We start from the raw sequence: 251,303 nt of genomic DNA on the forward strand, positions 1-251,303 counted from the left end.
CTCTGTCAAGGGCAGGTCACAGGACTGGGCAGACTCTCCTTCTCATCCAGCAACAGGATCCTGCACAGGCATCGAGTCAGCAAATTAGAAATTGGATCCGGGAAAAACTGGCTCTACTGGATTATCTTGCTGATAACCTCCCTGACTTCAAAGCTCACATCTGTCTCGTGGGGTGGGGGACGGTTTCTAACTTTAGTTGACCCAAATTACTTCCAGCCTTCCTCTGCAGCACACAACAACACTGAATCTTTGTATCGTGCCTTTGATCATTGCATCTCTGAAGTAAACTGGCCTGCATGTCTCTGCAAAGAAAGCTTTACTGGCAAAGGAATTTAGATGAAGCCCATTGGTGGTTCAGCTGGCCTTAACATGGTTATTCTCTGATTTGGAGTGGCAGCAGGAGGGACCGGAGCACAAAACAGGCTTTAGCTGCAAGGTGCTGAGTTTTTGTGCACTCCTATTGCATCTAAGAGCAGTTCCTCTCCTAAGGGGAAGAGTCATGCTCTGGTTTTCCATCAGGCGGTCCTGTAGGTAACAGAAACAAGCTTTCCTTAAGTCTTAAGAAAAAAATGATGCAAAGACCTATAGCCTGCCTCAGTCTCTGACTAACTTCATCAGGGACGGGGGACTGGGCCATTCTTCCTCTATATCCTAAAATCTTTTCCATCCCTCCTTGCCTCTTATCCCCTCAACAAACATACACACTCTGTAAATGCTGAATTAGCATAAAGTTACATATGAAAAAGATGCTTAGAATTAGAAAATTTATGTTGGGAGTCAGGATTTTAATGGCTCATATTTTTCTTTTAAATTAATTTCTAGTGTATACTGCAGTTGTATTCCTGCTGGACAGGGTGAATGTGGTCCTTGTCCTTCAGTGCTGGGATGATTTTTGGTCACTGTCTATAGTTACAACTCCGCCGACTTAGCTGCAATGTTAGGAAAATAACTGTAAATTCTCAGGGAGATTTGGAACTTTCACTTCTGTTATCTCAAAGAAAAGTGGAACTCAAGCAAAAAAAATACAGCATCCTAGAAAAGGGTGAGGCCATTTTCAGGCACCACAAATTAGCAGAATATAGCAAAACTCAAGCTTTTGCCTATTCATAGGTGTGACCCTTCTAAAAAGTGAGAAAAGGGAGAAGAGGTGGTTTTTTGTTTAAAAAAAAAATTAAAACCCTTAAACAGCAGGATACTATGTACCTGCTATTAAACTCCATCTGGCACCAACCCTGCAGGCAAGTAACAAGCCAAGACAACCTTTCTTTTTTTTTTGGGGGGGGGGGGGGGAGAAAAAGAAAAAAAGACTGATTTTAGCAGAAGACGTAGAAGCAAAATTTGTTTGAACTGTTTCTGCACATCTTTTCATCATGCACTTGGAATTTTTAAAACTATTTTAAAACAGGGTGGTAAATGTGTTAAATAGGTCACCCTCTGTGTCCAGCACAGAGATAAGAGGCTGTTTACAACTCCAACTGCAGAACTTTGGCTCTTGAGCTCAACTGGTAACTGCTTACACGGCAGGTCCCCAGTGCTTGCCCAGAAGGCAAATGTTACAGTCAGAGAAAATAAATAAATCTGACTGCTCTCATGTTTAGCCTTGCTCCAGCACACCAATACTTCTATATATGGCAGCCCTGGAGCTCTGGTACACAGACACCACAGAGGAACGCATGATGAGTTGGAGAAGCAGTCCAAAAAAGTTAAAACATGAGACAAGGAGGCAAACTTGATGGTTTTGCAAGATTCAACTGGGAGAAAGTAGGTGGCATTTCTGCCAAAGAGGACTTGGGTCCTGCAGCTGCTCGCAGAAGTGACACACAGTGACACTGTTTGTTTGACTCAAAAAGGAGAAGCTACAGGAGGGATCTGCAGGAGAGAGACACCCAAGAGCCACATGAAGCAACATCAGCGTTGATCCAGCTGATCCTAGGCCAGGACAAAACTGAAGACAAGAGCTATGTAACACGTAGCATGGGTGCGTATTGGTGTAGGCCCAGCCTTGGTATCCACCAAGGAAAATATTCTGGCCTATGCCCATGATGGAGGAGCTGTCAGAGTGTGAGCAAACACCACCTGAATCTGCCTCCCCTTTTCCTTGAGGAGAGGGACCTCCATAGCTGGTATCATCAGCCTGGGTTGGAGTACGGTAAAGATTTCAGGTGTCCCAAGGTTCCAGGATTTTTCATTTTCTTTATGGTTTGTTAACATAGAGGAAGGAGAAAGATGAATCATAATGCCTTCTGACCATTTTTGCAGGACAGTTGCACCGTGACTCCTTGGGGAGCCATGGGATCTCACGATGGGAGCTGCAGGGAGAAACCTCAAGGAATTGGGTCTCTACCTGTAGGTGCCAAGGGACTGCTCCAGAGTGGATCAGCCTCTCCAGGTGTCAGAGAGCCAGGAGGTAAAACACTGGCCCCTAGACAAGAGAGCAATTTGCTCAGTCTAATCTGTCCAGGCACCTGTATGCCTCTGCCAGTGTCCCTACAAGTGGCAGCGCCACCAGAGCAGAGATGTCTAGAGCTTTAGCACCCTGTCAAGATGCCCAAAAGTAGTGCTGGAGCTTCTCCAGTGCAAGTGGTAATTTAATCCAATTAAAAGTAGGTAAATGCCAGTTAGCCTGCATTTTCCCCAGAGCCGGGGCTCTGCATGAGCCAGAGAGAGCAAAGGATGCCTTTCCAAGAGCCATGGCCAGCCTGCTGAGAAACAGATTTTTACAGCTGCAGTTTCTGCAGTCTAAAGAGGATAAGAAGAGATGGGGAGGGAAGAGGCTGCCAACATGTAAAAGATAACGCACAAATAAAGGTTGTAAAACTCTTCTGTCTACTGGGGATGGACCAATAGGCTTAAAATGCAGTAAGGTGTAATTCAGATCACCCTTAGGGACAGCTTTCAAATGCTATGTAGAGTGAAACATTGGAATACACCACCTGGAGAAGGCAGTGGAGCATCCATCTTCTGCAGAACACCATTAGCAAGGAGTCAAATAGTGTCAAACCAAAGATAAGGGATTAAATTAGATATGTAGAGTCCCATATAGTCCTTTAAAGAGCCATATTTCCCAACAGCCCAGAGCCACATTTCAGCAGTGTCTACTATCCTGCATAAGTGCTTTTACATCCCATTGGGACCGCTCCTATCTTTGAGTTGTACTAAAGCCTCAAGACAACTGTGACCAAGATCTGTAAAGAGAGAATTATAAAACAAGTTCTCTGCTTTCTCTTCCCTTGTGCCTCCCAGAGACACTATTTAAAACCAGACCCCTAAGTTTAGGTCTGGTCATGAAGAATCCATGACTCCCAAGGCTTTGCAAACTTCTAAGGCTTTATTGGAGTTGGTTCCATTTTATAGTAAACCAGTAGGGCATCAGCCCATCTGTGGACTGTGCTGCACCTTGTTTGCCATTCAAGAGGTACTTCTTCATTAGGGTGTACTGCAGGAGGGGTTTAAACACCTCTCTGATTACACAGGAATTAGCTAAACTTCTGCCTACCTCCTTTGTGGGCCATTTGTACCCAAGGGAAGGAAGGAGTCCAGAAGCTGTGTTGCACCAAAGCTCTGAAAGCAACGAGGTGTCTGGTCCAGAAATATCTCTTGTTATGGATAAATGCTCTTAGAGATGTGGGAGTTATCAGGGAGCACAGGCAAAAATACTTCAGACACAGAAACTGAAAAGTTCCAGCTGATGGCTGAAATGAGCTTGTGAGACATATTTTGGAGAAGCAGGAGACCAAAGGATATAGTGACCAAGTAGGAACAAGGAATTAGATCAATAAATCCTCTCATCACATGCAGCTCTGCCTGGCATAAAAATATTACCAAAAACCAAAAGTAAGCCCTGTGGGTGGTGAATGCTGTTCTTGGTCTTCACATTTCTGCTGTTCCTCTGCCCTTTTGTTCCTGCTTTTGGGCACAGCAAGAGAAGCCTGGAAACAAATCAAGAATCAGTTGTACGCAGGAGGAGCAAAATCTCAGACAGCAGCTAACGGGAAGCAGAACATATGTTTACTGTCATCTTCCTCCCTGCATTTGAAAAGCCACCTTACTTCCAAGGGGGAGAAAAATCCTTCTGCAAGTCTCTTGGAAGAGAGGAGAGCACCTCATCAGCTGGGTGCTGGCTCAGCTCTCAGCGGTGGTTCATTTTCCTTCATCTGTGCCACCCTCCCCAGCGCACCGATGGAGCCAGTGATTAATTCAGCTCTTTACTCGAGTTTAATGCTGTTCCACAGTCATTTTGTGGAAGTCGTTTCTCTCCCGTGGCAGAAAGCATCACATTTTGCGTATGCACGTCTGTGGGCCGTTGTTTCAGTTTGATGGCTCATACTAGTGCCGCTCGCAGGAATGTCCCTTCCATGATCCACACCCTGCCACCGGGCAGGGGACGGGTCAGTCGCCATCATACAGAAGGGCCAAGAACCCACCAGAGGGACGGGACTGACCCAGGCTGGCACGGGGATGCAGGGCAGCACAGCGCCCTGGACCCAGACCACACGAACCCGAGCATGGCTTGAAGATACAAACCAACCCGCACATTGCTACCCAGGGAGAGACATGGGAGCAAAAGGAGGAATGAAGAAGAGAGGTAATGAAATTTTCTTCTGACACCCTCATTTAAGCACAAAGACAGCTATCTAATCTCTTTATTCCACAATCAAACCTTCATCAATAACCCTCAGTTTAGCCCACATTTCTCCTACCCAAATGCAGTTTGTGCATCTAGTTCATTTGCACAACCAGCTTACTGGGAGACCGTAGGGTTTTTCATATTTGGAACTGGAGCTAACTGGAATTCATTACAGGCTGCAGGACAAGGAGGATTAAAACTGAACCATGCACAAACTATGAGCAAATGACAAACTGCAGTTCTAGGGCTCCTGTCTATAACACAGCACTAGACACACATCCCAAAGGAAGTAGCACTTTTATGCACTTAATTCCTTCACCAAAAATATAATAAACAGACCTGTAGGTTTCTACCACTAAATTCTCTGCTTTGTTTCATTTTTTCCCAAAAAGTTTACTTGGCCCCAAGCCAAAGTTATCTGTGGAATTTACTACCACAGTGGTTCCTCAGGTCTGATGGCAGCACTGAGAAACAGAAGTGTACAGCCATAAAGTGCTTCAAAAATAGGCAAGTATTAAATGAATTTTTGAAAAAAATCAAACTTGTAATATTGCATATTAAGATGAGCGTCGCCCCGTTCATTGCCACACACCAGTCACCTTGCAGAAGAATTGACACCCATGAACGACAGGAGCTAATCTTTCCCAAATGTAGTCCATCTATGTTTTCTCCTGCCTTCTCCAAAGAGGATGAAGGTTTCACTTTTCAGACGAGTAGTTTTTACTTTGTGTCCTGGGTATTGTTGGCTCCTGGACAGTCCCACTTAGCAGCTCCACACCACAGGCACTGCCACAGTCACACCTGTGTGAGATCAGAGCAGAAAGTACCGGGAGCATTCAGCATCATCACGATAAAACAAACTTTCACACCTGGAAATTTACCTCCAGTGATGGTTTCAGCTGGGATATGAGCAACCAGGTCATCCAGTCATCCTTTCACTGTTGCAGGAAGATTTCACAGCACAACTTTCTGACAAAGTTTGTTTTCTACAGGCTGAGATTGGACAGGTAGTTAAAAGATTCTCAGAGAGCACAAGGACATAAAATTAAAACAAACAAAAAAGTGCCTTGAGCTAACAAATTAATTAGAATGCACGAGACAGAAAGAAAAAGAATGCTTAATGAGTTGTTAGGGGACATTCTGTTTTGCAAAACATTCATGGCCACATGCTAACCATGACATGTCACAGCCAACACATTTGCTTGTTATGAATGTTTGACTTCAGTTGCTCACCAGGAAGGTGCAAGGTACTCTCATTAGAAGGGCTGTTGCTAGGAAATCAAAGCTTGCTAATTAATATAACTCACCAAAACAGAAGATGGGTTAGTAATGTTGACAGTAGTATGTATACATCTATTTCTGAAGCACCCTCTTTCATCTCATAAGTTGTATTATTTTTATGGTCTCCAGAAAGAAAACTCTCTATTTTATTGACCCTTTCGGAGAGGTGAAGCATGCCTGTCTTTATACTACTAAATCTGCAACTGTACATGCTTCCTTTCCCCTCAAAAAGCAGTAACAGTGGCCAGACCCATAGCTCTACCCTTGGCTTCATTTGTAGCCTTCATATTTCTGGGTCTTGCTATTCAGTCCTTGACCTCTCCTTAATTTGGATCTTGAAAAATAAGTTGGCAGCCACAGATCGTTTGAAGATTTTTATGTCCCACACAAGGAAAGTTTGAGAGTTTATCTTCTTTCTTCAGTGGAAGGCAGGGTTGCTACTAGGAAAAAAGAGGATTTGCCTGTTATGTTCTTGATATAGTTATTAAAAATCTTGGACCTTTATTCTTACTATGCTTGACAAAAGATAAACAGGAACATAAACCAGTAACTAACTGGAATGAAAAAGAAACTACTCGTAATAAGAAGGTACGCGATATGCTTCCTTGCACTCTTAGATACTGTCAAGAGCATAACTAGACATACACCATATGTGGATGTATGTTATGTACCACCATAATTCTTACTGCACAGGGCAATATTTTGGTTTTGCTTCCTCCCTGCATTTCTCCTTCATCCCCAGGAATGAATCAGCCAGTAGCAAAGCCATCTGCACAAACTCATTTGTGTGATAAGTCACCATTAAACCGGTTTCTGGTCTTCACTTGCTCCTGCATTCCCCAACACCAGTCCCAATGCCCATCCCACCACACACACTTTAAGTCTGCACTGCTTCAGTGGAAGTTTGCTTCAAAAGAAGGAGCCAATGTGCCTTAATGGCTGCTTGAAGTCATCAGACTTTTACACACAGGAGGTTTACAACTTGGGGATTTTCTAATGCGGGCATGGTCTGGACAGCATTAGTGTAACACAGGGTATTGCAGGGGGAGCAGATCCAGGTCCTGCATCGGGGATGAAGACAGAATTTAAGTATCAGTGTGAAGGCAGATTGTCTCCTCATCAGTCATACCACTATAAATATTAATCTAATGTTGATTTAACAGCTATTTCTTCTGCTCTGCAGTAGCAGCTTCCAGCATTGACAACAGAAACGCTCAGAGTTACTGAAATTCATATTACAGAGACAGAGTAAGATTTCCCAGGCTTGGGATTTCCTGATTAACACTGATCCCTAACACCTCGGCTGTCTCGGAGAGCCCTGGGCTGGCTGCGAGAACTGAGGTATTTGGGACTTGCATGATCCACTGAGCTCCAATGCTCTCAAGACACAGGGGGGTGAATTACAGACAACAGCTTGAGCATCGCTCAAGGGGACAAAGTGGGCTATTTCTCCTGCCTGTTTTATTTCCTGAGTTGTCCAACTTTTTTTCTTTTTTTTTTTTTCTTTTAATATGCAGTATTTTTTTATACCCTTAGGGTAGGGGGAAAAACAGATATCTTACTTGTGGAGAATTTCATGTCAGAGTTCAGGATAGTGTTTCCTAGCACAGGTAAGGCAATGAGAAACCATTCCTATCCCCAGAAGGGAACCAACATAACCTTCTGTCTAACACCTTCTGCCCCATAGCTGTCACACTGGCACTTGCAGCAGGCAAACTGAGCATTGGGCTTTCCTGAGTTCAAAGCTGAACTCGCAGTCTCCCTGGTCCCTGCCAGCAGGCATGTCTGTCTTCATCTTCTTCCTCCAGTGTGACCTGAAATTAATGAGAACAGTTAATATTCTGGTCTTGACAAAGGGATCTGCACCCCCAGCCAACACACCTGTCTCCTGGCATTGTAGGGTGATATATCCAGAATCAATTTTTGCATCTTAGTGTCCAAACCACTGAAACAAACATAAAAAGGCAAGAGTCAAGAAACTGGATAAAAAAGACTTCACTCTGTATTGGCTAAGAAATCCTTAATGCTTCATGTCATGCTTTAGAAAATCACTTTAGCCTAAGAGTCACTTAGTGATTACAGTCCCATTTCAGCCCCAGATACCGAAGTGAAGCTCTGATGGAAGGTTTAGAAAAGGCCTTTTAGCCACAGACAGGGAGATCAATCTGTTTAGTCTCAAAAGAGAGAGAGTGGGAGGCAACTTGATTACACTGTCTTCACATAGGGAAGATAACAGGCACTTAAAAGGGATTCTTAATCTAGGAGAGAGGCTTAACAAAACACTAGTGGCTAGAAGCTGAGTCCAGACCAGTTCCAATTAGAAATGAGACACTTACTTATAATAAGGAATTTTAAAAAACGCCACCTATTTAAGTGGTTGTGACAGTCTACTTGGAAAGGACAGATTCTCCACACCAAGACTGGATGCTTTCTGGGAGGTGTCCCGCAGTCACCCCTTACGGAGCCCGAGAGGAAAACCCAGCTGGAATTTACCAAAATCTCACCCAGCAGCTCCTTCTGAGCTTAGTTAAGCCCCCAAAATTGTTCCATAAAAAAGATGAAATATCCCCTCTTAGCAATGACAGTGCAGTGCTATTTTGGTCCAAATCTATCTGGGCTTTAGCAGAGTTTGTGCCTTGAACCACCCTATCAAAGCTATCATTGAAATGAAGAGACCACCCAAAACAGCCAGTCCCATGCCTGTTTCACTGCACTAATGCCTTACCCCAGCTGGGTCTTGTCTGCTGTCATCCTTTCACGTGTATGTTTGAACTAGAACAGAAGCTGCCTTGCGTAGGGAAGCAATACATTTACAGACATCTATAGTACAGCCTTCCATAATACTGTCCTGCACCCACCATCCCATAGGCAGGAAAAGCAAAAGTGGCTTGACTAGAAGGACACACAATGGACAGACATATATTTCACTCCATTTATGCACATTCATTCCCACTGTGCTAAATAGCGAGCACTACTAGCCTTCCCCATACCAGCATCCGTCATTACTTAGTATAGAGAGAGAGATGCTACCACCAGTTACAGGGCTAGAAAAGCTCTCGGTGATCCAGAAGCGGTTCAACAGGATCCAACAGGGCCGCATGGCTTTTTCTCCTGGCACAGTCGTACCCAGCTTCTGCGCACCAGAAAGAAAATAATACCATGAGTTCCCAGAAAAATGAAATGTCTTGCTCCAAAAATATAAATGCCATGAGGACACAAGATATATAATACAACTGGTTCCATCTCTGCAAGGATTTCAAAGGAAAGAGTTTGCTCACTGACCAGCATCAGATCCCATTAGTGATTCTGAAGTACAATGCTATTTGATTTATTTATCAAAGCTGATATTTTCAAAGGAGTTTAAAGGAAACATGGTCATCTGGGAGGGGACAGGGAGAGAAACAGAGAGGTGCAGCACAAAAAGCTCTCATCTAGAACAGCCTTTTCAAAAAGTTGAAGTTCCATGAAAGTTTTCTTTAAGAAGTCCCCAAAAGCTTTTATTGAAAGAGTTACACACTTTCCTACCCAACACCTAGCCAGGAGCACCAAACATACAGGTGCAGCGGGGTTTGTACACACATGCAACCCCCTGCAAGCAATGCAGAAGACTATCTGTGGAGCACTTGCTTGTGGTTATAACCTGGCAGCCTTCCTTCCTTGCTCCTCTGTCTTTTCAGGAGAGAGACAAAGAACAATTTTCCACCCCAGGGAGTTTCTAACTGGCACGTGAGCTGGCAAACACATTTCCACAGGAGTTTGTGGAGAAGAGCAACACGCTACAGCAGCCACCAGCAGCAAGCAGGGTGGACCTGCCTGCTCTGCCCACGCCGGCTGGCGCTTGGTCCTTGCACTGGAGCCCCATTCCTCTTCTCAGCTGCAGTGAACTTCTCCAACATAGCTGCAGCTGCTAAAATTAGCATGGGATAAAGTCTACTGTATTCTGAACAATTTGCTGCCCTCTGTAGTCCAAGCAGAGCTTTATTCAATCCATGGCAGGAACATTACTGCTTTTAACTCAAACCCTCCACCGACCCTTAGAAGTGTGGGCCCAAGAGGGCACAAGAAAAAGGCAGTGATGACAGGTCCAGCTGGGCAAGCAACAAAGCCACCCTGCCAAGCGCGTGTCATCACAGGGGGAGCCGTCCCAAGGGTTTCCCATCACCAAGGAAGCACTCCCCGAGAGTCAATCGTCAAACTTCACAGGAACCACCCTGCAGTTAAAAAGGGGACAAACATGGCTTGGGGCAATACCCCTATTGCTGCTCATGTTTCTAGTGGCTCTGCTGTGTCTGTAAGCTATAGGATTTCAAAGCTGGAACAGAAATCTGCAAAGTCTGTGTGAAGCTGAAAAGAAAAAAACACAGCAGCCTGAGCAGAGACCCCCAGAGAGGCACAACTCCTTAGCATACTTTAACACACCTGCAGATATGCTGTTTCCTTTATCAAGCTTGAGCTGCTCACCTGCCACATTTCTCTCCGGTGAGTTCACCAGGAAAAAGGAGCTCAGCCCATCGGCCGGGCTCTGTGGAAGCCTGCCGAGCCCACGGGGGCCAAGGAGAGCTGAGGTCTGGGGACCAGAGGGGCTGAGCTGCAGGGTCCCACTGGCCCGCGCAGGCACAACACGTAAATAAATGACTGGCAATATGTTCAGGAGATCAAGGACCTCTTTGCCTCTGATGACACATGGCCCCAGTAATTAGATTATTCATGAAAGAGGGAACACAGCTCAAAATAAACTAAAGCTCCTGTTTTCACAGCCCCACTATCCTGAAGCAATTTCCCCCCTTCCCTCCCAACCCACCGCCTCTATTAAAACTAACCACAAAACTGCCAACAGGGAAAAAAAAGCTCTTTCACTGCAAACCGATGAAGTTTACAGCCAGGTTTTTCCCAAAAGAAAACAGTTTCTGCTTTTCAGCCTTCCCCAATTACGTTGGTACAACACATTTCTCAAGGTGACAGGTGCTCTGGGTTTAATGTAACCTAAATAAAGTCTGTAGGTAGATGTAGCCCTCCGGTGGTGAAAATAAAGACACGCAGCTATGCGGGTTTTTTTGTGTGTTCGTAGGAGACAGATTTATCATAATGGGAAATGATTACTTCTTATTCTCTCTCCTGATGGCGTTTGGGGGTGCCAATGCACAGAAGACATTACATCCAGCCCCGGCTCCGCGTGGGCACGTGGGCTCCATCCCACAAGGACCACGGCCCAGGGGCTGAGGACAGACAGCAGTAAGCACAAAGCCGAGCCTTGTGGTGCTTTCAGAGGAGCAAGGCTTCTACATGTACAACCTCATCTGACCCAGCAGGGTGTCCTTCTGCCAAGGAGGTGCTCAAACCAGACACAGAGTGTGCCATACCCTGGCAATCAGGGCACCATCCCACCCTAATTCAGGCCCAATCCTGCCTGTTCAGTCTCTTGGCATCCAGGTAACACCCAAACCACCAAGCCTGGATTGGACACTGCCTTTGGGCTACTTCATACTCAGTCCTGATCCCTAGGAGACATCACTGCTATTTCACCACAGTTGCAGTTGGTATCCCATCACCTTTGCATTGAAACAGAGCCAATATTGATGCTCAGAAAACAGACCTGGAAGATCTTGGTCATCCAGGGGCATTTCCCCCACTGAATGGACTAATTTTTACCTGCACAGCATAAGGATTATTTGCAGCTACTTCAGATCCTTCAAGAAGTGAAAGGAGGAGGGGCAGGACACAAGCCCAGGACAGACAACTTAATTCACTCCTTGTGGCTCTGGCCACCACTGTTTTACTTGATGTGAGCACCTCGGCAGAGCCTGGGTCACGTTCCCGTCCACCTTCTTGACACCAGAATAAGTCAGAGCAGCTCCTTGTGTTTTGTTAGGCTCACATCAGACCTCTGCAGCACTCAGCAACTAACACACACCATACTGCTTCCTAAGAGAGCGGAGGAGAAAGAGGTTACACTAAACTAGCAAGATTCGGATACAGTCCTGGTCCAATTGCTAAGGAAAAACTAAAAATGATGTTGCAAAACAGGTCTGGAGGGAGTCTTGGTTTGGACCTGCCTGTCCGTGGGAAACGGGGTCCTTTGAGACCCAACCCAGACAGCACCTATCACTGCACCCATACCTGAGCTCACGTTAACAGCTCTCCCAGCCTACTTTTATACGCAGCTCTATTACAGCAATTTTCCAGCAATCGTTCAATATAGCAGTGCCATCTTCAGGCAAAAAGCCTGCCCTGCACGCCTCTGCTGGGGGTAGGGATCTGCCAGGGAGCGAGGACAAGGCGCGCTGCAGGGCGGACTGGAGTCCCCAGAGGTATCGGTATTTAACTTACTATTTCCCCACGTTAGCTGCAGCTTGCCCTCACTTTCCAGCTGCTCCCCAGCCTTGAGAACTGCAAATGCCACATCCATGTGAGCTTTTTTAGCCTCATGACAAGCCTCCCACCCAATGCTGATAACATTGATTTTTTTTTTTTTTATCCAAAGTGGAAGCATAGCAGACACCACCAAGCCTGTCCATCAGCCCCTGGTCACTGCTTCACTCAGACCCATGTCCCAGGACACAGATTACCAGATAAAACAACCACATATGAAGAGTAACTCCTCGGTAGCGCAAGGCTTTTGCAAGCTGAGACCTTCCACCACTTCCAGCCCAAATTTTTCTCCTGATTCAGATACTCCTACAAAAACCTTTCCTTTCTGAGCAGGTTTTATTCTGCAGCCCATGTGTCTGAACGGCAATGGGAGCTGGGCTCTGGCTCTCCTCCGGAGCAGACATGTCTTCTCCTCAGCTATCTGCATACAGACTTGTGCCCCCAAAGGGCACTGAGATTCCCATCAGCCTTAGACACAAAATTTTGCAGAAAAATAGCTATTTACACTAATGCTATAAGCAAGGGGCCCATCTCATTGGGATCATCAGTGATGGTGCTCTGATTCCATGATGCAAAGGCTGCAGATGCAGGGGGTATCACCCTCTAGACCTGGCCATGCAGGACTTGGATTAATACATGCTACTGCAACACAGGACACCAAAGTCCTTATGGCACTGTCACGATGGACACGTTCGCACAGTCCCACCCTGTGGCTCCATGCGCCTACCAAATCCCAAGGTTTTCCTGGATGACACCACCTTGAGCTGCAAACCCTGACTGGGCTGCAGAACTTTGGGGGATACCCTGTCCGCCTGGGGCCCAGTGCAACCAGCCTTTGGGAATGCTCTCTGGGTAAGGTACCGATGACCCCAACTGTGTATGGGGACATGCTGTGACACTCCTGTGGCTCCCCCTGGCATCCCAGCAAGGGCCAGGGGCTCACAGGATGCCCAGACCTTGCTGCAAGTACTGGACCTTCGCGTTGGAGAGCACCATAGAGGGCGGTGTAATGGGGTGGTCTCAGCACAGACGGAGTGTCTACGTGGTCCTGGGCCTCAAAGGGTAATGTGGGAGAGCAGTATCAGCTCCCTGCTATGAACAGGAGATTCTGGGACCTTACAGGGAGAAAAACCTTTACCTTCCCAGCCATCCGTCCTCTTCCCTGACAGCAGATGTTACACACAACCTTTCTTGCTGCAAAATGACCACAATTTCTACTAAGCAGTTTGTTTCAGGAAAAGCCGCCTTCCACCAGTAAGAGCTACAATTTGGCACCATTCAGCCCAGCTGGGGATAATATACCATCAGTGGCACATCAGCCCGCGGGCAGCAAGGCAGTGTAGACTGTCCTGCTGCGCTAGAAAAGCCAGGAGTTTGCAATGCTCTGCAGCACACTTCAGCCAGGAGCTCAAAGCACCACCTGGTTTGGCAAACAGCACTGCTTATCTTAGGGCCTGAATTAATTAAGCCCTGAAATGCATGGATTGGGGGATGTAATGGTGAATTACAGCTTTCAGCTGGATACCCTGGGTCCTGCACCAGCTGCTCCATGAGTCTGGGCTGGCAGTGCCAAGGTAGGGCAGCCCAGCAGCTGCTTCGATTCAGACTGGCTGCAAATGGCCATAAAGAGCAAAAAAGAAAATACAGCTGAGAGCAAAGCAAGCCCACGGTGGTCTGGCCACAATGGTTTCACCACCTCCTTTAGCAGCAGAGGAACTGGCATAGAGGACCTCACCTTCAGCCTGCAGCAGAATTTGCCTTGTGGCAGGATGATTCCCACAGCTTTGAAAATATCTGTGGTGAGAAAGTATTTGCATGTCTTGGACAGCATAGTGTGGCTGCGCTGGGAGGTGGGAAGCTGCTACGCTGCCTTTTATTTCCACACTAAAGGAGTTTTCTCCAAGACTGGACCAAGCCCATGGCCGAGCATCTCCTACCAGTGTGGTATATCCTTAGAGGCAGCAGCTCCCACCCAGGATCTAGGAGGAATTTTGGCCACCTGCGTACACCTCTCTGTGTCAGGGATATGCCACCCCAGAGGCCCTTGGCCGTTCACATGTAATGCGGAGAGCAAACAGGACAAACATGTGGACATGCAGCCTACCTTTTTTAAGCAGCCCATTCCTGTAAATCATGCATGTACCCATGCCAAGGTCTAGGTATTGCTTTTCGGTTAAAAAGAGAGGTTCAGAGATGGGTAAAGGGCTGTGTCTGATGAAGAACATCTCAGGACTTGGATGGCGACTGCTTAATCCTGGTAACATGGCATTCAAACAAGTTATGTAAGGGACTCCGGATTGGTGGTTGCAGAGCTGTCCTCAGGTTGACAGCATGCAGCTGCTCTCTCCTAATGCAGCACCATCAGAGGAGGTGACTGATTTACTGCTGGGCCTATGGCAGCTGGTTGCAATGCTCAGCTCCTTAAAAAAGCTGGGCCTGCAGCCCCCCGATGGTACCTGAGCCCAGGCTGGAGGTAGGCACTGAAGTACCCACTCCTGGGAGATGTTTCCCAGTGGCTGCTTCAAGAGGCTCCTGTGCAGTGGGAAAAGTTCATCCTTTTGTAAATAAATAGTTCTCCTTTTCAATAGCCCTAAAATGTTTTCATGGGTTTGTTTCAGTTTCTTCAGGAAAAAGAATCCCAAAGAAAAGCCCTGAGGATGAGGGAGAGGGAGATATTTCCATTATAACCAGTATTTTCGGTAAAAATTCCCATTTTCCTGAACCACTCCAGTGACTACCCATTTTATCTTTTACCCTTCTGCAGCATCTGGAAGGTACCCTGCAGAACATCATTAGGAAAATGGTTCCTTGCACATTTTTAAATAAAGTAAATAAAGAAAAGGAGAAGGGTCTTGCAAGCCCATAGGCAAGTTGGGATGCAAATGATGGGATCCAGGCAGGACAAGTGAATGCCAGGGTTTGCACGGCACCCAGAGGAGTTGCCCCAGCTCTGTACATCAGATATGTCAGATGAGTCCAGGTTCATCCCGGGGATCCAGGTCCCTCAAAGAATCTGTGGGTTTCAATTTTTTCAGGGGATTGATGGTGTTAGAAACCTGTGTTTAGTAACTTTACATATTAACTTGTTAACCAAAAGCATATATTCAATGAGAGTCCATCTGGTTCAATAGAAATAGATCTTTATTAATAACATGCATATCATATGTATATTTAAAATACATATACATTTTTCTACTATTCACTTTAGAAAACAATTTCATAAAAACCTTTAATCAGGTCCCAAGTAATTTGAAACATTAAAAAGCCATTTTTTGTTATAGAACCAGTAGGTATTATTCCAATTAAGTGGTGTACAATCACCATGTATTTAACGTAATGCAGGCTCATGCATTTCAATAGAAAGAGGTGTTCCTTTTTCTGCTTTGTTAATCATGTCAAATATATGATGATATACTTGACAACACCTGCCACAGTTATTATATGCAATTGTGATTCCCTGCTGAGAGCGCGCTGTACAGATGGCATTTAAAAGCTGGAGACAACTTTTTTACAAACTTTCTGAGTTCCCGTGAGGGGCGTCTGGCGTTGTAGGCAACCCAGAACCCAGTTACGACAGAAACCAGAAAAATGGAATTTCATGAACGGCGAAGAGGAAAGCAATCTAAAAAAGAAGAGCAGAGTGAATTGCCTTATCCCCTCTGTTTTCATTGCAAACTGAGGTCAGGGTCATGTTTCCCAAGGCCCTGCCGAGTACCAGACTGGATCTGTATAGAGTGCACAGAGTTATCAGCTATACACGGTTTGCAGATTTACAGAACATATACAAAGGCTCATATGAGGATGGGACTTTAAGGCACAATAGTCCATATACTCAACACATTCATTGAAAACAAAAGTTCAATTTACAGTGCAATATAAACGTATCGAAGAACTCAAGCAGCAGCTCGATAATCACTTTCACCAATAATTAGGCATTTGAGGAGTACTTCTGTGGTGCACAGCAGCCCCAGCCCTGCACACACTCATACACATGCTGAGCGTCGAGTACATGAGGAGCTTCTCTGGCTTCGTCGAGAGGATCTATGCAAAGAAACTTAGATGATAACTGAAGCATTTACAGGATCAGGGCCCTAATATTTTGGGGTGTCTGCACCAGGTCGTACAGGCAGAGATGCTGCCCCACCGAGCATATGTACCCCTCTTGCCTCCAGCCACAGCTCGTGCAGCTCCAGAAGGTGACCCCATGCACGCACCCAGGCACCCATGCCGGGCCTCCCGTGGAGCCACCGCCGCCCCTTCTGCACCCAGGACCAGGCCCAGCATTTACAGCCAGCGAGGGAAAAGCGGCACAAAGAAAACTTAACTCATTTCAACACTAATTACAGTCAAGTGTGCTGCTGTTCCGAGACGAAAATGAATTGTCCTAAGCCAGTCATTTTCAAAATGATCAGCTATCATTATCAAGTCTGTCCTTGTCACCCAGCTCGTCTATATTCTCTCTGATGAATATACTATCTCCAAGGCAACTGAGTCAAAGGGAAGGAAGGACTTTCTTTACATCCAGTGCAAACATAGCCCATATGTGGGAGTTCCTACTGCAGTCATAATAGAACATATATATATATATCTATCGCTGAAAGTTGACCACCTACAGACAGATTCACACATCAGAAGCCAGAAGAGCTGAATTGTAGCTACAAACCCAAAAAAGAAAAATCACTGTATGTAGCTGTACTAAAATGCTGGTACCCGGTAACTTGGTAACTAAATGTTAAAATCAGTGTATAATTCAAAAAGTCAAATTACATATTTTGGGAGTAACTTGCAATGTTATTGCACCTTGGTACTTCTTTATCACCCCATAAACTATGGTTTTTAAGCACTAAAGTAGAATATTTCAGACCCACTTTTCAACAGCACAAATCACTGCACAAAGCAGAAGGCAGTAAAAACTTGAGCAGACTTAAAATGTTTAGAATTGTGGACCTTTGATTCAATTTCATATCAAAAAGTCAACCATAAAAAAAAATTGTTTTCTAGAAAGAAAGCATCAATTTTAGCAGCTCCTAGAGCAAGTAGAAATAAAAAAGACAATGTTTTTTTGTTCAAGAAAACAACACATGAGAAAAACATGAGTAAAATATTGTCCTCTTTCACAGGTAGCCCAAGGAGTTTTGTCATCTGATCCAGATTTTTGTCTGTTATGTCTGCTCAGTTATCGTAACACCTTATCAGAGAAACTTTCAATGGGCAAGAAAGTATCTGCCTCTTCCAGCAGGTAAAGAAGTTGCTCTTCAAAGATGAATCTGACAGGGACAATGGGTTTTTTCAGTGAAGTTAAAGGCTTTAATCCTACTGAGCTTTTTCATTCCATTGAAACATTATTAATGTTATGTAAAAAGTTTTGTTTATTCAGGCCAGAACCATCCTATGAATGTAATAAAGTAGGTCGGTGAGAGGAAAAAAAAGCATTTTAGAATTTCATGTAGCTTCTAGATCATTATGAATTCAAGCGAAAATGGACACGAAGGAAAAAAACGCGTAACTCGGATCACTTCAGAGTGGAAAATTACAGAGTTTGAAAAATCAGAAGACAGAAGTAATTTTCCTTTACCACCTAGCAGTCTTCTAATGTCCCTACCCCAGCCCCTAAGCCCGCATGAGGCGTGCAAGGTGCCAGCGGAGGCCAGAGAGCTCTTTGGGGGATAATGGCAGCTCTCACAACAGCCATCATACCATCAGCCCACATCCCACGCAGCAGATGGGTTTCGTTGCCAGCTTTCACTGGCGGTGTTAGGGCTGTTCCGCACACCTGATAATTAGCCTGGCCTTTCTCAGCTGGCCCCTGTCGAGATGGGCACGGCCACTTTTAGCTGGAGATTTCTCAAACTATGCCAAATGCGAGCTTAATCATTCAGGTAATTTTGGGCTGCTGCAAGCCCAGGAGCAGCAGGAATATCACCGCACATAGCCAAGCAGCTCTGACACCGAATTACACTGATCAAGGGTTTAAAGACACCCTTTTGTAAGAGACAAGTAAATATGCCTTGTCTCAAAATAAAACCAAAAACCTGAACATTCATCATGATTAATAGCACCTCCCAAACAGCACTGCCCTGTTTTTTCCAGCCTTCCCACAATATCTGTGCTGTTTATGTTCTCCAGTTTGCAGGTTATCCTTGTTTTGAATTAGACAGTTGCCTTTTTATTTTCATTTTTTAAAAAGTCCAGATTTCACCGTTTCCTTCTGTCTCCGAAACCTGTACTGGCTTCCAACTACCGATACCGGAGTTCTCCTGCCTTTCTGCCTGTTCTCCTGCACTATTAACACGTGCCTGAGAGCTGCGATGCAACACACACGACGAGGATCCTCAAAGCAGGGTTACAGGAGGAATCCTACATGAAGCACGTCCCTGGCAAGCAATAGCATTTGTTCTTACTGTATAATGCTTTGGAAATAGCATCAGCCACATCTGCATGAGCAAAGCCTTTCAAAATAAAAAATTAGGTTCTTAGATACATATCTGCCTCCAGCTGAGTGTGCGCTATTATTTATGTTGCTTTAAAGCTTTAAAGTGGTGATAGCCAGCGAGGCAAAGCCGGTTTCTTCACTGTAAGCCAACAGACCTGTAGGACTTTGACAGGCTTTGGATCATCACGTATATTTGTTCAGCAATTCTGGGATGCGAGTCACCCGCAGGTGAACTGCAGGTGTATCGGTAACGGATAGTTTACAGGCTCATTAATCACATTTCCCCAGGTTATAGTGCAATCTTTGCTTTTGACCCCATTGCTGGAGCATCATCTTTTCCCTTATATTACTCTTTGGTATTTTCATGACATAGCTTTGGCAGCTATAAAACTTTCCACTTGTAGTCACCAATTTGCTGAACATCTCTCATGTCATAGCTTATGAAATATATATTTACATATTCTAAGGTTAATTCCCAGATTGAAATTAGACATTTCACTTAACCTGAAACACTATTACTAATGCTGAGTAGTTTCATCAGGAGAACCTCCGAGGTTTTACTAGCATCTGTCAGATACATTCATCCTCTATCTATGAGAGTTATCATTGTTTTTCTGCCTTTTATATTCCACATAAAAAGAAATTACTGTCTATCCCCTAGCACCAATGTGAACCTCTGGTCAAACAGCAAATTAGCATGCAAAAAAGCATCAGGGAAACAGCTAGGGAAAGAATCAAATGAAGAGAAGGAAACACTGATGACAGGCTGAAGAAACAATCTTTCCTGTGAGTCATTCTGGTTTGTATTAAAACAGCAAAGTAGATACCAGCTAAGAGATAATATAAGTAAAAGGTGAATGCAATTATTTAAAAAAAAAAAAAAAAACCAAACCCTTGCAAATCTCAGTATAGAGTGTCTTGTAAGTAGTAAGCGAGTTAAGTCTCTGAAAACCCTAAGCAAAAGGCTCTTTCCTTTGGCACTGACTCCTCCATGGTCAAAGCATTTCTCAAAGAAACTTTCTATTATCTATAACTTTACAGTAAATAACTTGCATTTTACTTCTCATTGTTAGACTGTTCCACTGCTTTGGGGCTCCCCTTCCACCGGGGATGGCATAATTTAACTGCAAAATGATTTTGAACGTCTGTATCTACACACAGATAACTTAAATGCAGCTGTTTCTACAAAACACATTGCACGCAGTCTCTGCGGATAAGGACCTCCGTATTGCACCAGCTCTGTGTGTGTGTCAAGGTACTTCATAACCAGGGGGTTAACAGCGGGGACTGCGGAGCATTATTCAAAGTACCTTCCACTCAGCTCTGAACGCATCCGCCTTTGATCACAAGTATATCTGCAATTAGTGCCTCATCTTAACATCTCCATAAGCAGTTCAAGCATTCAGAAACAAACATCAGTGGGTCTAACAGCTACTTTAATTCATTTTATAAATAAGCAATTGAGAATTTTGCTCCAAGTGGCTGCTCGAGTAGCCCATTCCGTAAACGGCGTTCTCTGCAGAGTAAGGCACGATGCGATACGAATGCAGCTCTTCATAATAGAGCGACTGGGAACAGCACTCCTGTACCATAAACTTCAGCCGTTTTCGTGCATCAGAGTAAGCAGTCCTATAACATGGAGCCTCCTTAAAGTATTCATAGCTCTCCCTCTCTGTCTCTAGGTGAATCTTCCTCAACAGATTGTTAATTAATACAGACCTACGGAGATAGGCTTCAGGGTCATCCAGGAATCGGAGTTTCTGGAGAGAAAGTTTTAGAATACAAGTCCGGTCCTCGGGTAGTATCAGGTGCTGAGGAATAAAGAGCAAGCAAATGGGTCTTTAGCATTGAGAAATGAAAATGAGGGAGGATGGGGTCTGGAATGCGAGAGCTACTCACTTTTGGACAATACTCATGGTAATCTTGATGTAAATGTTCTTCTTCTGCATATTTTCTCTTAAAGTAGGCTACTTTCGACGTCGTTAATGTCTTTGGTAGGCCCCGATCAGATCAGCTCTGCATAAAAAAAGAAGAAAAAGAGGCTCAGTAACGCTTGCTGCCATGGTGGCTGTAACGTCGGTACGGGGCGTGTAGGGGAAGGAGGGGTCCGCAGGTGGGATACAGCCAGGAGGACAACCAGCCTCAACCCGCAGCCCTCAACCCACTGGAAAAATAATTGAGAGGCTGGCAAATGTGAAGGCATTTCTGAGCCACCACCCTGAGGCTTGCCAGCACAGCAAGCCCTGCTCCCAAGTGACAACCGCAGCACTGGACACATGCTGCCACTGCTGGGCAGGGTCCCCAGGTCCTACAACCGAGCAGGGTACCCCTGGCCAGCCGCAGCCTCACGGAGCAGGGCGAGGGAGATGCCCAAGCCAGGAAGGTCTCCACACACTGCAGGAGGGACAGGGATGGGGCCACCCATCTGCAGAACAGGGGTCCCTGTGCCACACTGCGGGGGGGGGGGGGTGGGACAAAGGATGGGGTTTGATTTCCACACACCATGCACAGAGCTCCGTGGCTTCCCTGGAAAACCAATACAGAGCATATTCACTAGATGGTAGTGTCGTCCCAGAGAAGCAGGAGAGCCCCAGCTCGGTGGGAGGATGATGGAGCTGGTTTGGTCTCTGGGTTGCTTCAGTTTTTCAGGGCACAGAGGATGGAGGCTCAGCCTTTGGGCTAAGGGAAAGGACTATTGGGCTTTTGTCCTGTGACAAGAGCCCAGTGGAGGTCTGCTGCCCCAGAGCAGAGCCCTGCAGAGGACCAGGGCTCGCTGCACATCCACAGCTGGGCCTGGCTGGCTGCTCCGAGCTCGCTCATCTCTATGGAAAGGTGACATGGTGCTAATTCAGCATCTTAACGAGATCCGTAACTTCGGTGGTATTCAGTCTGCTGAACTCTGAGCCAGGATTGGGTTTTGCTTTTCTATTCACTAGACAATAGGAGGAGGCATGTGCACTTGTGGGTGGCATCAGCACCTCCCAAGCCCTCTCTTTTGTAAGAAATTTCTGTTGTTTGCTTTTAAATGTACTTTAAAAAAAAAACAACAACAACAAAAACCAACTTATTATGCTAACATTTAAAGGTAGTCAGGGAAAGAAAGTATCCAGAGCCACTTTTTAGAATAACTCAAAGTCAAGTCCTATGGGGTATGTTTTCTTCCCCAAATTGAGATCTCCTTATGGGGCATTTGAAACAGGTTTTCTGAGGAAATGGAGGACTTGGTTCTGGGCTGCTGCTCTGCCATAGCAGAAAAGCCAAAAGGTATTGCACAGCCAAAACACAGCCCTCATGTCACTGGAAGGATCCTGCCCTGGGGCATGGGGGCTCCTTGAGTTTTAGCTGCAGCTGGGACTGAAAAGATACCCACACAACTATTTCAGGGACTGGCGGCATCTCTCCTTCACTGGCAGGAAGGAGTAATGTGCTCTCCCTTCCATCCTCTACATCAAAAACCCACAAGAAGGGGCTGAAGAAGAAATCCCCTCATAAGAGAGTCTTCTTGTGCTTTATCCCTGAATTTCAAGTCTGTGAGGATGGAGGCTTCCCATAAAGGATGTTGCGAGTCTGGGCAGAAAACTCTTGACTGGTGAATTAACACCTCATTTGGAGCCAAGACCCCCAGGCCTGCTCTGGGACATCAGCATTTCCCCAGGAGAGAGCCCAACCCTCTTGCAGCAGGACAACGCTACGTTTCAGTCAACCTGGACCACCACACACACCAGAGACGCTCCCTGCACCCACCTCAGCTCTCAAGGGCAAGGGTATGGCTGCGGTCTTCACAGCTCTGTTAGCACTGAGTAGCTGCAGACACTGGTTTAAATTCATATGCAGCAACCTTCACTGCTTGCAGGTTTTATTCTAGTATTTGAATTACACCAGAGCCTGGATATCCTGGACTTTTAATTACGCTGATATTAGATTCTCCTAGGTGAAAACCCCACTGCTGTGTTATCTGAGCACAATCACAAATGCATTTAGACTCCCAGTGCCGTGGGATGGGAGAACGTTACAGTTTTCCTCACACTACTCTGAGGAAGACAAAGGTACAGAAAGATGAAGTGACATTCCTGCAGCCACCCAGGCTGTCAGGGCTGGGAAAGGAGCCAAACCCAGCGTACAGGTTGATGAGCCAACCATGGGCCCATCCTTCCCCTTCAAACCAAGCCTCTAAATGCTAAAATTTGCTCCCTAGTGGTTTTCAGTGAAAAGGCTGGAAGCACAGACCTAGCACTGCCTGTGTGCAGCACAAGCTGAAAACAAGCCCGCATGCAGGGGCAAGGCAGACAACCACAGTGTGCAGAGCATCACAGCTCAGGCCTTCAGCTCCGCCGGCTCCATGCAAACCTCTCCTTTGCTGCTTCTGGCCACAGGAATTCCTCTCCCTGCCCTAGATGGAGGGTGACAGTGGGACCTGTCAGCGTCCCCTGAGCATGGGGGGACCTAGAGACACGAGCAAAGAGCAGGGAGCCAGGACAAAGCAAGGAGCCGCTGGAGCGCTGGCACCCTGGCCTGGGAGGGAGGGAGGGCTGTGTTTTAGCACATGCCACGGGCTGGGGGCTGATGCTGGCTGGAAGAAGCAGACGGAAAGAATTGTATTTTGCAGAGGGATGCATATGACCATCCTGGCAGTGGGATCATCAAGTGTCCAACTGGCACCCCCTTTCTGGGGTTACGTTCAGCACCAGCCTGGGACATACCCCTTGGGTGCAAAGTGATCAGCTGTATTTAAATTCCTAAAGACCTTACATCAGACAAAGTGGCAAAATTATAACAACTCCCCATAACTTGGTTTAGTAGCAAGGAAGGGAAACAACCAGAAACCGAACACCAAGAGCACCTCTGGGCTGTAAGGTTAGTTTTAAATGTGTTCCCGCTTGTAAGTGAAAGGCTGGACCCTAAGAGCAAAGTAGCTACAAGCTGCTTGACACCACGCTAGCTGTTAGCAAATTCCAACAATTCCAAATCTGCAGAGCTTGGGGCACCCACTTCCCCAGCCCAGCAGCTCCCACGGGTTGTCACGGGTGGCTCAACCTCTGCCTCCTCTCCCCGGGAGGGAAGGTGTGCTGCCTGCACGCCTGCAGCAACAGGATGAGAAAATGAACCAAAGGCAAGCGAGTCCCATCACAGGGCTGCTCCACAGAAGCTCAAGGTCTGCTCTTGTGCCCAGCGTAGCTGCCAACCCACCACCACCCATCTTGCTGTCACCGTCACCTTTTGTGGCTGCTGGTGATGCCCACACATCTGTCTGCAGGTGCAGGGGAACGAGAGCATGAACTGTACCCTTGTACTGCGCCCTTGACATCGGCGCCGATGCTAAAGCCTACGAGGGGCACCTCTCCCTGCTTGCAAGGCTTGCAAGGACCAAGCCTTTCTCTAATACTTAGCTTGAAAGTCAGAGCAGAGTGGCTCCGTGCGTGCCTCAGGACTGCTTGGCCAGGGTTACAGGCATACAAGGCTGTAGTAATGCCGCAGTGAATCAGACCCTTAGTGTTTTGTTTAAATATAAACATATTGAATCAGTGCTTTTTGTGTAGAAGGCTATTCTCGCGAGCCAAGTGTTTTGACAGTTACAGCAAGGTGGTATGAGTCACTGCCTCTGCCTCAGTCAAGCTCAGAGACAGATACATCTTAATCACACTACATTTTTTTCAGCGCTACACCACAAGTCAAGGCACAGGGCCAAATATCCCCACGGGGACTAACCAGCGTAGCGCTGCGTCCTGAGTGTGAGGTTTGTCCTTCCAGCCTGGATGAACCTTGGAAAAGCGCATTCAGCATCCCGCCAGGGTTCAGCTGCAAGCGCTCTGCTAGTCACCAAGGACTCGGTAAAATTTGCAACAGCAGGCAGCGCTGCCAGGGCGCGGGAGCCACAGGGCAGGGGCTGCCTGCTCACGCTGGCCAGTGCTTACACCCCACCAGTGCGTGCCTGCTCTGAATGCACGGCACATCGGAGCACAGCGGCTGGAGCTGCCATTAACACTAATGGAAGTTTGAAGCATAAATCCCACACATGGCAGTGAGGGAATAGATGTCTCTGTCTCAAGCCTGGCGCTCTGAAACACAGCTTTGCGAGGGCTTTAATTGTACTTTCAAAAGAGCAAAATGTGCCTGTTCCTATTTATTTCTCCAGGAATAATTACAGCGCTCTGTGGCGTGGTACCCACAGAGTTATTAGGCATGTTTGGACAGAGGGTTATCTTATCTAAATTGGATTGGAAATAGATTTATAACACAGCAACTTCACAGTTGAACTGCAAATGGCAAGAAATTCTCTTCATCTGGCCCCTGCACTCCCGCATCACCCCAGCGACAGGAGCCCCTCTTCGGCACGGATTAGTGCCGGGTGATTTCCACAGGGCTGCAAGCTAGCCCAGACAGGAGGCAAGACGGAGTTTAACAAACGATTGAACAGCCAGGAAAAAAAAAAAAGCAAACAAAGCTTGTGCTTTTCCATCTCAGGCAATGGAGAGGGATCTGCAAGCCCTGGGGCTGCACAGCAGCTCTGCCCCGGAGCTCCTGCGTGAGACCTCGGGAGCGTTCCCACACCTGCCTGTGCCTCCACCTCTCCTACCTTTCCTCAGGAAGAAAATTCATCCCTGCCTGCTCGGTGCTGCAGTGAAAGGGGTTGTATGAGCAGGTACTATTGGCTTGTCAATGCAGACGTCTGTGTGGGGTAAGCACAGAGGCTCGCTGGCCGCGCCAGACCCGCCGACGCTGCGCGCGGAAGGGAGTGAGTCCAATGTGCCGGTGCCCCGCAGGGTTTCCTCTCGCAGTGTAATCAATATGCAAGGTAAAGCTGGCTGAGACGGAAACCATTTCTGAGCATCTCTTGCATGCACAAATAGAAAACCTGAGGCTTCTGAGCACACAGAAATTGGCATTTATTACCAGCAGGAGACATGACTTTGACATGGCAGGAAATATTATCATGTCCTTGCGACTGCTGTCAAACTGCAGTGATAAATTCCCCCGTCTCTAACCTTAGCAGCACTTGCAATTAGGGAGTGCTCAGCTGAAACCCTCCTCTGATTTCACATGCTATGCTGCTGCATTTCCCCTCTTCCAGGGGCAGGAAAAGCAGCTGGTCCCACTGTGGGATTCCCAGTTGATAATGCAAAGCTACCAGACCACAGGCAGATGAACATGTGGATCGAAAACACATGCCAGCCCCAGGATTTCACACAGACTGCCAATCGATTGCCATCCCTCCAGAGTATCGAGTCTTATTCCTCGCTCAGGCAGAGAGACCCCCCCCTTTAACTGACCCACAGAAAGGTGGGGACCCACAGCCGTGCTGTTGTCTGCTGGCTGGAGCTGTTGGCTTTGCACTTTAAAACTGCCTTTCTTTTCCTTTGCTAATTGCTTTGCAGCTCTCCCTAATCATGAATTCTCCCTGGGCACACGTGTGTGCAAGGCACAAGCATCTGAATAGCTTTCATGAGTGCATAAAGACACGAGACTTAATGACCGAGTGACTATTCCTGTCTCATTCCTTACAGTCCCACTGCTTTTATCAATAGAATAAAGTCATATTTCCAGCCCCTTTCAACACTAACCCAAGTAATTTCCCTCACTCTGAAGGCGAGCCCGACCAGCTGAACTCTGCAAACTTGTTAGTTACCTGAGGATGCGGAGTCAATCTGCAAAGGGTCTTTCTGGGATAATCTCAGCAGTTCTGGGCAGATCTCCTCCTTGCACGGGCTCAGCGAGCATTTCTGGCAGCACGGCACTGCTGACCGGGTACCTGCCAGAGCGGATCAAGGAGAAACACGCATGGTTCAGGTGGCAAAGTCAGGACGTACGCGGCAAGTAGCTGGACCGCAAAAGAGGAAAGTGCAATTTCGGCAGCCCCACGGGGCTTAATAACAGGAAAAATAAGAGTTCTGATCCAGTTCTCTAACTTTGACCTTGCTACCTGGACTCCCTTTCAAACATCAAAAAAGTAAAATAAAACATGAAGAAAAATCATTTGAGTCTCTCAGTGGTATAGCTGTAATCTTCTCGGAGCAAATGCTGCAAAAATACAGATTGCTCCTCTAAATATCCGGAAGTTTCCTGAGCTAGAACATGATTACTGCCCTGAACACCACCTTCTAAAATGGCACATTATTTTCTCCATTAATTCTTGTCAGCCTCAGAGGAAAGCTAAAGGGGTACTATCGAAACCACACCATTATTTTGAGTAGTAGCATCAATTTCCTATCAATCACACACGCACATACACACCCACACTGCCTGCAGAACGATACGGGTCTGGGCAAAGTCAGATTACTATTTTTATTTAACAGAGTTATTGCAACATGCCTGTTTCAGTGTTTGCCTTACACACGGTACAGTTTCTAGGCTGCAAGTAGATGCAGCACTATCCGGCTGATGCGTTGCCTTCTGCAGGAAGTATTTAGCACGCTCTAGTAAGAATATGTCCCACTCCAGGGGAAAAACGATCACAGACATGCATATGCGTACCCAAACTCTGTACTTTTACATGTGTGTGCAGAGAGACTCACACTTTTTAAGTACATGAATGAAAATAAACAGGTCTAAATCCTGCAAGAGAGAAAGAAACAGAGAGCCTATATGTGTGCGTATTCATGTCTCGCAGCTCTAAGACATCTATATTTAGATAGTTGTCTCATCCCAGAGGATGATACTTCACTAACAGGCAATGAAGGAGTAGCTATGGTTACTTTTCCGAGTTCAGCTTTGACCGTAAAAAGACGACTCTGATTAAAATGACCTTTCAGAGAGCATGCCAGGGTCCGGCAGAGCAGCAGGCACCTCTGCCCACAGCCCCTGGCACTGCAGGACGAGTGGCAAGCCTCCCTCTCAGCTCTTTGCCCTCTTCCACGATGCAGCAAAGCCGAGAGCTCACAAACAAATACAAAACTTCACGCCGACAGCCACCTGCTAAAGCCACTTGGGCAGATCCCTCCGGCAGAGCCCCGCGCCGGCTCGCTGCCACGGACAAGCCCAGGACTTGCTGTCCCCAGCCACCGCCAGCTCAACGCCACTCACCCAGCGAGCCCCGGCTCCAGAGGGAGGGCTGCTCCCCGTCCTTCCCTGGCCGCTCGGAGCCGCCTGCTGCTCCTGGAGGAGGTGGTGGAGGTGGTGGAGGTGGTGGTGGAGGTGGTGGTGGTGGTGGCAGCTCCTGCGGGTCCCTGCAGCCACTGAGGAGCGCATCACCTCCCGGCCGCAGCCCGCGGAGGTGGGTGCCCAGATGTTCCCGGCGCGGATTGGTCCAGCGGGAGCAGATGTTGCCCGGTTGCTAGGAGCGTTGCTAGGAGGGTTGCTAGGAGACGGTGACGCTCTCCCCATCACTGGCGCGACTCGAGGCCGCGGGGAGGGAGGGAGGGAAGGAGAGAAGGAGGGAGGGAGGGAAAGGAGGCCCCGCCACCGGGATGCTCCGCGGCGGGACGGGACGGGGCGGGCGGGCCGCCGGGCTGCGGGGTGAGGCGGGGATGGAGCAGAGGCCGCGGCTCAGAGCCGGGAAGGCGGTGAGGGGGCCGAGGCAGGGGCTGGGGATGTGGAAGGCCGGAGCTAGAGGGGCCAGCCCTGCTCCCAGCTCGGGGCGGAGGGGAGCACAGAAGCTCCCGTCAGGGCAGGCTGAAGGATGCAGGGAGCGGACCGGCAGCCGCAGGGGAGAGCCGAGGGGAACCGGCTGCCGGCTTCAGGGAGAGACTGGGAGAAATATAACTCGGTGCCTGGAAGGACTGGAGGGAGCAGCGAGTCCAATCTGGGACTGCTGGCAGTAAGAGCTGGGAGCCGAGCTCTTCTGCACTCTCTCTGGATCACACTCCTCTTCCCTCCCTGTTTATGTTGCTCCCTCCTTCCCCCATGCCCACCACCAGATCTTGGCACAGTTTTTTCCCTGAGCCTTTGGGTAGCCCCACCGCGGTGCCCTGGGTTTCTCCAGCTGTGGCACACACACCCGTGACCCCAAAGAGGCACCACAGCACTCTGAAATCCCATGGGCAGGAATGGGGATTGCTGCAGGAATAGAAGCCACGCAGCAAAACAACCCAAACCTCCCCATCTCCCAAACAAAACAGCAGGACACTGTGGTGAGGGGCAACTCCTGCATCTCAGCCAGACAGGGGGATTTTACTGCTGAGCACCCTCCTCCTGGCCACAGGTGGGATATCAGACCCAGCCTACCCTCACTACCAAGGGTCCAGCCAGCGAGGCTCAGAAAAAGTTTAGAAGGAGTAAGTAAAATCTTACCTGTGTAAGGCAGCGTGCACAAAGGGGGGAAATCACTTCCCCAAAGATCCTGGCTTTATAGGTAGATACTGGCAGATAGGAGAGTATAAAAAAAAAAAAAAAAAAAAAACAACCAAAAAAACCCAACTTTTTAAAAACCAGTTTCTCCAGCCAGCTATGTATAGGGGTCTTCTCTGGAAGAAGTGTGCCACTCCCAGGCTTGGGAAAAGGGGCTGTACAAGATGAAATTTTCTGGAAAGCCCAATCAGTGCCAATGGCTGCACTGAACTTACCAGCCCAACACTGGCTTAGATCAGCCCCAGCACCCAGCCTGGGCTTTGCTCAGCACCTTTCTCCAGGAGAAAACCTCCTTAGACAATAAATTTTCTTCTGTGCCTCCCAGCTGTGTCTATGTCCACACAACAAGACTACCATGGATGCCACCACTACTCCTGAGAGCCTCATGCTCATGCCATAGCTACCTCTGTCCGAGTGGTCATTCACTCCAGCCCATGCCCCATCCAACTACTGAAGGCAACTCAAAGGCTCAGCCAGTGCCAAAAGCAAGGCAGGGTGCTATGGGAACACACTCATTTTGGCAGCATCTGAAGCCCCTGGGCAATCCTGTTCTCTTGTGATCTGGAAGATGGGTGCCCCACACATGTCAGACCTGGGCATGTCACTGCTGGTGGGACACATGGAGCTCCCCTCCCTCTGGTTGCTCGAGGGTCTCCGTGAAGGTCCTGCAGAGCAGCAGGCACCATGCCTAGTCCTCCTCCCTCTTACAGAGTGGGAATGGAGGCACACTTCATTTGGCATTCACCTGATCAATATCTCATCCAAATTTTAACAAGCCGAGTCTTGGCAGGCCCGAGTCCCAGCTAACATACGTCAACACAGCAGCCTCAAACCAGTCACTCCATTGACTTTGAGTATCTGGTTGTATTTGGTACTCAGTATGCACTGACACGCACGTGCATGCACGCAGCGCCTCTGGCCTTTGCAGTCTGAGAAAAGATCAGTCACGGCCATATACTTATTTCAAATTATCTCTGAAGCTCTGCTTCTTTTATTGAGAAGTCAAATGAACTCAAACTAATTTCAAATTTGAATTTTCTAGGACAATAGGAAGGCACTGGAATTTAATTGATTTTGATTACCTGCCTTATTATTATGCTGCCAGTAGCGATAGTTCAGGTTGGTGTAATTTTAAATTTACTGTGAGATGAATGTGGTATTTCTCTGCTGCTGAATAGAGGACTTGAGCAATTCTTCAGCTCTTCACAAAGATGTCATAATTAATTCAGTAATATCACTTCTGTAAGTGGAGATAGAAAAGGAAGACACAGAAGCACCTACTCTGCGTCTAAGAGCTGAATGAACGACAGGCTTAGTTACTCCAGTCTTCCTGGAACTGATTGTATTTTTTTTTAACATTCAACACAATTTCTGCTGCAATTTCTGCCTGTCAGCACACAAGCAGGAATTATTAGCTGGCAATAATTTACAGCGAAAAAGGTCAGCTAATCTTTCCCCAGCTGGCTCCAAGAAGCATTTCCATCCCCTGATCAGCCCAGAGCAAATTCTTCTGCAATCCAAGTCTAGCTGCTTTTCTTTGTCCCCTTTCTGAGGGGGTAGAGAGCGTGGGGAATCCAATCCCCTGCCAGTATAAACCATCATTGCTCTGCTGGCTGAACGGGACCTCCATCAAGACGAACAGCAGATGCCCCATCCCATTCCACCTCACCCCATCCCACCCCATCCCATCCCAACCCTTCCTCTTGCCATGGGAGCACGAGAGATCACCTCCCCTCCCCATCTGAAGGGGAGCTTCCCCCTCTGCCAGGGATGCCCGCTCGGGAATCGCTGCCCAGCTGAAGTGCACGATGTTTTCATGCAATGGAAATTAAACAGAACCGTGAACTGGGACCAAAGTCTCTGTTGACAGTGATATTATTTGAAAAGATAAGACTTTAAATGCGTACTGCACCAGATAAAACCTGGACAGGCAGACAATAGAAAAGAGTAGCTTTTTTTCCTTTTTTTTTTCAGTCTTCTGAAAACAAGATTGCCTAGCATAGTCAGTGCTATAATAAATATATGTTTTTAAATGGTTTAGAGCAACTGGGAATATAAAACCCCAGAACATTAGCATTTACTTTACTTTAACTGCCTCACAGAATTAGAAAAAATCAGTTCCTTCATTTCAAAGCAGTTACATCTCCTCAAGCCAACTGTTAAAGAAAAATGAATTAAATTAACATGCCCTTTTGAATTTAAGCACCAAACATTCAGGAGATGTGTGTATAAAGGCACCAGCCCTCCCAGGCAGCATAACCTACACACGTGCTATATTTCTAAACACAGCATGCAGAAGGTATTTTCAAAAGATAAAACATACCTGAAATGTTTAGCATGTGTACCTGAAACGCTGAGCAGTGTCAGATGCCAGGAGTTAGGTCCTGGACCAGTTTTCATCCCTGCCCTGGCCCACTCAGCTGCCTCCGACAGCCAAAGACCCTCAAAGGCTTTCCCAGCCGTTGGCTTGTCACAGCAAACGGAGGCGAGTAGCTCCAGTTTCCGACCCTGTCCATGCCTCCCAGCCGCTGGCCAACCTGGGAGGGACCGGGTGACTTGGGAGGCTAGTCCTGCCTAAGTCTAAAATGCAGCCTTCGCATTTCATCGGAAAAGACCAGCTCTTCCTGTTTTTCCTGTACTAGAACTCTCTTTTTCTGCTCTATCTTCCAATTCATTCTATAATACAATTTGTTGGTATTTTAAAATTTGTTAATTTTTTTGGACCTTTTTACATTTAAAAAATGTCAGAAACAAGCTGGGGAAGAGCAGAAATAACGAAACCTGTTTTCCTACACATTTGTGCTCTTTATCCCCTACGTCCTCACCACCACCACCAACCGAATTCCACCACATCCCCTTGGACACCTCCAGCTCAACCAGAGACAGCACAAGCAGCAGCACACACTGCAGCTGGTCTGGAGCTGCACGCCATCGTGATGGACCAGCTGACCGACCCTTGGCCAGCAAACCTACTTCTTTCTGCTTCTCTATAAATGATTCTTTGCCAGGTGACAAAATTTGTTGAAGCATAATTGTCTTTGAGACAGTTCCCCTTCTTTCAAATGTGATTGAAGTTGGCCAACCTGTTCAAAAATTATGATGGTGGGGGAGAGACTGGCGAGGAGACAGATGGCAGACAGCTCAGCTTCTTTAGCCTCAACTGAGCTGATTGAGAAGTGGGAATGCTTTCACCCTCTCAAGAAAAATGATATCACTCTCGTTGAAATTCAAAACTTAGTTTCCCAACATTAAAAATGTGACTTTTCCAACTGGTCGAAATTAGGATGACATCAGGGATGTCTTGGCAAAACAATACTTGCTGCTTTGCCAAGGAATGAAGCCGCTCTGAGCAAGGAATTAAAATGCAGCTAGAAGAAGAACAGGATAATCAGAACAATAAAGCAAATCACAGCCGAGAGCCCTTGGGGGGCCCAGCGAGACGCACATGTGCTCGTGCTGAACAGCGGGCGTCCCAGCAAGAGCAGCAAGTGGATTGCTAAGCCCAGCGTTGTGTTTGCACACTGGTGTTGTACACCAAGCACATAGAAAGCCTGAGTACCTTACTACCGATTTTACAGGTAGCCTCAGACCAGTCATTTAGGCCAAGCTGCCCCAATCTTGGCACCAATGCATATGGCCCATCCCCTGAGTTCAATGCCAGCAGCTTCACTGTAGTGCGTGCCGAGCTTGCATGGGGACACAGGCAAGGCTGCCCCAAGGAATAAAACAAACCTCGCTTCGGTTTACCCCGTGCTGGTCATCGGTCTGAGAAAACCCACCCATCGTGACAATACCGCCAGCTCCCCTGTCACCACACGGCGGCTGAGGACATCCCCACAGGGACATCATGAGGCTGTGGGAACAGCAAAGCAAGTGTGGTGTCCCCAGAGGTGCCCAAGTCCTAATTGCCAGTACCCCTCAGGATTTGATTTACACGGGAGAAACAGCGTGAGGTGGGTAGCGGAACTGAGGCCAGGAGAGGGGCAGGGTGAATTTTAAGTGGTTTTCAGAAAAATGCATGGGGTGAAACAGTGTTATGAATAATCAGGCCAGGAAAGTGCTGCCCTGGTACCGACTCGGGCCATGCCACTGCCTCGGCAGCAGCGCCCACCCAAGCGCCCAAACCCCAGAGCACCTCACAGACGGCGCCTGGTTCTGCAGATCCCCCTCTGCGCCCAGAGGAGCTGCGGGGGGCCGACTGCAACCCAGAGCAAGCCCCCAGCCCCTCCTCTGCAGCCAGCCCTGCTGCCGAGGGCTCCAAAACCACAAAATTTCACCAGCACTTTCCCACCCCTCCCCTCTCAACTGAGCCTGGTCATCCCACCAATGTGAGTCCTTAGGAAAACACATTTTTCATCACCAATTTGCACCAAGTAGGGTTTTTCTGAACTCCCTCGCATCTCTCTGAGTCTCCCAGTGTACCCCATTTCCCCACCATCTTTCAGATGAAGGGCTCTGGGCTGGGTTTTCCATGTACCCAGACGCGGCTCGTATCAGTCGCCGTTGCTGAGGCTTCCAGGGACTAAAGCTACCAACCGTCGCCAGAAAAAGAAACTCTATTTCTGGGCTGGTCCTGGAAAGCCAGCCCTGCGGATGCCAGCCGGCATTCAGGAATCGTGGTTTCTCATGTCTCCCTCAAAGACGGCACTGCTATTCTGAGAGGAACAAACTACCCCCAGTTCAAAATCACCAATTTGGAATTTTTTTTAGCTTCTATCTTTCTCTGTCTTAATGCAGGCATGGATCACAACTGTGACCTGGCAGAAGTATACCACACACACGAACAGAACAGAACAGAACAGAATAGAATAGAATAATTTCAGTTGGAAGGGACCTACAACTATATCTAGTCCACCTGCCTGACCAATTCAGGGCTGACCAAGTTAAAGCATGGTATTAAGGACATTGTCCAAATGCCTCTTAAACACTGACAGGCTTGGGGCATCGGCCACCTCTCGAGGAAGCCTGTTCCAGTACATCACTACCAAAGGTATGTGCAAGCGTAAGTGGCCACCAGGTAAAGACAGACCCCTCATCGCTGCGGCGATGTCCCTGGTGTCCTATCAGCCCAATTGCAGCTCTCCAGCCCAACGCTTGAGCTCTTACCTCTGTTTCCAAAGCAAGACACATCCGCCCCGTGGCCACCCCAACCGCTACAGGGGCATCCCTCAGTGTCCCATGCGCATGGCCAGGATGTCAACAAAGCCGGGGTCTACGCACAGAAGACACATCGGTGACATTGAACCCCCTGTGCCCTGGTGCAGGTACCAACACATGAAATGATGGCTGAGGGACCACCACAGAGTTGGGTGCGAGGGGCCACTCCCCCAACTCCTGCCGGGGGACACCAGACACCAAACGCAGAGCCAGCACTTTTCCTTCCCCACATGGAGCTGGCTGAAAGGCGGTGTACTCAGGGAGGAGGCAGAGACACGGCAGGACATGGGAACCTCTTCAGTCCCCCAAAGCCCCCCAGCAGCCTCCACCTGCTGCCCCAGGGCCCCTCTGCCAGTGCGGATGGACAGGGGGACCAAGGGGGAGGATATTTCCCATTCCTCCCAGTTATGCATTATGCACCAGACACCTGCATCCTTGTTCTGAACAAAACACATCCACCTCTCCTAGATGCATATTCACTCGGTTCTGCCACAATACAAACAAAAAGGAAGATACACCAGTTTTGCATGTCTACATGAGCCATCTGCTTCTATTTTATTGATAAAAACCTGTAACAACAGCATTCACCATAACAAAATAAGACTGTTTCTAAGGTGTGGATGGTTGTATGTGTGCGTGGATAATTTCAGCCCCGAATTCTGCAGAAGCTGGGTTTAATGCTTTTTTTTCAAGTCAGATATCATCTAGACATTAGTATTCCTAACGCAGCATATAATTAGCAAGAGGCAATATATTGTATGATCATGCACGTTAGCACTTAAGTAGAATAAAAATGTTTCATTGTCAAGTACATGAAAAGCTAAGAATAAACCCGTACCACTCTTTCTGTTGAATATCCAAACATCTTTTCATCATATTTTTCATCTTTTTCATCACAGTTTTGCACTTCAGATATCTCTTTCAATCACACACACAGCAAGTGAAATGATGCTGATACCATTCCGGTGGCCTCACCAGTCAATACCAGTCATTTATTAAGTAGATTGAAGGTACAATTTTCAGTGCAAATCTTTGAACTTTACAAAAGTGAAAAGGGTATATGAATTTGTTTCTTATAACCTTCACAGTATGAACAATTCTCCTTTTATAGATTTATTTATCATAAAAATAATACAGCAATAAATTCAAGCTCTAGAAGACCTGCATTTGCACCAACAGAAGTTAGGGACTTGGCATTTTTATTAATTTGTCTGTATTGTTATTATTTAAAGTGATCAATTTATGGATAAATTTTGTGCTTGTCCATCTCAGGTTGGGAAAGGAGAGCTGAGATCTCTACTACTCAGCCACGTGCACCCTCAGCCACAGGGCTGAATTACTCCAAATACCAACCAGCTTGCGACCCGCCCATGGTCTCTGCTGAGTATATGACAGCAATGCTAGAAAAAAACCCTTAAAGGCAGGTTATTCTACTACACACCAGGAGGGAGATGCAGTGAGCGGGCTTACGGTGCTGTCCTGGGGCAACGGGCTCCGGCAGCAGCGGACGGCCACCTGCAGAGCTGGCAGAGGGGAAGGACCACCGCATCCCAGGGCGCGCGGAGAGGAGATGCACACACACCCCTCAGCCACCGCGCCGCCAGCGCCCCGCGGTGAGCGCAGCAGTGAGGCAACAAAAACCCATACCTGCCAGAAATGGTATATCGTTCCAATATAGAAAGAAGCCAATACTCACTAAAAATAACTTATTATATACAGTATATTTAAATCAACAGTCAAATATACACTGAGATGTGCTTCATGCAAATGCCTGGGGGCACTCTACCACAAAAAACATTTTTATATATACACGTATAAATGCCGCGCAGTATTTAAATGCTAAGTCTACCAAATGATTACTTCATTTACTCTTCTTGACAAACAAAACTCTCTGCTGGGAAAAAGTCAATAAGTTACTGCTGAGAAAACAGCCCAGCAAGACAAAAACCACAGCTGTGCCAGCAGAGGACTACGGGAGATATGTGGTACTGGTTTAATTGGAAAACTTGTGCTTGAGGTGCCACATAGTGACAGCAAGAGATTAGAGGACAGGTTTTATCCTGAGCACCATGGACATAAAATATTGCTACCAGGCATGGACCTGACTTGGAGCAGATCTCTACAGATATTAATGAGAGAATGGGAGATGCGATGACAGAGACAGCGTGAAGGAAAAGCACCTGGAAAGTGTTAACAAGACACAATAGGGATGAGGAAAGCTGGCAAATTATGTGATTTTTCCCAGCTGCTAATGAGGAGAAAAATTTGCAGTGTTCTCCTAAGTCTGAGAAATTATGGGAGAGGGAAGTATTTGGCCCAATAAAATGCCTTCCCTGGAGGTCAAGGCTAATTAATGGTCGTGCGACTCAGGAAAGAATTCAGCTTTTGTCTGAATCCTGAATCCTTCTTGTTCTTCACCCATGGCCAAGATCAGCTTTTCATCTCTTGTTCTCAATGAGATCAGCCCACGCTGGGTATGACATTACAGGGGATAGACACCTCCGGAGTATTTGGTATTTGATGGCCACCCATTTCAGCCAGGAGGAAACCCAAGAGCCAGGAGGCGATGTCCTCACTTCCTTGCACCTGCAGCTGCCCCAGGAGCTGCGATTTCTGTTAAACCACTTTTGTTAAGTAAAAACCAATAATCTGCTTTCCAATTTTCTAAAGAGATGAGCAACTAACTTCATAGCTCCCATCTGGCTTTTGGGTTTCTTCAACTTTTTCCAGCCTCAGCTGCCTAATGCTCACAGGATGCAACATGGTGCCCGGACAGCTTTTTGTTGTGCAAGATCATAGGGACTACCAGAGCCCACCTGCACCACTGGCAAGCAGCACAGACTTCGTCCATCAGTGGTACCTCATAGGATTCAGGTTTTATGTCCCTGTGATGGGCAATACCCAAATCCCATGCAGGTTCCCAAATTAGGATTGAAAATGTCTCAACACTGGACTTGTATCTGCCTTATACAAGCATTGGGTTTTCCCTGCTCTGTGTGTGAGGACCTCTCTAGTGACAGAGCTTTGCTCAGGCTGTTCAGCTCTGCAGCGAGATCTCAAAATTTATCCTCCCATGAGAAACTCAGGAGCAGAGGAGGGGGAAAAATCTCACCTTCAGCCTTCTATTTTGGGGGAGCAGCACAGGGAGAGCCCAGCCCACAGCTCTCCTCTTACACCCTCGTTTGTACAGATGGCTTGTGTGGCGAAGAGAGAGATTGGAAGAGATGATGTATCTACCAAGTTCTTTATCCAGGCTGCAGTATTGACCTATATCTGCTTCATAAAGGTGAAAAAACATGGATAGCTGTGTGGGTTGAGCGGGAACATCTTCCTGCTGCCAGCTGGCAAACAGCTTGGGGATTACAGCATGAGGATTAATAGCCTTTGTCATTTGTAAGTGCAGATGCTAACCTTACTCACATGACAGACTGATCTTCTTTGGATTCTGTGCCTGTTTGCTGTTCCAGAAAGATGACCTTGGGCTGCTGTGAGAGACAAAATATTTACACATTCATTTCTTAAGGCCTACAGCGTAGGCTGCAGGAAGACACGAGTTCACTCTGCACTGAAGAAAAAAAAAGCTGTATGCCTTCAGCAGATCTGGAGCTAAGGAATCATGCAGAGAAGCCGGGTTTCAGCTCAGACTTGATGGCACTGCAGCCTGGCTGCGCTGCTTTCTGGAGTACAGAGAGAGCAAGCTCCCAGCTCTACAGCAGCACCAGCACACCGAGAGCCTTCCCTCCCCACCACCTTCCCAGCCACTGCTTGGGGTTTTCGTTTCTTGCACCACAGCTTGTTAAATCTGCACCAGATTCCAAATAAACACCCAAACCAGCTATGCTGAATTATCCTGAATGGCTTTCCAAGCTTTAGGATCTGTCAGCTTCTGGCTGCTTTTATCACAGAAGCAGATCAGCTGGGAGCCAGCATCACTGCCTGGGGTATGAGAATGTATTTGCTGGGGTAGGATAGGGAAAAAAAGCTGAAGGGAAAAACCTGCCTCATTCAAAGTGTGAGCTCTTCTACAAACCCCAGCTGCTTTTTTTTTTTTCCCCTCAAACCATAGTTACAAACATCACACTTAGTACATTTTAAATGGAAAGCGGATGCTCCTGCATACTAATTCCTTGAGGCTCTGTTGTCCTTTTACAGAACACAATGCTTACAAAAAAAAAAAAAAAGAAGAAAGCAAATACAGAACAGGTTGTTCCCTCTGTCATTAACTCGGCCCACACTGAGGTGAACGGGTGTCACTACTTTGTAATCATTGAAGTATCACAGCCCAACCGACAGGCTTCAAACTCCACAAGCAGACTAGAGATCAGGGAGGCAAGGGCTTGATCATGAGCATCGTAACTTTAAGATGACCCCTCCAGGAGTCAGCTCCCCTTGAGCCCGGGGATAATGCCACAGGGAAGGCCATATTCGTTGCTCAGCCTTTCTGTCCACCTTTTGCGCTGAAGGGCAGAAGGCAGCTGAGAGGCAGAGAGATGAAGTGCAGTGATCATACAGATTAAAGACGATGATAAATAAGGGAGTGGAAAGAAAGCTCTGCAGGCACGCTAGCTCCAAGGTCATTGCCAGCTTCAACTGAAGGAGAAAATGAACTGCCACCAGAGGAAATGCCTGCTCCTCCGCCAAGCTGCCACCTTAGGCTTTATGCTGGAGAAATGATCAATGGCAGCTGGCAGCCTTTGGTTTTGTGCGTCCAAGAACATCTAAAGACATTCATGACTGAAGATCAGTCGACTATGTAAAGCACCAAATAACTTCTCTGGATCTGCAGCCGCTAAAAATATATCCAAGTATTGTCCGTGTGCCCCAGGAGCTACACACCCCACGTTGCCCTGCACGGGAAACGCAGACAAGCCAGAGCGACAGGAGTGAGCAGGCCACAGCAGGGTCCAGGTAATTAAAGACACTGGTAAAAAGGAAACCCGAACAAATCAAACGAAGTAGCAGATCATCCAGATAAAGCCTTTACAAATGGGCACTTCAGTAAGCTATAGCTGTAGCTCAGTGGGCTAAAAGAGGTACTCATTTCTGTGGGCATCAGTTGAAAGTCAGTGTTATTGCAGGGAATATAAATGTGGTGAGATCATTCTGTTCTGTTGTCGATACACATTAAAAACAAAAAAATAAAATAACAGCACAGAGCCTAGCAGGACAGGGGCGTGCTGGCTGGAGAGGGACCAAGGAAGGAACAGACTGAAGCTAGCTGAACGACGCTGTTCGAGATACAGAGATGCATCCAGAGCACTTGCCCACAATATTCTGGGCTTATGCCAGTGCAGTTAGTTCCTTCCCACACAATGGTTTTGTGGGTTTTCAGGCTTTTTTTTTTTTTCCCCAAGAGAAGAAAATTCAAATAAGCTACAAGGGGATTCCAGAGAGTGGTGTCAAAAGGGGATGAATTATCTTAGAAAGCATGAGTGCATTAGGAAACCTCCAAGCATTAGGACTTGCAAGCACCCAAGCATTCCCAGAACCAGGTCATCCATTGCTTTCCCGCTCACTGAACGTCCCACAACTCTTCTCCCCTCCTGGAGCCCCACCAAAGCAGAGACTGGGCATCAGCATCCACGTGGATGGAGGCCAGCAGAGCACAGGGTCCCAAGTCTACTGACCACCACCAACTGAGAGCCAACTGCGAGTCAAGATTCCCAAGGAATGGAAAACTTTCTGGAAATTTCGTCTTGTCAGCCACTTCCAAAGGAAACAAGGGGTTAAAGCAGTGACTGAAAGGGCAGTGGTATTTACATAAGAAAGACCATGAGCACAAGTCCAGCCTGTATCAATATTAGCAATGACTAATTCAATCTGTCAATGTGAAGAATTACAGGAGCTCTGGAATACGGGGGAGCTGCTACAAAGCCTTCATTTCACAGACAGTCGATACTGAAAAGAAAAATAAATCACAAAAGCAACAAAAATCTCAAATTACAGCTAGCAAGCACGAGCACTCCCAGCACTGTGTTCATCCCAAGATTCCTAAATTCCTCCATTGCTTCAGTAGGAACTTAATGAACCCCACAAATGCACTGCTCAAGGCACGGATGTGCCAACAGCTTTAGCAGCAGCTCTAAAAACCCAGCGCTCCCCTTGCCTCACCCCTTTTCCCTTCCCTCCAAATTTGTCTTGTAAAACGGCAGGCCAAAATGTTGTCGTAAGGATGCAGTAACCTGCTTCCATCCGAGAGAAAAGTTTTAAAATGTGCGCAGATATTAACTTACTCTAAGTTTTCACTTGCTTTCCTCTGACTCCCAATACTCTACACTGAAATTATATATTAAAATTCAATTCCCTTAATGCCATATCTTCAGAAAAGATCTTGATGTGAAAACAGCATGGAAGTCCAAAACCCGTTCACTTCATTGCTTTTTAAAATTATCTTTTCCAAGATTTTTTTTTAATCACACTATTATAAATCTGGGTTATCTCCAGTTCACTGCTGAAACATATTATCAACTTACACTTTTCCCTTAGCTAATCATTAAGCATAAGCAACGCTTTGCAGGTTCAAGAAGTTATGAAGAGAATCTCAATAAGTTTATTATACATACCCATCCCAGATAATAAAATTACTTATAAACACTTGTATAAACATTTTACGCAGTTCAGGAAAAAAGATGCAGAGATTGGAAAACAACTGAAAGTAGCAAATGCACCTTTTGAATTGGGCTGTTTCCTCTACTTTTTTCCCAGAAGAAAAGTACATGATAAAAAACCCATTTCTATTCTGTTGGTTACCACTCAAATGCTCATTTTCTCTTGCATTGGTAATACAACAGCATTAACAGTACAGACAAAAATGTATTTGTTTGCCGAGCTGTATCTGGGTTAGATCCTGCTTTTTGATACAAAGCCCCAGTAGTGCAAAGCAGATATTGTGCCGGCTTATCTAGGCAGTGGAGGACAACCCTCCTGCACAGGAAAACCACCAGTCTCACCAGAAAAATGATGCTTAGACAGGTAAGTGATAAGAATATATAAAACCATGGCCTGTAGAATAATTTGTATCACCTATACCAGAAGTCCTTCTACATGCAGATTATTCAGTCTGCCTCCTGAGGACAGACAAAGCCTGTCTGTGTTACACCAAGTGATAACCTGTGTGTATCACATCGCTGCCCCACAGGGTCCGGCTAGCCTGGATGTGATGCAAACCAGCATCGAGGCTCAATTTTGGTCAAACAGCCAGTGCCAAAATTTGCACTAGCTAGATTTGCACAGCACCGTTGAAGGGAAGGAGACGGCTGTGGTGCAGGAGGAGGCAGAATTCGGTGCCAGGTCTCAGTAAATGAGAAAAACAAAACATGAAGTGATTCAGTACAGACAAACCTTTTCAGCAAAATATTTCCCGTGTCTTGCTATCATCAGCAGGAATGGGGAAATGCCAGTCCTCTCTTGGAGAGCGTGGGGAACAGCAGACTGGGCAGCTGACAGGATTTGAAGATCTCGGCACCCTGCTGCCTACGTACCGTCACTACACTAGACGATTAACATCCTCTGCTGTGTCGCACGCAGCATCGCAACAGCTAACAACTGCTAAACTTTCAATAGTCAAGTAGCAGACTAAGACACGTCCCCTATCCATCGCCTCCACGACTTCAACTCGCAGAGACAGGAAAAAAGATTAAAATGGAAAATGACAACGTAGTCTGAAAAGTAACTACATAAAAGTGTCATCACCTCATCCGGCAAGCCTGCTCCTTGTGCTGTTTTCAGTTAGAGGCAGGAAGCACAATACTTTTCTCTGGTGTTAGTTCAGCAGAGCCAGCAGCCCCTCGAGGGGGGTCCCCTGGATCCTATTCCTTGCCTGCAGGAGAGCTTGCCCCAAAGACGAAGTGACATGGTCTGGCATCCTCTACAGGATGCCAAAAACGGTCCCCTTTCAGATCCCAAGAAGATATTACAGGATAGCATATTTGAAGAAGAACCCTCAGCAAACTGGTTTGTGCTTAACTGAATTGCAGAGAAATCACAGACCTAAAGACTTCCTGTGAAATGCTCACAGAAATGCTTTTCTGAATGAACCTCACTTTTAAAAAACAAAGTAACACACAGGCAAAACAATGATGCACAAAAGAGTGATTCAGGCACAAAGGTGGACATGTGCAGCTTGTTCTGGTCTTTTTTGGTTTTTGTGATGACAGAAGCCATGAACTTCAAGTAAACATCTAAACATGCATTGTATAATTGCAATATAAAACTGATGCTAGTTCTCTCTCACGTAAACCTATGGCAATGCAGGCTAACAAGTGCACAGGATGCCTAATTAAAAATACTGGTAGTGTTTAGTCCTAATATCAATTGTTAGTACAGGAGAACAGTAGTAATGTCTAGGCACTTAAAAGTTGACAGAGAATTCAAGAGTGCTTTCCCATGCTGCCTGAAAAATATATCATCCAGTCTACAGTGGTATCAAATACTTATTTCTTGGACTTAGAAACACGATAATAAAAGGGAGGGAATGTGACCTGCATGCAGGTTAGCCTTTCTGTGAGCTATCTGCGTCAAGAATATTTGCAAACTTCATTAATATAAATAAAAGGAGGGTGAGAAAAGAGAGTTTCCCCAGAAGAAAACGGCATCAAAGTCAGTCTGTGATGATTAAGCCCATGACAAAATGAGCAAGACAATGACCAAGGAGAGGATTTTGTAGGTTTTCCCACTGCTTTTCCCTAGGGTGAATTATTTGGATGCAGAAAATGCAGGACAACCTGGAAAGGCAAGAACTAAACTTGCTTCCCAGGCCTTGCCACCTTTAATACCCATGATTGCTGACACTGAAAAGTCAGGTTAAAGTGTACGTGACCTGTCAGAGCACAGTGCTTGCCATGGGATAGCTGCTTTCTGCTGACTGAGAACAAGGGAAGACAGCCCATAGTCCCAGGACCAGCAGGCTGCCCTGGTAACCACTAGGACTCCAGTAGCATGTGCCACCTGCAGATCTGTGTCCCCTTCGACTCCTTCATTTCCTGCCAATGACTTTGCTCTTCCTCTCCGCTGCTGTTCTGACCCATAGAAATCCAGCCGATCATCTCCTTGCGCTTCATGCTGCGTCTGTTGTATATGGAAATCATTAGCGTGACATCAGAGAGCTGGAAGAGGGCAACCTGGAAGACGAAAGTTTCCTTGTAGACAGGGTTGGGCTGTCCTCGACGGATGGAGGTCTTGCAGTGAGACATCTCCTGGCCCATGGAGTTGAGCAGGCAGAGCTTTCCATAGGTGTCTAGGACAAAGAAGAGGAAATAATGTTTGGCATGGGTGACAGATTAAATGAAAGTACCAAGCGGTCAAAAAACACCCAAAAAACTCCAAGTAGAGCAGCTTTGTCTGCAGTGAATAACAGATGAGGGATGGACTGCTCTCCTTAGTAAAATCCATGGAATGAGGAGAAGCAGGTGAAAGTACCTCTTCTTGGATTTCCTCATATTCAGCTGGGGAGAAAAAGGAAGGAAACTGATGTCTGTTTCAGCCCTGCTCTCTTGGAAAGAGCAGGAAATCTGGTTCCCAAGCCTAGCAAACCTGTCTAAGATTAACTGAAACTATAAGCATCTCTATTGATTCTCCACATCAAATGGTGTGTCTCCACCTTCCCTTCTCCTCCCTGACGATCAAGCTTTGTTGGGGCTGTCTTACCAGGGCTTCCCTTGGCTACACTTGCCTCTCCACACCACTCTCCTTTGGAAGAATGCCTCTATGACCTATTATCTGAGATAGCAAAAAAAAAAAAGGGTCCTGAAAAAGAGGGAGAGGAAACCTGCATACACAGTGAAATGATTTGCTCTTGCATGGTGAGATCAAGGCCTGTTCCAAATTTTCATCTTACCTTTTTGCTGGACTCAAGGTCAATTTTATTCACTATTTAAGTCAATACAAGGAGTAAAAATGCTTAGTAGATACAGGGAAGGGATGGTCCAAGTCAGTGTTCCTGTAAATTCACCCTTAAAACTCTTGCTGCCTCCTGTATTAATTAGTTCACTTCTGTTATGTGGTTGCTAATACTGTGGTCTCAGGCAGAGCTTTGTGGTCCCCAATGCAGACCCAGCTCAGTGTAAGTTTTCACCTCGCTCTGCACACGACAGTAACAGATCACTTTGCTAGAAAAGTCCCCTCCTAACCCCTTCTTAATCTGTGCCTGGGTTTCTGCAAGTGAGTATTATTTCAGAGTGTGCTGAAGATAGGAAATAAATAACAAGCCTCCGTCTCTTGTCTACAGCATGTCTATCCTCTTCTGTACCCGTTTGATGTGCTATTTTACGCACTTATCTACTGAGCAACACAAGGTGTGAAATTACACTTCAGGTGTGAAAACACTTCTGTGTCTCCAAAGCAGGGCTCTCCACTCCTCTCAAACTGTTCCACTGAAAAAGCTGTCAGGAGACTGACAATCGAGGAGCAAATTGTGAGCCTGCACAGCTGTACAGCTATCGAGTTACTGCGGGGAAAGTTCAGCACAATCATTAGCTGGGGGTGCCAGCTTGGCTCCCAGCGTAACACTGGAGATGAAGTAGATCTTGCCAACAAAGACCTACTCATTAGACAGAAAAGCAGAGCTCAGACATGAAACAGTTTCCTGATTGTATCTGGGAAGGAAGGAACTGCTTTATCAAGAGGTGGACTAATTCCCATAGTAATACTCGGTGTTGGTGGTGCTGAGGGACTGAAATCTGCAACAGCTTCAGACCCATCGGAAACACAAAGCCCAAGAGATGACTCTCTTCTAGCTCAACTCAATGTGAAACCATGCAAAATAACTACCAGACACAATTTCTTGCAGTACTTGTAGAGATGTCACTTTGCTTTGTACTGACAAACCATAACATGCACTGAAGCATTCCTCATGGGAAGTCTCATGTGGGTGCTGCTCTGAGGCTGCAGAGAACTCCCTGGAAATAAAAAAAAGTGGGGAGTAGGGGTTTTATGGATTTTTTAAATGTATTCACCCTTTTTTCTGTGAGGAGGGGATTTCAAAACAGTGAAAAATCTCCGCCAGGCTGATTTTAAAATACAAACGAGCAGCTAAGTAGTACAATTCCCTGTTTGAATTTTAAAATTTTTCTTTCTTTCAAATTGAAAGCTTACATTTTCTACATGATTTCAGTGCATTTTCCAAACCAACCCATTTGTGGGCAGAAAGCTGAAGGGGCTTGTTTCTGCTGACACGCAAGAGAGGTGAGTGCTGAGAGCCAGGAATTCGTGGAGATGAGACCCTCTCTATTTGCTCCTGGCCCAATACCTCAGTTTTTCTCTAGATATGTCCCTGGTGTCATATCGCTTTCCCCACTACCCTCTGAGAACTGCTTTGCTGAGGGTGAGGGCATTTGATTGGGATCACAGTAGGGGCTGGGAAGGGTCAGCAAGGGCAGAGCTGGGGCATGGAGCAGCACCGGAAAGGTCCTGCTCCAGGACCCCTCGGCAGCTCCTGGGAGGGTTTCCCCAGCCGTGCTGGGGCAGGGGACGGGCTGAACAGAGAAGCAGTACGCAGCCAAGGACTGCCACAAACACGCTCCCTGCTATCCCCCCTGAGCATGGCAATGTGCAATATAACTAAGACCAAATGAAGTACTATTTGAGCTTATCTTCCTGTGCTGCTTCAGGGAAAGGTCACCCACACATGCCTGTACCTGGTTTTCTGAGAAGATGGGGGGAGGATTGAGGTCTAGATCTTCTTCTCAGTAAACCTTGCTATCATCCTTCCTTCTGACTGCTGCCAGTATTGGCAGCTCAGGTGGGATTCATCACACCCAACCACAGGTACATATGTTTAAGCAGTCTCCTACAGAGACAACCAAGTTATAGTCAATACCATCAAAGCAGCATATGACATAATTCAGCAAAGATCTAGTACACAACGCTACCATTACAGATGATTTAGGTTTTAACACTAAAGCAAGCGCCACAGCTAAAACACCTTGTAGGATGCTGTTTCAGGACGTTCCAGCTCATTTTCCAGGCAATGAATGGATGAGTTTCTTGCAGTCATAAACTCTAGGATGTCACATCCCTGACTGAGGCCTCAACTTTTGCAAGTGAGGAGTAATATAGCTGGCTTTAAGAAAACTGAGCATCGTACGACCAATGACTTAAACCCAACAGAGATCAATGTCAGAAAATTAGGCTTTTTCTTTAATACACATCAGATCTGCTACATAATTCTGCACCGAGGCCCTGTCTATACAGTACCAAGGTCGGTGGGAATTCTGCAGCTATCATCTGGATCAGGCAAGAATGTGCAGGATGGAAGGAGCCTACGCTCAGGGCAGAGCGAATACCAGGAGCCCTATGCATCCCCACGTAAACACAGGCACAAAACCAGCGCAAGTGACAACTAAATCAGGCTGCTAATTCTTCTCAAATTTATTCCACTGGGTGTATTTTACCAGCCAAAAGAATCAAACTTGCCTGAACAGAAATAAAAGAGTAGGTGTGGATAATATATTTAGGATCTGAAATTTGCTTTGCAGAGCTGGTACGTATGAGGCTGAGGTGTTATTCTGCTTCACTAACTACATTTTAAGATTGTGGTTTGCCCTTACTGCATTGTGCTCCTTGCAGCATCTTTTCAGGTGTTCCATCAGAAAACACTTCCTAGTTCTCCTCGTGGTCCTATCTCGTCCTCTGAGATGGAAAGCTCTCCCCTTTGGTTGGCTTTGCCAAAGAAAATCCATCCCCACATACACAGTGAGATTAGTGGAACTACAGCAAGGATGAACTTGAAAATTTACTGAGGAATGTACAAGTGAGAGCATCTATTCATTATGAAGGCAAACATTTTCCATCTAATTACATGCTCAGATTCAGTAATGGCCTCATTACTGCAGTATCTCAGCACTTTACGCTCTTCAGTGTTATTTACTTTCATGCCACCTCTGTCAAGCACAAAAGGAGAAGAGAGATTAAGGCTTACATTCTTTAAAATGCCTAAGTGCTCACCTTCTATTTAGGCACCTATCTCACTGACATGAAGAACAGCGAGACCTCTTAATATCTGGGAGTGTCTGAGACTGCAGCTTGCCCACAGTTACACAAAAGTCTGTGAAGAAGCAGGAACAAAGTCTGATTTTGCCGAGACCAATTTTAGCACCGCATACACCAGGCTCTCCTTTCCATATAGGTGTTGGAACAGAAGTTCTTGCTACAGATCATTTTTACTCTAAACTCATCTTTCATCTCTGCTATGAGTGGACTGAACAATGTTCACCTATACATAAAATATCAACATCTCTGCATTTAATACCAGAGTTAAAAGTACTAAATCAAGGAATGCTGCAAGAAGCCAGACACATTTTGGGCTGGCGCTGCATAATCTTACTCCAGGGGTTTGGCCAAACCTCTCCTCATGCAGACTGCTCTGTCACCATCAACACTGCCCCAACCATAAAACATCTCTTGAGAGCTCATCTGCAAAGGCAATCAGTTTATCCGCGATTCTTCTAATGACCCATTTCTGTCATCATCCTTCTAAGGGAACTAACTGATAATGACAACTCAGGGGAATAATCAACTATAATTTATATGTTCCCATTTTTGGAGCAGGGACCATAGTGTGCATTCTGCTTTCATTTACCCTAAGCTCTACCATTATTAATAAAGCTGACCTGTGAACAAAAACACTGCAATACAAAAGCATCCAACCCCCTGCTTGAATTTATATTTAGAAAGGAAATAAACAACTAAAGACTCCTGACCCTGCAGGTCTGTGGACTGCAGGGTACAACACAGTGCTGTACAGACTTTCCCACCCATGCTCCAGGCAAGCTACCTCATTTCTAAAAGCAGTATAACCATGTCAGCATGCGGCAATCCAGACTAATAACACCCGCAGTAAAATAAAGCCTTGGGCCTAGAGCTTAATTTCACCCAGCTGACATGCCCACACTCCTAGCCTACATAACGAACGGCAGCATTGCGTGGCAAAGCAGCTCCAGAGCTCAACTCGGTGCTACTCTGTACAGCGCAGCTCAACGCGAGGTCTTGGTTTGAGACCCAGAAGACCACTGCTCCATTTGTGCGTGGCTTTACCTCCCCATTAAACCTGCAGTGGGGCTGATACACTGTGACCCTGGCTCACTGCAGCTGGACTGGGAAAAGAGCAGGGAGGAGAATTAGACCCAAGCTTTTGTTCCCAAACCCACATTGTGAAAGTCTGGATTAGGCCAGAGGCAGCTTGTGGTCTGCTCTATATACCATAGAAGAGCTGAGAGCTGCCTACTATGTCACTGAGGAGCCAGCTTTCCTTCCCCTATCCCACCAAGTCTCTGCTGCTCAGGTCCCCTCTCCTTCAGCTGGCAGCTCTCATACAAGGGAGAGGCTGGGCTCTGGCAACCTTCATGATGTGTGAGTCATCGGAGAAGAGACCAGCAGCACTTTTAATTTAAAATGCAGCAGAAAGGTGTGCACTGCTCCTTGGAAGCACTATTTGGCTTGAGGGGAGGGAGCTGCCAGCATCAATGACTTGTTTTGTGCAAGGAGATGGGCTGCTGCGGAGGGGCAGGAGACGAGGGCTCCCTGGAAGCAATACCCTGGTCTCTCAGGAAGGAAGGCTGCTTCCAGAGAGCCTCCAAGCTCTGTTCCTTGGTGATCCTCCTGTGCTGCCACAACACCCCATGTCCACTCCGTTTTACAGTGCCAGCCCTCACCTGGGACACACGTCGGGCTGTGGAGCCAGCTTACCACCTCCCTGCACTCTCCAGCCCTGAGGAGGTGCAGCCTTAATCCAGGCTTATGCAGGAAAGCGTAACACAGACACCTCTCCAGATGTACAAGGTGACTCTCCTCTAATAAGGGCATTTCAACACTTCCCACAACATACAGCGGGCTTTACACATTGCTGCTGCCTCAGAGAAGGCGTGGGAACTTTAACCAAGAGTGTATCAGAAAGCATGAACGCACAGCTTCTCAGCAACAGCAATGGTAGCGGCATGATGTAAGGATACTTAAGCCTGGCTTTTCTCACCTCCAGCAGAGGTGCCCACAGGTATGGCTTTCTTATACAGCCTGTCATCAGATCTGCAAACACTGCTCTGTAGAGTCACTGCAGATTTGCACTAAACGTTCAGCTCCAACTGAAATTTGGAATTAGGAGAGTTCTACCCTGGAAGCAATGGCGTTGTCTTCTGCTTGTTTTGGGGTAGGTGGGTGGGGAACAATGATAGTTTTTTTCTTGTTCACAGCTATGGGAATGGGAGAGGCATCACCATACAGTGATGCACTCCTTTGATTCAGAAATATCTTCATTTTATATGCAGCAAGTGTAACACGCATTATACTTTTCATAGACCTTTTAGAAATTTAAAACTATTGAAAAAATTACTGGATAACTGCATGTTATCACTGGATGTCTAATTATCATGGAACACCCCCCCCAGAAATCTCACAATCGCTCCTTAAAAGTCCATTACTTTGTGACTCGCTTCTCTGAGCCGTATCAGTCCCAGGTGGGAAGAGCTGTACCAAGCCAGTCCATCCACCCAACAGTACGCAGTACCACATGCCTTAGTAAGTCTCTAAAAATATGGCAAATACAACATATGCTGATTGTCTCCCAAATACTCTTCCAGTCTCCAGCAATTTGTGACTCAAGAATGCCCTAAGAGGCAGTGTCAGCATATTTAATGGTCCTCAGCGGATCTTTCTTTGTGAACTTGTCCTGTGCTGTACCAAACTCAAGCAGACTTCTAGCATCCACGATGGTCTGCAATGAGGATCTCAACAGTGTAAGTGAAGAGCTGTCTCCTCTTCAGGACCCGCTACCTCCTCGCTTCACTTTATGATCCTTTGGTTTTGTATCAGGAGAGACAATGAATAACCGTTGCCAATTCACTTTCTCAACGACACTTAGGATTTCATAGACCTCCGTGAAATCTTCCCCCATCTCCCTTTGTCGTAGCATCACAGGAGGCACAGTCTATTCAGCTGCAGCTCTCTGGAAGCTGTTCCCACACCCCTGATCGTCTCAGTCACTCCTCACCGCATCTTTCCAGTTCTGACATATTCTACTTGAATGGAGGGAGCCAGAACTGTACATGCTATTCATTAGATTGCTGACTGTGTATTTACAGTCAAATGCCAATTTTTCATTTTGTCACCTGTATATTCCTAACCTTTGATGTGCATTTTCACTACTGCTGCTGAACCTTGAATGGACATTTTCCTGGAGCTATTTACTATAAGCCTAATATTTCACTCCCAAGTGGCTCTGAGTCCACCCAGACTAAGTTTGAATTCCACCCCTGCCCCCATGCAATACCTTAAATTCATCCACACTTCAGCTTCCACCTCACTGCCCAGCTGCTCGTTACCAGACATCCTTCTGGGGCTCCTCGCAGCTGGCCTCATCTTTACTACCCTGAACAAAACTTTCTCAGCTCATCTCACTGTAAGTTTGTTCAAGCTGTATTCAAGGATGGGCAACAAAAAGATGCAGAAGGAAAGGTGGTCTTGTACAAGCTTACAGTGACCAGCAAGTACTCAGCAGTGAGCACCAGCCCAGCACCTCTACTGCTCTGTTAACCAAGCACTCTGGACTGAATCTGCCCCAGCTCGCCCTGGTACAGATCCCCCTTTTACTACTGATGAGATGGGAACATGAATTACAAAGCTTTAGGAGCTCAAGCAAGCTCTCTGTGCAGTGCCAGATACGCAGGTTAAAAGCTATTTTTTTACTCAGCTTCTTGGTCTGAGTGGGAGCAAGTAAAGAAATTAACCTGTGCCTTAGTTCTCCAGGAACGAAACAGGGATAACAACTTTCCTTCCCTCACAAACTAGTTGATAAAATAGAATCCACTAATGGCTTTCAAGCATTCTGATACCAGAGGAACAAATATCGTGTAAGGATCCTAATTTTCCTATGGGAGCAACTTCCATACTTCTTGGCATTATCTCTGGCTCAGGTAGATATTTGTTTTCAGACAAGTCTTTACTGTAAGAATTTCTCCTGTTCCCAATAGAAATCCTGATAGCTTGTTCTCTCCCTCCTGTCTTTTCCAGCGTTAATGCTATTGTATTTGTTTAATGGGGTTAATATGCTGCTGGTGTAATAATGATCATGTACGGATGTAATTATTATGTGTGATTAATTCTGCAGCTGCTGAAAAGCTTGGAGGACTTTTCTTAGGCAAGGGAATAGTTTTACAACAGTCCTTCTCAAACTGCATTACACACAGATGTAAACCCCAAAAGAAACGCAGAAGGGGAAAGAACGAAGGCTGGATTAGAGGAGAGAGCTGCACCCAGCAGAGCAGCTGATGAAGGTTAAACATCATGTGGGCAGAGACCATCTCTCCGTTGCGTGTTTATGCACCGACTAGCACAGATGATCCCTGGTCCATCACTACAATCCCAAGGTACTGCTACCATGCACATAGTATGTAACTGGTTATAAATTTTTAAAGATGTGTCTGCCAGTGGCGTGGGCTTCTCTCGTTACTTTTTTAATAGTAAACATCCTTTAAATGAACACACTGAGTTTTGTTCTAAGAAGATATAATACTGCAGACCACAATATGAAACCCTACAAAATGCTAGCACAGGTTAATGATTTTTACAAGAACCAAAGAGAACGAGATGCACAGCACACAAACCATTAGCACTGAAATACCTAGGGTGTCCACATCTGACAAAACCATAGCTGTTTTTCTGCATGAGGCTTTTTGGCACACACTGATAATTTACAGTCCGATGCTGCAGCCATACTCTTGAGTGCTCTTAAGTGCTCTGAGTGATAATGGATCTATTTGCGTGATCAGGGACTGTAGACTCAGGCCTATAACTCAGCATGTTCCCCAGAACAATACTTGGAAACTTATCGTTGACAAAACTATCCTTAAATCCCACGTATGTGACCTGAAGACACTGCCTGCAAGATTTAAGTCTCTGTAAGCTGTCCAGCTGTTTCCTAACCCAGTTATTACGCACGTAAGCACCCATGACTTTGATATTTACCTGACTCAGTTTAACTCTCTGCATCCCATTTAAAGGTTTAAGTGAAGGAGAAGATGTGCCCAGGAAAAACCGAGACATGCACAATCTTCCTTTCCTTCTCCAGAAAACCATCTGGTTTAGCCTCTGCAGTCTTTACCACCTAAAATCACCAATGCCCCAGTCCAGTTCTTTCTTCTGCACAGAATGAAATCCATGCAAACTCTCCGAGGAGGGAGCACACACGCTGCAGGAGATGCTGAGCTGACCTGTGCAAGACCGCAGGTGGCAGAGGAGAGGGTGAAGGTGGGCAAAAAGCACAGCTGGAGAATTTGCTGTCATGCAAGACTCTCTTGCCATTCCCCATAGCTGCAGCTATCAGCAGCAGCCAATACTAAAGGCACTGGGCTGCGACAGGACCACGCTCCGTGCATGCAGGGCTGGGAATGGAGATGGATTCTGCCCATAGACTTCTCTCAGGCTTACCATAAATGGCTGCCCTGAATAGCAGTTTGGGCTTGGTATTTAAGTGCCCCGAAGTGCTATTATGTCTGAAATCCCCATGATATTTTAAAGAAATAAATCACTCCCTCTGAGCCGCAAACAACAGAACTGCAGATAGGACGTATCTGAGAAAACACAAGGGCTATTTGCTTACCCTCCAGAAAGGGAGATAGCAGTTTGAGTTTTCACCTAGTGAAGGACTTATCGAGCACCTCATTCAGCCACCAGCATGTTTCAGACAGTAACGATCGGACCTCACAGCACTCCTCTGCAGCACCTGCAGGAGTTATCAGTGAATTGCTACTCCAGCATCTGAAACGAGTGCTGGTTTTCTTCCTTCTTTTTAACTTTTTTTCATTTCTGCCTCACTGTTTTCCTTTTCTCACCACACTACTGGGAACTTCAGAGGCGCAGAAGAACAATGCAGAATGTAGAAGAAACAATATGTGACTTGGAATAAAAGCAGCAGACTCTTATAGGTTTGGAATTTGCCTGTAATCATTTATGAATTTCCATGTTTCACCTAATAACTGATCTAACACTGAGAGATACTGGTCTGACAACGCTAAAGTTGACCTGGATACAGAAAGGATACGAAGAAACAACTCAAGATAGCCTTAACAGCAAAGATGGAAGAACGGTAATGAAACAAAGTCAGGACCATTAGTTTAGGTGGCTGACAGAAGACTTTGGCTAGCTTATCAAACCCATTTAACGAGGTTTATCTGAAGCCCTACAAACACAGAAATGGAAAATTCAGGCAGAATTTAAAATTAAAGCTCCTTCAAGGAATGCCTTTTTTTCTCCTTTCCTGCTCCTGTTCTCATCTCATCAACAAACACAAAATGCTTCTCAGGTTTAAAGATGCTGCCAACCAAGTTACTGTACTCCTGTGCGCCCACCAGCTAAAAAGCTGAATGGGACGTCTAATCACGGCAGCTAAACTTTCCCGTGCTGAAAGCTAACCTGTGCCACAAGGCTGATCTGCCAAACCCCATCCCACCAGAGGCCCAGGGCAAACACAATTCCCCAGCACTCACAGACAGTGAGTTACAGGGTTGTCACCTTACTGCAATGCACAGAGCTATACAACATGCACCCAGAAAGACATTCGTTAGAAGAACACCGAAAAAAATCAGTTGTTTGTTCATGCTATTGCAGGTAGTAAGCTGGAAGGCAATTATTTGAGTTCTCTGCAGTAAAGACATTTCATTTATGGGAAAAGAGTGGGGCATTACAGATGCCTGACCCAGCCAGATACAAGACAACTTATGCAGGGCCTGATTTAAGAACAGAAGTGCTGCACAGTTCTTAGCTTCAGGCAGCTAAGAGACAAAACTCGAATACCACAGGTAAATACATGAAAACACACCAGAAAAAACTGCAGCAAATTAACTTGGACCTATATTAGGACTACTTCAATTTTATTTCTGAGAAGAAAACTTTAGGATGCATCTACACTGCAGCATATATAAACACAGGCGAACTTGCTTTCTCGAGCATGCGGTAAGACTCTTGTCTTAGTCTACCTTTGCTTTAAATTACTAAAAAGGTCCTAACTTGAAACCTTTCGATAAAACATGTACATGCAAACAAGAACATGTCTTTAAGTAACTCACATGGAGACCTATGTTGCCACAGCTAATACAAGACCAGCTAGGGCTCCACAGACTGGGGTCATGTGTTTTACTGTTGCATATACTTGCCCTTAATTCTTGAGGACTGACTGATGACACAGATTATTTCTGTAATATACTGAAGTATAGTTTAGTGGAAACTTAAGTTTTCACGTCCATATACTGAAATATTACATAAATATTTTGCTAGCTCTGGGCCAAAGAGCACAGCATCTTGCAAAAGCAATCTTAGCATTTTGCAAGCTGGAGATACTGTGTCAAATCCAGTGAATGCAAGGAACTGTCAAAGGTTATTACCTTTGACAGGCAGGCAACGACATCACACAAAGCAAACACACCAACAAGCAAAAAAAAAATGTTATTTCACATTGCCATTAGCTGCTGGTTTCAGACAGGAGGCAAAAGGACAATACGAGATGAATACAGCACTGCCATTCAACCCCTGAATGAGGCACACCAGCAGCAAAGCAGATAACACCATGCACTGCGGCTGCATGACCCCGTTTATATTGTGGGCATTAGCACCGTCCACCCACTATCCATCCCAAGGGCTAACTACAGCTCAGAGACTAACTAAACCTACTGTAAGGCAATTTCCATTTTTTCCTCCAGGTATCGGAGGAAGGGAACTCAACTGTTACAACCCAGAAGAACAACTTTCAAATCTTCTTTCTGCAGAAGATCTTTTTGTATGGCAGTGGAGAAGTCACAGCAGTAGGATCCCCAAAGGGCCCAAAGCACCAGGTCACCTAGCACTCAGGAGCACAGCAAGGGGACTAAACAAATTATAGTCCTGGGAAACACTTAATGGCACTAGGCAGGGCCTCTGTAGGTCAGATGGTAACATATAATCGCTTGAAAAGCACTTCTTTCTTTTTATGGATCTGCTGAGAATTACTCTGTGCTTTGGGTATAATAGCACTTTTGCCATAATCAGACATAAAGGTATATGCAATAAAAGAGACATTCAGGTGTTACTGTCCCGTCAGCTGTGTCTTCATACGATTGCCTCCAATTACACTGTAAAATTTACCAGCACACGTATTTGAAATAATGCTTTTAATTTTCAATCAGATACTCTGCAAGGAAACTCAGCTCAGAAATTACATAATTGAATATCTTGAGGAAGAAAATAAAAAGCAAATTTTGACTCAATGGTGTTATTTAATAGCAGTGAAAGTACTTACCAGGTGGCCTATTAATTGCGAGGTTTCGGAAATGACTGCCTTTGATCATCTCCACTGACAGCCGCCCCGTAGTGGCATTGTACGACAATCCCACGAGCAGCTCTGGCACCCCTCCATGCGACAGGGACTGTGTTGAAGAAGCGCTATCACTGTGAGAGATTGCTGACAGACTAAGCTGAGAGTCTGCACTCTGCAGGGAAAGAGCACCGAAAGTCTCATCAGGACATTCACCACCACCACCCTCCCTGAATTTATATCTTGTAGCCTTCTTTAGTAAGATCTCTCTTAAGAAATGACAACGACTAAGAATGAATTATTACAGGGCACCAGAAGAAGCAGAGCATCACTTTTACAAAAACACATCTCTGAACTTTCTCTTTAAAGATGAGGAACGCTGCATAACGTGTTATCACTAGTGTAAATCAAAGTCTTTGAGTTAAGCATACATCCTACCACATCAAATGCACAGTAAATCTCCTTGACAGTGACTTTTGGATGGAATGCATTTTGCAGTTTTGTTTTGTCAGGTACTGTGTATTTTCCTACTTTCTTTCCTTGCTACCATGATGCTCTTTCTACCCCCTCTTCACCCAGAGATGTTTTATTCATTTCATGTGCACAGCCTCTCACTGAGCTTTTTGTAGACAATGAATCATGACAGAGCTCATCTACACAAATTGATTGGCATAGCCAGAGCTGGATACAACTGTGATGTGCACGAAGACTACGAAGCAGCAGAGCCAGTCCCTCCTCACATGGCCCACCTCTCCACTTCCATCTGTCATGAAAAGGAACATTACTAAGCATTTCTGGTAACATGGAAACTGCACAACACAGAGATCCACAAGCTGGTAATTAGTGCCAAATGAGGTAGCTCTTGCACTGGCAGTAGTACAGGTCTACCAACATAACGGTGCACAAGAACTACTGTCCTTGTTGAAATTATGATGGAATTAGCCTTGGTGGTTCTGGGACCAACCTACTATTTCTGCGTGGCACACCATTTGATGACTTGTGTAGATGTGGTACACCTACATGATTTTGTGTAAGCTCACTAGCTGAGCCGTTGTTAACAAGGCACAGCTTTGTATAGGGAACAGATGCCCTGTGCTTCCCCTTACTGATAACTTTTTAAGTGACAGCAGGACAGATCCACCAGTTGCATCCTAACAGCCCTGAATGAAAGATATCAGGTACAGCTGGTCCCCATTCGCCAGATGAACAATTTTACGGACTCCACATTTCTTTCATCAAACTTACGCTCAAATTAGTCCTTGGCTCCAAGACCAACGTCACCTTCGCTTCCCCTTCCTGGCTGATGTTGCTCAGGTAGAAGAACTGCTCTCCCATCATCTTCTCTACAATCATCCTGTGCACCGCATAGAGGCGGAAACGAATGGCGTGGCTGCTTAACTCCTCTGGCTCCAGCTTACTGAAGGTAATTTTATCCTTGAACATGGGGATGGGTCCTCTCTGAACACTTGTCTTACCCCTCTGTTTCTTGCTAGGCATCAGGACTGTGTGCACTTGCCAGGTGTTCACACCGCTGCGATCTTTGTCTGGGATATCCCTGGCTTCCAAGATAGTAACTACTAGCTTTTGACTTGAGGCTTTGTAGTTGAAGATGACATCTAGATCACCACATTTACAGATGGGCTCGTGAGCTGGTACAGTGTTCACTTTATCATGTTCCTGCAAAGAGAAGGAAGAAGTAAAACCTCCATTGGAGTTCAACTGCCTCTGTGATCCCAACTCTATTTAAAAAAAAATTATTCTCCTCACTTTTGCTTGCAAGTGTAGGCAGTTGCTCTGCAAAATAAGGATCCCACTGTTTCTTGAAAAGCCAGGGCTAGTTAATAGCCTGATTTTGTCTAATATACCCCATACAATCTAGTAAGCAACAGCACTTGTTGAAACATTACCAACAAAAAGTTTCATCAAGATTTAAGTGTTTTGCAGGAGACTTAATTTGCAAAAATTCAACATAGGGAAAAACTAAACAAAGGGGGTTTTAAAATTTCATTCAATTTTGAGGCATTAATGAAACTTTTTGGTTTAATTTGATTAAAAAAACCAACTTAACCTATTACTTTGAACATACACTGGAATTTTTTCAAAATGGATTTTTTTACAGTACTGAAATCAAACAATTCAGTCAAACCTGATGACTTTTTGGATATTTTGTTCTGTTGAAATAAAAAAAAAAATTAAGCACTGTGTTCAAATTGATGGGAGGGGAAATCACCACATCAGAATTTCTTGCAGAATGGAAATTCCATTTCTAGATGCTACCCTATAATCCAACACTTTTCCTACAATTAAAGCAATGATAATCAAGAAAGTCTGATTAAATACATATTGATTCTTTATTCCCTTTTTAAATCTCCCAAGAGAAGCATCTGTTCCTTCTGTTCAGTTTGGATACTAATACATTCAGAATAAAAATTCAAAATAAACAATCAAAACATGGGCAGACCAATTCACACACAATCTTTTACCTACTTTTAAAATAAAAATCATCTTGATAAAACAAGACAGAAAACATGGATGCTCACCTTACCTTTTGATGTGTGGGTGTGTGCGTTTCTGTTCAAAAGTGCTTTTTTATCTTAGAGCTAGAAATGTGCTTCATGTGATAAAGGGGTTGCTATAGCGATCAATGATTTGTATTTAAACACGAGTATACACTGTATTAGGGAAAGATTTTCAGTTAATAGCCAGAAGGTGAATTAAGGCCTGTCACTAGCAGTCTGAGTCACCCTCCTCCTCAAACATTTATCTTCTTTCGCATTTCAAGTAACACTTCTTTTCAACAGAGGAATCTTACTGTTCAGAGTACAGATGATGGGCCATAGGACTTCTCATGTAATACCCTTCAGAAGTGTCTTGGGTGGTATGTGTCTCAAACAAGACCTCGGACAAACCTCAAAATTTATATCTACTTCCTATCAATCTGCTTTTCAAGTGCTCAGATTCACCTGCCATGATGTGCAAAGCTCCAGCTTTTCATATTTTCATAGGTGTTTAAGGGACACGTGCACGTGAATACAAAAGTCCACATGCGTGCATTAGCGATGGAGACCTGTCATACGTCTTGCAGAAGTAACATCGAAGAGAGAAAAATCACCACTTGGACAGCACACAGAATTACTTGGTTGCCCACAAAAGTGCCTTTCTGTATGAACAGCAGGCTGCAAAGACAAAAATGCAAGGCAGGCCAGGTTGCCTGGAGAGAACGTGATGTTATGCAAATGTAAGTGCTGCTGTGTAGATGTCAAGTTATTTCTGTCTGGTTGATGAAATAATATTTAAGAAGGACACGTAATGGGATTGTGCTTGATTCATGTTTCCCTCCACATGTTCATCCCTCCCCACTTTCATCTGTGTGTTTGCTATTGAAGAGATGGAATCAAGGCACATTTGAGAACTGCTGCTAAAGAGTGGAGACACCTGTGCTTGTGGCATAACTTTGCTTTCATCTACATGCCTGAGCTGGAGAACGCGAACTCCCGTGCATCATCATAAACCCACAGGTACGAAGATCCAAGAAGCACGTTCCTGCCCCAACAGGGCTGAGTATCTCATCTTCTGGCAGCGTGTAGGGCAGACTGAAGGTCGGCTATCTGGTTTTTGACAGAACAGCTAGAAAGGATGTGGATTTCAGGAAATCTCAAATTATGCTACTATAGCTGTGGCCACATCCACTGCAGAGAAAACTGCATGAACTGGAGGCAGAGAGGGAAAGAGAAATGCCAAACTCTGTGGCAGTGACCTTTCTGTGGGCAACCAAGCTTTAGAGACCTCATGGGCTGGCTCTTTCAGGGAGCACTGTGCTATCTGGGACTCACCCTGTACAGGTTTTCTGCACACAAAGCTTACAGACGCTCGATCTTCTTTCTGTGGAAATCACTGACAGAATTCCCCTTGGCTTTCAGAGGTCAGCTGGGACTATGAGCCCTTTGTGAACGTATTGGTTATACAGACACTTAAACCAGAATCCAAGGAAGGCGTGGGTTTTAGATACTTCATCTGAATTTCTTTCTTTCCCTCTTCCCAGCACAGTTCTTGAGATGTCAAGCCAAGTATACTGACTGATACTGTATGTCTAACCCGGTCACTCAGGACAGCCAATATCCACTTCACTAGGTAAAATAAGTCCATTTCTGACAAAGAAACCTGAAAGAGCAGCTAATTATGGACAAGGCTTGAAATGGTACTTGTGGTTCCACTGCAGGGGCATAAAATGATCATTTTTGTCTCTAAAGAGAGGTCCTTTGAGTGGAGCATAATAGCGCTTGGACATTTCTGGCACGTTAGAACACTTAGTTCCTGCAATAAAAAGTCTTTCATTAATCCACACAATACCTTTGGATGAGAAGCTGCTTGTAGTAAATAAACTGGGACTTGGGCATATCTGCCCCCTGATGCTATAACCATTCTTTGCATTTTTAAAATGCAGATACCAGGAGCAAAATGAGAGACGTATTTCAAAGAAATATAAGAACACTGGCGACATTGCAGCACGTGAACCACGGCAACGTACAGCAAATGTGGAAAAGGAAAAATAAGCCTCAGATAGGCAGACAAACAGTGTATGTCAGAGGCACACAGCAAAGAGAGCGCAGGACTGCTGCCGCGGGGAGTTCCCATGTGCTGTGTAGTATTATGTGGGACTGGTTTGTGCAGCTAACCAAAATGCTGTTCAAAACACCCCTTAGGGCTGGAGCAGATGAACTGAGGAGCTGCTTTCCAGCTCTTTAACTGGCTGCAGGCAGCATGCTCTGAGGAAAGGAACCTTTCCCTCAAACCTTGTTGCTGAGTGTGAGGGAGGTATTAATTTCCACAGCTGAAAAACAGTCTCTTTTAACTCAGGCAGAAGATGTGACCTTTGTGCCATTCTTTTAATATGTCTGATGCAGGCTGATATTTTTTCAGAAATTTAATCTTGTGGTAAAATAATAGTGAAAACCAACACATCACACAGAAAGATTATAAGAGAAAAGGGGGATGCTAAGTCATCAGGTGTTTACAATGCCTTAAAATCTGTAATGTTTTCTTGAGGCTTCAAAATAAAGGTACAGAACTAGGGCAAAGCAGAGGAGCTCTCAGGCTCTCTCCTTCCCTAGAAGGATGCCTGCTATCAATGGGGACCAGAGTGATGGTTACTTGGCCAAGTCACAGGCCACCCCCACCAGTTGCCTCCAGCTTTCCAGATGCTTCCCACTGTCTAAGCCATAGAAACCACTCGGAAAAAGAGGCACAGATCTGACCCAGTGACCACACACCATGTCCCTAGACACACCCTGCACATACAGCCAGTAACAAAGCCCAGGGCCACTGCTAAATGATAGTAAATGCTGTCAGGCAGCTAATGGCTACAATTTCAGTTCCAAGATTGCAGTCAGAAATCAAGCAATAAAACAGCTTCTCTGAATGAGTGTTAGTAGCAAGAGGTAAAATACAAGAAAAAGGGGAAACGCAGAGGGAGAGGTGTATGTTCATGCACACATGCACACAGGAGTACCATTATCTTGTGCTGTGCTGATCAATTTTTCCCTTCATTTCTTCCCTAATATTTTTGGCCCCCAACATCCTTCGAAAGCTTACACCATGTGTAATAAATGACAATTCACCATACCTCAGGGCTCCAAGCCGATGAGCTGTCAGTAGCATCATTTACTTCAAATCCCTGGTTGGTAAATGCTGTCTCCATTTCCAAACGTCCTTCTGTGGCTTGCCGGCTAACGCCATCGGCAATGCTGGACTCCATCCTAGGCCCTTTACACCGCCCAGTGCCCCTGCTCTCAGTTGTTGTTCTTGAATCAACAGATAGATGGTCATCTTCACGATAGGATAGGTTGTCTTGGTAACTCAGTTGGCTTAGTCCATCCAGATCTAACAATTTTCAGCAAGACAATAATTTCAGAAGGATTAGAATAAATTCCTCCCCCTCTACCTCCCAAAATGTGCCTTTCTCTCCTTTCTTTTCTCTTTTTTTTTTTTTTGCCCTCATCTCCAGTGCATGCAAGAGAGTTTCTACTTCCGAGTTCTGCAGCACTGAACTTATAAAATAACAAAACCTGTATAAATCAGCATTTGATGGAGTGGACATGGCTGTTTCTCACTGCATCCTGAACTGAGAAACCTGTTGCCTTTACCTGAAGAAGTTAACCACCAAATGCAATTATCAGTGGAGTGTTTGGGATATTCAAGTGCCTTGGGGCTGCAAAGCAGCCCCAAAGCAATCACTTCCATGAAAACACAGGTCAGACAAATTACAGGAAAGCACGGCATAGGCCTGATGAACAGGTATCAGCAATTTCCTTCTACGCAGGAGGAGAAAGAGGAAGAAATGACAGCAGTTAGCATTGCCGTCAAGGGGATGGTGCTGGTGAGGAAAGGAGTTTCACGGAGATAACAGAGTGCCACCACAACCCTATCACCCATCCTTGAGAGCCTGGGTGCACATGACCAGCCCCACAAGGAATCTCCAAATCCCGTGTTTGGGCTAAATTGTCCCAAAGGCAACTGAGAGGAGATGTGTTCCCTAATTTTCTGCCTGCTTTTATTAGTTTTAATTCACCTAATCCTACACACTTACTCCACGGGCTAAAGTAAGGTTCATTAATGAGAATAAAATAATATTCTCTGGTTCAGACCACAGATTCCTTCTCTGCACCACTGAAGTCTATTTTGAACATAGGGCACTTTTCTCTACTTGAAGGCATCAGTGAGAGCTCTCTGGGTGGAGTGACACAGATAATTACATGTGCAAGGACACAGATGAAAATAACATCATGATTTGGCCTTGAATGTGTTCTGCAAGCACTTTCAGAAGAAAACCAGGGACCTTCCTCCTCCTAACGCATCTGACGCCAGGCCTTGCTTTAGGAACACAAAGAGCTAGATTCTGCCTCCATTTCTTTCAAATAAGCAAGGAGCAGTTACAGTGAAAGAAAACAAGTTGTGCTTCCAGACAGCTGATGACAGTAATGAAAACAGAATTACTTCCTTTGCAAACACAGCTATTTGGGGTTTAAAGGTTTCACAGAATGGTTGAGATTGGAAGGGACCTCATGAGGAGGTCATCTTGTCCAGCCACCCTGTCCAAGCAGGTCCACCTGCTTGTTTGTTCTCAAACCTGCAGGTTTGTTCTCAAGACGGTAATTCTTATAGAACAATCATTTTATTCAAATTTGGCCTTCAACTCGAATCTTTAAAAAATAGTATTAATTACTGGGTTTAACAGAAAACAATTCGTTTGCTTTGGTTTAGATGAATCAATGTTTTCATTCCCACCTGATAAATGAGACAGGGAACCTGGTGACAACTGACATGGAGAAGGCTGAGGTACCCAACAACTATTTTGCCTCAGTTTTCACTGGCAATTGCTCATCCCACATCTCTCAAGTCCCTGAATCTCAAGGCAGGGACTGGAGGAATAAAGTCCCACCCATCACAGGAGAAGATCAGGTTTGAGACCCTTTGAGGGACCTGAACATACTCAAGTCCATGGGACCTGATGAGATGCATCCCAGGGTCCCAAGGGAACTGGCTGATGTAGTTGCTAAGCCGCGCTCCATCATACTTGAAAAGTTATGGCAGTCAGGCGAAGCTCCCAGTGACCGGAAAAAGGGGAACTTCACACCCATTCTTTAAAGGGGTAAAAAGGAGGACCCTAGGAACTACCAGTCAGTCAGCCTTACCTCTACGCCCATTAAGATCATGGAACAGATCTTCCTGGAAGATATGTCAAGGCATATGGATGACAGGAAGGTGATTAGATGCAGTCAATATGGCTTACGCAAAGGGCAAACCCTGTCTGACTAATCTGGTGGCCGCCTACAATGGAGTCACTGCATTGGTGGATAAGGGAAGAGCAACAGATGCCATCTAACTTGACTTCTGTAAGGCCTTTGACATGGCCCCACACAACATCCTTGTTTCCAAATTAGAGATAAATGGATTTGATGGATGGACTGTCTGATGGATAAGGAGTTGGCTGCAAGGCCTCATACAAAAAGTTGCAGTCAATGGCTCAATGTCCAAATGGAGATCAGTAACAAGTGGTGTCCCTCAAGGGTCCGTATTGGGACCAGTGCTGTTCAGTATCTTTATTACTGACACAGACAGTGGGATTGAGTGCACGCTCAGCAAGTTTGCAGATGACATTGAGCTGCGTGCCACAGCTTCCACTTGAGGGAAGGGATGCCATCCAGAGGGACTTCGACAGGCTTGAGAAGTGGGCCAATGTGAACCTCATGAAGTTCAACTAGGCCAAGTGCAAGGTTCTGCACCTGGGTCAGGGCAATCCCCAGTATCAGTACAGACTGGGGGATGAATTGTTTGAGAGCAGCCCTGCAGAGAAGGACTTTGGGATACTGGTGAATGAAAAATAGGATATGAGCCAGCAATGTGTGCTTACAGCCCAGAAAGCCAGCCGTATCCTGGGCTGCATCAAAAGCATGGCCAGTAGGTCAAGGGAGGCGATTCTCTCCCTCCACTCTTGTGAGATCCCACCTGGAGCCCTGCATCCAGCTATGGGGCCCCCAGCACAAGACAGACATGGACCTGTTAGAGCAGGTCCAAAGGAGGGCCATGAAAATGGTCACAGGGCTGGAACACCTTTTCTATGAAGAACGGCTGAGAGAGTTGGGATTTTTCAGCCTGGAGAAGAGGAGGTGTCAGGAAGACCTTATTGCTGCTTTTCAATACTTAAAGGGAGCTTACAAGAAAGATAGAGAGAGACTTTTTACCAGGGCCTGTAGTGATAGGGCAAGGGGTAATGGTTTTAAACTGAAAGAGGGTAGATTTAGATTGGATATAAGGAAGAAATTCTTTCCTACTGGAACAGGTTGCCCATAGAAGTCGTGGATGCCCCATCATTGGAAGTGTTCAAAGTCAGGTTAGACGGGGCTTTGAGCAACCTGATCACGGCAGGGGGGTTGGACTAGATGATCTTTAAAGGTCCCTTCCAACCCAAGCCATTCTATAATTCTCTACACATCCCTCTGTCTAGAACAAAAAGCCCAAATCTTTCTGAGTAGAAGAAATTCTATGTTTTGCCTTAGCAGCAAATATACTGTTTCTGATTAATACACAAAAAAAACCCGCAAAAAAACAAACAAAAAAAAAAACCAAAACCAAACCAAACAAAACAAAAAACAACAAGAGGAACTGGGATTATATTCAGGAAACATTTCCTGGAGCTGTGCAGAAGTCGTTGCCCCTCTCCGTGGCTGTTCTTTCAATTTAACAGCTCAGAGATTAGGAGGAGAACTTTATCCCCTTTCTTCAGCTATGAATGGTCTCACATTCTCCCTCCCAGTAAAATGCTTCAAGCACAGGCACTTCAACAGAGAAGTCTGAGAGCACCTCACAGCTTTGTAATTATGGTCCTCTTCTGAGACATGGGAGATGGTCCTTCAGGAGGAAAGAGGGATCCAAATTCAGATCTCTCAAATTCCAGGTGAGTGCTCTTCTCACTCCCTTCTGAAATGCAAAACCCACCTCTTCTCCTCCTCATCCTCCCATCTGGCAGACCTAGTCCTAAAACCAAGAGCCCTCATTGTCTCGCCTCTGCCCTAAGCTGAAACTCTTGAGTGAGGGTAGAAAGTAATTTGATTTTTTGCCATTACTCTCATTCTTCTCTACAAAGTCAGAAAACAGAAAGAAGTAAACATAAGAACGTAAGCAAGAAACAAAATAACAGAAATTCCACAAATTTACTGAGACTGAATGGGTACAGGCGCTCCTTAAGGCATTTAATTAGCAAGCCAATGTCTAATACACATTTTAAACAGTGGGTCATCCATCAAAGCACACACCACACAGCAGGCTTTCAGAATAAAATGCTACTGTAGTAAGAAATTATCCTCACACAATTGTCTTGTGGTTTTGACTCCTGCTGGGATAATATCTAGATCAATAATAGAGGAATTTTCAAAAACTACATTAAAGCCATAAAAGGCTATTCATAACAGGAGAACTCCAGAAATGTATTAATAGAGCAAGCCATCTCTCTAAGACTCAGGCACAAAATGAATGTGTTAGGAAAGCAAATGTAGTATTCAGAGAAAGGAAGGGAAAAGGTGATTCACCAAAAGCATTTAGTGAAACAGTCTGGCTTTTTCTTTAAATTTAAAGTAGTTTGGTAAGAGATAATCACTTATAAATACCAGTATTAGAGGATCATTACAGGTAATAGCCCAACTATACAGACTAGAACAACTATACCTCTCCAGTTACATCTGTTCTAACATTATTAATGGTCTAACATTATTAACGGTTAGACTTGACGATCTTAAAGGTCTTTTCCAACCTAAATGATTCTATGATTCTATGATTCTATTCACAAAAAAAATGGTCAAAACAGAAGTTCTTCATGTAAAGGAAAAGGTCAGAGCAGTAAAATGCCTGTAATTTACCTGAGAGATCTTTAAAGAAGAAAATGTCAACTGTCTTATGAATACCTGACATGAATAAACAGTGCAGCATCAGGGATGTACGTTGAGACAGCATTATCTAACTATCTGAACTTTAATTAGCCAAGAGTCCCTGCAGAGCAATAGCAGCCAATTCCAAAATTAAGGGCAGATACCACTGTACAGTAAGAGTGCTGTTTTTTTTTCAGTCCTGTCCCTAACCCTTCCCTGTTGTGTCACATCTGCCCACAAGCAAAGGAGGAGGCAAGGGGAATACTGGGGAACAGAAATCACCAACAAATCAGGAAAGTCTGTACTCAAGGTTGGAGAACTGGCTGTGAAGAAACTGTGACTTTCGTCAGATGAGCATCACCTCCAAACAGAACCGTAACGGGTACCGGGATATGGAAGCATCTCTCCAAAGATACAGGGAAAGCTCAGCACATCAACCACTGAAAATCAGGCTGGAAAATACTGTGAAGTCCTCTCTCACATTGGCAGGTAAACGGCCTGGTTAACCTACAGTATATTTCTTCTTTTTCAACGGTACACAATTTCTCAGTTCTATAAAGCATTACAGTGTGCTGAAGAAATGTCCTGAGAGGCCTCATCAGTTCCTAAAACACACTGCCAGATTTAAAAGATGGAGCCTAGCAGATCTTGCTAAATTAACACTACATAGTTCATTGACCAGCGAGAAACACTGAGATGGAGAGTTTAATGTGTGCTTGTTACCTGTGCTGACTGAGGCAATGTTTGCTCTGCGGATTGCAGTGAATCACTGTGCTTTTACGAGAAAAAGCGTCCTTTCTTTGTGATTTTCCAAAATGAAAGAAATTTGATCTCTTCTTCTAGACTGTATATAAACACATGCTGAAAGTTAAGAACCTGTTTAAGTATGGTCCAGAGGAGGAAAGGATTTCAGTATGGATCTAGGTACTTCTGGAATTGAAATCCTCCTAGCTACTAGGAGTGATTTTCAAAGCTCTCTTCCTGAAAGACAACAACAACAGCAGAGATACGAGTTAGTGGGACTGAGGCATATTTGTCCTCATACAGCAGTAATCCTCTTGCCTGGCCCTTGCTACAGCCCCAGTTCCGAATCGCTCTGCAGTACCCCGGCACCACGTGCTCCTTCACACTGAACCAAACCAGATGCAGGGAGACCGAGCAGTGCTTCTGCCCCTGGTTATTTTGACATTAGCCATCAAAAAGTGCTAAAAAACTTCCTAGAAGAGCCTCAAAGGAGCAGAATCATTATCTAATTACAATAAATCTAAACAAAAATGGCTTGTAAATTTTAGGGGTTAAAGAGAAAAAGGATCTTAAATTTCAAGTGACATTATGCAATCAGGCCAAGATTGTTTAATTTACCACATGCTGGGTGATAGCCTGAGGAGACTCCATGTTTCCAGAACTAAAATAGGCTCTTTATTAACAGGGTGATTTGCAGAGAGGCTGTGGGCAGAGCTGGCATTCAAGCCAGTCAGCTCCCCAGAGCATCCTCCAAACACTTCCTTCCTGCAGTTGTGCAATCCTCTTTCCAAGCTCTATTCAGGTTACTACAAAGATTTTTAACAGGTGAAAAGTTAAAGCTAGACAAGTCCAAAGTGCAGACTGTCAAGACATTGATAACAGAAACAGAAGGTCAAGGAAAATCTCATGTAAGAACACGATGTGAGAAGGCTTTGCCGTATGTCAAGGCTGAGTGGGAGAGAAGCTATTCAGGGCTCTCCAAGATGCTCAACTTCGCTGTATGCCTGAGTTTGCTATAGATTTCTGATTCTGTAAGAAAAGAAAACTACCAGCTCTATGAGTAAAAAGTCTGTTAAGAGAACACAAGGAGAACAGAAGTCTCAGGCAGAGTCTAAAGAAGGTCTGAAAGTGCCATGATCCCAATCTGGACTCGGCACTTTCAAAAGATCCTTCATCCCTCCCACCCAGAGAGGTCCAGAGGATCTGCTCAGCTGAAACAGTGTTTGATACACCGTCGGGGCACAACGATGGCTTTACACGCACAAACCTTTCTGTTTTTTGTGATCACAGCACCAGCTAGGGGCCAAAATGGACTCTCATGCACATGGCGTTCTCGGACCAGCAACTGGGGGGTAGCAGGGCGTGGGGTTATCCAGGATTTACTCCAACCACTCAGCTTTTCTCCCAAATAAAAATCTCATATTGGGAGCCGTGGGTGTGTGTAACTATCGCTGTACACCCCGTAACAGCAGCTCTACATGCCTCAGAAGCCTCTCTGGGTTTGAAGACCCGACATACCCAAGCATTAGTTTATAAGCATTTGTTTGTAACGAAGGGTCTGATCTTGAGCTTAGTGACGAATGGGGCAGAGAAGCAAATGTCTTAGTGAAAGTAGGCTTCAACATCTGGTTTCATCTAGTTTCTGAACAGCTATTTAAAAAATATTATTACCTCTGAAAAGAAAAGTAAGAGCAACTCTGCACCATGTTGAGCCCGAAGAAGAGTTCGATGGAGAGCCATATCTTGAAATGATCACTCTAATCAGAGGGTGCATCAAAATCAAGCAATTGTATTCCAAAATTAAAACATTCTACAGAACGAAAAACAAAGGGCACTTTCACGGTTCTTCCCTCTAATGAACTTCTCCAGATTTTAGAATGTGCTCAGGCCCATTTTCTAAGTAGCTACATTTTTAAATGCATTTCATCTCTGTTTGTATAAAAGAGTCATTACATTAGCCTGTAGAAGATCATAAAATTCTTCCCTTCTGTGCCATAAATTTTTAGTTTTTGTCATTGCCTGACATTTCGTGTATGTGCTGGCAAATGACACAACATAATTCATTCCCTGTTCACCTTGTGTTTGCAAAGCTGTTACAATAGGAGACATTCGACTTCTGCTAAAAGGCTTGCTAAAGAAATTACTTAAGTGGCACAGACCAAAAATAATTAGAATGAAGTCTTGCAGTCTTTACTCTGGCAAAATTGGCAATAAAATCCATGAAAATCCCTGTGGATTAGGAGCCAGAATTCAAAAGCCATATACGGTTAATGGAAAGCTCTTCGTGGACTTCAGCAGGGCTTGGATCCAGACTCTTCCCTCTAAGTATTTTAGAAATGAGATGCAGGTAACCAACAAGGAAACCAAGTTTAGTAAGTGAGAAAGCAAGATTCAGGACTTGTTCTCCACAACAAAAGAACCTCTCCATGTTGAGGCTACAGATCTTGAAGACTCCAACTTCTTTAATCTTATTTCAGGCAAACAGTACCTTTGCATTCAGATACCTCTGTACTGTACTCCTCATGGCTGGAGAGCAAATGGCTGAATTTGGATCTACGGTCCACACCTGCTGGTGTTGATTTTTCACGTATTTCTGATCGAAAACTTTGTGAGCATGACACAGAGATCTCACGCTGCTTAATCACCTCATCATCGCTGCCTGAAGTTGCTGTCTGTTCTTCATCCTCCCTGTAACTGTTTACTGGGAGAAAAACACAACTTGGGCTTTAGACAGTCTGCTGCCCTATGCCAAGAAGCCAGGTGACACGGCACACTTATAGCTCTCAGATGGACCTTCTGGGGAGAAAAAGGGGACCAAGGGTTTAGGGAGGGGAATAGGGAAGGAACTTGAGAATCACCTGCTTCTTCAACCTCTGGAAAGCCTGTGAATGTCATATTGTACCAGCCACATTTACATAGTATTAGACCTTGCCCAACTCTGCACATTACCCTATTTTTTTAAAAAAATTAAGATATTTAACAGATCAGAACATGAAGACACAACACACACAGAGAACCACTTGTAAAATCATTAGCATGTGCAAAGACAAAGTAGTAAGCAAAGGACTTGAAAACTTGGTCGTGCTTCCATTCCTCTTCAGCTCCTGCTAAGGTGGAGAGGGAACTTCTTTTGTTCAGAAAAAGCAAGTCAGATGTAACCTGCTCTGGGTATTACCATGAACACATAAATACGGCACATGCCTAACAGGCACTGCTGACTCCATCTGCCAGCAGCAGAGGAACTCGGGAGACCAATGTAAATTGTAACCTTTAAAAGTGAAGATACGCATTTGAGCACGTCCCTGTGAGTGCCTTCCCCTCCTGCTACCAACACGTGCTTTGAATAGGAGATGACTGCACCATCATTAGTGCATGAATATCCGCCAGATGGGGGAAGGAGGGTTCAATACATACTATATATACTTGGCCTTGCTTAGTCAGGATGAAAACGCAGAGGCATTTTGCTGATCTCCCTGCCATCAGCATCAAAGAACAACAACATCGGGACGTTTTGACTCACCGACGTGCACAGAGAAGGGAGCAGTGGGGACGACGGGCAGTCGGTGCGTGTATGTGCATGTCTGCGTACACATGTGTGAACAAGCCAGCTGTCAAAGTGTGGCCTGTCCTCTGCTTGCTCTTGAGCATGAAGTATGTGATATGGTTGCCAAGACTCGCTTTGATAATCGCCATGGCAAACCCGAGCAGCTGAACAAATGGGCATTGCAGACAAACGGGTGGAGGGCAGCTCTCTCAGTGACACTGTGTGGTTTGGAGGGGAAAGCACCTTTTTTTCATCTCAAATCTCACTTACAGTAATCACACAGCTACAGGTGGGGAAACAGGATCCTGCTTTTACACACTGTGTTAGGTCTATTAAAAATCTGCAGTATAAACTTAATGACAACTGCTGTCACTGCTCCATAAATTTACCTGCTGCTGCACAGAAGACGGCACTCGGCTCCTCAGGCAGAGAGGACAGAGCAAGGAAGCTGGCAGCACCGAAGCAAACTGCTCCCACCACCAGCCCGGCAGAAGCTGGCTTCTTCCATGCCGCCACGCTGGCAGATTTGACCCTCTGGTCTGATTTTCCACAGTTTGACAATAAGCCTGCTGTTCCTTCTAGAAAATTGCTCTCAATTGGAGGAAAAAGCTAAGTGTTCCTATTCTGATAAAAATGAAAAAAGTTTTAGACATGAGTTTGTAAATGGTCAGTGACCAGCTATCATAAAAATTGACTATTTTTATGTAAGCTGTTAAAAATAAGTTTCTTTGAAATTTTTTAGAATAAAAATTATTTCAAGCTTTAACAACCCTATGGCCTAAATGTGCTACGATTTATTCAAATAATTGAAACACATAAAACTAAACATTCCTTTTCAGTCAGCTGTGTTGTCAATTCACTACCTGCAGCTCATGCAACCTCTACAAAATTAATTTAAACGCTTGGCAAATGCTGGTAAGTTCTATTCATATATGTGTATCTTTTGGGTATGTAAGATAAAAAACAAAAATTATTCCAGTTTAAACAAAAGTCCACTTTTCACTCAAACAGCTTGCCAAAAATCCTGAGTAAAATATCTTTAGCAATTAAGCCACATCTTTCACCATTTTCTAAAACACCTGTAACATTAAAATCCTGGGTCCGTGGGCATGAGGCTGTATACTTAAATAAATGCGCATGAGCGTAGTGCACAATTCTGGTTATTACAAGAAGTTTCGCAAAGGCCACGTGGATCCAGCTCTCCCGGACCGCTCCTGTACGGGCACTCCCCGGGTGACCTGCCTGCACCTCCCTGCAAAACAGAGCAGAGCCCTTTTTCTAGGACTGAAGGGGAAGGGTGAAGGGATGGAGGGGAGGAGTTTGGCCCGCTTTGATATATTATTGGCCCTTTGACTTTGACTTCAACTTTACAAATTCCCAAAGCATGACTGCATCACTTGTTATGACAAGGGATGCTATTTCTTACTAGCATTTGGAAGCATACAGGCTAATTCAATGGTGGCACTGGGGAATCTGTAGCAAATGCTTGATATGTCTGCTGCTGAATCTCTGCCTGAGCAGCAGACAGCTCCGTGTCAACTTAATATCTCTGTATTAATACAACTAACTTTACTCAGGGGAGAGAAAAATGTTCACCATTCCTGATTAGGAAAGGACAAGGGGGAAACATTTTCTGTATCACCATGGAAACTTAAATAAAGGACCCATAATTATAATCTAAATTCTGGAAAGATAATGAATACATCTTGAGATCTGCAGATGTTCTGCAGCATATACATATTTCTAGCAACTTCGACTCAATTACTTCTATGCAGCATCTGTTTTACAGATCAACTTCCCACCGCTCACAAGGAGGCATGTGGGGATTTATTTTTTTTTTTCCCAGAGGAGACAGTGGGGGAGGAAGGAGGGTGACCTCTTTTTCTGGCAAGGTATTTCAAACTACCACTATTTACTCAGAAATTTCAAACACCCAATCAGTTACAAAGTTAGCTTACAGGCATCCAAATACACTAAGCTAAAATGCATGAAATAAATAATTCAAGAATTCTCTGCAGTGTTACCAAGTACAACGAATAACTTATCATTTGCTCAAAGCCTATCTAAGAAAAAAAATTACCAAATAAAATACATAGTGTAGGTGTAAAATATAGATGTACTGCGTGCATCCTGTCTGCCTGCATGTTAGAAAAAGAAAAAAAACCCGCCACAACAAACAACAGTAATTTTGGCTAAACAATAAAAAGTTTGCAAATGCCAAATTTCTGCTTTCCTATACATTTAATGCTGCCCTTGTGTGTCCACTTTCTTCTTAAAGATTTTGATTCTGCTTTACGGAAGTCAGTGAGAGTTTCAATGGGAGCATCACCAAGCCCTGACAGAAGCAGAAGTAGCATACAAAAAAAAACGTATTTGATCGTATAACCAAAGACAATATCAGTACATCTATACATAATGCATATACTTGGAGGATCTCAGGAGCGCTCTGTGTCATGTTCTTTGCTGTTATAGAAGCTGTCACACAGGCCTGGCCTTAAAATTTTCATGATCAGGATGACATAGAGAAACACTGACCTGCAACGGCTCCTAACTCAGCAAAACCCAGAACTGCACACAGAAAGAAAAGGGCTTTTCTTTTGGAAAACTGGAAAGGCCTGCTGCAAACAACGGATAGTTAAAGCTTCTCAGAAAAAAGGAGGAACATTTTGTAAAGGGAACATTTAGCAACACATGTGGAGTTGCTACTACCCATTCCCATGCAACTACAGCTCTGACCTGCAGTGTCTTCAGTCTGGAGCCTTCCCAATCTTGCTGTCAACCATTTGAACTGGGAGTTCAAATGAAAGTACAAAGTAACGCAGGTACCTGATTTATGGGTTTGACTAGGGAGGAGAGTACCCCATGCCTTCATTGATGCTTGAAACTATTTGGAGATACAATCCGATCATCAAAAATCCTTCTTTTTATAAAACAGAAACAAAATACAAACCATCCACCTAGACCTCAAATATACTTAAAATTGACAGAGAATGCGCTGCGATACAGTGAACTCATGTTTCTACACACACCATTATGGACATAGAGACTGTGCACCATTGACTAATCCTGACTGGTCATTGACCAGTGGAAGGCAGCCTTCACCTGGGCTTTCTCCTTGCACCCAGGCCCATGTGGTTTTGTCCCTTTCTGGTAGGTATACCAACCAGGGAGCCATTTAGTGCCCAGTGGTAAACATAAGGTCCACCCTTCTTTGCTGAGTGACAAGTGACAGCATCCTGCTTTTGCAACACGTCAATCTCCATCTCTTCATGTGTCCTCACCCCAGGACCAAACCAACTGGGAGCTCTCCGAGGCAAACACACTTGGGTGCTTGCATGCCATGCAGGCAGAGAGAATCACAACTTGGCTGCTTTGATACCAGGGGACATTTCCAACAAAAGGGAAAAAAAGCAAACAATAAAAGTCAAAGAGTAATCAGAAACAAGTCATTATTTGGCTCTGACCACCGAGCACCTCCATAGCCGAACAATACAGCAGTCAGAGCAATAAACTCCAATTCTGCACACTGCTGTGCAAAGAAATAGAGAACTGCCCACAGAAAACAGCATGAAAATCAACATCTTTTCCTGTTGCTTTTCTCCTACTCCGAAATTTGGATTTTAAAAATAGGAACATGGGATTCAGCTTCAAACTCTCACTTTGCTGCCTAAGGTTCTTCCACAGCTAAAGGAAATGGCAGCCAAGAAGCAGAAGCACAATCATCCCTGATTTTTCCCAATCACCTACTTCACATTTTACATGTGGAGTAAGCATGAGTCAGGCTTCATTAATGCTACAGGGTTTTATTAGCACAGGCCCAGGATTTGTGGAGAAGTGGAAGAAAAAAAAGAGATTACACACTGTAGGAGACACTGCTAAGCCAGGAAACCCCTGGTGTGGATGCGGTTACATCCATGAGTCAGCCTACACCCCTCTGCCAGCCCAGGTTAGGTTGCTTGAAGAAAACATGCAGCTGCAGAGGCAGAAAAGCACCTTCTGTCAGCAGATGCTGTGTCTACGCAGGGCACAGGTGTAGCTGTGTATGCTCTGGGGCTGTAAATGCTCATGGATTCGGAAACTAAACAAACTGCTGGATCCCAAGGGCCAACGAGTTGGAAAGCACTGTCCTTTCCTTTCAACAAAAAATAACTTTCACTTTATAAGCATTATTTTTATGACAGTTTTCCTGGTAGCTTTCATACCAAGATGGGTTGAATTCCTTCAGATTCCCCCATCAATCGCCTCTTCTACTGGTTTGCTTGGCTTGGATACGCACTTCTTCTAATGCAAGGGAGTCACTTTGTAAGCTCTCTCCACCACATTTCAGGAAGTTTCTCTGAATTGGCACTAGCTTCTTCCAGAAAATAGCCTTCCACCTAGCAGAAATAAAACTGGCCAAGGAAACGCCCAGGAAACCCAGGACATTGACTCCTGCTCCTCCTTAAAGCGCGGTTTCGCTACACCACACTCACAACCTGCTAGGCCCAGCGTACGCACACTGATTACATACCATTTGTAGCACCCAACACTGTAACCATTAGCTTCACACCCACAAGTCTTTGTTTGCTGATTAACAGGGTGGAAATCAACTCCCTCGCAAAGATATTTGTTTGGGGTTGCTACGGATAACAACTGCATTGCAACAAGGCAGATATTTATTTTCCCACTGATTTTTCTAATTGAAACTTTCTGTTTGCTACCAGAGGGTTGATTCACCACAGCCTCCCTTTACCACCACTGTAAGACCACTGTTTCCATGGCACTCCTGGGAAAATCACAGACTTCAGCAGCAGCAGTGGATGAGGATGTGGTGCAACAAGACTCACGTGCGTTCAGGGCCAAAGCTGTCACCCAGAAAGGAGAATCCTGTCCTCCTTCCCTTCCCCTCTTGTTTCGGTTTTAGCAATCACGTGGCCAACTCACCTGATTCAAAAGTAACAGGGAAGGGGCTGGTAATGCTCAGCTGAAGCGACGAGCTGGTCCAGTTCACCATACAGTGGCATGCTTGTGAGGCCAGACATGGAAAGTAGCACAACCGTGTGATTCGGGAAGGACAATACATCTCAGCTGCAGTTTTACATCAGCTACTGACAATTGCAAAACTGCACCCTCAGGCCCAATGGTTTTATAGCTACATTATTTATGGCAGTAAGTCTAGACCCCAAAATTGACCCTGCGACACAGAGCTTCAGCAAACCTCAGTGCTCTCATTAATCCAAATTCAGGGCTTTCTCTCCAGCACCACAACTCTCACGCTATTTGCTGGAAAATACTCCCACACAGATTATGCTGCTATGTATAGACCGTATGGGCTTGAATCTCTCTCAGCCTGAGAAATGTCTCCCAGCGCCCAGCTTGCATGGGCAAGCACTCACGCCCAGAGCAATGAGTCCCTCCAGGGATGCTTCATCTCACATGGATACTGAGCTCTCTAGAGAGGGGAGCACCCACCTGAAGATCTGGGAACTTTTAGGTAGGGTGATGAAGCCATGAGAGCATCAGCTATTTTCATGGTCATTAGAAGGGATTTTTTTACAGATTTTGCTGTGGGCTGGTTTAAGACTCAGCCTAAGTCATTCATGTTGGTCTACAAATAGGTACTGATGAAGCCTCCTGTCCTGGTTTCGGCTGGGGTAGAGTTAATTTTCTTCCTAGTAGCTGGTACAGTGCTGTGTTTTAGATTTAGTATGAGAATAATGTTGATAACACACTGATGTTTTAGTTGTTGCTAAGTAGTGCTTACACTAAGTCATGGACTTTTCAGCTTCCCATGCTCGGCCCGGTGCACAAGAAGCTGAGAGGGGGCACAGCCAGGACAGCTGACCCAGACTGGCCAAAGGGCTGTTCCATACCATGTGGCGTCATGCCCAGTATGGAAACTGGGGGGAGCTGGCCGGGGAGCAGCGATCGCTGCTCAGGGACTGGCTGGGCATCAGTCAGTGGTGGTGAGCAATTGCATTACGCATCACTTGTTTTGTATATTCTTTTACCATTATTATTATTATTGTTTTCTCTTCCTTTGATGTCCTATTAAACTGCCTTTATCCCAACCCATGGGTTTTACTTTTTTTTCCTCCCCTGATTCCATCCCCCATCCCACCAGGGTGGGGGGAGGGTGAGTGAATGGCTGTGTGGTACTTAGTTGCTGACTGGGGTTAAACCACAACAGTCCTTGTTGGTGCCCAATGTGGGGCAATACAGCAGGAGAAGTTTTTGAGAAAGGGAAGAAAATAGTCCAAATCCTGCTGAAAGCCTGTTTTGCCATAAAACAAAGTAAGGTCAAGGGACTTGCAGAGGAGATCCAGTTTTTAGGAATAAAATGGCAAGATGGACGTTGTCAGATCCCAATGGATGTGATCAACATAATAACAGCTATGTCCCTACCAACTAGTGAAAAAGGAAACACAAGCTTTCTTAGGTGTTGTGGGGTTTTGGAGAAGGCATATTCCAAATTACAGTCTGATTGTAAGCCCTCTCTATCAAGTGACCTGGAAGAAGAAGGATTTCAAATGGGGCCCTGAGCAATGACAAGCCTCTAAACAAATTAAACAGGAGACAGTTGATGCAGTAGCCCTTGGGCCAGTCTGGGCAGGACGAGATGTAAAGAATGTGCTCTACACCGCAGCCGGGAAGAACGGCCCTACCTCTGGCAGAAAGCACTGGATGAGACTCGAGGTCGACCCTTAGGGTTTTGGAGCCAGGGATACAGAGGATGCGAGGGACATATTGGCAGCATATGAAGGCGTTCGAGCTGCTTCAGAAGTGGCTGGTACTGAAGCACAGCTCCTCCTGGCAACCCAACTGCTGGTGCTGGGCTGGATGTTCAAAGGGAGGGTCCCCTCTACGCACCATGCAACTGATGCTACATGGAGTAAGTGGGCCGCACTGATCACACAATGGGCTCGAATAGGAAACCCCAGTTGCCCAGGAATCTTGGAAGTGACCATGGACTGGCCAGAAGGCAAAGATTTTGGAATATCACCAGAGCAGGAGGTGACGCATGCTGCGGAGGCTCCACTGTATAATAAACTATCAGAAAATGAGAAGCAATACGCCCTGTTCACTGATGGGTCCTGTTGTATTGCGGGAAAGCATCGGAGGTGGAAGGCTGCTGTGTGGAGGTCCTATATGACAAATTGCAGAAGCTGCTGAAGGAGAAGGTGAATCAAGTTAGTTTGCAGAGGTGAAAGCCATCCAGCTGGCTTTAGACATTGCTGAACAAGAAAAGTGTCCAGTGCTTTATCCCTATACTGACTCATGGATGGTGGCAAATGCCCTGTGGGGGTGGTTACAGCAATGGAAGCAGAGCAACTGGCAGCACAGAGGCAAACCCATCTGGGTTGCCGCACTGTGGCAAGATATTGCTGCCCGGATAGAGAACTTGGTTGTAAAAGTACATCATATAGATGCTCACGTACCCAAGAGTCGGGCCACTGAGGAACATCAAAACAACCAGCAGGTGAATCAGGCTGCTAAGATCGAAGTGGCTCAGGTGGATCTGGACTGGCAACATAAGGGTGAATTATTTATAGCTCTGTGGGCCCCTGACACCTCAGGCCATCAAGGAAGAGATGCAACATATAGATGGGCTCGTGATCAAGGGGTGGACTTGACCATGGACACTATTGCACAGGTTATCCATGAATGTGAAACATGTGCGGCAATCAAGCAAGCCAAGCGGTTAAAGCCTCTCTGATATGGAGGATAATGGCTGAAAAATGAATACGGGGAGGCCTCGCAGGTTGATTATATCACACTCACAACCGCCCCAAGGCAAGTGCCATGTGCTTACAATGGTGGAAGCAACCACCAGATAGCTGGAAACATAAACCATGACACCTCCCTAACTCAATCTGAGGAAAGCGTGTTGGAGTCATGCGAACAGCATCTGCAGTGGTACAGCCCAACTACACCCTCCTCATTACCTCAAAGACCCACACAGCCCAACAATACCATTCATTGTCTGTAAAACTGCACATTTTTTCCCTCCATGACTGCAATCTCCCTCTTTTCTTTCATTGCATTCTTCCGCCTTGGTTACTAAAACTGTTTCAGGAGTCTATGAGGCCACTCAAAATGACAGCTGCTGCCAACAGGTCATTACAACAGCCAAAAATGAACTGGGCACAAGGAAGTCGTATCCATACCCCTGTCTGGCAAGAGGTGAGGACCAACACCAGCTCACCTTTTGGCAGAATGATTCCATCTCATATAAGCTTACATTGGTGGTTTTTCTGCTGTTAAGCAATGCAAAGAGGCTAGGAGGAAATGGAGATGGACTATGCATGCTTCCAAAAGTCCTAATGGTCATTCCCTTCTGCAAGCATTTGCCTGCCATCATGGGTTTGCATAAGTAGCCATCTGCAAAGCTGGCCAAGCTAGCAATAACTGCAACTGCAAAACAAAACAACCACCCAAAAGAAAAGACAAAAAGTACTACTGTTTGTATCAGCACACAGAAATACTATGTTCCTGCTCTGCACAGAGTGCTGCTAGTATGCCTGCACGTAATCTCCACCACAACGCAATGAGATCATTCACACCTGCCTCGCCTGTAGTAGGAGATGGAAGGTGAGGAGGCAGGGTTTCTAGGAGAGAGGCAGCACTTCCCAGATGCTGCCAAGATGCTGTTTATTGGTAAATGAAGCCTCTTGAGTCCTAAACAACCTTCCCAGAGGAAGATAGAGTCGTAACTGCCATATGGGGAGTGGGAAGAGGATGCCACTTAGCAAGAGTGGATCAGAAAATACATGCACAAACACACACGCTCACACACACAATTTGTTCTGTAACTGCACTGAATGGCAAAATCCATTTCTCCCTCTCAAATACATCCTTCTCCATCCAGCTTATGCAACCTTCTAGATGGCAAGAGCAGATGACAAGTACTCCTGAACAGAGCATCCTTCCTCATGCCCCCTAGGGAGCCAGACACAAGGAAGCTCTGCCCACCAGACAAGGAACTTGGTGAAAACCCAAACTGCTGATCTACTGTGGGCTTACAGAGATATTGTGTCTAAAATCACCAACTGAGGATGAACAGCAATGTTGACAGGCCCAAGACAGAGCCCACGATGGTAGCACCTTTGAAAATTTGTGTTTTCAACCTCTCTTTGGCTTCATTCCCCCAGCTGTAAAGCTGACATACCGCAATCCACCCTCCTTTCTGTGCTAGCGTGTACTCTCATCACTGCTTACTTTTGGCATCATGGATGAAGATCCCTTATAATTTGAAACTTTGAAAAGACAGAACTGCAAAGGAGTACTTTAAATATAAAAAAGGAACGTGGTACCACCTTCGCAAGGACAAAAGTCTGTGCACAAACACTTTCTGAGTGGTTCTGAATTTCCCAGAGAGAAAGCATTCAATGCAAATTCACATCTGTGCTTCATTTCAGAAAGCTGCGGACTCATCCCGCTTTCTTCAGAGACCAGATGCATATCCCCAGCCACGCTGGCGCTTTCTCCCACTCGAGCAGCCAGGAGTATTTTCTGTGAAGTGCTTTTGTCCACTGTCTGTCTTTGCTTTCCTTCACTCAGTCCTAGTGGTGCTATTGATTCAGTGTGGCCTCTTTAGATGTCCCGCTTCGAGTACAGGCACCGATTTTTACACAGCTACATTCTGGCCAGAGCACTGCCTGGCTCCATAGCCAGACAGGTGATAAAATTCATCAACACTTAGGATCTTTACATGGAAACTGGCCATCTATCTATTTTAGTCTCAGGTTCAAGCAGAAGTTTTATTTATCACACAATCAACATCTTTTTGTTATGAGTATATTTTGCTATATGGATTTATAGGACCTAATGAAAACTCACTTCTTGCCTAGGAATTCCTGGCCGTATGAAGGGTCATTTACTGAGGTCAGGAGTGCTCATATACAGCAGAACGAATAATTTCCTCTACCACAGCAATTACTGGCAAAAATCAATGACCCCTGTTAAGCTGGAGGCCAAGGTAAGTAAATGCAATAGTGCTTTCTAGTTTTAAAAACTCCCAGAGCCTCAGAAGCATGCCTACCTTTAGACACGTATTGAGGGCAACTATCTAGCCATCTACACAAGATTCCTATTAGGATGCCAAACTTCCTAGTATTCCAAGGTCAAAAAATTTATTTTAGTGCAACTGAAATGCAATCTTTAGCTAGCACCGAGATTGTCTAATTGCTGGAAAAAGATCTCCAAAGACTTCATGCAGTTTAAGTGTAGTGCTCACCTATAAATTACACTAGTGTTATGAACACAGTGTCAGACAGCTCGGGAGACTCTTCAATCACAGAACTCCCGGTGCAGAAATAGTTCAGCTCTGATTCAGAAGACTCAGCTCTGCTGGTGTGTCTGTCTCCATGCCTTTTCAGAGCAGCATCTGCTGAAACGGCTAACTTAATGGTCACTTCGACTTTTTGTTTGCAAAGGACATGGGCCCTGAGGAAGAAGTGGGCTAAAGCCATTGCATTCATGGCACAATTACTGCTGCTCTTCACCTTTTTCTTTATTACTTTTTTTTTTTTCCTATATAGATTCAGGCTGGGAAGCAGATGGACTGGCCAGCTCTACCCCTCTGCTTGCAGTGCACTACTTTTAGAAGTGGCTTATTGCTCCACTGCTTTTTTTCAATTCTTAAGCCAAATGTGCAATGATGGATTTGGCAGCCACGCTCTCACCAGCCACCCCCAGTCAGCTGAGCAGCAGTACCTTAGCCGCGGGGGGATGCGAAGGCTGCTCTCTCCCTGTTCTGAGATGGAAGACGGTTTCTCCATCAGGAACACTGAGGTTAAATGATGAATGAGGGTCTCAAGGAAGCTGCAAGAGCAAGTTCATCTGCATTTGCAAAATCTACAACTACATGATTTGCAAATGGTGGCAGGGATCTGTATGTATGGAAGGGTCTGCCTTCCCATCATTAACCTCTTAAACCAAACACCTGGCACTGCAATATTTCCTGCTGAACTACCTCCTCATTTTTAAACTGTGGATCTGAAGCATCCAAAGTGAAAAACCTTTCCCTGCATTTGTCTGAAACCTTGGCACAACATTACTAGCATCATTTAAGTACAGACCAGGACTCAGACACAGCCAAACCTGCACCCTGATGATTAGCATGCCTCACAGTGTCTAACAGACGTTTGACTTAAGAACCCAAGAATTTCATTGCTCAAACACTTTATTAGATCCCTAAGCCTAAAAATGGTTTTCAATAATGTGTGTGCTGCTTTGGGGCCTCAGAAAAGCTACCTGGGAGCTAGGAAACATTTCCTAGGAGGCAAAAATGTGATCAAAAACATATTTGATAAAAAGGAGAAGGGGTAATGATGTTTTTTAACTGCAATTTTATTTCATCTCAGAAGCATGCTGTAAGTTTAAGAGGGAGGAACAACTATTGGATTTTTGTTCTGCATCTTTTTTAAAACAAAATGATTCTCATCTAGGGTTGGTAGGGTTTTTTTTTTTCCCCCTAAACCCAATAAACTATATATTGGAATGACCTTGTAACGGGTTTCTGTGGCTCTTTAATCACCAGTAGCTGCTAAATGAAGCATATCTATTTTCTCCGTTACATTACTATTGGCAACCAGGTCTTCAGTAAGTGCCCAGAAATATTTCCATGGCAACAAAAAGCATTCAGCATTGCTACTGTTCTGTGCCAATTTAGCTTTAAAATATTCTATTGTGGAGAGAAACATGGTACATTAAGTGAAATAAAGTCAAGATGCAATGTTCTGAAAAGAATATAAGGATAAACATGAAACATGTATTTTGCAGAAATAGGGAAAAAAATGCCAAATGGAAGGAAAAATATTCAAAGCTAATATTGATGCTACTGAATGCCTTTGCTGAATGTCAGCCAGTCCATGTGCTCACTTACATTGTGACTTAGGGTTAGGTAACAAAGCTAACAGAAATAAGGATACCTCAAACATCTTCTCTTGATCATTTTAATCCATGACTGAAATTTTAAGTTGCCAGGGTATTACAGCCTCTCTGCATGTCTAGGTTACCATCAGAAGAGTTCATACTCTTGATGTTAGAGAATGAATCTAAAGGAAAAAGAGGAAATAAAGAGTTGAAAAATGAAATACCAAGAGCACGTGTGTGTTTTGGAAATGAAGGGTCACTTTGCAGAGCAAAACGAGTTCTTCCACATCAAAGATCTTGCGGAAGACATTTTCAAATCACAGTTCAACACCTTCTCTCCTATTATACAACTTAGTTCTAAGAAAAAAAGGCATCAGCGCCCAGCCGTCCAACTCTCAAACAGCCAACTTCATGACTATGAAGTCTTGAGACCACTGGATGGCCCTTTGTGCAGAGCATTGCAGAAATAAAAAGATAAAAGACTATTTGAGAGCATTCGCAGTGACATTCCCTCTGGTGTAAAAAAAGCTACGCAATGCCCTCTGAAGTGCTTCGCGTGGAAGTAGAGAGCTCTAGGCAGCAGCAAGGTAGGTTCTGGGGAGCTCTGTAAGGCCAGCCTTCCAGTCCGCAATGGCTCCAGACACCTGACTGAGAAAGACAACCGATAAATATTGAGAGAGTCCAACAGCAACTTGATCAGTACCCGCTCTCAGCTGGGAGAGAGGTTCGGAGTGACTCTTTCCTTTAGCTGCAGCGATGGGTTACTCTGGCATCTGACTGTCACTCTGTGTGTCTCTCACCAGGAAAATTCATCTGGTCCATAACACGTTCCTAAGCACCCTCTTTCTCAGATGTCCCTTCAGACAAGACCGCTCTGACAGCATCAGCAGCCCATTCCTGGCCCCCGTTTCCCCTGAGAGCTCACCACCTTTTCTCCCATCCACTGTGAGCAAGGGCATAGTCCAGAGACAGGACAAAGATCTGGAGGCCACCATCAGAATAATGCATTCAGCAGGTGGCTGCTCCCCAGCCCACCCTGAGAAGCCCTGGCATTTGCCATGAATCGCTCTAACAGCCCCTCTTGGGGGTACAGGCTCTGCAGCAGACAAGGTTGTGCCCTGGACAACACTTGTCCAGGAGGATCCATGGCCCTGGCACTCCCTGGAAGGACACTACCATGCCCTACTCCATGGCGTCTGTGCACACACTGGACACATGATCCAAGCACACACGGTAAATCCAGCCCTGCAGCATTGACTTGGTGCCTATGGACAAACCCTGTGGGCAGGATATCGCACAGGTGATGTATAGGGGTACCAGAAGGTAGGGGATCTGTACAGGTTAGAAGTTGGGCTCCAAGAGATACAGCTCTGGGGTGCTTAACCTAAGAACTGGCATTCATTCATTTGGAATATGAAACAAGTAGTCCCAGTTTGGGAAACAGAACAGCTAGACCAAAAGCTCTTTTTAATTATTTACTCCCTGGTCATAACAGTGTGAGGAATAGTAATAAAGAAAAGAGCTAATTTTAACATTCATTAAAGAACACCGTCAAGGTTTATACCCTCTCAGTCTGATATTCCTATTAAATACAAAAACAAACAGGCTGATCTTCCACAGTTTGCACAGAAATGGCTAAATCTGTAAGACTTCCTTAGAAGCCAAGAGTGATGAAAAGCTTTTGGTCATTATAAAACGAACATAGACACTTCAAGCCAAATTCTGAAGACCCTCAGTGAGTCTCAAGTTTTTCATCAGTTCAATATTGTAGACCCCAGCCCACCCTTCCTCCCTTATGCCCCTTCCTAGGATGTTCGTAAAGAGAGGCTTTAACCCAGCAAGACCCGAGGACGGTGTCAGCAGGACTGCAGCTTTGCTGCTTGTGGCTGGGACACAGGTCTCCATCAGTCCTCTGTGACCCAGGTAACTTTCAGCCACATTTATGGTGGTATTTAGTGAGTACAAGCCACATGGCTGAAATTCAGTCCTGAACACCATCGTCTGAAAAGCTGTTCATGTCACTTAATGATCAGAAGTCATAGTTAGGCCTATTTAAAACTGAAAATATCAAATTCAGTTCTCCTTCCCATAATCTCCTGCCTGCTGTCCTCTTCAGTCTTATTTGAAAAGTCTGTGGGGGTGGTGGGAGGAGAGGAAAGCGATTTGGGAGCCTTTCATCCATAAAATCATGAGATATGGCTGGCTTTTTAGTACAGCATTTCACAGCACATGGCACAGTAACATCTTGAGATTCCTGGCACAAAGAAACAAGGTTTGAGATTATATATATCTTTAATAGCAATGACGCAAAGGCAGATGGTTCTCAAAGCAAAGGCTTAAGGCTAAACACTCCCTTTGAAGGGTCCTGCTACCAAAAACAAAACATGGGGGGAGCAAAATACTCCTTGCTACAGCAATATGGCCTGATTGCCGTCTAATACACAGCATTTCACCCTGGAGATTTCCACTTATTTCAATGAGATTAGTTTCACGAACAAGAGAAGAATCGGAAACAGAGGAGGAAAGGTTAGATTTTTTTCTTTGGGATTTGGGGAGTTTTATTTTAGCTGTGGGAAACAAAGACAACACAGAACATAATGAGCAGATTAGCAACTAAATCAAATCAATACTAGACAAGAGAGGTCTGGATAATACTGTCAGGGTGCGTGCTAGCTGCTTACCTGCAAAACTTGCCTTGCCATTATTACTTTTTAAGGAGCCGCTCATGCTGAGGTTGTGCTCATGGCCTCCCATCCTCATAGAGGGCTCACCTTCTTCCTCAGCGATGGCAGGAAGCCGATCGAGCGGCTGGAGATCTTCATTCATCCAGTAGGATCCATTGGCTGTCAAAGACCTGGTGCTTTCAACACACTGCTCTGGTAAGCTGCTGGTATTTTTAATCTGTTTTTGCCTCTGCAGACCCATGTCAGAGCCATGAGGAAGGGCTCGTGAAGCAAGATCAGGACCCACAATGTGACCATCTTCTCTAGGATACAAGTATTCCTCATCCCAGAGGTCCAGGTGGTGTTCATCATCTGCTTCCTCAGAATACTCCTCATAAACTCCTCCATTATTCTCCAAGTCCCGGTTCCTCTCTTCTTCGGACTTACGACCCACTCCACTCAAATTCAGCAGTGAAGCAGATATAGAGTCTCCTGCTTGTTGGATAGCTTCGTATATTTGAGACATCCAAGATGACAGTGGCTGAAGGAAATTCTGAGCAGCCTCAGAAGCCATGTTTAACACTATGCCAGTATCTGGTGATCAGTTGTTCAGCTTTGCCAGCATGTCACTTATAATTCAGGGAGCTACAGAATAAGCACCATAAGAGATTACTGTAAATTGCTTGTCCATCAACACCTGTCGACACACTATCTACATAAGATGTCTAGAACTGAGAGGAGAAACAGAAAAAGGACTTCTACCCATTCAGAATACCACTAGAAATCCAGAAATGATGGACAAATTACACATATTCCTGCAGAGATCTGGAAAGCTTTCATTCAATTGCTAAACCTTATATAAAAATAAGAACAGAACATCGGAGAAGTACCTTTTCTGAAGCACACACATTCTGGTTACAGCTGTCAACAGACCTAGTAAAAAAAGTACAAAACAACTTGCAGTCAAAAATCTCAGATAATCTCCTGGCCCTGACTTCCACCACACCCTTAGCATTAGCAGGTCCAGATGGGGAAATTGAAGGGGGGAGAATTTGGGGACAATTATGTTTTGATTGATTAAAGTGACAGGCCTAAAGTTCACAGAACCAGCCCGTGGCAGACAACTCTCTCAAATGCTTTGCTCCAGAAAGGCTCTGAGGAAGCCCTCTCTGCCCACAGAGTAACACAACCCAGAGTTGTTTTGCCCTTCACAGAAATGAGCAGAACAAAGGAGGTGGAATATTATAGGTATGAAATTACTGGGAACAGGAGTGAGTTAACAAAAGCATTGGTATCATGTCAATATGTCCATTAAAACCCATAGTGGCTGGAATAAGCTACTGGTTATACCTGCTTCAGCCATATCTTCACTACAAAAGCAGACACAGACCAGATCTTTATAGCACTTCTTCAGTACAGAGCAATCATGATAAAAGTATTATAAAAGCTGGCATATTTTAACTGTTGTTGAAGTACTACCACACCTGGAATAACCACGTATTTGTATAATTGTAAATATTAACCTTTTGGATCAAGATAAACTCAGAGATATGACATTTCTGAAGCTGGGATGGAGACAGGCTGTTCCTATCTTGTTTTCTAAAAACTCATATAAAGCCTAAATAAAAACAGAGGCCTTTTTTGCTTTCATAACTTGCAGAAAGTTAAGGTGCCTTTTTGCCCAATATACATCTTCCCACATTATCACAAGACACATATTCTTTTAGGAACTCTGAGAAAAAGGAAAAACCTACAAATAGGATGATTGGTTTAGGAAGAAAGAATTAAATAGTTGCAGATTTTAGGCTAAAAGACAACTAAAAAGAAGCAAAAAGAAGCTTCAAAAATTAATACCAATGTCTTTTTGAATTTAGAGATCTAGGAGCAATCAAACTACAGAAGGGTAAATACAGTATAAGCAGCAAGAAAATAAGCTCAGCAGCAATGTGTATTACCTTGTGAAATGGTCTCCAGAGAAATGTAGTGGTAATCCCAATGTTTTAGATTTTTAAATGGAGCATGGACAAGGAGATCCCACCTTGCTTAGGGAGCAGCTTCTTTACATATGAGATCAGTGACTTAAGAGGTCTTTACCTTTTGAAACACCTGTGCAGAATAATTTTGTTCAGTGATGTTGACTTACTGTGCAGACAATTCCAACACGTTTATTACCAGCTTCAGTGTGTACTAAGAATTACAGCCCTAACAAGGGCAGTAAATGAACGTAGGTTACTAGAGCCATTTTAAAAGCCGATGGCTGTTACAAACTCTCCGGGCTCGGGGCGCGCGCTGTTCCAGTACCCACCTGTCAGCCGCTGGCCTCTGGCTCAGCCACTGGGACCAAGGTAACGCTCCCTGCCACGCGTTAAATCTTTGGCAAAGAACAGACAATGTCATGGCGTGACCTCCCAGGTGAGCCGTTCCCTTCGTTGACTCTCCTCTTTCCAACCCTGTCCTTGTCAAAGCCTCTCTGCTTTGTACAACTTATTTCCTCATAGTCCTAAACTGAGGACACGCTCCAGACAACACCCTTTCAGCATAACACAGATTTGCTACTAGTAAGTCACAGCACCACGGAAGTCACTGGGAGGAGATGGTACTTCTAACAGTGAGATTCTCCCAGGAGTGGAAGGAGGTAAATTTGGGTGGGTAAGTACTGGATGCTGGAACCTGTCATTTATTTACAGGCAACAGCAAATGAATCTCTGATTTCTGATGAAAGGAGGACTTCGTAACGCTCTGCCTCCATCTCAGCAGCAAGATACGTGACAGCAGCAGCCCTTGGAGGGCTGCAGGCATCCAAGAGTGATAGCTAACCAATGCAGATAAAACATATGGGTGCTAAAATGAAGCGCTGATCTGTTCTAAAAATCAACAGAACAGACTTGTGCTATTTGCATAGGGAATAATTAGCTCCTCTTGTTATTAGATTTCAGAGCTAGCACTCAATTGATCCAACAGAGCCATCCCACTTCTCCCGGATGCTGTGGCTGACTGCACCACGGCTCGGGCAAACATCGCGGTGCTGCGCAAGAGACTCCGCATTAGGGAGGTTGGTATCACAGCTAGAAAGACAGAGAGAGTTTTTCAAAGTGAGATTTTACTTTAGTCATGGAATTAAAGCAGTGATCTACAGTCACCTGCAGGGCTTGGATGTGGTCACCCAGTCGTCTGAACAGGCAGATAAGCCTTGAACCCGCATCTTTCATATACCAAATAGTTGTACCGATCATCTTGCTATAAGTAGGTTGGGGGGAAACATGACGCATACACACATGTATATCCACATCCACAATTCTACCCAAGACCTGGAAATTTGTCTGGATTAAAGCTGGAGAATCCCAACAAATGGTTTGATTTCAGTTTATGGACAATGGATAGACACTGAAGTGTCTATCACCCAAAAAATCTGAAGCGCTTTAGTAACACCTCCGACACACCTGTACAACTTGCAATCCAGCGCCTACTTAATCCCTACAGGGAAAAGCAATGCCATTTCCAGGGTGCCTGGCTCTGTTTAGCCTTTGTTCGGCTTCTCCTCCTGTCACCTCCCTCTTACTGAAGACTCTACAGTCAGTGATATGCTGAACAACTGGAGTTCAACTGAATTATAAATCACTTATTTTTGGTCTTGTAGCAGATGGATAAAATGTGTAACAAGCTGCAGACAAGTTTAGGCGGGCAACGTTTTTACAAACTCAACAGAGGATCAAAGGAGGCTGAGCTCTGTTATAGGCTTGCTGGTTCCCAGGAGCTCTCTCCCTTAATTAGCAGGCACTGCTCTAACAGGGTGTTTATGATATATTTCACGACATGGCCTTTTCAACATAACGCTTTTTTACTTCTGAATTCTTTAGCAATTTTTACTTGCATTAGAAAAAAAAAATAAAAGAACTGAGAAGAGCGTTTAAAATGTGTGGGAAAGAAAAATCCATTTCTTTTTGAAAGCATTCATCGAATGGGGGGGGGGGGAGGGGCTGGGGTGACCAGTTTAGCAAATTCACTTCAAGTTCCATCTTCTAAACCGAACCACAAGAATTTTCACACTGAATCAACTGCTTAACTAAAAGTTGGTATTTTTTTTTTCCTCTTGGAAAATCTGATAGCTAAAAGGATCAATGTTAAGCCTCTCACAGATACCATCATAACCTTTACTACAATCTATATTCCCTTGTCTTGATAGGATCATTATTCCTGAGTAGCGTTCCCATTGAGAGGTGCAATTACTGTACAGCTAAAAAAAGACGACTATTAGCAGAATTTCAAACACTACCACAATGCAGAGGTTTGTAATGTTAGCAAAATGTCTTTCAATCTTCTTGATATGCAGGCTCCTAAAAAATTGCCATCAGATGCACATTTCTTACAACGATTTCCCTTATTCAAGGTGTTGTAGAGCGTAGGCACAAACTTCCTTTTCTTCAGTCACTTTTTGTGTGGCCCTTGCAAAAGTTTTCTACCAAACTCCTCCCTTGCAGGGAGGCTTGTAGACCACAGGTTGAAAACAGTGTCCCAGCATATAATAACTGAACAATTTTCAAGCAAGTGTTTATTTCTGAAACACCAGATGAAGAAGAAATCCACAGCCTCACCTCTCTGCCTGGGAACGTACTGTCTGACGTAGAGACACAAGAAGAGGAAATCCGCTCCCAGCTTCCAAAGACCAGGAGACATCTTTGTCCTATCACTGTTTTAGGAAGATGTGCTTCTTTTGCCGCTGCCAAGAAAATTGTACCAAAAAGCTTTTTTAGCAGTTTGGGCAAGTTGCTGAATCCATCTGTCCATAACTGAAACTCTGAGCACTGTGCTGGGTCACAGGTTTAGACAGCCGCACTACATGTACCCAGAGAAATGATTTCTTCCTTGCCCACTTCTCAGAAATTTTAATTAAGCCATTGATAATGATTTACATTATTTCCTGATCTCATACAGAGAGCATCAGCCCCTCATGCCCACCTGGCACGCCACGGATCATATCCATAGACAGGAGCTTTATTTGCGTGGACACCTAGGAAAAGCAGTGTTACAGACCCACCATGAAGCCTTGCTCCAAGCTTAGGAGCAAAGGCCTAAACCAAGGGGTGAATCTATGCTGATGCCCAGAACATCAAGGGTCTGCGCAAAAGGCAAGGCCATTTTGCTGTTCGTGTGAAAGGAGGAGGTAAGGAAGGTTTGGAGGGGTAAGACGATTTAATAACTCCTTTTAAGCTACTGAAAACTAGAATGAGCCTGATCCTCCTTTCGGACTGGAGCCCAATTAGCACACATGTAAAATAGCAGACAGGAGATTAGAAATGTACTCTGCCGAAGGCAGGCAGCAGCAACACTGGGCCAAGAAATCCTCTATCCTAGTTCTGGGAACAATCTGGACTCTTTGCTCCTCCTGTAGTTGCCAGAATCATGCTTAACAAGATGCTAGCAAAGCCCTTCCATCCTCACAGTGAAGGATAACCAAACATTGCTACGCTGAAACTGTATTTCCAGTTAAAATTGTCACAGTGCCAAAAACAGCCTGTGCACTTGAAGCTGATCACTTGATTGGAGCCTCTTGCAGAATCGTTATGAGGAAAGTTCACAGACAGTGCCCAAGGTTCACATCAGCTGTGAGCGTCACTGCTGACCAAGTTTCCCTCAGGTAAAACAAAACAGAAAGACAGAACATCTTGCTACCTTTTTGGCCTACGTGCTATAAAAATGCTATTTATGTAGCTGAATTTAAAGCAAAAAAAAGGAAGACAGAAGCACTTCCCAAGTGATTATGTGCTTTGTAATAACACTTTGCAGCTGGTGATTCAGAAACTCCAGGGCATTCAAGAAAGATCTAATGGTTTATACCAATAAATTACACACATCTCATTGGAAACATTCATGGGTTACAAATCAACAGGCAATAAACCTACTGCTGCAACGCATTGGTCTTGCAAGCCCCAAAAGGGTGAAGTGAAAACAAAGATGAGATCAGACAGCGATGCACCCTGCTGCACGGGGTTTAGCCTACGCAGAGGAAGCCTGCAGACTTATTCCTCACTCCCAAATCACCTCCTGTCTTTGCAGGCAGCTCACTACTAGTGATGCTGTGCCAAATTAGTTGTAAAAATTGATACCCAAATGACAGAAGTGGTTTTGATCAGGATATTTAGTCCCATTGTGTCTCCTCCTTTCTTCCCATTCCTTTGTTGCATGCTCTCCTTTTGTCAAAAATAATGGCAACGATTACTGATCCTCACAGTTTCAGTGGGATGGGGAGAAGTGGAAAGGGATAGAAGAAAAAAGGAATTATGCAAATGTGACATTAATTGTTCAAAACTGTAGAGCCTTTTTCAAAAAACCCAGTTCTGTCCACCATATAGAGTATATGGTGATAAATTCAGGCAAAAAAATGCTCCTAGAAGACCAGCATCCAAATACTATGCTCAGAAGCTCCACCAGCAACAGGGCTGAGGAGCCGATGGCGATTTCCTATGCTGACCACTGCACACCTTTGTTTTTGCTTAAGACTGTAAGACCGCCTGAACTCAGAAGTGTGTTCCTTTCACGTAACTCCAGTGTGCTCACAAAACAGGGAATCTGCAACTGCACACATAGATATTATTGCCCCCAAAATATTAATACAAACCTTGAGGGAATTTTCAGGAGACAGAAAATGCAAACAGCTTCCTTGACCATAACATTTGGCCTGGATATGCCAGAGCGCCAGATTCTGCCTCAGTACTGCCGCTAAGTCCAGACTCACTCCACTGAAGCCAGTCACATCCTCCAAGCCAAAATAAGGTCCTTTGCGTTTAAAGAGCCGCTTGTCACCATAGGCACAAAAAACCTACCAGTTCTGTGACAAGTGGTAGTACAAAAAGCAACAATGAATAACTTTATTTATATTTCTCAAACTGAGGGTTACAAAAAAGGCATAAAGAAAGTCACAGATCGTTGGAGTATTAGAGGAGTGGTGTAAGTAGTGGCAACTGTGCTGCTTCAAGGTAAAGGAGTGAGAAACATCTGTAATTACTGGATTAGGGGAATGAAAGAAGAAACCTGCAGTCAGAAATTACAGCACATTCTGTAATTGAGCTGCTCTCGTTCATCGGCTTACATGAAGACAGAAGAGCCGAAAGGAAATCACAAGTTCAAAAGGCTGGAGAAACACCAATTTACACCACCGCTCGAACCCACCCACCGGTGCTGTCAAGCTGTTGTCTAGAGCAGACCCAATAGACCCAGTCCCCACCCCGCCTGCCATCGTGCTACCCAGTCTGCAGCAGCTCAACAAGCCAGGTCAATCAGAGCAATTACTTGCATGGAGATCAGCAGTGGGAGAGCATGTCTAGCTGTTTAACACAATGAAGATATTTTAGAAACATTTTGAGGAGTCACCCAGTTACTGTTACTCCTTCTTCCCCCACACACTCCATCATTACAGAGCCTATGGAAATTGCTCCGTATGGACCACCATCGAGCAGTGCAGACAGCGCTGCTCGGGAACCACAGCCCTGAGCGGCAAACGCAGTAGATGATTACCCATTCCTGGTTATCCATCTTTGTGCGTGCACATGGCCAAGTCCATAGTGCCTATCTCCTTTCACTTCTGCAAAGTCAACCACCAGTCCAGCCAGACATGCTGGGAGGCTGAGGTATCACTGGGAAAACCAGACCTAGTTTTAAATGATTTAAAAGAATTCAGAGCCATAGATCTGAGCAGGCAGTTGTCCCTATCAACTCAGGAACTGCTCCCTCAGCTACTCTTATCCTTCATTTAATTTGCTCTTGTTACAAACCAGGCTCTCTGATGTCTAGGGCACGCATCAGTGGCAACATCCACGCTGTCCCATGTCCAACCACTCTTCCTATGAGCCTCTGTAAAGGCAACTGAGAAAGTAATTTAGAAGAGCGGCTTCATTTGGGCACAAAGAAACTTCCCTTTCAAGAGCTCCTCTCCCTCCTGGCAGGTCAAGGAACATAACACTCCAACTGAGCTACATCCCTCAACCAGGTGACATGAACAACCACAGACTCGTTTCCAATCTTCACCTTGCTGAGGACCATGGAGCCTCAGAGCTACTGGGTACTCAGCATCAGGGTTACAAAGACCCACCACAGTTGTATTGCTTTGGAGAAGGACATTCCCATGCTTTCCACAACTTACCACGCTGTTGGAGGAAGCCAGGCTACTGTGCACGCCAGGCTGGTACTGTCACGCTCACCCACATGACTTCTTTCTAAACACGAAGCTAAGCCTCTGCGAGCATATGGTGGTCCCACAGGCTGCACGCGACGGGTCCCCAGTGCCTGGCTGGGGACTGACAAAGCGAGGTCGACATCCAGGCAGTGCTGCTAACATTCCTGCCTTTGTTGAGTGTTAGAGGTGTTGACGCTTTCCTTAAAGCTTCAGCTACAGGAGATGAGTGGTTTATACAAGAACTGCATCTCCGTTTATTTATTTTTGTCCTGGTTTCAGCTGGGATAGAGTTAATTTTCTTCCTAGTAGCTGGTATAGTGCTGTGTTTTGGATTTAGTATGAGAATAACGTTGATAACACACTGATGTTTTAGTTGTTGCTAAGTAGTGCTTACACTAAGTCACGGACTTCTGCTTCTCATGCTCTGCCGACTGAGAAGGCTGGAGATGCACAAGAAGCTGGGAGGGGGCACAGCCAGGACAGCTGGCCCAGACTGGCCAAAGGGATGTTCCATACCATACGGCATCATGCCCAGTACAGAAACTGGGGGAAAGCTGGCTGGGGGGACGCTGCTTGGAGACGGGCTGGGCATCAGTGGCAGGTGGTGAGCAACTGCATCGTGCATCGCTTGCTTTGTATATTCTTTTATTATTACTATTTTATTTTATTTCAATTATTAAACTGTTCTTATATCAACCCACAGAGGTGGGGTTAGTTGTTTTTTTTTCCCATTTGTCCTCTTCCGATTATCTCCCCATCCCACTGGGGAGGAGGGAGTGAGCGAGCGGCTGTGTGGTGCTCAGTTGCCAGCTGGGATTAAACCACAATTTTAAGTGTGCTGCTAGCCCCAAAGGCTAGAGTAGTGGCTGTGCAGAACAGCTTGAGAACATGAACTGCAAGTGCTCTTGAGGCTGATAAGACAGAAGGGAAAAAATGGAAAAAAATGTGTCTTCAAACCTCATGATGTTTAAGCTGATCTCACGTATCAGGGGTACATGCTTAACATCACGACAGGTGTTCAAGGCAAGGCACAACTGGAATATTTTTGTATAAAGCACAGTCAGGAAACTACAATTTCCTTCCTGGTCTGAGGTCACATCATTATAAAAAGATTAGGGTATAGAATAAAGAGGGCCCTTTTCTTTTTTGAGTCACAGCGCTGAAGCACACTGTCGGATACAGCTCTTTACACAAGGGTTTGCCCAGCACCATCACATGTTCCTGTGAAGTTCATTTCACTCACGAACTTTTGAAGCAAAGGGCTCAGCAACACTATAAACACTGTACGTAAGAACACCATCACCACCTCTTGGTCCTGAAATTCACACTACAGGAAGGGACGCCAAACCATCACAGCATGAAAAGGTCTCAGACGAGACCCCCACTGACATCTGTCAGGCCTCTGTTCAAAGGAAGGTCCTCCTTCCTTGCATGGGGGGATGCTCCAAGGGGAAATTTCACCCCCCCACACACTCCCCCACCACCTGAAAGATCACCAATGCTGTGAGGAACCACTCCAGCTGACTCCATTAAGACCAAAGGTGTGGTGTTTAATCTTTCCCTTGCTAAGGAATTCTGCATATGACCTACGTCAAGGCTCTACATTGCTCCAGTCAGCTCAGGACTGCTTCATGCCGCCACAGCTTCCTTCTGCACATGCTTGGGCATAGCCAAGCAAGCTTGATATGCGTGAAGTTAACTTTCTGCTACCCTCCCATCAGTTAAGTGTTTACCAGCTTCTCCATCAAGCTTTGCAGCCTGCTCTGGGCTCCCCCTTGCAGTGCCAAGTCCATCCTAAATACAGGCTGGCCGTGTCCAGATGAGCTCCAGCCCCCGCAGTGAATGGACTCCTGCAGCTGAGGGAGAGGCAATCAGGGCAGCTCATCCCTGCTTAAGAGATGGGCTCATCACTAAGGGCAATGAAGCAGACAAGAACAGGATCCACAAAAGCCACAAGTATCAAAAACGTTATCCATTGTGTCCTCGTAATTAAGAGGCTTTGTCCTGGAGTCTCCTGAAAGGTTTTCAATTAGTTCTTCATTTTCATAAAGATCTTTCCCTTATCTTGTTCTTTTCATAAGGACACAAACTGTGCAATTAAAATGAAATTAGGAATGAACCAGCCAGATGTATCCTAAAGCCATAACGATGGAAACACCTATTTCATTCTGTCATTTTTCCCATTCTGACGTCCGGCTCTATACAGAACAGCAAAAGCCACAACAAAAAAAAAAAAAAACAAAGAACAAACAAAAAAAAGACTTTGACACTTTACAGTACATTTTCTGAATGTCAGCCTGTGCACCTGCAAAGTGCAAAGTAGACAGATTTGCTTATGTTTCTGTACCAACTCTCTTTTTTATCACTAGATAACTCAAAACTCAGCTAGATCCAAGGACAAGAGAAACATCTCATGCACTGAACCCATACACACCTTCTCACGCTACAGCCTTCATTTACCTATGCTGTTGCAAATTGGAGCTTATCCTATTACAGATGTTATAGTCAGGCCAGAGGGATCAAAATGCAAAACCCCTTCTCTCCTATTTAGACAGTTACAAAGCTGATAGTCATAGCAGACAGATATGTTCTAACCAGTCTTAATTCCAGATGTGGAGAAGCAAAAAGATTTCCCCAATTTGAGAACTTAGAAGTGGGAAGAACAATCGTAAGTGGGTTACATGTTAAAGAACGGCAGAGTCTTTAGAATCAGGATCACCTTGTAACAAACACAGCTCACCAGAAGAAGTTGAGAAGAGGAAAAGTCAATGCTAACCAGTAAGTTACACATTACAAACCCTCCTATCCTGCTCCTTTCTACCCAGCAAAGTCAGATTCCGAATTTGAAACAAACCCTTGCTTGTCAACACTCCTCTTGGGAGAGCTCCCTCACCAGGCAACTGCCATGCTAGAAACAGCTTTTCCTGGCTTCCCGCCCAAGCTCAGGCTCCAGGCTTCTACACTCGCCATATGACACACTATGTTAGCCCAGGGTTTAATCTATTCTCTCATGCTGCTGTCCTTTAAAAGCATTAGCATTTCCTACACACATATTCCATATTGGCCTTACAAGTATCAAAATGCTATGGTGAAATTTAAACTAAATATAGGGATGATATTTTTAAATGGCTCTTAGCTCCAACTTGCCAAGCTGATTTTGTCTGAACAGAAAAAGCAGGCTCCAACTTTAAGCTTCCATTGTAGTTAATGATCACAACACATTCCTCTGCCGTATCAGATTTAGCACCTCATTAATGTGTGTGGTATTTTGCTTGTACGGCACAGCTGTAGTTAAAGTTGAATTAGTGTTTCCATTATAAACCTGTGTTTTCAAAGGTTTATTACTGAGACACATAAGATTTAGTCTGAAATGAAAATTACCATTGAGCGTGTCAGCTGGGAAGCAATTTTTTGTCCTTCAAAATTTGGAAGAAACAAAACACAAAAAAGGCAAGCCACCCTGTTTATTAATAATTCACATTTTAAAAAGCATTGCAAATACATGTTTACATGATAGCCTGTGACAGCTCCATAGAATGTCAACGCCCACACACTCCTGGGAGATGTGTCATCTTAAAAACCAAAATAAAAACCACATTTTTACACCACTTGATGGGAGGTGAAGAAAAGGGAAGAAAGACTTAAAAATAATATCAACAAAGGAAACTTATAAAAAAAACCCCATAGTCTTTGTTTAGAAACATTAAAGTTAGGACTTCCAATGGGGGGGGGGGGGCAGGGTGGGAATAATTTCAAGTACCATTTGTATTTTTAACTTTTTGGTGCCTGTCCCTGGCTCAGTAACGCATTTAGCAAGAAGCAGTCAGTCCCACTGACTTCCTATCATATGTTGGCATCCAAGCCTTCGACTGTCCATAAATCCTGGACTCTTAAGGTATAACCAGATCACGCCCTTTGCAACAGCCATGCTGAACTCAGCGTACAAGGTAAAACGTACAACAAAAAAACCTCCAGGGGCTCCACACTTTGCGATTGTGCCCTTCTACAGTTCACTTTAAGAGTGAACCACTAAGAAGCAGACCTTTTAATTGGGAAGCTTCTGAGGCCTCTTCTTGGCTGATTATTTTAATGATTATACACTTATGACAGGCAAATTTACAAACAAATGTATGATGAAATTACCAAATTCTCAGTTACCACCATTACCAGAATGGATGCATTTTTGATGGCTGAGAAACATTAAAATGTTATTTTTGTAACACAGTAAAATTCCCAGTTATTTTGGCTCCAGGATTCATGGGTTTACCCAAGACATAATGTTTCCAGACAAGAGCAAATGCATGAAAGACCGTGTAATAGCTACTACAAGAAAACCAGGACAGGTATATCCTTCGTGAGCAGAAAGGCAGTATCGTTACTCAAAATTGCTCACATTTTGCTCTCCACTGGATTAAGAAAACACTCCCACAACAGACAGAGAGTGGGGAGTGGGCTTTTTCCCCAGTGTTGCCCTCCATTTTTCAAGAGATTACTCCAGACAACAAAGATAATGGGAGCATGGTAGCAATTGCATATCCATTTGATCAAGTTTTGGAGGTTACTATAGTCTATCTAAAACCCTACTGTTTTCCACACAAATAACCCGAGACACAGCAAATGGGTCTATCTCTGTCCTCCCAGCAAGCAAAACCTCAAAAAGATCCTGTACATCAAAGGCGGTATAATACCATGATACTTACCAAGGCCCTCATGAACTCTGGACTTTTCTTTGTAGTGTTTTCTTCTCCCTTGTCGTTCCAGGCATGGGAGCCCACCTCTCTTTTCAAAGCAGAGCTTCTTGTTGATGAAGTGGAAGAGGATTGCAGGGAGGATAACGAAGACTCCGACCGCAGACAAAAACCCAACGGTCTCAGGAGCAACTAGGAACAGAAAGTCAGAAAGAAAACATCAGCGCAAGTGGGAAGAACTGCCCAGAGAAAGACATGGTTTAACCACATCTGTTTAACCACATGGCTCTGCTTCTCCATCCTCTCCCCAGAATAAACAGCAATGAAATTCAGCAGATCTTGGACTTGCATTAAATGGATACAACATCCGTGTGGGGCCAGTCTACTGAGGACATCGACAATAAGGTATGTTACACACCAAACTTGGTTCCGATCAAGGTCTTCATTTCTGTCACATGATGAACTCCAACACAGGAAAGACTCTAACTGATTTTAATAAACTTTCGTATCAATGCAGAATTCCACCAGCTTCGAGACACTCTCAATCTATACTGCAACAAGGATCCAGCCACAAAAGGGCAGTTGGTCATAAACCATTTCTGCACAGCTTGCGGTAAATTCTCAGGGGAGGCTGCGGGGAGGATTAGCTCAGGGGGCAAGAGGCCCAGACACCTCCTTTGCAGTTTGTGTATTTTCCTCTAAAACCATCAGATTACACCATAATGGTACTCACTAAGTTCATTACATTTACTAAGAACCACGTTAATGTATAGCCTATGATCCTTGTTCAACTGTTACTTTACCCTTAAGTAAGAAGTATATTACTGTACTACATAATTACCATTCTTTGCTGCAAAAGACCAGCCTCCAGCTCAGGTAATTCACTTTAGCTCCCTTGGTGTCAGGTTTGGCCACACGTAACGAGCACAGTGGATTTGCACCAGCTGACGACTTAGTCCTATACGTCAGCATCCGTCTGTCAAACTGTAGAGAAACAGTCTTGTTTCAATTTATCACGTTCTGCCTGTACCACAGGGTCTGCAACAAACCGCAGGCGCCAGCAAAAAGCTTTTAAAGACATTTCACCTCTCTCACACATATCAAAATGCCAAAACAAGGAACAAACACTACATACATCATCCAGTGTGGATGGCAAGGGCACACACATCAAAAACTGCAAGTGCCATCTACAAAAAAAAAAAAAAAAAAAATTGGCTTGTTATTCTGGTAATTACTTCACCAGGAAGGAGTGAAGTTCAGTTGTTCAATTCAAGTCAAAGACCCCATAAAAATGAAACATCAGCAGCATCAGTGGCACACCAGGGATGCCTGCGGTTGCAAAGCTGCAGCTCACAGATGAGATGAGCAGGAGGAAGGGATGTAAACACAGCCAGCCCTGCCTGTGAAACATCCCACTGGGAGCTTACAAGACTTGACTCAGCAAAAGACTTAGGCTAGAAGACCTACGCTGTCTCCAGTTGCAGCCTTGATAGGACTACGATCTAGGGGACTAAAAAAACCTAAATTAATACAAGCCAACGTTTCTCAATTGGAAATAAAAATCACCAATGCATAGCAGCAGCCCACATGTAAAACAGACAAGTGTTTGGGACTGAACCCAGAGGAATATGGGCTACACAAACTCCGGAGGTGGCTCTGACCTTGCTCACTCCAGCCTAAGGAACAGAAATATGCACTAAATTACAGCAGCTTAAACGACAACAAGATCAAGTCTACATTTCCATTGCTCTCTTCTGCATGGGCACAGTCACTTTCTGGCGATCACTTCTGTGTTCCCCTTGTGCCACACCAGCACTAAGCAGGGTCCATGAAGACAGTGGGTCTCCCTGCCAGCCTTGAAGTTTGGTGCCACAGCTTCCCTGGATAATTTGGCAGGCACATACTGGCCCAATCTTCCCCTCACACCTCAACCCAGAGAGCAGGGCTGGGGACATGAGAGTGGCTGAGTGATACATCTACTCTGGCTATTTTCAGCTGCTGAAGTCACCATTAAGTGGCTGCTGGAGCCAAGTATTAATCAAAGGAGCTGAGTATAAATCAAAGTAGCCACAACCCCAGAATATACATGACAGCCTGGCTGGGTCCCATCACTGACTCCTCCTTTTCTTGAGCATAGCATAGACAGGAAGAAGGATTATGCCCTACCTTACATATAAAACACTTGGGATCACCACATCTCAGCACACAAGTGTGTGTGTGCGTGAGCATGTGTGTGCACAAGCTCACATGCATGCGCATATGTGTATGTGTGTGTGTGAAGTTGGAATGGGTATGTAGCAAACTAACCATCATGTTTTGAAGGCTCTATGCGAGTGATTTCATTACGGAGAATATGATGTAGAGGGCTGGCAAGGACACCGCTATTACTATTTATTAAGCCCTTTTATAAAATCTCAGCTCTGACCTCAAGGAGATGCCAAGGTTTCCCCTTTTCACACAGGGCATAAGCAAGCCACCAATATTTTTCAACACAAATTGTCCAACACATGCTCTGATACGCTACATGACGCCCAGCTGCAGAAATCCTCAAAGTGCCCCTTTCTCCAACCAACCTCCATGGCACCTTGCAAAATCCCAGAGGAAAAAGCAGACCCTTGACTAGACCAGGCATCCTGAAAGAAAGTCTGGGGACAAATTATCAGCTGCTATCCACTTGCTCTAAAAGATCTCAGACTGGCACAACAGCATTATTGCCCAGCTATTCTTGTTTCCTGGTCAGCTACAGAAGAACAAGAAAGTAGTAGCACAGTGGCGTAGGACTTGGGACAACCCTTCGCACTTCCCCTGCTCCTTGGGGCAGAGATGTACAAGGCACCTCCTGTCAGAGCTCACAAAAGGTCCAGTGGCAACTTCTAGAAAGCTTCTTTCAAAGCCGAACACTGTGTGCCCACAGAGGCAGAGGTTTTGGGAGCACAGGTAAGCAGGGACTGCACAGACCCCTCCCCATGCATCCTGAACAGCAAAGACTACCAGCCAGCTACCAACGAGGGCTGAGATCCCTGCACCACCCCTCCCTTCACTGTAGGCACCAAGCAAAGAGGAAAGGTGCCCCAGAAGGACCACCACAGCTCTGGCAGGAACTGACACCTCCTGCACAGATGGCTCCCATAGCAAGCAGAGTCCCTCTCCTAAAGAGGGTCTGCCCAACTGCAAGGAGGTGGCTGGCACTTCTGCAGTACAAGGCAAAGGAGCTTGTGCATGCTGTCCCACGGCTTTAAGCAGAAGTTTCCTCTTCTCTCCCCCACGTTATCCATGCCAGATACTAGAGGTTTGTGCCACAGCGTCTCTGAGGGAGGGCTGTGATTTTGCACCTGAGCACTGTCTCACACATGTTGGTAGAAACATTACAGTCAGTGCACCTGGCTCCAGCTGGACGCTCATACCCCTCTGCGATGGGAGGCATGCTGGCTCTCTGCTCCTCCATCATCAAGATGAAAACACACCACACCTGCATTCAGTCCTGACCACGTGGCCCAGCTCTCAGCCCTCAGCTGAAGGGCTTTCTCTGCAGACTTGAAACTCTAGGCTAACACTACACCGGGGAAATTATTGTAAAACTGATTCGGTGTAGAGCTCTGTTCTGGCTTGTGGTGGGACGTCCGGGCCTGGGAGGGTGTGGAGGAGGAGGAGCAGCAGAAACGCACACACATCACTTGTGTTACAGCATTGCTGGAGTGTGTCAACAGTTTCTCTGTCCAGCCTGTCCTGGTTTCAGCTGGGATAGAGTTAATTTTCTTCTTGGTAGCTGGTATGGTGCTGTGTTTTGGGTTTAGGATGAGAAGAACACACTGATGCTTTGGTTCTTGCTAAGTGGCGCTCACACTGGTCAAGGACTTTTCAGCTTCCCATGCTCGGCCCGGTGCACAAGAAGCTGAGAGGGGGCACAGCCAGGACAGCTGACCCAGACTGGCCAAAGGGCTGTTCCATACCATATGGCATCATGCCCAGTATGGAAACTGGGGGGAACTGGCCAGGGGGCAGCAATCGCTGCTTGGGGACGGGCTGGGCATCGGCTGGCGAGTAACTGTACAGTCTCTCACTTGCTTTGTATTACTATTGTATTATTATTATTTGTTTTTATTGTTATTATTACTATTACTACTGTTCTATTTTTATTTTACTTCAGTTATTAAACTGTTCTTATCTCAGTCCACGAGTTTTCCCCTTCTACCCTTCTGATTCTCTCCCCCATCCCACCGGTGGGGGAGTGAGCAAGCAGCTGTGTGGTGCGTAGTTGCTGGCTGGGTTAAACCACGACACAGCCTTACAGCCATAGATGACAGACTGTACGTGAGGGCAAGAAGAGGAGACATAGTGAGGCATTCAACTGTTGGTTCAAACCCTGGGCACCCAAGTCCAGGGATGGAGCTGGCCACCACATGCGTTGGGACATGAACAGTCCATTCAGCCAGGACTCTCTCCCTCTCACCCGTTTTTAAGGTAAGAAATTAATGCCATAGATGCCTTTGTGCAATGCCACAGCGGGTCCACACATTCTGCAGCCCCAGGTGAGAGCGCAAGCCAAGAAACGGTGTTTGCGCTCAGGGCAAGTTGAGGGCATGCATAACTGCACACACTCCTTTGCGTACACTGCTTAAGAACAAACGAGGAGCAGCATGAAGGGCCCCAAGCTAGGAAAGAGGAGATCAGAGATGGAAGTGAGATCAACAGAAGACATCTGACAGAGGACACAGGGAGCAGAAGACACTACAGTCCTGTTCCTGCTCCAACCTCTGCCTCAAAGCTACCTCCACACTACAAGATGACTTCAGGGGGAGTCTGCCTGGAAAAGCAGGAGGGAAGAACTGACCACACCATCACATGCGTTAAATCTGGCTGGGTATTTGGCTTGTAGTAGGTTTCACAGCAATTCTGCTAGCAGATTTGGCCCCTCCAGACAGACCAGGACCAGAAGAATGAATGGAAGGAGTGCCACAATAGATTCACTTGGAGAGTCTGCAATTAACAAAACCTTAATCCATTCAGCTTTGCAAGGGTTAAATTTTGCATAAAATCCTATTCCAGACAATAGCTCTTTAATTCCATTTGATATCAAGCTTCCTGCAGAAGGAATGTTTACTGGTACTTTTTAATTACAAAAAACCCCATAAATTGTCTGTTTTACTGTCTGTGCTAATTACATTTCATTATATATTTGGAGTAAGCTATGATTTTCCTGCTGGTTCCCATGACATTTTTCATTATCAACCACTAATTGTCTAGCATGCAAACTGCATTGTGAACCAAGTAGGCTGATGCGTGGGCAGAAGTTCTAGCGAAAGCTGCAAGGCTGTAGAAGTGCACATTATTATTATTACTATTATGATGTATTAGAAAGTTTCCACCTACTTGCATACCTACATATCCTCATCCCTATCAGCAGTGTCACGGCACAGCAAAGCACAGGCGTCCGTCTGTAACAAGCCTTGTGCTTAGCAAGGCTCAGCAAGTACTGAAGGAAAGTTATGTGGAGGGAAACGATGACAGCAGCCCCACTGCAAGGACAAGTTCCCTGCTGGGTGCAATGGAAACACCAAGAAGGTTTCTCAGTCACTTTCTCTGCTCGGCGCCCAAAGCACGTGGGTATCAGGATCTTGTCACTTCGCCCACGCACAAGCTGAGGCCAAGGTTATAAAGGAAAATAGCACCATATGTGGATTCCTAAAGGAATAGGATAACTAATGGGATCTTTCTGAGAGCGCAAGACAGAAAAAAGGTAAAGGATTTTCATGAGCCACAGCTAACACTGTTTCCATTATAGCAAAACCTCTAACAAATCCATATCTATGCGAGCTCAGAAAGTGCCACAAAGGGTAAAGCAACTCATTGCATGCAGCATTTAATAAATTCAGACCAAGGGAAGCTGTAGGCGCCAATTCTTCACACAGCAAACCGCTAGAATGAGGAGCGCATGACCACTGATTCCCAGATCATCGTTATCAGCCTCGGACAGGTGGCAATTCTATTCATGTGCACCACATACACAATACACAAACACTTCAGAAATAAATGTGTGTTTTCACAGGATTGCAGCTCTCTCCTGATATCTATTTCAAAGGAGACAAAGCCCGACCCTTCCTAACAGCAGTGTGAGGGAACAGTTGTATAACTCCTCCTCTTCTCCTCAAGGTGATCCACAAATACATTATCAGAAACGCAACCAGACCGCATTCAGCACTGTAGGAGAAGGGTGAAATTCCCACCTAAGGCAGGAGGACTTGCCCTGCATTGAGGCTCAGTTTCACACACTTTATTTTTATGTGCTGATTTACAGATAGCAAGAATGAGGATTCTCTCCAGTCCTTTTATATAAGGAATATGAAGGACTGAAAGACACTTGTGACCTGACTATACTTCTATTAACTTTGACTGCAAAATTTTACTGATCAAAGGGTGGAAGAACAGGTCCATTCATAGCTGTTGCTGATGTGTTTGCAGGTCACCTTTAAAGATTTAAGGTGCCCTTATGACATATGACATAGGCATGCAATTTCAAAGGTCTCAGAGACAGTACAGCAACTTCATCTCCCTTTCTTCTATGACCCGCATAACCCCAGCACCCAAACACCTTGCAGGCTTCAAGGTAGTTATCCTTCCAGCAACCCTGTGAAGCAGGGAAACGCTAACACAACTGCTCCACAGGAGAGGAGCCACAGCACAGACACAACCCAAAACAGTGGAAGTTAGGCCCAAAAGAACAATCAAGAAAAATCCCATCCATCTACACAGGCACTTCAGTGTCTAGAACCACCTCACTTTCCCCCCCAAGGCTGAGGCTCCCAAACAGAGCATCTACAGTACCTTCCTACAGATGACACCACAGCAACAGCCACGGGCCTCCAGGCATCTCCTCAGTCACCTGAAACCAGAGGACTGGCATTTCTTCCCCCAAAGCTTGATTCTTCTTAGGGATGCAATCCATTAGAGATGCCCGACACCTCCTGGCAACACTGAGTTCAAGGGAAGGCACATCAGACACAACAGGGGACACAGAGGCGGTGGCAGTAAGTGAGGGCACTCACCTAAGAAATTGAAGGCCTGAGATAAATTCTCCTTTAAACCCACATTTTCCTTTTCCGAGTACCATGTCCCAGGTGCACAACTAGAGGAGGGCACCCCCTACCCTTTGGGCTGAGCTTGGCTCACTGTGCAGCCCATTTTGGGTCCAGCAGTAGGGCCAGCACTGGTACACCTGATTTTTTCAACCTGCTCACTGAGGTTCAAAAAGGGCAGACCCAAACTCAAGTTCTCAGGATGCTGTCTGGACTTCAGCATATGTGCTGTAGATAAATGACCAGGATGTAAACACTGGGAGGGCAAACCTCAGAGCATCCAGCAGCTCACCTGAGAGAGCCATAAGCCAGCAATGAGGAGGCTCAAGGTCAAGGCTCTCCCCAAGACTGGATCTTCCACCTTACAAAGGCTGCTATATACAACCCTGCGGCAGCACTGTTTTCGCAGCGGCAGACATCCCCCTCTGGCCTTGAGCAATGCTCCTGACAACATTTGCAACCAAGCAGATACAGTTCTGTGAAACATTCTGCCTTCAACAAAAGGCATTTTCCAATGAGAAAAGATGAAGTATTAGTTTTGCTGGATGTGTTTCAAATGACTGTGGAGCACTAGTTCAAGTCAACAGCAAGTACATGGCGTTTGCAAACAGCGATGCCTGATATTCTGCATCCAGAAGAGTCCTGGCTCTCCAGAACCCTGTTTCTCCATCTGTAAGCACACACACCACAAACACAGATGAAATAAGGGAACAAAAGTGTCCTAATGGACAGGGAAGCACTCACGCTGCCTAACGGAGGTGACTCAAGTAACAACGTAGGCCTCTAAAGGGTGATTCAGAGACTAATTGTCAATTTTAGTAATAATCTTCGAAAAGGTTCCAATTCAGCATGGTATTTAAAACTCATTGAAGTTAACAGGGCCAGGGAGACTGAGAATTTGAGCGGCACAGCGCTTGAATTGCCATTCATGAACTGAAAGCTGGTCCACTCCATGTCAGCGCTGAAGAGGTTTAATGGGGACAGCCCAAGGAACCTCGTGGTACCCATCCAGGCCTTGGCTCTCCTGTACCACCACCGGTCCCTGCCAGGATTGTTCTCAGAGCTGGGCCAACAGCTGAGATAATCAAAGTGAAAACCGCAGCCTTCACAACTGTTTGTCTCAGTCCGTCTCCAGACCAGTGAAGAAAAATTGGAACCAGGCAGAAAATTACTTTCCTGGTCCACAATCGATGAGAAACCCTTCCACTCAAGCCTTTGCTTTGTCATTACTTCTCTACCTCAACACTCACCCTAATCTCCAAGCTATGCTCAAATTCTCAGTTTTGCATGCTGGAACTATTTTCTATTGTAAAAACAGCCATCACACAAAGCAATGGGGGGACTAACTCGGTGGTCAAAGCTTTCACGTAAGATGTAGGAAAGCAAGAAAAAGGCTGTAGTAGTAACTATCTATACAATCTGGATTAGATCAAATGAGAGAAAGAAGCTAGTCCCTAAAAGCCAATCTCCTGCTGTTTAGGGCTCTCGTGTTGGAGATGAGACCTGTACTCAAATGCAAGTCTGAATCAAGCAGGACAGAGACTTGAACTTGCCCCATCCACATGTCCTTTGACTGTCTGACCTCCAGAAAACCTGCCGCAGTGGCAAGGGCCAGCTGGTTTCTCTCACCATCACCATGCTCTGCTCAGAGGGGAATTCCATCCTGAATAAGGACACAACTTGGGTCTAGAACAGTTTTTTCAAGATGATGTATTTCTCAGAAAAAGTTATCATTTAAACAGAATTTGATTGTCCAACAAGAGCACGTTTTCTCAGACGACTGTAGGAGGTTTGTCTTTGATCATGTCCCAGGCTTGTTTTCAGTCACAGTACAACACAGAGTTCACAATCGGATACATTTTGTCATAGCTGGTAGAAAGGGAAGACTAGGGCTGTCAGTCTGCCACCTTTCTTAAATGCTGAAGTCACGCTTTTTTTTTTTTCTCCTTTTCCTTAAAGACAACTTCTTCGTTGCCATGGTATCACTAATGCAGTATTTTGAGACAGGGAAAGAAGATAACTGTGCATCATCACAGTGACACATCTATCAACTGCCATCCTCTCAAAAAGGGTAAATAAGTAAGGATGCCAATGTAGACTTTTAAATGCTCCTCCACCCTTTTTAATTTCTTCCTCTCACATACAACTTGCTGTCTGCAAAGGCCATGCCTTGATTTTATGACAGAGGTCAGAATTCATCTCTCAGCAAGCAGCGTCTAGGTTTATTTTTTTAATTCCTTCTCTTCTCCCCATGCTACATGATACCAGCTGAGGTACACACTCACGAGAGAACAGGGGCACCTGCATGTTCAGAAAATGCCAGCCTGGCTCCCCATGTTAAACCATGCAGTGACTGCTTTGTAATTCTTGCTTGTGCGATGATTTCTTCCTGAGCTAACAAGGTATCTACTGCTGAGCAAAACCCACATTTATCTCAACAGAAAGAGAAACGAAAAAGGGGCACTCTGATGGTGTCTCCCATACCACCTTCAGGTCACCAGGTATGGTCTTGTTAGCCTTGTAGCATGTCTTTCCTATCACCACTAGAATTACTTCACAGAGACCTTTACTAACTCAGCAAATCAAGGCCTTTGCACTCAGCACAATGGCGTTTCCCTCCTGACCGTGCAAATGAGAACATTGCATCACGTCCCTTCCAAAATCTCAGAGAAAGCTCTGCACGCAGCTGGCGCAACCCTGTTATCTCACTAAAATCAGGGAAAAAACACAGCCATAGCGAGAGACGCCCATGTCCCAACACGCTCCCTGACTTTAAGTCCGGATCAATGAACAGGCAACGATAGACACGATGACTTTCAGCACACCGCCGCTGCCGCAGTGGCGTTCGCAGTGGCGTTCGCAGTGGCGTTCACAGTGGGGACATGATGAGCTTTTCATCTCCCAGGTAGTGCAGAAGGAGGAATAACGTAATGAAATAAAAACTTATATAAGCTGCATTTATCAAGGCTTCTGCAGCAGAGGAGGGAGCAGAGAGCAACAAGCAAAGCAGTGACAGCAGGTCAACCTAGAAGGATCCCTGGTATGGGTCAAGAATTCAACGGTGAGCACAGAGTCCTCTACCAAACAAAAATAAGTATTTTACATTTGGGAGAGAGAGGAAAGGGGAGGAGAGGGAGTAGAAAGGAGGACCTGATTTGCTGCTTCTCTCTTATTTGGGGGGATAACAAAGAATAAGTTGTCTCCAACCAGACCTGAAGTGCTCTCATCTCTTCAAAGTGGAATCTAATTGGGATCTTTATGCTCTCGTACTTATTTTTCTCATCCACAAAACCTTGTTCTTAGTTCCACCGGTTTGACCCAAGGCAGAATGACTCACCACAACAAAAGGCTGGACAGCAGCTTTTTTTTTTTTTTTTTTTTACAAAGACCTAAATAAACCCTACTCCATCAATTGACCAAGGACGATGCAGCAGTAAACCTCTTGCTGAAGGCTGTGCGTTGCCTTGGCAACCTGTCTGATCTCCATTGCTCCAGGGAATGGAAATGTGCTGCCAACAGGAGATTTCAGCTAATCAAACCAAATCTCTTAATACTTAGACGATTTCCCATCTGCAGAGAGCAGGCCATGTGGCCACAGAAAGCAGGGCACCCTCCGAACACAGCCCTGGCTCCTCTTTGACCCATTAGTTATTGGCTCCTCGTAGGCCACGAACATCTCCTGACAGCTACCGAAGGAGATGAGGGGGCAGCAAGAGGCCACAACATGCTTGCTGTCTGCAAGGCAGCTCCATGCCTGCACTCAGCATGTGCCTGGCAGGCAGCAGACAGGACAGGCAGCGAGGAGACTGGCTGCCCGCTGAGAGCTGCCTGTGGGCAGCAGGACCCTGGCAGGGTCCACGCCTCAACCCCTGACATTTTCCAATATTCATAGAATCGTTTAGGTTGGAAAAGACCTTTAAGATCATCAAGTCCAACCATTAACCCAGCACTGCCAAGTCCACCACTAAACCATGGCCCTAAGCACCACGTCTACCCTGCTTTTAAATACCTCCAGGGATGGGGACTCAACCACTTCCCTGGGCAGCCTGTGCCAGGGCCTGACAGCCCTTTCGGTGAAGAAGTTTTTCCTAATATCCAACCTAAACCTCCCCTGGCGCAGCTTGAGGCCATTTCCTCTTGTCCTATCACTTGTTACATAGGAGAAGAGACCGACCCCCACCTCGCTACAGCCTCCTTTCAGGTAGCTGTAGAGAGCAATAAGGTCTCCCCTCAGCCTCCTCTTCTCCAGGCTAAACAACCCCAGCTCCCTCAGCCGCTCCTCATAAGACTTGTGCTCTACACCCTTCACCAGCTTCGTTGCCCTTCTCTGGACACGCTCCAGCACCTCCATGTCCTTCTTGTAGTGAGGGGCCCAAAGCTGAGCACAGTACTCGAGGTGCAGCCTCACCAGTGCCGAGTACAGGGGCACTATCACCTCCCTGGTCCTGCTGGCCACACTATTTCTGACACAAGCCAGGATGCCATTGGCCCTCTTGGCCACCTGAGCACACAGCCAGCTCATATTCAGCCAGCTGTCCACCAACACCCCCAGGTCCTTTTCTGCCAGGCAGCTCTCCAGCCACTCCTCCCCCAGCCTGTAGCCTTGCATGGGGTTGTTGTGACCCAAGTGCAGGACTCGGCACTTGGCCTTGTTGAACCTCATACAGCTGGCCTCAGCCCATTGATCCAGCCTGGCCAGGTCCCTCTGCAGGGCCTTCCTACCCTCCAGCAGATCGACACTTCCACCCAACTTGGTGTCATCTGCAAACTTACTGAGGGTGCACTTGATCCCCTCATCCAGATCATGGATAAAGATATTGAACCGAACTCGCCCCAGTACTGAGCCCTGGGGAACACCACTGGTGACCGGCCGCCAACTGGATTTAACTCCATTCACCACAACTCTTTGGGCCCAGCCATTCAGCCAGTTTTTTACCCAGCGAAGAATACGCCCATCCAAGCCATGAACAGCCAGTTTCTCCAGGAGAATGCTGTGGGAAACAGTGTTAAAGGCTTTACTAAAGTCCAGGCAGACAACATCCACAGCCCAACATACATATTGGTAACATACGCTCCCTACAGCCCTGGTGCTACATGTTTTGAGCCTTCTCAATCCACTCTGTCCCTTTTTCAGCTCCCATTAAACACATCCAGGTAACATCAGTGGCAAACTGCTGACCAAAAAGAAAAAGTGGGACAACCATGTACCTCTCGACCTTCCAAGACCGGGTACTGCTGTTAAATTGCAGCGCAGAACATCTGCTTTTTTCTACAACTTCTAATTGGCAAGGCTAAAAGGGCAGCTTTGGTGGCTAATTTTGCCTTGAAAGCACAACCAGTAATTGATTTTTCTTTTTTTTTTTTAAAGTAGAAACAAGACCAACCTTCCTACAGCTCCACTAAAGGCTTCTGGCCTCTGCATTTAAGCCCAGCCACAAAGACAGACGATCAGTCTGGCATTTAGCACAACCAAGGGGCCACAAAAAGAGGCACGAACAGCAGACGGGAGAGTAATTTCCTACAGTCGCGCTGCTGCCGAGACAAGAAATTCTGTTTGGTGGTGATGAGATTCACATCTGTGAAAAGCCACCGATTACCATCTAACAACCCTCAGCGCTACATCACTGAAGACGGCCCTGACTATGACCTTTCTACGCAATTGCCAAAGGGAATCGGGGCGTTCGAACAGCAGAGTCAATCCTGGCATTCAGGCTCTCCTTCCCCTCCTGGGTCATTCTTTACTGCATCTCAGAGGACACTAACCCACCACTCTCTGAACCTCAAAGCCACAGGCCCTACACTGAGTTTCATTCCACACACGTTGTTTGCCGCCAGATTAACTCATGGTATTGCCTCAATTAGTGTGGGGGACCCTTACATGTTTTTTGCCCTGGTATGGAGGACATCTGCAGAGGAGATGCTGCCCCACCACGCAGCTCCTCGGGACCTGGGCTAGCTACCAAGCTCAGGCTCTGGCTCTTGAGCAACAGGATGGAGAAATTGTTGGTATTTAAAAGGCAGCCCTGAAGCGGAAGAAGGCTGCTCATAAAGCAGGGTGTGGTTTCAAAGAAAGAGCATATTGTGGAAGATTTCTAGGCCTCTGGTATCAAGCAAGTGACCTACGCCCTTGGAAAATATGTTCTAACAGTAAGAAAAGCCATTAAAACAAATGCTTGGGGAAAAAAATGCCAGTGGTTTCTAGAGTCATGTATTTAATAGAGTGAAGAGCTTAGCAAGTACTACCACCTTCTAGCATGTCACCGTGAACATTTCTCTATCCATGTTAGTATACCAAACCAGTTAACTTGTTACTAGGGCTGCACAGAGAAGGGCGTGAACTGAAGTCACCACTCAGCTAACCAAGGGCTCTGTGATAAGGGAAAGGCAATGAAGTCCCGCAGGCATAAGGAAGAGGGAACCAGAGCTGGTTTTAACGGCCCGGAGAACAGCTGGCTCCCTGCGTGTGCTTTTCCACCGTATTCTTTCCTGTATCGCGCCTTCTTTCTGTTCCAGGCACTCCGCAGCCTTGCTTAATCTCAGTTCAGCCAAACTGAATCAAAGACGGACCCTGGGACTCATGCCCAAAATATCTGTCTCTACAGGGCACGGAAAATCAAAAGCACGGAAATCAAAAGCAGAGTCGTCACTGATCTAATGGGGAGCAGGAATGATCTCAGAGAAAACAAATGCTGATGATGCAAGACACCCTCCATAATTCCTTTGAAAAAGCGTCATGCAGGGCAGGATCCCAGCACTACAAAACCTGTGAGAAAGGCCCCCTCCAGATGAAAGTAACCACAACGCTGCCTCGGAGGATTCATTTGCGTTAACAAGTCTCAAAGCATCCGCCCGGAGTTTCTTTCAAGCAAAAGCTGTGACGTCGGGCGGTTCTCAGGGGTAAACGGAGAGCCATGCCACTTCAGAGCCAGAAGAAGAATGAGAAGTGGGGAGGCAGATAGAGGCAACTAGTTAGCCAAAACAGATGCAATGGAGACAGACTAAAATAGATTCCACGTATTTCAAGGGCTTCTGCAGTTCTGATGCTCCAGTCCAGCCCACGTGAGCAAACATCCCCACACACATTCTGCAAAACACTTGATATAAAGGACCACAAGAATAAAGTGCAGCATGCTCCTTGGATGTTTTCAGACACACTGAGCCAAGCTATGGAGTCTACTTACTACTTTATTTGGATCTCTTCAGCTATTTTCTCCCACAGCCGTCATGCTACATTTAGGTCCTTTTTTTAACCTACCTCAGTCACAAATATATCCATGGCTTCCCTTGCACAGTGATCAGATGTGCCCTCTGCTTAACAGGAATGCAAATACTCTGCACTTGTGTTACTCATTATGGATCTAGAATTATGGTCTTACTACTGCTTTACAGTGAAATCTGAAATGACAGCAGGAAACAGCACAACGTCAAAGCAGCAAACGGAAGAAAAGGCTAACTCCTATTTCATTACTTGCAGTTTGCAAGACCTTTGTATTTCAAGAAAACCAAAGAAGCATGCAAATCCAATGTAACAACTGTTGGTAACACAGGATTTGCTTTTCAAACTGTAATTGTCACCAAAGTAGCAAACTAGGAAAGCTATCTTCCCACCAAGAAATTGCCACAAATCATTCAAAACATTAGACTTACCTAATTGCACTTACATAAAGCAGCAAAACAAGTCAAACTAGTAATGAAATTGCCCAAGAACACTTTTCTCACAAATAACACATTTCAAAGCTTTCTTCCTGGGACAGGTTGCTAAATCCTCGAGACCTGCGGTGTTCACACAAGCTGGGCAAAGCTGAAGAGAAGCACAGTCCTGAGTTTCAAAAACAGCAGTGGTGCTCGTGCTCTTGCTCTTTTCTCTTCATGTGCTTGTTGATTTAATGTCCCAAAGAAGAAGGAAGGCTGCTGGTCGGTAAACATGTGACAGCCACCAAAGGAATGCTAGCCAGAGAAACAGCAGATAAAGCAGCCTATGCTGCTTCCGACCACGTTTGTGTAAAAACTACTGCCTCACCTGTAGCTTTCCTACAGCTCTCACCTTATGAGCTTTAGGTCTTTATTCAAACAATTACCTTGATGACAAATGTACCTAAAAAGAATTTGCTGTTCATTTATCATGAAATGGTAAGTGATTTTTCTCTCCTGTACAGAGATATAATTTATTACTCAGCTTAAATTCACACCCTGGTCATAAATATTTTGGATCCACTTCAGAAATGCACCTTTTCCACACTGGAATCCCACAGAATTGCAGTGAAAAAGTAAAGTCAGGATCACAGCGGGCATTCAGTCAAACCCAAAGTGTCTCCTCTCCAGGGAGCAGCCTACCCTTTGCATTTGCCAGGCCTCGGCCAGCCGTTACTTCCCTGAACGGCTCTGCCCAGCCTCCGGCCAGGCCCTGCTTCATCGCTGTGGGCTCCCAGGCTGGAAGAGCAAAGCTGCCCCAGCAGCTCTGTGCTTGCTGATGGGGTTTGTATACACAGAGGTAAAAACTGTTCTTAGAGCACAAGTTGTGAGCACAGCACTGATTCTAATGTGTACCAAGTCATATACCTACGACACACCCACAAATAGTTGCAGATTCCATCTTGGTCTCTTATAAAGTCATACTTCATCGAGGGAAGGAAAAAAAAAAAGGTACAGAATAGACTTCAACTCCTGTTTTTTTTCTTTTTTTAATTTTTTTTTTAACCTTAATGTGTATTTTAAGGAAGGCTCTGTGATACTTACTGTGCGATCACATCCTGTTTTCACTATCCACACAACTGCTGCTTTGAATGTGCATTTTGGATATAGATTTGATTCCCAGTAGAAGGGTTATTTTTCCCCACCATTCAGGGAAAATCCATCCCCGCTGTCTCTGCCTGCAAAAGGTCTCTCTGCAGTGAAACTGGAGCCCTTCCCAGCAATTTATTAATTAGTGCAAAATTTTGTTTTGAGCTTCCAGAATATCTGGTGCTCCTCAAAAACAGCATGGAAAGGCTGTAAAATAAAATTACACATGTGAACCCAGCTACTCGCAATGCTCAAAACATGAGAGAGCCCGGGGAAGGTGGACAGAAAACAGGGGAAGGAGGGGAGTATGCTCCCTACTCAGCAGGGGCTTGCAGACCTGGCTGCTCACAACCAAAAGGACTTCTGACCCCATTGCCTGCCACAATTTGTAAGTTGGCTCTAATCAGCTATCGGCAGTATCTTGCCTTTCTAAGGTAAACTGCTCCCTGAGGCAATTTTCTGCAGGTGTTCCTAATGCAACTCTTTTTCCCCCCAAAAAGGCATTCTGATGATCTTGTTTCTAAAAGCTGCTGCCTGGCAGATCCCTGAAGAGTAGTCCAGACTGGCATCTTCAAAATAAAAGCTACTTAGAAAGAGCTCAAGAGGAGGAAAAAAGTCCTTATTGAGCAGACATCAAGGCCCTTGACTTACGTCAGTCTTGCCACACCAGATTCCCCATGGATCCCTCAGCTGAAGAGGATGTCTGGTTCCCTGGGCTGTGTGATGGCTGCAGGCAAAAGACTCAGGATGGCCTTTCACTGGGGCTCTGCCCACTTTGGGGACACGTGCCTTTCACCAGGGCTCTTTCCAGACTTACAGCCTCTCCCCTGTCTCCGTGATGCCAACATCAGGCACAGCTGAGTGATCGTGCCTATCAGCTGTACCAGGTCCCAGAGCAGGAGGTGGCGGCTGTGGCACTATGCTAAAAACATGCAAGAGCGCAGCAGAGCCACAAATGAAACACAAAGTCTAGTTATGTCAGAGTAGTCACTGAAGCCAACTGATTGAGCAAGTTTCATCCATTGCCCAGGAGGTTTGCCTCGTCTACTAAGCCAGTGGGAAATATCCCTGCTAATTTAGAAGCAAGCACCAGTCCCTTGAAGATCTGCAGACAGGCTACCAGAAAGGGGCCAGGGCAGTTCAGCACGCAGGTCTGTGGGTGCCTCATTCCCTGTATGTACACTTAGTCCCAATGCTGCATAATTGAAAATAAGTGTCCAAGTAGCAGCTCCAGAAGGGAGGCAGTGAAATGAGTTGCCAAAAAGAAAGGAAGGTCTCGGGTTCAACACAGCTTACCCAGCACCCAGGAAAACCATCCTCCATCCATGCCACTGCCACTGAGTTAGTGCTGCACCAGAGAAGTCGCTGACTCCAAACTTCTTCCCATTGATTATTCTGCTATTCCCTCACTTTTGAACTCCTCCCTTCGTAACTTTCACTGTAGCCCCTAACATCTTTTCTATGGTCATATGATGTTTATTCACTTTTATTCAAATTTCTCCAGAATTCATCAGGACTGTCATATTTATGACGGAAAATGGGTGACCATTTAAGACTCCCATGCACTGGGCTGCTTTCCTTGCTCTCCCACATTAAGTTCTCACTCTAAACTTTACTCTTGAATCCATTGTCTATAAAGTTGCAATGGAAAAAGTAATCCAGAAATAATACCACAATAATGTTAGGAGAATAAACTCTCGTCCTTCTCAATTCAACACTGCCTTTTTTCTGCCTTTTTTTTTTTTCTCAGAACCATTGTGCCAAAAGAGCTAGAGCATAATTGGCAGAAATTCCAATACATTTTCAGATGTAGCGTATTTTTATTATTATTTGTCAACCACCAGCTAAACTGTAGAAATATTCCCTTTTTGTCCCGTTAAATGTCAAGCCGATATTTTTAAAACCCAGACAATGTATTTCACATAAACCTTTACACCATTATTTTAAAGATCAAACATCCTTTCACCTGGGAGCCACGGCACGGCCGGTTCCCCCAGTGATGCGACGTGCTTCCAGCTCGGCTGAACAGCGAGATCCCTTTCAGGTGCCTGCTGCCGAACTGGTGTCCGGCCGGCCATGCTCTCCTGCAAAGCTCCACCGAGAGCCCTTTGCCAAGGCGCTTCTGAGAGAACCCCTCATAAATTGATTTCTAATTCTTCTTTTTCAAGGTGCACCAGGCTTACATCTCTCAGAGAGGGGGAGAGAGGATATTTCATCCAAGCTTTTTCATTGATCTGAATTTGCCTTTTTAATTTAAAGGCACACAAAGCCCTCACTGCCTTCGCGTGCCATGCTCTTCTCCCCAGACAGGCAGCAGCTCGCCACGCCGAGCCGAGCCAAGACCAGCGTTGTCCAGACCCCCCTGCCCTAATGTGGATAATAACGCACATCACCCTGTAATGAACCTGGAGTAAAACCTAGGCCAGCACGTGTCCGGTAGTCACCTCTCAGCCAGGGAATGTCATCTCTCCCTTTAATTAATTAATTGGGCTCACTATGGGCAAAGCCACCCCACAGGGCAACACCTGCACTGACCCAGACCCATTATCAAGGGGTGAGGGAAGGGGAGAGAGGAGGCTTTGCAAATCCTGGGAGGAGGAGGGAGCCAGGGGATACCCCAGGACTCCGGAGGGCTCCCAAGAGCCCCGCTCCTGCCGCCGGCTGCCCCTGCTGCGCTCACAGCCCCTCAGCCACCCCCAGGCCCCGTGTCCCCGCACGCCTTGCTGCAGAGGGAAGGACTCACGGGGACCCCGACAGCGCAAGCGCCCCAGGCCTGGGCGAGAGATCAACCCCAGCATGGCCCAGTTACGCCAAGAAAGAGAGACTTTACACTGGTATGGCTGATTTCATTCCTTCACAGAACAGCAGCCATGGGATACCTGCCATGATGCTCCACCGGTATTTAACAAGCACCATTGTCATTTTAGTTCCTTTGCAAAACAATTACCACTGCACACAGCATTTCCTAGAGGTAAACTTGGCTGAATAAAGCCATTAATGTGCTGAAAAAGCAGGACAGCAATAAAACTGTACACAAGCAGCAACAACTCATGCTTTCACCTTGTTCACTACATTAAGCCTTCCTCAACATTCTCGAGACTTGCAAAAACAAATACATCTCCCACTTCTTGGGCTCAAAGTAAACTTACTCTTCCCCCTCTGCCCCATGCTTTATTCAAAAGAAACATAAGACAAGAGAGAACTGCGTGCAACAGTCAGGCCTCTGAGCCAAGCGCCCCAAAACTGGAAAACCTTATGAAACAGACTTCAGGTCAGTGCAGTTCTCGCTCCTCTTACCAAGGTATGAATACACAAGTGAAACATCTCTGGCATGTCTCGCTGAACTCGCCCAGCATCTGCCCACTACTCCACTCGTCTGGGCTAACAGAGTACAGCGGCAAACTATACTGGAAGGAAGATGCCTGTGCTAGTTAAGCGTGAAGTCAGAAATATTTACACACACACTTCTGCCGAAGTCATAGTCACCTGCTGTTTGTTGACAGGTATAGATAACAGGGTCCCGAACTCAAGAGGAGGAAACAGTCTCAGCAGAAGCAGTGTTTCGATTAAACACGTGTCTGGACTCCACAGCATTTCCTCACAAAAATTTCTATGAAGTGGCACAGACCAAATGCATGGCCTTGTTTACCTGAAACCACACTAGAAAACTAACTGGAATGAGACTGTAAGCCACTACCCACTAACAAAAAGGTTAGCTTCACCTATAGTCCAAAACATCAACAAAATCCACATGCCCACTAAGCCTGTAGTAAAGAAATCTGACCTGGTTTGCAGAAATATGCAAAGAGAGAAGTTGTGTCTGTTTATTAAGTCAGCAGTAATGTGATCAAACAGTTTCCCTGTGGCTATTCCAGTATGTGCTGCTTGATGGCTGGGCTCGCTACAATCCTGTGTACCTGCACACTTCACGGATGGGTTTTCGGATCCAATCCTGACTTCTACCCCAAGCTTAGACTCCAGGGCTCACTTACGCCAGTGAAAAAGTTTCCCACTAATTTCATAGTCTCTGAAGTGGATCTAAGCGGTCACAGAAATTTGCAAAAGTTTCAGGGGAACCTCAGGGTCTCTGGTCTCTGTTGCAACCCCATCTTCTACCGTGCCAGTGAAGGTGGGAGGAAGGAAAGCCTGGAGCAGCGCTCAGTCTAGCAGGATGCCCAGCAAAGACAAGCTGGCAGGCACATCAACCCCTAGAAACAAAGCAAGCAGACAGGCCAACTCAAACTCCACAAGAGGTGGATTTCCACAGAAAAAGTCTATGTACACAAGGGTGGTTCAAGTCTATTTAGAGACCTGAAAATCAATGGCAAGGATTTTCTTTTTCTAATTAAAAGTGAGTGGTTTTTTTTTTTTAAAATAATATTCCAGCATTGAAAGAGAAATGTTGCCAGAAATACAACCAAAACCATTACAATTGCAGATGGGGTGAAGGGAGGCTGGAATTCCCCAGAAAAATGGCAGGTTTTGATCAGATATCAAGAAACAGATTGTCAGAGTTCTTCACCTTGCAACTGAGTCCACATAGTACTTCGGAAACATCAGACTAAATAGAGAGCTTGTGGGTTACACGAGTTCAGCCTGCAAGGAAGAGTACGGAGAAGAGCAGACCTAAATCTCCAAAAACGCAAGCAGAGAGCCACAGGCAATGGCTCTGTCCAGGGAAGGAACCAAAACAAGAACGCAAATACCAAGTCAGCACATAGGCTAAAGCAACATAGCTGGACAGATAAGACAAACAGACCTGGAATACAGGCAATAGCAACCACTCTACCATGGAAAGTGATATGAGATGCAGAGAGGAAAATACCCACCCTAACAGCTACCTTGACAGAGATGAGTGAGACAGAAACAAATACCCCAAGAAGGAAAAAAAAAAAAAAAAAATAAACAGCAAACAGCAACACATGCAGGGATTGAGGACATTGCCAAATAAGAGGAAGATGCCTCCAGAGTGGCTTTAGCTAATTCAAACACTTCCATGTACAAACACTACAATCTAATCCCAGCGACACTGATAAGCAGCAGTATCACACTGAAGGAAAGGGACCAGCTGCTCGTGATGCACAGTAAAAACATTTGGAGATGCATGAGCAAATGCAGGTGCCCAATAAGGAGCCCAAAACCCCAGGAATGTTAAAGATCTTCACAGTACTTGACGACACACAAGCACAGTCATCTGTCCATGCTCAGCACATGTGAATGACAGCCAGGGATCTGCCTGGAGCGCACCATCGCAAGCAGGGGAAAAGGAGGACGCCAGGGCCATGCTGCCAACCCAGCCCAGCTCCAGCCATGCTTTGAAACAAAGATTTGTCTGAATGTAGGGGACAGAAGGGGGGGAAAAATGAATACTTTTACAAAGGCTATAAAAAAAACGGTCCTCAAAAACTTCCAGTAACTCTGAAGAGAAACTCAAATGCATTGGGGAATGCCCGTGCCCCAGAACACGCAGGGAATCCACACTTTAAACAGATCAGCTATGCTTCCAGAGTCTGTGCAGCTCCACTTGAATGCAATATATTTATCTGCCAGCAATGAAAAGAAAATAAAACAGTGAAAAGATAGCCACAAGACTAACAGTGCAGGCAAAACATACAGGAGGGATTCACCATCAGTAAAGATACGGTTGCAAGGGTAGTCCAGCCCAGGATTTGACTGGAGGGCAAAAAAAGATTGTGCTTTCAGTAATGGCAACATGCTTTAGGTCATATAAGTGACAAAAAGGACACAAAAGTCATTAAGAGAATGCCAAGCGAAGCAGGCAGCTTCTACAATACACGCACCAAGGACCATAACATAGCAGAGATGAGCATGTCTGGGCTCTACTTGTCAATTAGTTGTGGGAAGCAATGGAAAAAGTCAGTGGAGGGCCTCCAGGGTTCAGGGTGCTGAAAAGATGAACCAAAAGAAAGCTGTGGTACATTAAGAGACAGCCTACATAATTGCCCACGGCAATTTAGTTTATTTATTTAAGTGTATTAACACTGGTAAATCAGAGGTTTGAACATTTGTTACCAGAAAGGGAGTAGATGTGATTTTCTCGAGTGTCATAGCAAAACTCAGCATCAACAAAACAAGCAAAGTACAGTCTGCTTACCCCCTTCCTGCAGAAAAATGAAGTTAGAAGGGGGCTCAGAGGACCACCTGGGAGCTCGTACATAGGCCTGGCTGGAAAAAAAACCAAAACAAATCACCCCTCATGTCATTCTAGACGAGAATGTCAGCAGTGGCTTGCTCCCCTCGGGCCAGTGCCACAGGCTCCAACCGGATCCCTTCACTGCCCTTTGCTGCAGCCCTGGCACAGCCCGCGCTAACATAAACAAGTGTGGCTGTGCGGGAAGACTAAGTGTTTGTACACGTTTATTCTGCTTTGCTTAATTTTATCTTATTGCACAGTGCATCTTCAATTTAAAACTCCTAATAGATGGCAGTTAACATCACTGACTGACTATTAACTACTGCACATTGGTAAATGAGAACCTTAGCTCGAAAGCCAAGTTCTAGATTTCAGCAGTGTCAAACGTTAACTTAGGAAGTGATTTAGATGAAAATTAACACCTTTGAATAAAACTACTTTTAAACCCTAAAGAATAAGTTTAGACTCTATTGCTCAGCCAGTCAGTTTTCAAGGTATTTAATTTCAGGGACAGATGACAGATTTCAGCTAAATTTTAATAGTGTGGTAAAACTACTGAGTGTAATTAGTTAAAGCATCTACAGAACTTAGTTTTTAAATTCTCACTTAAGGTAGCTAAGTAAAGCAACTTTTACTACAGTTCAGAGTTTATAATAATTAAAGTTTACAGTAAATCCACAGAATTCAATAGAATTAACTGGTTATAAATCTCAGAGCATAAAACTGGTTTGCAGAGGTAGCACAGAAGCGATTCCCAGACTTTCTGCAAGGTGCCAGCCACTGGGAGAGCCGATTAGTCAGTCTTTGATTAATTGCCTGCTGTGTAAGAGCCAGGGTCAATCTACTCAATTAGGTGAAGGTCTGGTGGAGATCAGAGATGTAAATCAAAACCTCCAGCAAAAGCTCCAGCACAAGATGAGACCGTACCAGCAGCCTTTCTTCCCTGCAAGGACCCCTCTCCCCAGGCAGCCTGCTCTCCAACCACAGCCGTAACTGGACGCTGAGGAGAGAGCAAGAGTGGGACACTCACATGTGCCTTCTCCTGAGTAGCCTTCCCACCTCCAACCATGTTCATTTCCAAGGATTTTTCGAGCCTGACACGACTTGTTTTCTTCCAGGTACTTAACCAGCCTCACATTGAACCAAGGCAAACTTTCTGCACCCAACACATCCTTCAGAAGAGATCTCTGCAGATCTACCACCCACAGCATGAAGGTCCAGCTCCTTCTGTTCCTCCTGAGGCCGGCTCCCTTTGATACCCCTTCAGGCCTTGTGAGGCAGTGAAGAAGCACTCCATGCCCACCTCTCCATTACTACTCACGTAAGTCTGTATATCTGATGATCCCCCAAAGTTAATCTCTTCTCCTGGTTTATGAGTCTTTGTCAATCAGTCATGCCCAGTACCAGAAATGTCCACACTGTTGAGCTAGCTGCCTATGCGGGACCTCTTCCAGTTCTGCTACATCCTTTTGGAAACGAGCGGACCAAAACTGCATACAGTGCTCAAGGTAAACTCTAGGTTTAAGCAACAGCAGTGAGTTTCCTACAATAAAGGACAGCTCGCTTACGAGATCAGGCAATTCCCCATCTTCAGAGACAAAAAGCGCTGTGCCAAGGAGTGCAGAGGCACGGGCTGCATCCACCGCGGTGGTCCCCAGGTGGTCACACCTCTCCACGGGCAAGCCCCGTGCTGCTGCGGGAGAGGAGGGACTCACGTAATGGGGACACAGCAAGACAAGGCTCAAGGGAAGACAAAACCCAGTGGGAAGCTGTAACTCCCTGAATACGAGAAGCAGGAGAACACCAGAGCAAGCAAGGCCAGTGAGGAAATGGTGCAACGTGTTAAAAAAAAGCACAAATTAATATTAGTTTAAAACCAACCGGATCGTGACACTGTCCACAGGGCTACAGGAGACGGGCTATGTAGACAGAAAACAGGAATGATTTGAAACTACAGTTACCCCACACAGACTGGGAAACTATCTTGACAGGGTGATGAAAACACTGTATTTTTAGACATTATAAATAACTAGTTAAAAACCTGTAATAGAAAAGCAGCTCGTCCCCAGCGACACACAAGAATGGCTATTCTTCAACACCCTATAGAAGGAAAAAAGCCCACAGAAATCTAAGCAATAAACTTGGATTTAAAAAAGGAGTACTACATAAAAATCAGTGTAGTAGTAAAAAGAAATAGCCAGAAAGAAGGAAATACTTCCAGAAGACCACATACAGGTATTATAGGAAAGCATCAGGATACTTATATCATCAATTCAAAATACTTTGAAAGGACCCAAAAAAATCAATTTGTTGTTTGGGGTTGAACAGCAGATTAAGGCAATAACTGGCAGTAAAGACAAAAAGGGGAAAAAGAATATCCTTCAGAATGTGAATATCATGTTCAGAGGAGGAAAAGAAAAAAAGATCATGAATTTCTGGCAAGTTAAATGCAGAATCATAAGAGGGCAGACCAAAAAACAACTGTGGTAAGCAACTTCCTAACACCATAAAAATTTAATTACAACTCTTTTTCAAGTGTTGCAGAAATAGGACGCCTTCCTGAGAGCTGGTGGGGTCAGAGATGATGAAGGTGTACAAGAAACGCTTGTGATGATAGGCCTAGAGCAAGAAAGCCAAATTTTGCACCAGTGTTACCTGCAGAGAATCTGAAGGACGTAATTCAGTTATTTTCACTCAGAAAAGGGAGCTTGGTAACTGTCCAAATAGTTCTTTGAAAATAGCTCGCTGTTCAGTAACAAGGCAAATAAAGAAATATTATGAAAACTAGTGAGTAAGACCACAGAAACAGTATTGCCACTACAAATCCACACTGCACCCCCTTTCTTCACTGCAGTGCAGAAGTCTTGAAAAGGTTATAATAGAGCCACACAGAGATAGGCAACTTGGATAATGAGGGGTCTGAGATGGTTTCCACTGAAGGAAAAAAACTTGACTTTTTCAGACAGAGAAAAAACTAATTATGGGATCAGGGCAGGGATGGAGGGGTAATAAAATGGTAAGTGCTACGGAGATAGCAAATAAGGAACAAATTGTAACTTTCTAGAAAACAACTAGAGGGCACACAACAAAATGAGTAGGTATCAGGTACAAAACATAATGCACAGAAATAATGTTTAATGCAACAGAAGACTATGGAACTCACTGCTGCAGGACATTGCAGGGGCTGGAAGCATAAATGGGTTCAAAAAGCAAACAGATAAATGGAGTATGGGTTCATCACGGGCTATCAAACATAAAAGCCATACTGAAACCTCTGGGTCCCCAAACTGCTGATTGTCAGAAGCTGGGAACACGTAGCCAAACTCTGCTCTTAAACATTCTCCCCAGGTACTTGCTACCAGTCAGCATCAGGGATCTTTGCTTTGACACAGCACAACCATTCTTCTGGAAATGCACCACAGATTGCTTTTTTGTTTAACTTTTTAAATTATTTTTAAATTTAAAAATAATCTGAACCCATGAGATTGCAAGCTGTTAACAAAAGATGAAAAATTAACCGCTTGGTTTGCAGCTTTCACTCAGTAGATCAAACAAATAACTTGCTCCAGTACCTCTACCTGTCAAATAAACCTTTCTGATCATTTGCTTTAAGCTCAGGGGCAGCAGTCCCAGCAGAAATGGTATCTGAAAGCTAGTCACGCTGCTAATCACCCAGCAACTAACAGTGCACCACACCAGCCCAACTGGTGTGCTATGTACACACCAGTCAATACCAATCCCCTGGTCCTGCAACTCAAGTGTACAAAAGTATCGTGGATATTGCATAAGCCAAGCTCCCCCCTAAACTAGGGCTAGGCATTAATCTGGAGCCTTACCTTTACTCATGTTTGTTTTACTAAGGTGGTCTCAATTCATGCCAAGTGGCACAGGGAAAGGTCACAGCTCTGGTAATGAATCCTCTACCAGGCCATGATCTCCTCCAGCCCGGAGTCTCCTCTGCCACAAGGATAAACGCTTAAGAGCCGTAGTTCTCTTGGCCAGGTAACATCATCCCAGCAACGGCAAAACAGCATCTTTCTTTCAGCCTCGGCCACGTGCACATAATCAGTGGGACACTCAACAGACACAGTTTCACGGACGGGCTTTGCTGCCTGATGGAGAGGTCTGGGAACCACTGCACAGAGCACCAGCCCAGTTCTGCCCCTGATGGGCAAGGAAACCAGAGACGCCTTAGCCCGAGGCAGAAACCAGTCCAAGAATAACCATTACTTTTTTGAGGGGGGAAGGGAGATTGAAAGACATCCAATTATTTTTTGAATGAAAAACACTCAACTTGGAGAGGAAATCTTCACATCAGCCTTGACTCCCTCGACCTTTCTGGCAGTTCTTACACAGCCAAGCAGGGAAAAAAGAGATGGGGAGGGGGAATGGAGATGGAAGGAAGAAGGGAGAGAAGGTAAAATAGAAAAGGAAAAAGCAATAGGAAAGGTCCCCCCCAACTAAGTGACAGAACAGTTCAGCTTCCAACTTTGAAAATGGGAATTTCTCCCGGAAAAATGACAGTATCTTTTTATTTACCTTTTTCTTTGATGCTGCCAAGCTCAGCTGCCAGGAAAATAAGTTTTGAATAAAAATGTTTTGACCAGCTTTGCCTGAAACACTCAATTAGCAGTGAAAGGCAGAGCAGGAATGGAGGAGGGGGGGAAGAAAAGAGGCCAGCAGCTGGGCAGCAAACAAAGCCAGCCTGACGGAGAGAAGCTGCCAGCACGCAGGCCACCAAGCACCTGACAAATCTGTGTTCAAGCTAACACATCCCTCAAGCAAGGCGCATCCTTTGAAGGACGCCCTGTACCATCTTCTCCAGAGAACCCCACCAGGCTGCCTAGGTCCATCAGACCCTGCCAGCTCTCCCGACAACGTCTGCAGGGCCTCTCAGGTGCCTGGACCCAGCTGAAAATAAATCAGGAGGCTCATTAGGAACCAATCACCACAATGACAGTCACCAATCTGGGTTAATACGACTCCAACAATGCTTCATGCACTCAAGTAACTGCTCAAATACAGCTGGTAGGCCAGTCTCCTTTCAGTGCTCAGATTCACGCTCTTCCTTTCCTTTCCTATTCTCTGTTTTATTAATATAGTACATCTCTCTGGCGTCTCCAACTTAACACTCCACTTGTTGGCTGGCTGACAGGTCTCAAAAAAGCACGTCTTTCCACTGCCAGCGCAATTCTGTTTAATCTTGTATGGAAAAGGTATATCACTTAAGTAACTTTTTCTCCCCCTCCTTTTCTGCAGGAAAAAGGAAAGCAGTTTGAAAAAAGAATGACAGCAATGTTTTAACCTAAATGGGAGCAATTTGCATGCAAATCAGATTTTTCAGGTGCTGCAGAAGATGTGGGGGCCCTGCCAATCTGGAGGGAAGAAATAAAAAGAAGGGTGAATTTGACACAAATACTGTCAAGTGACGAACCTACAACTTTTAGTTTCTTCCCTAGGGCAAAGCGTCCTGGAGAGAGAGTCTCTTCTATACTATCTCAACATTTCTTTTCATTCTCATGGACACTACCATTGTAAGACAAAGAACCTGTTTCTTCTTTTATCTATATGCCTTCTGAAAGCCCCTTGCATGCAAGTCCTACAAATGTAGTCAATATGTGAGTAGGTGCAGCTGGATGTAAGCCCAAGTGGGAAGTGGTTTCCTTACCGAACTTGATGAGAAAATGAGTTATACGATCAATAAAGCAGCACCAGACTGTAGAGGAAGAGAGAATCATATGATGTACTAAACAGCACCCAGTCATTATCACCAATAAATCATGGTACTATGGGACTCAGCAGAGGCACAACAGGGGCGCTAAAGCTGCTGGGAACAGAGGAGCCGCGAGCACCGCAGGGAAGGCAGCAGTCTGCCACCAGCACTTCAGCTCAACCCGTTCCTCCCAACTGTATTTCTCCCAACAGTTAGCATTTGTTACACATGGGAAAAAAATCTTTACGCTCCAGAGCTGGCACTCCTTGTCGTGACTAGGGTTATTTGCACCTCTCGGAGAAAAGACCTTTCAGACAATGATTCCCACAGACATTTATGTTCTTCTGGCAGCACCGAAGTAATCTTTTTGGGAACCTGAATGCACGGAGCCCTGTGGGAGGGGAAGCCACAGCACTCCACGCTTAGGACCACTGCACCACAACACAAAGCAGCAACGTAGCCGTTCAAACCAGATCCATAGCACTGCCGCGCGCAGGCAGACAACATTTTGACAAGAGCCTCAACATCAAACTGACCGCTTTTATCTTGTACTTGAAAACACAGAGAGAGCAACCAGAGGAAAACACCCTGCCTTTGCCTTCCCGTGGATTCTGCACAACAGATTGCCCTGCCAGAAGAGAGACTCCAGCAACAAGGTTAGCAAACAAGCTACAGCTGCCATTTACTAACACAAACACACACCTGGTCTTGGAAAACCTCTGCTGAGCACAAGTTTTGCAAGTATTTGCTTTTGCGCTTTCTACTTCGACATTCCTGGTATGCTAGTATAATTTACCACCACTGTTCCTACAGAAGTGTTACACCCTTTCTAAAATAAAACAGGGCTATGTGACAGATCTAAAACAGCTAAATGCATCAGAGCAATTAGCAGTTCTGCTGCTTTTATGGCTCTGATTCGAATTCTGATCTCAAGCGAGAAGCCAGTTCTCCAGCGAGGAAATACGGTGGCTCTGCATACGGGCTCCATCTGCCGGCACCACGCTCTCCCGGCTCTGCTCGGCATATAGTAAACTGAAACAAAACCTACACAGCCATCAATTACATTTTTCTTCTCGCAGCCTATGAATTTCAATAAATACACCATCTGTTCATCTTCTGTGTGGGAGTTCAGTCATCTTCTTGGCAGCAATATTATTCCAGAGCAATTACCTGTGTCTTTATCACCTATCATTGTGCTTCATCATCTTTTCATCATGTGTAAAAACCAACCACTTTATTACTACAATTTCTGTAGGCAGCCCGGTCCTGTTAGTTACCATGGAGATGATCTGTCAAAAGAAGTCTACATTTAAAGAAGTAAAAGCTGAGAAAAGGAGGAGGAGAGAAACACAAAGAGCCTGAAATGAACTTGTTTCTCCAAGTCAGAGTTTAAACACAAAAGGCACATCTCGGGCAGCAATGCTGAGATGCCACTAACAGCCTAGTTAGGAATCCATCAACCTGCCAATACAGAGGATGAGTCAATGACTCACAAGCATTACAATACGCTCAGAGGTCACAGACTCGGCTTTAATCCGTCAGCCGAGTCCCATGACCTGCTCTTAGGAAGGCCAATTTCTTATTACTATAAATCAAAAGATAAAACAGGGGGAGGGAGGACAGGCTGGTACGGCAGGCAGGCGGCAACAGCAGTTTTCCCCTTCCTGGCGGTCACGAGCAAGACAGTGAATTTTACATTGGCTGCACTATAGTTTATACCCGTTCCTGAAAATCTCTTTGAATTGATCTCTTTCCTCCCCAACTTCGCTCTGGTTTTCCTCCACTTTCTCTCACCCCTTGCATGGATTCCTGCCTACTTCTGCTCTTTTGCTCCTTCCCTCACAAGCTGCACATTGCTCTCCTCTTTCCATAAAACACAGACACACTTTGCAGCTGTTCTACCTCTCTTTCCAAATTCCTGTATATTTCAAAAGCAGCTCTCAGTGCCAACTATTTACAGATGCTTGCTCCCTCACCCACCCACATACACCCCCTGCCTTCGCTTCATGAAACCCTGTTTTCCTCTTTGAATTTTTTCATCTCCTCCAGCCTTCCAGCTCCCATCCTTCCAAGCTGTAATTGCTCTCATGTTACTGAAGGAAAAACATTAGCAAAGTACAAAGGACTTGCTGATGCTCTGTGTTTCTAGGATGCGTCATTAGCAGCCTTGAGCTGAACCACGCCGGGCTGCAAACTGCTTTGGTTCAATTCATCCTTGTATCTCTGGAAGAAATAAGCAATCTCAGAGCTATCTAACTTGTTTAATATTAAGTACACATGCACTGAGTTTTAATGATGTGGATCGTGATTCTGAATTGCGATTGTACAAAAAATAACCACCTATTCACTATGTTCACACCTACCTTCCATAGTGGAATTACCCCAATTTGCAAATCCTAAAAAGATAGCTAGAGAGAGAGGAAACATTTTCCAAAAGTTCTCCAGACTTAACAGCACTTCAATTTCTGTCTGTCCACCTTGAGACACAAGGTACTCAATTTTCATAAGTGCTAAGTGCCCATATTTCCCACGGGTTTCTGCCTGCAGAAAACTTTCTATGTTAGGAAGCTGAGTCTAAAGAGAATCAAATTTAGGTACTGCAAATGAGACATGTCTAGAAATCTGGGACTAAGCAACTAGCAGGATATTAAAAAAAGGCACTGTGGCAGAAATAATGCTTGGGTTTAGCAGCGAAAAAAGCCAGTGCTTAACCTCTGAGAAAAGAAGGAGGGGAGATACCTAAAATAGGAGGAGGATTACAATAAAACAATAGGGACGTGTGCTGGTTTTGGCTGGGATAGTTAATTTTCTATACAATAGCTAGTATGGGGCTATGGTTTGGATTTGTGCTGAAAACAGTGTTGATAACACAGGGATGGTTTCGTTACTGCTGAGCAGTGCTCGCACAGAGTCAAGGCCTTTTCTGCCCCTCACCCCACCCCACCAGCGAGGGGGCTGGGGGCGCACAAGGAGTTGGGAGGGGGCACAGCCGGGACAGCTGACCCCAGCTGACCAAAGGGATGTCCCACACCATGTGGCGTCATGCTCAGCATGTAAAGCTGGGGGAAGGAGAAGGAAGGGGGGGACATTAGGAGTGATGGCGTTTGTCTTCCCAAGTAACCGTTACGCATGATGGAGCCCTGCTGTCCTGGAGATGGCTGAGCACCTGCCTGCAGATGGGAAAGAGCGAGTGAATTCCTTGTTTTGGTTTGCTTACAGCTTTTACTTTACCTATTAAACTGTCTTTATCTCAACCCACAAGTTTTCTCACTTTTACCCTTCCGATTGTCTCCCCCATCCCACTGAGGGGGGAGTGAGCAACTGGCTGTGTGGTGCTTAGTTGCCAGCTGGGGTTAAACCACGACAACAAGGAAGAAGAGAGTGATAAAAATTAAAAAATAAAACCCACAAGGATATATTGGGAACTCACTGCCATCAGAGTTCAAAGCAGAAATCTCATGGTCAAAACCAAAAATATCAAATCTGAAAAAAATCAGCATTTGCTGAGAAAATGTGAACTGAACAAGAAAAAAATCACATTCTGATCTCAAATTTGATCTCCCCTGAAAGTTTATTATGGAGTAAAAGTTCTCCTCAACTGTCCCCCTAGCAGAAGTGGTATTGAAGAGAGACTGAAACCACAGATAGATCAGACACTGCAACAGCTTCAATTGCTGAGGAAATGGCACCCTTCTTTATCTTTAAAGGTGCGGGCCCTGTGTTTCCTCTCTCTCTTTAGATACCTGTCGCAGTCAGGTTGAGCCATCAGCTTCCATATGGTGCTTTATCTTCTACAAGACAGGCCCAAGGAGAGTCACATCCCTGCTCTTTAGCATGGCTGGCTGCTGCACAGATTGGATGTAGATGGAGACGTGCCCAGGCTAAAAAGTGTTTTCCAGCATCCTGGGCCAACTTGAGCCGCCACTTGGTAGGCATGCTGTAGAAACTTCTGTTTCTGCTAACCTCACTTCCTCCAGCCAAGCCTTCCAGACAGGCTCAGTGGATGCTGACTCCCTGCACAGGATCTCTGTGCCCTTCCAAGGCAGATGCCCTCAACCAGCAGCATCTGTGCTGCCTCTGCCTTTGGCAAGTGCTGGCAGGCAACTGGGACAGACACTGGTTCTGCTTGCCTCCTCCCCTTCCCTGCCCTGCCTGCTGCTGCTCTGCCTGGGGCAGCAACACCCAGCAGCAGGACACCCCAATGCACGCCACCACACACAGTCCACCACTAGGACTTGGACGGCAAAGTCCTCATCTGTCACTACTATACTCCCAAACCCTCAGCAGCTTTGCAAAAATTACTACTTCTGCTTATTCTTTGGCTTGAACAGATGGTCGCAGTCACTGCTGTGTGCTCGCACAGTGATTCTCCCTCTCTAGGGCTCTTACAAGGGCATGCAGGAGAGGGAGAAGAGAAAGCACCATGGGGCTTGTCATTTGTCCCAGCCTGGCCACCCACACCTTGAAAAGTGGGGAGGAGAGCAGCAGGTGATGACAGCCAGGCAAGAATAAAAATGGAGTACAGGATAAAGAAGGATTTCTTCTTCTCTTCAGAGTAAATCAAATACACACAAGCTAACCCAATGCACACACTGCTCCATAAAACAGTCAAAGCATCCACCAGGAATGGGCCTTCCAGCTCCCTTGGCGGGCAGAGGAGGGGGAACCAGTATGTGCCCTCTCGCTCCCCTCCAGAGAGCCAAAAGCACATCTCCCCACTGGCACCCAGGAGCTGCAGCAGCAGCGACATGCCAGATTACTGCTCAGATCGGGCATGAATTGCTCCCCAGGCCAGGGCGGCACAACACGGGCAGGCTTGCCAAGGGGAAATAGGGGCACATACAGCAACTCTGCTAATGTCAGCAGGTTCTGCACAAGGCTCAGCAGGCCTGTGCCTTCCCAGATCAGCACACCACAGCCGGGAGCACTGCAGAGCCCACACCACTCCTCCTGCTAAGGATCTGTGCCTGGACAGGGAGCAGAAGGTACCTGCTCATCCCTCGGCAGCATTACACATCTGCAGCTTTCCTAACAGCCAATATGACCTTCCAGCTGTGGGCACAGCCATCACCTTCCCAGTCTTGAACTGGCTGGGACGGGAGTAGAGAGAAGATGGGGTTAGGCTGCTTTCAGATGACACCTGCAACCCACCTCCTCCATGGTCTTGTATGATCATCCCTTGACGTGATAAAATTAACACGTGGGCTCAGCACAGAGCTGGGCTGGCATTTGGCAACCCAAGTGTAAAACAAGCAATGGCTAGACAGAGCAGGCTGGGATAACACGTAGCATGCCAGATGCTCATCCAGCACAAGGTCACTATTGCCTGATTTTAATTCACCAGTGGCAACCACATGGTCAGACCACCTGAACTGTGCTTCAAACTTTCATAAATTTATTGCACCCAGTGCTCCAGCATCACTCTTCATCAAACCACAAGGTAGGGAGAGCAATGGGAAAGGCACAGGAAGAGGAGCAGCACTAAGGAGAGAGAAAAATAGATTTAATCGCTTAACAAAAGGCATCATCGACTCTTTGTTCAGAATTGCTTTTTGCCAAAGAACCAAATAGAAGGCAACCTCGCATCTCTCACGGTTTTGCAAGAATAAACAAGTCAACACAGCTAATCCAGTCATCCTGTCCGCAGAAGCAATCCAGAAACCAGAGCTCCCATGACATTACAGGCATCCCGCAGTGAGAAACAGGTAGCCAAAAAGCCAGGATCCCTTGCAGGCACAGAGGAGGCAGCCTGCCTTCTCACAGATGGACTCGCTTCATTTAGCTGGAGTTCTGTGACAAATGAATGCGAATACTTTAATAAACCTAATTTTGATAAAATGGTAACTTGCATTGCATTAGCACTTTCAAGATGTCAACCAAGACAGACACTGCAGTTCAGAGTGCACAGGAGAGCTTGCAGGCACAATGGGGAAGGGGTAAAACACAGACCACACCAACATTGGTGCCAGGGAGAGAAACCAGGTCCTAATGCCCAAAACGCCAATCTGAAGGATTAGGTTAATGAAGAGGTGTCAGTAACACCTTTCACTCTTTCCTGTAACTCTGTAATACTTATATAGCCATACACAAAGCAATCCCTATTTCTGTGATCAAAGCAGTGTTAATTATTTCAGCTCACAGCATGTTTCTATCCTCAGTTCAGCAGTAGCCTTGACTTGTTCCTTAAAAACTCAACAATAAAAGTATTCCTGGCCTCACCCTAGGGCAGCAGTTTACTGGCAGCGCTAGATAAAGTGTACAGTCAGCACCACCCACACCAGTCTGCCTGGCAGAGGAGCTGGGCTGGACTGGATTCAAAGGCAGCTCACGGCTGGGGAGATGGTGAGACATAAATCATCAATTCTGACAACAGCCAGGTGGAAAAACAGGAGCTCCCTCAGAGCTTTTGGGGAAAAACGGTCAGAAGATCTCAGAAGATCACATCCCCTGTTGTCTCATGTCACTTTGGGAACACACACGCTTTTTTATTTTTCCATGTATATTACTGATTTATTGGTTGTTCCACAGGCTTTTTACAGCTTTTTCATTAAACAGCAATTAAAGCAGGCAGCCAAAGTCAAACTAGACCTGTGCGGTGAAGAGGCAGAAAGTCCTGAGCAAACAGTTTTTCCTTCCCCAGTATAGGTTTGAGGAAGACAGAAAGAGACACTAGATCCAGGTGACGTTTTACCTTGTGTCCGCAGGTGGCTGCATGCAATCATAGTGCAAATTCTTGAAAATATCATTGTCAATTGCCTTCGGATTATTTCCTGCCCTTGTTACTTACAGATATTTCAAGATATTTTCATAAAGCTTTATGCTGTCTTTTGCTAATATTGACGTACAATGCCAGCAGAGTACTTCAGGGTCATCCTGCTTTGCACCCCTCACATAAATGCAAGTACACAACATCTGACTTTCAGCTACACAGACCAGCAAGCTATTTGCACACTTCATCACCTCAGCTTCTGCACCAGTCAAATCCAGGATCCTTCATCCCTAAGTTGTCAATTTTTCTTCTACTTTAAAGTCCAAACTCAAGTTGAGATTCTCAGACAAGGGGTTGCAAGTCCTCAGGAAGCTCAGAGCATCTATCCCTCCCAGGAACAGCTCATCACACAAGTTGCTGCCAGCAATGAAAGGCAGTTAGGATTTTCCTGATTAATATAAAAATAGTATATAAATACTTCCAGCAAAAACCATTACAATTTTGGCTCATTCTCCAGCCCTAGAGGAATCAAACTCTCTCATATGAAAAGAAGGTGGAAGTGAAAGGATCACCAAAAAAACCCAGATGAGCCCCAAGATGATCATACTCGCAAAAAGGTCAGGAACCTCTTGTGTAAAGTGAACACATTAGTCTTGGGGCAGTACTGGGAACCAAACGCTCTTCTCAGCAAAAGCCTTCAGCGGCGGCAGAGCTCTAGCAAGGCACCCCTGGCCTGACACGGAACAATCTCTGCAAAAGAGGATCAAGAGATTGGCTTGCTGTCTGTCTGCTTCATACGTGGCATTGCATTAGATGATGCAGCAGAGATTTCAGCTGGCTTCAAGCTAGTTTGCACAAGCAGTGGAAACAGTCTAGCCCTGGCAGAAATGCACAGCTAATTAATCTTGCCAAGGATTAGTTTGCAGGATAGGCACAGAAAAGCCTGTAAGCTTCTCTGGGATTTAGCCCTTTCATCTGTAAAGAGTCCCCTACAACCACGGTGCACTTACAGCCAAGAGACACCAGTGCCACGTCCAGCTGACACCACTGGGCTGTACTTTCTTGCTCTTCCGCCGAGGTGAAATTTTACGCAAGGGCATCCCATATGGTTGGTTGCCTTTGCCTTTGGCAGTATGGAGCTGTGACCGTCCCTGCATGAGGCACGAGAAGCAGGTCTTCCTCTTTTCTCAGTACTGCTGCATACTGCATCTAGTGCTGGTAGCATACTGGGGGTAAAGAAAAGGGCAATTTAAACGCCCATTAAAAAATACAAAAAAGAAAGGTTGTGGAAAACATGACACACAGGGAGAGATAAAGAAAGGGGGACCATTTAGGCTGAAAAGGGAGGGGGGAATAAAAAAATCACTATGGATATAAGGGGGGTTATCTGATCTCTGTATCTATTAGATACAATGCTTAAACTGCAGCAAGAAAAGCTGTCAGGAGTGAGTTAGATACAGTTCATCTGGATGTGGGGCAAGGGAATGGACCTGTGGTCCTTTCCAGCTTTATTTTCTATGATTATCTGTGCTCCTCAGCACTCGTGGGTCAAGACACCCTCCTGCTGATTAGCGTACAAAGCCTTTAGCTTTGGGTCCTAAACATGCAAAAAAGAATAAAAAATAACCACAACTAAACAACGAAAAAGAAAGTAATTCTACAAAAGGAAAGTCAGTATTAAAATCCATTAGGCAGAGAAACACAGACTCTATTAAATTTATTGCTTGGTTTCAGGACTTGGGAAAAGTCTCTTCATTTCCTGTACCTCTTGAGTATTTACTATGTCCCCTATGAGCCAAGTCTTCCAGAGTCATTTTAATGTCATGTTCTAAGCACTTCTGCATTGTAAATCATTGATTTTTATCCCCTTCTCCCAATCAATGCAAAGATATTTATGCTGAACACATAAAAGCTCTTGACACTATAGAAAAAACAATTACACCCTGCAAGACGTTTGCTTTTGGTCATTGACATCATGGAATTATCCATTACACTTTGCACATGCCTGCCATTTACAGGAAAGCGGTGTGACCTTGCCGGCCTGAAGTTTGCATCTCTGCAACCTGGTGAAGCAACGCAGCAGGAGCTTGCAGCAGAGATAGCCATCCCTGGCTCGGGGAGTACCGGAACTGCAAATTGTGGAAGCTGGGAGAAATCATGAAAGCAGAAGCAGCTCTCATGTCAGTCCCGCTACTGTGCTCCTACCAGACATTGCTTGCTGTCAGAGATAAGATGCTGGCTAGACAGATCTTTCTTCTAACCACTGCCGTCATGCTTCCCTCCGCAGCCCCAGGGGCAGACTGGAAAACTTCATTACCTCTCCGTGTTTGACAGTGCTTCAAGGATGGGCCCTGCATCCACCCTCTGCCAGTGTGCCAGGCTGGTCCTTCTGTCTCTTCCCACTCCTACACACTGGGCTAGCAACAACTACATTTAAACTCCAGGGCAGATACACACTAAAGCCCCTGCAAGATCCCATTACGGTAATTGTCTGGAGCATACCATGATCCCTTTTTGCTCGGCCGCCCTAGCTTCCTTTTCTTGAATAATGCTGCATCCTTCCTGGATGCAATCAGGACACTGGGCACAAAAACACAGAGCATGGTTGGATGGCTCCCCCGCTCCACGCTACTGGCAAGACAGGTTCACAGGATGAGCCAGGAACCAACCCTTTTCTCTTGGCAAAACTGCGCCAGACTTGTCAAGTCTCCGAGTGGTTTATGTTCATGACGCCCACCAGTCCCTGTCTTGCACTTTCTTCTTCTAGCAGCAGCAATTCACACCTTCCTAGCAAAGCACCGATGAGTCTGTGCTCCCTGGAAAGGACCCACCATCAAAGGACCTCCCAGGAGGTGCAGCCTCCCCAGCCTCAGCATCACAAACTCTCTCTCCCATGTCACCAGCTCAGCAATGAGAAGGAGGTTTTCTGCCACGCTATGACTGACACATGGATGCGTCCTGCCGTCACGCAACTTGGTGCTTGCTTTCTCACGTATTAGACAGGGAAGCGTTTCACTCAGCACTGAAACAGGCAGCAGTATTTGAGGAACAAGCGTGTTGAACAAGACCACGCAGGAGAGTGCTGTACCTTCCCTGGCACTGCTGTCAACTTAGCCTTTCCAATTCAACTATTTGTCCAGATTTTATGTGAAGTTGACAGGCGCCTGTAGCCCCAGCAGGTGAGGAACAGCCTTCACAACTAGCTCAAGAGAACTGCATTTCATTTTAAAACCTTGGCAAGATCTTCCAGTGAAGTCAGGGAGCTGTGATGATTACATCAGATCCAGCCTGTAAGCCATGAGCACACCTTTAATAAGCGTATATAAAGAGAGAGAATATTAAACACCCAATGGTCATCATTCTCTCTGCTGGTTGCAGGAGCAAGAATTACAAAAACAGTGACACCAGCAGAAGCTTTAGGGCCCAGAGTCATCATGCTTAATTCTCTAAGATCCCAACTGACTCAGCTGAGTGAGGCAGAAGTATCTCTCATTAGTAAAACAATTAACTTTTTGTGTGTCCGGTAGATACAAGTTCAGGCACTGCATGGGAGATTTCTTCATTCATAGCCATACTGCTCATACCGAAGCTAATTTAAGTTTTTGAACTTTTCCTTAGAGGGAGTTGGGGGTTTTATCTCTTGTTGTCAAAACAGACAGAACTCAGTTCACTGCAGGTCGCTCCTATTAAGAGGAGACCAAATCACTCGGGGGGGAAAAAAAGGGCAATAAAAAGCCCCACTATGTTTAAAAAATGACAACCACACTTGGACTCCCAAATTTTAGGAAAAAAATTATTTCCCCACCCTGTTATTCATCCACTTCCGAACACCTGGAGCATCAGGCAGTCAAAGGAACAGTGTGAGAACACCAAGCAGATACTGAGGGTAGAAGTGGGAGTAGAGAAGAGGTCCCTTATTTTAAAGGGGTTGACAGAGACGTGCATACAAAAGAAATGCTACAGACAAGAACTTGCAGCATATCAGTTCAATGGCATTAAGCCCTTTGGCTATCTCTCTTCTTCAAAAATCAAAGCAGTCTTAAATAATAACAGTATAAAATTAAGCTGATTTCATACTCTCTAAATCAAGTAAGACAGCACACGTGGCTCAGTTTTACACCATAAAGGAAATAACAACCTTCATTCAGAAGGAGACTGTAGACAGGGATTTGGCATCATTCTGTTAATCCACTTTACAGTCACACCTTAGTTAGTTAGAAAACACATAGGGAAATTAATTAGTACAAACATAAATTAACAGTGATCTCTATGTAATACCTACGCAACATTCATTAGGCAGTAGTCAATCAGATTCAAAGACTCTTACCAACAGGTCTCCTACTTGACAACGCTACACTTCAGTGTCTGAAAAACAGGGTGGTGCGACAGGCAGTTTGTACAATTCACCTGGCCAGCTGAACAAATGAACGCCACCACCAGCCCTGAAAAACACGCCGCACTTCCTACGGGGGAAATCAGTCAGACGGATGCATACCTGCTCTGTCGCAATACCCACCCCTGACTTCAGACTCAGGCAGACCTGGAATTTGAAGGAAGGAAACCTAATGGGAAAAGTCCGCCAGGCTCAGAGAAGGCCAAGGACAACATCTGAGGAGAAGAAAATGAAAGAAGGCAGTGCATTTGCAGTGGTCTGAAAGAGACCATATCAAACAAAAGGTAACTATATTGTATGTACACTAATGATGAAGGTACCTTCATCATGCTCTCTGCAGCACAACACGTCCTTGGTATCGCTGTGCTGTTCAACCATCAGCCTGCAGTCATCCTTCCCAGCTACAGCATCTTCCCTGCAGGAGGCAGGGCACGACACTCCTGCACTTCACAGCCAGGAGCTGAGGGCCGGAGCCACATCATACAGTAGCTGGAGACAAGTCTTCTGCTCCGGCCCCTCACTGTTGACACTGCATGGCCAAGGGAAGGCAGAAGAGCAGCAAACTCCCCTTAAATGGTCTGTGATCCCTCCACTGTAACAGCCCCCTTTTGCAACAGGCTGCTGTCTCCAGCCTTTGGCCACTAGTAGTTTCCGAAGACTGGAGAGAGGGCAGATGGGTAATGCTTCAACAACAGAAATAAGACACGGCAGAAGCGTGACATTCATAGCTCTCATATACCTTTTCTTTAAAGGCAGAACTGAAGACAATAAAGAAAGCAGATAGAAGTGAGAAGGAAAATACTACTTTTTATTATTATTATTATTATTATTACAGAAGTATGTATAAGCAATTTTCCTTCACTCGGGTTGAAATGAAAGCATGTTGCATCTTATTTTTCAGCTCAGTCATGTGAAGTTCTGTCACTGTTATCCACAGCTCTCCTTTCCTATCATCATCCCTAATTTGCACAGATGAACAAGGTGTACTCTACTTAGAAAACAAACAAATATGCACTTCAAAAGTATCAAAGAGTTAACAATGTTATCCATAGGGATGTGTGCTATGTGATTTTCATAACATATATAAGGTAGCACCTGTATTTCATTACATTATTGGAAGAAAGAGTCCCTAAACAGAAACAACGTATGGCAAAGGAGAGTCAGTTGTTCAATCCTGAGTCCACACACAGATTTTTTGCATGCACCCAGTGCAACTGTTTGGGATAATCTTCTCTTTCCTGCTACAAGAGGCAGTCAATTTTAATTTGGAAGAAGCGTTACTACTGTGAAAGTTAATAGAAATCCATCATCCACTGACTTACAGACCAACATTGGTAGCGTGATCCTTGCTCAAGCACCCGTCTGTTGGATTTCAGCACTGACTCCTCAATGCCCATCACTGAAGGTGCCTGCAACGTGAACGGCACCCTGACTGCGAGCATCCCCAGTACGTGCACCTGTGTGAGCAGCGTGCAGGTGCTGCACACGCCTGCAGTGAAAGGTAGCCTATGGCAGCTCCGGAAGGACAGCGAAGACAAAGCAACAGCCCTTGCTGACGGCTATAAAACAGCAGATGTTACTGTATGTGCCTACTATTCGCTTCAGAGCTATCAGGGAAAGAGGGTCATGTAAGCCAAGTGTGCCCTCCAAAACACCCTTTGAGATAAGCATGTGCACATGTGCACACATGCACGTGCACCTTTCCCAAGAGAAGTGGAGGCACCTGAGTGTGATTCCCCAATTTATCTCACAGCAAGCAAGTCCTCAGAGGACGACAGGTTCCACAGGTCTTGTGTGCTGCAAGATCTGGATTTTGGTTCACTTTGCAGAGACATATAAGGTCATAGGCTGGAGATGGGAACTCTCTCATAAAGCAAAAATCAACGCCAAATGCTCATTAGATAATCGGCCAGCTGCACACAAACTGTTTACTGGGTAGCAAGGAGCTACCAACGCCTTCTGACAGCATAAGCAGCCTCTAGGTTGTGGCTCACCATCCTTAAGAACAGCTTGACATACTGAATCAACACCCTGTCATTTTGAGTGCAGCCTTGCAATATTATCTGTAGACATGTGTGTGTGGCACATCTGAGCTCCCACCTAAAATTAATTTGAAACCTTCCAGCACAGGGAAATTTCACTTCAAGCTGTGCTCTGCTGACATGATGATTTATTGATTTATGTCTCTACAAGGAAAATAGAGAGCACCTCCAGTCAAAGGATATGTTACATTATGAGACTGTCCTGGAGAAGGGGGGAAAGCAATGTGAAAACAAATAGTTCTTTTGTGGACTCTCCTAGATGTGCAGAAAGAATTAGTTTTGGTTTGTTTGTTTCCTTAAATCATAAACAAATATCCTACAAGTTTTTTCAAGAGATTAAAACCTTTTCATCATGAGTACGGTCAGTCTGATGCTCAAAGTTCCTCTAAAAAGAGGGTCAAGTCTTCTTGGTACAAAAATTTTCATTCATCAAGACTTCCTGTGAAATAATAACAACAAAAACTTTTACTTAATTCTGTACTATTTTCAACTATTTTAAGCAATCATCCTGCAGAGTAATACTGCTATGAAAAAAACCCTGGAGGTACTCATATCACAGGGATGCTGCACTGCCCTCTAGAGTCTCTGTCACTTTCTCCTTCCAGCATCTAGATGCAGATTCTTACAAAATTGGCTCTAAAGACATCACAGAGGGGAGTGCTGTCTACCAGATATGAAGCACGGCCAATAATTAAGACAAGAGTTCAGATTCAGACTCTTCAAGTTGTTCTCAGTGTTATTTTGGACACTATCTCCCCCCACCTCTATTTAGAAAGGCATATCTATAAAATAAGACATTGTATTTTAGGGAGGACTTCTAGTATTAGTATCTCTATATCCTACAGAAATAAAGATGCTAACAAAGGTAAAAACAAATATTGTATTTTTTCTTACTTGCTCCCTTCCCAAAAGCCACAACTATTCCTGTAACTCAGATCACAGGACAAAGAATCTACCTGGCTCCTTCCAAGATGGAAAATTGCTGCACTCAGACCTGCTGCGTTTGAACTCTGTGCAGCGCTACAGAAAGATGGATATTGCTCCTATGAGTGCTTTGTTTTGATTTTCAATTAGTTTCAGTTCCTTTCTCTCAAATTCATAATGAAAGATTCCCCAACACAGCTCACTACTGATACATACATATCCATCTGCATGCAGCTAACCAACATCAATTTTTTCCATTCGTAAGCTGGCAAGGAGAGGACAAAACATACCTTAACCCTAGCATATCAAAACTACATCAAGTATCTTCCACCGATACCACGTCCTAACAACCACATGCAGACATTTGCATTGCCCTTGTAGCAGGAGGTGGTCTAGATACATTTCATCCTTCTGCACTGGGACTGGTAGAGCATCTTCTAGACATCGTTTCGGACCTCTTGCTTCACCCCTACTAGTTATGCACCTGAACAGCCCATATACTGTCCCAACAGCTGACATCTGCCTTTCTGGTTTGAAATACATAAATATGTTCTTTGTATTTGAACAGTGCTCAAAGGCTATAGCTGATTTCAGGATTCCCTGATAAGCTCCCAGTAAGAGATGGGTTACACCCTGAAAATCACACGGAGCCTAAAGAAGCAACAAAAAGGGGATGAAATAAGGACAGAACCCATTTTGTTTGATTTGTCACTGTCCACATCAAATTGCACAAATGCTGTGGTAGATGAGTAATTTTAAATATGTAATAGATACACGCCTGAAGGTACACGCATGCCAAGTACCCTTCAAAGAACACAGAGATGTGGCTGAGCCAGCCTCCTGCTGTCCATTATCAGTTGACCTGCTGGCCTTCTAAGCATCACAGCAGTAATAGTGAGTTCAGCTCTGGAGAAGAAGGTCTCAGTCTCATGAACCAGATGGGAGAAAGGGAGCAGGAATAAGGAGGTCTGGGGAAAAAGAAAAAAAAAAAAAAAAGAAAAGAAAAAAAAAAAAAAAAAAAAAAAAAAGAAAGACTGCCCAGTTGCTAAAAGACATGCCGCAAATGACAAAACCAGGACTGTCAGGACCCCTCTCAAAGAGCTTGGAGTTTATATTAAGTCTTATGCGGCCATGGGAAATGAAGCATCACTAGAAGATGGTCCTGGACGCTGTCCAGAACAACTGCAGGATGGCAGTGGGAACATTAAGGACTGCATTTTGTGCATGCCATTTCTAGGCATGGAGGATAGGGGCACAGAACACAGCTCTTAAGAGTTTCTCTGGCTACATGCCAGTGTCTGGAAGAGGACTGAAGCCTCCAGGAGACATCATCATCCCTCAGTCTCCAGCAAACATCATAAAAGAGTCAAGAGGTTGGGGTTTTAGGGTTGTTCCCTGAAGTTTGCCTGTTTCCCCAAGCTCCACATCATCTCTGCTGTATTCTGTCCTGCGAGGCTTGAGCTTGCATGGAAATTACACCACATTAAACTCGCTCCACAGCCCAAGTAAAGCACCTTGGGTGACAACTGGGGCTGCCCAGAGGACCTTCTATCACCTTTTCTATTAAAATCAGAAAAGATGGCTCGTCTGCTGCAAGGCACACTATCCTGGATATCACAAACACAACCTTGAAGTCTTGAGCTTAGCAAGGCTCAGGGTAACCAAATTCCTGCTCCATCTCATGACACAGGGACTTACCAAAGGCAAACTTACTCTACCATTTACTCTCTCTGCCTCTCTCCTCCAGGCTGGGTCCCCATGACTGCCTTTAGCTGTCTCTCGGTTTGGGTTTGAACTCGGCTCATTCTTCTGAAGCCTCTCAGATGGAAATGGGAAGGAGCGTGCTGTTTAGTAATGATGGCAAAGACCTCCCTGTCAGGAACAAGATGTGAATGGACAAACATATGCTGGTCTTTTAAATGCTTCCCAGTCCTTCTAGAAGTGTTACGTTCTTTTGGCTTATCCATCTTCACTTGCACCCTTCTTCCCGCCCCTCTGCCGCAGGAATATCTGGACACGCCGAATTTTGTCTTTCCAGCAGCAGCTCCTTGGAGCTACAGGCACGCAGCTGCCATGTGGGTGTTACAGCAAGGGCGAGCCTCGGTCCAAAACCCAGTCTCCTGTAGGAAGGTGTGCACTGAGCATCCCAGCTCCCACCACAGTCAGTGGATCGCCCCGGGGAGCTCAGAGCACCACTTGCTACGAGTCCACTTCAAAGTGAGCTGAATCACTGTCCAGCATCACGGACTGTCCCGACTAGATCTCCATTAACTGTAACTCCAGCTTAGATGCCTACCACACACCTTCACGTTGCTTTTATCTCACACTGAATCTCACCTCTATTCTCAAACCCATCACAATGACATACAGATGCCTGCTCTTTGGGAAGCCACACACCTTGCTTAACATGTTGGATATGCAACATTACCATAATTAAACCAGTGCAAGTTTTATGCCTGGACATGACTTAAGTATACATTCCCTGTTTGCATTGTTATAAAAAAAGGGGGAGGGGGGTTGTTTTGTGGTTTGGGGGGTTGTTTTTTCTTTGTTTTGTGGGGTTTTTTTGGTTTTTTGTTTGTTTTTGGTTTTTTTACAAAAGATTATATTCCCTCCACTAATTCAGTAGCATCCCCTCATCGTTTTGTTACTCCTCAGGCAATGTTTTTGGAAGCTACTGAGCAAACTGCAAACGCTGAGATACTGTTATCTCCGTCCAAGACAAAGTTGGAAAGCTTTTAAATTGGCCCAATGTACATCATGTTGAATCACACTCAATTAACCTAATCAAGTATTTCTCTAATGAAAACATACGTTCCTGGGCTGGCAGTTTCTGACTCAACCACAATTCATTCAATGTTAAGGAAAAACCATTAGAAAAACCATCTGTTCTCTTTAAATAGAGAAGCTATTTTTACCTTCACGATGAGCCCAAGTAATTATAAAACAAGCGGAGTAGATTTCAAAAAGAAAAAGAAAAAGAGAGGGCAAGACAGCTGCTACCTTGTAATCATCACAGTACAAACATGTTGCTAACCATGTGCAGTTTAGGCCTTTCGCTCCTCACCCTGCTATGCATCATGTAACCTATTGCTATCCCATTAGCTGAAGCTATACAGTATACGCTACAGGGAGGCACAGGGGTTAGAGAGCAAAAGAGAAAGGTTTGGTGAATGAGTATTTACATATGAGAATTGAATGCCAAGAGAATCCCAAAGTTAAAGTTCACAGAAAAGGGTTGATTCTTGAAGGAAATCAGTGATAAAGTCCCACGCAATTGCTATTTTTAGGTGCCAGATTCAAAACTGCAGTCCTCAAAATCGTCAGTCAGTTGACACCTAATCCCAGGGGATCTGACATTTTTTGCATTACAATTCCCCAGGCACCCACCTGCTCACAGAAACCGTGACAGCATTAACCAAATCAGCAGAACTCCCTCATACCGAATCCTTCCCGTAACACAAACTTCTGCCTACGTTTTGTAATGAGCTTATCTATTACCAAAGAGATGAAGCACTGCGTAAGATGAAGCAGGCAGCACCTTGCCTCCAGCAGTTGTGTGGCTACGGCTCCAAGACAGGGCAGCCCTGAGTTTGCCTGGAAAGATCTGAACCCCAGCATCCATGCTGCCCTAGCCTGTGGAGGCCTCCCGGAGCGCAGTAACTCTCAGTACACCCTGCTGAAGCTGCTCCATTCAAATGCTCAATGGACCAAAGAGAAACACCAAAGGAGAGCAACTCCTTCGAGCACTACCGAGTTACCTGACACAAGGCAACCCTGACTTCTTGCTCGTGCTCAAGTGGTTGCTGATGCTAACTGCTGAGAACATGGGCAACAGTTCAGGAGCCTGAAGGCTCCTCTTTCCAGTCTCAGAAAGGGGCACAACTCCACATTATGCTGCTCTGCATTTTGTATTGACTGACAAAGTGATTCACACTCAGGCTGCTGGCTGCAGGGTTTCCCATGGAGACACCTGACTGACCACTGGATCTGTGTGACTGTTCTGTTCATGGTCTGACAAGAGCTCATCATGGATCTTGCTGCAGTGTCTAGGAAGGAAACATTCCTCCAATGTCTCCAACTCATGAGTGAGTATGCCAAGCACAACTCCCAATTTTCCATTGCCCCAACTCTAGAACCATCTAGTCACGGATTTAATGCTCCAAATGTACTCAAGAAGTCCCAGACTGCCTATGACTCATCTACTGGTTTTGCTCACAAGTGGTGCTCGGTGACTCCCGGCAGGCAAGGGCTGCTGAGCACAGTGCTCCTTCTCGTTCCTAAGGAGCCAGCTCTACACCCATCTCCTTCTCCTGGTCTCAAGGGAGAACAAAACACAAACCAAGGCAACAGCAGAAGCGCTGATGGTGTCCCTCTGCCAGGCAGGAGACAGGGAAAGTTAAGGAAGAGAACTGAACCGGGAAGAAGCAAGAAAGGAACGGGAAAGCAAATGGGGAGAAGAACAGCTCTGAAGGTCTGTACTTGTGCCTTCAGCAGGGCAAATATGTGACTATGTGTCCTGCACAGTTCTTGCTGAGGAAGCACTGAAAACAAATGTGCTCGCAAGAATCACTCCTCCCCCTGCCCCAAGACTGCCTATTGGGAAACCTTCAGTCCACTCCTTTTCCCCTAAAAGGGGGACCTGCAGCTGTGTTGCCAGAGCTGCTATCAGATTTAGGCCACTTGGTGTTTTTCTTAACTCTGTAACACTTGGAACCATGTCATCACAAAAGAGAAACTCAACTTTGTTTTATGCTTTTGTTTCTAGCTCACATGTTTGCAGAAGAAATGTCTGAAAACCAGAGGTAGGCAGACCAAAGGTCAAAGAGTCAGTCAGGACATATGCCCTTTTTGAGTCTTGAAACTACTGATTTTTCAACATCAGCTTACAGGCTTGGGAGGCCGGGGTCATGGTTTTGGAGCACGTGGCAGCACTGTCACCTTGACCTCCTCACAGGGCCTGAAGGATATTATTCAGACACACTTAAACCAATTTTCAGAGTGGCAGGGAACAGCACATCTCCTGCTTCCTCTGCCCCTCCTGACCATCGCAGCACACACTACAGCATGCCCCAGTGATAAAGAGGAAATCCACGAGCAGCACCAAACCGGGACGCGTTGAGTTGCATCAACGTAGCCAGTACAACCATCAGTTTGAGGGCTTCTCCTTCAGGGTAGCACTTTCCATTTGCCTTTACTAAGTTAAGACTCTTTGGTCATTTTGGAGCACTTTGTCATTTTGGACAGACCAGATCATGTGGCCAGCCACAGGGTTCCTGGGTAATCAGAAAGGTGGGAGGTTGCCAGTAGTTGGGCTAAAATGAGAGGATCATCAGATAGAAACAGTCGAGACTGTAACTGAGCAGTGGGATCACTATATTTTCCCATCCATGAAGTGTCCCTTCCTATGGTTCCCCAGGACATTAGGTGAACATCATATGGTTCTCAGTTGCATGAAAACGTTGGCATGGGGCTCTTGGAGCCAGGGAGGTTGATCACCCTTGATACACGGCATCAGGAATAGCACAGACAGAAAAGCCTGCACGCTGTCAGATCCTTCATCATGGACTGCCTTAAAAAACATCTCAGAACTTCCCAACATAAATTACAGCAATAGGAATACACCTTAACTTGTCTACAGGCTGTCTTCTGACTTCAGCATCATGAAATGCACTCTGCTTCCATTGAAAAGCCTATGATACACCATATACAACCACACAAAATCCACGTTAAGGAGGGAATGCTTATTAATTTTATACTGAAATGCAGGTAACAAATCAAGCAATTCAAACTGCACAACAAAAACCAAAGCAGTGCTGCAAAATGCTGTGAACATTTGTACATCTCATCTATTACAGCTTCAGTAAAACCTTAACAAGCATTTACTTCGAAGTACAGCAACAGAACTGCCTGGACTCATTTCTCAGCAGGGCTCCCTGCACAGCCGTATCACCCACACGAGGACTGATCAATATAATTGCAGGGTCAAAGGTACAGAACTTGTAAAGTCATTTTTTGCTGCTAGAAAACAAAATAACTTGTAACTATACCCACGCTTCAGGGAGCATGCCCATCTTTTTAAAGGACTGTTTATATGCAGGTATCACAACTTTACCAACTAAACTCTAAGTCTTTGTCAAACAATAATAGGTATTTACCTAAATGTGTGGATCCTTAAGCAAATGATGAGGTGAGAATCTCAGCTGTCACAACAAATAACTTTCTAGTCCTCGTGGCAATGAAAAAAAATACCTTCGCTCCTCTGGAAAGAAACTCAAGAAGATTTCAACTGCTGCAAAACAAGAAAGAGGACAAAAACCTCCCACACATCAAACATTTTGTGCATGATTTTTATGGTGACTGCGTTGTTCTTCAGGGTTGACTCAAAATGTTTAAGCACAAAGCATAACCATAGCATGTTATGCAAAACAGGCTTCAAACAGCAAAGCTTCTTACGTATTTTCAGCAAAAGTTATTGATAGAAAACGTTGGTTCCAAAGAGTCACTAGGAAACAAGAGAGAAGAAACACCCACTCTAGAACAGGCAGTGTTTCATCCCCCTCTGCCACTGTCCAATAAAAAGTTTTAGGCTCATTTTGTCCAGTACAAAAGAGTATGAAAAATAAAACCCAAACAAATCCAAACCAAACAAACAAAAAAAAACCCCACCAGCCTTGATATTAGGAAAACCACTCCATCCTCTCAGAAATTCACTGGAAACTCCTGACATCGAGATACTCTACCCACAGTTCTGATAAGTGCCAAAAATATTCCAACTAGCTCTTGTCATCAAAAGACAAGCCTCCTTCAAACAGAAGTCCTGCACTAACATCTCCCAAATCGACTCGAGCAATGCCTTTGCTACTGCGTGGGTATTTTTTAACTTTCCTGGGATGCTTCATGATGCTAGAGAATCCCACTCTCCAATTTTAAGGCTTGCTCTGTCCTTGGGGACAGAAAGTCTCATGACTGAGCTCTCTGAAATAATTCTCAGAAACTGGGCCAAGTGAGTTGTGCCATTTATTTACTACAACTCAAACATTAAACAACACAGTTACTTTGTTTGGAGACGCATGTGAAAATATAATGGAAAACCACTTTTATAACCACATGTGTTTTATTCCAGCCTATAGGCAGGACCCTCACCCTAATTTCACTGAAGGAGATCTTTGCTGGCAGAAGCAAGTATGTCTTCCCCAAAGGCCTCTCTTCAGCTCAGTGTCTGTCCTCTCTCCCCGGCACTTCTTCCCATGCTTTTCTCCAATTTATAACCTCGGAACTTCAGAAACCACGTTCTAATACTTTTCCCAAAGGGGAACTCTCTACCTGCACTTAGTTTTATTAAAACTTGTGTTTCTCAAGCACGACTAGCCAGAGTCTTCTACCAATGGCTGTCCTGCCTCTTAGTTACTAATAGTTTGTCAACCCATTGTGAAAAAAACATTTCCCCTCCACGCATCAGGCCACCAACCTCAGTGCCTAACTTCCTTCCGCGCTACAAAGCACACCTCCTCTAAACATCCCAGCAGCAGTTCATACCGACAGCTAAGAGAGGCCGCATGTAGTTCACTGCTAGCTCTCAAGAGAAGTCACTGTAACTTCAGTGACAACTCACTGCAAAACCACTACAGCACCTGGTCTAAAACCACTAAAGTCTTTGAGACACAGGTTTAAGGAAGCAGGTATATTGTATCTGCAGCCAACACACACACACCGCAGACAACAAGGTATCTTAGTCACACTTTTGATTCTTAAATGGTCAATTAAAAAGGAAGGGTCACCATATCTTAGCAAAACGCAGACCCTAAAAAGCTTCAAAGATCTTTGCATCGGGAACTGCAATCCCACCTAAAATCATAAAACTAAAACACAGAGGTGAAGAGCAAACATTGCAAAACCCCTTTGGAGGCTGCAACCTCTTTCAGGCAGCCATGTGACAGTGCAGAGCACAGCAGGCCACTGGCCCCCTCTCTGCTTCCCATGCGAGCCGTGCACATCTGGCCAGCACACAAATACCTGCGGCGCACATGCGTCTGTCTGTTAATCAGGTCTGTGTGTTAATTAGTTAATTCATAATTCCCTTTAGCAGTTTAAACAGCACAAACTACTGGAACAGCCTGCAGTGAGCAAACCAGGCAGATGTCGCAGAAAGGGAGCGCCCACAAGGCAGCCACAGACCTCTCTGTGTTTGTTGGCGGGGTTCGTGGGTGCTCCTGAGATGTACTCTTTGCTGCAAGCCTCACTTCCTTGTCTCTCTCAGACTGAAATGAAATACTGAGAAAGAGAAAAAAAACTATTACAAAGTGTTTGCTGCAGATGACAACTGCAAGATCCCAATAATTACCTTTGAACAGTGGCTCAAATGCTTATCTTCTGACCAAATTCACAATGCCAGCAGGAATCAGCAGTGTACAGATGCCCTCTATCTGCAGAAGCCCCCCACTTGAACAGCTAATGCTTAGAAAAAGAGAAAGTATCACACCAAGGAACAACATATTATTTTCAAAAGCTCTTTCCTTTCAATCACAGTGAGATACCACAAAGGGCTAAGTAGATCTGCGTGAAAATCACTGAGTTTTGGTTCAGTCACCAAACGTTTTTCTTTCAACTAGGCAAGCATTTGGTTGTCAGCAGGATGTGACAGGAGATGTTTGGGTTTTTTTTGTTTTTTTTTTTTTTTAGAATTTGTGTACATTATTTGAATATGCTCTCTGGAAACTTCTGAGATGTAAACCACGTTCTGATTCTCCACATTTTCATAAGAAGTGCCCAAGTGTTTCAAAACTGTTTTTGTTGACGAAAAAAAGTAGTTTTGATATCCGCAAAATGGTATTTTTTAAAATAAAAGCCATCTGAAAATATGTCTGCCAGCTGTAGGAATAAGCACTATCTGCAAGTTCCCAGATGCTTCCAAACCCTATCAAAGCCAATAAAGGCTAATTAAGGCTGACCCCCACTCCTTGGAGGCACCCAGTATCTTGTACGTTTGAGTCACAATAGCTCAATAATAATAATACTACAGGTAATAATAACACCTAGCTTATATATGACACATTTCATTACAGAGCACTACAGAAACAGCAAAGGGAAACGGGTGCAGGGAGGGGAAGCAAAATGCCACGGTCTCTGAAGAAGTCAGCAGCAGAGCAAGGACCAATGCCCATCACAAGTCCCAGCCATGTCTCCTGCATGGGGCCAAGAGACACATGAAAAGTACTTGCGAAACAGAGGGGTCAGAATGGTGAGAGGTACCCTAAGGAAGAAAATAAACCAGCCCCATTCCATCTTCGCCCTTCACCAGTGCCGCTCAGACCCCCTGCACTCCTCTCACTAGGAGCTTTCACCAAGGAGCATCATACCATTTATTCCAAGCCAGCAATCAGGACTGTGTTAACGAAAGGATGCCACCCAGCTTTTCCACACGTGCACGCAACGCAGCTGTGATTCCACAGGCAGAGGGAGGAGTAAGCGTGAGTTTGTTTGTATATGGAGAGTGATAGCCTTCCTTGGCCAACACTCTGTATACATCCTCCTCAACCTGTCAGTTGCTTCTGATGCAACCATACACTTTGTTCTTGAAATCATATCCTCTCTTGGCTTATGCAACCTCCCCTTTCACATCCCCAGCTGTTCCTTTGTGTGATCTTCCCATCCTCCTCTACACCCTCCCCATCTCCCCGAGCTTCCCAGGAGACCTATTCTTTCTTTATCTCCTTTCCACCTTACTTCCAGTCCCGGCCTCTCATGTTTGGTCATGACCCAGAGCTCTGCCTCCTCTCCAGGCTTACCTTTCCCTCCACACTAGATCCTGGCATGCCTTTCCAGTGCTCTTGCTGCACATCTTGTGAATCAGCTGAAACTTCATGGCTAAAAGCACAGCTCCTAATTTCATTTGGCCTAAAATCAGAACATCATCTTGTCTCAAAACTTGCTCTGGGTTTCACACAGAGGAAGCATCCTGGGTTTTGTACAATGTCTGTATGATTACGCACGTTGCAATCTACCCATACTCTTTCAACTCCCTTCCTAGTCTTTTCCATTTTGATTCCTGTGAGCTGCTCTTCTTGGGACTTCACAAATGGCATCTTGTCTTCCTCATGCCCACTGAGAAGGCTGCCACAAAGGTCACTTTTCATTGCTTTAACCAGTCCTGCAGTTGGTCACAGTGCTGATGGATAACATTGCTGTTGGCAATTTTAACTGACTGTTTACCCTTGTTTAACCCTTCAACACAAAACCAGTCTATCTTACACATAAAAAGGAAGATACCCAAGAAGCCCATTCCGGATAACACAGCTAACATAGTATCCATGACTGATTAAAACATGCCTAATTGGATTTGCTTACAGCCACTGTAACAGGTTGAGTACATACATATCAGATAAATGGTTGATAACTATATCCTCCTCTGAGTGGGAATTCATCTCCCAAAACTACATGAAGAAGAGCCAGTGCAAAGTATGAGTGCCTAAATAGCAACTAACAGCACCAGTTTGTAAAGTTAGTGTCTTCCCAGCCCAGAGACGGATTAGACTCAAGCCCTTACTGAATAATTGTTTAAACTTTCTCAGCGCACAATCAGAGCAATCAGCAATAGATCACACAAATGGCAAGTGAACACAATGTCTCCTTAATGACTATTTAACCCCACCAATCATGACGTCAACCTATCTAAGGCACATAAGAGGCTGCTTTCCAAAATAAAGCTGCCTGATGTTTTTAGATAACCTCCCCTGATAATTATGACTACTCCTATTTACATAAGAGCCATCCCTACAGCTGAGCAGCACTATGGAAGGGCTTAACCAGGCCAGATGGCGCACACTTGTTTTCCACGTGCAGGGGAACCAAAAGAACACTTCAAGACACCAAGGCGCAATAAATGTTACGGACTACTGCAGGTGGGTCCCTCGGGAACTGCTGGCATCACTACTTAGAGCACAGGCAAGCCACAGCGCTGCATTTTACAAACCCTGACACAGCTCACAGCGCGCTCGCTGCCGCAGTGCTTCCAGCACGGGGCTGCAGCACATCCACAGATGCACCACCACACTCGCGAGAATTCCTCCTTAATTGCCGTCTGCACTGAACGGGACCCATTTCAGAGTGACCTAAGCATACTACATCAGTGCTACAGCCATTATCAGCAAGGCTCTGGGGCCAGATTTGATTTAAGGTGTCCTACATGCTCAAAAATGTTTGGTTTGGTACCTCACTTGTGTCTTCAAACCTCTAAAAATATTTTTAAAAAGCCTGGCTCTAGGGTCCACAAGCACAGTGGCCCTTTAGCTCTTATTTCATCAAAGAAGGAATGCTACCTACACCCCTGCAACTGCGTCCCAGTTCTTCAGCTGAAGCACTCCCCATCCTCTCCTGGAGCACATAAAGTTGCCTACCTTTGCAAATAATAATGCCCAAAACAAACTCTCCTCAGAGGCAGCGTCCCTGGAGAATATCCCCTACTGGAATCGGAACAGGAAGGAAACAGATTTAAAATGTTCTCCAGTTTCTTTTGCAAGCCGTTTTGAAGTCTGACTATGTATTTGAATGTTTTCTCATGGGGACAGGTGCATAAGCACAAATACAAGAGCTTTATAAAAGTAACTGTTTCACATATTTAGAAAAGAACATACAATTACAACCAATATCTTCCACAAAGCAGGCATTTTTCAAGATTTGCTTTCAATGCAGCCAGATGTGATGCAGATCTATTATTAGCAAGAATTTAAGCAATGCTATGTCAAAATGAAGCAAGAGTAACACACAGAAAAAATAATTAAAAAAAAAAAAATCTAACAGCTCTAATTATTTTCCAATAGCAGGTTTTTCATACGCACCAGTGTGGCAGTACCCAAGAAAGCCTTCCACAGTTATATGCAATTCTACAGTCAGGCGCCAAGCATACAGGTGCAGGAGGCAATTTCCTAGGGCAACCAGCTCACAAGGGCAACTGAGTCACGGCCTGCAGCGAGAGACCCCGACCACCATGGCTTATTGTCAGAACAACTCCTCCAGGCTCCCTCCTCCCCGAGCAACTCAGGACCGGCATGTTACAGGGCACAGAGCTCACTCTGCTATGATGCCCTGAGAAAACGCAGTACTGAGGGATCATCCTTGCCACAAAATGGAGTTTTACCTGCACCTGAGAGATGCTGAGCAGCAATAGGTACATATCTTCCCAGACTGCACATCAGGCGTGCTAACTCCTAATGCCACCATAAAAATTCAAGACCCACGTCTTCATGCCATCCAGAAAGACATGGGAAGCTTAATCAACAAGATTCTGGATTTTGTTGGCAGTTTATCCACTTATTTTTTTTAAAGAAGCATCTACCAGTCTTGCCTGTATTTTCATATTAACAAGGATCTTAAGAGCCAAGAGAACAAGAGTATCCCTCCTCTGGATTGTGATACCAGACCCGCATCCTCTTCGAGCATCTTCTTCAAGGGGAATAATTCAATCAGGATTCAGTTACTGTGCCTGGGACCTTATCACTGCACTAATAATTATTAGTGCCACATTACATCACCGTGATACCCATGTACATGAAGTAATACAAATATGTAAGTATAGATTGTTTAATTAAGAGCTTGTTCAAACGACCAACAGACTTTTAGCAGAGTGAAGTGCACTCATCCACTCAACGAACAGGGTTGCTGATGTGAAATGCACTGTGCCCATGCCACAGACCTGTGGTATAGAGAACTTGGGCATTCCCATAGCACTGCCGGTTTCTCTACACGTCCTAAGCCAGGAAAAACAAAACCCGGATACAACGATGTGAACTTTCAAATGAAAGCCAATCTATTTCCAGTATTTAAAAACTACTCTGAACAGTCACATGTATATCCACTCTTTTAAATATATTCTCTTGGGAGGTTTTTAATTTAAAAATGTATAGAGCATACTTAATACTGTAAGGATGCCATATTTAATACCATTAGAAGTGTATTCAAATGATCCACAGTATTTTGTTCTCTCTAGGACTGACCTGAACTGTGTCCAAGCTGTAGTCATTTCAGATTGGGTTGAAGCCAAAGTTACTGGAGACCAAACTTCCCTCACTTCTGGTCCTTCAGCCAGCAGGAAAAATGAATTATTTAACAATAAAAATCAGAGCGGACTGCTGTAACATGTATCTTTGATTACCTCAAGTCATCACTACCAGCTCTTCTGGCAGCCCAGAATCACAGAGGAAGAGAGACCCTCTGGCTGTTATTCCCTTCGGAACAGCTCTGATACAAGGACAGAAGTCGACGCAACCTGAGCTACCAGGACACCCCTGCACCTCCCGAAACTCCACGATCAACAAGAGCCACCAGTTCTGCCAACAGTGCCACTGCTCCATGCAAGTACAGGCAGGGTTGGCATCTGCTGAGGTGTCTGTTGGATATAAAGCTAAACAGAACAATCCAGATTTGCCCAGTTCAATAAAAATCAGTTTATATCTGAGTGGAATTTAATACAAGTACACCAAGTCCAAGGAATGCCAGCTTATTCATTTTAATACTAGGCTTCCCTCAGGTCTTTTTTACTTCAAGTTATTATTTCTCCATCAAAACATTTAGTAATTTTCAAACAGATGAGGAATTAACTGTTAGATGTGCTTAACAAGATTAGCTATCGCAAGCCACCAAGTAACTTAATGAACACAAAGCACCCGGCTAGCCTTGAAAGCAAAGTATCTCAGCTCTAAAGGACAAGACGGCTAAGGCTGAGTGAGAGATGGGGCGGGGAGGAAAAAAAGGCATTTGCCAGATCTGGACTGGCACACAAACGACAGGCAGTGCAAGATACTCCAGTGGCTCTGGACCAAGTCAGATGAGTTTAACAAGGTTCATTAGCTTGGGTCTCACTGCGGCACCAGCGAGAGGCGGTGGCAGCCCCAGGACAGTAACACATGGAAGGAACCACAAGAAACAGCAATCAACGAAGCACAAACGTTTCCAACATTCTCAAGCAAAGCTCAGCTAAAAGCAGGTTGGGAAATGATGATCCACACCAAAGCCTCAGCAGCTGAACTGTAAGATGATGCATATGTCTCCAGGCTGCCTTCTTACACTTAAAATCACTGTATCAACACTTCACCATTGCAGGATCAATGCACGGATCATGCCTCATGGTGAATCCCATCCCTCGTATTTGTTAGGCTTATGAAGAGTTAACTTACAGCATCGTAAGTAACTGCTTAATGTTCTGTTTGCTGCTCCCTTAGTTCAATCTCCTCACACTTACAATAAGAGAAAAAAAAGCATAATGTGAGTTAAGTTAAAATTCTAGAAAAAAATTCCTCAAATTCCCCTTCATTAGAAAGAACACCAACATTCTGGGTGCCCAGGTCTGATCTCAGAGCTGCAGCCTATGAAATGAAATCTCACTCGCTGCTCTCCTCACCCCTGCTACAATCCCAGGCTGGGAGGGCCTGTCCACACAGCTGATCCAAGCACCCTGTACTCCCTGAAACCAACAGCACAGGGTCAGGGTGGCGGGAGCTCAGCTGTCCCCACACCTTAACCAGTCGCTCACCAGCGACCTCAGCCCAAAGGCTGAGCCTACTACCAGAAGAAGAGGTACATTAAACAAATTATACCTCTTGTAAGTATTTGGAGGAGATACAGTTGTTTTTGTTTAAGGAACAAAGCAACAGCTCTGCTGACTTTTGGGTTAGAAGGATATCTAATGAATTATTATATAATTATCCATTTCATGTTTGTGCAGGAGAACGGCCATGAGAAGCCAACCCACAATGTTTTTACTAATTTGTAAAATACTATAAACTAATGATAATTCAATTATTTACTGACAACCATCAGTGCCTTTGGATCCCTGCTTTGAGGATCTAACTAATAAAAGGACAGATTCTGATAGGCAAAGGCGTACCGTTACTCTGAACAAACCAGGTCAGTTCCCAGTTCTCCTAAGGCCACCTTAAACCACTGAACGCCGCCGCCTCACGTCAGCCTGGGCCTGGCCTGAGATGACCCTTCCTTAGGGACAGAGCCTCGAAAGAAAGCGAGGAACAGCAAACACAAATGAACATCACCGAATGGCAAAAAGAAGAGAGAAATCAGATTCCCCATCAAACCCAATCTTTTTGAAAAGTTCAAGCCTAGGGTTTTGTTCCTGAGAGCTTATAAACCACCACGTGCCATCCTGACATCTTTTAAAGACTCACGTGATTATTTTCCCCCAGCCTGGCAAGAGATACAGCAAAATCAACCCAGCAATCTTCAGTAAGTGTTGATGCTTCTACAGTAAATCAGGAGGAGACCACCGAGACTGTGGGCAACAGCAGCAATTCAGGTTTTAAGTCAGCGGTGCTGTGACCTGAAATATTGAGAGGAATCCCTGCCCTCCGTGTGGCGGCACCACTACCGCAGCCAAGACCTGACCCAGGGCGGTACATGTCATCGGGCAGCAACATAATCCATTGAAAACCAGAAGGCGATCATCCCTAAAATCGTGTCTATTACAGTGTGGTCAGAAAACCCAACAACTCCGAGTCTCTCAGACACAGAGAAGTCTCCCGTAATTCCAAGAACACCTGTTCTTCCTCAGCATCTTAAAAGCAGGCTTTCCTAGTCCCTTTTTATCCCTAAAATTCGTGTCCGTGTGCACCCACCTGCCCATCCCTTCCCGTGTGCAGGGCTCAGGGAACGCACCGGCCCCCACCATCACCACACCGACACCCCCTGGAGACCCCGGCGGCGGGAGGAGGGGGCGCCGGCCCGGGCGGCGCAGCCGGGCCTCCTCACGGAGCGGGAGGCGGCGGCGGACGCCCCACACACCCGCTTTTCCCGCCCAGCCGGGCCCCGCCGCCCCGGCCCCCGCTGCGGAGGGTCCCCGCCGGTCCCCGGGGCAGCGCCGCCGGAGCGGGGCCCGGTTTCACCCCGCCGTGCCCGTCCCCCGCGGCTCGCCCTGGGCCGGCCGAGGGACAGCCCCTCGCCCTCGGCGCCGGCCAGGGAAGGGCGCGGCCGGCGGCAGCCGCCTGAGCTCCCTCCCCAGGGAGGTCGCCCCCGCCCCGGGCGCCGCCCGCACTCACCCTCCGTCGCCATGGCCGCGGCGGCGGCCCGGCCTCCCGCGCTGGCTGCCCGATGGCGGCGGAGCCCGGCGGGGAGGCGGCCGGGGCCGCCGCCGCCAGCGGGGAGGGGGCGCGCTGACCCGCACGGCGCCTGCCCGCCTCGGCGCCCGGAGGTGGGGGGGGGGGGGGCGGGGGGAGCCCCCGGGGCTGCGGGAGGGAGCGGCGCCGCCTGCTCCCGCCCCCGGGGCAGCGGCGGGTGCGAGGAGCGCGGCCCGGGGCGGGTAAGCGGCTCAGCCGGCTGCGCCCCATCGCCCGGCGGGGCTGTGCACAGCGCGGGCGGCACCCCGCGGAATTTCGCAGAAAGATCCAGCTTGGGAGGGTAAGCAGCTGCACCCCGTCTTCCAAAATTTCGTGCCACCCGTTTTCACGAGTCCTCATACAACAGCCGACTCCACCCTCGCTCAGATGGACTTCATCAACCCGCAGCCCTGTGTCCAAAACACACCTGGAGCCACAGCAGGTTGCACTGAGCCCGTCCCCAAGATTTAAATGCTACCGCACTTTTCATCACACATACAGAACTCTTCTCTACAGAAACAAGTCACTCCCCATCTCTCATAACCTTTAATAGCTGATGGCTGGCCCTTACGTCCTTCTTTATTTTCCATACCCAGGTTTACATTTCTATGACTAAAGAGGAAGCATTTTGGTGTCTGTTGCAGAAAGCTCAAGCTGTTGCAGGATCATTTTGCTTTGCAGATGTTTCTATTGCAGCCAAAATACAGCGCAGCATTGAGAAGACTGACCCAAGCCCTTAAGACCTAGGAGCAAGTGACTTTTAACACATTTCTCAGCCCCTTGTAGCTCATGAAGTTCCTGCGGTCCCATTTCCAAGTGCTGGGCTGCATAGAGATGGATGAGGGAAGGATTCAGCTACCAGGCTTAATCTGGCGTCCAGATCTGAGGACAAAGATGAGAATGGGGTGAGGAAGCCAGGTCCACATAGCAAGGTTTGTAAAATGTGAACGGGCAACTCCAGAAGGAGAATGAACTTCAAAATGAAACACTCCAGAAAAGGAGGGATAAAATATCTCTGTCATTTGAAGAGCTTGCTAGGCATGTGTGATGAGAGACTATAAACTCTCTGCATAGTGTCCCGTTATGTAAAACATGGAAGTATAACAGTAGAATAAACCTCAAGGTATCCTCTAGTCCATCTTCTGTCTCCCAAGCAGGATTAGGTCTACCTCAGACAACCATGACTAATGTTTTTCCAACACTGTTTTGAACTCCTGTTTGTTATAGGGCCGAGCTGTTTACTTAACTGCAAAAATCTCTTATTAAGTAAATTCATGTTGCTGCAAATTGTATGGCTGTACCTCAGTGAACATGGAGAACAATTAATCACCATTTGCATAAACACATATTACAAAGCTTATTAAAGACCATTACCAGGAAGACTGTTATATTCACTCTCAAACCCTTTCTTTTCCAAGCTAAACTCTCCTGCAAGTCTGTTTTCTTTTTGTTGACCTTTTTTTTAGCATTAATTATTCTAGAGGTGATGTCTACACACTCCCCAAACTATACACGACACAGATCCCCACTGCCATCCATGGCATTTGGAATTTTTCACATCACCCCCATATTGCTGATCCACCTTCGCTCTGAGGGCTGCAGAAACCTCCAGATTGAGAACAGCTGCTTAAACAAGCATCCCCGAGCTGGTATTTGTAATTAATCTGTCCTTACAAGTGCAGCCTTTTGCACCTGCCTTTAATTAATTAGACCATGTTGATTTCTCCCATTATAAGAATAAAAATTACATTGGAAAATGTCTTCCACTTAAACAGTTTCTAAACTGATGTCACCTCTAAGTGTTTTAAGTTTATCCTGCTTTTCATCACGCACATTATACTTGTAAACACTGCATAGCACGAGTTCAAACCTCCACTCTGAGGATCGTTTAGCTTTGCCAAAGAAATGGTGATTACTGTTGTAGGAATGTAGTTCTTCAGTCAGTTGTATATCCACCTTAGAGAAGTTTCAGCCCAACCGTATTTCTCTAATTTATTTACGAAAACGACAACATCCAGATACACACTGTCATGTTGCCTCACCCCTATCCACCAGGCCAGCTGGAGGTTAGATTGGTGTTACAGAGATGAAGTTTCCTTACAGCCTTTGACGACTGCATTAGCTGAAGCTGTAACCAGGAGAGGAGTTAGATACTAGAAAACAATATTCTTGAAGTCTACATTTACTGTTGTTGGCAGGGGGAGGTTGGTTTTTTTTTTTTTTAATGACAGCTGTTTGCTTCAATGAAGCATTTTAGGAAGTCCCTCTCCTGTTTTTAAAAGCTTGTAATTGCCCATCAGACTGCACCAAGGGATTTTTTTCGTATTTAAGAGATTACACCAGCATTGTGAAACTTTGCTTACAGCTGCCTCTAAATTCTCAGGATTACTGCTTTGAAATATTACCACTGCATATAGTCAGCAGTTCTAAGTTCATCCTTAAGCATAACTTTCATTTTACATCTATGTAATTTTATAAAAAATTGAAGAACACTTGTTTTCATAATTAAAATATTAAAATAATTTCTAGTTGAATGCACCCATCTTTGTGCCCAGTCAAGTCTTTGCATGCTTCCAATGTTGATTTGCAAATCATTTTCAGACGTGTGCAGGAAGACTCATGTCACTGAATACTGAAAATTCTGAAAAATTCTCCTACTCGGCTCTTGGGATCGTTCAAAGATACAAAGAGAGGCAAGCAAGATGGTCACGTCATGAAAAAGTGCCACTGCAGGGAACAGTATTAAACATATTCCTTAAATATGTTAAAATAAACTTATTCCATATATATGGAATCATAGTAATTTAGCTGAAAACAGCCTGTCAAGAAAGTGAAAAATAAGCTTTTGTAGCTGTGTTTGATCTTTAGCTTCCTTGAGAAAGATACCTGCAAGCCAGAGGGAAACAAAAAAAGAGAAATCTCTTTCAAGTTTCCCTTCAAGAGAAGAACCCAATGCCACATACCTGGAAGACCTGGCTTAACCTCGGTGCCTAGAAACAGCAGCAGAGCAAAGTTCATCCTTAAGCAACTTCCTAAGTGAAGAAACTCATAAGAAATGATGAATTTGAAGCTGTACTCCCAGTATCTGCTAGGAAGAACTCTCCCTCTCCATGTATATCTTTCTTAGCCATCCAGGGGTTTCCCCAAGAAGAGATTCGAGTACTCAATGTACCTCATCTACAAATTCCTACCCTATTACACCTATACTGCTATCCATCCCCTGCATGTGAGGATACCAGAAAGCTTCTCCATCAGCCTGCACGCCTACGCCCAAAGCAGCAGCTGGAATTGACAAAACTGACAAATGCAGTACTACCAACAGGATCTTAACTGCATTAAGATGAGCAGACAACTTTGACCAAAAAAGTCTGGTTAAACTTAAGAGACCTTAAGAGGTCTCTTTGTCTCTTGTATCTGCTTATCAAAAATTAGGAGCAGAAATGCATAGAGGCAGAATGAGTTTATGCTGGCAACAGACTATTCAATTGGTCGGTTTACTACACAGTACGGTTTTGGCTTTATTATAGTGTTTCTCTTTTCCCATTAACAAGGTTTTGAGTGCAACACCGGTGCTTATTAGTTTTTCCAGTGTCCGACCTGTTTGTCATTCAGGCCCCTTCCTTCTTACCAATGAATGCATTTAATACAGGCCCATTTTATATTAAAATCATTTATATTTCCACTTAAGTGTTTCGCCTTCTAAGTAAGGGCACTTCAATTCCTTTGGCCTTGGAGAGTCATACTACCAAACTACTTCACTCAGTTTAGGCCCCTTTTGTATTCACAATCTTTCAAATTTCTATTTTGTATTTCTTCTTGTAGGAGAGGACATCTCAACTCCTTTGGCCTTTCTTGATAGTACAGCTATGATCAGCTGGAGAAAATACCAAGGAGAGTAACTATCCACATTCTTCTTGAATTGTCGTGGTCAAAAGGGGGCATTTAAGGCCATAGCCTTACAGGGCTGAATGATGACACCAACTCTAGTGCTTGTTATTGTTTACAGAAAATACTCAGGCTTAAGATTCTCAGTCTGTTTGCTTTTTCTGCAGTACTGTTGCCTAGCAATCATTTCCCCATTCTGTACCTGTTCTCAGTACTGAGCTTCACGTTTATTTCCACACCCACTTCTTCCACATCACCTCTCCAATTCATAACGGTCATTTTGAATTCTATTCCTGTCCTTGTACAGCTTCAGGTCATCTGCAGAATTAATAAACGAACATTTTATTTCTTCATTCAAATAGCCAATGATACCAGATCTGCTGGAGACAGACTACAATAAAAGGCTTAGCACCAAGTTCATTTCCCGCATCTGTGGGATCAAACCATGATAAACATTGCTGAAATTGCACACCAGAAAACAGAGCAAGCAAACTGTGAAAAATAATTTATTATACTAATTTTAAACAGTCAGTAACCTTAATTCTATGTTCAGAGATAAATGATTCCAAACATCTCAAACAGGCAAATGTTTTGTGAGCTGTTCTTTTAACAGTCTCAGCTAAAAACATTGTTGCAGATCAACATGAGTTCCAAGCGATAACTCACACTGTACAAACTAAATACAACAAGCAACCATCTTCTCTTCCCATCTCAAACAGGGCACAGCAACTTTGTCTCCCACAAGAAGCATTCACCAGGTGAATAAAGGCCCAGGTGCTGTACCGTGAGACAGCTAAGGTATACCAGTCACTACCAGTATTCCAGTGTCACCTGTAGTTCTGGTCCCAGACACTTCTTGTTGTATGTTCAAAGGCATCCAAAACAAGCACTTCGTGTTACCTCTGACATTTTACATTTTGTCATTAAAATTAACATTAGTGCCTCTCCAACTGGATCCTCTAACATCTTCTTTTCCTCTTGGGGAGAGATACTTCTGAAAGGAAATAGAGATTTTTCTGACAAGCTTTTCAATCTATCCTCCCTCATGGGAATGATTAAAGTAGAATTAATTCTGCCCAGCAAAGGAAATGAATTAGATGAGCTCTTGAGATCCCCTCCCAATCCCTCTCCCCATGGTTTTAAATATGAAAAAAATCTTTCTAGATTCTACAGCACACTATCATTCAAAATATCAATTAAAATTCCATTGATGAACAAAATACTGTGCTTCAACACTTACTCAATCTTGAGAGCTTTCTGCTCCTCATGAACACCTTTAAGATTTCATTGTGAATTTGACAAACGGAACACTCACAAAATCAAGCTCAAAATACCTGAAGAGATTGCTTATGGATATTTTTAACGCTTCAGAATTTGCTGGCAAATTCTGAGAAATGGCGAATGTTCCTGATTGAGAAAGAAACTTTTTGTCCACAATAATTTGAAGGAAAAGTAAGTAAATAAAGTACAATATTAAATGCACCATTGTGCCTTCGGTCTGACCATTTAAAATTGAATGAATTCACATTGTCTACAACTAAGGTGACTGGAGAATGCAATCTCATTTCAGTACTACAAGATGCTTGTTTGCTTTTAAAAAGAGCAAATATAAATGTGCTACCTCACTACAAATGTATTTTAATAGGTATTGCGCTCCCTTGTATGAAATACCCTTCTATTACATACAATTTTGGATAGTAAATTAACTCCGAAAGATATACTCCTCACACTCATCTATGACATTAAAGCTTTCCAGAAGTTGTACTTAACCCTTTGCTGCCCCTCTAAGCAACCTAATTAAATCCTACTCTTTCAGTTTAAGAACCAGTACCTCTGGTCTATCAAGTCTGCCTTCCACTACGTAAGCAAGACCCATCAGTTTTAGACGAGCTAGAACTGCCAGTGGAAATCATGCCTTTAGCTGGCCAGCTCCTCTCCCAGGAACGCTACCCACGTTTGAGACATGGCGGCAAAGCAGTACCTCAAGATAAAGAGGATGTAATTTTCTTTGTAGAGTGTCTGTTCCATGGTGCTTGTATTCTCCACAAGCAATACCGAGAACAGACCCTGAAGCTTCTGAGTTGCAGACCAGTTCAAGATCATCTAACATCTCAATTTGTACTCTATGCATTTGATGCTTCCATAGAGTAACTCCACCACCAGCTTTAAGAAACCTCCTTTACCATTGGTTCCAAATAAAAATTACATTATTTCCAGTAACGTGAGCGATAGCAAAGTCATCCACTCTTCTGCTGCAGTTCCCAGAATCCTAGCCCAACTATGTCAGACAACTTCTAATATAGCAGAGGACACTATTACTGTACATATATACTGGAACTTAATCCTTGAAGCATTGCCCAGCTGAAAGTAAGGCTATAGGGGAAACTTCTATGTCCCCTCACTTCCACAAAGGTGAAGGCAGCAAGGGCTATTCTGACCTCGAGCACACGTTACCTAAGTTCCCAGAGCTACTAGTAAGTGGGAGAAAGACCGAAAAAATCACTTTTCCCTATACACTGGAGCGCTTCAAGCCAGATTTGTATTACAGAAAAGTAAGTCTCCTTTAAACTGGACCAATTTTAACTCTGAACACTATAATGAAATCTATCTAGAAAAAACATGACTCACAGGATTTTGCCACCACATATGTGCTCGTAACAAAGTCTCAGAGCAAAGCTTCAATTTTCATGCAACAATTTACAGGCTAAAAACTGACCTAGCTTTTGCAAGGCAGCAACACATGGTCCAAAATTATCAGCTTTAGTTTCAGAAAAATACAGCACAGCAGAAAAACAAGTCACCGGTTTGTTAGAATTTCAATCACTGTACCTTCTTCATCTGAGTTATCTTCTTCTGTGATTATAGGCATCCCAATATGCTGAGTAACAGTTTCCTTTGTCACTTGCGTTTCACCTGCAGAGAGATTTTGTTAGGAAAAACTGTTAGCTTTTTTTTTTTTTTTTGCTTCTGCATCTCAGGTCCAGCAGTTAAAAGATCGTTCACTTGCTGCTCTCTTGACTTTCTAGTCAAAGGCTGTGGAGAAACATCTGCGTTTCACAGTACCTTCATATGGCTCACTAAAGAAACCTTCAATAACAAGTAATTAACACTACAAGTTTAAAGCATACTGATCACCAACTCAGTCCAGAGAAAATTCCAAATGCCCTTATTCCTCTCCAACACTTCATCTACTGTTTTAAGGTGAAGCAAAGGCAACATTGCCTAATGGCCACCTCTGAAGAAGGTGGACTTTTCTCAGCAACTTTTTTCCTAGCAGAAGCTAAATAAGTCAGAAAACAGAGTTTGGAACTTTGAAATGAAATCCCTGTCTTCAAAATAAAGTTCATTCAAAACTATTTTGCTGTTCAGTTTCATTTAACCTTTAATAAATAAGCAAATGAAAAACTTAAATGGCAGCGCAACTTCTATCAGTTTAAAAGTTGGATATCAGAAAGACAATTTCCTTCAGAGAAGTAATTTCCCATGTTTTCAGAACTGGGAGACAAAGAGATCTGAAGGAAGTCTTGGAAGACAAAAAAAAAAAAAAAAAGATGCACAAGCAGGCATGTGCAAATACCTAGAAAGTAAAACTGCATCAATCCAGATGACGTGAATGCTATGATAGTACAACAGCTGACTAAATCAATCACTGGTCAGTTCAGATATGCCGAAGATCAGCAACACCAGATAGGATCTCTCCAACAGAGACCTGAAATAGACAGCTGATCTCCCTCTCCTTCCTCACCTCCTCTTTTGATCTAACAACGTACCATCACACCAGGTCTTACACTTATCTCACATCAAAATGAGTCAGTCCTCAAGTTCTGAGACTTGATCTCTTTCAGAATATATTAACATACATGATGACACCATACAACAAGAATCCATATAAATGGCTAATCCCTTAAGTTCTTGGTCTCAGCATCATACTTTCAACAAACTTCACAAATAAAAGAAATGAAAAAGATTAACTTAGCAGCTTTGGATCAGGTAAGTCTATTTTTTTGAAAAAAAAAAAAAAAAAAAAAAAATCTGGTCTGAGGCAAAAAGGGGTTCCCAGTCCAATTTTCTTACTTTTAAAAACGTTCAGCATATCCTCTCTTACTGCGTTACATTCTGTTTGTACTTATTCTCTCCATAGGCATTTTCGCTCTGCAGGCAGCCATTCTTGTCACCCACAAAATTCTATCCTCTCCACAGCATTCAAGGGAAGATTTATTATTCCGTAATATTTCTTGTTAAAAGTTTGAAGTCTTTTTCTGACTACATTAAGCAAGGGCCTTCACTGAGCACATAGAGACATCCCAGTGCTTCTTATATCAGTATAGATAAACCAGAATGATATCAAGTACAAGCAGTTAAAAGTATTCCCTTCCAGGGTGCATTTCAAAGTACGACAAAAGGTCCCAAAGACTGGACATAAGTACTCTGTACCTGTTTTAAAAAAGTTTGCTCCTTAAAATTGTTTTTATTGTTACCAAAATTATAATGCTCAGGAGAAATAAAATAGAATTATGGAACAGAACTACAAAAAGCAAGTCACAGGTATATAAAAAACCCTCCTGTCAAGAAGAGAAAAGTTAAGTCTAGCTATAAACTAAACAAACCTAGAACTGTTATAATGTAATAATTGCAATATTGAGATTAAGGAAACAATTTGGTAAGAGTTTTGAAACTACATCAGTTGTTGACAAAAGATTTGAATTCACATGGAAGTACTAAAAATTTCAGTAACAAAAGAACAAAATAAAAAATGAGTATCAGATGGAAGGAGAATGACTGATATGATAGTGCAGGTACTAGTCGTACAAAGCAATCATCATTGTTAAGACATCATTTTCTCTTCAGAAATATTAAAGGATATTCCTTCAAATGCTCAGGAACAGAACAGGAATAGGCAAGGTTTACTTTGGATTTCATGAAGATAGTATGAACTACCAAAATTATCAGATAGGCTGATTTTCATCAAAAAGATAGCTTCAAAAGTAGAAGCTATCTGTCAGAAGAAGAAACAGACACATATCAATCTCTAGTATGTTTGTTATAAGGCAATAGGAAAAATTAAGACACTGCCACACAGGACATACTTTTCCAAGGTCATGCCATTCCAAAGAAAAAGTAGCAAGACTATATACGAGACTTCAGATTAACAATAAACTGCATGCGCTCGTGTTGTCTTGCTACCTGACCAGAGTGTGGGAATCAGACAGAAAGGTTCAATTACAATAGGGGTATCACAAAACATTTCTTTAATCTTCTACCTCCACTGAACAACAGTAAAATTTAACCCAGCTGCCTCATCTAGCAAAGCAACGGATAAACTTTTGCAGTCTCTCCAGGTTCACGAATGCAATGGACAAATACCTCTGGTTTCCAAAGAATCTTTCCTCCTTCCTGGCTGTGGTCTCCTACTGTTTTTTTTACTTTGGTTTGGAGATTTCTCGTAATTCGATCCTGATTCAGAAGATTCTAATTTTACTTGACGATGTCGTCTGGATTTGGAAGCCTAGAACCCAAACAGACATACGAATGATACAAAAAAGCTAAACTTCTACAGCCAAATATTAGTGTGTGTCACCCAGTACTTTACAAGTCAGCAAGGACCAAAGCATCAACTTCCACATCAGGGTGGAGAAGGGAGGGGAGGGAGGATTCCTACTAGTTACTGTTCTTCAGTTTTAACAGGACAACGCCCTTCCATGATTTAACGGGTGTATCACTTAAAATTCAGGTAATGAAACATTAATTTATTTTCAAACCATTCTCTGTTGGCATCAACCTACGCTGCTGCATGCGAGCAAAAGGAACACTTCCAAAAACTGCTGCACCGTAAAGCCTCCTTACTGTCATGTTTTGCTTAGGTGCCTAGAAAACAGCATCACTGCATATTCACAAGTCTGGACTGTTGTACATTCCAGAGCTCCGTTTCATTTAATAACACATTTTTCAATAAGAGATTTTAATAGACAAGGAAAGTTGTGATGTTTCTCATAGGCCTACTATAAAAAAGGCATATCAACAATATTTTAAAAGTAGCAGTTATTGAAACAATGTTTCCAAAAACTTGCAACTGACTTTAAACACCCAAATTCCATTTTTGCAAGCATCTTCAGAGATTCCAATATCTAAGCTTCAAGGAATTTGAGCAATTAAACTTGCAAGTATTTTTACTCCATCTACTTAAAATTCCATCTGCTTAAACAGAGCGTAGACCTTAAAAGATACCTTGTAAATTAAAATCTCCCAAGCATAGACCATATCTGCACTGTTTGCATAAATCTAACAAGAATAATAAGAGCTTCGAGTTACCCCAATGTGTTATGCAAACCAGAACACTCAAAGGTTGAACTACAGAGCGCAATTTTAACTCATTCCTTTCTGACCCCGCATTTACATTAAACTGGTACTAAAAACTGTTCTTTAAAAATAAATACATCCCTATGATCAAATTTTATACCTACCTCAACAACTGCAGAGTAAGACTTGTATTTGATTCTAGCCAATGCATTTGCTCTTTCAGAACCCTGCAAAGAAACATAGAGATCAGTCAGAAAAAGTTTTCATATTCTACTACAGCAGTATTGAAATGAAAAATCGCATTGGACAATCACTTGAACAGTTTCTCACTACAGCTGTAGTTCTATAATTATAATTAGTTCTATATAATTGAAATGACGCCAAACTGTTACTTAAAGAAAAAAAACCTTCAAATTTCATTAAAAAGGCAGACCATAATTTTGGTTGCCTTCACTATTACAAAGCCCAGGAGGAGAAAATCAAAGCTGAAACTTCACATTTTACTCAAATTCAAAGTTGAAATAAGCAGGTAAGTACAACGTGAGATAATTTTGTAGCACAAAAAATGGATATTGCATTTAGTTGAAACTCTAAAGGGAACCATAAAGGAGTTTGGCCAAGAAGATACAGCTCTTTCCCCTCCTTACCTGAAACAGACTTTTTATGACGAGCATCCAAGAGCTATCACAGCAGCGAATGCTCACAGCTTAACAGAAAACAATGCGATTTAAAAAGAAAACCAAACCAAACAAAAAACCCAACCCAGTCAGCCCCACTAGCTATTCCTGGAACTTACTTTGACACTATTAGGCCTTGACATACACTGCTTAGCCTGTGATCTGAAGTCAAGAAACTAATGGATTTGGCCTGTGCAACATAGCAAACTCGTTCATTTTTCTTACCTCTGATTCTACAAAAGTCCCTTCTTCCTTTTCGTTTGGTATTTCATCAGTTTCTTTAGCATTTAGGAATAATTTCTGGGGAAAAAAACAACAAAAAACCAAAATAATTTTTTAAAACATCTGTCATATACAAGGCAGCTAAAATCCAAGAATTGTGAAAAACAAAACAAGAATATGCCCATTTTCTTCACTGATTTTACACTATGGCCTTTCCTTGATCCAAGAATAAGCGTTACAGAGGTATTTCATATGGTCATTCTAATACTGCCCATAGGTCACATCCTCCAGGGCCTACCTCTCAGCAATTATTTATGGTATCATAGAGGCAGCACCACATACAAGTCCATGTCCTTCTCCCCATACCATGACTCTGCCTAGGGTTTTACTCATTCCATGTCTTCAGTGTTACAGTTCCTTCAACTTAAGTCTGAGCTTTACGAAGTATGCACAGAGGTAATTACACTAAGACAGTAGTTTTTCACATATTCATACAATCTGTTAAGTTGCCACATCACAATGGTTGATATTACCTACCATTCTGTTCTGCTGCCATTCCTGATGTTCCAAGGTTATGTCTTTAAGAGTAACTACAAATTCATCTTTTATCAAGCTCAGGGCCTTGTCTGGCTGAGATTTGTCAGCTGAAATGACACACTTCATTTTCTGATAGTGGTCATGAATATTCATCAGTTCCTAAAATAAAAGAGAGACTCTTTCTCAGGAAAAAAAAGATTCCAGCAGTAAAGCAATATTAGTCCTCAATGAACAAAACCAGGGTTATACAAACCATTCTAAGGAGACCATTGAACTAACAGGAGTATTAGAATGGGATTCTGTTTGTATCGGTGCAGTTTTAGGGAGTCTAGCAATGCTGCTACCTAGCACTGTCCCACCAGGCCATCAAATAAGGAAAAGAAGAAAGAGTATCTTTCATTAAACTAAGAAGGAAGTCTCAGTGATACTCAGGATCAGTGTTCATAGAGGTTTCATTCTGATCTGGTCGTCTATTTTCATCTCTTTGGAAGAAGAATTTTAATTCCTCCCTTTGAGGAAGGTCTTCTCACCCTGCCTGTTCACAGATCACTGATTTTTGTACCACGGCAGTCAGCCTTACTGATGACACGTATTTGCTAGTAGCAACTGGAAAAACCTGTAAACAAAGATCTACTACTGAGTCATAATGAGCAATATAAGAACCTACACTTGGCTTGAACTACGCCATTTTTTATAAACTGTATTATATATTAAACAAAACCAAGTTTTAAAAGGAGAAATAAAGGCTAGAGAAGACTACAAACTTGCAGATGAGCAAATTTATATTACTGCAACTATCAAGCCTCCAGCTGCAACCTGCAGACGTATCAAAACAAACATGCTTCCCCCCACCCGCCATTTTCCATTCTTCTCTGCCTAAGTGACAGCTGACCATTTATACCCTTCCCCTTTTACACCTTACTGAGGCAAAACCACAAAACATTAGAGCACATTTCAGTATTGAAAAAGGTACCACAATTCTTCCAAAATAAATGCTGTGTTTCTGAGCGTTCAATAAAATTGCTGGCACAGACTATTACCCTAGTTTGCCTTCCACAAGAAGACTTACAAAGGACAAGACTGTGCTAATTAGAGAAGTTACAGCTCTTGGACAACAGAAGAAGAAAAACAAAACAAAACAAAGAGAACCCCCAGTGATTAATCTGTAGTTTAAAAGTTCCTGTACCTCCAATACGTCATTAGTGATGAGGCTGTTTACTCTGTTAGTTGGGTCCTTAAATTCCTCTTTAAATTCGTTTTCCTGAATCTTCTTCTTAGTTCTGTAGTTTAGCTAAAGCAAGAGACAAAGCTTTGTAACCGAAACAGCAAACTTAAAATGGCACTTCCTCTTGAAAATTCTTACTGCATATCCAACCACCAAGAGATGCTGAAAGGCATAAAACCACCTCATCAACAACAGCACGCAGCTTTACTGTCAAGCGCTCAGTCAGCACGTTTCAAAAATTATTCCCTAATCAAGAATTTAATCCAGCATCCAGACTCAAGAGTTTTGACATTTCCACAAATGATAAGACATCTCGAATCTAATAAGGACATTAGATACTGAAAAAAATATTTTCAGGTGAGAAACATGCTACATTCAAACATCCTCCAAGCTTTACGTCACATACCTAGCTACATAAAGCAAGACATACTACATTTCAACACGGCATCAAAGCCAAACTAAACACGAGCGCTGTTGAACTGTCAACCACTGAAAGCTGAAGATATTTTATTAAAAATAGTAAAGTCATTCATGTAATAACTCACTAGTTTTGGCATTGCTGTGAAATGGAATGCTCTGGCAAGTCGCAGCGTCCTAAAGATGTATGCTGCATCATAATGCTGGGAGTCTATCAGATCCTGCTGAAATCTCTGGATTTCAGGCCAATCCTTCAGTGCAATTCTGATCTGCAACAAAACAGTTGTATAGTGTCATACCGACCTGCATATTTGAACAAACAGAAATGAATTCAGCTGACTACTGCGATCATGTTATGCTATGCACGACACTTACATGTCTAGGGCGTAACATGTCACATGACCACAGAACTACAGAAAGGATCCTACTATGACATTTGTTACTACTATCAAAATTTTATGCAGATAAGCTTATTCTACTGCTGTGTTAAATATTCTCACTGCAGGTGCTTTCTTTGACAGTGACATGGAACACAAGCCCTATTTGACATTTGAAAAAGTTAACTCCTCACATTCCAAGATGCCTGAAACAATACACACTTAGGAGACTCTCGCTCAGTAGATGATTAGGAAATAATACTCGTACCATGATTTGCTGCCAGTGAAATGCTCATAAAAGTATCCCTATCTTCTTGTTTTCCTTCCTCTCCCATGTGCTCTGCCCACTTCATTTTCTCTCTACCTAGTTAGCTTCTCTGATAATTCCTGGACTCTCTAACAGTTGCTATATAGCAGTGGTTTTAAAATTCCTTACATTCCTCTCCATAAAAGGTAATGCCTTCTTTGAAGTTAAGATATGAGATGTAATGACATCATTGTAGAATACTTAAACTTCAGTTTCATATTTAAAGAATTTGGACTCTATTGTGCATATGCACACAACACACAGTTTCCAAGTAAACCACTTCTCCTTGCACTGAGTTTCCAACTCCTTTATATACTGGTCTCCTGTCCTAGAAGCAGCAAGGAGACACGTCATTCAGGCATTCCCCCTTTCAACCTATTTATGAATTCCACTTCTAGTTAACAGGAACTGGAAATAATTCAGCCAGTCTTCATTCTGTTGAAATTCTAAGGAATAAGTGGGGCTGTAATGGAGTTCTCCACAGACCTGATGAGCACGTCCTCTGTTCCAATTTTGAAAGTTCCTCCTCTTCATTTTTGAACAGAGAAGACCTTCCCATCTGGCAAACAAGATTTCTAAGATCACAGCTACAATTTAGGAGGCATACGCAATATTTTAGTCACCACCATGTTAAGTTCTCAAACCCAAAGGTGTCTGAAAGGCTACCATTTCCAAAGGGACGGTCTGGTTCTAAACGTTTTAAGAAAGTGAGAGAAAATGCCCTACCCATTTATGATGGCAAAGTAGACAGTTACATCATATATCTTACTTCTAGTATCTCCTGAGAATAAAACCTCAAGAGCAGTTACCTTTTGTTTTGGCTGGCAAAGCTGTATATTATAGAGCCCATACAAAAGGTACAGAGCACCAACTCGGATCTGGAAAGCGTACGGGGGCAAGAAGTACTGCTGTGCCAGTTCTAAAGTCTTCTTTGTGAGCTTATTCCTCTCCAACGCTCTTATTCTACCACTGAAGTAAACAAAAAGGAAGCATGTTAAAGCAAGTAACTATGAAAGCGCAGGCTTTAGAAAATCCGTAACGCAGAAACAAGTTTTAGGTATTCTAAAACATGTTACCATAGGGCTCAAGTTGTGAGAAGTCTTCAAAGATGGCTAGATCTTATGCTCACACACAACACTGCATGTAACTCCTTGTATTAAATCAGATGTGAAGAGAAAAATTAAATACCCTACAGTCGTAGTTTTAGTCTCATATCACGAGCATCGCATCAAACTCCCTGAAGCATCAGTGTTCAAACCACATGCATCGCTAATGTACAAAATAAATTGAACTAATAACCGTTTTCCAGTATTACACAGGAACGGATGCTTCGTTACCGTTTACCTACACACCAGCCAGGCAAACCCTTCCCAAAAGCTACGCCCGAAGGGAAACACGGCTCACCAACTCCCCCCCAAGCCCCCCCGCACTACCAAGGGCGAGCTCGGCAGCGGGGAGCTGTGGCCTTCGGCAGGGGGAGGGCTGACTCCCTGGGGCGAGGCAGGCGAGGCTCAGCCGCCGAGCACGGCGCAGAGAGGCGCCAAAGGGCGGCCGGACCCGGTGCCGTTCGAGCCGGTGCCGCCGAGGGCGGCCGGCAGCGGGCAGGCCGCTGGGGAGGCGGCCCGGGGGCGGGTGGGCCGGCGGGGGCCCCTCACTCACTAGAAGATGGTGTGGAAGCGGCGCTGCCGCCACAGCTCGGCGAAGCGCTCGAACCGGACGGTGTCGGCCTCCTGGAAGGCGCCCAGCAGCTCCTCGCAGTCCGCCTGCAGCCCCGGCACAGCGCTCATCCCGCCGCCGCTCCGCTCCCTGCCCCGTCCGCATGCGCAGCCTCCCCGCGGCGCCTGCGCGGCTCCCCCGCCCATGCGCACTCCCTGCCGCCGCCCGGCGCAGCGGGGGCTTCTCCGTGAGGGAGAGGGGCCGCCCTGCCCGGGCACGGACCCGGCGCCGGCACCGGCACCGGGCGAGGCCGCGGCGCTGGCGGGAGCTGGCCCCGTCCGCGGCTGTCCTTCCTGCCCGCAGGCGCGGAGGCCAGCGCACCCCTCCGCCAGCCCCGGGGGAGGAGGGGGCTTGGGCGGGAAGGAGCGGCCGCCGTACCACAGCCCCGGGGAGCCTGAGGGTGCCGGCGGGGCTCCGGCGTTCCCCGCCCCTGTCCCCGCAGAAGCTCCCCCAGCGAGCTCGCCGGCCGGCAGAGCCGGGAACGGCGGGGTCCCGTGAGGCAAAGGGGGGGGCTCGGCAGCGCCGCGGCTGCGGCCGTGTGGACGTGACGCGCCGCCACGCCGCCGGCCAGGCGTGCCCGCGAAGGGCCCGGGGCCGGTGGGGCTCTGCCCCCCTCCCGGCGGCGAGGACGAGGCCCGGCGGCGGCGGGGGGAAGCGCTGTTTCCGCCTGAGCGGGCAGGGCGGGCAGGGGATCGCTCCCCGCATGCACGGCCACACGTAGGCGGCCGGGGCGAGCCGGGCGGGCGGGGAGGGGGCCGCGGCTGCCGAGCCGCACGTAGGGTGGGTGGGCGCGGCCTCGCCCGCGGCGCGGAGGCGGGCGGAGGGGGCTCCGCTGCCCCGCGCACGTCGGGGCGAGCAGCGACCGAGGCGGCTGGGGAGAGCAGCGCTGGCGCCGGAGAGCCGCCGCGGCCCGAGTGAGTACGGACCTGCGGTACGGGGCAGGCGGGCGAGCAGCGGGTACCGGCTCGGGGCGGTCGCAAGGTGTTTTTTTGAGGAGTCGGGTTTTGGTGCTGTCTTCCCCGGGAAGCCCGGCAGTTCCCGGGGACGGGGCTCTGGTTTTCAGGGTGCCGTAGCCGTGACCGCTGCCGGCGGGCGGGCTCGCCCCCGCGGCCGGGGCTTGGCCGGAGCCGGGCGGCTGCGGTCCTGCGGGAGCGGGGCTGGGCGGCAGCAGCGGCGCCCGCGGTGGGGAGCGGGTCCCCGGGAGGGCGCCCGGAGGCTTCTCCGTCCCGCGGGGCTGCCTGCCCGGCCCGCGGGGGTGGCCCTGCGCTCGGGGGTCCTTCGCGGGTGGAAAAAGGCCGGGCAGGCGTGGGACGGTGCCTTTCGGATGTGTGAACCTGCAGGAGTTTCGCACCGTGATCGGGTTAACGATTCACGTTTGGCTTTCTTAAATAATCGTGCACCGCAGAATGAATTTTAAATTCTGCTGGCTCTCGTACTGTGATGTCCTCCAATTCACCCTTAGCATCAACTCATTGATCTAAAGGTCGCTCCTGAAAGGTAGGCACTCGAAGCCATCAGCTCCTACGATGACGGTAGCTTCCACAGTGCTTCAGGCACAAAAGCATCTTTCCATATTTCTTACATTTCCCGAAAGGTTGCTGGAATCCAACCTTTAGTTGCCTGTACAGATGAGTAGGAGAAGAATGGCCATCAGCTAAGCAGCCGTTGTCTTTAAGCGCCGCTGATTGCCACTTCCACTGATGATGGGAGCAGAAGCATTAGCTGAGCTGTTACCTCTGAACTGGGCAGGTTTTGGCAGCTGCAGGGGGAGAGCTGCACCTGCTGGCTTTGGTTTGCCTTTTTTTTTTCCCCCTGAAAAGGCATTTTCATCTATCATTTGGATTCATGTTGAGAGACCTAGGGCAGTGACCCCATTTATGCAGTAGGAGACCCTGGCTTCAACAGATTGTACCGATTTTGAAACAGAATGCCAACGCTGTTGGGAAAACAGTTATAATGTACTCTCCCCAATGGACTTACGGATTCAAAGCACAAGAAAGTTAATAATTGACGCATCACGGAGCAAGTTCGTCATTACTTACAAGCCAAGCCCTACTTAGTTACAGGAGTTATCCCTTCATTTAAAAGGAGCGGAGGAGCTTGGCTCTGGAGTGATGTAGAATTTGTAAAGCTTGAGCGTGTTTTCTGACTTTTGTATTTTAAGCGTGCAGTGAGTGTTCTGATTTCTCAGAGACAGTGTTTCAAGAAACGCTAGATGGAAATTTCTTTTTCTAAGGCAGATGGGGCTGCGTATCATGACACTTTCATTCTGTAAGATGATGTAAGACGTAGCGAGGAGGAGGAGGCTGTTGCGCCCATATGTTAACGTGTGCTAAGTCTTTCCTTGCAGAAAGTTTGGCTACAGTTTAAAGAATGAAAATGCGGAGGAATAAAAAAAAGCAAGTGTCTCTTTGTAGAATTCCTCTTCTGTGGTGTATACAGTGAAATACAGCGTCAATTTTTAGGCTAATTAATACTCTACTCGATAAATTGTGTGTTTTCTTCTAGTGCTCCTTCAGATTTTTCGTTAGTACATTTTAATTCTGAAGACTGCCTTCCAAACTGAAAAAAAAAAAATTAAAAAATAATTAGATGAGGTAAGGAAGAGTGTGCTGGTTACTGTATCTTCTTCATATTCTTATTTAACTTCTAAATAAAAGGATGAAGTCCTGATTGCCCTATTAATTCCTAGCTTGTAAGTTGCAGGTTAAAAAGCCATTTATCCTGCATAGATATAAATAACAGGGGGTTCTCCAGTTGCACATGGCACAAGGCAACTCTTTGGTTTTTTTTTTTAAATACCTTGTCTGATTGTATTAGAACACATTTTCAAATTGAAAACATTAAATCGTTTTCATGGGTTTTTATGAAAATCATGGACATATTAAATATGCGTATTCAAACTTCTGTATGTACAAGTGTATCACTAATGCCAAATAACAAGATCATATTTCACTGTGACGGCACTTGCACAAGCCTCCTGCTTTCAGACTTCCCAACAAAGCAAAAACATTGCAAAAGATTTTTAATCTGTGCAATAGGAAGAGGTATTGATTTCCCAAGACAGCAAGAGTCACGAGGTCCTGTCGAGTTATTTGCATGTACTGAGAGCAACTGAAATCACCTGGAGGTGTCACCTGGGATTCAGGCTAGTTTCTGTTTTGTTACTAAGGGCATTCTTGATGTGATTACTCAAAGAGGTTTCATAAATGTTCTCGGTCCCTCTGGCTCCGCAGCTGTTGCTCTCTTCTCTCTACCTTACCACAGGAAAGCCCGCATGGTCCCCAATGTCCGATTTGTTGAAATTGTATGTGCTTAGCCTCTTTTGTTCATGCCTGCGGTCTGCTTAGTTCATGTGGGATAACCATTGTGTCTAAGGTGAACAGGATTCAGCTGTAAGGGCAAGACAGAACTTACAAATGCTTTTGGAAAATAAGGCTACATATATGCTTAGTGTCAAAGTTTCTGACTTCAGTGGCAGGTAAGTCAGACCTCAAACACGCAAGCAGTTTTAGTCACGCTGCACAGTGATTATTTAGTTCACCTTAAAAAGTGGTTTTGCCATCTCCCATCATTTAGAACGGGGATAATGGATGAACAGAAACACGAATTAGAAACAAACCCTCTCTTTTATTGAATTTTATACTGTTACACAATCAAAAAGAAATACAGTCACAAGTATGTCAAAATGTTTCAAGAGAAATATCAATTGCAATACGTTGTACTTGGTTCCAGAAAAGAATTCCATTAAAATATACCACTTCTTCATGAGAGAATACTGCTATTATTCACAAAATCTACCATACTGTATAAACCCAGTAGCAAACTCTTTAACTTTTTGGTAACCTGGCAAGCCTTGCTCAAGGTAAACGGGGAAGCAGAAGGAAAATGACAACTCATTTCTAGAATTTGGATCAAAAATCACAGTTCTCCAGAACGGAGCTTTCCAGGGAGTCAAGTGCCTAATTGCTCACAGTAATTTTTAATGAAAGCTGGATACCCAACTGACATGAATTCCTATGAACGTGGTCTTCCTACAGAGTACTCCTGGCCTGTGAAATGTTTATTTTCATGCTGGACCATTATGGTTTGAATAATGCGCCTAAGGGCAGTGACATTTGAGTGAGATGTGTGTTCTGTTCAGTAGCAGCTCATCAGCGGGGACGGGAACAGATGGTTGAGCTCGGGCCCGTCCAGCTATAGCCTGGTTCGCAGCGGTCAGGTACTCACCGCTTCCACAGCACTCCTCATCCAAGGAAACCATTCATCCAGCGGTGTAACAGTGGAGAAAGCTTGCCAACAGATACTGGTGAAACAGCCCACATTTCTGCCTTTGGCTACCACTGTGTTTAGCTGTTTAATTAAACAGCTTTTTAAATAACAAAAAATTACTATTAAATATGCAGTAGTTTAACCTGTAATCATCAGCCTTTTTTGATTCCTACAGTTGTAGTTCATTGGAGGCAGAGCTGATCAATTCATCCAAAATAAGCTCTGAAGTCTTTAAATTGTTACCAGTTTTATGGACAAAGTTTTAATTGTCCTTTCTGGCCTTAATCTGCGATATCTTTAATTCAGTAATTACTTAGGGAGAGTGTAATGTGTGTACACAGACACACAGGAAAGGAAACTTAATGGCAAATTGTTTCCCTTTCACACAAAGGTTTTCCAAGATCAACATACAGTCCAAACCTGTTGCACTACAGGGGAGGAAAGTACCTTAGAAAGGTTTACTTTGGACTCCGGGCTACCTTAACTTACTCAGTATATTACACCTGAGATCAACTCACTGGACAGGGGACTTAAGTGACTTCTTAGGAGCTACAGCTGTAGTTAATTATAACTACTTTCAGGTAAAGGAATGAATGATGTCATCATAAATACTAGTTTAAAAATGCCTTTACCTTTTAACAAAACTATCACTGTAGTTGATAAAAACATCAGTTAGAATCCACATGTAAAAACAATAATTGTGCTATGCCATGAAGGAGTGGCTTGACTACTGCTGTAGTCATGAGAACCTTCTGGAAGTGAACTTTGTTATTCTCCTCCGTTTATCATTTCCACATAATCTAGCACATTTCATTTGCAGAAGGAAACACTATTTACCTACAATTTCTTCTTTACTATTGGTGAAGAATAAATGCTCTAATGTAGTGCCTCAACATTTTAAAGGTAGCAAGTCAAAGAAATTATTCAAAATCACTAAGAAAACATTTAGAAATCAATGTATTCTAGAAGCTTGTCCTCCAAAGTAAGTTTAGAATCAGGCTATGCATTCCTAAAGTCTAAGCAAGGGAAAAAAATTAAAAAACAAACAAAAAAAAGCAGCTAAAAGGTGTACTTCTAGATTTTACAAACTTAGATCTGCATTTAGCAAAGCTCTTAAAAGGCCAGAGCAACTACTGTTACTTTTCTATGCTTTCTTCAGTGTCTCTAGGAGGTTTGGTGTTTGGTTTTTTTATTTTTATTTTTTTTTCCTAGAGTAAACCAATAGAGCTACTGCAGTTCATTCCATTAATTGCTTGTTTCAGTCACTTTTACCAGGACAGAAAACAAAATGCTATGCCTTGTTACTATGTCTAATAAAAATTGTGACAGTTGGGAAGATTCTTAGATGAAACATGGCTCATTTAAATCCACAGCTGCTGTCATTAAGACCAGAGATGATTCCAGCAGGTTCATCATCATAAATCATGTGGGTCACTTAAGTTTTCTGCCTCTTTATAACATGGATTTTTCTCTGTGAAAATTTACTGCCCTCTTAAAGTACACTGAAGAGGAGCTGAGAGATCCAAAAACAGGTCAGGCTCCTCCAAGATAAGGTCAAGAGAGCAGCAGAGCAACATCAAGCAGGAAAGTATGAAGTTTCTCTTGGGAGGTGAAAAGGGGTAACCCACCAGGCCAGCAAGAAAAGCAGAACCCGCTCGTACCTGTCACACGTCTACAAGACTCTCCTCGCTACCTCACAGAAGCATGATGTCAATCCATGCAGAGCTGAGCGTAAGGGATGACCCTGCCCGCTGGTGCTTCACCTCAGCCTTGAGCAACCTCGCTGTTAAACCTTTTAACTGCTGACAGAGAAAGAGATGCCATGGAAAGAATGCCATCCAAGAAACTCTCACCCAACAGGCAGGCAGTAGCTCTGCCGCTTTTATCCAGAGCGCTTTATAAGCTTTGTACACTTAAAGGCTGCATTGAAGATTTTAATATTCAGCAGCAGGTGTATATATTCAAAATGTTCTCTGCACAAAGCTTCAACTCCAGGTTAGTGCACCTACGTGTTTCCTCCTCTCTTTGTGCAACTTCTACTCAAACTTTAAGTATGCAACTGTCTAAACTACCCCGCCTTATCATTTTTTTAGTTGGTAGCTAAACTAAACTGTATTAGTTTAATACAGTTGTGTCAGTTCAAAACAAGCACTTTTCAGTGAAACGGTAACAGTAATTTTAGAAAACTGGTTAAGCTTATGTACCATTGTATTGACTTCGAAAGACTCAAGGGAGTCCTATGAAGCCAAAGTTTCCAAACTAAAACCGAAATAATTCTTGTGATGCTCCACACTTGATTTCTTACATTGAGATAATTTTAAAATAGTTTGAAGAATGCACATAATATCTGACCATATTTACACATGACAAGCTTTATCATCAAGTACCAGCTTAATTTTTTAATAACGCAGTTTTGTGATAAAAATCCATCTTTAATTGATCACTTCTGTGAATTTTACTTTTTCCTGCTTTCCAGTGTTACCTTGATAAAGCTTCCAGAGACAAGCCTTTAAGCTGTTCATAAGGAAGAATCTTTCCACTCTGAAGTAACACAAATACACTGTCTTTCAAGTTTGCTAACTGGTGTGATAACAGATTTAAAAATTTAACATCTTTGGCGAGCGGTAGTACAACACCGTCTATGATACTTCAGTACTGAATAGGCTCAAATAATTAACACGGAGATGTTACAGTCGGAATAAGGAAGCAGTGATTTCCAATCAACTCTAAGTTAAAAAGGGAACACGGATGAACAATAACCACTAACAAAAATATAAATTATCTCATTTCTCTCAGATAACACACTCCCCAAGGGGGCCTGGTCCACATATAGTTTATTGATGTAAGAAAACAATACAGTTAGTGTTAGATCCAACCACAAAGAGCAAAAGAAGGAGTGAATGAAGGTTTTGTACAGTACATATAGGAAAATAAGATGGTTGTGACAACTATATATTTCTAAATAAAAAGGCTTCTAAATATATTCAAGTTATTGAAATCTACATGAAAACATATGGATGTTAATAGCAACAAGGTGCATAAAACCAAAACATCAAAATATTGCGCAACTCAATGAAGTACTAGATAAAACTCTGCTAACAATGCAAGATGTTTTACAATCTGCTTGAAATATCACCTATACCACACAGGGTAAGCTGAACATTTAGATTTAAGATCATACACAATATTAGCATTAACTTCAACAACTACAGGCAGGGAATTTTTATTTTTTTTTAAGCTGGCAAAGTGACTACTTTAAGAACATCAAACTCTCTCTAAATTGAGAACATATCCAAATAAAATGCTGCTAGCCCTTTCCAGATAAAGCCTTTCCTTTGACTAACCACACTCATTTAAGTCAAAAGCATAAGACAGCATTTAAGAACAATTTATATTACAACGTGACTAAAATAATGACATAATCCAGGTTTAAACATGATTTCATAGGCAAACAAAAGAAGATTCTTCTTAAAAACTAGTTTTTATAAACGCAGAATATATTGCATGAGGAACTGCTGGTATTTTTTAAGAAAATATATTGTGCGATTGTGGCTACAACGCACTGCTGCAAAGCATTGTTGTTTCTTATAAAAACTGTTAAAATAAAAAAAACTTACTTGAACATAAAGAGTAAGAGAGCACAAGTCTTCCAGCTACCTATGAAGAGCAGGATGGAAGTATTGCCAGTTTTTCTGGTGTTGACATTTTACTAATGATAAGTTTTGGTGACCAACTCCCCAGCCAAAAAATAAATATTTTTTTTTAAAATCAGGTGCATATTTCAAAGCTGCTATTGCAAGTGTGTTTTAAATGTAATGGACTTAAAAGTGTGTGTACCAAAGAATTATAAAAATGCACTCTAGTTTGAGTTATTGTTACATAAAGAACATATTAAAAAGACTGTCAAAATAAGTAGAAAGGGGATCAAAACTGAACTAACTGAATTAGTGCAGTACTGTAGCCAGGCTTCTAAAATCAGATATAGAAAATATAAATAGACTGCTTTAGGTGATGATTCACCAGTGTCCAAAAAAGGAACAAGTATTGTGAAAGCTCAGTTAACTTGATCCAGAGCTCTGAGCAGTTCTTCACCCTGTAGCAGGTTTCTGTTGCCTTGTATGGGAGCGTTTACTTCGCAATCGTAACTCGTGAGTTGGGGCAGTCCACTTTCATCCATCGACTGCCCTAGAAGTTTACTCGCTATGTCTGAAGAGGGAGGGGAAGGAGAAAAAGTGCACTTTATTGACCACACTTAATCTGTCCTCCAAAATTGTTCATAAAGGAGGCAAGTTTGGATGTGTTTTCATCACTCGGTTCTCTTTCACTCAGCCCCCCTCCACCCCCTCTACATACTAAAAGAAGATACCAACCAGTTGATAGTAGAATGATTGTCTTTTGCTCCACTCCATTATGACCATTTGTTTTGCATCCCTTTACACGTTTCCAAGCAAGTGATGCATTTCCTCCGCGGTCACCTGTCTGCTGGAATAAAGACCCCTAGAAAGAAAGAAATCTTCTTTATTGAATACTGTATCTTTCTAGCCTTCCACGTCCCTCTTCCAAACTAACAGCTCCTGTCACTAGTTACTAATGTAGGCATTGTTACAATTTAAAGTGGACTTCATTCAGAACTTGGGGAGAAACATATTTCCAAGTACACTAGCCTTGAAAATTCTTTTAAAAGAAAACTGAATCAGATTTTGAGACCTTATTTCCCTTACAGAAAACAATTACTAAGTCCTGGTTATCATCAGTTAACCACGCTCAAGATCAGCATGTACATGTACACATACACACCCATTTAATTACCACTGCTCTTGCATGAGTAAGCATCAGGTTTTCACTGAAGTCACTAATGGTTTTCTGCACTGGAATTAGTCGTGTAGACGGGAGATTCAGGAACCTCAGTAGGTTGATTCTATCTAAATTTAAGATGTAAATTCTGCTTGCGCTCCAGTTATTGCCACCAAGCCATCTGACCCAAGTCTTGTGGGGAACGCAGTCCTAAGCCATTCTATTGCAGATATGGCTCCTTAGCATATTGTTTTGACAGCAGCACAGAAGATATGGAGATTAGAAAGCTTTTAAGGGCTCTGTATAATTAGGATAAGTAAGAAGAAGCTGCCACTGAAACAGATGGGATGGAAGGAAAAAACACCATCTTAGTATCAAGTTTGCTAGCAAAAGTAGTTGAATCTGCAAAGTTTTGTCTTGTTAGTAGTACTGCCTGCTGCAAAAAGAGGAAAAGGTATTTCAGAATGCTGCCATTATCCTGAACGCTTAAAATAGTAAAGAACATATGTTTTCAGGGTATGAAACATCCATGCAAGTCAAAAGGACAGTTGTATAATAGAAGTTATAGTTAAACAACTCGGACTTAGAAGCTGCTTTTCATAGTAAGGTCAGTCACCTACATCGTTGCTGGTTTATTTTTTTTACTATGAATGCAATACAGCCCTTCATATTAAGAAAGATATAGCTTCTATCTTTTTCAGTGTAATGATTTCGATCATTATTTCATAATCTTACTAGAAAACATCTTGCCCTTGTCTAATTCTCCTGTTTTCTAGAAAACTAAAGTAGTATTTTACTTGTGTCTTCACTTATTTTCACTCTTTGCAAAGTAAGTCCTGCTTCCTTACAGCTAACAAGTTGTGGCGAGTTTTTGCACAATCCCAGCATACCACGTGTTGTAAGCCTGGATTTAACATCATTTTTCTTCTGTGCGTGTGCAAGGCCTAGTTCCTCCTCTCAGAAATCCATTGTGGAGAAGCCGCCGAACAACAAAAGCACTTGCTTGAAATAACATCAGTAAGACCCAGCTACATGGAACGTTCAGCTTCTGACTGTGCAGAAACCATCAAAACCGTTTATAATACTTTTGTCAGATACAGAAAAAACAAAAAGGTTTAGCAAAGGATCAAGTTTGAACCTATTAAAAAGGCACTAAGCATAGAAGCCTGAACGCTATCACAGCAGTTAATACAGAACTGCTTGTGTTCTGTGTACTTAATGACATCCCATGCTATTTTGAATATTTTACCAGCAACACTATCTGACAGCTGTAGCACCGTCGCATGAGAAAAAGGCAACGGAAGGCAATAAAATTTCTTGCAGAGCTGTGAATTCTTACAGCGCTACTGGAAGCAACAGAACAACATGCATGAAAGTGCAAAGCATTTAGCAAATGAGAACAATGGCATAAGTATGATTTTTTTTTTTTTTTTAAATAAAGTCTGCTTGCCTCATAGAAAAAACTGGACACGTAAACGCTTTCTCAGGTCTTCTAGAGGAGAGCGATGATAAAGACAGCATACAGTGATTTGTCTCATGCCCAAACCAGAATGCTAATACAGGAATAATTCATAGTTCAGAAGGAAAATAATCCTGCACTGTAAGACATGATGGATGAGTACACCTAGGAGATGGACCACTAGAGCAACAAAGAATCTCAAAGGCCACATTGCAGTAGAGGAACTAACTGTGCAAAACTTTGAAGAAGTGGGAGTTTGCAATGAAGGCAAGAAGAGAGATAACTATGTAATGGCAAAGCTCAAGACTTTGACATACTAAGAACTGACAGCAAGAGACAAAGATTATGGAGACAAAATACCCTTGCAGAAAATAACAAGCTAGATAGCCCCGATTAAGTGACACAAATCTAAGAATACCTAAAAGGCTTCTTTTGCATAGCTAGAACAGATGATGATGAGCTACTCACAATCACACGTGCTAATACTAGAGTGTGCATGAAATGAAAGTGGTAGTAATATACATTTGCTAGGTTACATGAATTCTATTCCCTTATGGTTCAGATGGTCTTGTTATCTGATCAAACAGGAATCTCAGACTTGATGGAAAAATGAAAGCACAGAAAGAAGCATAAGAACACTATCTCCAGTATTGACAAATACTAAAACTGAGTTTCAGTTAAAAATTGAAATAAATATGCCAATTATAAATTTAAATATGATGTCTTACATTTGTGCATATTCTACTGAAGAACATACATGTTCACAAAAGAGTATCTTCTACCTAAAGAAATGTGCTTGGGTATAGAGTGCACTTTTGAAACAGCTGACAGTAAAAGAGAACTAAAATCAGAGCATCTGCATATATGTGGGAATTTCACTATCGAACAGTTATCTCTGATCCCAAGATTCCACTGCATACTAACAGCTAAACTCAGGAGTCTGCACTGATGCCTTATTTCAGAAATTGCAAGGTTAAAAGTGAATATTTTAAAATGGTAAAACAAAACTCACAATTCCAACTGCCTGAAAAAGTGAACCATCATGTTCCATTTTTCGTTTTCTCTGAGCATTATGCAAAGCTAGCATCTTTGGATTTAGTTCTTCATCCATTGCAGTAGATCTAAGAAAAATTGATTCAGGCTGTTAAGACGTTTCTACTATCCTCAAGCCATTCTTCTGTTGTGGACACTTATATACAACATCACAGAACTGAATTTATGAACTATACTACTTTTCTTTCATAATTGACTCATTTCAACAATCATTGTCTACAAGCATAGCAAATGTTAGCTTTTAATCTTGCTGTGAAGCTCAGAATGAGTTATAACAAAAATTTTAAAGTCTTTGCAGAAAAAAAACAAAGCATAAAAGTTCAGCAATTCACTTTCAACAGAAAGAAGGGAGGGAAGGGTGAGGAAAAGTCTATACTGAGTATTTCTATGCACAGATAAAGGTTCTGTGTATCAGAGGTCTGATGTTCAACTTTGTAGGATTTTCTATCACGGTAAGTATCTGCTACAAATTCCACAGTCCATCATTATGAAATACGGCTCGCTTTAAAAGCAATACATGTAGCATACAGACTGCAGTCACCTCTTACCTCGTAACGAAGCGGACAAGAAAAGCACCAGAAATATTGTGTGGGTATAACTACTTGTAAATGGCCTACTTTTAAAAAGGCTGCACGTCAGATACAAGAGCAGAACAAAATTACAAACAGAGTTTGCGTATAGCAGCCGCCTATTACATAAGATGTTTATGTAAAAGCTACTGCGAAATCATCTTAAGGGAAGCTTACTATATCAAAAAAAATTGTTTGCAATGTCCAAATTTAAATGTATCAATTCCTACTCTGAAGTAGGATGCTGAAGACAACACACAACAGTTGCCAGTATTTAAAAGTATATATCTAATTTCTTCAACAGATACTAGGGCTTAAGCTTCACTTTTAAAATACCTTTTATTCAGAGTGACTGTTAGCAAACTGGGCGCTCCTGGACAAGATTTTTCCGTCTGATCCAACGTTCCTTTTCCTGCTCTGATCGGAGATGCAGTTCGACTCCTGTTCCCACCGTAAGGTGATGCTGGGGCACTACTCGTTTCACTGATTATGTGCACAGGAGATGAAGGAATGATTAGCATCTTCACGTCATCCACACGCTCTGTCACTGGTTTTATTTCATCAGCGGTACTTGATGGTGTCTGAGTCTGCTGAAATATGGTAATGGTGGCTGCATTTTGAGAGCCGGAAGAACTGCTTTCCAGCGGAGATAGCTGATCAAAGGACCGCAACTGGAAGTCATCATCCATTGGGATGTAAGGAGCCAACATCTCCAAATCTAAATCGGTTTCCTGAAAAACACGAGAGGTAAAAATTATATATATGTCAGAACATCTCAGCTATGACTTCACAGCTTCATTAAGGCTCTTCCTTTTACCAAATCCTTACAATACTTTTTTTGCAATTTATTTTAATAAAAATATTACATAAAAGAGGAAGGAGGTTCCTGAAGACGTTCTAAGAGAAGCACATTGAGAATATGTATTAAGATGATACAGAATTTTAAACTAATGTACATTACCTGAGTAGAGAATGGGTTTTTTGCTTCTGTATCTATTGCAAAGAGTTTCTCCACTAATTCCAGTTTGAATTCATTAGCCATATCATTATCCACATCAAAGCAGTAGTCGTTGGGACTACTGGGCTGTGAAAACAGTTTGAGTGCAGTTTTAAGGTTCTGTCATTACATCATTTTTGCACTGTATCTACAGATTCTCTGAAAAATGTTCTGATGTAAAAACTAATTCCAAGCTATAGTTGCACAATATTAAAACGGGAAAGGAAAACACATTTATCGGTAGACATTCAAATTTACCCCACTTGGGAAGCACACGATTAGCTGGAACCTGGAAGTAGCCTCTACAGTAATTTATTGCAACTAATTTGCTGTTCACAGACGTTGTCTCTGAACCATTCTTTCCTAGAAAGACCAATCCTAAGCTCTTCGTATTTCTATCAGGTGGTATTGTATGCATTTGCAAGACTCAAGTTAACGAAAAGATAATTCTCAGTATGAAAATTTATGTTTTTCCTCAGATCATAGTGTGAGCTTAACCAAGTCACAACTTAGAAATAATATTAAATTCCTGTCTTTGCTGCATTCTTAACCAGATTTGCTCCACAAGCCCCAACAGCACATACATTTTAATGACAGGGTATCCAAATTACGTAACTAACCTCAGGTGAACTTTGGCTGGTACTTGCATCAGAAGGGCTGGTTGGTTGCTCTTGCACCTGAGGCATGGTAAAAGAAAGTTCAAGTGGCTCTGTGTTTGGCTCCAGCTTTGATACAACTTCTCTATTGAGTGCAGGATCAGCATTGCTACGAAGTGGCTTTGTAGTTTCAGAGGCAGGTAGTGGGGACATTGCCATATTTATATTCTGTAATTTCTCACTGGATGAGGGGAGCATTACATCGTTATACAAAGGAACTTCATCACATTGTTGTTCATCAGACTCTATAAAAATTAAAAGAAACCATCAACCTAAGTAACAATACTGAGCGTGTCTACGGACCTCATTAAATTTAAACAGCGGCTGAAGTACCACTAGGCAAGTGATATTGCGGGGTTATTTTTCAAAATTTACTGTAAAATACTAACTTTACTAATTAGCATGCTCTCCAACTTAAACACACACCCACCATTACTGCTGAAATCTAGAGAGATAATTGTGTCTCCGGCAGCTGGGGCCAGCACAGTTAAAGCATCTGGTTCCTGTTTAAGTTTTTCAAAAAGGTTGTTGGTATCATCCAGGTCATCTTTGCTGAATATTTTGGTGATTTTTATATCGGGAGACTCCACTGGTTTCAGCATACACTCAGTTTGTCCAAGGGAAAAAATCAAGTCCTTTTGAACAATTCCACTGTCAGACAGAGAGGAAGATGACTGTTAAAGAACAGCTAAAAGGAATAAATTCAGGCATAACAGTTTTGTAAGTTGCCAAGTGATTTAAAAAAAAAAACAACAAACAAAAACAAAAAACCCGAAACCACTACATACACCACAATGCAAAATTACCAGGGTGGGAGCTTTAAGGATTCTTTTTTTCTTACTCATTCTTTCCTCAAATGTAATAGACAAAGCAAGTACTAATTGTGGTGCCACCAAAAAAAGTAACAAAAATAAATATGCTTTTCTGAATGTATAGAGAAAGAAAGAAAAAAGAAAAAAAAAAGAAAAAAGTTAGGTATTTCCTAAAACACTTTTCTTTGTTTTAAATGAATGTACTGTATGTTGATAGACTGATACTGGTACGTTCACTAAAGTTTTGAAAAACTAATTTACGACTACTATACAGTTGCAGAAAAACAGTTAACAAGTGTGCCTTCAGTTAAAGCTTTGAATTAAAAGAGGAATTCCAATGAAGAAAAAGATAAATAGGATTAAGAAAGACACCCTTACTGCTGCTCTGACTCCATAACTAAAAGTTATTAGTGAAATTAACTGTTCCGGACTGCGGACAAAGATTAGAGAGTTGTCTAGAACGCACACAAATTCTCAAATGCTTCCATCGTGACAGTCCAGAACAGGGTGGTCCTGTGCTCATTTGCCTGCAAGAGATCTTCCTCCTGACCTCACTAGGTCAAAAAAAGTGTTTTGTTTTCAAATAGAATTTCTAATCTTAGGACCGGCAATATTCTAAGCAAAAATTTCACTCGTAGAAAAAATAGTAACATCATCACATATTCAACAGGGGACCACATTCTCAGTTGAAAAAAAAAAAAAAAAAAAAGACGTAGTGCCATAAGTATCTGACATCATCTCCAATAAAAATGATGACAAAGAATAGCGATGACCTCTCAACTTACCTCAGCACGTAGTTCACGCACACTATGCACTGTGGCTGAGAATTCTTAGTGTTGTATATAACAGTTGCTTGAGTTTCAACCCAGACATAGCCACCTTGTTTAGCAAGCATTCTGTACTGTCCTGTTGTCACCTGCCCTTTTGTGAACACTAAAAGCAGAAAAGACAGCGGCTTTAATTACAGGCAGAAAAAACCGACACCACTAAAGATAAGTATTCACTGCAGATTCAAATCTGCAATTAAAGGAAAGCCCTCGTTCTGCTGCTGCTTTCCCCCGGTGCTGTATCTCATCTCTTGTAGTTGGAGGGCTTCAAATGCATCTTTTCACTTACTATCGTGGTGCGTTTTGGTCAGATGATCGGAATCCAGCGCGTGGTAGTACTCGTAGATTGAGCGACCCAGGAGTTCCTCTGGCTCATACCCCATCAACTCTGTAATTCTTTAAAACAAGGGGAAAACATTGCTCAGTAAAAGCAGGCGTGGAGTAGCACAAATACTAGATGCTTGCACATCTAGAAAAATCCCAAGAGTCACTTCCATACACGTTAGCAGCAATTTTGGTTTACGGGGAGTTTTCATTTTGAAATAAATGGCTTTTTTTTTTTTTTTTTTTTTTGCTTCTTTAAAAGAGAAATTTCAGCAGGCATAGGATTTTACTTCTCACTGAGTATTTATAAATCATGCTGTGATAGGTACACTACGCCCCCCCACTTCACCCCGCCCGAAGACCGGGGCTTTTCACATGGTGACCACCGGCTTTCATTTTCCCGCCTTTTATGCCCTCCATCTGCACCCCTCGGTAGGGGGAGCCGCAGAGGCGGGCCCTGCAGCCAACAGACAGGGCCCACAGCCAATGAGACGCCTCGGCTCACAGAAGCCTCTGGAACACACCAGTGGCGCCCACAGCTGGGATCCGACCCTCGGCGCCGCCGACAGGAGACCCCCTGGGAGCGGTCTTCCCAAGGGCGGCGGGCCCGTGTTCCCAACCGCTCCCCTCGGGCTGGGGCGCCGCCTGAGGAACCTCCCCGGGATTGAGTGCCCTCCCCTCCTTCGGGTGAGTGATTTCTTCTGGAGATAGCCCTGAGTGAGCCCCCCTGCTCCGGGTGAGCGACTCCATCTTCTGGGTGCCCGCGGCAGGGAGAGTTTCCCCCCTTGTGAGTGAGCGGGTCTGCGCGCTTTGCATCGTCATTTTCGTGTGTATTGACGTGTAGTAACAATACCCCACTGACCCCTCGAGCCTCTTATGTGTTAAATGTTATCGGAGTGTTGACTGATTGCAGTTTACCCCTGTTTCTCATTGTTTTCTGTCGTGTGGTTTTGGCTGTTCTGTGAAATAAAGTCGTTTGAGCTTGTCCTTCGCTTGGGTTAGTTTTAGTGTACCTCCGTGACATGTCCTGTGGTGGACGGGATTAAGTAAATCCCTGCTTTCTAGACTTTTTTTTGCTTAAAGGTAGACCAGCTACTTATGGACTAGCTTATCCAGCTTACACAAATATGAGAATTTAATAAAAGACAAGACATGCTTCAACAGTTTTAAACCTGCAACTAAGAGAAATTAGGAATCAGATTTATTCTTCCGCTACCAGCTTTTAAAGAAAACAGTATTTTCTTCAGCCCCCAGAGGGCAGTGCTAACCAGGGGAATGCCTTTATTTTGCCCCATTCTACATGCAGAATGTGACCAAATAAGTGCCTTTTATGTGACACCATCAGTCCTAGAAAGGTAAAGTTACTGCAGAGGACAGAAAACAACCTGCACTAATATCGCTTTGCTTCTAACTGCAACATCTAATTAGAAGTTCATTTTTGTTATAAAGGAAGCAGGCAGTAACAAATAATACCAAATTTAAAACACAATAACCCCCAAACAAACCAACCAACCAGCCCACCCCAAACAACAAACAACCTCAAGGCCGATGATCTCCTTCACTTCTGTTTTTCAAATCTGTCATGCTAAGTTTCCAGAGGATAGTAAGAGCAGTCTTATGTGTTTGACCACATTCATGATTTATACCAGAACACAAAATCTCATTTTCAACAGCAGATGTATTGTATTAAAAGTACAGTTGACCTTTTAGGGTTTTTTGGACTAGAGAAAGCAGATGCTGATCTCCTGAGGAAGGGAGAGGGGGAAGTGGTGGCAATAAAACACATCTGACAAGTATTACACACACACTCTTTCCAGTCACCAAAATGCACCACCATCTTTGACACACCTAAAATTCTTCCTGTTTTTCAAGCGTCCAGACGTATCTTCTCATTTCAATTTAATTGCTGCCACTAAAGACCAGTTTGAATAGGCAGTTAACTGCAGGCAAAGGATTTATTCCAAAGTAATAGCCCTACACCTTCCTTAGATTTAAAAATCTGGCTTTTAAATAAGACACCCTCATCAGTTAGTAAAAGCCAAAGCATCCCAGGAATTATTCCATTGCACAGATGGATCAAGTTAACACGTAAGACTAAATAAATATATAAGGCCAACATGTACCAGCCCTGCAAATCCTTCGAATGAATTTAAGTACAAAATATATATTACCTTTCATCACAATAGGAAAATTTCATATCGAGACTGTGACGACTGAGGAACGTTTTGCTGTCCAAGGGGACCTCAATGTTTGATGGATGAGGAATAGGTTCACAGATCAACACCAGACATGTCATAGAAGGCTTTTTGTAGCCACAGGTAGTTTGATTACTGCATGTGTCATATACACGAATGTGTCCAGTGCAGTGCAGTACCTATGGGAAAGTTGCATTTTAAAAAGAGACTAGGTTCTTGTCTGTCAGACAACACAATCGTATTTCCATTAGCACACCCGGAGCGAAGTCCTTCCCCTCCCCACCCCTCGATGCGATAGCAACAACAGAAAGGCAGTAGTGCTTTCAAACGGATGGCTACAGGAGAGCGGCAGCTCTCCTCACGCTACGCAGACTGCGATGAGTACACAGGCTGCCAACTGTTTCCTCTCGGGCACTGGCTGAAAGAACACTAGACATTTCTGTGAACTGTTCTTCTTTGAAAGTTACGTTAATGACAACACTGATAAGCAATTGCCTCAGCAAAACGTATCTTACTATTTAAATTTGAAAGTTATGGTAATAGTAGCAACCTCCATTTTAGATCTTCCGCAGAAGTGATAGATCAAATATAGTCTTCAAGAGAAAAGAAGTTTTGCATTTTGTAGTTTGTTTGGGTTTTTTTTTTTTTAACCATTCTGAAGTAGAAATTGTTCACAGACAGCAGCAAAGAAAGAAGTTGTTTGATCCAGAATAACTGAATTTAGGTTATAAAGGAGAATTGTGAGCCACAATACCACTCGATACAGTAAAAGGTTACTTTTTGTCCAGAGGAGAAAATGCATTCACTGCAGAAAGTTATCAGGCTGGGCTCTTTTTGTTCCAACTGTTACAAAAGGGATAGCCAGCAGCTTCGGAAAGAATGGGATTGAAGTCCTTCAGAGAGACCTCAACTGTCACACAGTGTCAAATCAAAAGAAATCAGGTATCAGCGTAAGTGGTGTCAAGTATTTTTTTCTCAGAGGAGAAGGCTTTATGCAAACACATTTAGTAATTATAATTTCTAGCAAGTAAATGACCTCTAATTTAAAATGGAGAATTCATTAAAGTTTTGAAAAACTCATTTTAAAACATTGTTTCAGTTACCTCCGTGATGTATTCAGCATTAAAATTCAGCATATTGAAGCACAATCATTTAATTAGTTACTTAGTGAAACTCAAGCTCATTACATGAAGTAAAAATTTTGAAATACAGTGTTATGACATCTGAAGAGGAAGCTGCCAAACTACATAAATATTTCTTTGCATTAGTTACCTTCCATGTAGCAGACTTTATATTCACTGTTCTTCCCCTGCTAGTCAGTGTACACTTCATTCTGAGAAAAAAGCTGCGCTCCGTGTTTTGCTCTTTGCCCTTTTTCACAGGACCTAGCAAAATCAAATAGTAAACCAATTCTTAAGCTCTTGGATCATCTTCCAAAGGCATAAAAAAAACACAAGCCAAAAAAACATGTTCTAGAACTCTACGACTAGGGGAAGACCTAACAGCACTTTCGATAGTAACACTTTTCAGAATGAGTTTTACTGTGAGGTAGGCAAAAAACTGAAGTTTCAATGTTTTAAGATCAGTATTGTATTTGTAGCCAACTCCACACTCCCAGATTTCAGCAAAAAGGGGTGGGGAGAAAGAGAGACTGATTGAAAATGTAATATATCTTAAAATTGTGACAGAGGACAAGAAAAGCACGTGCAGAATGAGAAGTACTGTTGAGTTGGTTTCCATTGAAATGCATCAGTAACTCACTGCTAGGAAGGTTCAAATCAAACACATTTTCTGCCCACAGCTCTTCAGGACTGCAGTATTTTAAGTTTTTCAATTCAGAATTAACAACTCTGCTGTTTACATGCATCTGAATATTTCCACAGTGATTTGCACTTGATTTACAAGGACCAAGTTTTTAATCACATTATTAGCATTCGGGGGGGGGGGGGGGCGGGGGACGACAAGAAATCCTAATACAAATTAATATTAGCAGCACTAATTTTTTAGCCTTACGTGGTAATAGCAGGCTTTAAGTTTTTGCCTTTACAGGGGAGAACCTTTCATTGTTGATGAGTTGATTACTAGCTAGGCTATTCTGGGCAAAGAAAATGCAAACTGATCCTATCAGGAGAGCTGCAAGCAGCTTGCTGTGCGTGGAAGAAGAAAATAAAGCACCTAGGATGAGGAGCAGTGGAAGAGTGAGTTTGCTGAGGCGTGCTAAGGAGCGAGGACCAAATCATGGCAGAGGGTGGAAGTTCAGAACATGTGAGCTTACTTCCGATACAAGTTCATAAAATAATTTGCTCTCATCTTCCACAGACAATAGCAGCCATGAAATTCTTCATGGTGGCTTGCACTGCAACTACTAGTTTGACAAAATTCATTAGAAAAAACTTTAAAGCCCCTATGCTGCATTGTCTACTGCTTCTAGCAGAGGCAAAGACTAACAGGGACAAGCCTACTTTATGCCACATCAAAATATCCACAATAAATATTCCTTTGCACGGGAAAGAAAAAAAAGCAGAGTTCAGAAAAGCAGACAAAACTTACTTAATTCAGTATGTTTTTAAAAGAGTTAAACCAATCTAGAAATTCATAGTTGAAGATCACGCAACGTTATTGTTACCAAGTCCTGATGCTTAAGGCTCTGCTTTAAGAAGCAACTGTAAAAGATGGAGCAACTTTCAAGTCTGATTCAGCATCGGGCATTATTTTTAAAATCGCCAGCTTTGAAAGTTCAAAAAGCAACTTCGCAAAATCAGAATGCAGTTCAGTTTCTGCCAATCACATTTATATTCGTTTGCACCTGTACAATCCCAAAGGGGAGTATTTAATACTCAATTCAAAACCAAAATAATTCCACTGATGTAAGAGCTGCAGTAGAATGCAACCTGGGAATATTAATAAATATAAAAACGTACTATTATTACTGTAATTTAAACTTTTGTCTGCCAATTTCTTTTGCGAAACAGATTTTGCAATAATGCTTTCCAGACATCTTATTCCAGTCTGGTCAATTTAGACATGCTAGAGTTGGTTTGCCTGAAACTCAGTAATATGACATTTTTTAAGAATAAGCTTTTGCAACAAGACCAGTTCTTATACTGCCTTAGTGAAGTTGTTTCCCCACTCACCCACCCCCAGGTGCATTATTGTATTCCAAAGCAGAGGGGGAAGTCTAATCTAGCCTTAGAAATATACTTCAATACCAAGGGCAGACAAGTTTAGAAAATGCTTACAAAATCCAAGTCAGGGCCCTTAATGCTATGATATCTTATCAGGTCCCTTCCACTGAATTAAACAGAATGACAACATAAAAGACTTCTGATTTGCAGTGCTACACGAAAGCAGACGTCAGGCTTGGTAATTTATCGCTATCTAGATTCAGAGTCCATATAACCCTTGCTTGATGAAACAGGAATGAGAGAGGTCAGATTTCAGGCTTCTAACAACTGAATAAAACAGATCTCCTTGGAGGCATACAGGCTGCCACGCCTTTATAGTCATTAACAAACCTTTAGAAGACATAAAAGCAGTAACTCATGGGCATTTGTTAAATTCAAAAGCATACAGAATATGTGAACATGGTGTTCTACTCCCTCGGATGGAGAAGAGTCAGAAATCTGTGAAAAGATACCAATTTCATGCACCAATTAAAAGGTGCAGAGAAGCATCAATCCCAAAGCCCTTTTGGGGCTGTCCAAGTATTCCCCCATTAGTTTTTCCGTGTCCTAAACAGAGTATCTTTTTTGTGTCTTAAGCGTACCACCACAGATTTCTGGAAGAAAGCATTTGCTTTTAAGTTGTCCTGTAAAGGCAAGCCCAGACCAAGACAAATGCACCAATTTAACTGCTCCATATCCTTCTATAGCAATCACTTAAGATCATTCTCATTCAACCCACCCCTAATTTTATTCCTCTAGGCACGCTAATTCTTTCCACCCTCAATAATTCCGTTTCAGTCATTAATTTTGTTTTAGATTAAGGAGTACTAATGAAGTCTCATCTCTCCTACAATTAGGACATTGCCTAAACATTCTGGTTATTTCTGTTGTTAGTATATCTGAACAAGGTTTGTTTTGAGATTTAAGCAGCAAAACATACTAGTTTGTTCTCTCAACACCTTTTTTGGCAGATATCCAACTGTACTAATGCCAACAGGAACTATCCATAAGTAAATTAAATCGATTTTTTCTTTCTTCTCACCATTTCTGTGTGTAAGCATTTCTCTCAGCTCTTCATGGTCACATGGATGAGTGAAATCAAATACACTGTGCCCCGTCAACTCAAACTGCAAAAAATAAGAGTTATATGGGTGTCTAACTTTACATATACAAAAATGGAACAACTTTTTCAGATTTGAAACAGTCTTAGGAAATGACAGTATTTCACCTGAGTGAGTCCCATACACTTGTTCACGTTTTCAGACGTGTAAATCATGTCCCCATCTTCAGACAGAACCATGACAAATCCATCAAGAGCTTTCAAGTAGAAACAGTTCAGTTCCTTCTCCATTTTGGCTTCTGTCTCCAGCTCACCTACAAGCAGCCACACATTTTCATTTAAGTAAACATCAGCCATTCTTCACTTACCATCAGGAATGATTTCTGGCACCAGTCAGTCTTGCAGGAGTATTCAAAACCAGTATAATTCACTCATCCAAGTGATCAATTAAATTCTTCAAGCTCCAGTAATGGTATCACAAATCACAGAAAATCAGAGAGAGGTTAAACCTCTGTGTTTTTAGGCATAAACCAACAAACCTTAAGGAAAAAGTCTACATGGCATTTATTTCAAAAAGGCATTACAAACATTTGTCGGGGCTTCCTGGGAGGCATTTCAGCGTATGGCTACCAAAGTTACTCCTCCGTATGGTATAGGTAGGCACGCATGAGTACAAATAACCAGTACAGCATCCATGGCATGCTATACAGACACTGGTTCATAAGCTAGCTCAGATACTCCTGTAGTTGCATGGGAAGGTGTACTGCAGAGACAGACTCAGCTAACTTCACCTTCAGTGGAGTACAAATTACAAAAAAATTCCTTGCAGTTTATATTAAGGAGAAACACCTACAGTTAGCTAAGCCAGCCCTGCACCAACCACCTACAGTTTGGTAAAGCACAGCTGTAGCAACCAACTCCAGGGGGAAAAAAAGAGGATTAAATGAAAGAAATTAACTTTGGGAGAAGGGTCAAATAGCTGAGACTGAAAATGGCACTATGGCTGGGATGAGCCAAGTGGGATAATCAGAACAGAAAGGGAAAAACAAAGTCCACTGAATCGTGGCCATATTTTTTCCTGTGCCATCGCCAATAGCCTATTTCTACTGTAAGGTCTTCCACTTTTCCATAGAAAGGATGCAACTATTAATGTATTTATTTAACTGCTGATAGGTTTGAGAAGTAGCTTCTTCCCCAATCTACCTCCAGCCCCTCTTCCAGCTTCTGCTGGGTTATTCACTTACCAGCATCTAGCAGCTTTCTCATGCGCAAGTAGCTGATGGTCAGTCTCATAATGGATGCCTTGTCCAGGTGTGCGCTCACGGTGTGCGGCAGGGGCAGCTGATGAGCAAGCTCGTAGAACACTTCCGATTCCTTGCTCCTTCGGCACCGGGCTGCATCTCTTGACTTCTCTTTTCTGCGTTCCGAGCTAATCCTGTATAAACAAAGTTTGGGGTTAATATAAGAAACAGAGTTCTCTGTGCAAGTTAAATGTGAAGCTAAGCTGCCCAGTAGGCAATTAACCAGTTATCAAAGTTGAATAATTTAAAACCTCGGTTTAAAAGTGTAAATATAATTCTGTGTATAGAGTTCTGCCACGGTTGGGCTCTGCCAGAACTAAATTCAAACCCATAGAGTCTTCCAACAAGATCAGTTCTCCAGACATCTATGTACTCAGAACAGTTCCTGAAGTGCTTCTCTCGTACCTTGACTGCCGCCTCTCTAGCCTCCAAATCCTGTTTCCTTCCTCTCTCCTAACCCCTTAAGTCCATTCAGAATACTGCAGCGTAAGTTATCTCCAGCTTGATGCTCGAGTAGTATCGTGTACACTCTCCAAGTTCTTCCCTTTTTACCATCCTCACAAAGCCCACCTAACAGGTCAGATAAGCAAGGATATTGATTTAGCATACGGTGTCCTGCTTTTCAAGCAATCCAAGAAGTCCCTTTCCCAGCTGTCTTTCTGCAGCATAGTCCCTTCCATAGTCTCCCCTATACGGGAAAACTCCAGCTGTTAAGAAGTTGCCTCATTCTCCTTCCATTGCCTCTGTTAGACTCACCTCCCCCAGGATGCATGAAGTAAAGGACAGGTCACTAAGAGCAAGCACCGAAAGAACAGAGACTCTCCATCAGTCGGTATCACGGATAATTCCCCCTTTTCCCAGTACCCACACTGGTTCACGCTTGTCTCATGCATGTCATATGAGTTTTGAACTAAGCATTTTGAGACGGGAGCTCCAAATTTTTCTTACGTTTGAACAAGAACTTAATGCTGCCGTGGTTCCTGAGGAAATTATGCCACTGCAGTTAAATGTGCCTTTATTTTTAAATGGACGACACAAAAGCATATGGTATTATTGTCCATTTTTCTTTTTCTACATTTATGTCTTCTGAAGGCACCCTATCTTCATTTTGCATACACCTGAGATACAAAAGGCAGCTGCACTCATCTGTAGGATCCCCTTTTTATCACTGACTAACATGAAAGTTGTAAGGTAAACATATGCCTGTAAACACTGCTATTATAATTCAAAGTTGCATGCCCTTTAATGTTATCATAAAGAGATTAAGTGTCATTAGTTGAAAAAGACAGAAAATAAACCACTGCATTATTTACTACCAACAGTTTTGGAATTACTTTTTTCAAATTTCACTAGACTTAAAAGTCACATACTACCACTGCCAAATTCACATTGCTAAGTCTGTGGATCTGTGCAAAAACACGTTTTTCATTAGCACACACCTTGTGAGAGGTTCCACAAATGACAGAGGAAAGCTATTCACAAGCTGATACTGCCTGGGAAATACCAAACCAGATTCAAAGTAAGCAGTCAAATACATACCTAAAAGAACACATTTTCAGTCCTTTACCTGAAATGCTACCCACAATAGCCAAAAAACTTCATTTTTTCCAACTTCATAAAACTGTGGGGCATCCCCATCCATCCCCACTCCCACCATCCTCTCCTCCTACCCCCTGCCACTGCCAGCAGAAGAATACACTAGAAGCTTGATTTTCAGAATCCTAAGTTTTATAAGAGCTAAGAATAGGATTATGTTCTCTCCTTTGGTGGCAAAATCAGGCCACTACGTCACAGAAATACTATTTCTATGTAATGAGAAACATTAATAAATCAACATAATACTAATGGAGATCTCTGGAAAACTAACTTATGCGTATTATAGTAGTAAAAAATGCCAAATATATAATAGTTCTATCTGTTTCTGTGAATATAAGCTTGTGTTCCTCAGAAGAGTAGCCTAAAATATCTGATAATACTTCCCATCTTGCAGATTTTTTTCACATTCAATTTCCCCGTGACAACAGATGTTCCTGCTCTAGTCATGGATACCTTGGTCTGAGAAGCTTGAGACTCCTGACATACAGGTATATCCTGAAACAGCCATTATGAGAAGTGTGACCTTTAACAATACTGAAAAAATATTTTAGCTATATAACCTGATGGATTAAACATTTCTTACTGTGAAGACAGGCCTCAAGTACCTTTTCTCTTGGTGGAAACTAAGGGTGGAGATGAAAAACCATCTGGATTCTCTTTGTCCCCTTTCTTGGACCACAGACTTCACTGACAAAGGTAAAACAAGTAATTATGCTGCCTTAGACAGCTTCACCTTTATACCTCTGATTTTTCTTTTTAGCTACTCATTCAAGATCCCTTCACCTGCAGAAATTTTCTTCTACAATAGAAACCCAAGGGAGAATTACTGGAAGTAATTGGTTTCCATCTGCCTAGATGCCTGCAGTTTTGTCACGTCTTCCTTTTCAACGGCAGACACTCTAAGTTAAAAACCCCATGCTTTGGCAATAATACTGTGCACTTCAAGTAAGAGATGAAAATAAACGCTAACCTCACAAGTTGCAATTTCAGCCCTTTCCCTTGTATTTTCTTTCTGAAAGCTTAATGTTCGTGAAAATGTTTCAGCTAGTTTCTAGATTTTTGCCTGGTTTTAGCACACTTAGCAGCAGACTTCAACATAAACAGTCAAAACTTCTCATAACCATTTAATTATTAATTACCGACTGAAATGCTGCTCAAATCAAGCTCATAGCACCTCCGTTAAAAATTAATCCTGGAGTAAGAGAATCAAGTGCTGCCTGCTGGAGCGGTGACTGACTTTGCGATGAGCAAAACTCAAGGAAAAGTGGGATGTTGATACAAACCGGTGCTGTCTGAGCAGCAGTCTCCTCTCTCTCTTACTAGGTACTTCCTTTCTAGAAAGGCTGCTACTGTAGATACATATTTAAACTGTACAGCACAACAGTTTGCTATTTTTAGCTGCTGTTTAAAACTAAGCTGTAACCAATCTGAGTAAAACCCAGCAATTTAAATAGGAAGATTAACTACCAGCTTCAAAGAGCATTTCTTTAATGGATCAAATTAATGGGGAAAATGTCTTTCACAAATGAGGTTTAATTACCAAGTGAAGTCAGAGTTGCCTCAACATGGGATGTCACCAAATTAAAAAAAAAAAAAGGGCAAAAAAAAAATTAAAATACTGTTGCAACTACTCTAAGCTTTGTTACTTACAGTTGCATAAAGTAAATGAAAAAATACAATCAGCATGTGTGGCTGCCCACAAATTTCTGTGTAGCCAATTAAAGGATGGTGAATTCACTCCTAAGTGAGCTATCCCTCAACTTGGGGGGGGGGGGGGGGGGAGAGGAACTCAAGGAAGAGGACTTTGAACAGCGAGATGTGAACTACCACAAAATCAGCTCAAATGAATCGTATCATTTAAGAGACATTTTCAGAACCGCCCATGTGTAAAACTCATGGTCTTCACAACAGAAATACCATTCTGTAGAAACAACAGGAACCCAAGCTCCATTTAAAACAAACCCCAAACTAAGAGCTGTATTGCAACTTTCTGCTATCAGTCTTGCACAAAAAAAAAACATCTAAAGACTCAGAAGAAAATCTCAGCTGAAGAGTGGATTATACATGCAATGAAAATATCAGAAATGCCGGTGCTAGACAGGAAATTGCATGCATTTTCAGGTACGATGCTTCCTGCGCAATTTCAGTGCCAGGCATTCATTTCCATTTTTTATTTCTGCCACCAGAATACAGAAGCAGAGAGCAATCAAAAGCAGATTATGCATCATAGCTCACAGAAAGCAGTGTTTCACTGACAGTTTAAAACCCAATACTAGGCACTTTTTATACGTAAGAGATCTTTACATGCAATAGTTGAATAAACATCTGAGTTCCAAAGACCCAGAGCAAAAAGGTATTTCACCACCAGGATTCACTGCAGCTGAACCGAGAGCTCGGCTGAAGGATATTACCCAGGCTCCCGCTCACTGCCTCAAATCAAAAAGGCTTTAAAATACAGCTAGGTGAATATAAACAAAGTTTTACAGGTAGCAAGAATTGACCCAACAGCCTTCAGAACAAAGCACGCCAGCAGCAATCCCACATGCACCAGTTACAGATGTTAACACGGCCGCTCTACTCGAATGTGCAACTCCTGTCATTATGGTCATATGAACCATTTGGGCCAGAGTGTCTCAAACAATATATTGTTCCCCGTACCATCCCAAAGACCCCTCTGCCCACCACTGCATATTTCTACAAGTGATTCCCCAATTGTCTAAATACAGCCCACAGTTTTCATCTCCTGGAGTGTAAAATTAATCAACGGCCCCATTTAAAGCTGACTTGTTCCTGCTTATTTACTACCAGCAAATAAGACCAAAAAGAACCCTGGAAAATATGATCAGTAACTGATAAATTTCAATTAAAAATAGCTAGATTACAAATGGTCAATGGACAGATCTTAGAACATGTAGCATGTCAACTTTGTCTCCTTCTAGATTTTTAAATCAACGGCCACTGTTAAAGAAAATTTTCCATTGTGTACACAATATTACATTAACACAAGAAATCAGGGGTTTTCCTGTACGTTGCTTTACCGCCGCTATCTATTTTCTAGCCTTTCTCCCATTCTAACTTACTATTTCTCTAATCAGGTAGATTTTGCCCTGTAGGTGTTTTCAATTCCCATGTAAAATAGCTATTGCGCATGTATTTATTAATCCAGGCTCATCTTTCTTGATCCAGGTTTTGAGAACATTCTAAAAAAGTCCCAAGCATCTTCTGATAGCAATTCACATTTTTCTCTTTAGAATTGTTTTCTACAACCGAGTGGCTTTGTATTTATCATGGTATCTGTTCTTAAACAGTTTCACAGAAGTATACCATGTGGAAACAATATAATCCAAATGAATAACGTGCCTCAAATCTGGTAACATCTCATTACTGAACTTTAACTAGTTTTCAGTTCTGCCATTAATTCCTATCATTTGCCAGGACAAGGTTCACACTCAATACTTCCATGGTAGATACAACCTCTGCTCAGACTGTAAAACTAGTATGGGAAACACCTGGCTTAGAAATGGAGTCACAAAAGCCACATCCACTGTAACAGATTCAATTTTTCTTCATTACACAAAAAAGAGATGCAACTATTACATTACACATTAACAGTGTATGTCATCGTGATGGCATTGGAACTTAGAAAGAAAGTAGACCTGTAGGTGGCCTCATATTTAGCTTTTAAGGTTGAACTCATTCCTGCGGTTGGTACAAAACTTGGTCGTCTTTTCATGCCTAGCCTAAACCAGGTATTTCTGCCAGCACAGCTGTATGGGACAGAGGTGCAACTCCCAGTTTGCCGCCATACCCCAGCAGAACACCCTAACGCTGGTATCATCACACCAGCGTAACTAGCTGTGTTCACGCGGACCGCCTGAAAAGCTCAACCCTAGGCACGGCCATGCCAACCGCTCTCACCTACAGCACAAGCGCACACCAAGGAAACACCAGCCAGATACGAGCTCACTTAAAAGGCGCAGACTGCCAAAGAGCTCTCTGTGTTACAACAGAGCTCTCCTCTTTTGACTGCACTGAATATGCAGCCATTCGTTTTTCTTCACTGTTCATTAGTTCTTTATTTTGTCCGGAGCTGCTAGCCACAATACTTACAAAATTATTCTTCCATGGAAAGAAGTCCCAGGCAAGCCCAGCACTTAGCAAAGAGAAACTACAACAGTGTAACTCAACTTCCCTAGAGACAGCTTCATATGAAAAATGGGTTTATAACATAAGAGAAAACTGCTCAAATCCAGTTATTTAAATATATGGTGAGCTAATGATGCAAGTATTCTTCCAAAGAAAAACTAAACCAAAACAACTACCCCACCCCTCCCACCCAAAAAAAGCCCTTCATCTTCTACCTAGCATAGATGGAGAACATGCCAGTTAGCCCCCTTATCCCCTTAGAAATACTTTCTAATTGAAGTTGATCAACTAGTGGCGACAGAGCCGTAGTGTTAACACTATCGAGTCTTGAGACAGACCCGCACAAAGTTTGCCCAGCGTCGCAGGCAGACCCGAAAGCCCCATTCCTTCTCGCCGCCCAGCCCAGCAGTAAGATCCTCGCTGGCCTGACCAGCAGCCCAGACTGTTCATCGCTCAGCAGGCAAACAATAAAGTAGGTTACAGGTAAGGGCGACTGGGCCTACTACAGTCACTCTTGCGGGGGAGCCCCAGTCTTTGCTGTTTAAAGATGAGAAAAGCCAGGCAATGGGGTGGGGAGGAAAGGGGCCAGAGGACCAGCTTCATCTCATGTGCCGGCTTACGGGGCTACTCGTTTCTGGTAACCAAACACTCCTCCCAGTGGCGGGGGGAAAGACATTTCAGACAGCGCTCTCGCTTATTGCGAAGTCTGAATTTTCAGTTGAATAGGCAGGCTTTCCAGGAACTGTAATATATTTGCAAATTCACCATAAGTTTTATTTCTTCCAAATTCGTTGGAGGCACGCTTCTTCCTTCTATAGCTCCATTACAGAATTAGTGCAATCTCTCAGCTACCAGTTCACAATGAACTCGGGGTTACAGCTTTGCCTCTTCTTGCTTTGACGTAATTTTCTTTTTAAGTATTATTGCTTTCGCCATTGTGGCCAATTTTATTTACCAATTCTCCTTATATTACAGTCTGTGTAGAGAGCTCTTGTGAGGAAAATGCCAAACAAAAAAAAAAACCAACCATACCTGTATGAATTAATGAACATGACAGCCCAGTAATCCAACTCAGGAAAAGAAATCATAAATTCCTTCCATACAGTAAGAAAGATTTAAAAGAGATTTAACTGCAGAAACTAGCATAATACCCAAGCAGAGACAACGCCTCTGTATGTAAACTATTAAAATTCATTCCTTTGTATATTACCTTCTAACACAGCAATTTAAACCATTTTCTTTACACGAGGGTAGTTACAGGCGTTTACCATAACTTGACTACCACCAAAAAAAACCCTGACTGAAAAAACCCTAACAAATTAAGAGAGCAAGCAGGCCGTTCAGACTGAATTAGCTACAGCAGCACAAATGTTCTGAGTGAACACTGAAACCCATTGCCATTTGCAAAATGATAGTGGGGAGAGGCAGCAAGAAGAGAGTCCACCGAGCTATGCGTTAACTTACAAAGTCAAGTCTTACTATCAAGACCATGAAGTCTATATAAACAGCCATTTTACAGACAGGTAAATTATGGCACAGAAGAGCCAGCAGCAGAGCCTGAAACTCCTGAAACCGGCACAGGACCACACTGCCAAGATTATCCGTCACCTGGATTTGGCCCTGAACTGACCTGAAACCCCAACCACCTCCCTGCTTAGAAAGTGTGAGTAAGAAGCTAAAAGTTTCCAAAATTAGTATTTCTAATTCAGAACATGGTGAAGTGATTCTGCTGTGTCTTACTACACAATGCAACCCACTGATATTTCACATTTGCGTAGTAACTTACTGGTTTAAAATAACTACATGGCATACAGTGGTTGTTTGTAAGAAAATTCTGATTTTTTTCAACTAGGTTATTTGGCTTTTTCCGTGAATACAGCATTTTTTTTTCTTTTAATTAGCTGTGCTCTGAACTTCAGGATGAAAGATACATAGTAGTTAAATTGTGTTTATTATTACAGAAAAATCACAGCTGTTCAAAAGAGAGATCGGACATGGGCTCACAGAACTAGCCACTAAGTGCTCCCCTCCCTTCAGCCCTCCTGCTCTTGCATCTACCAAGCTCACAAAAAAGATGCAAAACACATCTCCAAGATATGTCAGGCTCTCAGTTACCTATGTTTTAGCTACAAACTGGTCTATCTTCAGACAGATGCAGACTCCTGATAAAGTAACTAATTTTAGTGTAAATCATGGCTTTAAAATATACAATTTATTTTATGTCACTGCATTCAGGTTTTCCAGACTGGAGGCTGGACATTTTCTCTCATTGCTTCCACCCAAGTTCTCATCTCTTCCTCTTCACCTCACATTCCCCAACTGCTTTCAGTTAACAGGGTATTTCATGATCAAAGATTTTAAGAACTAAAAAAAAAAAAAAAACCACAGAACAGAAGTAAGAGATATAAAACTTTATTTTTCTGTATGAATAAAGAACAAGCAGATCCACTGAGCAGTCAAGAAAAACGCTCACAACAATAGCTAGGACAAAGAGCCTGCAGCAATGTCAGCTGAACATCCAGCAGATTCAATGGGGTGCAAGGAAAAAACCCTTTCTGAAGGACTGAGCACCAAAGGCTCCCATCCCCACCTAAACCATGTAGAGCTTCTCATTTCTTTAGCTTAGCTAGTAGAAGCTGCAGCCTTTATATTTGAGGTGAATTACTTCCAGTCTTCTGTTCCTTGAAGCATATTCCCATCTCTTCCAATGGACGTGAGCAGGGGGCAAACGTAAGGAGGTATGCCTCTAGTGGCTCCCTTTCCAGCATAACAGGCCATTTACTATTCTCACTTGCGAGCAGCGGTGAAATAACTTCACAAAAGCGGGAGCCTTGGCCTCAAATTCTTTTGCTTCTTGAAATGCAAGAATTTTCATAAAGTAGCACCAATCTGGTTTTGGTTTAGGATTGACAGTGAAGCGACTCATTCTGGTAAACAAAATGGGTCATCTTTTTCAGGGAACACTTCCAGGATTATTACAAATTGATGTGAAAGGGTTATTTAATAAAGTTACTTGGTAAAACCTTCCACTGTTGAAAATATAATAGCACAGCTCAGTGCTGCTGATTCAGTTTCCATAATTCTTGAACTTTAGGCTCTATTTTATTGTAGCGAGTTACATGATCTGTTGTAACATTTTTCCTCCAAACGCTTAAGAAGCATTCATTCACACCACACCAAACTAAACAGAAGCTGCACAGTGCTTCTCCTAACACACAAAAAGTTCATTATTGGATATCTTTATGAAACAACTAATGGATCATCTTGAAGCACCAGTTCTTAGGTGCCAGCAGAGCCATTTCAAATGTCTGGGTACTAAAATATCTCAAGGTTTTAAATGTTGTACAAGTCCCAGTATTATCAGGCTTCAACAGAAAGAAATGACAGATTAGGCATACGATGAAACTCCTCTTTATCAGTGCACTTACTCTGAGATCTTGGACCAAACCCCCAGGCTGGTGCGAACAGGCATAGCTTCAATGAACCTGTGCTAATTTACATCAACTGAGGCTATAGCTCCACATCAAAGAACCCTAAAGTGTTCGTCACCTACATAAACTGTATTTAAAAATTATATACATGCTGGCATGTATTCACTTGATTTCATGTTCATGTTTCTAATAATTTCAGAACTTAATTTTCATAGACTTTTATTTTAAGCTAAATAGCAGAGATCTCAGTAGCGGAAAACCTTAAGAGCCTTCATATCCAATGGTAATTTGGACACTTGTATCTTTCCTGAATTTTCAGTCAGTAGTTAAGGTAAAAAGGCTCACCTTCTCTCCTTGCCATTTTTGTAGTTCCCAATGTCATAAAACCCCCAAGAATCTCCCATTTTGGAACAGTACTCAGTGGAAAACTCTGATTCTCCTGCATACTCCTCCGCCTGCTCTAATACAAAGGGGGTTTCTCAAGAGAGGCTCAAAATGCTCAAACTTTCTCAAATTCAAAAGAGAAAGGGCTGTTATAACATGAAAAGATGATTAAGGTCCAAGTTCTTTCCATGCGTTACCTAGGTGGTTTTTTTGAGGCATGTGAACACCTGCCTATATAACTGTGTATGTGAAGATAAAAGGAGCATTTGAGCTGATGACTTGTAATCTGGAACGTTCCTTCCTTTTGGACATCAGCTTACTAGAAACGTGTTACTGCGCCTTCTTGCTAAGGTTCTTGCAAGATTTGTTTTTGTTTTGAAGCTGTTTGTTTTTTAAAGAACACATCTTGTAATCGGATCGGTATTTGCATCTCCTTGAAAGAGCAGTATCATCAGGAAAATCTAGATGCTCTCCTATACTGAACTTCCCCCCTGGGTTTACTTAACAATGCATACTCTACAATCATACAAGAATTATTTTGTTGGCATATCATAACACCAAGCTCTTCAAGAATAAATTGAGATAGTACTGCCAAAGTCTCCTCTGCAGTACAAAAAAAAAAAAAGAATCCTCAAAAATCAGCAGTTTCTGTCATTCATGTCCTCTTTAATACCAAAAATCTCACACAAGCCTACTTGAAATCCAGCCTTCTAACATAAATTGGTGCAATACTACTACTGAACAACACAAACACGCTCAAGAATCCACTGTGTTACAGAGGCTCAGCAAGAGTCTTCAAGGCTTTCAGGTCAGAAGCACACCAAAGTGAACACGCAAACTCCTAAGAACCTCAGAAGGGTTTGCACACAGCAACGCTGCTGACATTTACTAGTGTTATTAATGTTTATTGACTATTTTTTTTTCCACTTCACCATCAGCAATCAGAGTCCTAGAAACAGCCTTATAAACTCCAGGCATTACAGTTCAAGGATAGGGAGGAACAAAGATCTACGGTTGCTTTCACAATGTGCAGAGGAGGAAGCAAGCACCTCTAAGTAAATGCATGTTGTTACGCTGCTGACTGAAGTCTACACGTGATAGCAGGACGGTCTTCTCTGGCCTCTCTTCTGGTGGCAGTAGAAACACAGCGTGCGACTGTGCTTCTCAGCTTCTCCGGGCTTACAAAGGACATACTTCAGCATGATCTTAGCCTAACCTAAATGAGCCCTTGATGGACATTTCCGAGAACAGAGAAATCAACCAGAAAATGGGGATGGCAATTAAATGAGGGAATAAGATGGATTATCCACTTCACACCTCCACCTTTAAACCAATAGTTGACTTAATTGCCAGACTTAACTTGCTGATAACAGTATGCAGCCACATTTGTCCCCGTTCCCCAAATGCTCCAGGATGTGCCTTCAGAGACGCCAGATAGGGAAGGCAGAGTTGCAGAGTTGCTAAAAAAGCTTGGAAGTACTTGAAATAAAAACCTCTTACCGTCTCACCACCCTGTTACAGACCACCTGACAACGTGGACCATCAGATCATATCTACACTAGATCTCTCTCCTAAGTGTGAGCCAGTCGCTGGTATTTCAGGCATGCCAATCAAGAGACCCTGACTTCGGACTGGAGACACTAGATTTTAAAAGGGCAAAGCAAGTATGACTGTAAAGAAAACCCAGAAAATCCTCTCACTGCTTCCATCGACATACTCCCAAATACTCAGACCTTCACTGATAAAAGGAAACTAAAGCACCAACAGTGCAAAATTATGGAAAATACCTGCAGTAGGCAAATCCTCCACAGCTATTCTTCCCTATTTTCAGTGCCTTGATAATAAGGAGGAAGGGCGCTAGCACTACACTGTTGCCATCATCTTTAGTGAGCACTGGAAAGTGACTTCTGATCACTTTCGTTGAAGGAATTCAAAACTGTTGCATGTTTGAGGAAAGGGCAAAGAACAGACAACACAGGCACTACCACCAGGTAAACCCTATGGCAAGGCAAACAATCCAGAAAAATCCAGAAAGCAGTAAAACCACCCTTCTGTAAGCCAGAAACCACTCTGCCCTCCCTGTACCTGCGGGGAGGCTCTACAGGAGATTTACCAAAAGATTTCTCCTCTTACAACAGTAGAGAGGTACAGTTAGAGTATAAACAAAAGGTTTTTGTATTCGCTTTTGACTCCAGTAATGGAGGCTCAGTTCCACCAGCATTGAAAGAAATTAACAGACAAAAAGCAATGGCACACACGATCCTAAAGATCTGACACAGGTTTAAGATAAACCAGCAGTAGCCAGTGCCCCTCATAGCCAGCAGCACAGGACCCGGGCTGCTCAAACAGATTTTGGAGCTGGACCTCAGTGGCAGAGATCCAGCAGCAAAACCCTGGTCTTTCCAATCACCCTCTTAGACACTAGATGTTAAGTTTCAAGTCCCAACTCTGAGAAACTGAAAAGCTGAAGTTTTCCTGCAAGACACTCAAGTCAGGATGTTCAGTTCCACTGTTTTATACCATCTTAAGACTCAGACTGAGCACTCAAGAAACCACTTTTTTAAATCCTTACACTTCTCATTTTTATTTAGCACCCATACCATTAAAAAGTATATATTTTATGCTATAAGCAAGGACTTAAACCAATCCAAGGTTCATTTTTCTAGCGTAAGCAGCAAGTCACTACCAAATTAACCAGTAAGCCTAAACGGCTCATTTACTTAAAATGGTGCAAGAATTACTCTGCTAGTAGTGAAGTGTCACACCACAGACCTGGGGAAAAACTTTTCATAGCATCAGCCATCTGCACACTAGAGTGTGTTAAAGGAATACTGAGAAAAATCATTTTGAATCAAATCAAAGTCAATAAGCAAACAAAGCTCCCAGCAACGCTGTTCTACCCACTCTATGCACTGAGATAACCTCGCTCCTTGTAGCACATGGGGGAAAACCCAGGAGCACATGAAAATGATACAACTGCTGAAGAACAGCTAAAACCCACGTAACTCAATACCTAATCACATTGCTGATACTTGGTTTCTTATGGAATCTTGACCCCTGTATGTATATGAGAAGCTCAGGACTACATCAAAGAATGGATTCAACAGACCAGTAAAGGAATCCACCCTCCCAGGTACTGTTGTGACTAAATTTCACTTATGTAAGACCGAGATACACACTTGGTCAAATTCCATGATTTCTGCATCTCACAGCACGTAATTAAGCAAACAACAAGCTTCACTTTAACTATCAAGAGCTGAACACTATCCAAATACAAGCACAGGGATGAACAAGGAATAAAAGGATCTTAACACATGCCGAAGTTGATGTGCACTTATATATACAATCAGCCAAAGGTTTATCACCAAAGAACAGGACTGGAAGGTCTTCTCCCTTAAAGGTACTCTGAACATGGACACCATCAAACCTAAACCCTTCTAAAACAACCCAGGCTCTTGAGAAACACTTGAGATTTTCAATAAGTTCTCTGGTGAGCTCATATCCTTCCTTTTTTGCTTGGCCATCTTTGCTCAATTGCACATTCACAGCCCCCAGGATGAGCATACCACAGATACAGCTTTATGTTTTCGATTAAAATGTACCCTACAACAGAAGTAATCTGAATATTCCTTACTGTTTTATCAGAAACATTCCCAACTTTGAACTCAGTCTACAAGAAACAGAAAACAACAAATTCTCTTTCTTAAGCCCTGCCTTTAGGAAGGAAGGATAAGCTTTGCATATTGATTCTTACATTCTGAAGAAAGCAGATTACATCCAGGGTAAGGAAATTGCAAAAAGAAGTACCCAAGTGAAATAGAATGGTAAGTTAAAAAACAAAAAATGCTCAAGGGGGAAGAAAAAAAAAACCAAAACAAAACAAAACCAAAAACCAGCAACAGAACAACTCAAGCCTCAAACCCCCTTCCTAGACCTGCCACTAAATTAGGGCAGCAGAGCAAAGCACAGAACAATCATTTCTGTTGCAACATTTTCTCCCAGGCTTCTCAATAGCCATTAGCCTTGAGTAGCAAAATCGCAGGTGACGGAGCCGGTGCCAGCCCCAGGTGCCCACCGCAAGGCTTTCGCTTTCGCGAGGCCAAGAGCCGCTTCTCCCCCACCGCACCCCCCGCACCGCCCCAGCAGCCCCGAATTCCCACCCCGACGGTCCCGGCCCGGGGGCCAAGCGCTCTCTGCGCTCGCCAGCCCCGCACAAAGCTCACCATCCATTTTAAAAGCCAGCCAGTCTCCTTTCCAACCCAAGTTACACGCTTTAATACTTATTGCGTTTAACCTACTCGGATGACCCTTTGATACAAGGGCAGAGAAAATCCATCTTCTAAAAAAAAAAAAAAAGGTATCGATATCAATATAAACAAACGGCGTCTTCTGCAGACGGCGATTACGGCAATCAATCCCTCCACAAAGCGCGCCGGTGGAGCACCAAGGCAGGAATCCGGTCACCCAAATACTCCAACTCCCTAACTTCACCGCGTAACAAAGGCTTTTAAGGCTTTTATTTCTCCCTCCTAATTTGAGCTAACAACCCTTGGTGAATTATTCATACTCCTCAACTCACGTTGTCCAGCCGCCATCCCCCCCCCCCCCCCCGCCCCGCCGCGGGTTTTGAGGGTGGTTTTTTTTTTTTCTTTTTAAGCTTAATATTTCCAGACTCCAAAACGGCCCTGTTCCGCACAAAACCCGACCACCCCGGGCTCGGCGGCCGCCTGCAATAAAGCACCGCCGGTGCCTACCCACTCGTTCCGGAGCAAAGGCAGCCCCCGGCCGGCCCCCCGCGGGCGGCCGCGCAGGGCGCACCCCGGCGCCCTGCAGCTCGGCCGAGGCCAGGCGCTCTCCCGGCCCCGGCTCCCCTCACGGCCTCCGCCGACCCCCCTCGGCCCCGCCGCCCGCCCCGCTTGTCTCGCTTCGGGCGCGCAGGCCGCCCGGGAGCGACGGCTGATGGCGCGGGCCCCACGCACGGCCCCGCGGGGAGAAAACACGCCAGGCGCTCCCACCCGAGGGCCGGGCCGGGCCGGCGGGACAGCTCCCGCCGCGGGAGAGGCGCCGCACCGCACCGAGCCCCCCCCCCGCCCGGCTGCGGGGCCCCGGCCCGCTCCCCCCGCCGACAAAATGGCGACGTGGACGGCGGGGAGGAGGAGGAGGAGGAATGAAAGAGCGAAGCGTTCCGCGGGCCGGGGGAGCGCGGGGAGGGAAGGGGGGGGGGGGGGGGGACGGGACGGGGAGGGGGCGGCGGTAACAAAGCGGGGGGCGGCGGCGTGCCCGGCGCCGGGGGAGGCGGCGGGGAAGCGGCTCCCGGGCCGGGCGGCGAGCGGGCGGCGCGGTGCGAGCCCCCGGCACGGCGGGGCGGGCAGCTCGGGAGGCCGCGGCGTCGGTACCTCTTCTTGTCGGTGACGCCGCCGGGGCTCTCCATGGCGGCGGGTCGGCTTCTCCTCCCGCCGGTTCCCTGGATGCGAGGCGGGCGGCTCCAATGGCCGCCACGGGGCGCGGGGGAGATGGCGGCGCGGCCGGGAAGGGGCCGGGTCTGAGGGCCGCGTGGGCTCAGAGCATCGGGGCAGGCTGCGGGGAGGTGCGGGCGGCGACGGGCGCAGCGGCGGCGGTGGGCGGCGCGGGGCCGGGCGCGGAGGCGGAGGAGGCGGGGGCGGGGGCGGGCGCGGCCGGCCCGGGCCCCGCGCTGCGCCAGTGAGGAGCGGCGGCGCGGCCCGGCCCCTGGGCCGGCGGGGTCAGCTGAGCGCTCAGCTGCGAGGGGGCCGGCGCCTCACGTGTGGGGCTGTGTGCGGGGCGGGACCGCCGCCGCCGGCACCCCCCGCGCCCCGGGCCGGGCACCCCCCGCACCCCGGCCCCAGCACCCCCCGGGCCCCGGCAGCCCCCGCGCCCCGGGCCGGGCACGCCCCGGCCCCAGCACCCCCCGGCCCCGGCACCCCCCGCCCCCGGGCCCCAGCACCCCCCGCACCCCGGCCCCGGCACCCCCGCGCCCCGGACCGGGCACCCTCCGCGCCCCGGTGAGCGGCCGGCAGCGGGCGGGGGCTGGGGGGGAGCTCGCCCCGACCGGGGTCCCCTGCTTCCACGCCAAGCAAACAAGTGCGGGTCGTTAAAACATCGCCAGAAGGCAGACCGCCGCCCCCGGGAGCCCGCCGGCAGGGCTGCGCGTTTACGGGCATATCGCGTATTTTTATTATTTTTCTTGTAAGGAACTCTTTTCCCGATGCTGGACTCCTTTCTCTTTCCCAAAGGTTTCGTAGTCCCAAACCCAGGACATTTCCAGTTAAAGAGTTCAAAATCTCACATTAATTAAAGGGAATAGACGACTGCATCGCCGGGCGATAACACACACGTAATTAAGCGCGTTTCGAGCAAGTTTTACAACTTCAAACGCCGGGAGGCTGGATGGGGGCTGCGCGCAGGCACCGCGCCCCCGCTGCCTTCCCTCCCAGCCGGGCAGGCCCGAACCCCGCCGGCCAAGCACCGGTTCAGGTTCGCGGGCTCTTCGCCGGCAGCACCGCGGTCTCCGCGTCCCGGTCCCTCGCCGTGCCCCGGGGGCGGACGGGCGGCGCTAGGACCGGCGCGGCCCCGCGGCGGCGTTGCCCCGCGCTGCCCCTGCTCCACCCGCGCCGCCGGGGGGCGCCAGAGAGCAGCGGGGGGCGGCGGGCCGCGGGCCGGGGCCCCTCACGGCGGGAGCGGGGCCCCTCACGGCGGGACCGGGCCTGGCCCCGCAGCCCCAAACGTCCCCCCCGAGGGCTCTGAGGTCTCCTACGAACCTTGGCTGACCCTGGAGGGGCTGTAGAGGGGACAGGGCCTGTGCCGGCCCGGGCCTAACCGGCAGGCCTGGCACTGACACGGTCACACAGACGCTCACGAGTGGCCCCTGGGATCGGGAGCCAGGCCGGAGCCGTGGGAGCACAGAGAGAGGAAAATTGGGGCCAGAGCCCACGTATTTAAAATGAAAGGCTGCACAGTGGACTTTGCTAGGTAGTCATGCGTGTCTGAGCGCCGTGGGGAGGTGGGAAAGGTGCAGCCCCAAGTGGAGGGACTCCACAGAGCTCCGCGGTTCCTTACGTCTTGTAGGGTTCCTCCAGCCAGGGCTTTAAGTGATCCTGCAGAGCTGAACCTTACGAGACTACGCGATTCGCAGATCAGAGGTAATGACACCTTTAAAAAAAACGCAACTTTGGCAGGCATAAGTAACGTCCTTGCGCTGCTGTGTGCCCATGCGATGTTGTAAGGAGCACCTGCAGGGCAAAGCGGTGTCATTTCAGTACTGCACCTTCCTGACACTTCTGCAGTGGGTTCCGAACTTCCAGGTAATGAGCGGTCGTTTTTGCATACAACCCGTGGGTGTTTTGGTTTTTTGTTTTTTTTTTGTTTTTAATTTCTGTTGAAGAAAAAGCAGCGACCGTGACATTTAATAGAAATCACAAGGAGTTTCTGTATGAAATGAATTGCTTTTGCCCACAGCAGTCAGACATACAGAAGATTCACAGGTGCTATAGACTCCTTTTATTTCTTTAAGGTTTCTCATCCAAACGCAGACAAAGCCTAGCTTTACTTAGCTTATGAGATGTGACAACACGACAGCCCATGGCAGTGTGGCTGTGGACTACTGATATTTCTGTACTTTACTTAATCAAGAGGAGAAATAATCAAAGTGAGACTTAAACTCAGGTCTCCTGCATAAGTACGAACAAGCCCCACACAAGAACTCATGGGCAGCTTCATCTTTCAAAATGAGGTATAGGCAGTTTAAACATAGGGACAAATTCAGTCATGCACGGCAGCCATGCACTATTTTAGCACAGTCACAGAGTCACCATAACAGCCCCTAAGGAACTTCCCTGGTGAAATGGGGGGATCTCCTGGCAGGTGCAGAAATGACATACCCGGCTGAGCGCCACCTTCCCCACCAAAGCCCCTGCCACAGGGAACGCGTCGGGAGAGTTTCAGCAGTGAAGTGGTGCTACCAGAGGTACTTCCCGTGCCGTAGAGGAGGCTGGTGCCACTCGGAGCAGCCATTGCAGCTTCTCTAATCTGAGCGTGAGGATGAAGAGGTTCCTGGTGAGCCGGCCAGACTCAGAAGTGAAAGCCTCTTCTGCACTTTGACTGCCATCTCGGTGCTCATGCTCCCTTCAAAGACCAAGTAGCACTGATGTGGTCCAGACCGGGGATTGCCGAGCTGTAATGCTACAGAACCTGGCTTATCCTACCCAGTAAGCTCTTATTTTCAATCCTACAGCTGTCACTCCTTTGAATGACAATTTTGGTGCCCAGAAGCACCTAAGGATCCACTTGTGCACCTTTATTACCATTACCCAAATTCACATACTATGCGATGCATCAAAAGGGTTCCTCGTTGAGTATTCTCACACTAGGTGCTGATCATTTTAAATCATTCAGGCACAAAGGCTCGAGGTGTGTTAGCAATCCCTGAGTAAAACACTGCAGAAAAATCTCGATCTACAAATTACTAGCACTGCTCAAGTTAATTGTCCAAAGATGTCAGACTTCCCAGCATGAACTGGCTGAGGAGCTGTGAGTAAGTGTTGTGGTCTCCTCACTAGAGACATTTCTCTCATGCCAAGCATGCTTACCCCAAGCTCATAATAAAGAATACTGCATCAAAACTCAGCTGTGTTTCAGGAGGATGTTAGTGGAAACTTGTTCAGCAATTAAGCATTTCATACTATAGCAGCTCTAGAGAGATGTTAAGCAAACGCTCTTCCCCCAGCATCCTCCCCCTTATTAAACTTTTGCGTCACTGCACTAAAATTCTGCATATACACTTTCTTTCCCTGTCAGCCAGTGGCTGATAACAGAAACTTATTACAGTATATAATGCCTTAGTCACTTTTCTTGACCTTTATAGCTGTGCTAAGTTCATTCTCCAACTTACGTTAAGAGAACTTCCTGAATAACATAGCGTTTGCATATGACTAATTAGGGCAAATGCACAAGCTGATGAGTCAGCAAACGGCTTGGTGAGGACAGTGGCAGGGATTCAGCAGCAGCACAAATCAATGTGAAGATGGGAGATATGCTCCTGTCTGTGGCTTCAGATCCGTCTGCCGATGGGTCAGATCTCACCATGATGGGCTCCGTATGCATTAACTCTCAGGACCCAAACGCATCCCTGTCAATATTGATTGGCAAAACTTCTGCTGACTTCAGTGGGAAGAAGATTGGGGGCTTAATTTTCTCAGGCATCTTCCCTCTGATGAACACTTACCATTTCTGAGCATGGCCTTACCAGGTGGGAAGTGTTAAAGAGAAGTAAGGACTCCCTCCATTTATCTTGCTGGAGCTGGCAACTCACATCACCTGGGGAGTCACCCGACAGCAGCACTGGCTTCCTGGGTTTTCACTTTGTAGTACAGCCCCTTACATTTAGGGAATTCATTGATTCAGTAAACAGGCACAGTGCTATAAGGAAGGGCACGTACGAATCTATGGATATATGTGAATAGAAAACCTCCCTTACCCACGGCACCCCTGTGGGAGCATTTACTCGAAAGAGAAGTGCCACAAGGTCTCTAGGGCTGTGCAGACCCGTGGCTCTGCCACACAGGCTGCCAACGATCTAATGCTCATTACTGCGACTTACTGTGCTTAAAGAACCTGAGATCTCTGGCGGTCAACTCATTTCACGATAGAAAAGTGAATTGAAATTTGAATCAAATTCAAACCAAACCATTGGTAGTGAAAGCCTGATGCTGCTGTTTCTCAAATACGAAACATTGTCTGAAACAAGAGTACGTGATGGGAGACACAATCTCTCTTTGGCAACTGTTATTTCCACTGGTCTTTTCTAAGCTTAGCACTTCTCCTCTCCTTCTTGTGCCAGGAACTTATTTATTTTTCTTTTCGCATTTGCACAATCTGCATTTTTTAAACTATGACCACCTCTTGAAGACTGCTTGACTCAGTGCACATTTAGGCATTTGGAAATACTCTCTTGACTGTGATTTCTGCACAGAGATGTACACCAATGTGGGGAAGAAATTCTGCAGTATAATAAAAGCACTATGTCCAATTCAGTGTAATTAGATTTAGGGGAAGGATTTTCTACCCATGAAAGGAATTTACCAGATGAAAGCATAAGGCAAGCAGGCACTCAGCAGGCTACGCCGTACAATTTCACCAGTTGGCTGCATCCTGCCAACCCCAGGCCACTCCTGAGCAGATATTGCCAATTGTACGGTGGTTTTCCTGATGTGGACAAAAAGCAGGATGGAATTTTAAAATTGTCCTTACAGAAAAGATGGTTTTGTGGTCAAAGCCCTGAACGAAGACTCGGGGAGCTGAGGTTCGCTTCCAGGCTTCCTGTGGGACATTACACAAATCACTTGGAGAAAGGCTTTCGGATTTCAGTGCTGCAATCCTTTGCCACAGTGCTGAGTGGAGGAGTTCACTGCGTGCCGGGAGCGGAGTCTGGCTCTCCATGCCATGCACTGGGAGATCTGGGACCTGCACACGAGCCTCAGAAACCAGCTGAGGAGGGAACAACTGAGATAACTGCAACGGGAACACAAAAAAAAAGGAGTGCTGCTTGGACGCATGGCCTTGCCGAGGCCAGGTCCAGTTTTTGGCCTTCAAGATATTTCTCTGTGCTCAGGATCCCCAGCTGGTAACTCTGCCCTGCAGCTAGGCACAGCAATGGGGCTTGGACAGAGTAGCCAAAGTCTGGGGGGTAAAGCACTGTCTTGGAGGTCAGAGATGCCTGTCCAGCCTCTGTCCTGTCCAGCTCAGTTTGGGTTTGGTTCCCACGTGGGTGAAGCCTCGCTTCTCTCCTCTGGGAGCTGTTTCATTTTAGCCCCTAAACTGCTGTGTAGAGAGAGGCGCTTGGGGACATGGGGGAGCGGGGTTTAAATCCTTGCTCCAAATCAGGCACAAGAGAGGTTTGGGCACAAATGTGCCCCATTCACCATTTGGAGGGTGCAGGGGTGCCTAAACAGCAGGTTTGGTGCTCCTCAGCTCAGTCCTGAGCACACTTGAGCACACCAAGCACTGTTTTCGTGGCCATCGGTCTTACTGTGTAAGATGGAGACACAAACACTTCCTTCCCCCCACCTTGCCTCTGCTCACACGCTCCGAGCACAACCTTCTCGCGAGGCCGCAGTGACCAGCGCAGCACGGTCTGTCATCACACCGCTGAGCAGGACACCGGCTGGTTTTGCTTGTGACCGACAAAATGTTTTTAACCTACATCTCTGGAGCCAGCAAGACACTCCCAATATGCCAATCAGCCTGTAACACCTCATACCTACCAGGCTAGTTTTACTTTCTTCTTTGCCCAGCTTCCCTTTTGAAGGTACTGTAAACACAAGTGAAATGCTTTGAGGACACGTAAGGGAAACCAGACGAGCAGTCAGCAGATGCAGCGTGAACTGTGCGACAGTCTTTGCATAAGTTACAACCTAGAGCAGAGGGAAAATGCGTTTCTCAGAAGGAGACGTGGTTTCAATTTCATGCAGATTTCTGACTCCTACAGCTAGTTATGATCCGCAGGAACGTTCTGAAAGAGGTTTCTTTTTGCTTTTTTTTTTGATCCTTTTCATCCCTTCTACCAAGCCCTTTGTTATTTTACAGCCTGGACCGCAAGTTTCTCACACAGAGCAAGAAAGATTCAGAAAGAAATCAAAAGATGAAACTGAATGGGCTTCCCTTGTAATTAAAATGTAAAGGGGACCAAACTATTTTACCTGATCCAAAATTGAGAACTGTTGAAAATTCTGGGGTTTTTCCTGTTTTGGCATTAAAACACACTTTCTTTCCAATGATACAGTTTCTTAAGTGTTTCTACTTAGCATTTCCCCAACTTGGATCTAGCTAAAACACAAAGGGCTTGAGGTTTTATGTGTTTGTTTGTTTGTTATCCCGCAACATGTTAGAAAATGCAGTGCAAGCTTTAATGACTATGTCTGTTTTAACATGCCTTTCAGAGGACTGTAGGCATTTATGGGGGAATGAGGTAATTAATATATTACTTAGGCATGCAAAGACAAGTTGGAAGCAGCTGTCTTTCTTCTCTTGATATGGCAACACAATTGTTAAAACAATGGCTTCTTATATCTTTATTTTTCCTCTCTGTGTTCACAGACCACTCCAGTCACTTGTTTAAGTCAAAGCTTTAAGAGCTCACCATAGTTTCAGGACCAGCAATTTCTCTCTCGAACACACCGTCCTCTCACTTATTTGAAGTAGCAAAATGAAAATCAGTATCACAATCCCTTTAAGGAGATGTTGGTATTCAAGTAAAGTCAAGAGGTCCCATGTTCTCACTTCAGCCTCTAAAAAATGACTTTTATAGTACATCCATTTCTCTTCCAGACTCAGTTTTTCCACCTATTAAGCTAGAGCCACAGCCTTCACAGATGCAGTGAGAAGATGTGAGTTGAGCTGATGCAGCCAGCTGTGAGAGGTGTCGGGAACCCAGGAGCCTGGGATCCACAAGCAGGCGAAGGAAGGATCAGGCCGTGCTGCTTCCTGCCTTGCAGAAAGCCAGGTGGGTAGGTGAGAGGGGATGCCTAAACCAGTGTTTCTAAATTGCAGGTCAAGGAGCTGATCGTTGCTGTAGGCAGAAATAAGCACTTTGCCAGCTTGATAACAACAGAGCTGAGACGCAGATTACAGTTCCTTTAATTTTCTTCCAGTTAATTAAATGATCAATTGCAGCATTGGCTTTCAGCCATGGCAATGCCAGCTGAAATGAGCTCTCCAGTTTATGAGAGGCTAATCAATAGGCATCATGTGCGGCAGTGATGCGGGTTTTTATTTTAAAGCCAAGTATCAAAATGCAGAGGCAAAATACTGCTGTTATTCACAGCAAATAGAGATCTTCTCCCCCCAGAAAAAATCCCAATGAAGGGAAGAATGGCACAAGTAGTTACAGCTTTAGGTTGGGTTGTGTTTTCACTTCTCTGCTTACCATAGACTTCCTGCATGACCACAGACAAAACACTTAGGTCCAGATATGCAAAGATATTCAAGCAACCGAGATAAAAATCAGTTGTACTTAGATACATAAATAGTTTGTGGATCTGGTCCTTTGGAAAGGAGACTGAGTTCTCCACTTACGGATGGGATAATAGGTACTTTCCAGCAGAACTGCAATGACCCCCCTCATGGAAGACAAAGGCCAAGTAAGAGCTGAGGAAAGGCAGCAACTGAACAGCACCAGGGTATTTGACCACGAAGCAGCATCTGAGCACTCTGCCCAGTGTCTTCTCCTTAGTGCTGCCCACCTCAGCCAGCAGTAACAGAGACCCACGTCCTCTTTGATCGCTTTCCAGCCGTTTCGTGGTTCAAACGCTTCATTCCCAAGGACTTCAGCTGGAGACACTGTGGAGCACAGGAAGGGTGAAGTGCAGGGCGGTGAAACAAGAACCAGCAGTGCTGGGCTGTCAGGGCTTTGGCAGGTGGGAAAATTTAAAAAAAAAAACAAACAACAAATGACTAGTTGAGGCATAGAATGGTCTGGGGGCATTTCTGTATTGTTAATGAAGAATTCAGCATGATAGGAACTAATAAACACAGCATTTCAGAGACCAGGAAAACCCTGGGTTCGTATGTCAAAAGATGTCAACACAGGATGGAAGGAGTTTGCCAAGGAACCGAGTAAGCAAAATTCAGAACCATAATGACAAAGTTGGTGCATCAAACCTCTCTTCGCTATCTCAGATCACATGCTAGGTAATGAAACTGTCTATCAATAAAAGGCAACTCATGAGCGTGGGAAACAAAGATCTTGTAAGAACTGGCTCTAGATAAGAATGACCACAGACCTCACCATTTTCAGAATCAAATGAAAATTTGTTTATGCTGCCAGCTTTTCCTCAGTGCAAGCCTTTAGTACATATAGGTATTCATGCACCCAACAGAGACAGATACACCCAAGCTAATCAAGTGTTCTTTTTCCTATTGTCTTGGAAAGGAGAAAAAAAGTTAGTTCATGGATGTAATTTTCATTTTTAGACAGTTGGGAAGCCCTTAGTTCATCATGAACAAAATACCTCACCAAAAAACTAGACAGCAAGGTCAGAAACCAGTTAAAGTTCATCACTATTTCATGGCTGCTGCCTTTATTAAAAAAAAAAAATGCAAGAGAAGTATAGTAATATCATCTCTACTACTCATTTATATTACTAGAACGGTTACACAAAACAGAGAAGAAAGTACTGCCCGCAATCTCCCCCAGGTAAAAGCAAGCGTAGGCCTGAGTACAGCAGCTCGTGGATTATTGATAGGACTAGCAGATGAACATTAAACCATCTTCTCCCGAAGCAGCAGCAAAAGAAATCTAATTGGAGGAGTAGAGCGTGGTTTCTGGAGAAGGAAGAATCCATTCTGGTGTAGCAGGAACACTTCTGCAGGGTTTTAAATTGATTTAAGCTTGAAAAAAAACCAAACCAAAATCAACTGTTAAGTACCAAGATCCATAGGAGACATCACTGAGGTGAACTGGGCCAGGAATTCACAAGCCAAAGAGTCTCAGCAGCTGTTAGAGGCGTATGTATCACTATAACTGACTTATTGGGCAGGAACGCACAGTCTGACATGTCCGCAGCACCGCACCCTCACCCCTCTGCCAAGTATCCCTAAGGCTCAGACAGACAGAAAAAGGCCTGCAAGTGGTAGAGTTAGGGGGGAAGAAACACCCCGGTGACATCTCAGGCTCCTCTGTAGCCAGCCTCGCTGATGGAGCAATGCCTCTTACGTTGCGTCTTGGTGTGCTCTTGCTTCCCCGCAGGTATGTGCAGAGGAGGGGGCAGAGGAGAGCCCGTGCGAGGTGCCCCCAGTGCTGCAGGACAGGCAGGGGCAGGCAGGCTGCTCCGGCTCTGTGGCTTCTCAGTGGAAAATCGGAAACATCATAGAAACATAGCCACAATAAGAAAACCCAACATAAAACACCCCCTCTTCCCTCAAAATACAGACACACAGGCTTGGCTCAACCCAAAGGTCAGCTCATTGCCAGTCCATTGACTTCTTCAAGATCATGTAGGCAGCCAGTCAGCTTCTCAGGGAGACATCCCAAGTTTCCAAATTCACAGATCTGTGCAGTAACCGCTAAACTTCCTGGCAGGGATTTTTTACAGACAAAAAGTCCCTCACATGTTTTTACCCCATCAAGAAAAGACAAGTAGCTTGCATCATACAACTTTTATTATTTTTCCCTGCAAAGCAAACTCGTCTTAAAAAATGGGCTGAAAATGACTTAAATGAGCTGAAAACTACCCAGGAGCAATGTGTATTTTGCAAAACATAGTTATCTCATGTCCAGGAGCCCTCATTAATTTGAAAAGTTTCCACATGACCTCAGAGTTTCTGTAGCATGTGTGAGCGTCCTGCAGCCTCTCCTGCATACGGTGGTAAAGAAATTGCTACTGCAGCCCTGTGGAAAGAGTCAGAAAGTTCCATCTATCAATCATGTCTGAGACGGCATAACCAGTTTATTTTTTAAAATAAATTATAAAACTGCACATCTTGGTGCAAGTACTTAATTGGTGCATATGCATGCTCACCTAAAAAATGCTGCTAAGCAGAGGTAGCTGCTGGTCACGGGGTTATGGCCTGTGTCAGACACAGGTATGCTTCCCGAGATTGGAGGTGGCCAGCTTTGAAGTGCTGGGTGTCAGTGAAATCAGGCCGAGCTCTTGCAGACTCATAGGAGGGATATGAGGAAAATATGATTTCCTGGAGTTAGCTAACACATCTGACCAGAGAAAGTCAATCATCTCTTCGATTAGTATCTCTTCTTCTGTTGGCCCTCTCTAATCTCTCCTGCCTGGGCGACTCCTCCCAAATGCCTCATTGCTAAATAGCAATTAAAGCATAAATACATTAGCAACTCCATATTATAAACTTGCTCGCCAGCCACATGGTGCTGCCAAGCCTGGCTGTGACAGTGGGACTCTGCCTCATCGCTGGCCGCTTTCCCGTGTGAGGAATATCGATCAGTCACTCTGAAACAACGTCAGAGTTCACGGCCCGTTATAACATGATTTTGACCTTGACGAAGTGACTGCAGCCTCTGCGGGGCGTGTGGTGTTAAACGGGGCCGGGTTCAGGTGACCGTCCCTGTTCCCTGCTGCCGGGCAGCTCCTGCCCCAGCAACCACTTTCTTCTCCGCTTCACCGGGCCAGAAGTTGTCCTTTCTCCTTTCAGAGGATGGGAAGCATTCGTAGTCCATCATCCGTGCAATGGCATATTGCAACTCCCTGGTTAGCGCTTGCTATGGCACCCGTGCAGACACTCGGTGCACTGTCTGCAGAGACAGGCAGGGAAACCCAGGGCGGCTTTCTGCTTAAATATTCAGCTTATCTCCAGGAACACAGAGCCCAGCCGTGGAAACCTGTGTCTCCGTTTACCTCGCTGGGTGTGCAGCAGTTTGGAGTGAGGTTTTTGTGAAGCTGAGGCACAGGGGTTTTGACGGGAAACCATCGCCTGGGGAGGGAACCAGGTCTGATAAGCCTTGCAGAGCGGGGACTGTCTCACTGCCAAGTCGAGGGGATGCGCATGGAAGAGGGGAGGACGGGCAGCGAGAAGGCGCTGACTCTGTAATCCCTCCTGTACACACATAATTCCTGCTTTCCCGAGTCGCCTCTGTGAGGTTTTGCTGTGGCAGGTCGTAAGCAGCGGTTCCCCAGGTACGAAACGGGACATTTCTCCAGAGCACGTTGAGTTTGACTCAATTCGCCAATGCTGCTGAGTGCACGAGCTTCCAGGCCAGCCGTTCCCCTTTGCTGCTCCATTTCTTCTGTGTATCAGCATGGCCAAGTTCATTTCCCCTGTGGGGGAAATGAGGAGATAAAGAGTTATTTTAAAGTCCTGGAGACTTGTGTGAGAGCAGGGTGAGGGCCTCCTCGCTTGTTTACACACCGTTTTTGTGGAAAAATGAAGAAGTGAGCATGGGAAGAGGGAAGCTTTCCCAGGGCATCCTGCTGAGCTGTCCTTGGAGGTCCCCAAGCTCCTAAACCACACACAGGACGGGTAAAAGGCTGGAGGTGGCCAGAGAGCACAGCGATGGTAAACACATGACTCAGGCATGAAGTGGTTTCAGCAGAGGGATGGTAATGCACAAGCAATAAAATGGGAGTACAAGCACAATGTTTCCTGTTAACCACATACCAGACTCACTCGGCTTTCCAAGGAGAAGACACCAGGGAGAGGAAGGAGGGACCTGCCCAGGACCCGTGTCCGGGTCCGTGCCAAAATGTTACCCTAGATGTAAAAGATGAGAAACTCCCATCACAACCCAGAGGGGCCCGGGTATGCGTGAGAGCTGCAGCAGGCAATAAGAATTAAATCAGGGGTAGAAACGGGGTTAGCGCTGGAGAGAGCCGGGTGAAAGCCCGCAGCCTGGCACAGGGCTGGGCAGCACCGGGGAAGCGCAGCCACCCGGCTCGGGCTCTGAGTGGGACTGGCAGATCGGCTCCCCAGGACGCACAACGTGGGGCTTTCCTGGGTGGGCTCTGCTTCTTTTCCCTTTCTAGAAAAGAGAATTTGTGTTGGGGCAGGTATCCAGAGCCACTTGCTGTGTGCTGCCGGTTTTGGAGCAGCACTGCCATCGCTGCCATCAGGAAAGCCGGCGTTGTGGGTTGCTTTAATAAATGCTTTCTGCAAGCAGCCTCTTAATGGGATCTTTTGCCTCTGGAGGATGTGACGTGCAGTAACAGTCTGTCTGCAGAAACACTTGCCCGTCTGTCTGCAGAAATAGGCCAAACATGGAGTTTTCTCCTCATTCACACCAAAAAAAAAAAAGGTATTTTTTTTAACTTAAAAACTCGCGTGCTTTCGCAGAGCGCAGACACAGTGCTGTCAGCCGCTGGGGGAGAGTTTTTCTCTTCATCGCAGACAGTGGGATCTGCTGCCAGGCTGCTGTATAGTAGCTGCTCTGAGTGCCTCTGTTTATGCTCGTGGAATATATTTTATGCTTCCCAACGCCTGGATTTACTGAAGTCCAGCACTTCTAACAGCCACTGGATATTAAAAAAAAGGCACTAGGATTAAAACTGTAAAAATGTACAATATTAATAGCAGCACTGATTTTTAAAAGAGTTAACATACATAGAAAATATAACTGACCACATTTCATAAATGTTTAGAGGATGAATGGTATTTTGTGGCAAAATACTGCTCTCTGTGACAGGTGGGGAGGGAGCATCTGGGGCAGAGGGAGTCAATGACATAAATTTGTCTTCCTGTGTATTTTGGAACATGATTTATTTGTGTTCATTGAAATGACAGCTTTTCTGGTAATTTCTTCCTTTCCCAGCAAGGAAGCCTTAATCTCCTTACTGGAAATTGTACTATTTATGCAGAAAATCGTGCCTCTGAGATTGCTTGAGATCACAAGTTATGTAACCCAAACAGATGGAGATGGAACTTTTTTTTTTTTTAATGTCAATTCATATTATAATCCCAACAGGCTGCAATCATTTATCAGCTCATTTGCAGCATAGAAAAAATAGACCGAGGATTTTAAATATATGTTTAATACACATTTACATAGGAACGCTTATGCCAGTGACAAGACTGTCACTAAATACCAATAATAGTAATAACGCTTATTAAGGAGACTTTCCTCATTCTTATGAACAGAAGGACTCTGTGTGATACACATAATAATATGTACATGACATTATGACCGTCACCCCGCAAAGACATGTATAGGGTTGTATTTACACGTTGGACAGATGTGATTGTATCTGCAGCGCTGCTATGAAGTTAAATCTGAGAGTACCTGGGAGATCAAACTGGTGAATAAGCAGAAAGGAGGAGCTAGAGGAGAGCTGGAGAGAAGCAGGCCAGGGCAGGGCAATCAGTGTGAAGAACCTGATTAATGCTGCTCAGTTCAACTCTTGAGCAATATTAGGTCTTGTAATGATGAATCACCCATCCAGCTCCCAGCCGATCACGTGCACACACTGTAGAAGCCAACATATAATATACAATACCTAGTTTTAAAATTCACATTAGCTTAATAGTCCATCTGCTAACACGATCAGGCAGATAAAATCCTACAAGGCTCAATTACACTTGCCGAGATTTTATCCTTTTTTGTTACTAATGTGGCTGTTCTTATTTCATGTGCGTTTAAGCTAAAGTGAACCAAGACCACAGGAAAAAGAGGATGAAAAGGGATGGGAGGGAAAGGTAGCAAGCAAAGGTTATTCCAAAATAAAATGAATATAAATGGAGTATCTAGGTGTTCTTACAACTGAAGGGTGCTTGATCAGATGAATTTGGGAGGAAGAAGAGAAAGAAAGAATAATTTGAACCCAAACCTAATTTTCTATCAAGCTGAAGTACAACCAGGGCTAAAAAAAGCCACCAAGTTTAAATATGGTCTTAGTCCAACCACATTATATACGTTTATTCCGTTCTGTGGGAATTCCCCATATGACACACTTGCATATTTGGGTCCAAACTGTAATCTAAGGCTCAAACCACAGCAAGGAGCTTTGCTAGAGAAGAGCTTTCAAGAAAACCTCATGAAGCCGAAGCAGAGCTCCTGGTGTAATGCAGTACTTTCTGCAAAAGTAAAACCAAAGCAGAGGTGTGATGCGGCCGCCAAGGCTGGGCTCAGGGGTCTGTGCACGGAGCTTGACCCCTGTGGACCTGGCTGTGTGTTGTATTTAGCTGTTATTGCACAACCACCGCTTCGTTCCAGCACACTGCCTTATTACGCTGGGGCTTGCCAGCAACGGGTGTAAGGTGGCTGGAACGGGCTCTGGTCCAGGGAACGTAACAGAGACCCCAAGATCTGGTCTGTCTCCAGTGCCCTCTGCTGCCATTCCACATATTCGTGGTGTTTTTCCACTTTTTTGGGACCGTTGTGGTGCTTGCCTGCTGGGTTGTCATTCCCGAGGGCACGCCTGAGTGGGATGCTGTGAGCCAGAGCTCACCTCTATGCTGCAACCAGGGATGACGGCAACAGCCCAGGCCCCATTGCAAGGCAAAACGCCATGTTTTGATCCTATCTTTCATTTGGCTAAATCCTGAACGCTTCCTCTGGTGAATGCTTTTAGGGGACCAACCTAGAAAATTGAACCTAAGAGCTGCTCGCAGCCAGGCACTGTACCATCAGTCGTTTTCAGATCTTCCACTAAGAATATTTCTAAGCAGGGCAATAAAAACCAAGCCAGCAGGAGTTAAGCATTTAAATCCAGATGCGGTTAGGGCCTCTAAATTCCCTTATCCCCTCAAAGTTCAATTTTTTTTTCTCTCATATTTAAGACTGCAGAGAGAACAATAGATTGCAATGAAGCATCAAGTGAGGGAGGCTGTTAAAAGATGGTCTGACGGTAGAAGAAGTTACAACATTTCACGGACAGCCCCAAGTTTAGCCAGGGACTTGCCATTTCTTGTACAGAATGCTACGCAACACCTTGACCTCCTTTCTTCTGGATTGGGGGCTTTACCTACTTGGTACTACTAACGTGAGAAAAATTATAATGGGTTTTTAATTCTTTCTGGATCTTGGCCAGTGATTAATTTAGTCAGATGCTTTTCTATTAGCCAAAACTTCAAAGATCCCATTTTTTTTTTGTCATAAGGAAAGAAATGAGCTTCTGCTCCTGCTTGTAAATATATGTAAATGTTCAACTGAGCAGGATTTTGCTCAGGCTTATAAAGTGTGCTTTCTTTAGAATAGCTTTTCCCTGGGTGATGTAATTTACTTGACCGGGTATTTTCTACTCTTGCACAACTGTGTTAGTCGATCTAAGCAGATTAATCTAAGCACCAACCTGGCACTCGCTTTGCCCTGCAAAAAAGGATTGTTATTTTAGGGAGGCAAAAGGATCGCTTCTCTGTGCCCGAGATGACTTTCAGATGGATGTTAGTCTTTTTGTGTGTAAATAGGTCTACAAGCCCCAAGGACCGACGGGCTGGATGAGCCAGATACTGTATTAGCAGTTACGTGACAGAAGCAGCACTAAGAGGAGAAAAAAAAGCTGTTTTTTCCCCATTGTTACAATGACAGTCCGGAGTCAGATGATATAAAGGCCATGGGGATGATTTTAGAGGGAGCATCCACAGCACTGACTGTGCTTACAAGTCCCTTCCTAAATCTTCAGCCCCCAAAAGCTCTTGATATTAAAGTCTGCGTTTGTACGGGATGGGGGAAAAAAGAGGGAGAGGAGAAATAAGGAGATTTATTTTTAGTAGAAATGACTCTCAGACAAGGGAAAGGTGATAGACTGATAGCTTTTGGGAAACATTTTGTTTAAAACTAAAGCACAGGCTGTGGGAAGGAGATTCAAGTCACCTCTATAACATGCTCCAAAATGCTTCAACATCACTCGGTCAGTCTGCCCCTAAGGGGGAGATAATTACGGCTGTGCTGTCTGAATGAGGGATTTTTTGGTTCACTGATCAAAAAATTATTTTAAATCAACTTGAAATGAAAATTTCACCCCTTCTTTTGTTAGGAGGTTGGGGAAGTTGACATTTTCCCTCTTTTCACTCAAAATTATTAATGTAATTCAGACAATATTCAAGAAAATGATTTTTCATTAGGACTAAGGATATTTTAGGGGGGAAAATCACCATGAATATTTTTACCATTGTAACAGTACTTCCTAAATTCAACTCAGGTACTTGGTCACGCCAAAACTGCAGGATCATGCGGGGAAATTTCTTCCTGGGCTTCTAGCGATCTCCGAATTAATATTCAATTCCTCGATACCTCTGCATATTAAAGACATAGATTTGGTACATCCAATCACATCTCCCTCTTGTGGCTACTTCCCAGGACTAAAACAACCTGCTATTTACTCAGCATTATATGGGATTATATAGGTTGCTTCTTTCGCTAGCGCTTCATTTTCCAGCCTGAAGCCCTGCTGGTGACAGCACGTGGGTGCCCGAGAGGCCACACCACCCTTTCTCGCCTTGTGCTTCCCAACAAGATGCCACCAACCGCCCCCCTGGGCTTGGGGACCCCGACGTCGAACTGCAGGGTCCCGCCAGCCCCACGCCACCCAGCTCATCCTTTAGATAAGCCGAGAGAGACATTAGCAGAGAAAATGCTTCTGTATCTGCAGGATGGGCAGCTGAATAAACCCACTAACTAGACAATCCTGACAAAACACAGGCTTTACAAGGCGTTTTGCCCTCCAGAGCCCTTGTGGAGATTTCCCCCTAAATTACAGCATTTTGCTGCTCTTCACTTGGGCTTTACAAATAGCTGCTTTTATAACTACATTTATCCTCCTGCTAACGGTTTCACAGCAAATGATATTTCATTTTGATGAGAAAGCTTTGAGCAGAAGCCAAATCACTCCAGGCAAAGCAGACTTTGTTTTCCTACGGTTTAATCAGTAGGAAATTAAGAGGCTGATACTGTGCTGCCACAGACATGGAGGCACGCAGCCACCTTTGCTCAGGTGAGTTTTTCCTCTCCTCACTCCCTGGGATATAACCAGGAGCCAAAAGTCATGCTGTCTAACGTAAATCTGATGGTCCCAATCCTCAGCCCTTGTAAATCGGCATCGCTCCATTGGGTGAACTGCAGATTTACAGCCTTCATCAGTACACAGCATCCATCACAGAACAGTCCCCGATCAGCCAACCTCTCTAATTTGTTAAAAAGTCAATTTTACCTTTTAAGAGAAAATTGAGGACATAATTCAAATTCCTGTTTGTGTCCTTGCCTCAAGAGGAGGGCAGCTCCTAAGCAGCTTCTGGCAGCTGGTCAGACAGTATGAAAAGCCACTGAAATTATATATATATATATATATATTCATGCTGTCTGAAAGGGTCAAGGCTGGCTGCTCTGAGGGAAGATGTTTCTAGGCAAACATTAATATAACACTCTGTTTGAAGGGGTGATTCAGCCACAGAAATATGTGCCTTTTATCACATATTTCAAACTCTGTAAAAAGCAACTTTAGGGGACTTCAGTCTGCTTATTCCGTGGTGGAATTCAGCTCAAATGCTCCATTCAGGTGTTTATCTCACAGGTTTTAGCTAATGTCAAACTGTATAGACTAAGTGCTTTCCAAGTATATGTATTTTATGTACAAAATACAATACCTGTGTTGCTTTAAGAAGGACCCAGCATGCTTATCCAGGTGATGGTTTTCCAGCACATGCCTGAACAATGATGAGAGCCCTGCAAATCCTGCAAAGATTGGTCCCCTTAAAGTCTCACTTCAAAGAAAAAGACTTATTATACATCTAGTGCCTCGTCCTCAGGAGTGAAAACTCCTCGCTGGGATCCCAGACTCTTTCCGGAGGAGTTTTATGCGCATTAGCACAGAGGAACGCTGCCAGCGGCCAGTGCTCAGCCTTTTACATGGGGTCATCTGAGGTTAAGAGCAACGCAGGGCTGCATTGGCTTTGGCTCCTCCTGCCCTCTTCTAATCAGGATCAAACCGAAACTCATTTCAGTGCTGGGCCTGGCCCCCTGCTTCAGCCTGGGGGGGGTGGGGGGGTCCCACCCGCTTCGCTGGGTTTTTAAGGGGAGATATCTGCAAACTCCAGCTCTCACCCCGGCTCTCCGTGTGGAGCGTGTTCAAGCAGGCTCAGCTGGCTGGGACCCGGCAGGCTGGAGCTGGGAGTGATTGGAGCAGCCTGGAGATGCCCACACTGGCCAGGCACAGGTTGGATGCGAATAAACCCTGTTGAGATGAAGGGACCGGGCTGTGGCACTAAACAAACCCAGCTGAGCTGCTTCTGACCTCAAACGGGTCAGCCCTATGCTGCCAACGGTCCCCTTTGCAGCATCCCAAGCCCACAGGGGCTGATCAGTGCATTTGATAGGGAAGGAGCATCTTCCAGTGCTGCCTGGGCATTAAGCGGCTTTCCTGGGAAGGCAGCCGCTGGTAGCTGGTCATAGGAGAGGAAAGAAGCGGGTGGTGGCATGGAAAACCCTGTCCCCTTTCTCCAGGCTTCCTCATCTTGAGAGTCAGCACTTTATCATATCACTGGCGGAAACTATTTAAAGGCTCCTTAATTAGCCCTGGTCTCAGGCAGTTCCTGTGCTGACTGCTAGGTGGGTCTGGGCGATACCACAGGGTTCATTTTGTCAGGTGGCAAAAGTTTTCATATAAACCACAGTTAAACCCGTGTGTTTGCCTGACTATCCGGCAGGCTGGGGGAGGCGGCGGGCGGAGGTGAGAAGGGGCAGGCATGTCAGACGGGATTTGTTTGTGCGATGTCCTGATGGGAAGCGACAGGCTCTAGATGAGCTGGATTTCAGCAGGTCTCACCTCTGAAGCGCTTCTCCGCTCTCGACTCCCAGTACCTTGTGCCACGGCTGGTGGGAGGAGGATGGGAATTGCTTCTCAGAGAAAAGTTGCTCAGCATCTGAAACAACCATTTCGTGTTTTGCCCACCACATCATGCTGCATAGCTCACGGCCAGTGTAGCTGGGGTTTTCCTCTTTTTTTTTTTTTTGACCTGAAGTCTCACAAAAGTCTTTTTTTGTACAACCCCGCCCCACCGTGAGCCTCGGGTACCGCCACCCCAGCAGCTCCACCTCACCCCTGTGCCTGCACTGTGGCTCCCGGCCACGGCACTGGGGGACCAAGGGTCAGAAAAGGACCTTTCATCCATTTCATGCCAATAGTAGAGACTGAGTTAAAGCTTTTAATCACTTGGTAAAATTATTGGTAAATTAGCTAGTTAACTCAGCTGTTTACTCAGCTGAGAAACCTACTTTTCAGCTGGGACACCAAGCTGCTTGCCCCCATGTTTGGGCCAAATCCCAAGCAAAGCCAAGCTACAGTTCCCGAGTTAGAAGGAGATCCAAAATCAGAGGCTTGGAGACTTTTCCTCGCTGCCCCCTTCCTCAGGGGTGTGCCCCCCATTCCTTATTCAATTCCCCCCCATCTGTTGCTCACACCGCCGTGGGGATGGCTCCCAGGGCTGCCTGATGCTGCCTTTAGCAGGGCTCCCACCTCCTCCCTCTCGTAGCCCCCAGCGCACCCCTCCCTCCCGCCCCCCAAATCCTTTAGCTGGCATGAACACATACCGTGCAGCTCGGGGCTTTTCCTTATCCACAGGGGTGCCCGAACATACATCTACGTCTGCTGTTAGGCATAAAAAAGCAGTTGTACAGAAGTATGTGCAAGCATGTGTGTATAGTCATAAATTACAGGGAAATGTTTCTCCCACAGATGTCCAGAAAAGAGCGATCTGGGACCGCCTGTTGCTGATTTTTCTCATCTTTACTCCCACACATGCAGCAGAGGCTTTCACAGGCAAAAACAACTAGAAATAGATTTCTGAAGAAGTTTAAGAATATTTTCCTCTGCTTAGGCAGGCATTTGACAATGTAATTCTTAAATATACTTCATTGCTATTAAATTTAATACCCATGAAGGATTACATATCTGCTTCATTGCAGCTCTGGCAGGATTAGAAGAGTAATGTCTGCTTAGTGTTTTTAAAACATCAAACACTAACAAAGCCCCAAGCAAGAAACCTTTTCTAAGGGCTGCAAAATGCCAAGGGTCCGGGGAGTTGCACCATGCCAGGCAATCTGATGGCATGCCCTTTGAGGAGCTGCGTGGTCCAGCTGCTGAAGCACGTGGTGACATAGATGCATCCACTGCAGAAATCCCTTCTGCACCCAAATACTCCAAATTCTGCTCCCTGGCAGCATAAAACCACTGGCTTCAACCCAGGCAGCTGGCTGGTGGAATGGGAGCTCGCACCCTTTCTCCATGGGGTGAAAAATTCTAGGATTTGGTATTTAAATAGTATTTGCAATATTCACATCGCAAGTAATTGTTCGTAGTTGCATTGTTCGTAATGATCTCCCTCTTCCTCAGAGATAGATAGATATATATGGAATGAAAGTCAGTTCCTCTAGTCCTGAAACTGCACATTTGTAGTGGGGATGTTAAATCCTCGTCAGTGCAGGAGGTGCAGCCTGGGATGGGATGAGCGAGGCTGGGTCAGACCCTCCTGGCATGGCGAGGAGATTGGCACAGGGCCCTTTGAGGGATCTGTCTCTTTAAAATGATCCTCAGTTTCTCAAAAGAGGCTGAAAGTCAATAGTGTTTGCTCTAATTAATGGCCTCTCCAGCTCAGGCACCAGCCTTAGGCGAATCCACCCCAAAAATCCCCTGGAATAAACACCTCCACTTTGATGATAGCGTATGAGGTGACTTGCCTTGCGTTACAATAAATTGGCATGTGGGAAGAGCAAACCAGCCTCGCCGCTTCCCCCCTGCCTCCGGAAAGCTCCCGGGAAGCTCCCGCGCAGGCGTGGGATCCTCCGCCCTCCGTCTTCAAGGAAACTGGGACTGTGCCCTGCGAGTTGGAGCCAGTCATTGCCAGGCTCTGAAGGGCCCATAAGCACCACATATAGGCACAAAGCAGGGGCAGGGAAGCGTATTTTTGATTCAGCTGCTATTAGGGTGACTCTGGCATCTATAAAGTTATTTCCAGGCGTAAGCGTTTGGCACTGGAACCCGCAGAAAAAAACACTTGAGCTACATCAATGGTTTTTTTTAATATTATTCTTATTCTTATTATGTTTTCCTTTTTACAGCTAATAAGTATTTGCCCCCGGGGAAGGGAGCACGCACGGTAGGAAGGCTGCGGGCACCAGAGGCAAACCCAATCTGCAGAAGGTGAACAAAAGCAAAGCAGTGCCTCCCGATAGGTACCAGATGAACACAGAGAGGATTCGCCCATCTCTGGCAAGATGTGATGGCCAGGAATCCCCAGAAAGCTCATTTTCTGCTACAAAGGGGAAAGAAGGGATTAGAAAACAAATAGTTGTCTTTAAAACTCCAGCAGCAGATTTAAATGTAATCTCCTACTACTTCTTCACCTCCACAGCTCAGCTCGAATTCCTCATAACTGTTTCCTTTACATCAAAGACACAGAAACTTGAAAAAAAAAAATCAAAGCAGCTAACAAATCACGAAGGAAAAAGGGCTCCTTAAAGCAGCGAGCGAGCCAGGTGTCTCTCCATTTGCTTAAGGAGAGCCCAAAGACAGAGCCTTGCAGTTGCTTACTAAAAGATGGGGTCACATGAGAAGGCTCTTGGCTAAATCCTCTGCCCCAAAACCCACAGCTAGGCGCAGGCGAGCCTGGTTTAAAGCCGTGCTTCCAAACCGAGCTGCTTGCACTGAAAGAAAGCTGGGGGCACGGGAGAAGTGCAGCAGGGCAGAGCATTTGCCAGGGGCTGCGAAAGGGGTCAGAGACCTCACCAGGGGCTCCCAGTGGCCAAACCTCACCCGCAATTACCCAGCCCTCATTAGCCTGACGGGAAACATGATTTTTCATGACCAGAGTCCAGGGTGGGTGGGTATCACCGTATCACAGCTTCAGTGATACCAGTTTGAATCATCAGCTCGAAATGAGATAGCAGCATCAGCCAAGAATAAATATTTCCATCCTCGGCTCAGATTTGTTGTCATCGGAGGCTGACGCGAGCGCGGGAGGACCCGCGGGCACCTGATATGGGACACAGCAGCTTTTCCACAGACGGCCTGATGGGAAGCAGACCTCCGAGTTACACTCAGAATTTGCGGGTAATTCATTATCCAGCCTGTAGTAGTAAATGCCGCACATTGCATACGCGCCCAACAAAAGACTGACTGCTCTGGCGGCAACCGGTGCACTCCTGGGAAGTTTCCTTTGCATTAAGTGCTTTTGACACTAATGTTGGAGCCTAAGCAAACACATTAGGATGACTAAAACACCCGGACTGCTAGGAATCACAGAGCACACACGCTGGAGACGCAGCGGCAGACCCAGCGCAAGAGAAGAGCAACGTGCTTTTGTTTTTAAGGCTGGCCCTCGGTCTCGCCTGCCTTTGCACAGTTGTAAGTTAGGTTTGGTAAGGTGCCTATGGGTGAGGCGATACTTGCTCGCGACATTTCAGTGCTGTTTATGAAGCAAACCTAAACATTCCGCATTAAAAAGTCGCGTGTGTGGATTATGCTCATGAGAAGAGTAATTGGATTTGACTGTGCTCTTGACAGATAGGGGAAGTAAACCCACAGCCTGCACTTGGTAGAATTACAGTGTTGTAAGGACAGCTGAAATGAGAAGAAGTTCAGGTTCGTTGCCTGTATTACTTGCTGCTGCTGCACACCACTAAAGGTTTTGTTGCACAGATCTGCAGCCCAGATATTCGCATTTGGAAGAACCTGAGATTCAGGGGATTATGAAGGCTGCGTGGGAGTATTAGGCAGTTCTCCATGCTGAAGATGAAAAGGACTCTCGTAGAAATACTTAATGGCCTTTGAAACAAGAATAAAGCACGCAAGATATTTTTAGAAGCCCGCCTGCACTTGCCAACACCTGCATCTGCTGATGGCAGAGGCTCCCGAGTGTCAACACCCAGCACTTCTCATCGCCACACCGCTCCGGATTGATACAAGATTATCTGCTACAGCCAGAAGAAAAGGGGGAGCATGAAATGCACGTGCTCAGCTGAAGCAGGGAGTTTACCCCAACTAAAGCATCCTCTGAAAAACTTCAAGGACCTCAGTTCCCTTTCTGCAAACCAAGACTATGTTTGTGGTTCGAAGATGCCACCCTGGAGCACCGGGGGGTTGCACGGTGGGAATATCCTGTAGTGCACAAGAAGGACCAAGGTGGGACTTGCTTGGCAAGACTTTGACAGCTCCCTCCTTTGCCCATCTCTTCTCTTGGTTAAGGACGCGGTATCTCCAACTAGGTCATCTGTTGTGGACTTCTTTCTGGAAAGCCAAGTGGTGGCTGCCGCCCAAAGACACCGGCAGTAGTCAGTTATGGAAATGCTGAAGGGATGCGAGTTAAAATTTCTTTGGAACTCACACTTCAAAGAAGCATAAAAATACAGAGCGGTTCAGTGTTTTGCATGTTTACCTACCACTCCAAAGAATGGTTAGAAGCAGGTTGATAAGTGGGGGTTGTAATTATCCTGTGTGTTTTTCCTTTCACCCCATTTGCCACCAGTTTCCTTAAAAATAGACACACACACACTGGAAAGAAGCATTTTCCCATGAAAGACTACCAATGGCAGATTGTGTAAGTTCTTAGGAAATTACTTGTTATTACTTGTTTGGTTTTTGATATTAAAAATCTGGAGTGTCTGAATTTTCCAGCAAGAGAAACTTAATCTTATTGTATAAGAATTATCCCAGGCCAGTAATAACATTTCTGAAGGAACCAGTCATGGAAAACATGTTTCTCAGAACTGTTCTCAGGACAAGAAATTTCCTAGGAAAATCTAAAACTTGAAAAAAAAGGAAAGTTGAAACCAAGGGGCTCAGGATAGAGCTGGAGCCGCTGTGCAAGAGCGGTACGTGGGAATTTAACACGTTGCTGTTGCTAATAAGAGGGTTTTTCTCCTTCACCAGGGCGGCTTAACTGTTGTGCTTTAGATTACAAAGGGCCATCTCACATGGGAATAACAACAGTAAAACCACCAGTTTATAGGGGTTGTGCCACAGAAATCCACACACCCCTATCCACCGCCCCTTGGGCTCGGTGTGACAGTCCAGGATGGCTTTCTCTTTGCATGGTCTCCTCTCTGGTCCTGAGCGGGGCTTTGGAGGAGAAACCACCTCTCCGTCCCCGTGCCTTCTGCTCCAGCTGGGTGGGCAGAGGTGTCCCAGCCAGTGGCACAGGCACCTCTCCGGAAAGCTAACGGGACATGTTATCAGCTTAGCCCTTAGGGGTGCTCTGGTTTTCGGGGTACAGCCAGGCACCTGCCTTGACATCCAGCCCCTGTGCGGGCTGGCTGGCTGCTCCCTGCTGCGGCGGGCACGAGCCCGGGCTCCTGTCCCCAGGACCTCGCCTCGCTCACTAAGCATAGCTGCAGGGATGGGCTCTTTTCCTACCCAGAGCCATACATGGAAAATATATTTTGCTGACAGCGTCATATCTGTCAATTCTCCTGTTAAAAGAGGAGACATGAGTTTTGTCTCTGCTAAGGCTTGTATACGCAGTAAAAGCTCTTCTGTCAACACAGGCACCAAGGAAACGAGCTGGCTGAAAACCAGCTAAACTGTACAAGATCCTATCTGCCATCTCGCAGCCTGTTGGATTACTGCCTGCTTGCACTGAGGGCGTCCAGCTGGAGCAGGGTCTGGGACTGGGGCTCAGGGGAGAAAGGAGCCACGCCGCCCTCAAGCCCTCTTCTGGCATTGCCCTTGCATCTGCCGTCTTGCCGTGCTTAGTACTCGCTGGGCTCCTTTCCATGGAGGGAGGGCATCCCTCCTTTCCATCGGGGCATCCTCACTCTGCGTCCTGAAGATCCAGAGAAAGTTTGGAAAAAGGCTAGACAGGGAGGGGAAAAAGAAAATAAAAAGGGTATTTCAGTCCTACCAAGGACTGTAAGAAGCAGCAGCAACTTGATAAATACTATTCACCAGTAGCAGTAATGATTTGTTTGGGAAACAGATCAATTTGGAGCCAGTCTCACACAGATCTTTCTTTTCCCCTGTATTTATTGTTGCCACTTGGAGTCTTTTGCTGTGATCTAAGGGCTTGTTGCAGAGCTGAGCGCTGCAATAACCACCGTAGTCTTGGATTATTCACTTACTGAGCCAACAGGGAGGATCTTTGTAACAGGAGGCCAAGGGCAATTCCAATCTCATTCTGAAAAGCTGCATTTCATTCAGGCATCCTTTGAGGATCAGAGTTTCTCCATCATCTGAAGCTATTGCCTTAATCTAAATTGTTGGTTCAATTGCTTTCCATGAATTTAGCACTTAAAGAGATTAGGGCAAAAAAGCTCTAATTTTCCTTCTGACCTTTTAACATCATCAAATGAAAGTTGGGACTTCAGCAAAGGAATTTTAAGTCAATAATTGTTTTGTAGTGACTGTATCTTTGTGAACCAAACACTGCCCCTGCCCTAATCCTTGCTCCATGTATGGAGCAGAGTCATCTGCCGTAGTCTTCTGGGTTTGGCTTTACATCAGCCTCACCAACAGGACAGAACTTGCCAACAAGGCAAGAAAGCAGCGAGCCAAATAAAAATCAGAGAGATGAGGCTGCTCTGCTTGAGCCCCAGCAAGTTCTCCAAATGGGCTGTTGCTGAAATCCTGACCTTGTTTGCTCTTGGGCTGCCTGAGCTGCTGCCTACCCTGTAGCCAAGATTAATTAATTCTCATATTGATGTGTCGAGCAACTGCCATGAAATCATAAACCAAGCAGAAAGCTGTCGGCATCCTGTAAAACTTGAGGAGGAGACAGGGAACCAACACGTAGGAATTTACAGCGCGGCGTACAGGGCTAGCACAGCTATAATCTCGGGTTGTGTTGCCTAAAAAGAGGCAGATCAGGTACCTCAGTCTGCTCTGTACTACCCTGGGCAGAAGTTAATGGACTTCCATGGCATAAAGCACATGCAAACAAAGGGAGAGTAACCAAGGAGGCCAGATCCTTATTCCTTTGATGTTCCATCTCTTACACCAGGTAAGAAGCTGGAGGTCTTTTTGCAGACAGGTTTAGTTACAGTGTTGAGTTGTAGGTTTAGATTTCCTTTTGGCCCTCAGAGCTCATCTTTGTCTCCTCCCTGGTCCTGCGTTGGCTCCCCTTGCTGTCACTTCATACAGTTGCGGCAACATTGATGGAGTTAGTTAGAAAAACGATTTTAGAGGTGTGGTTCATGCTCATGGAGGGGATGGAGGGGAAAGCTAAGCAGTTGTGCAAGCCTTTAGTGGTTGCAAAAAACCAGCAAGGCTGGAAGGAGAGCTGGAAGGAGGCGTAACCCGTGGCAGGAGCCTCTCATCACCGTCCCCTCGAAGAAGAAGGTCCACGGGTCGCTTGGGCAGCACGCGGTGGTGCTGGGGCACATGGGGTTGGGGTAGATGGCTCGTGGCACAGTGGGTCTACGGGGCTGGAATGGGGACCTGGATTCATGGCAGCATCGCTTTGCAGCAGGCTGCACACGAGGCCAACTCCTTTCTGCTTTTGCAGGTCTTTTCTCTTAGACGCTGCCTCCTTGGGAGGGAACTGCCTCTTGCAACATCTCTGCATTTTCTAGCACAATGACCCCCTGTCAGGATCCTTCGCTTAATCCAGCACCAAAGTACAGGGGAACCACAAACAAGAGCTGTAGTGTCGCAACACCATTGTGCTGTCACAAGCCATCTCAGCTAAAAATAAACTGCTGGCATAGACTGGCGGCCTAAACAAGCATCAGACTTTCTTTCACCAAATGCCATAAGGAAGACACTCATCAAGAGCATTAACGCAGACAAGGCACAAATAGCTTCAAATACTGAGATGAGTTTCATTTCTTGCCTCTCTCCTGAGTGTAAGTCCCCCGTAGGCCTCTCCGGCTCCTCTGCCCCAAGCAAGCAGCCTGGAGCCTCTGGGATTTCTCCAGAAACTCTTCAATTTGAAGATTTTTTTTCCCCGTCTCATCACTTTAGGGTATTTCATGTAGCCCCAGGAGGGTGAATCCCGCTGCAGGGAAAGGAACAACCCTCACCTGTGCTTTAAGTTGAGTTCAAGTCACCTGTGAGCTCTGGTTCTTAGCCCACCCCTTCATGTTTTGCTGTGATATGCAAGTTTTGCACAGCTTTACAGGGCGAGGGGGAACCAGCCTTGCGGAAAACCACCCGCAGGCAGACAAAGGCTGGCAACAAAGCCCAGCGAGCTGTTTTGTCTGAGCCCAGACTGCTCCATCTCCGGCTTTTGCCAGGACTGGCAGCAGTCGAAAGCCAGGCTAGTTTTCTCAGCTGATCTTGCTTTAGTCTTACCAGGTTATCTGAAGTTCAGCGCTCCCCCGCTGCCCCTGTGTGAGCTGATGAACAGTGTGGTATCTGCCCCGAATCGCAGCTGTGCCAGGCTGCTGCGGCACACCGTCCTGTTGCTTGTGAAAACCCCTGCTAGGCAGGTTCCTATCAGCTCCTCGCCTTTTAAGACAAGACGGAGAGAGTAAAGATGTCCTGCGATACTCCTGAGGACACTTTTGCAAAGCTGCCTGGTGTGCAGCAGACCCAGTCCCACTGCATCCAGCAGCTTCCCAAGAGACCAAGACTGCTCCCAGTTTCAGAGGCCACGCTGTGTGTCTCACTTATATAAGGTTTTCCTTCACGCTCCCTACACTTTCTTTCCAGTGTTTTCCAGCTCTGTGAGAGAGCCTAAGAGGCTGGAAACAGAAAGCTGGCTGGTTTTCCCTCCCTCTCCCTCAAATGCAGAGGTGGGGTCCAGCCTCGCGAGACCCACTGGCTTCTCCATGAAGCTGCTGCCAGGCTCAGAGGGAAGCCTGCCATCCGCCTTCGGTTCTTCCTCGGTCCTGCCATCCTACAGAGCTGGACACCGGGATATGGTCGAGAAAGTTTTTGGATTTCACCATCTAAAATTGATAAGGGAGGGCTGGCACAGCCCTCGTGCATCCCCTTGAACCTATCAATGGCAGCAGAGAGATCCCCAGTCCCCCTTACTGGGCCCAGGCATACGTGGCCATGTCAAAGAAAGGAGCCATCCCTTTACCGCTCGCCTTGTCTGCTTTGTGGCCAAAATAGCCACGCTCAGGCACTCAATGCACAGTCACCGAGCCATGCCCAGGAGGAAATCCCCCACCCTTTAGCCTCCTGCTTTGCCTCTTGGCCTTTTAAAAAGACTTGGACCAAGTAAGGGGACAGGATGTTGGCAAGCAGAGATAAGAGCAGGCTGCAGGTGGCAAGGAACAATACTTTTTTCTCTAGTATCAAGCAGGCACGGAGCCGGTGGGGCAGGTCAGGCTGCCTTCCCGCACCACTCGGACACGAGCGGTCCTGCTCCGGGGAGAGGTGATGTTCAGTCCCCAGCCGGCCCCCATGGCAGGCACTGGGGACACCTTGTCCTCAAGGCTGGCTGCAAAATTATGAGCTGGCTTGTGCTGATATGGCACGTGGAGAGCTGGAAGAGAAAATGCACATTGGCTCTTCATCTGCCCTCATGCAGGGTGTCTCCTTTACCAGTGCAGAGCAACGGTGGGAGATGCCATGGTGGGAGATGCCTGATGATGTCCTCACTTGGACACCACTGAGTGAGGGCAAAGTGGGTTTTGGTGCACAGATCCCTTTGCTGCAGGGCTTTAGAGCTGCAGGTGGGATCATCTGCAGCTTTGCCGAAACAGTTCATCACCAGAGTCTCTCTCGGGGCTGCTTGGCAGGAGGCAGCACCGGGCCGGGGAGCGTGGGGTGCAGGGAATGGGGCCAGACCACCTCCAAACACTGCTCCCACCCAAATCGCAGTCGGAGCAGGCACAGGCACGAGCTGAGCCAATGTTAACCAAACGAAAGAGTTTTGACTGACGCCAGTGAATGGCGAGTGAGGGATGCGCTTCAGCTGCCCGTAACAAATCATTGCAGCTTCGACCCCATGGAAAGGTTTGCTCTTGCAGAAATTGCTGAAAAAAATCAAGGCACAGCAATTCATGGGCAGGTGCATCTGTGACCAGCGTGCTTTGAGTCTCATTTCTTCAAGTTATTAGCAGATATAATGAGAATATTAAAAATACCTCAGTCCTATGGGGAATTTGGGAGTGAAACCGTGCCCTGGCTGGATCAGACCCTGAGAAAGGCAGAGACGGCAAGGGTGCAGGAGCAGGCTCCCGTCTCCCTGTGCACGGCTGCCGAGCTGCAGCCAGCCCGAAAGGCAGAGCAGAAGACTATAAAGCCACACGCAGCTGATTATGCCTTTCACTCCCCTTCATTTGCTGATTGCAAGGCCGGGAAGGAGGGAGGCAGACAGTACAATTAAAGCAGCTAAAGGTTGTTGTCAGAGATGCAAAGCAGAGACGCAGTTCCCCAGCCTCCCGGCTGGCCTGTCGTACCCCAGTCCTCCGAGACCTCTGGGGACAGACTGAAAACCACAGCTTGATGGTGCTGGGCAGCATCGAGTCCTGGGTCCCTACGAGATAACAGAGAGCGGGATGTGCCCTTTGCAATCATCCTGGAAGAAACCAAAGCAAGAGCTGGAGCTGCAGCCCCCTGCCATGGGACAAGTTATGCCTTGCTAGAGGGGGGCCAATGCTCACAGAGTGTTAATTCACACTAACAGGAATTTGGCCCTGTGTATTCGAAGCCGCTGTACCAAATCCCTCACCATTGGCTGCAGATGCAGCAGCGGTGCATGGGCACCGAGGGGTGAGGCAGGGTCCTGGCCTGGGGCAAAGCTCCGTCAGCATCGGCTCTGGTTTGAGCACCTCCCAGATTGCCTATAGAAACACCGCAGTACTGCAAACACTCCTTGGGTTTTTGTATTTTTTCAATCAGCAAACAGCTCAGCCTGACTTTTCCCTGTTTCTGCATAAATGCTTAAAATTCTCCTGAAATGGCCTTTTAAAATTTTCCATTTTTAAAAGGGAAAAAAAAAAAAAGCTGCGTGTAGCCGAGACAGACAATATTGGCTGGCTATAGGATTTATGCTGCATCATTGTTATATTTGGCTCTTCCTAATGTCAATAACTATTGTACTTTTAAGGCTGCATTAAAAAAGATAAAAAAGGAACCAGCCAAGGACAGTTCAGGCCAAACTTTGGTACCATTGAATTGGTCGAATACACAAAGCAGCTGCTTTAAAGTCCAAAATCAATATTTTCACATCAGAGCGCTGCACAAAACACAAACCAGAGAAAATGGGGAGGTTTTGACAGGATTTTCTTTGGAAAGTCCTGGCTGGGCTCAGGCGGCTCTGGAGGCTGGGCTGGCGAGGAGTCAGGGCTGCAGGAAGCCTTTACGGGAGCTTTGGGCAGGGAAACATCCAAGTGTTTTACATCTGCGCAGCTGTATGGGCCGAAGTTGAATTCGCTGGGCTACAACTATTTTCCACTGGATCCACTGGGAGCTGTAGCTGCTACTCTGTGGGATAAATTTGGTCCTGTGGTGACTTGAATTTCCTCACATGAAGAAAAACATTTCCCTGCTAGTTTGTGTGTCCTAAAATACACCGAGAAGAGGAAAGTCAAGCCAGACGGTGCAGAGCAGATAGTAACCCCATCGCTTGCACTGCGTTATCCTCCCGGCTGACTGCTCCGCCGAATAAATGGTGCTGCGGGGATGATAAGTTGTTACGCCGCTGCTTGAAGAGTAAATTACTGCTTTGGGAGCAAAAGCAGCAAGGTTAGTTCGTCAGATATAACTTGTTTCTGTTAGGAAGGAAAAGCTCAAGCCAAGGAACCTCTCTCCACAAAAATAAAATTTGTAAAGTAATTCATACCAGCAAGTTATTGCTTTTCTGATCAAAGCGAGTTTGAGATTAATAGAGAATCTCCCCATATACGACATGTATATGCACATAAATACCATGTCTCAGCCGCTCTCTAGCTCCAGGAGATAGGAAGGTGGGGCAGCAGTAAAAAAAGCTGGATTCATCCAGATGGAAGCCAGCATGGCACACAGACAGCTCACTTCTGAGGAGAAAAGAAAGAAAAATCCAAGTAAAACCCAGATCAAAAAGAAAAAAAGCCCTGAGATGTGAGAGGGATGCTCAGTGCTCTGGTGCTGGGCTGGGTTTGCCTTTCCTTGTTCGAGATTATCTTTTACTAGTTTACTGCTACGATTTGAGAAAAAGACCTTGAAAATAAAATCGGAGCGAAATCTTTAAGAGCAAAGCCCACTTGGCCATGGTTTTCCAGGGTCTGCTTTTGCCTGGACGCCTACAGGAGGAGGGCCAGGGTCTCCGGAGGCTTCAAGCATCCTTGCCAGGGAGGGAAGACACTGCTAAGTCAGGGACACAAAAAAAATCCCTCAAGTTCAGTGCTGACCACCATGAACTGCTACTGGAAATCATCGTCCCATGAAGGTGACCCAGCGGCTCAGGCTGGGCACGAGGCCGTGTGAGAAAGGCAGAAGCCCTGAATACACCCCCAGATGCTCTCCAACAAGGTCGAGCAGCTCCTCTCCCCAGCCTGCGACACCCCAGCACTTCGTATTTACCCACCCTGCATCCCGTCATTGCCTCGCTTGGTGCTTTAATCAGCTGCAGCATAAATACACAAGCGCAGTAAACTGATGCCAACAGGGAGGCAGCCTCCCCCTGGTCAGGCTCCCTGATGGCAGGGTGGAGAGAAAGGGGCTGCGTAGGGTAGCCAGCACCATGGGGTGGGGTGTGGGGAAAGAGTTGCAACCCCCCCGCATCAGACCCAGGCCCTGATGGCAGCTCTTGGATGCTGCAGGGGTGGGACCGCAGCTCTCGAAATGTCTGCTCCGCACGCCAGCCTCGCCAGCGTACAGCAATGGCTGTACCCACCTGCCACCCCCAAGGACAGCTGGGAACTCCCCGTGTGATTAGGGGTAGGGCCACATCTGAAATTTGGGCACACTCCTGATGGGTTGGCCCGTGAGCTGGCTGAGGACCTCCATCCCGAGGAGGACAGCCATGAATCATGCTCCTGAGGACGCCATCCCTCTCGCCCTGTGGAGGGGACGAAAACAAGACACCGGGCATGTCCACGTGCCTGGTGTTCGAGCCCATTTCAGGGTGGTTTGAGCCTCTGGGATACTCTCCCCTCACTCCCCAGACACATTTTGCTAGCAGAGCATGCTGGGGAGCATCCAGGATGCTGTGAAGGGCAGAGATTAACCGGGGCAAAACCTGCATATTCTGCAGTCTCCCATCCGCACCCATCCTTGGCTTCTTGGGCAACTCTAGTTGCCCGATTTGCCCTATTCCTGTTCCCAAATGACAGGGATTGATTTCCCAGTCCAAGCTGACAGGGGTGTTGAAAAGGCCGGGCTGACTCAGCGGGCGCAGAGGGCTGTGACTCACACCGGAGGGTGGATTTCACCTGAGCCCTTGCTGCCTCGCTGCCTGCCCGCTGCGATGCTGAAGGCACTGGCTCCGTGGTGGGCAGCCGCTGCTCAGCTGCTGGCCACCCCATTGGCAAGGCGATGCCATTAGGATCAGCAGCATTTTGCACTAATAACCTGGATCTGCAAACCAGGGGTGAGAAGGAGCAGAGCGGCAATGCCAACACACAGGGTGGGTGGGCAGGAGCCAGAAACATGCTGGGTGCTGTGGTTAAATCCCCCTGGGACAGTGATTAGTCAGCTCTGACACGCGCCTCGGGAAGGCGGTGGGGATGCCGAGCCTGCCTGGCTAACAGACCCGGGACAGAAACCCTGGCAGTTTGGCAAACAGAGCCTGGAAACGCCCAGCGGATCAGATGAGCCACGGTGTGCCGGGAAGAGGGAAATGGAGAGGCTAAATAGTAAAAAACTCTGATAAGAAAGGCCCTGTAATCAGAACAAATATTGAGTGACTCAGCAGCAGCTGATCAAGGAAGGAGTAAAGTATACTTCTTGCAATATTTGACTTGTCGGCTGCAATGGCGCAACAGCCTCAGACCAAGCGAAGCAGCAAGTGCATTGAGCAGGTGGCTCCTCCCACCGCTGTGGCATCTGCTCGGCTTCTGCAGCGGGGAGCCCAAAAAACTGGCCCCTGGGCTTCCCTCAACTGCAGACGATGCCTCCTCCTGCAGCGCGCGCGGGTCTCTGTCATGCAGGGATGGCAGCAGTGCTCGGCACCGGCCATTGGGCAGGAGGCCAGGACAAACGGCCAGGTTGTTTGCTGTGTGTCCCAGTAGATAAATACTGCTGGAAACCCACGTTACCTCACCGGGGAATATTGCAAGAAATGCAGCCCCCTCCTAGCCAAGCCTTGTAACAGGGGCAAATGGCCAAGCAGCAACTAAATGTCCTGACAGCCCGCGTTATTTGCTCACACGGGGAAGGTCTGCCTTTAGCCCTCATTTCACAGTGCCGGGATGCGGTCCCCACAACGCTCACACCACTTCGGCTCTGGGCTCGGCGGCTGGGTTGCTGCCCAGCATGGCTATTGCCTTTTATTTGCCCCCAAATCCCCGGCAGGCAGGAGAACGCTCACTCACTCTCTTCCCTGGGGAGGCACTGGGAGGTGTCACATAATGCTCCACATAAGGCTCAGGCTTTGAAAAGCCGATGGTGCTCTAGGTCACGGGTGGGCTTTCCATCACCATTGCCAGGAATACAGGCTTGGAGCCCAGGCTAAGCACCCCATTTTGGAAGTTCAGACCTCTTGCGTAAGACCTAGAGCTGCAATGGAAGACAGGAAACAGGAAAAAACCCCAACCCCACCCCAGCACCTCCCAAAACCATGACCCAAAGTTTACTTCTGAAAATCTGGGCTCTCACCCCATATATGAGACACACGCGCGCTTCCTGCTGGCTCTACCCTCTCGCTCATGGCACGGCTGTCGTTTCATAATACCCGGCTGGCAAAGAAATCATCTTTCCTAGCAGAGACAGATGTGAGCTGGGGGTCTTCAACATGCAGGACCCCCACACCTTCCTCCCCTTTGCTCTCGGCTTTCGCAGATGGGCCACGGCTCGGAGGAAGGCTGGTGGGACCCCTCTGGTGCCTATGGAAAACCAGCAAAGTTCAGGGGGGAAAAAGAGCCAAAACAGCAACAAAAAAACCTGGTGATGGGTCGTATGGATGCCTGCACCATGACAGGGTGGAGGTTGAGGAGGTTGCTTGATTGCACAGATTTTTCCAGGCTCCTTTTTCCAGCACCTTCATGGGGAAAGGTGAGCATCTCCAGTCCCACTACTGGTGCTGAGCAAGGGGCAGCACCCACTCTCCCTGCTGGTGTCAGAGGGGGCTCCCGGCCACGCCATCACCAAAGCTGGCATTTCAAAACCGTGGCAACACCGCTCACACAGCGCGGACCCACAGCAGACACATCCCTACCCCGACGGGTAGAGGCGTGATTATTTACGCCAGCTTCAAGTGCTGACTGAGCACAGGAGTAACTTGGCAACCTGGGTAAATGAACAATAAACAACACCCTCCAAAACAAAACATGGGCACAAATTGTGATTAAAATCAACTTTTCAGAGATCAAATTCATACTTTCTCCTTGGCACAACGCTGCTCCTCCCAAACAGGGAGCTGAAATTTCACCGGAGGATCACAGATGGGAAAAAACACAGAAGCAGAGGGAGGAGGATAAATGAAACGATACAAAGATCATGCAGGTACTGAGCGAGGCATGTGTATGGGCTGGCATGACTTAACGTGGATTTGCAAAGACTTGTCCAGTGATTGACCAGCCTGCGAGTGCTGAGATGCAACTGACCCTGACCTGCTAACCAGATTACTGGGAGATGGAAAGTCCCTACAAGACCTGTGGTTACTGGCTAGCAGGGGAAAAAAATCAAGCAGAGGAGTTTACCCCCCTGAAGAGCACAGCTCATGGGACAAAAATGCACAGCCTCGCTGTTGTCCGACCGTTTGACCTTCCCCGTCAGCTTAAGTCAAGTATCATTGGGGTTACAGCAGCCACCACCGACTGCAGTTCCTGCAGCTGGCGATGCACCGTGCTGCTCTGCGGCTGAGGGTCGTCAGTGCTGCTCCAGCCCCGCGCTTCCCACCCCACTGTACCTCCTCAGCCGCCTTCAGTGGCTTTGGGAGAGCAATAAGTGGGACACGGTGCGAGTCTGGGGACATGTTACCAATGCACTGGTCAGCATATGGGGAAAACACGAAATATTTGTCACAGGCTTCTTGCCATGGGCGCTTGCTGCTAAATTGACTTTGCATTGAGATTTTGTGCTCCGTCTTTAGGGTCCATGGGAAGGCAGGGAGTGAAACACCGGTGACCTGCCAAGAAAGCCAATATCTTTGGCAGGCACCCAGAGCCTGGTGAAGAGCTGCTCCCATGTCGCGCATCACCTCGAGACTGCCCAGTGCCTGCTCTGGCCACCGTGGCCACTTTCCCTGCCCATACCCTGGCCCCAACCGGCCACCCGGGCTCCTCGGCGGTGCAAGAGTTGTGGCCCATTGCATCATCCTCACTCCACCTCCCCAGGGCAGGTCTTCATTAGCCCCAAACCTGGCAGCTTTCCCTGGGGGAACTGTGCCAGCCGGCCCCAGCCGGCTGAGAGGAGCTGGGGCAACGCTTGCCCCATGCCCTGGAAAATACCTGGTGTTTCGAATCGTTTCCTGGTCCCAGGTCATGCCAAAGCCAAGACTCTTCCCAGTTCCTGGTGAGCAGCACCAGTTCCTGGTGATCTCCTGAGACAGCAAGGGAGCACCCTCCTCCACGACCTCCGTGCCAGCTCCTGCCTGCTTGCAAAGACTTGCCCAAGAGGGACAGGGTTGATGGGTTTTCAAGTGTCTGGAAAGGGTTGTTACGGGCATGTATTCAGATTTACCCATTACAAGAGAGATGATTTTACTCAGATTCCTGGGAGACCAGAAATGAGGGCAGAAGTGGAACAATTAGCCTCTGAGGAAGGGATGGAGAGGTGAAGGTTTAAGGGCAGGGTGGCTGTTTCTCAGCAAGGTGGGACCTGGGTGCTGCTGGGAATGCCTCAATAATACTGTGAGAGAGAAACCGATCCAAAAACGTAGCTCCCCTTGGGCTGGAGAGCACCCACAGGCGCTGCACCTCCTTCTCCACGGCCCTTCTCCCAGGCTGGGAGGCATTGCAAAACTCTCCGTTCTCCTGGCCACCTGCGGCAGGGCGGCCTGTGGCTCTGCTCCCAGCCCAGCAGAGTCTTAAAAGCAGATGCAAACCCTGTTCACATAAAAATGAAGTTATCAAGAGCTTTTGGCCTGAGGAAGTCCATGAACTCCTGTGGATGAAGGGGCTGGTACCAGAGCCAGCTGAGGACCCTGGGGCACCCAGCTGCACCTCAGGGGATGCGGAGGGGGACGCTAAGCCATCGCTGGGCTTCGCTGTATCGCACCCATGACTTTTTAGGCCTTCCATTGTGGGCTTTTCTATTTTTGACCTTCTGCCTAATCGCATAAGCCACTTTCCAGAGTAACTACAGCATTTGCAGCTTTCATTGACTTCCTCCAAAAACGAGAGCGAGGATTGCCAGGAGGGAGATGCCAGAGCCACGCTCACTGTGACGTGGTTTATTCACCTGGATGGTCCACAGGCTTTAAATAACGCCAGGCAGGCAAGCAGGCAGGCAGCAGGGCAAGCAAAGGGCTAGCAGTGCCTGGCTGGCATCTGCCACTGCTTATTTTCCTGGCAACTAAGAAGCCAAGTACCTGATAAAGAAAGCAAGCTGTCTGTTTACAACTCTCTCCACGCAGCAGAGGCTGAACTAGAAAGCCAAATCACTTTCCGCTCCATAATAAACAGTGGGTGTTGGGTTTTAAAGAGCATCTCACCATGACCTTGATGGCCCACTTTATGCATGGTAGCATAGAAGGGAGCCCAAAGGTGAAAAGGCTTCATTAGTAATACTTCAAGCTGATTACTATGGCCCATATATAGGGTGACCTGCATCTACTATCACTTAGCATGGTAATGACTAAGTACAGCATGTGGTTTAAATATCTCCCTAATGCTAAAGCTGAATGCACCTATAGCCCTAACCCTCTAATTGACTGATTCTAAATATGATAGATTAGCTTCCCATCTCATTATATGTATCTAATCAGTGGGTGAGGGTGTGTATACCCTTGGACACATGGTTTTTCATTTCTACTGCCCTACAATAGCAATTAAAAGAAAATTACTTGTCTACTTGGGTTTGTTGCAGGCTTATCTTGTACCCCATCTCAGAAAGCTGCCGGATTCATTTTACAATGGTAATAAAAATAAGCTGCAGAATCCTGCTTCTATGCAGACACCAAAGTTTAGAAACATAGGTGTTGCCTGTGGGACCTTTGCCTGATGACCCTAAATCAGCACGGGGCTCTTGCTGCCTGTGTTCATTGCCCCATAAAAAACCGGCTCACAGGCAGCAGTGCCCAGCGGGAAAGGCTGGGAGCAAGAAGCAGGGGAGGGTCTTGGCACAAACAGCAGCTTAGGCTTCAGTTGCCAATTCTGAATGAGGACGCTCATTTAGATATTGTCTAAAAGAAGTTTCCTGATTCCAGCAACCAGCTGTATGGGCTGCCTTGTCCTGCGGTCACCATGCCCAGCTGCAAGGTCCTGCACACCAGGCAAGCTCTGCTCCCCTAGGAGGTGCTCACCATGGCCCCAGCCTGAGGACACAGGTGGGTGGAGGACTAAGGCAAAGTCCCTAAGTGACCTCATGTGCATCTTCCAGCCCCGCTGAGCACTAATAAGCTTGCTGCATTTAGGCTTTCATTCCAGGTCTGGGTAGCTCCAGGCACCTCCTTGCTCATACCTAGGAAGCCGCCTCCAAAGCAGGATGCCATGGGCCAGCAGCCTAGTGTTGAACTCCAGTTGCTGCTGGGGGCTCCTAAGCCATTTGCTAGTGCTCGGGAGTCCCCAAGATACACTCGTGCTCCACCAAAACCAAAAGACATCTACATGAGGTCACCTTTAAAATTTGGCCACCATCAACAGGCCCCCTGCAGACCTCCTTCTGGCCCAGGAGGCATGTCCCTTCCTGCTGGGAGGGGAGAACATCCATCCGTCCCTCCCAGCCCCTCTGCCTGGGCCTGGTGAAATGGGAGAGAAGAGGAGGTCACCGGCTTCTTGCCCAAGATGCTTTCAGAGGAACTGAGAATCACCCACGTCTAACAAACCTCTGTTGTTAGTGTGGCCATGGGTGCTTTACTTCCTCCATATAGAGGCTACAGAGCCAAAAAAAGGTCCAGAGTACCTTTACAGTCACGCTGGCTGGTCCAGACCAACGCCAATAGGTCTATATGCAGACACAGAGTAATTCACCACGGGGAGATGATCCATGTTATAATTTTGTCATTTTCCACTCGTGTCCCAGGCACTGATTACAGTTTGGGGATTTTCCACCTCAGACAAATTACCAGGCTCCACCAAAATAGCTGAGAGACAGCCCCATTTTGGGTAACATCTTCACCAGATCGGCACTAGCAGAGCTCCCCTCCGCGTGCATGAGGGAAATGCCTGCTGTGGGCAGGAGACTCGGGGCCATGGTAAATTGTTGCAGTGCAAGGAGAATTAAAGGAGTCACGGTAACAGATTAGAGAAGGCATCCCGAGCTGGCAGGGGAAATTCTTGCTCATTAGAAGCAAAAACAAAAGACAGCCTCCAGTTGCCAGGGTGTAATTTAGACCCAGGCTCTAAATGGCAATTTTCATGGGTCTGCAGGGAGCCCCGGTGAAACTCAGTGATGAAGGTTCCCACAAGTGGAAGGATTTTGCTAAAGTCCAGGCCTAGCTGAGCAGGTTTAAAGGTCACACTTGCTTTTTTTCTCCCAGTTAAAATTGAGTTTTAAGCTACTGAGATTAGTATTTGAAACGGAACATTATCCTGTGACATAAGGCTCACTTGACCAGTTTCCTTAGGCAGTTGGAGGCTGGTTTTCTCCGGTGTCCAGGGAAGTGGTAGAAGCACCAAGTTGAACAAAACCACCACCCTGCCTTCCCCTTGGAGAAAAGGTTAGCGACGAGCCAGAATAAAGGGCCTGAGAAGTGGCAAACAGAAAGGTTGCCCCAAGGAGAGCAACATGTTCAGATATGTCTATCAGATAACAATACTTAAGCTCAAGCCCTAGAGTGTGTTCACAGAGCTTAAAAATAATGGTGACTCAGCTCTAGGTGAAATACTTACTCACCCGTAATACTGTCCTCCTGCCTCATGTGAGAAGGTTTGAGCTACCGATGGTGCTGCCTTCACTCCAAGTTTGGGAGACAGGAAGATCCCAGAACCTAGAGAAGACATCGGCCAGAGTCGTCTTGGCATTTGCAAACCCGATGATCCAGTCCTTGGGGTGAACATGGCACTGTGTCTCAGTTCATAAGAAATCTGTGGTTAGCACCAAACTCTAATAAAGGTTCTTAACACCTTCTTTCTTCTAGACTCTGCATTTGGGAAAAGAGAGACCAACTTTAGTACAGAAGGTATCTCTGGGCAGTAGACAGGCCTGTAATGACTAGGAGGCCTGGAACTGTTTCCCATCTGAGTCTAGAAGCTGATATGATGAAGATATATAAAATTGTCTCTCACTCCCATTCCAACCACAGCACACCTTGGGTAGTCTCCAAAAATGGTTTTATTGACAACTCTTGCAATGGTCTTCTATCTTGGCATGTGTGGTGGCTATGGTGGTGGCGTTGCTGTTGTTGCAGTGGTTTGAAGATCTTGAGATCTTGTCCCTGGAATCAAGTGAGATGAAGGTGAAACAGGTTTCATTTAAGAAGAAACACAGTTTTAGCTCTCACTGTTATAGAAAAACTGAGGCTCTGACCCCAGTCCACACTAAACATTTGGAAATGAGAAACCAGGTGATGAATAAACCTTTCTTTTGAAGGAGGGGGGAAGGAAGCACTGGAGGAACTGAGTCACTAGTTTTGAGCAATCCTGAACTCACTGCTAAAATCTCTCATCTCCACTTTTATAAGACCTGTTGCCAGCAACAGCCGTGGGAGCTCAGAGCTGAAGCAGGAGAGCTGACACCACAGACAAGTTAAAACTGTTACAGGGCTAAAACCTTCACACTGACATGTTACCTGTGGGAGCCCATGCAGTGAAGCCTCTGTCTCTGACCCAAGCTCATTTCAAGCTTCCTTCTTGGGATGAAAGGGTTTGGGGATGTTCCTCGGCAATTCTGCCTGGCAGCCTTTTGCCACAACGGCTTCTAACTCCCACCATCCCCGAGACCTGTGGTCCCCAAGTCTCCTTGATCAAACCGCCCTCATCAAGGCAAAGTCATCTGCCTTCCCCAGGGTGGATGGGGGCAGAGATGAAAGGGCAACTTTCTCGCATGTCTTCATTAATTGCTTACAAGTGTCCTTAGGTACTTCTAAAATATACTCCACCTTCTTGGTCACAGCCCAGAGGTGTGACCCCATTTTTTAGAGGATACCCTCCCATCCCCTCTCTTTCCTAGCTTCTAATACAAGGCGTGAGAGGGGAGATAGCCCAGCCTTCTCCCACAGCTTCCAGTCATATATGGACATCACTGGGACACTGGCTGTACCAGAGTCCCCACTACCTCGTTCAGGACCAGAAGACACCCAGGTAGCCAACTGCCAACATAACTTATCGTTCCTCCACACTTTTTAACCTCCTGTTCTTCCTACAGGCTTGGCTCCATCAGCAGGCCACTTCCAGCCGATGATGTCCCGAGGAGCGATGCGGAGTGCTGCGCCTGGGGGAAGGCAGGATGGGCAGCGGGGCAGGTGGGGAACGGCAGCATGGGCTGCAGGAGGCAAAAGATGACATGCTTGTGCAAGGACTGATGCACAAGTTCAGAAATGCTGCTGAACAAGCCCTACGCACAGCAACCATACAGCATGTAAACGCCTTCCCCAGCCTTCCTCTTCTCTTTTTTCACTCCTGTGCCTCTTGTACGCCGCGTGCCCTGTTATGTGGGCTTTGAGACAGGGAGGCAAGGGACCGCACTGCGGTGACTATACATAAAGAATAGGAAGAGGTGGAAAAATACATGAACCCCATGCCCTCTGTTCTCACAGTTTTATCACTCATCTCTCGGAGTTTGGCATTTTCCTCCAAGCTCCAATGCCTGGCCTCACATCAGTTTGTGGACCCCGGCTTTCATCTAAAAGAATTATAATTACATGACATTCCAGCTACTATTGATGTGGAGAAGAAGCACAAGTAAGAATCCAAAATATTCATAATCTAGATGTTTAAAAAAAAAAAAAAAAGACTTTGACTTTCATTATTTTGGAAAGCTCTTGATTTCTGAGTGAGCCATGATTTTGAGGCAACCTGACTCATCATTTTTGAATGCTTCGGTTTGGCAGCCCTGTATATATTTAGTAATACAAACCCTGACTTGCAGCTTCCAATGAGGATCCTAATGGCATGATAAGACAGATTTTCATCTCCTTCACGTCATTTCCAAATATCAGGAAATGTACTTAACTGCAAGAGTTGTAAAAGCTGTGAAATAGCCTCCCTGGGGAGGAGCAGAAACCTCCCGACCACACACTTGAACAGCTGAACAAACCAAGAGAGAGCAGGCAGCAGCGAACGGCTCTTTACTTTCTGGCCAAGGGACAGAGCCGATGATCCCAGACACGTTTTCCTCTTCCTTTCTCCTGGCTCTGGGTATTGCTAATCAAGTCCTCATACCACAGCCACTGGAGCCTCTCTCATATCCAACTGGAGAAACAGCAACTTCTGCAGGAGGAGCACACAGCTTCAAGGGAAAATACTGTTGCAAACCACTTAGGACTTCACAAGGAGTGAGGAACCAGTGCCAGTCTATGAGAATGCATTCAAAGCATCTTCATCCAGCAGTCAGAATTGCATTTTTAACATTAAAATCCCTTAGGCACTTGGGAGTCTGTGAGATTTTTTTTTTTTTTCCATTGCTTATCAAGCAGTGGTATTAAAAATGATGGTTTTGGCAGCACAGCCAGCCTGAGT

At 45.2% G+C, this 251,303-nt stretch overlaps 3 protein-coding genes and 3 long non-coding RNA genes across 11 annotated transcripts; 1 reads left to right on the forward strand and 5 right to left on the reverse strand.

Moving 5' to 3' along the window:
• Window positions 1-15,400: 15,400 nt before the first annotated feature.
• On the reverse strand, window positions 15,401-27,858 carry LOC148056888 (uncharacterized). The gene is made up of 4 exons (XR_015702376.1): window positions 27,729-27,858; window positions 26,335-26,457; window positions 20,610-20,726; window positions 15,401-20,521 (listed from the first exon to the last, which is right to left on the reverse strand). It is a non-coding gene; the product is annotated as an uncharacterized LOC148056888 (long non-coding RNA).
• A 6,838-nt stretch (window positions 27,859-34,696) lies between these two features.
• Window positions 34,697-155,421, reverse strand: SYT16 (synaptotagmin 16). Of its 4 annotated transcripts, none has more exons than XM_087747956.1 (7): window positions 155,338-155,421; window positions 97,518-97,697; window positions 69,073-69,285; window positions 61,043-61,299; window positions 56,665-57,096; window positions 55,405-55,594; window positions 34,697-43,383 (listed from the first exon to the last, which is right to left on the reverse strand). In XM_087747956.1, the coding sequence occupies exons 1-7, from the start codon at window positions 155,348-155,350 to the stop codon at window positions 43,070-43,072; spliced, it is 1,599 nt and encodes a 532-aa protein (XP_087604082.1). In that variant the 5' UTR covers window positions 155,351-155,421; the 3' UTR covers window positions 34,697-43,069. The 4 variants fall into 4 exon arrangements, with proteins under 4 accessions (XP_087604082.1, XP_087604079.1, XP_087604080.1 ...); XM_087747953.1 differs by lacking the exons at window positions 69,073-69,285; window positions 97,518-97,697; window positions 155,338-155,421 and adding exons at window positions 84,666-85,292; window positions 85,538-85,580; window positions 86,603-86,724; XM_087747954.1 differs by lacking the exon at window positions 69,073-69,285.
• Window positions 155,422-159,769: 4,348 nt separating this feature from the next.
• SNAPC1 (small nuclear RNA activating complex polypeptide 1) lies at window positions 159,770-171,148 on the reverse strand. Of its 3 annotated transcripts, XM_087747029.1 has the most exons (11): window positions 170,998-171,136; window positions 170,148-170,307; window positions 169,825-169,897; window positions 168,783-168,923; window positions 168,199-168,303; window positions 167,013-167,171; window positions 166,479-166,553; window positions 165,741-165,803; window positions 164,644-164,785; window positions 162,109-162,192; window positions 159,770-160,273 (listed from the first exon to the last, which is right to left on the reverse strand). In XM_087747029.1, the coding sequence occupies exons 2-11, from the start codon at window positions 170,186-170,188 to the stop codon at window positions 160,239-160,241; spliced, it is 918 nt and encodes a 305-aa protein (XP_087603155.1). In that variant the 5' UTR covers window positions 170,189-170,307; window positions 170,998-171,136; the 3' UTR covers window positions 159,770-160,238. The 3 variants fall into 3 exon arrangements, with proteins under 3 accessions (XP_087603155.1, XP_087603154.1, XP_087603156.1); XM_087747028.1 differs by lacking the exon at window positions 169,825-169,897 and having other exon boundaries at window positions 170,998-171,148; XM_087747030.1 differs by lacking the exons at window positions 159,770-160,273; window positions 169,825-169,897 and adding an exon at window positions 160,386-160,686 and having other exon boundaries at window positions 170,998-171,148.
• Window positions 171,149-171,876: 728 nt separating this feature from the next.
• LOC148056889 (uncharacterized) lies at window positions 171,877-197,167 on the forward strand. The gene is made up of 4 exons (XR_015702377.1): window positions 171,877-171,968; window positions 196,528-196,621; window positions 196,724-196,829; window positions 196,923-197,167. It is a non-coding gene; the product is annotated as an uncharacterized LOC148056889 (long non-coding RNA).
• HIF1A (hypoxia inducible factor 1 subunit alpha) lies at window positions 174,665-209,716 on the reverse strand. Its single transcript, XM_087747958.1, has 15 exons — window positions 209,491-209,716; window positions 194,481-194,671; window positions 193,405-193,550; window positions 193,219-193,303; window positions 190,285-190,397; window positions 188,989-189,191; window positions 186,783-186,889; window positions 186,452-186,599; window positions 185,285-185,505; window positions 184,819-185,099; window positions 184,163-184,285; window positions 183,538-183,932; window positions 182,592-182,700; window positions 179,697-179,823; window positions 174,665-179,532 (listed from the first exon to the last, which is right to left on the reverse strand). Exons 1-15 carry the CDS (start codon window positions 209,523-209,525, stop codon window positions 179,381-179,383), a joined length of 2,436 nt encoding a protein of 811 aa, XP_087604084.1. The 5' UTR covers window positions 209,526-209,716; the 3' UTR covers window positions 174,665-179,380.
• Window positions 209,717-218,276: 8,560 nt separating this feature from the next.
• Window positions 218,277-229,190, reverse strand: LOC148056890 (uncharacterized). The gene is made up of 3 exons (XR_015702177.1): window positions 229,086-229,190; window positions 219,625-220,890; window positions 218,277-219,494 (listed from the first exon to the last, which is right to left on the reverse strand). It is a non-coding gene; the product is annotated as an uncharacterized LOC148056890 (long non-coding RNA).
• Window positions 229,191-251,303: the final 22,113 nt, after the last annotated feature.

This window comes from Nipponia nippon, unplaced genomic scaffold (genome assembly GCF_047370975.1).
Source record: "Nipponia nippon isolate SJK-2023a ecotype South Korea unplaced genomic scaffold, ASM4737097v1 scaffold_11, whole genome shotgun sequence".
Taxonomy (NCBI): Eukaryota; Metazoa; Chordata; class Aves; order Pelecaniformes; family Threskiornithidae; genus Nipponia; species Nipponia nippon.

Coding starts and splice junctions, on each gene's coding strand:
- SYT16 (XM_087747953.1), bottom strand. CDS start 85,221: ATGGCTTCTGAGGCTGCTCAGAATTTCCTTCAGCCACTGTCATCTTGG. Junction 61,300..84,665: donor TGGCAAGGCAAGTTTTGCAG/GTAAGCAGCTAG, acceptor GAAAATTGTTAG/ATCTGGATGGACTAAGCCAA. Junction 55,595..56,664: donor AGCCAAGGACTAATTTGAGC/GTAAGTTTGATG, acceptor CTTTCCCTGCAG/AGTGCAGACTCTCAGCTTAG.
- SNAPC1 (XM_087747030.1), bottom strand. CDS start 171,125: ATGAGCGCTGTGCCGGGGCTGCAGGCGGACTGCGAGGAGCTGCTGGGC. Junction 168,304..168,782: donor TCACAGCAATGCCAAAACTA/GTGAGTTATTAC, acceptor CTCTTGCTTTAG/CTAAACTACAGAACTAAGAA. Junction 166,554..167,012: donor AATGGCAGCAGAACAGAATG/GTAGGTAATATC, acceptor TTTTTTCCCCAG/AAATTATTCCTAAATGCTAA.
- HIF1A (XM_087747958.1), bottom strand. CDS start 209,525: ATGGAGAGCCCCGGCGGCGTCACCGACAAGAAGAG. Junction 193,304..193,404: donor AGTGTATGGGACTCACTCAG/GTGAAATACTGT, acceptor TATTTTTTGCAG/TTTGAGTTGACGGGGCACAG. Junction 186,890..188,988: donor TTTTCCTATTGTGATGAAAG/GTAATATATATT, acceptor CTTGTTTTAAAG/AATTACAGAGTTGATGGGGT.